Genomic DNA, 288,358 nt, shown 5'->3' with positions numbered 1-288,358 from the left:
GCAGGATTGCACTCTTTTATAGCCACAATCTCTGTCTCGCTAAAATTGCTTTAGCAATCCCCCTCAATAGGGGTAAAGTTTCATTTAGATATGAAGGTGAGCATTAAAATTTGGGAATAATCATGTAGATCTACATTATAAAAAATGTGAAAATAATTTTAAAATCTAGAGAAATTTAAAAGAGAATGCAAAAAAATACATGTTTGATGCTTCTATTTATAAGACAAACTATAAGCCAGACAAATCTGAAAATTGGTTTATTCTGGTGAAGACTGATTAGAAAGGGACACAAGGGAACTTTCTGAAGTAATGGAAAACATCTGTATCTTCATAAGAATATAGGTTACACAGGTGTATGCATTTGCCAAGCTCAGCAAACTGGACTGCTTTTTTCATTGTATATAATTTTCATCCTCAAAAAAAAAACTGTATAAAACTATTGAATTCTAATGTGTATATCTGTTTTTGGCCATAGTGTAGGTTAACAACTTTAAAACTTTAAGACTCTAAAACATACTTTCTATGCAGTCTGAGTAAATAAGTAAATATTTTGGGATCATGTGAGCCAGAGTCTTCATTGTGGGAGAAGGGAACTATAAATTTGGAAAGGGGGAAGGCTATTATCAAAATTCTGCAGTGTTGAGTTGGAATAGGAGATACCAGAAGTTACTCGTGATCTTTAATATATAAATGAATAGAAACAAGAGAAATAAGTGTTGATGAGAACATGTGTGTGTGTTTCCTAGCTCTGTACACTGAGAGCTGTTTACCTAAAGGTACATAACATCGGGAATCAGTGAGTGCCAGATCTTGGTCTCTATATAGCATTGCCCACTAAAAAGAACCAAAGCTCTAGGGAGAAGGCCAATTCCAGGTTTGCAGCAGGGAAAAATATAAGACAAGCCCAGAGCATCTTGCACCAGAAAACAAGGAAGTGCTCAAAATATGATGGGCAATGAGGAGCCAGTTAAGATGTTTCTAGTGATCACATGTGGGACAGTTTAAGCATCAAAATAAATAATGAAAATATGCACCAGATACAATGCACCAGATACAATGAACTTAGTAAGACATACCTATTTTGTGGTTTCCTGACAAAAATGTACAACCCCAATCTAATCATGAAGAAATATCAGACAAGCCAAACTGAGGAATAGTCTACAAAATAACTGGCCTGTCCGATTCAAAATTCCCAAGTCAAGAAACACAAAATAAAGGTGGAAGAACTGTTTCAGATGAAAGGAGAGTAAAGAGATGTGACAACCAAAAACAGTGTGCGATTCTGGCCTGGTCTTAGAGAACTGACAGCATATGAATATGGATTGTGTGTTAAGTGGCTACATTGTATCATCACAGTTCTTGAATTTGGTCATCACACTACATTTATATAAGAAGGGTCCTCTTTCACTGGGAGCACACATTACAGTATATAGTAGCAAAGGAGAACAATGTATCTGATGCCTTCAACTTACTCTGAAGTAGTTCAGAAACCTAAGTTATATACATATTTCACATCCATACCTCTATATACAACCAAGTCAGAGGGCAAATGAAGCAAAATACATACAGAACTGATGAATCCAGATAAAGCATGTATGAAATTTCTTTGTACTATTCTATATAAATTTCCTTGAATTATTTAAAAATATAAAACTTTTCTTGAAAAAGCTCTGCTACAAGGACTGTGAGACTAACACCCAGAAGCTGGATTCACAGAGTACCAATGTAGAAGGTCGTATATTTTTATCTTAACTAAAGGTCATATATACACAAATTTAATCTAAAAAAAATTATATCTCTCTGAGCCTGTCTCAGAGCCTCCTTCTGCTCACAGAAGGAGCAGAGAAGCTATGGTCTGCTGAAGACTTGCCCCACAGAGGGCACCATGATAGCAGCCCATGCTTGTGGAGGTTGTGGACCTAGATTTGAAGCCCACTTCAACCGTTCACTAACTCTGTAACATTCACAAGTCACTGAACCTCTCTGGTTCCTCCTCCATAAAATGGAAAGAGAATGTCTATCTCACAGGACTGAGTGAGGAATAAAAAGAATGCATATAAATAACATACAGTCGGCACTGGATAAATGCTACCCAAGCTTTGTGCCAGGCACTTTTGTGCATTATCACATGTGAGCCTCACAACCACACTGAGAAAGATACCAGGACCTTCATTTTAGAAAGCAGACTCGTAACAGTTAAATATGTCACACAATTTATAAGTAAACCACTCTGGATTCGACCTCTGGCGTGACTGATGGCTACACCCCGCTCAGTGTTCTAGGCCACACTATCCCGCAAAATGCACAGTGTGCATACGCAACAGTGTGGGGCAGCAAAAGGGGAGATAGAGACACGGTGCCTTCTGCACCAAACTGAAGTTAAGATGACCCTGCGGCTAATGGCTCCGAGAACACCTATTGATCTTACCCTGTATTTTGAGGACTTCATTTGCTTCTTAATAAATGATAGAATAACTTGAAATGACATTTTCATTATTATCTCAAACTGTAATGCCAAAGGAGCGCCAGTGACATGTTAATTACTACGCTGTTACAGTTATGAGTCTTTTTTCCTCTATTTCTACTGGCATCACTATCAGCGCTGCTATTAATAAGAGAATGTCAATGATGGCCTAGAACTCTTTGTAATCAAGTTGCTCATACTTCACTGTAAAGAATTACAGAGGCTAAAGTTTTGGCCTTAAAAAGCCATCAAACAAGAATTACAATTCACATATTTCAGTAAAATGTTAATACCACAATTTTGCAGATGAGAGAACCCAGACTGATTGTAAGCATTTCTGAAAACCTCATGCTTAACAGTTCCTTAAGATTCAAATCTGAAAATCATTAGCCAGGTTAGTGTAAACTATCTTAATTGCCATGGTAGTAGTTGAAAGAGAGAAAAACTTCTAACAAAAATGGTCACAAACTATCTAGGTTTGTTTTAATCAGTTATGCAAATTGGCTTCAGACCCACAAACTAAACCAGTGGAGAAAAAGAGATCAGGCTCACTGGAAAGATACATGGTTCTTTGCAAAAACATTTTAAATTAAAGTATATTTAAAAAGCATCCTGATCTGTAATTCCAACCCAATAAACATCAAATAAATGTGTGCGGGGAAGGAAGGAAGGAAGGAAGGAAGGAAGGAAGGAAGGAAGGAAGGAAGGGAGGAAGGGACAATCTTTTCTAATGCATCTCTTCCAACTGTAAGAAGAATGAAAAGAAACCGTGGGAATTCGCTAATTCCAATGTTCACAGGCTTATTCATTTTTAATTTACCTGCAGTCCCAACATGCAGCATAGATTAAATTTGCTACCAAATTTGAATTCATAACTCTCCAAAACAATCACTAAGGATTACAAAGCCTGGTATAATCTTGCCTATTCTCATAAAGCAGTTACACAAACCTACTGAGTTCAACTGAAATTATGGGGGGAACAGTATCTGCCCTGCCCACAGCCATGTGGCTACTATGATGAGAAAATGACCTTTACACACACACACACACACACACACACACACACACACACATTTTTGTTTGAAGACACTGGTTAATCAAAAAACACAAGTCTGTGTGAGTTGTGACATTCAGAGAGGTTGCTAGTGGCCTGGCCCAGGGCTCTTGACAGTTTTAAGGCAGTATGTATCATTGTTGTTGTTGTTGCTGTCATCATTGCTATTATATACTATTATTATTACATATTATTACATACTATTCAAAATTCCACATCCACATCAGGAGGGAAACAACTGCAGTTCACCAAAATGCACAGATGGTACCCACTAGACTAACACAAGGCAAAGCTCTTTATTGATAAGCAACTTTCTTGAGTGACTAAGTCCTTCGCATACATAGGAAGCGCTCAGTAAGTGTTTGAGGAATAGAACCAAAATGAAGCCCTCACTAACTGTACTTGGGCTTTCCTCAAGCATATGACCCTGAGGCAGCTCGAGAAGAACAATAAAAATAACAACAAGCACTATTTGTGAACTCTATGTAAGAGGCAAAATATGCCAATCACTTTACATTCATTACCTCATTTAATGCCCACAACAAATTTAGGAAGTTCTGTCATTATCCCCATTCCACAGATAAGAAGACTAAGGCTCAGATACTAAAGTTGTTTGCCAAAGGCAAGAAAGCAACAAATGCTAACTAAGGGAAATGAGCTTCCAACCTGGCATTTCTGACTGTGCTCTTAACCACAGACAATACTACAGTATCCTCATCTATCCTTCATGTTGGAGAAAAAAATTCAGCCCTAAGAGGCTAATAAAAGAATAGTTAAAAGGACGGCTAGTAGTTCAGGATTCCCTTGCATTTGAAAAGCCCAGGGCATTGTCTGTTTGCTGTAAGTGGGAATTCTGCAGGACATGCAAATCTGTGGGTCCCATTAAATGTGCATTCACAAAAGAGGCCAATGTTTGTGGCCCTCATGGATGGTGTATTCACTATGGTTTCCAACACCGCACTCTAATTTAATAGGTTTCTACTTTTTGCCTATTGCCAATGAAGCAAGATCTTTCCCATTCTACTCAGGAAAAAGAAACTCCAGCAGATGAGAGCTCCTGGCCACATGTCTTTGAAAACTAACAGACTTTAAAGCTGGTCTTTGAATGGTCTGGTTAGAGAAGTCCCAGAATATCTCCTTCGCTCACATCCATTCGAGTCCTGAAGCCTTCTCTTCTAGAGAATCCTCTATTAAAATGCAGAAGTCTTCATCATTGCCAGAAAGAATGCCAGAGCCCTGCTGGTTCCAGCCGAGTTCCAGACTTGGCATGTAGTCATTGTATCCACGGCACCTGCCAGAGCTTCCCGCATCCAACTGTATTCCCGGCCCAGCTCCCTGGCCAGCCCAGGCCTGTTGCTGTCCTGCCAGGACCTGGCAGGTTTTGCTCCCTCATTATGCATGTTGACTACCAAATCTCCAATCTCGTGCTCTGTCTACTGGCTCAGCTCCCTCAGCCATCAAATACCGCAAAACCGTGATGTTTCTTGTCCACACCAGGATACTTCCAAGAGCGAAGGGGGACTGTATATTAACACTACGCTGGGACATCAGGCATAAATCTGCAAACTTACAACCAGTCACCCCAACAAATAGCCACAGGACTTCCCTATCCGTAAAACAAAACTACAATTCAGACTGATGTCTTTTCTAACAACTCTGTTCAATTTCTCCCCCTCCTTTCCCTGCCAAACTTCTAGAACTTGTTGTCTACAAATGTGGCCGCCATGTAGTCACCATCTGTGTTCTCCCTGATCTCTAGTCACTTGATCTTCTGCATCTACCATTCAACAGAACTCTCCCCGACCTCAATCAAATCTCTCTCTTTTGGTCTTCATTCTCCTAGAACTCTCTGCTCTATTTGCTTCTCCCCAGTCCTTCCATGCCCCAACCATTAGCTTCCTGAAGATTATCTCACCATCGTCTCATCTGTTCTTTGGTTTTTCCCTATTGCAAATGATCGATACCTTCGAACATTTGAAACACCAGCTTTTCCCAAGTTAAATCTCAGCCATCCCTCCTTTAGCATAATTATGAGATGCTCTCACCCTGGATAATAGGTTCCTCTGTTGAGCTCCAGTTTATCAACTCTCCCTTGAAATGTTTCGTCTGGGAAGGCACACACGCTGACCAGCATGGAGAAGGTCAAGGCTGTTTCTCCCCACCCAGCCTCTCTCTACCTCTCCAGCTTTTCCAGTAGCCTCTTCACTCTGCTCACTGCCATCATGGTGACAGTCAACAAAAGCTCTGGGCTCCTCATTTATGAATTCTACCAAGTTGCTTTCTTCCATCTCGACCTTGTGCAGTGCAGACTTTTTTTTTTTTTTTTGTCAACCCAAATATAGGATTTTACATTTATCCCTGTTACATTTCAACACCTTAATTTCAAACCTATTTCACAGCCTGTCAAGACCCTTTTGAGTTTTAATGCTATCATCTATCATGTTAACCCTTCTTTCTATTGAGTTGTCTACAGCTTTGATAAGCATCCCTTATATGATTTTTTTTCTTTTCTATGTCAGTTTCAGCTTGGAGACATCTAATTTTTCAAACATAAGTGTTAAAAACCTATTCACTGCCTCTCAGCTGCTCCATGTGATACACTGTGTCACCAGGAGTTCTAACCTCTCCAGTCTAGGATTATTAGTCCTGTCACCTGGAACAGTGGTTCTCAAACGTTGGTGGACATCATCATTATCTGCCACATCTATTAAAATGCATATTTCCAGGCTCAAACTTTCACAATTCTGATTCAGTAGATTGGAGAAGAAGCTCCAAAAATAAGTGCCTTTAACAAGCACCCCAAATGACTAATGATTAACCTGTACATGATATTTAAACATTTCTTTAGGACCAAAAACTTTTGCTTTGCTGAATCTGTGGGCAGGGATGGTGTTGGGGGTAGGGAGACAGTGGTAGAAATGAATTAGATTTTCTAAGTGTCCTGTCAGTTCCCAAATGTCTTCTAAGGGAATTGAACATAAGGTTATTCTGCCAATATTCAGTGACTTTATTCACATTTTCTAGGTAAATTCATATTCCAGGTACCAGATGACTCCTTAAAAGACCAGACATTTGGGGCACCTGGGTGGCTCAGTGGGTTAAGCCTCTGCCTTCAGCTCACATCATGGTCTCAGGGTCCTGGGATCGAGCCCCACATCGGGCTCCTTGCTCAGCAGAGAGCCTCCTTTCCCCTCTCCCTCTGCCTGCCTCTCTGCCTACTTGTAATCTCTACCTCTCTGTAACATAAATAAATTAAAAAAAAAAAAAAAGACCAAACATTCAGTTTGGAATTACTTAATAAGATGAATATACTTAAATCACTTCTTTATGATCATAGATTTAAATAGATTATTTTTGGTCTTATTTTATATATCTTTGGCCTGAGATTTATAAAATAATTCTTCTGAACACATATTTATGCAATGTTACCTCTATAGCTATTATTAAAATGAATTCAAATATTTCTGTGCTCTATTTGTAACTTTTCTTCTTTTAAATTTCATTTCTTATTTATTTTTAACTGAGCATTACTTTATTTGTTTTAAATTCATAGGTTTAATTGCCCTTTAAGCTTTTTACACTGGCTCTTTAAGAGTATTTTATTTAAAGATGTATCACTAATGATCATTACCTTATTTTTAAATTTTTTACTTTGTTTTTAAATTACTTTCTTTTTCTTAAGTTTTTTTGTTTTATTTTGTTTTGTTTTGTTTTGTTTTTTAATTTGAGAGAGAGAGCAGGAGAAGCGGAGAATCAGAGGGAGAAGCAGACTCCCTGATGAGCAGGGAACCCGATGTGGGGCTCGATCGTGGGACTCCAGGATCATGACCTGATCCTGTCACTTAACCAACTAAGCCACCCAGGCGCCCCTTAAATTTTTTACTTTTAAGACTATCTCACCTTCTGTAAGTTCTTTCATTTTGTTTAACCATCACTATTCTCACCTTCTGCTTTTCTATTTTTATTTTTTTAATTTTATTTCTTTTAAGGAGGCTCTACACCCAACATGGGCTCCAACTCACAACCCCAAAATCAAAACTCACAGGGTCTACTAACTAAGCCAGCCAAGTGCCCCGGCTTTTCTATTTTTTTTTTTTTAAGATTATTTATTTATTTATTTGACAGACAGATAGAACACAAGTAGACAGAGAGGCAGGCAGAAGGAGAGGGAGAAATAGGCTCTTTGCTGAGCAGGGTGCCCAATGTGGGACTCAATCCCAGGACCCTGGGATCATGACCCGAGCCGAAGGTGAACGCTTAACCAACTGAGCCACCCATGCACCCCTTTGCTTTTCTATTTTTAGTCTCTTGCTTTTACAGTGCTTAACACAAAAATGGGTCATAGGAATCCTCAAAATGAAAGGAATCCAGCTACAACCAGGAAAGTATCAGAGCTGCCCAGCCACCTTTGTACTTGCTCCTCTGCCTTCTCCTAATTCTTTATTTTAAAGACCCAAGAGACTCCAAAATACTCCCACAATACAGACTTTCAAATAAACTACCTAGAATATTCTAAGTCATTTTTCTTTTGCTCCTAACTTGTTAGAGAAAGTCTATTACATTATAACAGTTACTAGTTTTAGGCTGGGCATGTTCCAAACAGTTCTGTTTTGTTTTTCTTAACCTAAACTTTTGCTATAACTACTTTCATGCACAAAATATCAAGTAAAATGACCCACCAGCGTGAATTGATTTTATTAGGCCCACATGGAAGAGCAAGAGAGAAATGACAGTGATTACCATTTACTGAGTATCTACTACATAGCACACTTTGAGATGAGCTCTTTATATAGACATGTGATCTGATCAAGCTTCACAAAAATTCTGCAAGAAAGGAACTATTATCCTTATTTCACAGATAAAGAGCTAAGAACTTCCCTGTTCCTTCTGCTACTACACACAGTTGGGGGCGGCAGGGGGGCTCTATGGAGAGCTGGAATTTCTGCTAGTAGGGGGCAGTGATGCTGGACGACTCATTGTCTTAGCTGCTGGGAGTGCTGCTGCCTGACAGGCCTCACCTTGGGACTTCTCTGAGATTTTTCCTCAGCTGAAGAAAGCCACTCACCCAAGGTCATATGTCTTTCCAGGGCAGTCCACATGCCATAACTCCTCCAAGGGGATGGGAGTGTGAGGACCAGCCGTCTTGCCCAAATCCAGGACCACTCTGAAGAGCCATCCCAGTTTCAGAGCTCCCCTGGGAGCTACAAGTCACCTCAACTTCTCTGTCTGTCCTGCTTCCTTCCCTTCCCTGAAATATGGAGATCCTGAGTGCACTCCCTAATAAACTACCTGTGGTACAAATTTCCTTATCAGGGTCTGTCTGCTTCTTGGAAAACCTGACCTAGAGCATTAGAGTTCTGTGAATAAACACAGCAATTTTTATTTATGCCTCTCCATTAGCAAAAAAGTATCAAAGGCAGTTTCATGAATATGTAAATACAACTTAACATATTAGAGGTAGCAGAAAAAGGATAAAGAAATAAAAAATACTTTTGCATAGCAAAGGAAACAGTCAACAAAACTAAAAGACAACCAAAAGAATGGGAGAAGATATTTGCAAATGTCTTATCAGATAAAGGGCTAGAAGCCAAGATCTATAAAGAACTTATCAAACTCAACACCCAAAGAACAAATAATCTCAGCCAGAAATGGGCAGAGGACATGAACAGACATTTCTGCAAAGAAGACATCCAGATGTCCAACAGAAACATGAAAAAGTGCTCCACATCACTTGGCATCAGAGAAATACAAATGAATACCACAATGAGATATCACCTCACACCAGTCAGAATGACTGAAATTAACAAATCAGGAAATGACAGATGTTGGTGAGATTGTGGAGAAAGAGGAACCCTCCTACACTGTTGGTGGGAATGCAAGCTGGTGCAGCCACTCTGGAAAACAGCATGGAGGTTCCTCAAAAAATTGAAAATAGAGCTACCCTATGACCCAGCAACTGCACTACTAGGTGTTTATCCAAAGATACAAACATAGTGATTAAAGGGCCACCTGCCCCCCAATGTTTATAGCAGCAATGTCCACAATAGCCAAAATACAGAAAGAGCCCAGATGTCTATCTACAGATGAATGGGTAAAGAAGATGTGTGTGTGTGTGTGTGTGTGTGTGTGTGTGTAATATAACTCAACCATCAAATACAATGAAATCTTGCCATTCACAATAACATGGATGTAACTAGGGGGTATTATGCTAAGTGAAATAAGTCAGTCACGGGGCGCCTGGGTGGCTCAGTGGGTTAAGCTGCTGCCTTCAGCTCAGGTTGTGATCTCAGGGTCCTGGGATCGAGCCCCGCATCAGGCTCTCTGCTCAGCAAGGACCCTGCTTTCCTCTCTCTCTCTCTCTCTCTGCCTACTTGTGATCTCTCTCTGTCAAATAAATAAATAAAATCTTTAAAATAAATAAATAAATAAATAAATAAGTCGGTCAGAGAATGACAAATATCCTGGCTTTATTCATATGTGGAATTTAAGAAACAAAACAGATGAACATAGGGGAAGGGAAGGAAAAATAAAATAAGATGAAATCAGAGAAGGAAACAAACCATAAGAGACTCTTAACTAAAGGAAACCAATTGAGGCTTGCTAGAGGGGAGGAAGGTGGGGAGATGGGAGTAACTAGGTGATGGGTATTAAAGGGGGCACTTGATGTAATGAGCACTGGGTGTGACATGCCACTGATGAATTACTGACCTCCACCTCTGAAACTAATAATACATATAGGTTAATTAAATTGATTTTAATTTTTTTAAACCTCAAAAAAAAATAAGATTGAGTTTCTATTTTAAAAAGAAAGAGAGTAAGTAAAAATAAAGAACACAAGAGAAAGGACATGAAACAGAGCCAGGCTGAACCCCTCAGCTGAGACATGAATGTGGCTCATTTTTGCCAATGCAAGAGAAAGTAAATTCGTCAGTTCTATAATTTACAGTAGCCTTAAGATGTTTAGTTAAATACACAGTTGCTTAGGAAAAACCAAGACAAAAGAGAAATACCTCCTGAGCATTCATATAAAGATCCTCACAGCCTTACATTTGACGCATAGGTGATTTTCACGGAGATGTGTTTGATTGGCTGGTAGGGTGACCCAACTGTCCAGTTTTGTCTGGAACTAGGAAGTTTTCCCGGGACGTGGGACTTTTGGTTTTAAAACCGGGAAGGTCTAGGGCACACTGGGACAGTTGGTCACGCTGGTGATAATACAACTCCAAAATCAAGTCAATAAAAAGCAAATCTGCAATGAGCAATATGAACCAGTCCAGGTACACAGGTTTATGCTGGCCTGTCTCAACCCAGGGGTATTTTTCAGTCATTTGGAAGAATGTTTATAGTGCATCGCCTTCACACAATCATTGGTGAATATTGTCAATCACTGCTGAGACATGAAGCATACGGCAATGAGTTCAATGTTAAACTCAAAAAACAGCCGAAGTGCCTCTATTTTATGCTGTCGACTCAGTACAGATCCTTACACTTGAGCAAACGGTCGAGCTACGGACAGCGTTAACATTCTTAGGTGAAAATCGAAAAGCCTGACAAGCACAGAAAGGTAATTTCACTTCTGCTTGGTGGTAAGCTAAGGGAGCACTTAGGGGCAGGAACAAAATTCTCCTTGGAAGGTAATTTTAAATCTTCTCTACTACGTAAATACATGCACTGAGGTAAATATATTTACTCTAAGAACTGGGTCACCACAATTTTAACCTGGAAGAAGCAGAAACTAAAAAAGGCAGATGTTACCCAAAAAACCAATCACAATAAAACACCTACAGAATAATTAACTTGACTCTGTCAGTTTCAGGTATACTCACCATGATCAGCTATTGGAGGAATTAACAGCAAAGTAACTAAATGATTTCCCAGGACCTATATCTCATTCAAATGAGATACTCTCATCTATCCAAAATCTATTCAACAATTAAAATAATAATCCACTAGTTTCCTTGCTAACTTGTTTTTGATGAACTGAACCCTAGAGTGACAGTCAATAGTCCTCATTTAGGAGTTGCAGTTTAGCAGCCATCTTTCCAGAAATAACCTTTGGAAGTCACTTAACAAATAAATATTCCCTATTCCTGAGTGATCTAATCAGCAATCGTATGGATTTTCTTCTCTGGTTTAAGTTCTCGTTGTCGATTGCAATTTGTAAAAGAAACTGGGAGGAAGTTGGAAACAAAGATGGCAATTATCCAGCTAATTTGGGGTCTGTATACGGCCGCACACATGTCAAATATGTTTGAGAATATTTTCTATTTCCATTGACAAAATTTCTAGATGATTGCTGACATTCTTCCCCGTGTTCTATTGCACAGACAGCCACAAGTAAAACCAAAATGAAGACGTTCTGTGATGCCCAATCTGTAAAGCATACAGTGCAGAGGTAATGGCAATTGTCTCCTGGGTTCAGAAGGTTAGCCATAGAGGTGTAGTTAGTCTTATTGTTTTAAACCAGTATTTGATCCTCCCTTAAGAAATGAATTGCATAGTGGGACTAAGTCAGCTGGAAAGTCCAAACGAGGAAGATGATCCTTCCTGTGCCTTATCTGTAGTTTGCCAGGGAGACATCAACTCTCCCACAAAACGTGTCAGGCATTTACCTCACAAAAGCTAGAGCACCAGCATCAATGGGAGTTTTGCGCTGTGGCAATGGCCCAAAAGGACGTCTGGCTCTATAGAGCCTTATTTGTATCTCTCGATCACCTTATTCAACGGCTGATTCCAAGCCTTTATTTCATTTTGTGCTGGATTGATCCAACGGAGGATGGAAGGGCACAGCGCCCCAGAGCATGTCCTGAGGCCACGTGGCAAGGCATTATGTTTCCATTTTCTTTGACTTCTTCACAGTAACCCACCTGCCTCACAGCTCCCTAAATTCCATTACACGCCATTTTGCTATTTGCATCCGCAGCTCTAGTCATTAAACAGGAGGGAAAGAGCACCTTTGCTGCACAATGAAGTTATCCATTTCCCCAGCTTAGCACATGAACAGGCTTTTCTTCCTTCTAAATAACTAGTTTCATCTGTGACTAAGAGGTCTGAAATTTTACTACTCAACCTGCTAACTGTTGCATTGCATCAAAGCGAAGGTCAGTAATCTTCTTGACAGAAGATTTAGAACATAAGAAGCTTAGCATTCAGGTCTAGGAACTTAACCCGCTGTGCCCTCATGGTGCTCTGCTAAAGGACCTCCATTTCAGTTTCCAGCTGGCATTTTGAAAAAGCTGATGAGGACAGAATGGCTCTGCTGCCCTCCCGTCGGCCCTTAACCACCCCCCTGGAGCCAGGCAGTTAACACACCTCCAAACCCCATCTGGGAGCAACTCTCAGTGGTGAAAGGCAGGGCAGCACTGGGCATCCCAGATCCTGTCTTTGTGAACCCTTGAATCAAAGTGACTTCCAAATACATTATTGTCCGTAAACACCCAGAGCCTTGTCATCAAAGAGCCCCAAAATCGGACTGTTATCTCAACCTTTTCTAAAGGTGAAAGGAGACTTTATTTTTAAAAAGAAAAAAATCCTTTTATTTTGTTGTGGATATTGAGTTTTGCCTTGAACAAATGAATGATATGTAAGCATTTTCCCCTCTTTAAAGAAGAACATAACATTTCTATTTCTAAAATGTACATGCATACATTTGGTTAAAAATAGCTGCCTTCATTATCATAATGATTTTTCCTCCTGTGTTCAGGAGCTAAGGGAATTAGTGGTAAATGTAAATGTAATCAAGGACACCACCATGCTTTTAATTTGGCAAGTAAAAACCATTTATGTTTCCCATCATTGTGGCAGGACAAGTCAGTTTCATTACCAAAAGCAGCTTGGAGTTACTCTGATTGCCATTTGACCTTTTTTTTTTTTTCATGTTTATGTCTTGCCTGAATAAAAATTCTGGTCCTAATATCAAGTGTCAGTACAGTTATGGGAAAATATACTACTGTTAAGAGTAAGTTGCTACCACCTTTCTGGAAGCAATCTGCCAACATGTATCCCAAATGTGAAAATGTGACTATCCTTTGATGCAGAAATCCCACATCGATAAATTTATCCTGATATAGTTGCCCAGACAGAGGATGTATGTTCTCTGTATTGCTGTTTAAATGGGAAACAAACAAACAAACATCCTGGATGCCCAATAAAACGTTAACTAGTCAAATATATTATAGCATGCAAATAAAATTAAACACAACTGTTCAGAATAGGATATGTGAAGTACTGTATAATAAGAAACATCTTGTACAGTATATAGAATTCACGCACAATTTGTTCATGCAATAAATATTTGCCGAACACCTACCAAGGAACAGGCTCATTCTATAGCAGAGGTTGGCAAACTCTTTGTGTAAAGGTCCACATAGTAATATCTCAGGCTTTGCCGATCATGTGGTCCCTGCAGCCTCTGCTCCAGACTGCCATTGTGAATGAAAGCAGCCACAGGCAATAGATAAAACAAATGGGTGTGGTTGTGTTCCAGTAAAACTTTATCGACAAAGACTAGGCTGCGGGATTGTTTTGGCTCCTAGCTGTTAGTTTTGGACAACCAGAATATATAAGTTAAGCAAAACATGCAAAAAGCTCTGACTCCTTGGATCTTACATTCTGTAGCTATCTGTTTACGAATAATACAGTTAGAGGGCTGTCCATCAACCATTCACTAAGCAAATCTTAGGGGATTGTGCCGGAGGCCATGCTGTTATTAGCTAGTGATTGGATGGTAAACAAAAGAGACTTGGTGCCTGCCTTCATAAAGCTCCTGGTCTAGTGGAGAAGACAGATAAGAAAACAAGTGAAAAGAACAGCTACAGTTTGTTAAAATTGATAAGAAGCAAAGACACTCACTTTACCCTCAGGTAGTGAAATGTCTAATGATTGTTTCTTTATTCTTTTTCACTTTCCTCTGCTGTTTGACATTTTTACAATAAGCATGTTCTAGCATTTCAAAAACTAATGAAGCTAGTCGCCAAAAGTTCTAAGTAATGAAAAGGATAAAAGTTTAATTCGTATTTTCTACTGAGCACAAAATCCTAATGGATTTAGAATAATGGAAGATCTGTACATTTTTTAAAGTGATTGTTTTGTCTTTGAAACGGTCTACCTAGGGGAAAAAAAGGTCTTACTGTTCTCTAAATAAATAAACAAGCAAATAAAAACCCTTGTCTTTGGGATATGGATGAGGGACTCAGTGACAGACAAGACAACCTTAATTCTTCTCCATTCTGTCACTGATCTCAAGGGTAAAACAAAGTGCTTAAGGAAGTATACAAGAGAAATAACCATTAGTCTGGCAAATATACAAGAGCAATAACCATTCAGTCTGGCATTTTTCAGATGACAAAAAAAAAAAAATTTTTTTTTTTCATTTTATTTTTATTTGGAAAGGAAAGTGTATAGTAAAAGTGCTTTACCCAAACAGAGGTCTGGCCTTTGCCCTTACCTTTTGGGAGGTCATCTCTGTCAAAGATGTCAAAGATGGGAGTATCTTTGATTAGGGTTGGGGCCGGTCACACCTGACAGTCCCAGGTTGGGGGCTGCCCAAACCAGAAAGACCAACCATGTGATTTGGGATGGGAGCTTGGCGTCTCATGGTATCAGCTGACCTGGTAACTGAGTTTAGCTGCATGGGCCATCATTCTTATGAATGCAGCGCCAGTAAAAACTTTGGACAGCAAAACCCTGGTGAACTTCATGCACTGGGAGTCTCCATGTAGTCGTGCATTGATCCTGGGAGGGCAATGTGTCTGAGCACAAACCAAAGCTCATGTTTGGATGGCTCCCAGACCCTGCCCTATGCATCTCTTCCTCTGGCTGACTTCCTGCGTCCTTTCCCTGTAATAATCATAACCATGAGTATAGTTGGTTTCAGTGAATTCTTGTCTTTCTGGTGAATTATGGAATTAGTGAGTGATTCTGAGGACCCCTAAACTTGCAATTGGTGAAGTAAGATTGGTCCTATGAAGGACTGTGCCCTCAGACCTTGCAGTTTGGCTAACTCCATGCAGGGAGCATTCAAAGGAAGAAGAGAAGACAATGTATTAGTGGAACTTCAGCTCTCCATTTGTGGTGAGACCACACAGGCTCTGGGCCACTTTCTCCCTCTACTTCTTCCGAATCTCAAACATCATTCACCAGATTTAAAGGAATAACTGCACAGTACATTCAGAGTTTACAAAGATGTGCAACTGTCCTGATAAAAGTTATGTCTTTAGGGCACATTTATATATATTATTTTCATACTTTACTTGTAACTTTGTTTTGGAAAGATTGAAGTACAATCTTTTTCTATCTTAATAGAGCATATTTGAGAATATATGAGAAGCAAATAAGGACTCAATAACTCAAATCAGTGCATTTCCTTGAGGCAAAGAGTACAATTTTGCCAAAATATTTGCCTGACTGCTTTCTAGTGAGCCACAGAAAAACAAATGACTAATTCCATTTAAAAACAATGCTTTCTAGAACCCCAAGGTTTAGATATATTCCATTTTGTAAAAGATTTTATTTATTTGACAGAGAGAGCAAAAGAGCACAAGCAAGGGGAGCAACAGTGGCAGAGGGAGAAGCAGGCTCCCCACTGAGCACGGAGCCTGACGTGGGGCTTGATCCCAGGACCCTGGAATCAGGACCTGAGGCGAAGGCAGATGCTTAACCCACTGAGACACTCAGGCGCCCCCTAGATAGATTCTTTTTTTTTTTTTTTTCCAAAGGAGCCACAAAGATTATGTCTTTGTGAAAGTTTGGATGTATGTATGTCCTATTTATGAGTGATGAGTATCTAGGTAGTCAACAAATTCAAATGAACTTTTCTTAGGGACAACCTTGGGCCTTTGGTAATGGCAGGTGCTTACTCCATTTATCTTTAAGGTGTGAAAACTGGAAAAAAATCCCTAAAGCTTAGTTACTTCCTTAGAGATTGTCCTAGTGCCCCCCCCAAGTCAAATGTGGGTATATCATGCATCCGAGGTCATCAGCACATTATTTTTTTAAATATTGGAAAATAACCCAGGAAAATTAACATTGTGAACCTCTATCAACAACTTGGGCTAGAACTAAAAAGTGTTTCCTCTTTGCCTACACTTCAGCTGCAGAGGTCATTTGTTACTGGTTTTGTGGACTTGAATTCAGGGTATATTCAACCTCTGAAAACTCAGTCTAGTTCTGAGCTTGTCCTTGACTCCATGTTCCAGAGCCCAGCACTTGAAAAGATCAGGTGCAATTCAATTATGAAGTCGCATCTGACTTTTTGAAGTGTAAATCCACTGCACTTGAAAATGGCAAGTGTAAAGTCCATTCTTAAAAAGCACTTGACATTTTCACATACAGCTTTACAGCCATGGAAATGTGAGGAGGCTCAAAAGCAGTGGCCAAGGATGGCTTAAAAAAAAAGAAAGAAAAAAGACCCCAGTGCTTGGTCAGGAGCAAAAGTCTGATTTTTAGCTCTTTGTGTTGACTAGAAAATTAGAAGTTCTTTAAAAGCTGCATTTTGTAAAACTCATGTCTGTGAGCTGATTTTTCCTAATGTTTAGCTGCTGGTTTGTATGCCTACTATCATATGCCTTGCTCTTCTCAAGGACTTCATAGGTCATCTTGATGCCTGTACTCTGTACCTGCGGCCTGAAGTGACCATAGAGATCAGGGGTTGGCAAACTTTGTCTGCAAAGGGCCAGACCTTAATATGTTTGGCTTTGTTGGCTCTAAAACGTCTGTCATCACAGATGTTGACAATGCATCAATAATCAAGTGTGACTGTGTTTCAATAAAACTTTATTTATGGGCACTGAAATTGACATTTCATTTAACATTCACATGCCATAAAACATTATTCTTCAGCCATTTAAAAAAAAAAAATGAGGGCGCCTGGGTGGCTCAGTGGGTTAAGCCTCTGCCTTCAGCTCAGGTCATGATCCCAGAGTCCTGGGATCGAGCCCCACATCAGGCTCTCTGCTCAGCAGGGAGCCTGCTTCCCCCTCTCTCTCTGCCTGCCTCTCTGCCTACTTGTGATTTCTGCCTGTCAAATAAATACAAAAATCTTTTAAAAATACATTTAGGGGCACCTGGGTGGCTCAGTGGGTTAAGCCGCTGCCTTCGGCTCAGGTCATGATCCCAGGGTCCTGGGATCGAGCCCCGCATCGGGCTCTCTGCACAGCAGGGAGCCTGCTTCCCTTCCTCTCTCTGCTTGCCTCTCTGCCTACTTGTGATCTCTGCCTGTCAAATAAATAAATAAAATCTTTAAAAAAAAATACATTTAAAATAAATGAATAAATTATCCTTAAATTTAAAAAAAATAAAAGAAGTAAATGTCACTGAATTGTACACTTTAAAATGGTTAAGGACTAATTTTATGTTATGCAAATTTTACCTCAAAAGAAAAGGAAAAATAAAAATCTGCATTTTAGGAAGACTCTGCCCCATTCCAGTGATGACTTTGCCCATTAAAGTTTGAGGAGCAAACTCTGCTAGACAAAATATCAGGTACATTTTCTATCTGGTTTATAGAAACACTGGGTTTTCAACACAAAGGAGCAAAACATTCACTGCATTAGCACATAGCATCACAATATCAACGGTTCTCTAAATATTGTTGATACATTCTCTTAAACCTGTGGGCTAGGAAAAGTTTACATAATCTCACTTTTTAAACTCTTCTCCCAAATGTGTTTAGATGTGTTTTAGATCTTCAATGGAGGAATTGCTAATACCTATGAAATATCAAATATGTTCTACATATTACATTCGAGTTTGTGCAATCCTTTTCCCTCCCGTTTCCTACCACCACCTATTTCTTCCTGTTATTTATTCCACTATAATATTCTTTAAATTTTTTTTTAACTTTCACAGATTAACTCTCCAGAAGAAGTGTTACCTACTTGATATTCAGTATATATTTTCTTTTGACAGCTTTATGGTACAATTAAATTTCATACATTTTTTTCAGCCCTCTCTGAATATGCATTAGAAAGCCAACCGTCATAATTCTAAGCCAATTGGCTTGATTTGCTTATTTAAGCCCATATCCCACAGGCTTGCTACATTTCCATACATTCCATCCCCATCTGCCCTTCACCCACCTGCCCAAAGTTATTGATTGTGCAGATAGTAGAGGAAACCACAGGGCACTGACAGTCAAAACATAATTTCCATCAGAAAGCCCTTTAAACAACAAAGTCCACACTGAGATTCTGAACTTCAATAAGCCAGACCGAATAGTGGTGCTGGTTTAAACCTGGTCATAGGTGGACCCGAGAATTGAATATTAGCAGCAGACCGAGCCTGCTTTCTTTCAAAATCATTATCAGAGTTTAGCACAGAAGAAATTGTTATCACAACGTCACATATGAGAAAAAACCCTCATGTTTAGATGGACTAAGTAACTTAATAAGGCTCATTTGGATGCAAAAATAAATGAGCATCAAGTTAACATTAACTTTTAATGCTTGCCATTTTATGTTAATTCGTATTTTTAAATTATGGCTGATTCTTTGCAATCAGTCTATGGCTAATTATATCTCCAACATGTAAATCTGATGGAGTGATGGGACCAAAGAACAACAAAAAAATATCCAACAAAGACCTTGGAAACAGCACTGTCAACTGGTGAAATCCAGCCGGCGTGGCAAAGCTCAGATTCTGAACTTCTGTCACCATTCTTTCTCCAAGATCAAAGCTTAGTTGGCTTAACCAGGGAAACCATATCAATGCGTCCTGCTTGCAGACACTTCTGATTTTTTCATCTCTGGAACTGACGACTCTATCCTAAGACACAAGAGCTGTGCATGAGATAGATGTAGACAGGATTTCTAGGAACGCTCTAACCTGAAACTGTCCAAATAAAAAACTCTGGGCTCAAATACATCTCCCTACCTGACACAAAGATTCTACATGTTCTTTAATACCAAACACAAGGATTCTTGCAATTACTAGAAGACACCCAGACCCAACTCTATTAGTGAGGGTGTATTCTCATGGCAGACTCTTAGATTCTAAGAGTATATAAAATCACAGCTACCATTTAATGAGGCTCTACCTATACTTTGTAAATGCTATTTATCTCACATGCTCTCCGTGACAGCCCCCTTGAGAAAGACGCATTACCAAAGCTAGTAGGTGACCAAAGCAGAGTTGTCTGCTTTTAGGTTCCCATAGATGTTGTTTGTTCAAATTCTGATGCTGCAGATTTCACCAATATTTGTATGTCCATTGACCATGAGCTTTAGGACTCCAATTCCCACATTCCACAAGGGAAGACATGGAGGCCCAGAGAGGTTAAGCAGCTTATCCAAAGTTATGCCTCCAGCTAATGGCAAATTCTGAACAAGGGCCCACATCTTCTACCCGCTCAGCCCTCAGAAGATGGCCTTCTTTGACATGCATGGAGGCCGCCTGGGGATCTTGTTTCCACACAGGTTCTCCTTCGGTAGGCCTGGCAGGGGCCTGCAATTCTGCATTTCTACCAACCTCCTGGGGGATTATGGGGCCCAGAACCAATGCTCCACACCACGCTGCCATCATCACTGGCAGAAATAAGGCCTGAATACGTGCTTCAGAATTTCAGGGAGGGGAAATGATGGTGTGATACTCTTCACTGGCCACTAAGGTGACCAGCTCATCTCAATTTCTCCAGGACTTGCTCCGTTTTAGCACTGAAAGTTCCACATCCTGGGAAACCCCTCAGTGCCCGGCAAATGGGATGGCTGTTCCCTCTCTCAACTGGTTTATTTACCACACCTAACAAGGCATTACATGTGGGAAAAAATGTGCCATAAGGGTTAAGACAGGAGGTAGGTGTGCCTGGGTGGCTCAGTGGATTAAGCTTCTGCCTTTGGCTCAGATCATGATCTCAGGGTCCTGCGATTGAGCCCCACATCGGGTTCCCAGCTCAGATGGGAAGCCTGCTTCTCCCTCACCCACCCCACCTACTTGTATTTCCTTTGTCTCACTCTCTCTCTCTCTCTATCAAATAAATAAGTAAAATCTTTTTAAAAATAAAAAAATAAAGTGTACAATTCAGTGCTTTTAGTATAGTCACAAGGTTGTGTAACCATCAACACAATCTAGTTCCAGAACATTTCCATCACCCCAAACAGAAAAGCTATACTCATTAGCAGTCACTGCCCCCCCCCCATTCTCTCTTCCCTTAGATCCTGACAATCACCAGTCTATTTCTTGCCTCTTCTATGAATCTGCCTATACTGGACATTTCATACAAATGGAATCCTACGGTACATGGCCTCAGCGTCTGGCTTTTTTCACTTAGCTTGCCTACAGGTTTCATCTATGTCGTAGCATGTATCAGAACACCCTTACTTTTTAGTGCTGAATAATATTCCATTGAATGGATATATCTATCGTATGGCTATATCACATCTTATTTAACCATTTATCAGTTGATGGACATTTGAGTTGTTGATGCTGTTTGACTAGTATAAATAGTGCTGCTATGAACATTCATGTACAAGTTTTTATGTGGATAAATGCTTCCAATTCTCTCCAGTATATACCTGGGAGTAGAACTGCTGGACCATATGGTAACTCTATCTTTAACCTTTAGAGGAGATGCCAGATTGTCTTGCAAAGTGTTAGCATCATTTGACATTCCCACCAGAAATGTACAAGTGTTCCAATCTCTCCACATCCGTGCCAACTCTTACTGTCCATCTTTTTTATTATAGCCATCCTAGCGAGTGGTAAGTGGTATTTCATTATTGTTCCGATTTGCATGAAATTCCTAACAAATTTTGAACAAAAGGTCCCTAATTTTCATTTTACCTTGGGCTCAGCAATTTACATAGCTGGTCCTACATGGAGCAAAATTATGATAAAAGGAAGGAGCAGCAACCAGGAGCCACAGTCCCTCCTTGTTTTCCCCAGAGACAAAAGACTGGAGTGTGAAGGAAAGAGAAGAAAGCCACCTGTTTCTGATGTACCTGTCAGACACCAGGACAAAGCTGGCTGTTTATCCTTGGAGTGGACTTACTCCCCTAAGCTTCCTAACTTGCCTGGCCCTCTGAAGCCTTCCCATATCATACCAGATCAGCTTGAATCCCTTCAAGTGAGAAAGAACCAAGCCTTTCATTATTCATTCAACAGCAGATTGTTATTTGCCTGCCAGGGACGGAGCTCGGTGCTGGGGATACCACGGTGAGAAGTTCTGAGTCCCGGGATTCTCAAAGCTGGTAAAAGGCTTGAATTCAAAGGCCTGGCTGATTTGCCACATTCATTAAAATTCATCTGCATTAAATTAGTATTCCGTGTATTAACTGATACACATAATTGCTACAAATCAGTTTCTGAAGGAGAAGAAGGGAAAAAAGAGAAGGTGGGATTCCGTTAGTCAGGAGGGGACAATCTGTTAAGAGGTAATGGAAAATGGAATGTGGAGAAACAGAGAACTTTGAAGTATTTGATAAATTTGCCAAAGAGTGGCCCTGTTCGTCTCCATCTGAGCAAAACTGAGGGCCACTCTGCTCAGAGGTGTTTTTGTCTTGCCGGTGCCTAGAGGCATAAACCTGCCTGGCTGGGTTTACGAAGGCGAGATTGGAGCATAATTTTTTTCAGTGCCGCCTCTTTCCCTGAAGATTGGTTAATTGAGGTATCACCTCTCAAGAATCATTGAGTAAAACTAATATATTACTTCGCATGTTTCTGATTTCCACCAGGGCAATTATTTCACAACGTGAATTAAAGGGAAGACCGTGCTCTTGAGCATGTCAAATAGAAGGCAGTTTATTGAGGTCCACGCTGGGAAGAGTTTGATTTCCCTAATTTACACACTGGAATTAGGCTTTATTTCATTTCTTTATCCTATTTCTAGAAATGAAATCATAAATTTCTCCTGACAGATCAGCACAGATTAGTTTTAAGTGCTCGTAATTCAGTTATCTTTGGTGTGTCTCTGACTAGCGTTCAGCAGAAGTCCATGGCATAACTTTGTAATACCCAAAATTGTACACTTAACCTTTTTTAATGCTTTGGGATGGTTACTTCCTATCTGGAAAGATCATAAAATAACCTAGTAACAAGTCTAGGGTTTCCTAGATTCCTTACAATTTGGGAAGGTGCAAATAGGGGTCCTGATGTATCTTTGTGTTTCTGAAGGTCCAGTGAACATTAAATAATACAACTGTACTAGCCAACAACAACAAAAAGTTTATACCAACACTCATGTTCATCAGACATCTGATTCACAACCACATGTTGTTTCTTGATTAATAAAATATACATATATTAGTCATGACTGAATAAAATCATTTTTTAGACAAAATATTTTAAAAATTAGGTACATGAAGGAGGTGTCAATTGCTTTAAAAAAAAAAAAAAAGAAAGAAAGTCCCGGTATTGAAAAGTCTGGGGAAAACACAGAACAGACTATGAAACATCAGAAAAACAATGTGAAGGGTTTGAAGAGGTGGGGGGGTGGGAGGTTGGTGGAACCAGGTGGTGGGTATTAGAGAGGGCACGGATTGCATGGAGCACTGGGTGTGGTACAAAAACAATGAATACTGTTATGCTGAAAAAAAAATTTTTTAAATGATTAAAAAAATAAATTAAAAAAAATTGTTCCTTTAGCAGCTATTGCTTTTGAATGCAAAGCAGCTCAGGCATTTGTCTTCCTGTTTTCTCATCCCTATCCAGAGGTCTTTCTTCCTCCCAGGCACTCCCACTTATGACCTAGAAATGACCACACCGAAGGGACAAGGCTTCCAAGCAGGTTCTTTGTAGGCTGAACAGTCAAAATGACTTGCATTGTTGATATCTGCTTGGTAATATCAGCTGGGATTTCTCTTTTGGGTTTTAAGAGCAACTGTTTCCTCTCCTTGCTGGAGAGGCATTGCCCAGCAGAAAACCCACTGAAATCCACATGGGCACTCTGGCCCCCAGGAATATCTGAGCAAGGATAGCTCTGATTGACTTGGTGCTTCTCTGCTGATAAGTTCTAGAAAGGACCAGGGTAATGAAACTTCCTGAACATGGTCTTTAACAAATGACTTTCATCATGTATTAGAGGTAAATTCTAGCTCAAGACCAGTCTTATGGACAAGTAAGTTTAAATGTGTATATCAGAGTCAAGGGGGGCGGGGCGCCTCGGTGGCTCAGTCAGTTGAATGACCGACTCGTGATTTTGGCTCAGATCATGATCTCAGGGTCATGAGACTGAGATCCGTGTAGGGCTCCATATTCAGCACGGAGTCTGCTCGTCCCTCTCCCTCCCCCTCTGCCCCTGCCCCTGCTTGTGGGCTTAAGCTCTCCCCCTCTGTCTCTCTTTCTCCCTGCCTCTCTCAAATAAATAAATAAAATCTTTTTTTTTTTAAGTCAAAGAGATGAGCCATTCCCTCTATATTGAAGATAAAGGAGCAACAGTTTCTTAGACACTCTCATTGTCAAGAGTGATAGTAGTAATAGTAATAATGCATACAGCAAGTGTTTCATTTATACTCTTCTTCCACCATCCACCCAAAAAAATGAAATGTTTCATAGAAATCTCCACCAGCCATATTTGAAGGACAAAAACTAACAAAAGCAAACTCTCATTATTGGCCTTGGCTACCTGTGTGGGAGATAGACAGCAACTCTCCTTCATCCCAGGTGGAGGAGAGCCTCTAACCACATGTAGCTTCAGATACTGCAGGGCCAAACAAAATAGAAAAGTTTGAATGCTGTGTTTTCTTTTGTTTTGTTTTGTTTCCAGTTAGTGAATATAGCTATCATTAGGCATAACTCCGTTATTATTTACATCCTGAATTTTTTTTTTAATTCTTTATTCTAGAGGAGGAAAAAAAATCCACTCAAGTTTTCCAAACAAGCAGGTGACGTTCCCAAACTTGTGTGTAGGAAGATAATTCTGGTGGCTGTGTGAGGGATGAACGAACCAATGGAGAGACCAGAAGTGCAGCAGCTGAGGTGTGTTTTGCAAAAGATGGTGCCAGGCCAAAGCAGAATAAAGGCAGAAAGGGGGAGGAGGGGATAGATAAAAGAGACATGGCAAAGAGTAAAAAACATTCGCAGATAGCTGCTGATTGGGGGTGAGGAAGACAGAGGCTTAGGAAATGATGCTAACTGATTAGAGGAGAAAGCCACATAAGTGGTAAGCTGTAAAGTCAGAATACATGTTGCGCGGTTCCACAGATGACCGTGAACCCTGCCCATGTGCCTCCTTGAATGGTGAACCCCCACTAGGACCTCCTCCAACCTGTGAGCTGATACCTGCCTCAAAACCCAAGGAGAGAAGCGAGCCCATCAGTGTTCATCCACAGGAGGGTTCAGGCTTCTGGATCAGAGTTCAGATTGTAGCTTTACTACCTTTGACCTTGGATCACATACAAAAATTCTCAGATCTCTCATTTCTTCCCAGTAAAATGAGATATCACCTTCCTCCCTTCCACATTGAGCTATTTCAAGAATTAAAGAATGCAGGTAGAGCAACTGGTGTAGAGCAGGACTCAAGAAAAGATGCCTATTATTGCTACTACTCTTGTTCTCTGTTTGTCTGCCTGATGCCCAGTGGGCCTGGAGCCTACCCTGTGCCGCAAAATGATGGCCTCTGTGCCCCTTCCTGGTTCTTGCCGTCCATGCTGCTTTCCCAAATTAGCTGCCCTCCATGATGTTAATTATTACCCAGTTGCTGCACCACTGTCACTGGACTCCACCCAACTTGACCTATGAAGTTACTACAGTGACCCAAGTTCACTGTCACTTTGAACGAGGTCAGAATCCCAGGGCTCTGGGCACCATATTGTTCTACTGTTCAGGCAGGGTTGAAAACCCATGACTGGGGATGGAGGCTGTTTTTTGTTCAGTCCTCCTCACCCTGGTCCTGCTGGGTCCTGGCACCCTCCCTTCCCTACTGGTAGTTGTTCTCAAAATATGGTCCCTAGACCAACATCAGCATCCTCTGGGAAGCTACTAGAAATGCAGATTCTCAAGCCCCACCCCAGACCTACTGACTCCAAAACTTGAGTGGGGCTTAGCATCTGTATTCTAACAAACCCTTTAGGTAATTCGATGCACACAACTTGAGGTATATTTCAATATATATTGAATAAAATATATATCGAATCAAATATAATTCAATATATTTCAATGAAAGTTCATACCATCTAATAGCCTCTGCAATAAAATGAAATCGCCTGCCTGGGGTCCTGTCAAAGACGTTGCTAGCCCCCTCTGAAAACCATGGCTATGGAGAGAAACTGACCAGAGCTACACCCTTCCTCACCCAGGGCAGCGTTCTTAATAGCTGACACACTGGGAGCGCCCAGTCTGTGGCTCTCTAAGCCCACACCTCCTCCCTCCCCTCCACAGCCTGGCCACTCCATAGCAAGCAACAGAATTAATTCTGTGAAATTAATTACAAGGTCAAAATCTGAGCTTGAACTATAAAGGTATAGCATTTGATATTTACACTGCCAACTGCTTTCCACAGAGTAGTATTTAACAAACAGCACTCCCTACTATTTAATTTTTCAGGACGAACGATGTATTTGATGTTCACAGGACATGGACTCAAATATCAACCTTAGAGCTGATCATAGATTCTGCATTTATCTCACTGGGACCTCCTGAGCTAGGCTATAAAAAGCATGCCATGTTTACAAGTTTCAGAGCCTACTGCCAGCACCCAAGGGCTGGGGCATTTCTTGCCCTGACCCACACTGGAGGAGAAACGAAGCAGATCTTCAAGCTCTTTAGCCCCTCCTTGTAATGGTTCAGACATATTCTGTTATTAAAGCTTCCTCCTTAATTACTGACATACGTGCAATTCAAGTTACTTTCTTGCAATTATGTTATTCAGCAATAATTGGATTTCTAGTTTTAATTGGGCCCTAAATTAGCGATAGCTTTCATGAAAGCCATTACAGTGATTTCTAACTACAGTTCTTGCTGCCTTTTGAGTACATTATATTTCAAACAGAATGATTCACCCGTAGAAGAAGTCACAGCTGCAGTGAACTCTTGCATGGGTTTCTATTAATGATTACAAGTTGGGTGCTATACCGTTGTAACTAAACATTTGCTGCACATACTATCCATTGAGCACTGCTGTGTCACAACAGAGGCTGTCTCCCGCCCAGAGTTGGAGTACACAATTCTGTTTGTGATGAAGATCCAGCCATGCGACCAGATATTAAGCTCAGTTAAATGGGGAAGAGACTCCATTTGTTACCAGCTGCTATTGCAGAGACATACTTAAAGACAACACAAAATAAAACAAAACCAAATTATTCTTGAAAGCTACTGAAATCAAAATTTTGCTGAGCCTACAGAAAGCATAGTCCCATGGGTGTCTTCCTTAGCTAAAGGAATTGTCTACTTAAATCAGCCCAGTAAATATGTGTGGAGGTTGGCTGTGTACTAGTTATTGCAAAAGACACCAGGCTAGTGACAGATGGCACAGTGATGCAGTTATGAGTATGAACTTTAGGGGCACCTGGGTGGCTCAGTTTGTTATGCGTCTGCCTTTGGCTCAGGTCATGATCTCAGGGTCCTGGGGTTGAGCCAAAATAGGGCTCCCTGCTCAGTGGGGAGTCTGCTCCTCCCTCTCTTTTTATTCCTCCCCCATCCCACCCCTGCTCATGCTCGCGCTCTCGCTCTCTTTCTCTCAAATAAATAAATAAAATCTTAAAAAAAAAAAAAAGTATCCTCTTTGGAGTCAGACCACCTGGATCAGAATGTGTGACCTCAGGCAAATTCCTTAATCTCTCTCAGGTTCTACTTCCTTAAATGACTCACTGCATGTAAAGAACTTTAAAAAGCATCTGCCACTTAGTCAACACTTATTAAATGCTAGTTCTATTATTTTAGTTCAAGGTGGCAAGGACATCATTTATATTGCCCATCACTGTATTCCCAGCATCCAGAATCGTGGTGGATAGACGGTAAGTGCTCCATCAGTGCTTTTCATCTAATGGGAAATTCCACGTCTCCTGCACGGGAAGTGCCTAGCAGAGAAGGGAGTTAAAGAAGGAGTCATTGTGTCTAGCTTGGGACATATGACTCAGGACATTGGTAGGAAACAGAGGGAGCATTCAAAGGGAATCATTAAGGGGCATTTCATGAAATAATGACTCACAAAGGTATGGGATAAATGAAGAGAGACAAACAACATGGAGGAGCTCCACAGGGTTAACAATAGCAGATGTCACAGCCACCCCTAGACCTGAAAGGGTGGAAGATGGGGGGCCTCCGATCAGAGGGGCCCCTGATTAGAACTGCGGCCTTCAATAAGGAGCACAGTGTCCGCCCCCTAGAGTCATGCAGGAAGGGAGCCATGGGAATAAATAACCTGACTTCTCTCTCTTGCCCTCTGATCTTGTCCAATTGGCCAAACCCGATTGGAAGCCAGAGGGCAAATGATATAATTCATACAAGCCAGCCTCCTAGGCACAGAGCAGAGTGGAGAATGATGGAAAAGTAAACGGAGGGGCACTTGGGTGGCTCAGCGGGTTAAAGCCTCTGCCTTCGGCTTAGGTCACGATCCCAGGGTCCTGGGATCGAGCCCCACATCGGGCTCTCTGCTCAGCGGGGAGCCTGCTTTCTCCTCTCTCTGCCTGCCTCTCTGCCTACTTGTGATCTCTATCTGTCAAATAAATAAAATATTAAAAAAAAAAGAAAAGTAAACGGAGAACACTTAACATAGGGGAAAATGAGGAAAAGATTGAGTGGGGGCGGAATGTAACATGAGCCTTTAGGTGAAGCTGGCTTATACAGAAGGTGAAGTGGAAAGGGTAAAGGAAGTCATCCAAGGTGGAAAGAATAGCATGAGTAGGTCAAGATAGGAAATGGCAAGACAGGTTTAGGAGACATTATTAATCCAATCTGGCTGTAAAATAGGACACAAGTTTGCGAGTGAGGAGAGATAACATCGGAAAGATAAATTGGAGCATGTCACAGAACGTCTCAAATGACAGGAAGAAGGCTGGGGACGTGATTTTGGAGGCAGGAGGGGCCACTAAAGTTGGGACTGCAGCAGATACGAATCAAAGCTGTGGTTTAAGAAGTCTGATTTCATGGTGGTGCATCGGAAAGACTGGAAAGAGAATAGTGCCAGCGAGATGATGCAGCTGGTTTATATACGAGTCCAGGGGAGAGAAAAATAAAGAATAGACTGGAGGCGGGGAGCAATAGGAGGGCTTGCTAAGGAAGCACAGGGATTAGGTGGGAAGCCAGGGGCAGGACCAAGACCTCAGAAAGAGGCAAAGGTCATTCCAAAATGTCTCACCCAGAAGGCTGGATGCCTAGAAGGAGGAAGGTGAGGATAGAGGAGATGCAAGAAGCTTTAGTTCCTGGGGCCAGAAGAGTACTAAGAAGGAGGTCACTAAGTGTCTGTCCACTCATGTCCTCCCCACCGACTGTGTACAGACAGCCTTGGATTCCAGCCAGATGGATTCTACTCCAGCTCATTTCTAGATGTGCTCATTCTTGTTACTCCTACTGCCCTCCTGGTTGACCTCATTTGGTTTCTTGGCCTTTGTTTCCTGACTCATTTCTAGGCTCCTGCTTTCATATCATCCTGCAGCTCAATCCTGGTTGTAAGCCCAACTCTTATTAACCTCAGGCTTTGAGCTGCTTGTGTTACTACTCGGCTCTGGACCCATGCACATTCACAGTCCAGAGCAAGTTCCGATGTCCAGCAGAACTTTCTGTGATGGACACGTTCTTTATCTACAGTGTCCAATGTGGTAACCACTAGCACACAGGGCTATTGAGCACCTAAAATGTGGCTAGTGAGACTGAGGAAAGGAACTTTTAATATTATTTAACTTTAATTCTAATTTCAATAGCCTCAAGGTAGGAAGCTTATTTCAGTAGAGAAGATGGAAAAGAATGAAATTTTGTTGGATTTTTCCATTTTCAAACAGATTTTGCTGGAACTAGCCATAAAAGCTGTGGCAAGAATAAAGTTTGTCTTTTAACACGTTTTCAGTTTGACTTCTACTTTCTTTCCCCAAACATATATATCATATCAGAAGCTACTTTCTGAGCCTCCCACAGATCTGATCTGCTTTGCCCTGCCTCTCCTCGGAACATCTATAGTACGTTTCATAGTGCCCCCCAAACTGTCCCTGTACCAGGCCAGGATGAAGAATGAGGCAAATAAGACAATGAGAGGAGGGCAGGATCAAGCACGACCAGGGCCAATGGAACAAGGCTGCCTCCCTTCAGGAGAATGAAAATCTTAAATCTCACTCTAAATCTTGCTCTAGGTTTTTTCCATAGCATTTCTCATGTCCAAAAATACTACATAATTTAATTATGTTATGTTGTTATTTAATGCTCCTCTCCCACAATGAATATACACACCACAAAGGCAGGAAAGCTAGTCATAGTGTTCACTGATACACCAAATTACCTAGAACAGAGTTTGTGGAATGAATGAATTGGACCTGAGGAGGGAGACAGAGACTACGGCAAGTGGTTCCTGGAGGCATCAAGATCCTAGGAGTGCGTTCAAATTGAAACAGGATCCCAGACAGCAGCTGGAGGGTACAAAAAGTAGGATTTGGTTTGGGATTCAACCAAAGTGTGAAGCCTGTGTACATCTACAAAAGAATGATAGCTCTATGACCAGTAGGTTAGGAACAACTGTGAAACCAAGACTGAGGCCAGCCAAAAAGAGTGCTTAGTCCATTGGTCATGTCTGCCATGAGTGTAGAAGGGGTGGTCCACATGCCCCGTATTTGTCAGTCTTGACTAGTGAAACTAAGAATTAAGGCTCCAGCCCAGATGCCTATGATTCAGGCCCAGTGTCCAGTCCAGTGTAGGAAATTGAGGTCACTGAAAAAGCAAAAAGCACTTACCTAATCATTCAATGTGTTAGATACAGCAGGGTGATATTAAGAAGAAAGGCCAGTTAGAAGGCCAGGAGGTGGGCGCCTGGGTGGTTCAGTGGGTGAAAGCCTCTGCCTTCGACTCAAGTCATGATCCCAGGGTCCTGGGATTGAGCCCCACATCGGGCTCTCTGCTCGGCAGAGAGCCTGCTTCCTCCTCTCTCTCTGCCTGCCTCTCTGCCTACTTGTGATCTCTGTCTGTCAAATAAATAAACAAAATCTTTAAAAAAAAAAAAAAAGAAGAAGAAGAAGAAGAAGAAGAAGAAGAAGAAGGCCAGGAGGTACCTGGAGTCCCCCACAGATACACAGAACGTATTCCAAGATAAGGGCTGCAAGACACATCCATTGACTCAATCTACGTCTAGTTACTGTCAGTGTGCCAAGCATCATTCTAGACACAGAAGACACAGCATGAATAAAACACAAAATTCCCTGCCCTCATGGAGCTTACCTTCTAGCGGGGGAGAGAGAGAATCAAATATGATAAAGAGCAGTAAAAATTAAACAAGATATGGGGCTAGGAAGTATGTATGAAAGGAGAGTTGTTGAAATTTCAGATAGAGAAGTCAAGGAGGGCTTCACTTACCTGAGAGGTTCAAGATCCATCTCTCATGGGCTGGAAAGCCTAAATGCTAGAGAATTCTGTTGGGTTTGCCCATGTCCTTGGCAGGACCGAGTTTGCCTCCGTAGGTACTAGACTTGGTACTTACAGAACTCTCCCTAGCGGAGAGCACGATTAGGGCTCTTTTTGTTTTGAGTCTGGTTTTGACTGGTTCTTTGGCTACACCCAGCAGCAGGGCCTTCCCACTGCTATCTTTCTTGGCACAGACAATGCCCCAGACGCCCTTAGCAATCTGGTGAAGACTGAACTCCTTTTTAGAGTGTTTTTGAAGACATAAAGTAAAATACGTGGTATTACAAAGGGAGCAGAGTATACCAAAATAATAGTTATCAAACATTTTTAGTAAATTTGTGATGTTGTAATCTATGTAATTCTTTATTAATGCATGGAACAATAAACTCTACAGATAAGTATAATAACTACCATAATTTTGAAATGGTAATATACAAAAATAATATTTTGCTAAATCTGCAACAATAATGTGATAAGAAAAAAAATCTGTGATTTCTATTACTGACAAAGTCTCTCGGGGTTTGTCATCTGTATACATCGCTGAAGAAAATGGTAAATTTCAGCTAGAGGTTAGTTAAAATAAGGATGTAGTCTTTTCCCCATCCAAGTTCATGGACACCTCAATGAAGCATCCCTTACCTGGTCCTTTCCTGCCTGTTTTCATCTCCCCAGCAGGCAGACATTCCTAAAAGCAAATCTTACACAGCTTCCACAGAGGAGTGCTGATTCAGAGAGCCATTACCTTTCACTTGGATGGAGAGGACAGCTGAGCCAATCAGACATGCTGAGGCTTTTCTTTTCCCCAGCAAAACCTGCTTATATTGTCATGAGTGAGATGGTCATGGATAGCTTATGGAGACCATCTCATTAATCTATAATCAGTCTTCATAAAATGTACTCACTCAGCAAATATGTATTGAGCATCTACTACCTGCCAGGCACTATTCTAGATGCTGGGGATATATCAGTGAACAAAATAGACCAAAAAAGAAATCCCTCCCTCATGAAGTGAGATGCTAGTAGAGGGTAGTTGTGTGGGTGGTTGGGAACAGCAGCACAGTGAGACCATAAACACAGAGAAATAATACAGATGATATCATAGGAAGGTAGGGGATAAGAACTATGAAAGAATATATAGAACACATTAAGGAGTACAGAGAGCAGAGGTCATGTGGTTTGGCGGCAGCAACCCAAGGATGCAGTCCCCGTCTTCTCTCTGCCTGTTGACTTTTCCTGGGCTTGGTTTCCTCATCAGTGACTGGAGCTCGTTGGACTAGTCACTCTCCATTTGACCAGGTCAACAGAGAGCTGTGACAGGCACCACCCAAGGACAGTGGAGGTTCCTAAGGGGCCTGGCAAAGATCTGAATCACTTCCCCAACTTCAATTTTTGATCTGTGTTAGACAGTGGGGCTGCAAATCAGGTTTTGTTTGAAAACATGTATCACTACCAACCAAAAAAATAAACAAAAGAAAGTCTGAAAATCATGAGTGGTTCTAGGATTTTTTTTTCTTTCAAATAATTGCAATAATTATTTGAAAGAAAAATCATGACAATGTTGCCTACTGCTGCTTTGATTCTTTAGTTCCCACAGTCTGCCGTGATTTCACGATTTCTCTTGGCTTTATTTCATTACTTTCCACACAGAGGTATTTATAGTGACGATAATGAGTTTCAAAACAAACCTAATGAAATGTGCATTTTCATAGGATTGTGAGTTCCTAGAACAAACAAGCATTGATTTAGGGAACCAAATTACACAGCCAACGGGAAAGAAGGCTGCCCCAGGAAGGAAAAACACAGTCTGCGTCTCCTGGACCTTTCCGGACCTCCCCACCTGCTCCGCTAATGCACAACATATTGATTGTATTAAGGGATCATCTGATTATTTCCACTTAAAATGGCCCCCCAACTTACACACCCACGTGCTCACCTAGAGGAATTGGCTAATAGGCAACAGAGCGTCAGGACAGAGCCCCGCTCCATCAGGTGTCAGACAGAGCATACCCACATAACTGATTATAGTGCTCTCCCCGTAAATATTCCAGCACCAAGGAAGAGATTTACGATAGTGTATCTTCAGTTCAATTTTCAGAACGATTTACAACTCACACACATCCAAAAACTTATTACCAACTGCATTATTTGAAAACAAAGCGATAACTTGCTGTCCTCGGAGAGGACCCACGGCGCCTTCCGCGGCAGGCTCATCTCTCTCCGCCATCTCTGCCACTCCTGTTACCAGACTATATATAACAAACCTCTTAAGTGAAATTACAGAGCATACATGCTACATGGTGGGTAGGATCCTATTAAGTGAAGAGCCTTCAGAGGATCTCAGATTTGTCTTCCAGCTGGGAAACCTGACGGGACTTTTTGAGAAACAGAGAGGCCCAAAGGGGAGATGGTGCTGAGAAACAATGAACCCCTCACAGCACAGCCCTGCTGATCACAACCGGCTTTCAAAAATGTCACACCAAGGCCTGGACACCGAATTTTGACCTTGGAGTGCTACATTCACCTGACTTCACGGCTTAGACTCCTGTCCCCAGTCACACCAAGGTGACCTTTGCAGAAGTGTGCCTGAGCCCTGGCTGCATATCAGAGTCCCCAGGGGGAATGTAAAAGAAAATACCAGGCCCAACCCCCCACCATTAGTAACTCTAGTTCAGTCGAGCTGGGGTAGAGCCCAGACCTCAGGATTTTTTTTAAACACAGAACCCCATGATTCCAGAGTAGTACAGTCAAGACCCTCTGACCTCAAGTCCCTAAGCTTTATTTTCCTCAGCTGAACCTACACTTGGTAGGCACTTTGACAAACTGTGTCAATTTGTATAGACACGTCTGGCTCCTCAGCAGGTCTCACGCAGGCCTGGCGCACATTAGTAACTCAGTAAATACACACTGAATTAACCAGTGAATAAAGGCTAAGTTCTGGGCATGGTGATCATCAATAAATGACAGCCAATGCTGTTACATAATACCTTTTTAAAACCTTTTCTTTTATAGTTGTCACCCACAAAAATGTCCTTATCTGACTCTCACTTTCCCATTCTAAAGGCATTGTTTCCTTCCAGGAGCAACATTTTTGTCGCAATATCACATAACAGGGAGAACTATGAAATCAGATATAAGAAAAGTACCATCCTCTAGCATTGGCAGGTATCTTTCTACCCTAAAGTATTGTTCCATATCCTGTGTCAATGGTACATTGGAGAAGAACAGCTCTTTGTCTCCGTTTGCCCTTCTTCATCATTGAGAGTATGTTCTTCCCCATGACTAACTTCATACCATCAGGGGAAAAAAAAAAAAAAACAAAAAAAAACTATGTTCCTAAATTAAACACTTGCAAAAGCTGAGTGTATACCTCTGTTTATAAAGATAAAAATCACAAGCTGAAAATTTTTAAATTAGGATGTCCAATTTAATTTCAGTTCCAAGAGCATCAAGTCCTTTGCTGGTCAGGGAGGGAGGGGAAGCCCCATCACACCTCCACGTGAAATGTGCTTCCTTATAACACGTGCAGTACCGGCACCCTGGCCCGTTTCATCGGTTGGTGCCAACAGCCGCTCTCCATCCACTGGGCAAGCAGCCCTGACCAGCACTGGTAATGAAGGCAGCTGAGACAGTCAGGGCTGCGGAGCTGCATTCCAGGGACACCCCATGCATACATCTGCAGGCTCAGGTGTTCCAGAGAAGAATTCTAAAGAAGGAGCCTGTCACGTGGTCCACACTGTGGCCCATTTAATTAAGACTCATCTTAATTTTTCCCTCTGTTTTCTCCATCTAAATTCCTCTCCACACCACTTCGGTGGCACTGTGATTCGCTCACACTAAATCTTCCTTTTAAAACCAAGTACTTCATAGTCACGATTTAAAACTTTTGAGTTTCATTCAGACTTGGTCCCTCGGAAAGCCAACTTCAGACTGCTCTTTAAAATATGAAGAATTCTCGCCCCCTCAGCCAATCAGGCCGGCCCCTGCCACATCCTTTTGAGGTGCCTGTTCCCCCAGGATTGCCTGCAATGCTTGCATCTTTGAAAAATATCTGTAATAAAAATTCAAATACATTCAAAAATGAACATAAATAAAACATAATTTCCTCCAAATGATTTATAAAATACTAAAACATTCACTTCCCTGTCTTTCTGCCTGTCAAGAGTGCCACAGCGTGTATCCTTGGGGTGGCAAGCTGCTCTGCCTCCCCCGCCGAGTCTTCCACAGGCGCTGCCTTGACAACGGAGAACACCCAGAAGCCTGCCAGTTCTCATGGAATCTGGATCTCACTTTATCCGTCAAAGCAACAGGATGATTTTATCCACGGCAAGATGGGATAGCTCTTGATTTCCTCCTCCGAGGGCTCTAATTTTAGCGAAAGGGTTCAGATGTGAAAATCTGTCAGGACAGCAGCACACAGGGGACAGAGGAGTGACTCGCCTTCTCCCACAGGAATTTTGCTCCAGGCCGAGTCTCAGTGAAAGGCACTGTGGGGTGAAGTTCACTCCTCCCAACCCAGCTTCCCCCACATTGGCTGCCAATCCCCAATTCCCTGTCTTGGTAACCACGGAGATCCCTAGAATGGGTAGAAAGCCGTGGTTGACCTGCACAGAATCCCCTGAAAACACGGATGGCTAGGGCTTACTCCAGAGTTCCTGATTCAGGAGGTGTGTGGTGGGGCCTGAGAATCTGTATTTCCTCCCCCACCCCCAGCTTTCTTATGGTATAATTGACATCACCACTGTTAGTTGTGATGGTTTGATGTACATATATATTACGAAGGAATTACCACAGTAAGGTTAGTTAACACAAGCGTTATCTCACATAGCTGCCCATTTGTATGTGACGAGAACTTTTAAGATCTCCTCTCTCAGCAACTTTCAAGTATACGATATAGTATTGTTAACTACAGTCACCATGCTGGACATTACATCTTCAGAACTTACTAATCTTCTAACTGGAAGCTTACACTCTGACAACCTTCACCTATCTCTCCCAACCCCATCCCCCATACCCACCCCCTCTCCCCAGCAACCACCATCTACTCTCTGTACCTATGAGTTCCATTTCTTTAGATTCCACATATAAGTGAGATCATATAGTATTTGTCTCACTCTGTCTGACTTATTTCACTTAGCATAATGCCCTCAAGGCATTTTTTTTTTTGAGAGAGTGATTTCATTTCCCTCAGATACATACACAGAAGTGGATTTGCTGGATCCTATGTTAGTTCTATTTTTAGTTTCTTTTTTTTTAAGATTTTTTTTTTTTAATTTGACAGAGAGAGAGAGAGAGCACAAATAGGCAGAGAGGCAGGCAGAGAGAGAGGGGGAAGCAGGCTCCCTGCTGACCAGAGAGCCCGATGCAGATCTCGATCCCAAGACCCTAGGATCATGACCTGAGCTCAAGGCAGAGGCTTAACCCACTGAGCCACCCAGGCACCCTATTTTTAGTTTCTTGAGGAGCCTCCACACTGTTTTCTACAATGGCTGCACCAATTTACATTCCCCCCAACAGTGTACAGAGTACCCTTTTCTTTATGTCCTAGAGAGCATTTGTTACCTCTTTGTTGCTTTGATGATAGCCATTCTAATAGGTATGAGGGGACATCTTGTTGTAGTCTTGATTCACATTTCCCTGATGATGAGAGATGTTGAACATCTTTTCATCTACCTCTTGGCCATTTCTGTAACTTCTTTGGAAATGTCTATTCAGGTCCTTCATACATTTTTTTAATTAAATTACTGGGTTTTTTGCTACTGAGTTATAGGAGTTCCTTATATATATTTTGGATATTAATCTCTTAACAGATAAATGATTTGTAAATATTTTCTCCCATTCTGGGTTGCCTTTACATTTAGTTGATTGTTTCTTTTGCTGTGCAGAAGCTTTTTGGTTTGATTAGTCCCATTCTTTATTTTTGCTTTTGTTGCTGGTACTCCTGGCATGAAAATCATTTAAAAGAATCATTCAAAAGACCAAAGTCAAGGCACTTTGTCTCTAAGTTTTCTTCTAGAAATTTATGGTTTTAAATCTTACATTTAAATCTTTAACCCATTTTGAGTTATTTTTCTAAGTGGTATAAGATAGGGACCCAGTTTTATTCCTTTGCCTGTGGATATCCAGTTGTTCCAACATCACTTATTAAAGGAACTATCTTTTCCTTGGCTCACTTGTCAAATATTAGTTGATTACAGATGTATGGGTTTATTTCTGGGCTCTGGATCCTGTTCCATTGATCTGTGTGTCTGTTTTTATGCCAGTACCATACTATTTGGATTACTATAGCTTAGGAATATAGTTTGATATCAAAAAGTATACTATTTCCAGCTTTATTCATCTTTCTCAAGATTGCATTGGCTATTTGGGGGTCTTTTGTGATTCCATATCAATTTTAATGTATTAGTTTTTATTTCTGTAAAACTATTATTAGAGTTTTGATAGGAGTTACACTGAATCTATAGATGGCTTTAGATATTATGGACATTTTGACAGTATGAATTCTTCCAATCTATGTGAACACATGAACACAGAAAGCATTTATTTGTGTCTCCTTCAGTAATTTTCATCAGTGCCTTATAGTTCTCAGGGTACAGATCTCTCACCTCCTTGATTAAATATATTCCTAAGTATTTTATTGTTTGAGTTGCTATTGTGAACAAGATTATTTTCTTTTTCTTTCTTTTTTTTTTTTAAGTAGTCTCCACACCCAAGGTGGGGCTTGAACTCACAACCTTGAGATCAAGAGTCCCATGCTCTACTGACTGAACCAACCAGTTGCTCCTCTTTATTTCTTTCTCAGAAAGTTTGTTGTTAGCTACAGAAACTCAACTTACTTTTGTATATTTATTTTATATTCTGCAACTTCACTGAATTTATTTATTAGTTCAAACAGTTTTTTGGTGGGGTCTTTAGGGTTTTCTATATATAAGATCGTGTCATCGAAGAAACAATTTCGCTTTTTCCTTTGTCATTTGGATGCCTTTTATTTATTTTCTTGCCTGATTGCTCTGGCGAGGACTTCCAGTACTATGACAAACAGGAGTGGTGAGAGTAAGCCCCCTTGTCTTATTCCTAATCTTAGTGGAAAAACTTCCAGTATTTCACCACTGAGTATGTTAGCTGCGAGCCTGTCATATATGGCCTTTATTATGTTGAGATACATCCCTTCTATACCAAATTGATTAGAATCTGCATTTCTAACACATTCCCAGGTAATGCTGATGTAGTTGGCCTAGAAACCATACTTAGGGGAAAAAAACTTGGTTCTCAGGAACCAAGGCTTCCTTGATCAGATTCAAAGGGAATGGGGCCCTGCTTGGGATAATTCAAAATACCAAGGCCTGATAACATCATATTCCACAGAAAGACGCCAGGGCTATGGGATTCCCAAGAGATTCTCTACACACACACACACACACACACATACACACGCACGCACACATACACACACACATGCGTGCGCACACATACACACACACACACACACACACACACATGTAGGAAGACGCAGGGTACACTGGAAATAATTCAAAGTAAATTAGACACATAGTCAATCCTGCCCCTTGAATAACTCACAGACTAGTGGAGGAGGAGATACGAAAATAAAGAACAATGTGAAAAGAGCTGCAGAGAAAGTGTGTACCAAATGCTGCTGGAGCCCAAAAGAGTAAGCAATTAGCAGTCCAGGAAAGTTAGGAAAGTTTTCAAAATGAGGTGGACCTGGGACTTGAATAATGAATAGAAATAAAAAGGTCAAGTAGGGAGTTTCAGACTCTCAAAGGAGCAGGTATGAAAGATAGCGGAGGCAGCTGAAAGAGCCTGGTACTCAGAGAAAATAACAGAATTTCATGTGTATTTGATGGAATGTTTAGCGAGGAGCATGTGCAGATCTCTTCATGTCAGTCTTAAGGAGCTGAACCTTATAACAACCAAAAGATTTTCAGGTCAGATGTGTTTGCATGAGACCAGTTCACCACCTTTCTGGGATTATATGTGGGCTCCAGTTTGGTTCTCTAAAGCCTCTAAAACCTCCAGATCCGTCCTGGAGTTTGAGGAAGGGCTGGGCACAGAAATCAAACGGACTATACAAACTGACTGAGAAATCCAGATAGAGCACAGAGACCTGCTATCTGCAAGCTGCTCTCTGGAGGCTACTGCATCCAAGGGTAAGACCCGCTAGGACCCAAGAAGCTCACATGACCAGATACTGGCAGGAATTTCTAGAGCTGGGCCACAGCATCAGCCATCCACACCTGTCAGCCATGTGAGTAGATGAATGTTCTATTGGTAATAAGGAGGCTATGGAGACTGCTTGATGCACAGTCACTGAACACAACACAGACATGAGTCAAGTATAAAGTAATGATAAGAGGTAAAAAGACAGCTACTGTATGAGCATGAATTTTGTAGTAAAAAATTCAGATGAATAAAACCAGAATTTCTAAAAAAGTATTTCCCTATAATTCAATCTAACTTACAGCTCTCAAACCTCCATTTGACCCAGAGCAGAAAACTCTGTGTAATCACTTCCAGAAAAACGTAGTCAATTCAGAGTTCTCCCCTCTCCTTTTAATTCTTGTTACCCAGACATTGTTTCAATCACGGGGACTTGAGTAGCCATGTGTACCACTGGTAGACAACATCTTGACCCCACCTCCATCTTTCTTGGTCCTACGCTGTGTCTACCACTCATATATCTGGCCAGATGCTTTTACTCTTCGGGGCACTAACCATGCTGCAGCTGCTCCACTCCGCCCCCTGAATGTTGGGGCCATGCTGGTTCACCGGCATCCTTCTTGCTTAGATGTCAGGCCTCTCAGGTCTACCGGCCATTCCAGTCACTTGTGCACCCCTCCTAAGGACACAGAAAACTTTCTCTACTCTTCCACACTACTTCACAGAAGAGGAAACTTGATTGTGGGCTGTCAACTCTTCACTATTTAAGTAAACCACTCCACCATTTTTAATCTACTGGGACTCAGTTGGTGCAAAGGGTCCTGAGTTTAAGAAGCTTTCTGTTTTCTCAGGCTTCACCTAAAACCAAAGCACAGGTGCCCCCACTCTGGAATTTCCCCCCGGCTTATCTGGGTTTTCCATTGTCTAACCTCTGCCAACAACTCATCCCAGGGGAGTATGGGATCCTTTCTCCAGCACCCACCAGCTCTGATTATAGAACTTCCAATCAACCTCCTACCACCAACTGATTGAATTTATGTCTCTTTTTGAGCAGTAAAAGTGGTTACGATATATCTTTTAAAAAATAAACTTCAGGGGAGCCTGGGTGGCTCAGTTTGTTGAATGTCTGACTCTTGATTTCAGCTCAGGTCATGATTTCAGGGTCGTGAGATCAAGCTCTATGCCAGGCTCTGCGCTGGGCACAGAGTTGGCTTGGGATGCTCTCCCTCTGCCCCTCCCCCAATTTGAGTTCTCTTTCTCTAAAATAAACAAATAAAATCTTTAAAAAAATAATAAACTTTAGCTACATCCAAATAATTTGGATAATATACACTGGTCACTCATTTATTCATTTATTTATCATTGAATATCTACTATTGTATCAAATATGTCCTTAGCACTTAGGATAAATGAAGGAACAAAACATTAAAAAAAAATCTCTACAGGAGCACCTAGGTGGCTCAGCTGGTTGATGGTCTGACTCTTGGTTTCAGCTCAGGTCATGAACTCAAGAGTCATGGGATACAGCCCTGTGTCAGGCTCTGTGCTGTGTATAGAGAATCTGCTTGGGATTCTCTCCCTCTCCCTCTCCTTTCCCCTCTGCCCCCCCACTCACTCACGTTCAGTCTCTCTCTCTCTCTCGAATAAATTTTAAAAATCTTTTTTAAAAAATTTTAGATAAAATTTTTTTAAAAATTTAAAAATCTCTGCACTTGCAAAGCTCCCCTTCCTTCAACAAGGGAGGAGACAGTCTATAAATAAAAGTGCAAAACTTATTATATTATTATATTTTGTATATTATAAATACCATAAGACTGCATAATAGAATATTAGAAGATGACACATGCAATGAAAAAATAATCTCAGTGCTAGAGGTTGAATGCAAACCAATAAATTGGATTCTGTGGGTATGGCGCCCATGTACCAGTGATTTTAAAAAGCTCCTCAAGTGATTCTATTGTGCATTCAGACTTAGAGCCACTGTCCTTGTCTGTGGAAATTACCACTATTGCTCTGTGGGGGTTCTTTGCTTTTTCTCATTAATTCATTTATTCACTCATCCATTCAATAAATAGATGTTTATTTGTTTATTTAAATATTGATGTATTTACGTATGTTGATTTAAATATTTATTTATTAAAATATAGTCTCCATTTTCCAGCCTGGTTCTAAACACCAGGGATACAATCAAGAAAAGTGACAAGGTCCTTCCTTGCTCCCACGCTGCTCCTTTCATGCTTTTTCATTTCATCATTTCATTTAATTCTCACAACACAGTCATGCAGTGATCATTATTAGCCCCACTTCCCAGGTGAGGGAACTGAGCCTTCATCAAGTTAACAAACCTGTCCACAGTAGTACAGTCGTAGGTGACAGAACTAGGACTCATATCCAGGTCTGAAAAAAACAAAAGACCATACTCTTATAAACTCTTTCATGGCATTTCCTAGTGCAAGGCCCTTATTCATACGTTTTTTCGTCTTATTTTCACTACTTCACGATGGACCAGTTTCATGATATAATTTAATGGAATTAAATTTGAAAAGTTCAAAATTGTGTAATTGATTACATTCCATTTCCATCACAAATTACTAATTTGATTCACACCTGCTGATGTGACACCTGGAGGAAGGGAGTCAATGTGGGTGGGTGGTTAGGCCTTATTGGTCTACAGTAGATGTGCTAATTACATAAAATAAATGTTATTTAAAAATCTCCAGTGGGCTGTGATTAGGCAGGCCACATTGCTATCATTGGCTTACCTGTTGGACACCTGGAAATTATTGTAATCAGCCTAATAAATTCTGAAATTAATTTTCATTAAATCTCCCTATTGAGAGATACACTGAGAATATCTCAATGTATCATATGAGATATTCTCAATTTATCTCTCATATGCAGGGACATGTATCTCATATGATATGACCTATCATACATAATATGACATATTTACACAAAGTCTAAATTTTTATCAGCATTTAGCATTCAGTACAACTATGAGTTATTTTAAAGATATATGCTGTGTTCCCCCTAGTGTTCAAGCACTGACCCCCAGGACCTCTGAATATGACTTTATTTGGAAATCAGGCCTTCCAAAGAGGTGACTGAGTTAAAAATGAAGGCATTAGGGCATCCCATATAACTGTAGCCCATTTTAAGAAAAATTTGGACACAAAGAGAAATATCAGGGATATCATAGACCCTTTTGTCAAGGAACTTAGAGTCTTACACACACACCTAAACAAGACAATTAGAGAATAATAAGAGTCTAATAGAGAAAATAAGAGCTACCCAGAGCAGATCAAAGCCAAGATGGGTCAGCATGGATCACAGAAAGAATCGAGTTTTGAAAAGAAGGGGAGGGGGGCACCTGGGTGGCTCAGTGGATTAAAGCCTCTGCCTTCGGCTCAGGTCATGAGGGTCCTGGGATCGAGCCCCACATTGGGCTCTCTGCTCTTCGGGGAGCCTGCTTTCTCCTCTCTCTCTCTCTGCCTGCCTCTCTGCCTACTTGTGATCTCTGTCTGTCAAATAAAAAAATAAAATCTTTAAAAAAAAAGGGGGGGGAGGCATTGATATTGGTGTGGTGGGAGAGAGAGGAACAACAACACAGAGAGTGAAGGTTTATGAGACAGTAACACACAGAAGTGAAGAGTATATGCTTTGGAGTAGTCATTGCCACTTCCTAGACATGTGACCTTCAGCAAGCTGTCTTCAAGCAGAGCTGTTAATGCACATTTTGTGCGGTTGTGGCGAAGGTTCACTGTGACAATGCTAGAGGAGCAATTTGTGGGCACAAATTAATCTCCCAGTAAGTGTAATAGGAATTTGGGTGGGCAGTGAGGAGAGCCTCACTCTGGCGGGGGCGGGGGGACGATTCAGGCAGAGAAATAATGAAAGATAAGAGATGCTTTCAGCGAGAACTGGAAACGAACCGAAATCCACCCAGTAAGAAAGATTTTCCCTAAAAGGAATGTTTTGCTTCCAAATTGGCAATACATGAGCATAACAGCCAACATACACCAACATTCAGGGATGCCAGGTGCTATTTTAAACAGTTCACAAGTATTAATTGTTTATACTCGCAAAACATCCATTGAGGTAGGAATGATATTAATTATCCCTATTTTATAGATGAAGAAACTGAGGTCACAGAAAGAGGCATAAGTAGCTCACAGTTGTAGTTGGTAACACAATGGGGGATTTGAGCACAGGCAATTCCGCCCCAGAGCCGCTATACTATACACCGTGTGTACCCATACACACGTGCGTACCCATACATGTGTGCACACCCACATACGCATGCTTACCCACACTCCATTCAAAAGCACGTCCCTGTGCTCCCTATGAACAAGCTGTTAGCATCCTCTCAACTTATTAACAAGGACACTGAGGCACAGAGAGAAGTCCTGACTAAGTTACCTATATTATTATTTTCTATATATGGCAGGCAAGGGGCAAAGCCAGAACTTGGAGTCAGTCCTTCCCGATGGTGGCCCCAAGTCCTTCTCCAGCTCAGCCCTGGCTCTTTTCAAAATATGTGAAAACTGAAAACTTTCAGGAGTTTTATTTTATTTTTTTCAGGAGAATACATACTTTACGACCTTCCCAAAGAATTCTGTTGACTTTCACCAGACCTGGCACCTCCCTACTTCTTCTCCATGTGACTATCATGAACAAAGAAACCTCTCAAACTTGGTAATGGACAAGACAAAAAGAAATCCTCGAAATATAAATTCTGTGACTTCAGAGAGAAAAAGAGAATTTAAATACACCATTTTTATGTATGCAAATAAAAGCTAATATCAATTAAGGCCCTAATCTATGTCAAGCACATTAACTACATTTTCTCACTTCATCCTCACACCAACCCTTAGAGACAGATCCCACGAGTGACGAGGAGACTGAGGATGAGAGAGGTGAAGTAACTCATGCAAGTCTAGAGGGCCGGCGGGGGCAGAGCAGGGGGACTCAGAACCAGAGCTGTCCAGCCTCACTGCCCACCCTCCTGACTCCATCCTCTATGACCTCCAACGCTCTGCTCCGTACTTCTACTCACACTATCACCCCACTCTTGGATGCCTTGCCTTCTCTCCAAATACTAATCATGGTCCAAAGCATCAGTTCCCAAGTTCCCTGCCTCCCCTGCAGTCTTTACACCAGAACACAGGCATCACAGTCACCCAGGGTGGCCGGTTAGCATATAGGCTCTAGGGCCCCACCTCTAATAGAAGGAATTATACTTGAGGAAAGGGGTTTAACTCTGCACTGGTGGATTCCGAAGCTCACTGATGTTTGAGGACATTGCCTTGCACCATCCTGCATGGAATGTGTGTACTAATCACAGGCTGACCCGGAGGCCATCCGGAGTCGCGCGAGAAATGCACCAGCTCCAGACGAGGTATCTGACATTTCTCATAAAGCAAGACATAAACGATTATTGGGCTCTTAAGTTCACTAACCACAGCTGAATTATCCATAGTGGGGCTCAACTACGGAACGAGATGAATTATGGTACTAATGACTGAAGAAACATTAAGTACAGAACACAAAGAAAAAACATGGTGGTTTGCAAAATGCTCATTTCCTGGGGTTCATGTTTACTGCATATTTATGAGTCAAAGAGTATCCATACCCTTTTGACATTTCCACTCCCAACACACAGATGTATAACAAAGGAAAATGGGTGCCAGAGATTAAAATCAAGGTCTATAAGAAGCCACTTCTAAAAGCCAGGTGGCTAATTCAAATTAGAATACATTGTTTCTTTCCTGATTAAGAAGGGGGACCAAAAGACACATTTTCAATAACATTTATGAAGCACTGATTTCCCTTTCTTCCTAACCTAGACATACTCCATTCACTTCAGAGATGCCACCCTGAATACGAACGTGATTAACAATAATGATCTGGAATACTGAGAGTAAACCGACTGCTTCATCAATATTAATGAACATTTACTGAGCACCTACTATGTAACGTGAAATGAAGGTTTGAAAAATTCTGAAGCCTTAGACATGGAGACCTACAGATTTCAGTATCTGAAAGAAGGATTAAGCTGGGTCCTAAGAGGACCTAGAGCATTTAGGAAGCTTCTACATTCAGTCTGACCAAAGAGATCATAAAAAATAAAAACTAGAACACAACTTTTCCTAACTGCCTCACCAACTAGCAGGATTCGGTGAGCAGCAATGGCCCCTTCTATCTCCCCTGAGCAACTATGGTTGAACAAATGGTTCTTTGACCCATTTGGGTCAAAAAAAATTTGGGAAAAAAAAAAAAAAGCATGCCTCGTCTATTGCATTATTGTTTTAGTATCTGTTAAGAAAGTGCATATTGTTGAAGGGTACCATAAATTCAGTATTATCTTAACATTAACTTCTTTCTTTTATTGAGCACAGCGGTATCTACATTCACTTACCTAAAAGGAGTTATATCAAATGGTTTATCCAGTCTACAGACCATGTGTGGTGCCCCGGGAAATTTGAAGATTTCTTAATAAGGAGATCTCAAGGGCCCAGAGGAGGTGTCTGAGTCCCACAGGCTGAGATTGTTGCCCTCGCCTATTATTGTAAAGGATTTCCTCCCAGACTCCTCTCCTTAACTGGTCTTTGGAAAAGAGGTTCCCAGTGGCCCAGTGAGAGCAGGGATGTCACACCTGTCAGGAAATGGGAAGGCTTCCAGCAAATGCTGGCTTCTGCAGCTGGTTTACAACAGCATTTTTGAAAGCTGTCAGGGTCTACACAGTGGTGAGAATCGGGGAGTGAGCCTAGATTGTCCCAGAACAGCTTTTTTGTTGTCTCTGAAGATCTGATTTCACCTCAGAAGATATCCTGACTGCCAAGCAGCATGGTGGGTAGTAAAAGGATGAAGAAAAAAAAAAAAAAAAGCATTGTCAAGCAGGACATAACTACCCAATTCTCTCTAAGGGAGGCAAGCACTGTCCTTAGGAATAGTTACACTCTAAAACTGTAGGCGGCAGAGAAGTGGGTAAAGCCCATCATCCTTAAGGTTTATTTCTCAAAAGTCAAACATGATTTCAGTTTGGGGTCATCCACCAAGCATGAAGGTTGTGGATAACAGTATTATTAATATTCCATAAATTCTTTATATAGTACTCAGTGGAAAATCATCATTTGTAATATTTATCTGGTGCTTGAATGAGAACATGCGATAATATGACAATTCAATTTTCTACTTTGACATTTCGAATATGACCAAGTCATGATAATCAATCAGTAATACATTTATCATCTACATGAAGCCAATTATGCACCAATAATCGGTGAAATTTCGAACTTGTAACCTAGACGCACATGCAGTGACGACAGGGAAGGTGGAGACATTTGCTATAATTACACTGTTATTGCTTCTAACAAAATGTTTTATACCTGAAAGGGCAGGCAGTGCTTTTAAAACCCCAATTCCAGCCTGGCTCTTTATTACAAATTGCCTTTTGAATCATAAGCTTTTTAGAAGGGCAGTAGGAGACGCGGTCATCATAAGGCAGCGTGAGTAGACGGCTCTGGAATCAGACAGATGTGGTTCAAATCCCAGCTCTGCATACATTAACTGAGTAACCTCGGGCAAGTGATTTACATGCTCTAGACCTCAGTCTTCCCATCTATAAAAGGGAGGTAATGATTGCCTCACAAGGTAGCATAAAGGTTCACCGTGATGTCATGCACACTGGTGTTCAACAAACAAGAGCTATCATTATTACCATTAAGCCTACAACCAAAGCCTACAGGTGTAGGTCATTTTTTAAAAGAATGATTTTAAAACTTTCTATATAAGTGAACCAATGCTGAGAGAAGAGAAACATTTAAACCATAGCACTCATTATAATCAAGTATCTTTTAACATATTCTGATTACCAGACAACAATTATATGCACTATTTTAATAATACCATAAAATTTGGTTGTACTTTGTTCTTTGTTTATTTCATTCTGAAATCCCGTGTGAGAATTACGGGCATATAAACCGGGGCTATTAAGAACGCCTGCAGAAGGTGCTTACTGATGCATCATTTAGCCCACAGCTTGTCTTTGGAAGAGAGAGACCCAAATGGCTGCTTTCTTTCGAATATCATCCAGATCTCTAGTGCTCGTTTGAGATAGTCTAAATGGTGTGTTTGTGTATGGGCACGCACACACGCAAGCCTGCGTTTTCACTCAAATTTCCATGACACCTGATAGGTATTCTTCTTCCCTTAGGAGAGAGTTAAGAATACTGTCCGGGACTAAGATGGATATGGAGGAAGCCAACACACATGGGATATGTCCCTGTACGAATCCTCCCACAAACCTCTTCCACGGTCCCAGATAGTGGGCCTAGGACCTGACGGAGCTACAGAGCTGTTGCCAGGGATCCCTGAACCAGTATGAGCACCATCAGTCGCATCGGGCAGAATCCGAAAAGCAGATCATCAAAAAGACTGTGTTTCAGTTCTCTATCACTGTGTGACCAACCACCTCAAAAGGTAGGAGCTTAAAACAAAATGCACTCTCTCCCATAACTCTGCGGTGTGACTGGTGTTTCCATCGCCCTGCATGGTGTCAGCTGGATGGCTGCAGTCATCTGGGGACTTGACTGGGCTGGAATGTCCCAGACGTTTCACTTCCATGACTGCCTGTTCATGGGTCTTGCCCAAAAGCTCAGCTGAGGCTACCAACAAAACATCCACATGTGGACTCCACATGCAGACTGAGTTCCTTACGGTTTGGTGGTTGGGCTGCAAAAGGTAGCACCCAAAAAAGGAAGCACAACAAAGAACTGGATAGAAGCAGCAAAGCTTCTAATGGCTTTACCTTGGAAACCCACAGTGTCATTTCCACCTTCTTCCGTTGGCCCAACCACTCGCAGGGTTAGCCTGATTTAAGGGCAAGGCAATTAGACTTTACTTCTTGATGGGAACACTGCCATTTTTCAAGTGTCTTTCAATGTGTAATTGATAAAATACAAATTAACTGAAGCATATTGAATTATTGGTAAATTGTAGCTATTAATTATCTTTTCAATAAACTCATAAAAATGTAGACTCTATCAAGATGATTAAGAATTCAAGCTCTGCATTCAGACAGCGTTGAATTTAAATCACTCTATCTAGTGGTTGCGGAGCCTTGAGAAAATCATGAAGCCTCAATTTCTCCACCTCTAAATGGGAGACAGAGGCAGACTTCACCGCGTACCTCCAAGGACTGCACAAGAAAACGCAGAGCCAATGTCTCATGCTCAGAAACAGTTCGCTCTGTCGTTAGTGCGATGCCAGGAAGCGCTGCTCTAGCGAACTGCCTCTTTCTCTGACCCCCTCCCCGGGGCCCCAGCCCTTCCCTCCCTTCATCATATATTATATTTGGGTGGGTGACTGTTACATTGTCTGACGCATGTGTTGTGCCTGGAAGGATCTACAGCTAGACACTCACTGGAAAGATGTATTCTAATACTGGCTGGTGTATGCAAAAAATGCATTCATGTCAACTATAACTTAAGGGGCAAGATGTTGATGGACGAGAAGGAGAAACTGAAAAGGTATCCTTAATATAAAAAAAAAAAATTTTTTTTTTAAGTTCTCAAAAGCCCACCACCTGACAAGTCAAAAGCGAACTCCTGCATATGAATCAGACATGGGAGGTTAGTTCTGGTCCACTTGCCACATTTCTTGGGACAAAATTGACCAAGAGGCAGAAGCGGGCTCTCACATAATGAGCTAAAAGCAGTATCCGTGTGCACAGTGGGAGATGCATTCCCAAGCCAAGGAAAGCGGGAGCAGGAAGGCCTCTAGGCCAACATCGAGCAGATAACCAGAAACCAAAAGAACTTCTGAATCCAGTTCATGTGGTTATTTTAATAAGGGTAGGAAACAAACTGAGAGGAAGCCAAAGGTCAAACCCCAGAAGTATTGGGAGTTCACAAAAAGGATTGTGCTGGGTTCCTTGGGGCTATTTTCCTCACTGCCTGTTCGAAGCCACAGTTTCCCACCTGAAGCAGGAAACCGCACAGTACGGCTTCTGACCCAAGCTTAGTCGATCAAATCCAAGCGCAGCCCAGCAAGTTCGTGGTCAAATGGAGAGTTCAGCACAGATTTTAAAGTACAAATTTTATTACATTTAAATATCTTATTGGGGGGCACCAGGGTTGCTCAGTGGATTAAAGCCTCTGCCTTCGGCTCGGGTCATGATCCCAGGTTCCTGAAATTGAGCCCCACATCGGGCTCTCTGCTCGGCAGGGAGCCTGCTTCCTCCTCTGTGCCTGCCTCTGCCTACTTGTGATCTCTGTCTGTCAAATAAATAAATAAAATCTTTTTTAAAAAAATTTTTAAAAAAGTAAGTATCTTACTGGAAGAAAGAAAGGGAGCTCTCTAGCTCTAAACTATGCCAGTGGTTATCTCATGAAGAAGTGAACCAGTCCAAGCATAATGCATGAGGTTTCCCTCCAGAACCAGAAGCCAATGTGGGTGAGGTGAGTCACGGAATCTGCCCCATAAAGCGTTCAAGAGACTCTGAGGGTGAAGATATTTCCGAAATTTCAATGGGCAGGACGTCTCTCTTGGTGGCACAGCCCTGGCCTGTCATGGGTAAAGTGAGGTTCTAACAAAGCTGTCCTGGTATCCCCAATATAACACTTCTACACTACACTACAGCATTCCTCGCTGTAGCAGATGTTGTCATATATTAGGATCCCTCAGACTCCCACTGAGATTTTCACGACATATTAGTGTTTGTGGTACTGTTGAAAGCAACTTTTATATGCTTACCCTTTCTTAATTTATAAGTTAGAAGGGACTGCCATCATCCGGCATTTCACTGGTGCATTTCACATTCTTGTTAGCGCCACCCAACAAGAAACCGCTTTCTAGGACTACCAAGCCCCTCAGAGAATGCCCCAGTACCCCGGAAGCCTCAGCAGCCATCTAATCTCAACTTTGATGTGAACTGCTTGTATATTTTTGTTTAAACTCAAGAGACTGTAGTTGGATGACTGGATGGCTCAAATGAATCTCAGGGCTTTTGGCCCTTTTCCAAAAATTCTCATTGGCCAGACTCTACGTTCATTGAATCGGCTCTACGTTCACCTACCTTCTGTAATCGGTGATACAAGCCTACCAGGAATCCTTTGATGAAACTCAAATGATTGTCCCCCACCTCCAGGCAGCCATTCATTCCTAAAACCACGATATCAGAGAAAAGTAGGTTTATCTCTCATAGAATCAAATTCCGCTGACGACACCCTGCCAATTCCTTGCATTTAAATGTATACTTAATTGGATGGGACATTAGCCAGGCAAAGGTGATAGAACTGTGGCCACCAGGCCCTGTGGAACTGACTGACTGTCACTCATTAAAGTTATCCTTAAGATAAAGATTTAAATCTATTTCATTTCCTTGCTTGGTATCACCAAAGTAAATAGGACTAAGACATGGGAATTAAAGGAGATTTTCCAGCCAAGAACATTGACAGCTGAAATATAATCAGTTTCTAAGATTTATAATGCTATTGACTTTTCTTTTGCATCATAAATTTCACTGCTGACTCTCTGCCTGGGTTTTATTATAATATCATATCATATTAGGGAGATCAGCTTTGCTGGTGACAAATGAAAATCACTGATATGAAAAAATCCCCATTATCAGCTCATCACCTAATCATATTAGCATCTTGGTATCCTATTATCAACTTTTTTATATAAAATAACATTTCCTAATGACAGGGATTTCACTAATGCTATATGAGTGGTACTAATATCATCTGAGAGTTCTCACCATGCATATCCTACTTGAAAGCAGAGTATATTTGTTTTCTACACAGACTTTGAAAACCGCAAATGGTATCTGGAAATTCAGACAAAAATGATGCTTTGTGGGGGCTCCTGGGTGGCTCAGCGGGTTAAAGCCTCTGCCTTTGGCTCAGGTCATGGTCCCAGGGTCCTGGGATGGAGCCCCGCATCGGGCTCTCTGCTCAGCGGGGAGCCTGCTTCCCTCTCTGCCTTCCTCTCTGCCTACTTGTGATCTCTCTCTCTCTGTCAAATAAATAAATAAAATATTTTTTTTAAAATGATGCTTTGTGGAAAAGCTAGCCTCTTGATTAGCAGTGAGGACTCTTCACAACTTGGTAACAACCTTCAATTAATAGCCTGATGACTCACAACATTTGAAGGTAGTTACAGCAGAAAGAAAAAATGGCAATCTGCTAACCAACAAATGCAAAGTAGAATGCGGTCAAGCTGGGGTCAAGTTCAGCTGAGTTCACTCTTACCCAACGTCACTCTTACACCAGTGTCCCTGAATAAGAGATTTTTACCTATTTCTTTTTCTTTAATATTGTTTTATTTTATTTTATTTTTTAAAGAGGTCCCTACCTGGAGTGGAGCTTGAACTCTCGACCCTGAGATCCAAAGTCACATGCTCCACTGCCTGAGCCAGTCAGGCACCCCGCCCTATTCCTTTGCAAACTCCTAACTTTCTTAAACAGGCTGAAACTGGTAAAGGGAAAACACAGCATTTCTAAAATTCATTTTTTTTAATGCAATCGAGTCAGTGGAGTTTGTGGCTGTATCTGCACGATGCTGAACCAGTCCATCACCTCAGCGATTCAGTATGACAATCAGCCAATGCAGTGGGAAAATCAATTTTATCAGCTCATTGAACTGAACTGAGGCCTGTGGACACATGCAAATCAAAGGCCCTCCGTGGCTTCCTAGTGCCGTGGTGGTAGCTGCTTATTTCCCGCGATAGCGAGGGAAGGGTCTCACCCAGCCCCAGTCTCCACAAGAGGGGCACCCTGGCTTTCGCAGGCATCTTGAAGTCCCCCTGGCATCTGGCACTGAACTAGGAGACACTTGCTAGGCAGCACCATACCGATCTAGACAACCGCGGCCCTGGGCCCGGGACAGCCATCGGGGCTCCCTTGTCGAACTCCGGGCTACATTGCTCCTTCACTCAACATCCGCTTTTGCTGCTGCTATGAAGGTCCTTATAACCCAGGCAATGAATAGCAGATCGCGGGTTTATTAAATATCTAGTCGCTGGACTAATTAATTACAACAGTGGCTTTCAAACTTTAGTTGGCATTTTTTTTTCAATCACCTGAAATCTTTTTAAAATATGGATTCCTAGAGTCCCACATCCCACCGCCCACCATTCTTATTTAATAGCTCCTGGATTCTGTGCAGGAATCTACATTTTTAACCAACATCTTAGGTGATGTGCTTTGATTGAGAGTATCAGTTGTTTTCCATGGATCTGACCCATCTTCTACTTTAAAAATTTTATTTTAAATGTGATGTACCTGCTTGCTATAAGAAAATGTTTGCAAGTTGAATCTTTTTTACAGTAAGTACCTATTTTTTTTTTTTTAATTTAAGACTCGGAAAATGGTCAAGCATTTAAAACGTATTTCCAGTCCTGAGTCCAAGTGGAAATTAGCTGGGGAAGCACCCCTAGCCAAGGGAGTAAAGGTATTTTCACAGAGAATCCCCGACAGCCTTAACAGGCATCTCCTTTCACTTGGCTTTTTTTTTTTTTAAGATTTTATTTATTTATTTGTCCGGGAGAGAGAGCGAGCACAGGCAGACAGAATGGCAGGCAGAGGCAGAGGGAGAAGCAGGCTCCCCGCCGAGCAAGGAGCCCGATGTGGGACTCGATCCCAGGACACTGGGATCATGACCCGGGCCGAAGGCAGCTGCTCAACCAACTGAACCACCCAGGCGTCCCTCGCTTGGCTTTTTAATTCCATCGGGCTCCGCATCTTTCCAGGCACCTAGCAGCAGCAGAAGACCCACCAAGTTGGGAGCAGTTACCACCTTTAAGGAGAGGCAAACAGAGTCACAGAGAAGCCTAATTATAATGTCAGGCTGAAGCAGAAAACAGGTGAAATCCAGCTTCTTGGGAAGCTGGGTGGAAGCCAATACAGAGAAGGAGAGAGGGTTACAAATGTGACGTCTCTGCAGGCTTCTCAGCTCCTCTGAGCAAGGGCGCCTGCTCCCTGTTTGTGCTCCTGCTCCAACATATGTCTCGATCACACAGCTCTTTACAGCAGAGTGTCCTGGAATGGTTCACCATCTCTCTGGGGCAGTAAAGTCCTTCAGGGTGGCGTGTAAGACTGGCAGTACTATGGGTAGGAGCTCATTGTAGAGGAGGGCCCCTAATGTAAATCCAGACCTGCCACTTACTGGTCATGTGAGATCGGCAACTTACTGTCTGAACCTCAGCGCCCTCATCTGCAAAATGGCCACAACAGTAACTTCTCTAGAGGAGTGGCCATCTAAATGGAGATCATCTGTGTAAAATGCTTCACAAACATGGCTGGTTCGATAAATATTATCACATACACAGTATTACTCATTTTGGGTCCCCAGTACAACAGGTGATAAATGAAATGGAGAGGAGTACCTCGATGTCCCATTCTACCACAGCTAACCCCCAGCTAGGACCCTCACGTAGACAGAAGTCACAGCCAGTCAAACATCCATTGCTTAATTAATCGATTAATCGACTGCTCTACATTCTTGCCTCAAGGCTTACAGGAAGCCACCTAAAAACCCAGGCAGAGAGACTTCTGTGGCCTCTTCCCCTGATCTTAGGTCTTAGTTTCTCCATTCCTTGGAAAGAAGAGGTAAAGACAAAGGATATCAAAGAAGAGAGCACCTTCCTTAAACCACATTCCTAGGGAGAGTAGCCCCCCAGCCTCGTCTTGCTGGGGGCCACCCTGGCATAATCATGAATAAGACACCCTGTCTCACGCACATGCAGATGTGGAGGATACATTCTGCAGTTATCCACACCCCAAGTCACCTGCACCTACTTAGAAGCAGCTCAAGACTGTCCTAGGATACCAGCCTTGTGGATGAACAAAGGAAAAAAGCCTTGAGGGAGTAGAAGATCCTCCAGAGCTACTGATGGCCTGCTCCATTTGGAAGGCCCTGACCTTGAGCTTTGCAGCCTAGGTGTGTCCCAGGAAGTCTTTTCCCTGGACCTCCATGGAAGCCTCTATTCCTTGGGTCAGGGAGCCCAGGCCTCCTTAAACAGGTCTCTAAACTCTCCTCCTCACAAGGTCTCCAACCAGCACAGGAAACTATAAATGTGAACTTTCACTTTAGAAAAAGCCTTTTTTCATGAACTTGAAAGCTAATAGGTTTTTGATGATCATAAGGTTCTTGCGTAAGGGACAAGAATATCTAAAAAACTGGTGGTTGTACAGTGGTCACAGGATATCAAAGATACAAATCAAAAAAAAAAAAAAAATCACAAAAACCACAATCAAGCCATAACGACGAATTCCTGACAAGCAATTTCTCTTTGCAGTGGACTTCCAGACACATGACCTCACTTCCATCTGTCAGCAGCCCCATGAGATCAGCAATGTTAGCCCAAAGTTTACAAGGCAGAAAAAAGACACTGCAGAAAGTTCCGTGATTTGCCAAGATCACACACCATGTAAGTGGCAGACCTGGAACCTGGATCCAAGGCCTTTGATTTCAAATCGTGTGATTCTCTCCAACACCGTAGGTCACAGCATATTCACATGAAATCTGAATTCAATTATGCAGAAAAAAAAAAAGAAAAGAGAAAAGCACAAAAAGAATGAAAAGTCAAGGGGAAACCACTTGCATAGTGCAGGCAATGTCCCTGACCCAACCTTTTAAGGCAAGCATACCATGCAAAGAGCACATGATTTGAAACAGGGCCACAAATATTCACTCAGTTTGACTCTGTTCTCAGATACTTTCACTCACTGAATGTGAGTCTAAGGTTTAAAGGCTTGCATTTTAGGGGCACCTGGGTGGCTCAGACCATTAAGCATCCAACTCTTTATCTCAGTTCGGGTCATGATCTCAGGGTTATGAGATCGAGCCCCACATCAGGCTCCACACTAGACGTGGAATCTGCTTAAGACTCTCTCTGCCCTCTCCTCCCTCTCTAACAAACAAACAAATAAATGCTTGCATTTTGGGACAATACAACCCCTAAACACACATAAACACAACTAGTTCATTAGGTACTCAACCCAAGGAAATAACCATATATTAGATGTTGGAGGAAAAATCCAAGTGAGGGACAGTGTCAGGCCCCCACATGCCACCTTCCTCAGAGCTGTGGCACCACCACTGTCCAGCATCATGTAGTTGAGAAAAGGTTTTCACAGACCCCACCTTACCCAATCCTGTTAACATCCCTGAAAAGGGGGAACTTGAGATAGGAGAGGTGGGATTGTCCCCATCCTACAGATGGGGCAAGATGATATTTTGAATGTTACATCATGGTTTTTCTCTCTGCATTTATGCTACAGGGAAGGAGGGGATAGAAGCAGACTCATGAAGATCAGCCCACTGAGAGTGGGCTTTCAGAGCTAGGCAAGGTTTTTGTGACCAGGCTTGGTCCAGAAGCCATGGAGCTGCCTAACTCCAAAGGCAAAAGGCTTAGGGAGTGTAGATGCCAACTGCAATCATGCTGGACTAAGGCTGGACAGTCCTTTCCATAAAACAAGGCATGACTGAGCTCCCTACATTCTTGCACAACCCAAGGGAGCTGGAAGGAGGCCCAACAAAAACTGTAAGTAAGTTTCTTGCTCACCCAGGGAGATGAGCACTCACAGTCATGTGTATCTTAACTTTTTCTTGTTTTTATTTGTTTGTTTGTTTGTTTGTTTTACTAAGACAATTTTGGAGCAGCTGAAAGTTCACAGAATTATGAAAAAGATAGAGATTTCTCATCTATCCCCTGCTCCTCCATACCTACGGTCTCCCCCATTATCGACATCCCACACCAGAGTGTTACATTTCTTACAAGTGACGAATCCACATTGACACGTCATCACCACCTAAGTCCACAGTTTACCTTAGGGTTCCTTCTTGGTGTTGTACATTCTTGGGTTTGGACAAATGTATAATATCATGAATTTTCACTGCCCTAAAAATCCTCTGTGCTTCACCTACTCATACCTTCCTCCCCTTACGCCTGGCAACCACTGGTCTTTTTACTGCCACCATTTTGCCCTTTTCCAGAATGCCATATATTTGGAATCATACAGTATGTAGCCTTCTCAGGTTATCTTCTCTTACTTAGTATATTGCATCTAAGGTGCCTCCATGTCTTTTCATGCTTGCTAGCCCATTGCCTTTTAGTTCTGGATAACAGTCCATCGTCAGGCCAAAACACAGCAGACTGATCCATTCGCTCATTGAAGAACATCTTGGTTGCTTCCAAATTTTGTGTTGACTTTTTTTTTTTTTAATGAAGAAATATGAAGTTTCTTGCAGACCTTACTTTGTGACCAAATTCCTGCCCACTACATGAATAAGGAAAAACTAAGATGCCATACATCCCTTAAAACACATATGTGAGGTAAAAGACCCACTCTTGTTTGGAATGAGACATTGTGTTTATTAGAAAGACTCTAGGCTAATTTGTGGTTCTCCCATTGTTTCCTATATGGACCTCAGTTGTTTAAAGTGACTTCAGGGAGCTTCATCCTTTACTGACTGACTTGATTGTCTCTAACACCATTTACCATCCTAAGCATGTGACGCCAAAGCAGCTGGTGTGGTTCCTTGGAGACACACCAAGGAAGGGGTTCCCAGGACACATAATCATTAAACAAGTTTTCGCACCCTGGCATGAGGGCCTTTCATTAGAATATAAAAGGTGGCTCTGTGAATCTTTCCTTGTCATGGAAGAGTCCATGAATATAAACTCACTTGATATTCATCTAGTCAAGAATGTCTCTTTTCCAGCCACCCTCACATGTCCTGTTCTGCTCCCACTTGACAACACTCTAAATTGGGGCTTTGGCTGCCTTTTCAGCACCTAGGATTCCTTGTCTTGCTTTCAAGCTCAGCTATCTGTCTAAAGGTTTCTCTGATTCTTAATCCAGCATGTCTATGGGTTCAGAGCCCAAGGAGGACTTCCCATGGTTCCTCGGGGTAATCTCCATAAAATTTCATGCATGCATTCAGCTGACATTTCTGAACCTTTCTGAGGTGTCGGCCACTATGCAAGACACAGGGGATACAAACCTGAATTTGTTTCAGGCCTATGAACAGAGGGGAACAGGAGCGAGGAGCTGTGTGTGATGAATGAGACCAGCCCAAATCCATCTACGATGAGCATGTCAGTGACGTAAATCAAGCTCGACATTTCTGATCCCAACCTGCTTAAAAATGTAAGCGAGCATAACCTAAAGCAGGTTATGAGATTACTCCTCAAGAAATCCGGGTCCCAACTCTTACTCTGCATCTCTGTGAACTTGGGGGAGTCACTGCACACTTGTAGACGTCGCTTTCTCGCCGTGTTCTTTAACCAATTTGGTTAAATAAACTCTAAGAGCTCATCCAGCTGAAAATTACATGATTAATATACTGAACTGTCATCACTTTCCCACAAAGAGCACGTTATTAAATTATTTAAAGCAATAAAGCTTAATAGATCTGTTTGCCAAGGTCAGCAAGTGCAAATTCAGCTAAAGGAACAGACCAGGAAGAAGAAAACAAACCCAGAGACGAAAGAGAGATTGCTGGTGAGCGCGGAACACAACCAGCACGGTGGTGCAGGCGCACAGCAGAATGAAACCGCGGTTGTGCAGTGTGGGTGGGCGGAAAGTCGTTTTGGCTGAACATCTTTGATTCCTCTTCTTCATCACAAATCTCCCAAAGTTACAAGTCACAGATTTTTGTTCCAGTCCACCAGAGCCCAAGGGACACTTAAGAAGTACAAAAGGGGTTATGAGGAAGAAGACAACGTCCTTTTCTTGGTGTCTGTTGGATGCTGCCGAGATCAAAACGGTCTCTCAACCACCCTGCCGCACCAGCAATGGGGTCCTCTCTCGGGGGCCAGCAGCGCCTTCCCTGAGCGGGAATGAGCACCCTTAATCCAGGACAGCAGGCCCCCCAGACCGAGGACAACTATGAAAACTATGACCTCCAGAACACATATTGGTATGAGGCGAGGTAAATGATGATGCTGAATGCACGGCTTCAGTTGCTCACCCCATTGTGAATATATTATTTACACTCTTCAGCTCAGTTCTGCCAAAGTTGGGCTCCCGTCCCACCGCGCAAGGCAGACAAAAGGGGAAGCGCAGCGCCATCTGCTGTCCTTCCGGGGCAGTGTTGGAGCTGTGGAGGAATTGCTAGTGTCCTGACGGGGCTCCTTCCAAAAGGGCTGTAACTACATTTTTTTAAGGCAATTTTCTTTCATATAAAGGAAGGCAGGAAATACGTTTTTTGTAGTATGGGTTTTCCTATCTTTTATTTTTGTCTGATATTCTAGATGTGGGTCTCAGACAAAAGTGAAAGGTGACGTTTAAAACTTAGTTTATAATATTTTTTTTTAAGGGTGGAGGTGAACCTCCTTTGAACCCTTTCTTTTTTTTCTTTTTAATTTTATTTATTTATTTGTCAGAGAGAGTGAGCACAAGCAGACAGAGTGGCAGGCAGAGGCAGAGGGAGAAGCAGTCTCCCCACTGAGCAAGGAGCCCGATGTGGGACTCGATCCCAGGATACTGGGATCATGACCTGAGCCGAAGGCAGCCGCTCAACCAACTGAGCCACCCAGGCGTCCCTTAGTTTATAATATTTTAATTTATGCACTTCATAGAACATGCAATCTTTAATAAAGCATCCGACCTTAATTACAATACTTTCCTTTGTGTTCATTTTAAGTACCCATAAGATGAATGCCATACACATAGCTGATACTTATACAAATATAAAGGAAACTATTAAAGAGGGAAATATATTCAAACAATATTGTAAAAGAAACAGCACTTCAAGCGGTGAAAATAAATATCTTTAAAGCAACATATTTGAAATTAAGGAAATTGATTCAAAAGTAGTTTTGCTTTCCTAAAAATGTTTAAACTTTGCACCAAATTTACTGATCTTTCCGAACTGGTTTCGGTATGTCATTCTACTTTAATGAGCCTATTTTCAGAGGCGACAGTGGGGCACTGGGATTCTTTGAACTATGAATGAATAAGCCCATTCAGAACTAGATATTGGCTATCGCACTTCATGATTTGGGGTTTGTGACCAGAAACTGGTGAACAGGATGTCAAAGGCAGCCCCAAATGTGTCTGAACCCTTACCTACCATACAGCCATCCCTAAAATTCTGGATTGGTATCATTGTAGAGACCTGGGCAGAGATGCCCAGAGACAGCTTCCTTTGGCCCCTCCTCCTAACATCTGACTACAGTCGATTGTTATTAATTAGACGCTTCTATTCCTATAACTTGACGTAGGAGTGATACCAAGAGATTAAAATATGCTTGTTTTTCATTACAAATATTCTCCAAAATATTGGGAGAAAATAAGATGCTAGAAATAGCAATATTCATGAAACAAATTCCAGATTGAACTAGAAGAAATTGCTGCTACTTGACTATTGTCACCTAAAATAAAGCAGTTTCATACAATTCACCTTAACACTTAAGAAACTTCGGGAAAGATAGACCAGCAGAGACGTGACTAGGGAATAACGTCCCTTGTAAGTGCAGTTTCTAACTGCACAGAATTTTATTTATGACTGAGGTCATGTTTATGCAACATTAAGTTGGACAAATGTTTTTAGCTTGCTATATGAGTTTTATAAAATAGCACCATCATTCAGCAGAATGCATCCACTCAAATAAGCTTCCAATAGGGCCATCAATTTGGGTGTGAAGACTTAGTGTCTCATCCTTGTTTACTAATTAAGTCTCTATCAAACTCTTCCTGTTGTAATGTACATAAGAACTATATATAAAATTAACATTGTCCCACATCAACCAATAAACATGCTCCATTGCAAAAGTCCATTTTTAAGGCACTTGCTTGAAAGTAAGAAAGCACTTCCTCAAAGAAATAAAAAGTGGAAAAGTTCCCAAGCCAGCTCATGAGAGACTGCATAACACACAATGCCAGCTACACCACAGTGTTCGTTCACAAACCTGAAATGCAGAAAGCGCAGGAAGCTGAAAGGCACAAAGGGAAAAGAAAAGGATCCAAAAAATGGCATTGATACTTAGTGTTTATGACACCATTTCCAGTATTCTGGGATACTATGTTTCTTTTAAGTACTGAAATACATATTTAGTTCTGGATGATACTGTTGTTTTAGTATTCAGAAGAATATGAACTCTAAATTCTTTATGTATTCAGAAGTCAATGACTGCATTGTTTAATTTCTACCACAAAACAAATTTGTGCTCCTTCTTTTATGCCTAGGCAAAGCCATCCTCATAAAGCCACAATAAGCAATGGCAAAGTGTTCACTGAGAGGATAAGTCTTAACTGAAATTCAAAGACTTTCTGAACAAGTGAGATATGAATATGTCTGTATTGAAATTGATAAGGATCCCTCACTATCACTCTCTACATGATGAAACAAAGACATTCAAAGACATAAGAGGAAATGCTTTCTTCAAAACAAAATAGTACAGCTTACCATAATAAGAAAACTGTCACTATAAAAAAAAAAAAGTACAAAGATTTTCAGAAACTACTCCTTAAAGGGATGAGATTGTTTGAAGATGAATGGGTCAGAAATCAATGTCTGGTGTTAGCATATAGCTTGCTTCTGCACTTCCTGACATGTATAGAATCAGACTTCTGTCAGCAGCTAGAAAAAGTTGTATTAAAATATGCTTGCAACTGAACGGTGATACCATTGACCTCATTTTTTTAAGTTGGTACTTCTTTTTAAAGATTTATTTATTTATTTGTGTGTGTGTGAAAGAGAGATAGAGAGAGAGAGCCCGTGCAAGCGGGGGAAGGGGCAGAGGGAGAGGGAGAGAATCTCAAGCAGATTCCCTGCTGAGCTCAATCCCAAGACACTAGTATGACCTTAGCTGAAATCAAGTCAGACCCTTAACCAAGTGAACTATCCAAGCATCCCCCCAAGTTGGTACTTCTTTAAAGAAATACAAATTACATCATCTTTCTGAATTTACATGTGGTAACTAATTTAAATTTTTTGGTGTGTAAAGAGACCATTTTAGTAAGGCATTATTTTATATATTTCATCTGTTAATAATAGCTTATAATAGTAAATAGTTAATAATAGTTATAATATATGTCTATTTTCATAATCTTTTTTTAATATTTCATTTATTTATTTGACAAACAGAGATCACAAGTAGGCAGAGAGGCAGGCAGAGAGAGAGGAGGAAGCAGTCTCCCCGCTGAGCAGAGAGCCCGATGCGGGGCTCGATCCCAGGACCCTGAGACCACGACCGAGCCAAAGGCAGAGGCTTAACCCACTGAACCACCCGGGCGTCCCTATTTTCATAATCTTATGAAAGAAGATTATATAATCCTATATAATCTTATATAATCCTATATAATCTTACATAATCTTACTTGAAGTCTAGGTTTATAATTTTTATATTTGACTTGTCTGACGTGTTTAGTCCTGCTGAATTTTTTTTTTTTAGAATTCTGACATTCTCTCTTAAATAAATTATCGATGTAAATGTATTTCAGTGTCATTTCATTTATAATCAAAATAAACACTGATGTACAGGAAACATCATTGTTTCTGGTGTATGTAATGTCTGGTGGTGCTCAAACAGAGAGCATGCTAAGGAGGAGAAGAAGAAACTGGGACTCAAGAGACCTATATTTCAGGCTGAAACAGGACCTACAGAGGCCAGAAATAATAAATGGTACCTCCTTCCCAATATGTAATTAAAAATTAAAACAATGCTAAGTCATAACCTAAATCCAACAGAGTCCTTGTTTTTCCCATAATGAGTCATAAATATCTTTTGTTACATATTTCATCCCTCCTAACATATGATGTGTTGGTTCCCAGAGCATAGGCATGTGCTCTCTATACAGGGAGTCCAATCCTTTCCAGCCTGTTCTGCTCCCACTTCTGCTTTGTCCCTGACCACCTCTCCAGGCCTCTTTCTTCATCAACACAATTAAAAGATTTTGATTAAATGACATCCAGCCTCCTATCTGGCTCCGAAAGAGCTGGGAGGGAGTAGACAAAACTGAGAATTGTAGGACATTCAGCAGTGTCAGAAAATTGCCTATTAGTGTGAGAACTGGTGGCCCCTACACGTGCACATTGGAAACCTGTCCCAGAATGTTTTAACAATGTTTAGGAATACCTTGGAAATCTTCCCCACCTCCCTCTATGACAGCAAGCTGCTGAACTAATTTATAGGGCTGTGTGGATGAATGACAGACAACCTTAACCCTTGCAGGTGTATATTTAATATTATAATCATGAGTCTCTAATTAAGGGGATTTCAAGTATCTTTAAGAATCATTTTGGCGGGGGCACCCGGGTAGCTCCGTTGGCTGAGCGGCCAACTCTTGATTTCAGCTGGTGATTTCAGCTCACGTCATGGTCTCTGGGTCCACACTCACTGAGTCTGCTCAAGGATTCTCTTCCCCTCTCCCTCTGCCTCTTCCCCACTCTGTTGTGCATGACCATATCCACGCTCTCTCTCTCAAATAAATAATTATTTTTAAAAAAGAATTCTCTTTTTAGGGGTAATAAGCATGCTGTTCACTGCAAACAAAGGCTTGGAGCATAACTTATAGGGATTTAGAGATGGACTAGTTCTACCAAATGGGCAGATACATAGATTTGGCAAGAGTATGGAAAAAGAGGCATTCTCAAGTATTACTCTAGAGAGAGCAATTTGACTTAATGTTTCAAATTTTCAAAGATGGGTATCCACCAGCTGGGCAATCCCACTTTACAAACTTGACCTATAAATATCCTCATAAAAGGCAAAATGTGGCTGGAAGAACCTTTATGGGTAGTGAGAAAGTTGGAGGCATACACACGGCTAGTCAGCCTCCTTCCCACACTGCCCCGCTTCTCCACTCTGCTCTGTACTCCTGAGACTGGGACTGTGCAATCTCCACTTTCCAGCCTCCCTTGCTAGCTGGCTTCCTGTTTGGTTGTTTGGTTCTGCCAGTAAGAGATCCTATGGGTGGGGGGAGGGGGTTGATTAGAAAGTTGGGGAAAAATGACCACCATTCTGCTGCTGGCTCTGGCAGCAGTGGTGACTGCCGCTGGTGGCTGGGAGGTACCATGGTGGCGGTAGAATTCTGAGGTCTAATTAGCAGCAACAGTATTTCCAATGGTGCAGCAGCCCCCGCAGATTCCTGCTCCAGGAATTACAGCTTCTCATCACACATTAGCATGCCATCCTCCATCTTTCGTCCAGGCCCTTCTAAGACTTCTTCTTTTTGCTATTCCAACTCTTCTTAGACCTTTCTAACCAGTTTCCTATATTGAATTCCCTTTGAAATACACAATAAATTCTGGTGGTTGTTGTTTTTTTAATGAACCTTAGACGATACAAGAGTCATGCACTGTATTTCACAGAAAAAGATTTTAAAATAATCTAAATGTCACTCTGTAAAGAACTGGTTAAAAAAATTATGGTGCATTTAAATAATGGAATATTAGGGGCACCTGGGTGGCTCAGTCGTTAAGCGTCTTCCTTTGGCTCAGGTCATGATCCTGGGGTCCTAGGATCGAGCCCCACATCGGGCTCCCTGCTCAGCGGGAAGCCTGCTTCTCCCTCTCCCACTCCCCCTGCTTGTGTTCTCTCTCTTTCTATGTCTCTCCCTGTCAAAAAAATAAATAAAATCTTTTAAAAAAAATAATGGAATATTATACAGTTGTCAAAAGAATAATGCATCTCAAAAAAAAAAAAAAAAAGAATACGCATCTCTATATGTACCAATACAAAGAATCTCCAAGTTATAGTTTTATTTTTTAAAAGATTTTATTTACATATTTGAGAGAGAACAAGAGAGCACAAGCAGGGGAATCGGCAGAGAGAGAAGGAGAAGTAGGCTCCCCACTGAGCAGGGAGCCCCAGGGGGGGCTCAATCCCGTGCCCCTAGGATCATGACCTGAGATAAAGGCAGATGCTTAACTGACCGAGCCACCCAGGTGTCCCTCCAGGGTAGAGTTTTTAAACAGCAAGATACAGAATACCATATACAGCAGGTGACCATTTGTGTGGATCTCTCTTCCAGCTGAACTTCAATTCACAGGCTCCATATCCTGGCCGGTTGGCACAGCAAACTGGCACCATGGCCATGCTGAGGCCAAAAGACTTTCCTCATCATTTCTCTGCCATTTCCTCTGCTTTCCTCCCCACGAAATATTGTTTCTATCATGGTCTGTGGTTGACAAGATGAATGTGAGTCTAGAATATAACAGGATTAGATCCTTGGGTCATTTCTTTTGTTTGAGGTCCAATAAGAAACTAGATGTTTAAATTATAAGCTGTTACCTTGAATTTGTTTAGTCTACAGATTTGTTTGTATTCTTTTAGTTCTGTGGAGGATGTGGGGACGATGCAAAGTTTTTATGTGTTCATGACCCTTGAGTCTTCAGAAAACTGTAGCATAGGAGGAGATTCCTTTTTGGAGTTCTGAAGTCGAGATGTAGGGTAAGACTGGGAACCCCATAGTACCTAGAGGTAACCAACCTCCTTCCAGGTCTTTGAGTAAAATCCTCTGGCTGTGACTGAACAAAATAATATGAAATAGAAGGAGATACTGTGGGACTTAATTTTGTTATGGAGACAAAAGGAAGGGAAAAAATCCACATTTTGCACTTTGTTGGAACAACAGAAGGAAGATTTCGTAAGTTGGGTGAGCTTTATTTTTTTTAAGATTTTATTTATTTATTTGATAGAGATCACAAGTGGACAGAGAGGCAGGCAGAGAGAGAGAGGAGGAAGCAGGCTCCCTGCTGAGCAGAGAGCCCGATTTGGGGCTCGATCCCAGGACCCTGGGATCATGACCTGAGCTGAAGGCAGAGGCTTAACCCACTGAGCCACCCAAGCACCCCAAGCTTTAATTTTTTGATGGGGAAAAATGTGATGTTAATGAGAAGAGAAACTTTTCTGTGAAATCAATGGGTTTATTAACAGTGAGGGAATGTTCACTGTCAAATCTGGGGCATACTGTATTACTTATGTCCAATGCACTAGAGAAAAGGAAAATGAGTGAATTCTCCAAGGTACAGAGACCTCTACCTCTACCAGAATTTGTTTTATATGTAGCCTTCGGGCTTACTAAATTAATGTTCTTCCTTAACCCATTTCAGAACTTGGGGAGCACCATAAAATAGGAATTTATAAAAGGACTTCAGGGGCTTTACTGACTTTTTTATTTAGTCCTAAGAAATATCTAAGATATTTGAAGTGACTCCATAAAGATCCAAGCAGGATATACCAGTCTGGATTTGGTTGGAGAACAGAGTCACTGCAAGTATTCAGAATCAGGAGTTTAGGGTGCCTGGGTGACTCAGTCTGTTAAGCATCTGCCTTCAACTCAGGTTGTGATCCCAGGGTCCTGGGATCGAGTCCCACGTATGGTTCCCTGCTCTGTGGGGAGTCTGCTTCTCCTTCTTCCTGCCCCTCCCCCTATTTGTGCGCTTGCTCTCTCTCTCTCTCTCTCTCTCTGTCAAATAAATAAAATCTAAAAAAGAAAGAAAGAAAGAAACGGAAGGAAGGAAGGAAGGAATCAAAAGTTTAGGGGCACCTGGCTGGCTCAGTAGGAAGGGCCTGCAACTCTTGATTTTGGTATTGTGAGTTTGAGCCTCTCTTGATTTTGGGATTGTGAGTTTGAGTTTGAGATTACTTAAAAATAAATAAATAAACAAACAAACTTTAAAGGGCGGGGGGGGGGGGCACGGAATCAGGAGTTTAACATAGGAATTAAAGTCTGCAGAGAAGGAAAACAGTCACCAACGACCTTGGCTTAAATTAAAGCAGTGGAGGAGAAGCAAGCAGCTGGAGCTCCCAAAGAAGCCTAAGAAACTGTTGCAGCTGGCCATCAAAACTGCCAGGGGGCGCTCTAGAGAAACCTGCAAAGCCACCACTCGGCCACCAAGACTCCTGCAAATAATGGCTTTTGCTTCCTCCTTTCAAATCTCGATGCAAGTTTCTCTCTTGTCCAGCTCTCACAGTACAGAGATGATTCTGAGAATTGTAGTCCCAGCTATACATGGTCCCAACTTGGCAACAGACGGATACACAGAACTTCACTATTTCTCCTCCACTAAAACCTTTAGTATTTGACACAGCTGGCTATTTCCTTCTTTTCAAAATACTTTCTTCCCTTGGATTTTGAAATACCACTTTCTCCTGGATCACCTTTTGCCTATTTTTCTCCTTCTCGATCTCGGTCAGATGATGCTTCATCTTCATCTCCCAGAGATCAGTCCTGGGACCTACTTGTTGATTCTTCTCTCACGACTTTAAATAACATCTCTATACTGAGGATACCCAAATATAAATCCCAGCTCAGAGCCTGCCCCTAAACTCTTGACTTATGTAATCAAGTGTCCTCTTGACTTCTCTGCCCTTGCATCTAATAGCCCAAAGAAAACTCTTGATTCCCTCCAAGAAAATTTTTCTCTCGGCTTCCCCATCTCAATAACAATTCTGTTTTCATTTGCTGATATCAACAAAGTCATCCTTGATTTTTCTCTTCCTCTCATTGCAAATACAATGCATCAACAAATCCTACCACCCCTATGCTCAAAGTAGTTCAAGAAATTGTCTACATGTCATCATCTCTACCTGTGTAACTCTGTGCAAGCTCCCACCTAGATTTCTGCAGTGGTCTCCTAACCCACCCCAAGTCTATTCCCAACACAACAGAGTAGAGAGATCCACCTAAAATATACGTTAGATTACAGCTCTCCTCTGCTCAAGTTCTACAATGACTCCATTTTGTTCAGAGTGAGGTCAAGAGTGTACAATGCCATGTTATCTCGAAGACCTGTCCTGGCCACCTCATATGAAAGAGCAACCCGATCAGGACTCTCCTTTGTGTGTATCACCATCTGACCTAGCATGTATTTATTTATTTAGCATTTTATATCCCTGCTATGGACTTAACTTATGTCTCTCCTAGGTTCATATGTTGAAGCCCCAACCCTATATGATGATACTTGGAGACAGGATCTTTGGGAGGTAATCAGGGTTAGAAGAGATTATGACAGTGGGACCTCATGATGTGATTAATGCTTTTTTAAGAAAAGATTACCCAAGAGCTTGCTTCCTCTCTTTCTCTCTCTACCACCGGAGGACACAGCTGAAAAGTGGCCTTCAGCTAGCCAGAAAGAGGGCCCTCACCAGGAACCAAATCTGCCCATACTTTGATCTTGAACTTCCCACCATCCAGAACCGTGAGAAAATAAATTTGTTTTTTAAGCCACCCAGTCTGTGGTATTTTGCAATGGCAGCCTAAGTAGATTAGAACAATCCACTCTCTACAACTAAATTATAAGACCCACAAGGGATCAGATTTTGTTTTGTTCACTACAATATCTTCAGCACCTAGCTGCCTGTCAGCACACAGTGTATTTGCACAATGAATAAATGATTCAATGAATGAGTTGTCCAATGTCTTAGCTAGAATGTGACAAAGCTTGAAATAAGTACACAATGAAGGTGGGGATGAGTTTCTACCTAATTGTGTGAATCTAATTTGCAAGTAACAATATAAGCAGCCAATCTTGAATATTCTAGTACATTCCAAAAACTGTAATACAAATTCTTCTTTGACTTTCTCTTATTTGAAAGAAGTGGTAATCCGTTTGAGAAATCCTCACAGCATATCTCTCTTGCCACAGATTTCATCCAGTAAACAGCATTTGGGGATTCAGAAGACACAGCATTAAATTCTACTTCCCATTCAAACCACACAAATGTGTTTATTTCTTGAAAGTTGCCATTGCAGAGCTAAGTCCCAATACAAAGGCCAACCAACACTCTCAAGGTCCTGGCTTGGAAACCCTTTCTTAATTCCCTGGGAGGGAGTGCATGTTGTTAAAAAGATGTAATTCACAGTGTGAATTAGCTTTCGGTAGTAACTCATCTGGTTCCACGAAAACACAGAAAGCTCCAAACCATTCAGACACATTTCCTTGAGACGGCTGAAAATAAGATTTCTTTCAAAGCAGTCAAGTAGTAATTGTCTCTGTAAATCAAGGCCAAATGGGGCAGAAATGAGAGGCAGTTTGTAAATTCTGAGTTTGGGCCCACCAGAGGCAATTACTTTAACAGGGACAATCTCGGTGTCTTTATTTGGACGATCAGGATACCCTGTTTACCACAAGGTAAATGAATTGGTGCGCTCTCTCAGTAATTGAGGAGAAACCTGTTGGATCACAAATTCATCCAGTAATTACTTCAGGAGTCCTCTGAGAAAGTGCTTACATAATTTCCTTTGTATGTGTTTTCCAAAAGGATATATGTCTCCTATCCAGTGTTCCCTAAACCACAAATGTACCCCCATTGATTTTCTCAGCCTACAGTGTGTTGATTTTCAGCCCTCGGTGTGTAAGGTGAAAGGAAACAATAACTGTATATAGAAAATATTGATCTGCAACCATTGATTCAAGGCCCCATGGTGTCAAAAGATTAGTTACTTTTAAAAGAAGTACTAAAGGTGACTTTCAACTACTTTTTATTGACTAAGGCAGACCAGATAAGCCCTTCTATTCAAAGCCATAGACTCTTCTCCAGAAGCCATAATGAATCCCTTGCTTGAGATCCAAGTAACTGTCAATGTATTTTCCAAATACACACAAACATATGCTGTACTATTACCAAATGATTCATGGTATTTTGACTATAATAATAAACAATACATTTAGGATTTACTATCTCCCAGAAATCATTCCAGTTGATTTACATTTATTTATTTGTTTAATATTCACGACATCCCTCTGAGTTAGGTACCAATATTATCCCCATTTTACAGAAGCAGAAACGGAAGCACAGAAAAGTTAAGTAGCTTGTTGAAAGTCACACAGCTAGTAAGTGGCAGACCCAGGCTCTGAACTCAAATAGCCTGTATCTAGAAATTATATTCTTAACTACTACATGATAGTACCACTAAAATGCTATGGAAAATGTGAGAAGTTAGTTGGTCAAAGCTGCAAATGAAAATTATTCAAATATTAACCATTTACTCTGCATGTGAAGAAGGTGAAAAAGGAAAGGTACCTTTTTTTAAAAAAGTAAGTAAGTACTTAATCTAAGTACTGTAAGTACCTAGTCCAGTTGATCTTCAGGAAAATAACTTAAACAATAACAAAAATTAAGTTATCCTAGAGCTTAATAAAATACTCAGGGAAGATTTCCTATCATTTATAACCTTTAAATCTTCTAGACTTATAATCTAGAGAAACACAAACCAGAACCAGGATGAGATGCTACGTCACACCCATTAGAATGGCTATCATCGAAGAAACAAAAAGAACAAGTGTTGGTGACAATGTGGAAAAATAAATTAGAACCCTGTGCCCCACTGGGAATGTAAAATGGTGCAGCTGCTGTGGAAACCAGCATGGAGGTTTCTGAAGAAATTAAACATAGAATTACTATGTAACCTAGCAACTGCACTTGTGAGTATATACCCCAAAAAACTAAAGCAGGGACCTGAACAGATATTTGCGCTCCCATATTCAGAGCAGCATTATTCACAATAACCAAAAGCTGGAAGCAACCTCAGTATTCATCAATAGATGAACAGGTAAACAAAATGTCACATATATATACAGTGACAGTTTTATTCAGCCTTAAAAAGGAAGGAAATTCTGACATCTGCTACAACACGGATGAACCTTATAGACAGTATGCCAAGTGAAATAAGCCAGTTGCAAAAGAAAAAATACTGTACAACTCCACATATATGAGGTACATAGAAGAGTCAAACTCAGAGAGACAGAAAGGGGAAGAATGGTGGCAGCCAGGGGCTGGGATAATGGGAAAATGGAGAGTTATTGTTCAATGATATATAGTTTCCATTGGAGAAGATGAGAAAGTCTCGGAAATGGGTGGTAGTGACGATTGCACCATAATGTGAATATACGTAGTATCACCAAACTGTAGGCTTAAAATGGTTAAATTTCGGGGCACCTGCGTGGCTCAGTGGATTAAACCTCTGCCTTCAGCTCAAGTCATGATCCCAGTATACTGGGATTGAGCCCTGCCTCTGGCTCTCTGCTCAGCAGGGAGCCTGCTTCCCTTCCTCTCTCTCTCTCTGCCTGCCTCTCTGCCTACTTATGATCTCTGTCAAATAAATGAATAAAATCTTTAAAATGGTTAAATTTCATGTTATGTATAAAAAAAGACTACATGTGTTAATTTGTGTGTGTGGATATATGACTAGAGAGAGACAGATCCTCTTTTTTATACTAAATGAAGCTGTGAATGCTCTTCTGTACCTTCCTTTCTTCTCATAACAACATCTTAGAGTTAATTCCATATTAGCACAGTCTTTTACAAGGCTGCTTGACATTCTGTGATATGAGCTAGTAACATTTATCCAAGCTGTTAGCAATGATCAGTTTATCTACAGTTCGTGGTTACAATAGACAAGGCCACAACAACAAAATCCTCTAGAACAGAAAGTACACAAGAGTGCTTACATTAGTTGGAAGGGACTAGGCAATATGGTGTTTAAATACGACCCCCAAACCCTTTACTAAAGTAAGAAAAAACCCTCCAGTTCTCTTTCTCACTCATGTGACATGTCCTGCAGGAGTCAGCAAACACTTCTGCCCACACAGCTCTGTGTGTCCTCTGCTTTATCTAGAACAAAGAGCCTCCAGCCTCCATCTCTGGGCTTTCCACAATGTCAACCTGGAAGCAGACTCATAGCTTCCTAGCCAGAACTCATATTTTCTCCCTCCCGACTGAAAAGAGGCTGAAAAACATAGGAGAGTAAAATAAACTCTTTTCTCTTCCATACTTCAATCATACAAACAAAAATAATTTCCTCACTACAAAGAAGACCAAAGCTTACAAATCATGGAAGGCTTTTCACACTTTCAAATGATTATTTTTCATCCAACAAATATTTATATTATTCCTACCACATGCTGAGTGCAGGTACATGGTAGGCATTTAATAAATATTTGCTGAATAAACAAATGAATGATCCCTAATTATACAAGTAATTGCTACCATTTCTCTCAGAGTAGTCCAGCTGCTAGAAATGGATAGGAAGAGCAAATAAGAAATGACTTCTGTCTTCTCACCTAGTCACCTGGCCGGAGCCCAAATCAACTTAACTTCCTGTTTGAGGGCAAACCTTGACGGTCAGGAGGGAATCCAGGAATCCAACTGAGTTCTAAGCTACAATCAAGTTTTGATCATCGCCCAATTCAAAATTCTCATTGTTTCAAGGTCAATCCACGAGGTATCGTTGACACTTAAACATTTCAGCTTACAGCTCACATTTGCATTTTGCACAAACATCATACATAGGTAAAAGAAGAGAATACGCTTCAGCCTAATCCAATAGCTAATTAGCAACACCTGCACCAAGGGACTATTAGCATCTCGCTATTAGGTTACTATTTGCATTACAGGATGAGTGATTATGCCTGTCAAATTATGACAGGACTTGTTTCATTTTTCAGTTCATGTATAAATTCAAATGCCATATTTTTAAATATCCCACAAAACTTTCAGCTATGACATTGCTATTTTTGAATGTCAGTCCCAGGTTTCAATTGTCAATGACAGGAGTATAATTCAAGTCCTAGACAATAAAAAAGTTGTATTCACATGAATAAGCATAACCTTTTAATTACTAGTATCACAGGCTCTCCTCTACTCGGTCTATGTGCTCTCCCTGACACTCCAATGACTAGACAGCAGCTCTAAAGGTAGTAAGGTTGCAGGCCTCTGAGTTAGGCCTCGTGGTCGTATCTACATGGCACTGATGGTGGCTGCCATGGGTCCATGATGGACCCATGGCCCGATGTGACATCAGCAGGTATGGATGTGTCTGTTGACGTCAACAGGTATGGATGTCTGCGTCTGTGACATCAACAGGTATGGATGCTTGTGGCTACAGAACCAAGTGCATGGGGCGTTTGTGGTGGACTCCAGCGACAGCCCATAGGCAGCTCCTCGTGGCAATGCCTACACCAAACACTGTTCAACTACTTCCCAGTGCCATATGGACTAGGAATCCTCACCAACCCGTGTCTGATACATGCAGATTGCTGGGGTTCGCTGTAAACTTGCAGGAGGTGCTCAGCAGGGAGTTCCCCTCTCCGGTTATACCTTCTAGAAGGCACCGAGATGCTGCGTCACGGCCTGCTGCTTGAGACTGACCTGATGGTGTTCCCAAGGGGCACGGGCCTTCCCGACCTGCGTGCGAGCTCTGGGTGGACAAGCCGGGAGCTGTGGAAGGATGGCTTCCTTTCGGCGACGAGCAGCACTGGAAGAGCCAGGTTCAGAAGCCCCCCTCCCCACCAAGATAGCTTCTACTCAATGAAGGGCCAGCCAGGAGCCTCCTCCGCACAGAGCGCACCGCCAATGGCCTTGCCTTCTACAAGCTGCCCCTTCTCATAGGCGGCGCCCTGGCTCCGCCCCCTCCAAGCCCAGCGGCTGTTGGGCACTGGAAGGGAGCGCGCTTTGTCTCCTCCTTAAATACACACACACACGCACACGCACACACACACACACACACACTTTACCCAGTCCAAGAAGGGGAGGGAAATGTGATGGCTCCAGTGGTTCCAACAGCACTGAATTCCAGAAATAGCAATGCAAACTAGCTTCTAGCATTTAGTGGAAGTGTTAACTGTGGATTCCTCCGGAGACACTTCTTCTATAGGGTGGATTTGGGCATTTCTTCCTGGCAGTCTAAACCTCATTTCTGATTCTACAGCTGTCCCAGTGATTCCATGAGCTACCAATATCTTAAAAAACATGAAGCCTTCCTATTTCAAAATGAGATTCACTTCTACAGCTTATAACAAGAATTCCAACTGATGGGTGGCTGTTGTGCATTTGCTGGGATGGAGGCTGCGGCTTCAACCAGATTCTCACAGGGGTTCTCCGCTTTAGAACCAAGCCTAAGTGAATTCCAATCCCAATCCTGGCTCTTCCTTGCTTCCTGACTTCCTTTCCTCATATAAGGCAGGATTAATGACATCTACTTTGCAGTGTTGCGAAAAATAAGCAATAATGCAGGGAACTGCTTAACACACATGAACTTAAATCAAGTTTCATTCCCTTTCTCTGGACTCCCGTAAACTATAAATAAAACTGTAGTTTTACTTTAACAAATGGGGTTGAAAGGTGGAGTCAAAAACAAGGATCAGTGATCCTTAAATATTATTATGTATTTAATATTTGTAAAAAAGAATTCAAGTATTCTACATTTACTAAAAATATTTTGAAAATACATATAAAATCCACAGAAAACTGAGATGAGATTAAAGCATTCTATAACCAATGCTGGTAAAGATAAGTGAAAAATCTGGATGTAATAATTAAATGCCAGTATAGTTCAAGATCAACACAAATGTTCCCTTCCCGGGACTGGTAGGTCAGATGAAGGCCACATGCATAAAATTTCTGAATTTCAGGATAATGTTTGACAGGGTTACATGATATTTTATGATGCCCTTGCAGACATGAAGAGGTAAGAGATATGTGCTGGAAATCACTCACTGTGGTAGGTCAAATACTAGTTTAATGACCAGAGCCTGAAAAACAGATTGTGGATTGAAGGAGCACAGTTTAATAAGCACATCACAGGGTAACTTCTTAGGTTCTATACAATTGCTTATTATTACTTTGGTGAGGCCACCTGACTTATTTTTTCAATAAATATATACTAAAATGCTACTGCATGCCATGCATTGTGTTATGTACTAGAAATAAACTGGTGAAAATAAATATGTTCTACATTCAGGAATCTCACAGATTAGTGAGTAAAAGAAATCAAGAGTATAGACTATCAGGGCGCCTGGGTGGCTCGGTCAGTTAAGCGTCTGCCTTCAGCTCAGATCATGATCTCGGGGTCCTGGGATTGAGGCCCACATCAGGCTCCCTGCTCAGTGGGGAGTCTGCTTGTCCCTCTGCCCCTCTCCCCACCGCTTGTGCTCTCTCTCTCTCTCTTTCCCTCTCTCTCTCAAATAAATACATAAAAGCATTTTAAAAAGAATATAGACTATCATAAAATTGTTTGGTAAGTGCTAGGGCTTAACCATACACACAGAGTACTATGAGACCTCAGAAGTGAGGAATCTTACCCAGTAATAGAAATCCTAGAAAAAGTAACATCTTGGTTGAGCCTTGAAGAATAAGTTAGTTGATGGAAAAAGGGGGAAAGTATTACAAAAGAGCACGTACAATACTCAAATTGAGATAAAGCATGATCTGTTCCAAGAATTAAAATTCTGACTGTATGTATGAAGAGTGTATAACAGTGGGAACAATGAGAGATGAGGCCGGAAATGACATAAAAGAGCTTCGGAGGAACAGCAGTGATATTAGAGAACATAGTAAGACTCCAGAAGATTCTGTCAGGCCAAAATGATAGACTACATACAATAAGATACTCCCAAAAGGGATAAATCCAAATTTTAAAATCTAACTACTCAACATGGTGGCAATGATTAAGAGTACCTGAAAAAGACGTAGGGGTTTTCTGACTATGGGGTTTATATGATTCAAGTGAGTGAAGGGGTAACCCATAAAACAAACCTTTTCAAAATCCAGGTCCTCAAAGGGAGAAATCAGAATCTGACTTTATGGTGTGGTGCTTGCCACAGTACAATTCAAATTTTGTGTCATTGTATTTGTCTTTGGAGGTCTACAAGGTTTTTGACAGGGAAGAAGGATCAGACTTGTTCTGTGAGGCCTCAGAAGACAGATCTGGAAGGGGGAGGTTAGAGAAAATTAATGTTCACTCAAGAGAAGAACAAGTTTCTGCCTAAAGCCTCCAAACTCAGATGGGCTGTCTTGGTGGGGTTTACTGTGTTGAAACACGTTCAAGCAAAGGCGTGATTATGATCATTTGGGTGGATGTCTCTAAAGACCATCCAGTGCTGACTAGGTGTGGTAGGAGGGGAGGATAAAAATGAATAAGAGATGTCCCTGCCTTCTAGGTACTCACAATAGTATCATGGTCTATATTCATGGATGTGTAGGCTTATTCAAATTATATTTTCATTCCAAACTGTCTTATTTTTTAAAGGTTATTTCTCCTAAATACTAGCTTTTACGGTTCTTTGTGTATTAAGAAAAAAACTGTATCACCAAAATCTCTTTATTCTAGTTTTTCAGATAAAAAAAAATAGCATTGATTTACCATCTAACATAAGCAAGCCCATACTTGTACTCTTAAGAGTGGAAAGCTGTTCTCCGTGCATGCCACCATGGGAACCCATCTAGTAATCAAGGCTCCATGCTATCTGGGAAGTGGACACATATTTTGCAGGCAATTGTACAATATAAACTCCTGTTGACAACATTTTAAAATTTACTATTAAAAATACAAAAACATTTTCTAGACAACAGGAGTCACCTTTTTCATAGTACCAAACTGAAAAAGGCACTATAGGTCAAAGACATTCACTGCTGTGAATGAACCACAGTAGTGGTGACCTACATTTTCTTACAGATTTACCCTGAAAAGACCCAGAATGGTTTTTCTCTCTGTCTCTCTGTCTCTTTTTTCCTTTATCTATTTTTTTTTTTTTTAGAGGAGGAGATCATGCCCATGTGAGTGCGTGTGCAAGGGAAGAGGGAGAGAGAGTCCCAGGGGGACTTCACACTGGCCTATGTCAGGCTTGATCTCACAACACTGAAATCACGACTTGAGCCAAAAGCAAGTTAGATATTTAACTGACTGTACCACCAAAGCACCCCCAGAATAGTCTTTCTACTCAGCACACATTTTCTACTCTTCTGTTGTGAGACTCTCATCTTTGACGAATACTTTCTCCAAGTTATGGTTATTATTTGTGATACCCACTTGACTTTGATCACCAATTTTAATTGTATAGCTTCTGCTGCAGGAAATATTCTCCAGTTTAAAAATATAGCCTTAATGAAAACTATAATAGATTAGTCAAAGCAAAGCAATTTTCGCCTATTTTAGAATCTTTAGAGACTTGTAAGATTAAGGCATTTTGAACTTGCTAATGTCTGGGCTATTTTTTTAAATAATAATAAACTGATTTTTATAATGGATTCAGTAAGAAAAATAATTTGCCAAACCTCTTGTTTATATCAAGGAATAACAAAAATTGAGGAGAGAATAAAGAAAGCACAACAATTTTTTTTTTTTATTTGACAGACAAAGATCACAAGTAGGCAGAGAGGCAGGCAGAGAGAGAGGAGGAAGCAGGCTCCCCACTGAGCAGAGAGCCCGATGCGGGGCTCAATCCCAGGACCCTGGGACCATGACCTGAGCCGAAGGCAGAGACTTTAACCCACTGAGCCACCCAGGCGCCCCAGCACAACAATTTTTAATATTTCTCTTGAATAGGATGAGAACTCAAAACATACTTTCCCAAATAAATGCTATCTACTTTGCAGAAATATAACAAAAATAGGCATCAAGTACAATCAACGGGGCTTGGAATTTCTACTCTGACATGCTGACTCCATGAAATTGCCTTAATTCTATACAATATAAATCATTGAACAGTATTAAAATTAAGTGTAATTTGAAATTAATGATGTGAAGAATTTATTTCAGTTATCATTTAATCAAACCACTTTCATAATTTAGCTCTTCACCTTGGCTTCCAGAAACTAATGAAAGAAATAGCTTCCCAAATGGTAGGGGGGAATGGACTTTAGCATCTGATCTTTTATCACACACCACTTACTACTTCTGTAACCTTGGACAAGTCACTTCACTTCAGTGGACCCAAGCCCTCATCTGAAAATAGGCACAATAACACCTATAGCATAGATTATGCTAATCTATATGGCAAATATGTACCAAGTGCTCACTAGGAGCTAGTCACATAGATATTAGAAATTCAATTAAGAACAAGATAGGCATGATCCCCTATCCTTATGCAATTTACATTGTAGTAGAACAGGAAACTAAGACAGTAGACAAGTAAAATAGTTGCATATCATGATGACCACTTCCAATATTCTGACTCTAATCCCACTTCTGGTCACCAGTTAAGATTCCATACCCAATTCTAATGGATGGGGGGTGGAATTCCAACACCTGCGGGGCATCCCATAATTCAACTCAATTCTGACATGATTTACCCAGAGATAGCATCAGATTCCATAAGTTAAAGGCTCCAACAAGACTCCAATCCTACAAGACTCACCCCCCCCCATCTCACACCAATCCCAAGTCCAGGTTGTCACCTGTGCTGTAACTGGCTATGGGGGTTCCAAAGACCCCCTCCTTAAGCTTGGTTAACTTCCTAAAGTGGCTCACAGAACCCAGAGAAACTTTTCGCTTGCTAAATTATTGGTTTATTATAAATGAATATAACTCAGGAATAGCCAGTTAGAAGAGATGCATAGGGCAAGGTGCATAGGGATACACAGGGACAGATGCATAGGGAATCTTGCAGGATGCATAGGGAAAGGGTGCGGAAACTCTACCCTCATTCCAGGAGTGTCACTCTTGCTGAATATCCACATGTTCACTGACCCAGGAGCTCTTTAGGGTTTTTATAGTGGCTTCATTTCATAGGCATGACTGATGAAACCAATGGCCATTAAGGACTTTTTCAACCTCTAGTCCTTCTCCCCTTCCAGGAGGAGGTAAGGGAGTTAGAATTTCCACGCTCTAATTATATGGTTTGTTCTCCTGGCAATCAGCTCCCCTCATCCTTAGGTGGAGCCCAAAGTCACCTCAATAACATAATAAGAGGCACTTTAATGTTCTCATCATTTAGGAAATTCCTAGTGTTTTGGGAGCTCAACGGGATGGAGAGTAAATATATATTTCTTGTTATAAATCACAATATCACATCCAGATACAGAATACACACAAGAGGTAGATATGGGGAGTAACGGGTTTCTATTTATATATGTGGTCCATGATATTAAAGACTACTACAAAATGGCGATCACAGCTATAAACCACTTGGCACATAAAAGGCATTCAATAAGCAGGAGGTTTTATTCTTATACTGCTTCAGCACAAGATATGAAGAAAATTACATACAAGTAAATAGGATTTGAAACTTAAAAGAATAATAACTAGCAATCCTCAAAAATTCTCCACAAGATACCTAGAAAAACTATATCAAATATAACAGTCATTCTTTCTAATGCATAACTAAGTTCATTTAAAAAAAAAAAAAAGTAAGACAGGCACCTGGCTGGCTCACTGAGTACACCATAGGACTCTTGATCTCGGGGCTGTGAGTTCATGCTTCATGTTGCAGGGGAGAGGGTGGGGAGGAAACTGAGGTAAATTCCCAAAGACCAAGACTATAAAACAAACTGTGACCTACAGTCATAGACTGACTCCGAAGCAGTTGGCCTCAAGGTGATTGCCAGTTCCTATTACCTACAGACTTGGGTTTCAATGGCTACCTGGGGATGGAAAGCAAGACCTTGGGCTTGCAACAAGATAGAGTTTTAGAACTGAAACCCCACATAAAGTACTCATTCTCATTGAAAAAGGCTGATCATCTACCAGCAAAGAGAAAACCCAAGGAGACTTGTCTGTCTCGGCATAGAGTCAGATGTTTAAAATTAAAAAACTCCCCGGAAATTTATGACTTCTGGCCTACCCTCATGGATTTAGGACTAAAATTCAATCTCTGGTTGGTTTGGGAACCACCAAAACAATAAATTAACTTGCAAAGTTCAGGCAAACATGACCTCACAATCCAAAATTACAAAACACACCAGAAAACAAACTACCATGAAAAAAAGTCAGCAAAAACAAGAAATTAGACCCTCCAAGACTACAGCAATTAGAAATATCAGATAGAGAATACAAAATTAGAATGCACGAAAGAAGCATATCAGAACCTAAAAGTAAAAATCTGGGGTAAAAATACACTGATGATGGAGAAGAACACTCATACAAAAAATTAATTGAAAATGAAAATTAAACTGAAAAAAGTATGGGGGGAATGGGTGACTATAAAATATAATAGGATGGTCTGAAGGATGTCTGGAATTTAGGGAATCTCCTAAACTGTCTCTATTAGAATAAAATGTATACATCATATATTTTAGAAAGGTTCAGGACTGAAAATAAACTGTTGGATTAGTATCTCCTTTGGTACAATGAAGAATCCTGTGCTTTTTATAATATAATAAGATGCCTGAGAAGATCTTGGGTTTTCATTAGAATTACCTTATTTAGAAATGAAACAGATATTCATTTTAGAATTTTGATCAAGAATAACTTTTACAAAGAGCCTCTCTTAGAAAAGTAGATTCACAAAATTGGTACCTTGTTGCTCACTATATTTGTAAGTCAAGAGTGGGTGGGTGGGTGTCCCAAGATTTTTTAAAAATGCAGGTGTGTATAAATAAGGAGCACTGCCATTTCATTCCCCGCTTAACAGCTGCTTAGAAAGTGCTTGTCCATCTGCTCCCCAGTACCCTGAGCAGGGGAATGTGACCAAGTGAGAAAAGAAAGAGGGTTGACAGAAGGGTGACAATGGGGTCAGCACTTGCCCTGCCTGGTATGAAGAGCAGGACTTTTCTGTACATCCAGTGGAAGCACAGAAAGTAGTTGGGCTGGAATTGTCAGACCAGACAGCACCCAAGGTAGCCATCTCCAGTAGCAAAAGAGGTTAAGGGAAGAGGCTGGTTTGAGACCAGAGATCCTACCATGGAACTCAGCAGTGGGGAGTCCCACCAGAAAGCCAGCATTTACCCTCTGGTAGGAGGGCATCCTCTGCCATCAGCATCCGAGAAAAGCAAGGAGATTGCAATCACTCAGAAGAGAGAAGTGACCTTCCCCCTGAACCTTTTTCCCACCCTCTAGACAGAAGACAAGATGATAACAAGTGTGCCTGACCCTGGGGAAGAGTGTTGAACCAGATACACAATCAAAGTCTATAACTTATGGAATAGACTGTTCTAACAGAAAGTGACTAGAAAATTATGGGATCTGCCCAAAGTGTTGGTAGAAGGTTGGAAAGTGAAGTTTGGCATAAAATTCGTAAAAACAGGGAGAGGGTGGTAGGGTTATGGACATTGGGGAGGGTATGTGCTATGGTGAGTGCTGTGAAGTGTGTAAACCTGGCAATTCACAGACCTGTACCCCTGAGCCTAATAATACATTATATGTTTACAAAAAATAAAAAAATTTAAAAAAGAATTCTTAAAAAGTTTATATGCCTAATTTATTTCACATCTCAATAATGCAATCACAATTATGTAAAAAGCAGAAAAAACAATACACTACTGTTTTCAAGGCCCAGCTTGAATATCAGACCTGCATTAGCAAAGCCTATTTTACGTAAGGGTTGAAGTTTACCACCATCTAAAGAGATGGGGTATGCAGGCATAAAGTGTTAACACAAACACTTCACCTAGCAGCAAAGGATGAAGTGCTGAGTGGCACAGACTATGAGTTGAGAGAAGGAAAAGTACTGTGATCCACCCAGGGAGGTCTCAAGGATAACACAGGGCCTAGGCTGTGCCTGGAGGGATGGATATAATTGGCATGGGTAAAGAGACGTCTGGAAGAGCTTGCAGTTGGAAAATGCAGCGTCAACAAAGGTGCAGAGCTGAAAACCCAGGCAACAAGATCTACAGAGCTGCTCTAGGATTCTTGTGAGGGAACCACGTGACAGAAACCACAAAGGGGGGTAGTGGTTAAAGGTTGTATTTCAGAAGCTATGACCTATCAGCCAAAGGCATTTGCATTTGACTGGATAAATAGCAGTTTTGAAGTTTTGTGTTTTTTTTAATTTATTTGACAGAGATCACAAGTAGGCAGAGAGGCAGACAGAGAGAGAGGAGGAAGCAGGCTCCCTGCCGAGCAGAGAGGCCGATGCAGGGCTCTATCAGGGGCTTTAACCCACTGAGCCACGCAGGTGCCCTAAATAGCAGATTTGTAAAAAGACTTTTGAGGTGATTGTCAAAGGAAGACAAAGAAGCATTTTTTCCAATTTTTTTTTATTTTTTCAGGATTCCAAGATTCATTGTTTATGCACCACACCAAGTGCTCCATGCAATACGTGCCCTCCTTAATATCCAACAAAGAAGCATTTAGAAAACAATTGTTAGTCACATACATAACATAATAAAATAAAAATAATAAAAATAAAACTAAATTAAGAAAAAAAAAGAAAGGAAACATTTGTTTTCCAAAAGGGCAGAGAGTCAGGCTTCAGAAGAACTGGCTGGCCAAAGTATTAAATTTAAAACTACAAAATTACCCAGGTAACCAAGTTTACATTAGTTTATTCATGAAGGAAAAACAGCTGCTTTCTTGCATGATTATTTCTATTCAAATGGTCATGATGAATCTTCAGATACCAACCTAGAAAATATCAGGTATAAAATGGTTTATAGAAATATTCAAGGTTTCTCTGTGTAGGGATCAGGCCAAGTCAGGGTGACCTTTTTATTTTTGGTTTGTATCAGAGTTACAGGTCTTCCCTGATGGTCCCATATGAAGTGCTTAATCGTCCTGGAAGCAGGACAAAGTGTCCCTTTGTGCTTCTACATGACCAAAGTGGAATTTGGTGCCACCGGTGTTCAGTGTAGGTTGTTGAGAGGAGCAGAAGGTTATGTAGATCTGAACCGCATGTGTTTTCCAGCCTCACCAACTACGAAGCTGAGGCAGAGGGCTCCACTGACCTGTTCCATTCTATGGTATTCCTACAAGGCAATAGGTCATTACATGCAATTGACAGCACATCTTTCAGGCCAACTTGTCCAGCCCTTCTGATTAGCCTGCTGAGCTATTCTCCTTCAATAACTATCAGCGAATTAATTCAAATGTGGGTGTATTTTGGAGTTACTATCAACAAGACAAATGATACAAGCCTCGTAAGCAGTGCCCATATTCAATTTTTCTTAATTAGGCCGTGCTAATCTAAGGAAGAGTCATCCCACAAGATTCTTGATGCCTCCCTGGATATACCAGTGTTATTGTCAGAGCATCTGCCTCCTTTATTGCTAATTCCAAAACATATGATTTACCTCTCACTTTATTACACCATGGGGTTTTCCCCCTTGAACCTGGAATGTTCAATGGTGTTCTGTTACTACCTTTTTAAAGTGGCCACAGAAGGAGCAAGGTGAAGTTAGAAATATACCTCAGAGGGCACCTGGGTGGCTCAGTGGGTTAAGCCTCTGCCTTGGGCTCAGGTCATGGTCTCAGGGTCTTGGGATCAAGCTCCCCGCTCAGCAGGGAGCCTCCTTCCCCCTCTCTCTCTGCCTGCCTCTCTACCTACTTGTGTTCTCTGTCCATCAAATAAATAAATTTTAAAAATCCAAAAAACAAGAAATACACCTCAGTTGTATCACACTGATGCAGACATGAAGAGACTCACATTATTACTGCTCCCTCTGCTTCCATACTGATGGAAGGAAATACTTTCTAAAATCCTGACTGTGTTTGTTTGGTCTTTACTGCCCAAAATGGCCTGTGACCCAGAAATGTTAGGTTAAGCATAAAAACATATGCTATTTCTCCATAACATGACCTCTAAAATAGAATTATTTCCATATATGTTATTCAAAGATGCAAAATGCAGACCTTCTCAGGTCTTCATTGGTGACACAGAATGCTGACTGAGACTTTTTCTGTTATCCTGATCCTGCTGTCAATTTTGTCACTCTTTGCACTGGTCTAACAGACATGGGGTCATCTGCTCAAATACACAGGTCCTACTTTGCAGTCAGAGTTGCAGGTAAACCTGTGAGTACAGGTATAAACCTGCACTGGGCAGTGAGAGTCAGTGAGAGTCAGTGGTGGAGGGAGGAGGAGAAGAGAGAAGGACAGATGGGGATGTTTTGAACTTGGGAATAAAAAGGCTCTCAAAATGCTCCAAATAAAATTATATTTTTCTTGGGCTCTTTTCCTCATATAAAGCAAGTTTCTTCTATACTTCAAAATTACAATAAGCATGGTTCCATCACAAGTAAGAGTTGAGCAGAATAGAAAACATGTCTAAGATGTTTTGTTCCTCAACTGACCCCTTAACTTAATTTTTTAAAGCTAAGTTGTAAATTAATATAATGAAAATGAAAATAACACTTTGCCTTTAAAAGTAACTTTTGAAACCAGAACTTGGCGTTGGCGTTTTTGTCTTTTTCCGCTGATGGCAATTTTCAGCGAAGCTGGTTTTATGGAGTTCTGTTGAGAAGCATCATGATGCCAAATGCAGGGGTGAGGAGGAGGAGTCAAGATGGCGGAGAAGTAACAGGCTGAGATGACCTCAGGTAGCAGGAGATCAGCTAGATAGTTATCAAACCAGTCCGAACACCTACAAATCCAACGGGAGATCGAAGAGAAGAACAGCAATTCTAGAAACAGAAAATCGACCACTTTCTGAAAGGTAGGACTGGCAGAGAAGTGAATCCAAAGCGACGGGAAGATAGACCGCGGGGGGAGGGGCCGGCTCCCGGCAAGCGGCGGAGCAACGGAGCACAAAATCAGGACTTTTAAAAGTCTGCTCTGCTGAGGGACATCGCTCCAGAGGCTTAACCGGGGTGAAGCCCACACGGGGTCAGCGTGGCCCCAGGTCCCGCGGGGTCACAGAAGGATCGGGGGTGTCTGAGTGTCGCAGAGCTTACAGGTATTAGAACGGGGTAGCCGGCTACAGAGACAGAGCCGAGGAGTGACTCTAAGCTCGGGGTTACCTTGAACCGGTCGCAGGCTCGGTCAGCTTGGAGCGCGGCCGGAGGCCAGGGTGACCCGAGTAATTGGGCGCTGTTCTCTGAGGGCGCACTGAAGAGTGGGGCCCCGAGCTCTTGGCTCCTCCGGGCCAGAGACTGGGAGGCCGCCGTCTTCATTCCCGTCCTCTGGAACTCTATGGAAAGCGTTCAGGGAACAAAAGCTCCCGAAAGCGAACCCGACCGGATTATTTAGCCTGATCCCTGTTACAGGCAGTGTAATTCCGCCTGGGGCAAAGACACTTGAGAATCACTACAACAGGCCCCTCCCCCAGATCAACAAGAAATCCAGCCAAGACCAAGTTCACTTACCAAGGAGAACAGCGAAATTCCAGAGGAGGAGAAAGCAACGCATGGAATTTAAGGCTTTCTACCCATGATTCTTTAGTCTTGCAAAGCTAATAAACTTTTTTAATTTTATTTTTTTCTTCTATAAATTTTTTTTAACTTTTACCCTTTCCTCTTTTAACATTTTTTAAACTAGTTTATCTTAACCTTTCATAAAAAAAAAAAAAACTTTGTTTGAACCTTCATTATTATAGTCATATTTTATCCTTCATTGTATCTAACTTTATTTTTTGTATACATAGAGGGGTTTTTTTCTTCTAAAAAAATTTTGGGGTACAACTTCTAATAGATCAAAATACACCCTAAGTCTAGCACCCGGCTTGCTCTAGTCTCCTGCCTGAGCAAATTCTCTCCACTTTCTTTTTCTTCATTCTTCCAACCAACTTACCTTATCAACTCCTTTTTAAGAAATTTAAAAAAAAATTTTTCATCTCTTTATAGTCATATTCCATCCCTTCATTGTGTTCACCCTTATATATGTTTTTCATTCTTTAAAATTTTGGGAGGTAGTTTCTTCTGAGAGACCAAAATACTACCAAAATTAAGTGGGTGTTCTAGTCACCAGTCTAATGTATATATATATTTTTTTGTTTTTTATATTTTTTCTTTGTTTTATTTTTTTAATTTCTTTTTTTTTTATCTGAACTTCTTTTTACCCCCTCCCTTCCCCTCCCACGATTTGGGGTCTTTTCTGATTTCGTTAAAGCACATTTTCCTGGGGTCTTTGCCACCCTTTTAGTATTTTATTTGCTCCTTCATATACTCTTATCTGGACAAAATGATAAGGTGGAAAAACTCACCACAAAAAAAAGAATAAGAGGTAATACTGAAGGCTAGAGACCTAATCAATGCGGACATTGGTAATATGTCAGATCTAGAGTTCAGAATGACGATTCTTAAGGTTCTAGCCGGGCTCAAAAAAGGCATGGAAGATATTAGAGAAACCCTGTCCAGAGAAATAAAAGCCCTTTCTGGAGAAATAAAAGAAGTAAAATCTAACCAAGTTGAAATCAAAAAAGCTATTAATGAGGTGCAATAAAAAATGGAGGCTCTTACTGCTAGGATAAATGAGGCAGAAGAAAGAATTAGTGATATAGACCAAATGACAGAGAATAAAGAAGCTGAGCAAAAGAGAGACAAACAACTACTGGACCACGAGGGGAGAATTTGAGAGATAAGTGACACCATAAGATGAAACAACATTAGAATAATTGGGATTCCAGAAGAAGAAGAGAGAGGGGAGCAGAACGTATACCGGAGAGAATTATTGTAGAGAGTTTCCCTAATGTGGCAAAGGGAACAAGCATCAAAATCCAGGAGGTGCAGAGAACCCTCCCCACCCCCACAAAATCAATACGAATAGGTCACCAGATAACGTTTATTGCAGAGAACTGGAAGCAAACTAGTTTTTTGAAACCAAACACGCAGATTTTGTTCTGTTTTTAAAATCACTTTGTTTATATAAAAAATGATATATGTTTATTTAAAAGAATGTCTAGCATGACAAAGCCTAGTAGAAGTGAAAAAAAAAGGAGACAAAGAAGTTAACATTTATTGAGATCTCACCATATGCCAAACATTATTTAAAGTATTTTGTGGACATTAACTCATTGAGTTCTCACAATGGCTTTACAAAGTAGGACTACTACAGAGAAGGAAACTGAAAAATAGTACTTAAGGAACTTGCTCAAAATTAGTTGGGAGGCAGAGCTATTTCATTCCCGCCCCCACCCCTAGCTCTTTAACTTCTCTTATGCTTCTCAGCAAAAATAAGTTAAGGTTTTCATCATCTCAAATTCCACCCCTCAGAAATAACTATGATTAATATCAGGTGAACATCATTTCACAGATTTTTTTCTACATACATACAGGTAGAAGAATAGGTAGAAATACATTTTATAAAATAGGGTTATACTATGCATGTTATGAAGGAATGAATGAAAGACTACAAATGGACAAAAACTTAGAGCACACCTTGCATGAAGGATCAAGATTAACCTAATTCCGTAACTAAATAATGATAAATAATTTAGTTATTAAATAATAATTTAATAATGATAAATAAATAAATGATAAATAATTTAGTTATTAAATTAAATAATAATTTAATAATGATAAATAAATAAATGATAAATAATTTAAAATGAGGTTGATATCATGATACATTTTAAACTCCTTATTAGTGAAGGCTGCTAACTCTCCCTACAACCTCCTTGGTTTCCACCTCCCAATTTTTGCAAATTACATTATTATTGTCAAAGTGTATTATATTGGATTCTGGTGTGTAATCACATCCCCACTATTTCCAATTACTTTCATATCGAATGGATTCATTGTTCATCATAAATTCTTTTAATCATTGTGTCTCCAGTGCTGAGGTCTTTATGTTGATTCATTAGTTAATTGATTGCCTTCATTTATAAGTAGATTTTTCAAGAACGGCTCAAGGGTTTACAATTTTTTGAGTTCATGCATGTTTGCCTTTATATTTATTTTATTTTATTTAAACAAAGATTTTATTTATTTGACAGAGAGAGAAATCACAAGTAGGCAGAGAGGCAGGCAGAGAAAGAGGGGGAGGCAGGCTCCCCGCTGAGCAGAGAGCCCGACATGGGGCTTGATCCCAGGACCCCGGGATCATGACCCGAGCTGAAGGCAGAGGCTTTAACCCACTGAGCCACCCAGGCTCCCCTGCCTTTATATTTAAATGAGATATATTTAAATATATTTAAATGAGATCTTGTCTGGTCATCAAATGTTTGGGTCACTTTTTTTCATTCATTTGTAGACATTTTCTCAGTCTATTGAAAGTTGCCATACAGAAATCTAAAAATAGTTTTTTTTTTTCCTGTGAGCATAATCTGCTCTTCCTAACATCATATGAAGAACTCTATCTTTATTTTTGCAATTTAACAACTTAACCAGAATATATCTAGTTGTTAGTATTCAGAAACAAAATTTTCTGGAATAAGATGTGCTCTCTCAATCTGCTGATTATTTTACTACAGTTTTCATTCCAAGGAAATTTTCTTGTATCTTTAAATACTTTCTTGTTTTCTGTTCCATGTGTTCATGCACAATCTCTAGTCTGTGGTGCTATTGGCATTTTTCTAACTGTGATGATTTTTTTTCAGTGACATTTGACTCACTGTGCTAAAACTTTTCTTTATGTCAGCAAGTTAATTCTCAACTGTCTTCTGTTCCTTTCTTATTTATCAGATTTTTAAAAAGATTTTATTTATTTATTTGACAGAGATCCCAAGTAGGCAGAGAGGCAGGTGGCAGAAAGAGAGGGGGAAGCAGGCTCCCCACTGAACAGAAAGCCCGACTCGGGGCTCAATCCCAGGACCTTGGGATCATGACCTGAGCCGAAGGCAGAGGCTTTAACCTACTGAGCCACCCAGGTGCCCCTATTTATTGGATGTTTTAATGGCATGCTTATGATCCTCAACTTGTTCCTTAAGCCTCTTTTCTTTCCTTTCTTTTCTTTTCTTTTTTTAGAGAGAGAGAGGAGTGAGAGGGCATGGATAGGGGCAGGGGAGGGAAAGAATCTTTTTTTTTTTTTTTAAGATTTTATTTATATATTTGACAAACAGAGATCACAAGTAGGCAGAGAAGCAGGCAGAGAGAGAGAGGAGGAAGCAGGCTCCCTGGTGAGCAGAGAGCCCGACGTGGGGCTCCATCCCAGGACCCTGGGATCATGACCTGAGCTGAAGGCAGAGGCTTTAACCCACTGAGCCACCCAGGTGCCCCAGAGGGAAAGAATCTTAAGCAGGCTTCACATCCAGCATGGAGCCCAACACAGGACTTGACATGGGACTTGATCTCACACCCCTGAGATCATGACCTGAACCAAAATCAAGAGTCAGAGGTTTAACTGACTGAGCCACCCATGCACCCCAATTAGACCTCTTTTTAAATCTCATTCAACTGCTTTATCATTTCATTTTTGAGATTTACTTTAATGAATTCATGACCTTAATAAGTTGTTCCATAGTATGAAGCACTTGAGTGAAATTTGTTCCTTAGGCTATAGTTTCTTCTCGGCTGAATTTTTATTTTTTTAAATTCTGTATCACACAGTTATCTTCCCATTTGTTAAATACCATGCCTATTCTGGGACAGCTCCACTGTGGCAGGGTTGGGCTGGAGAATCCAACATGGCTTCACTGGTCCAAGGGGGCTTAAGACGACTTTAGTCACATGCCTGGACTTGGCAGAGATGGCTGGAAGCTTGTTCTCAGCTGGGATCCTCACCTTCCCCATGGAGTCTCAGGATGTCTCCAGAGGGTTTCTAGAGTAAGGTAGTCAGACTTCTTACAAGGAAACTCACATTTCTAAGAGTCCAAGAAGTTGTTAGTCCCAAAGCAAGCCTGCCATACTCTACTGGTCTAAGCAGTCAGAGACCAACCTTAATTCAAGAGGAATGTCAGAAAATTTGCAGCCATCTTTTATTCATCTAGTAGGCTTTCTTGGGAATTGACATTTAACCAAAGACTTAAAGGAGATGGGGGAGTTGTCCAGGGAAAGGTTTGGAAAATTTGCAGAGAAAGGAAAATATGGTGAAAAACCTCCCAGTCAAGGGTGTGTCAGATATGCCAGTGTGGCTGAAGAAGAATGAGCAAGCAAAGAGTATTCAAAGAAATTAGAGAAATAATGGGAGAGGACAGGTCACTAGCAGAAACTGTAAGGTCTTGTAGACATTTAATTAAGGACTTTGGTTTTTACTATGAGGTAGTGGGTCACTCAGAGTTGATCAGAGATACAACATGGTATGATTTCACCTTTTAAAAGGAGCAGTCTAGTTGCTTTGTTGAAAATAAACTGTAGCTGGACAGTATTGGGTCAGGGTCTCCATTTAGGAATCCGTTACACTAATTTAAGCAACAGAAAATGATGGCCCACACAGGCAGATTAGAAAGTGAGGTAGTAAGCAGTGGTTAGATTCTGGATTTAATCTGAAGGTTGATAGACTAGTATTTTTAACGGCTGTGTGTGAACTGTGGATGAACAATGACAGAAGTAAAGAATGGCTCCCAAGATTTTAGCCTGAGCAATTGGAAGGATAGATTTATCATCATCTAAGTAAAAAAGATTCTAAAGAAGATTCTAAAAATTTTTTTTTAAATCTGTTTTGGATATGTTAAGTTTGGAATGGATACTAGATATTTTATCAGAGATATCAAGTAGGAATGGCCACTAGAAAACAGTCTAGAATTTGAGAGATATCTTGATTGATGATACAAACTGGGGACATAGTTGATGTTTCTAAAGATATCAACTGAATGAGATCACTGAGAAGGTCTGATATATTCTAGATACATTAAGAGAATGGAAAAAAAATGGGAGTGCCAGAAAGGAAACTGAAAAAAAGTGCTGAATGAGGAAAAAGGAACGCAGAATATGATGAAACAGAGGCCAACTGAAGAAAGTGTTTCAATGAAAATGGTACTTCTGGGGCATCGGGTGGGTCAATTGGTTAAGCCTCTGCCTTAAACTCAGGTCATGATTCCAGGGTCTTGGGATTGAGTTCTGCATCAGGCTCTCTGCTCAGTGGGGAGTTTGCTTCTCCCTCTCCCTCTGCCTGCTGCACCCCCTGCTTGTGCTCTCTGTCAAATAAATAAATGAAATCTTTAGACAAAAGAAGGAAAGAGAGAGAGAGAGAGAGAGAGAGAGAAAGAAAACGGTACTTCTGCCAAGGTCAAATAAGCTGATGATTAGCAATTGGACATTGGAATTAAGAACACATATCACTGGTAACCTTGACAAAAGAGTAACTGAAACAGAATATAGACAACTCTTTGAAGGAATTTTGCTGGAAATGATCCAGTAGAGTGAGAAAAAAATTAAGAGGGAAGAATTGATGGAACAATGTCCTTGACTTACACGGGAGGGTATAGGATCTAGTACAAAATGAAGTACCTGGCTTTAGACGGAAGCTGTAGTAACATGGACAAGCCAGAATTCAAGGGAGCAGACTCAGTTTTATAATACATTTGAGTTTAATGTTTGCATGATTCATCAGTGGTGCCAAAAAGTGAACTAACAGGGTATGGTGAATCATATCATCTTATACTATCACCTATAGTTCTCTATAATAGATTCACTATAATCTTGCCAGCATTGAGTTTCCTCTCATTTAAAAACAAAACAAACTACAAAAAAAACTTGCATTATATTAAAAAAAAATGCACCCCTTCTGGTTTGATTTTCTTTCACCTTTTTTTGGAATAGAATTTTATTTAATATCTTTATAAATAATATGGCCAGAGTTCAAACTCTTTTCCAAATTTACAAAAAATTAAAAAAATAAAAATTCTGCCATTTTATAAAACACCTCTCAATTAATATTCATTTACCAAATTTGAGTGTCTACTATGATTAGTCACAGTACTAGGTGACAGAGATACTACAGTAGTAACAGAAATCATTTTGCCTTCAGAGTTTACATTCCAGAATTGTGCTATTCAACATGGTAACCACTGGTCATTCATGGACAATGAACACTTGAGACATAGCAAGTTCAAATGGAGATGTGCTGTATGTGAAAAATACATACTACTTAGTAGGAGAAAAAATGTGTAATCTCACTAACATTCTCATACTAACTACATGTCCAGATGATAATATTTTGGATATATAGGGTTAAGTAAAACATATTATTAAATGGCTGGCTCAGTCAGTAGAACATGCAACTCTTGATCTCAGGGTTGTGAGTTCAATCCCCATACTGGGTGTAGAGATTACTTAAAATCTTCAAAGAATAAAAAAATAATAATCTTAAAAATTAAGTCATTTTCAAGGACTTTTTACTGCTTTTGTGGTTACTAGAAAACTTAAGATATGTGACTGCATTTTGTTTCTGTTCACACTGTTCTAAAAGATTAAAAAAAAACCAAACCCTTACTAATAGATTTTAAATGCTAAAGTACAGGCAAAGCTCAGGTCAGTTTTTGCTAATTTTCACAAATAAATTTTTTTAAACTTAGCTTAAGCTCAAACTTAAACTCAAAGAAATTATTTCCTAAGATTTTATTTCTTTGACAGAGGCAGAGAGACTACAAGCAGGGAGAGCAGCAGGCAGAGGGAGAAGCAGGCTCCCCGCTGAACAAGGAGCCTGACATGGGACTCGATCTCAGGACCCTGGGATCATGACCTGACCTAAAGTCAGATGCTTAACTGACAGAGACATGCAGGCGCCCTACTCAAAATATTCTTTAAAAAAATAAAGAATGTAAGGGCACCTGGGTGGCTCAGTGGGTTAAAGCCCTCTGTGTTCAGCTCAGGTCATGATCCCAGGGCCCTGGGATCAAGCCCCACATCAGGCTCTCTGTTTAGCAGGAAGCCTGCTTTCTCCTCTCTCTCTCTCTCTCTCTCTCTCTCTCTCTCTCTGCCTACCTCTGTGCCTACTTGTGATCTCTGTCAAATAAATAAAATCTTAAATACACACACACACACACACACACACACACACATAAATTAAAAAATAATAAATATAAAGAATGTAAAGGTAGAAAAGAACCCTAAAGTAACAATATTCAGATGTGCCAGTCTCAAAAAATAGTCTTATTCTGCTAGTATGTATTAAGCTATACAAAAATTTTCATCCTTTTAATTAAAAAAATAAAATTATATTTTACAACAACATGGATAAAGCTAGAAAGTATAATACTGAGCAAAGTCAGTCAGTCAGGGTAGGCAAATATCATATGGTCTCAGTCATATGTGGAATTTAAGAAACAAAACAAACGAGCAAAGGAAAAAAAGAGACAAACCAAGCAACAGAATATTAACTATAGAGAACAAACTGATGCCTACTGGAGAAAAGGGGGGTAGGAGGCTGGGGGATATAGGGGATGGGGATAGATTGAAAAAAAAAAAAAGGAAAGAAAATGTTTTTTTATTTTTTCAAGGTATTTTCCCTGTAAAATGATATAGTGGTTACCTTGATTTCATAATCCAAATAAAATTCAAAGAACCTAATAAAAAAATAAAATATAACAATCTGACATTTACTTTGATGCCTGAGGTACACTAGCTTTTTGTCCACAATTTAATGCCCCTTAGAGTAAACTAAATTACACTTAACTAGCAAAATGGGCTAAGTGGTTATTTACTATGAAGTTAAAACTCATTACTTAACACACTTATATTTCAGAAGTCTGTGCGCTAATCTCTGCATAAGTACATTACTATGAAATAAGCAGCTATAAAGAAGGAGGTGGATCTAATGTATTGATAAGGAAAAATCATATTATGTGGAAAAAGGCAAGTTGTAGAAGTGTGCAAAGTAGGATCCAATACCTTTGGATATCCAAACCTTTGTTGTGTCTTATAATGTACATAGCAAAAGACTTCATATACTTTAAGTATACTTAACATACAGTGTTCTGTAGTTTCAAGTACACAGTATAGAGATTCAACAATTCTATACATTACTCAGGGCTCATTGCAGTATGTGTACTTTTAATTCCCTTTATCAATTTCATCCATTCCCCCCATCCACTTCCCTTCTGGTAAGCACTAGTTCATTATCTGTATTTAAGACCCTGGATTTCTTTTTTTCTCTTTTTTATTCATTTGTTACTTCTTAAATTGCACATATGAGTGAAATCGTATGGTATTTTTCTTCTTTCACTTATTTCACTTAGCATTATAACCTCTGCTTCTATCATGTTGCTGCAAATGGCAAGATCTCATTCTTTATCATAGTTGAGCAATATTCCATCATGTGTGTGTATGTACAGATATTCCTTCTATATATCTATAATCTCTGTATCTTTATATATCACATCTTCTTTATCCATTTCTATAGATGGACATGCTGGGTTGCTGCCATATCTTAGCTGTTGTAAATAATGCTGCAATAAATATAGGGGTGTATACATCTTTTCAAATTAGTGTTTTCATCTTTTTTGGTAAATACTCAAGTACTGGGATTACTGAATAGTATGGTAATTCTATTTTTAAATTTCTGGGGGACCGCCGTACTATTTTCCACAGTGGCTGCAACAGTTTGCATTCTCACCAACAGTACACAAGGTTTCCTTTTTCTCCACATCCTCACCAAGACTTATTTCTTGTGTTTTTTTATTTTAGCCATTCTAACAGGTGTAGGGTGACATTTTATTATGGTCTTAACTTCCATTTCCATGATTAGTGATGTTAAGCATCTTTTCATGTTGTCTGTTTTATCTGTTTGTCTTTGGAAAAATGTCTATTCTGTTCCTCTGCCTATTATTTAACTGGATTATTTGGTTCTTTGGTGTTGAGTTACTAAGTTCTTCTTGTATTTTGGACATTAACTCCTTATCGGATATATCACCAGCAAATTATCTTCTCCATCAGGCTGCCTTTCATTTTGTGATGTTTCCCTTCACTGTGCAAACACTTTTTACTTTGGTATAGTCCCAGTAGTTTAATTGTGCTTTTGTTTCCCTTGCCTTAGGAGAAATATCTAGAAAAATGTTTCTGTAGCTGATGTCAAAGAGATTAAGGTCTATGTTTTCTTCTGGGAGTTTTATGGTTTCATGCCTCACATTTAGGTCTTTAATCCATTGTGTGTGTGTGTGTGTGTGTGTGTGTGTGTGTGTGTGTGTGTGTGGTGTAAAAAAGTAGTCCAGTTCATTCTTTTGCATGTAGCTGTTCATTTTCCCAACATCATTTGTTGAAGAGATGGTCTTTTTCCCGTTATATATTCTTGCCTCTTTGGTCATAAATTAATTGACCATATAAATGTGGACTTATTTCTAGGCTCTCTATTCTGTTCTATGGATCTCTTATTTCTGTGCCAGCACCATACTGTTTTGTTTACTAAAACTTTGTCGTGTATCTTGAAATCTTGGACCGTGGTACCTCCAACTCTATTTTTCTTTCTCCAGATTTCTTTGAGTATTTGGGGTCTTTTGTGGTTCCATACAAATTTTAGGATTGTTCTAGTTCTGTGAAAAATGCTACTGGTATTTTAATAGGGATTTGTATTACTTCCCATACTTTTTTTTTTTTAAGATTTTATTTATTTATTTGAGAGAGACAGTGAGAGAGAGCAAGAGAGGGGAGAAAGTCAGAGGGAGAAGCAGACTCCCCATGGAGCTGGGAACCCAATGCAGGACTCAATCCCTGGACCCTGGGATCATGACCTGAGCTGAAGGCAGTCGCTTAACCAACTGAGCCACCCAGGCACCCTATTTCACACACTTTTAATTCTCCTGTATTTGAATTTTTGTTTCAATGGGGACATTTTGTAACTTACAAAAGATTTAATTGAAAATATGAAAAAATTGCTAATATTTTACATTTTCATCATGAATTTAAAAGAACTGCTTCTTGGAAGCAGTCATCACTTCAATAATCTTTTAACACCCTTAATATTGTGACTAGAAAACCCACTGTATAAATAATATAATATATAAAATTGTAAACTGTGAGATCATAACAATACAGAGAACTTTGAAAGCAAAATTATACCCTGGCACAGAAAAGGTGCTTAGCTCGAATCTGAAATGTGATCCCCCTGGAAATTATAATAAATACTTGGGCCAGTAAAATAATGTATGGTCTGTTGCCTACCCAGTAGCTATCTCCCAAGCTCCCAACCCTTTTACCCAACCAACTTTTTTTTTTTTTAAATACTAAAAGTCTTTTTTTTAAGACTTTATTTATTTATTCGACAGAGATCACAAGTAGGCAGAGAGGCAGGCAGAGAGAGAGGAAGGGAAGCAGGCTCCCCACTGAGCAGAGAGCCCGACGTGGGGCTCGATCCCAGGACCCTGAGATCCTGACCTGAGCCAAAGGCAGCAGCCTTAACCCACTGAGCCACCCAGGCGCCCCTACCTAACCAACTTCTAACATAACCCTAATGTGTTCCTTTTCCTCCAAGCAGCCATTCTTCAAGGGAAACCATCTCTAAGTTTAGGGCAAATCTTCATGGTCTGAGTCAACTGTTAGTTTTATCGCCTTAGCAAAATGACTGTTTTAGGCACAGATATTATATGGCTATGAGAGCAAGCAGAACCTTTCTCTTACAAAAAAGACATATACCTCTGCCCGTGGTTGTGATTGCAATCTGAATGTTAGCTGTCACTCTACGGCCATGTGGTGAGACCAAGCTCACATGGTGAGAATGGTAATGGAAAAACAGACAGTACTTAACTTCCTGAGGACACTGATCAGCTGCAGAAATACTCCAGAAACTGCCCACTGCCTAGGCTCCTGGTTATCAGGCATCCCAAACCTAAACATCCCAAAATTGTTTTTGATTGTTAGAATAGTTCAGACACGCCATTTGAAGAAATTAAACATTTATGGAGTATATGTTTATTTAGAAACAGCAATACAGTTTCTTAAGAAAAAGATGACTTGAACTCCACCAATACAGAACAAAGCAACTTTCCATTATTCTCAGGTTACATCCAAATCTATAACCTTATTCCCCTTTAATAAATTTTAAGATACACAAAATACTTGGAGAAGATACCAAAATTATTCTAAAATCATATTTTAAGGTAAAAAGCAGTTTAAAGGTAGTGATTTCTACATATCACAGTACACCGACAGGCCTTCCTGCAGTTTTAGAATCATTACCACTCAAAATATTAATGTATTTATGCAAAATGCCTGTGAAAAATTGAAACACCTGCAACCTTTTCCAGTTTTTGATTTCAGGAACAGGTGCAAACCACAATCTTCACAGATCTGCTGTTACAACATCCATCAAAAACCATTGGTCCAGCTCTCAAATACTGACAGTGCATATTGCATGTGGGTTCTGCTAAGTCTTGAATGGATGACATATTCTACAGGTATACAACAAGCCCTGAATTACTTTTGCATAACATTCCAATATTCCCTGAAGAGATTTTATACAAAGTTGAAAACAGCTATTTGCCATCATAGTCAAAGTCAGTTTACTTTTTAAATGGAATATAACACTGATGTGTTCCCTTCATGTTTTATAAGGTCTTACTATGGTAGTATGTGAGTGAATATGCTCATAAATTCAGATTGTATATATAAACCAAACATAAGCAAATGCTCCACATCAGTTCTTAAGTTTGATATTAAAAACCCTGACCACAGACCCTCCAAACAGCATTCACAGTATTGGTAGGAGGAGAAATTTTCACCTCTTCTTTTTTCCCTATTTTTTCAAAGGCACTCTTTTGTTTAAAAACCGAGTTTACAGAAAATTCTAAAGAAATAATCCTTTTAGACATTTGGAATTATTGGTAGAGATGAGGTGACAATACATTGTTTTCCATTTAAAAGTAAATTTGACAAGTTTTAATCAATTTTAAATTGCCTAGTCCAACATGCTATTCCACATTCTTCTCATGTTCTTTAACTCCTAGACATCTGAATTAATATCATACTCATTTCAGTTTTAAAAGAAAACATTCCTGTGCCACCTCTTAGACTTAAGTTTATATAACTTGATTTTAGAAATCTGATTTCCTGTTCAGTGAATTAGGAAACAGCAAACACCAGAACAACTTAGCCAGACTTTAAGAGGCATAAAAGGGTTGCTTTGGCAATGTAAAAAGGATAGCTGTTACAGTACAAATCATTAATCTACTTGTATTAAATATTAAAATGCAGTAAGGCAATTGTTTTAAGACGCTTGAAAGTACATTTAATAAATGGATAACTGGCCCGATACCTGACATATTGCACCACTACTATCCTTCTCTATTTGCTCTAAGGAATCAAAAAAGCTATTTAAAAAACAGATCCATGATCTTTCTAAAATACTTAAAGAGGTTCTGATTACTACTAAGGTATTTATTACTTAGAATACAAACTTCTCAAAGACACTGAACAGTATCTTTTCAGGCTTTTCCCTTCAATGTGTTTCTCCTGTCTTCCTAGTCCCTCGAATCCATTTATAACAGTTCAACTGAAAGTATGCCTACTGAGGAATCAAAAGATATGATTTACTGTGTAAGCTGCCATTCAAGGTAGGGCAGTGATTCCCAAATCTGGCTTCGTATCAGTATCATCTGGAAAACTGCTGTAATAGATTCCTGGGGCCCCTTCAGACCTAATCAAACCATCCCCTCCACCCCAGTCTCCCCTGTGAATCCATGTGGTTAGTCTTGCATAATCCAACAAGTGGCATGACTAAACCAACAACATTAAGAGGAGGGTATCTGTCATCATGTTTCCATAGGTCTTTGCTCACAAACTGGGATCCAGTAAAGAAATAAAATGTTGAATCATTATCACTAAAATTTAGATCAGTGAGTAAAGTGACTGGAACAGGACTCTAGTATTGAGGAATCAAACCAAAGTAGCTATGCTACTTGCCTCCATGAAAGCCAGCACCCTTCCTGACCCCGGAGTGCCTCACGAACTGAAACCAGAAGGCAGGCAGACAGTGGCACAGGGTGGGGGGCCTACAATTCAAAAAGTGACAGTTTCCACAGCATTTCTCTCCACCTCCACTTCTCGATTTTCCCATTCTCATTCCATCTTTTCTCTTACTCTGCCTTTTTGCCATTCTCACTTTTATTTCCTTCTCTATCCTTACTTTCTCACTTTCTCTCTTTTCCTTCTTTTTTTTTTATCATTCATTTATAATCACTCCTTTCTTCTCTGCTTTCTCTTCCTTAAAAACTCCTCCTTACATAATATAAGTAAATTCTTACTGAATGTCAGAAAACATTCAGGAAACAGAATGATCTGTATAGGAGGCAAAACAGAACTCAACACTAATGCTCTTGTGTGGCATGTATCAGTCATGTAGAACGCATTCAACTCCATTATCTCTGTTGGGTCACGTTACTTTCTGACTTAGGACTTCTGAGACTCATGAGGTTGGAACAGCATATTGATTGTTTACAATCCTAAGGCACAGAGAAGGTGAACAGATATGCCTGAGGTCCCAAACCAAGAAAAGAATCCAGGTATAATACACAGACTTGTTTTCTTGCCATTATACCAGTAACATCTGACAGGAGGCAAGAACGAAAGAGCAATGAGTAAGCGGTAATAGTATTATTTCAGGTTCTAAAGTGTCTAAAAGATAACTGGGTTACCTTATACATTATGAACTATTCTTCACAAGGGGAAAAAAAAGTTCTGCATTGCTTTAAAATGCAAATCACAATATATATTTTCTAAAGGTTTCCAAGTTCTTTTAAGATGGCTACTTCATACAAATAAAGTCTGACTACATTTTAAAGTCATTCAACTTTGGTAATACTGCAGCCCAGAGATAGCTGAGGTTGTTCTAACACAAAGATTCAAAGAATACATTATGTAATTTATATAAACTGCATAGATATATTGTTTTATGAAAAGAAATATAATATATTCTCTAAGTTGTTACATATATTTAACCTCATTAATGCTGAGAACAGCATTTCTTAGGAATTCACAAAGAAAAAGTTACCATATCTAAGGATAAATTCAGAAAACTCATTTTACTATTATTATGGATTTTCTATGAATCCTAAATTTTAGTTAAATATAGTCCCTAAGTAGAAAGTTTTCACTATATCCCAATTTATGGTAAAATGCCCAATTAGGTCAGGTCTGAATAAAACCAGACGAAAAACCTTCTAACTGATCCACAAAGTGGAGTGTGTGACAGTGAAATAAGCCACGACATGAGACCAGAGATATACAGTCCAGTTGAATTAAATCATGACCACAATCTACATAGCCCCACCCCCATTATTAGAGCCCATGGGGAGGAGATTCTCTGTTCACTGAGGAAATTAAACCTAAGAAACTTAATAATAATATAAATCCATATCTTGCTAATAACCCCAGTTCCTCTGGTATTTCAGAATCACATTTATAATCTACTAACTGTGCCAAGAATTATGGTATCCTAACTTCAACCTTCAACTTGGCAAAATGATTCCCAGTAGTTCCCAAACTAGCTTACATCAAAATCATCTGAGATGCTTATTAAAAATAGAATCATAATATGACTTATTTTTGTACCCTAATCTAACATTGGAGATAACTAAGGAAATTTGCTTAAGAATGGAAAGTAAATGAAGTCAGAGGAGGTATGATGTCATCGTAGTTACCAAAGTACTCATAGCAGTAAAATAACAGACTATCTGGCATTTTCTTTAATATACTTCAGTGAAGGGAAAAGGAATAGATGACACAAATACAGTAAGATATTTAAGTGTTCGATCTGGGCAATGAGTACCACTGTACTGTTCTATTTTTATGTAGTTTTTAAATCTCTTCATTAAAAAACAATTGCAGCCCCTCTCCTAGACACAGTGTCCAAGAAGTCTAAGGGGAAGCCCAGGGATCCATGCTCAATAAGCCCCCCTCGAGAGTCTAATCTAGACAGGCAAAGTTCCCTTTTGGAGACCATTAGAAATGATCTGATATCTATCCTCCAAACTTCAAAATCCTAGGATTCTCATTTTCTACTCAGTAAACTCAATGTCAGCACAGTTCACAAGTGCTTATATTCACCAGGGCATTCTGCCAAAGACATACAGATTATGTTCTCTAAAAGCATCTGTTCAAAGAGTGCTCTAATTTGCCTTTTTTACACCTTCCTCTCTCAATTTGCCCTGATTAAACTGCAAAAGACAGGGGACAACTGCACTGACCATGTCTTTCTGCGTATGCCACGTCTCCACAGAGGACACTATAAAGCCAATCACCACTTTTTTCACATAAGTGGTTTTTTTTCCTTCATGATTTTTCCTTTTCTAATTAAGCATTAAGATATCAAAATATGGAAAAAGAATAACCACATAGCATTTAATAAAACCAGATATATGGCAAAGCATAGTACATGCCAAGTACTCAGAATCTAGTTATGTTAGAGAGAGCAGTCAAGAACACTAAGAGAAGTAATATTTTTCTTCTCTTTGAGATTAAAAAAATGTCTTAAGTGATAATCAAAAAAGGAAGATATGCACATTATCAAAACTACTTTTTCTATACTCAGATATAACAATCTTCTTAAACCAAATCATCCACAAAAGTTGTCTAACTGACTTAAAAGTAAGGCTCTCTACATTTGCTTCTTCAAAAATATCTTGCAAAACCATTTTGAGGTAGAAGAAAAAAGTTTAAATGGATCACTTTTTTCTGCTTCATTGTAACTAAAATTACTGTTCACAGGAAGTATATAGCTTATGTCTTTTGGTCCATCACATTTTCCACAATCATGTAAGTATACTAGTTCCGTTCTCACTTTATGATCAGCATATTTTTTGCTTCCAGAATGCCCAGTAAAGCTGAAAATTTTCATTTAAAGTGATGAAAATTTCCAAAAATATCTGTTTAACAATCTCAGATCTGAGTTTGGCAACACAGGTTAACATACACAAATGAAAATACTACATTTCACAAACACATACAAACTAAAACTCCTAACATTTTTATGGTTTTCCCACTTTCTTATATAGCTCAATTTTAAACATGCAGCTTACTTATAATCTAACTTTAAACATGATTGTCACAGGAATATTTTAAAACAGAGATGAAATGTATAAAGGCACACATCGATTGTCAATGGTTACATCAGTTACATCACATTGCATTAGAAACAGAACATATTCTGTTTCTGTAAACTTTCTGTCACACATTTAAAGTGAGGTTAGTGCTGACATAAAATTATTGCTATACTCACAGTTTGAGTGTTTTCACTGTGTATGAGGTACATTTTCTCCATCCATACACCCCTACTGTTCCTACTCACTTGAGAAGAGTCAACCAAAGTCTGTAGGCTACAAACCATTCAAAAATATTTCATCAATACTGAACTGACAGCAAATAGCATTACAAAACATCAGAGATCAAAAATGTCTTCTTGTTGGAGTCCAAGACTTTAATTTATTCTTCATTACATGAATATATGCTCATTTAACTTCTTCAGGAGAAACAATTATTCTGTAGATGAATAATTCCTTCCTGAATACTTCATCCAAGACCATTCCTTCATGCATGTCCTCTGATATTTTGTTGTTTTAATTCACTTGATCTAATGGTCACCAAGGATCACCTTTCCTTTGGAGGTCTATCATAACGGTCCTGTATGCTTTTTGTTAGCTGTTTGATAAATATTTTGTAAATTTTTCCACAGTACGTATGGACTGTCTTTTGTAGTTCCAGTTCTAAAGGTTTTAATAAGGAACGGATGTTGTTATCTTTAAAAGAACACTAGAGAAAGAAAATAAAAAGACAAACATACATATAAAAATTCAATTATGCTCCAAACTTCTTCAATTTAATATTTATGACTTCCACTTAGTCTCACAAAAAGTACATATGCTCAACAAATAATTTCAATGAATTAAATGGATGTATGATCTCACATGAGAGGAGGAAGAAAGACACAATAAGTCACTGAGGGCATCAGGGAAAGTTTTTCAGAGAAGAGGTAATGGAGGCATGGCATTCCAAGCCAAGGCAAGTACACGTTCAAGACCAGAGAAGGCCTAGAGACACCGACTGGTGTGAGATGATGACCAAAAGCTCTAAAGGTGTAGATCTGAGAGACTGTAAGGAAAGCCAAAATTCACTCCAATAATAGTGTTGAGGCTAGGCTACAAAGAATTCAGAGAGAGGCATGGAGTGGGAGGAATGAATGCAAAATGACAGCACAGTTCAGGGTTTCCCAAAGAGCCCTAATTATATAAAGTGGTCCCGTGGGTAAATGCATTTGGGAGCTGCTCCACATCATGCACTCTTTATGGGAACTCACACTGGCACATGAAAAGCTGTAAACAGTGAAATGAAAAACACATGTGTTCAATGTTGTTTGGCCCACTGGTTCCAAAATATATTTTGACCAGAGTCCTTTTTTACTGTGTAAAATACTGTGCAGCAGTTACTAAGTGGAAAGAAATTGTGACTTTATTGTTTTCAACCAGCTATGTTTTTTGATTTGGTATTTACAACTAGGCATATTTTCAATTAGAAAGATAGATGGGGATTAAAAATGGAGGAGTTTTGTGAAAGTTTAAAGTCAGTGAAAAATGAAAGCTCCTGAAAGAAATGCAGCACCTGAAATCTCTGAGGGTTCAAATGACCTGAGGTGAACCCCAAGGTTCACTATCATGACACTGAGGGAGAAGAAAAGAAAATGCCACTTGAATCACAAATAGTGAATCTATGGGAAACCATAGCCAATCTTTGGAGAACAGGATGAACTTAGATGATAATTTGTAACATGGCTTTTATCAATGTAGAGATGTAAAGAGATGCTGAACTTCAGTATCTCTTCAGGAAGAAAACTATGAGCATTAACTGCATGAAACCATCACTCTTGGGGTGATTTTTTAAACTCAATCACATACACTGAGGATAAATATTGTTTAGAAGATTAAAAACAAAAAGAGGAGCAGATGCTTAACTGAATGTAATGAAAACAGTACTGACTGGCATGGAGGTATCTGAGAGAAACAAATAAAAGCTGGATTGGTCGGGTTTTTTGTTTTTTGTTTTTTTTAAGTGCTGTATATAGATATGGCAAAATTTATTTGGGGTTAAAAACAGTAGCCATGTTGAAAAAGGTAGACTTTATCAAGTAACACCATCAAATAACATCTCAATGTGTCAAAAACCATCCTTGGACAACTGTGGTTGAGAGGCCAATAATAATGGGAAGACCACACTATGATCATTTTCTTACTAAGCAATGGAAATACAATGATAACATGAGGTGAATGGGTGATGGGTGTTAAGGAGGGCACGTGTTGGGATGAGCACTGAGTATTATAATGCAACTAATGAATCGATGAACACTACAACAAAAACTTATGATGTACTCTATGTTGGCTAACTGAACATAATGAACTAAAAAATTTTTTTTTAATAAAATGACAGTATTACAAAGGTGTTTAAAAGTTGATTTCCAGAAATATGAAATACTTGATACTCAGTTCATTCATTTTCATGTTTTAAAACCCCAGGGTTTGTGGTTAAAAAAATTTTTGTGGGAGGGAGGAGTCAAGATGGCGGAGAAGTAGCAGGCTGAGACTACTTCAGGAAGCGGGAGATCAGCTAGATAGCTTATCTAAAGATTGCAAACACCTACAAATCCAACGGGAGATCGAAGAGAAGAAGAACAGCAATTCTAGAAACAGAAAATCAACCACTTTCTGAAAGGTAGGACTGACGGAGAAGTGAATCCAAAGCGACGGGAAGATAGACCGCGGGGGGAGGGGCCGGCTACCGGCAAGCAGCGGAGCAACGGAGCACAAAATCAGGACTTTTAAAAGTCTGTTCCGCTGAGGGACATCGCCCCAGAGGATAAACTGGGGTGAAGTGCACGCGGGGTCAGCGTGGCCTCAGGTCCCGCAGGGTCACAGAAGGATCGGGGGTGTCTGAGTGTCGCAGAGCTTGCAGGTATTAGAACAGGGAAGCCGGCTACAGAGACAGAGCCGAGGAGTGAGCTCTAAGCTCGGGTTTACCTTGAACCGGTCTCAGGCTCGGTCAGCTTGGAGCGCGGACGGAGGCCAGGGTGACGGGAGCAATTGGGAGCTGTTCTCTGAGGGCACACGGAGGAGTGGGGCCCCAGACTCTCGGCTCCTCCGGGCCGGAGACTGGGAGGCCGCCATCTTCCCCGTCCTCCGGAACTCTACAGAGGGCGCTCAGGAACAAAAGCTCCCAAATGCAAACCCGAGCGGATTACTCAGCCCGGCCCCTGGTAAGGGTGGTGCAACTCCGCCTGGGGCAAAGACACTTGAGAATCACTACAACAGGCCCCTCCCCCAGAAGATCAACAAGAAACCCAGCCAGGACCAAGTTCACCTACCAAGGAGTGCAGATTCAACACCAAGGAGAGCAGCGGAATTCCAGAGGAGGAGAAAGCAAAACATGAAACTCATGGCTTTCTCCCCATGATTCTTTAGCCTTGCAGTTAATTTTTTTTTCTTTTTCAGTTTTTTTTTCTCATCTTCTGCTAAATTTTTTTAACTGTTACCCTTTTCTTTTTTAACGTTTTTTAACTAGTTTATCTAATATATATATATTTATTTTTTCCTTTTTATATTTTTTCATTATTGGTTTTCCTTTTTTGTTTCTTTTTTCTTTTTCTTTTTTTTTCTTTTCTTTTTTTCTTTCTGAACCTCTTTATATCCGCTTCCCCCCCCCTCACGATTTGGGATCTCTTCTGATTTGGCTAAAGCATATTTTCCTGGGGTTGTTGCCACACTTTTAGTATTTCACTTGTTCCTTCATATACTCTTATCTGGACAAAATGACAAGGCGGAAAAATTCACCACAAAAAAAAGAACAAGAGGCAGTACCAAAGGCTAGGGACCTAATCAATACAGACATTGGTAATATGTCAGATCTAGAGTTCAGAATGACAATTCTCAAGGTTCTAGCCGGGCTCGAAAAAGGCATGGAAGATATTAAAGAAACCCTCTCGGGAGATATAAAAGCCCTTTCTGGAGAAATAAAAGAACTAAAATCTAATCAAGTTGAAATCAAAAAAGCTATTAATGAGGTGCAATAAAAAATGGAGGCTCTCACTGCTAGGATAAATGAGGCAGAAGAAAGAATTAGCGATATAGAAGACCAAATGACAGAGAATAAAGAAGCTGAGCAAAAGAGGGACAAACAGCTACTGGACCACGAGGGCAGAATTCGAGAGATAAGTGACACCATAAGACAAAACAACATTAGAATAATTGGGATTCCAGAAGAAGAAGAAAGAGAGAGGGGAGCAGAAGGTATATTGGAGAGAATTATTGGAGAGAATTTCCCCAATATGGCAAAGGGAACAAGCATCAAAATCCAGGAGGTTCAGAGAACCCTCCTCAAAATCAATAAGAATAGGTCCACACCCCATCACCTATTAGTAAAATTTACAAGTCTTAGTGACAAAGAGAAAATCCTGAAAGCAGCCTGGGAGAAGAAGTCTGTAACATACAATGGTAAAAATATTAGATTGGCAGCAGACTTATCCACAGAGACCTGGCAGGCCAAAAGAGCTGGCATGATATATTCAGAGTACTAAACGAGAAAAACATGCAGCCAAGAATACTATATCCAGCTAGGCTATCATTGAAAATAGAAGGAGAGATTAAAAGCTTCCAGGACAAACAAAAACTGAAAGAATTTGCAAACACCAAGCCAGCTCTACAGGAAATACTGAAAGGGGTCCTCTAAGCAAAGAGAGAGCCTAAAAGTAGTAGATCAGAAAGGAACAGAAACAATATACAATAACAGTCACCTTACAGGCAATACAATGGCACTAAATTCATATCTCTCAATAGTTACCCTGAATGTTAATGGGCTAAATGCCCCAATCAAAAGACACAGGGTATCAGAATGGATAAAAAAACAAAACCCATCTATATGTTGCCTACAAGAAACTCATTTTAAACCCGAAGACACCTCCAGATTTAAAGTGAGGGGGTGGAAAAGAATTTACCATGCTAATGGACATCAGAGGAAAGCAGGAGTGGCAATCCTTATATCAGATCAATTAGATTTTAAGCCAAAGACTATAATAAGAGATGAAGAAGGACACTATATCATACTCAAAGGGTCTGTCCAACAAGAAGATCTAACAATTGTAAATATCTATGCCCCTAACGTGGGAGCAGCCAACTGCATAAACCAATTAATAACAAAATCAAAGAAACACATCAACAATAATACAATAATAGTAGGGGACTTTAACACTCCCCTCACTGAAATGGACAGATCATCCAAGCAAAAGATCAACAAGGAAATAAAGGCCTTCAATGACACACTGGACCAGATGGATATCACAGATATATTCAGAACATTTCATCCCAAAGCAACAGAATACACATTCTTCTCTAGTGCCCATGGAACATTCTCCAGAATAGATCACATCCTCGGTCCTAAATCAGGTCTCAACCTGTATCAAAAGATCAGGATCATTCCCTGCATATTTTCAGACCACAATGCTCTGAAGCTAGAACTCAATCACAAGAGGAAATTTGGAAAGAACCCAAATACGTGGAGACTAAACAGCATCCTTCTAAAGAATGAATAGGTCAACCAGGAAATTAAAGAAGAATTGAAAAAAGTCATGGAAACAAATGATAATGAAAACACAACGGTTCAAAATCTGTGGGACACAACAAAGGCAGTCCTGAGAGGAAAATATATAGCGGTACAAGCCTTTCTTAAGAAACAAGAAAGGTCTCAGGTACACAACCTAACCCTACACCTAAAGGAGCTGGAGGAAGAACAAGAAAGAAACCCTAAACCCAGCAGGAGAAGAGAAATCATAAAGATCAGAGCAGAAATCAATGAAATAGAAACCAAAAAAACAATAGAACAAATCAACGAAACTAGGAGCTGGTTCTTGAAAGAATTAATAAGATTGATAAACCCCTGGCCAGACTTATCAAAAAGAAAAGAGAAAGGACCCAAATCAATAAAATCATGAATGAAAGAGGAGAGATCACAACTAACACCAAAGAAATACAGACAATCATAAGAACATATTATGAGCAACTCTATGCCAACAAAATGACAATCTGGAAGAAATGGATGCATTCCTAGAGACATATAAACTACCACAACTGAACCAGGAAGAAATAGAAAGCCTGAACAGACCCATAACCAGTAAGGAGATTGAAACAGTCATCAAAAATCTCCAAACAAACAAAAGCCCAGGGCCAGACGGCTTCCCGGGGGAATTCTACCAAACATTTAAGGAAGAACTAATTCCTATTCTCCTGAAACTGTTCCAAAAAATAGAAATGGAAGGAAAACTTCCAAACTCATTTTATGAGGCCAGCATCACCTTGATCCCTAAACCAGACAAGGATCCCATCAAAAAAGAGAACTACAGACCAATATCCTTGAGAACACAGATGCAAAAATTCTCTCCAAAATACTAGCCAATAGGATTCAACAGGAAATTAAAAGGATTATTCACCAGGACCAAGTGGGATTTATTCCAGGGCTGCAAGATTGGTTCAACATCCACAAATCAATGTGATACAACACATTAATAAAAGAGAGAACAAGAACCATATGATACTCTCCATAGATGCTGAAAAAGCATTTGACAAAGTACAGCATCCCTTCCTGATCAAAACTCTTCAAAGTGTAGGGATAGAGGGCACATACCTCAATATTATCAAAGCCATCTATGAAAAACCCATCGCAAATATCATCCTCAATGGAGAAAAACTGAAAGCATTTCCGCTAACGTCAGGAACACGGCAGGGATGTCCGTTATCACCACTGCTATTCAACATAGTACTAGAAGTCCTAGCCTCAGCAATCAGACAACAAAAAGAAATTAAAGGCATCCAAATCAGCAAAGAAGAAGTCAAACTATCACTCTTCGCAGATGATATGATACTATATGTGGAAAACCCAAAAGACTCCACTCCAAAACTGCTAGAACTGGTACAGGAATTCAGTAAAGTGTCAGGATATAAAATCAATGCACAGAAATCAGTTGCATTTCTCTACACCAACAACAAGACAGAAGAAAGAGAAATTAAGGAGTCAATCCCATTTACAATTGCACCCAAAACTATAAGATACCTAGGAATAAACCTAACCAAAGAGACTAAGAATCTATACACAGAAAACTATAAAGTACTCATGAAAGAAATTGAGGAAGACACAAAGAAATGGAAAAATGTTCCATGCTTCTGGTTTAGAAGAATAAATATTGTGAAAATGTCTATGCTACCTAAAGCAATCTACACATTTAATGCAATTCCTATCAAAGTACCATCCATTTTTTTCAAAGAAATGGAACAAATAATCCTAAAATTTATATGGAACCAGAAAAGACCTCGAATAGCCAAAGGAATATTGAAAAAGAAAGCCAAAGTTGGTGGCATCACAATTCCAGACTTCAAGCTCTACTACAAAGCTGTCATCATCAAGACAGCATGGTACTAGCACAAAAACAGACACATAGATCAATGGAACAGAATAGAGAGCCCAGAAATAGACCCTCAACTCTATGGTCAACTAATCTTCGACAAAGCAGGAAAGAATGTCCAATGGAAAAAAGACAGCCTTTTCAATAAATGGTGTTGGGAAAATTGGACAGCCACATGCAGAAAAATGAAATTGGATCATTTCCTTACACCACACACGAAAATAGACTCAAAATGGATGAAGGACCTCAATGTGAGAAAGGAATCCATCAAAATCCTTGAGGAGAACACAGGCAGCAACCTCTTCGACCTCAGCCGCAGCAACATCTTTCTAGGAACATCGCCAAAGGCAAGGGAAGCAAGGGCAAAAATGAACTATTGGGATTTTATCAAGATCAAAAGCTTTTGCACAGCAAAGGAAACAGTTAACAAAACCAAAAGACAACTGACAGAATGGGAGAAGATATTTGCAAACGACATATCAGATAAAGGGCTAGTGTCCAGAATCTATAAAGAACTTAGCAAACTCAACACCCAAAGAACAAATAATCCAATCAAGAAATGGGCAGAAGACATGAACAGACATTTCTGCAAAGAAGACATCCAGATGGCCAACAGACACATGAAAAAGTGTTCCATATCACTCGGCATCAGGGAAATACAAATCAAAACCACAATGAGATACCACCTCACACCAGTCAGAATGGCTAAAATTAACAAGTCAAGAAATGACAGATGCTGGTGAGGATGCGGAGAAAGGGGAACCCTCCTACACTGTTGGTGGGAATGCAAGCTGGTGCAACCACTCTGGTAAACAGCATGGAGGTTCCTCAAAATGTTGAAAATAGAACTACCCTCTGACCCAGCAATTGCACTACTGGGTATTTACCCTAAAGATACAAACGTAGTGATCCGAAGGGGCACGTGCACCCGAATGTTTATAGCAGCAATGTCTACAATAGCCAAACTATGGAAAGAACCTAGATGTCATCAACAGACGAATGGATAAAGAAGATGTGGTATATATACACAATGGAATACTATGCAGCCATCAAAAGAAATGAAATCTTGCCATTTGCGACGACGTGGATGGAACTAGAGGGTATCATGCTTAGTGAAATAAGTCAATCGGAGAAAGACAACTATCATATGATCTCCCTGATATGAGGGAGAGGAGATGCAACAATGGGGGGTTAAAGGGGTAGGAGAAGAGTAAATGAAGCAAGATGGGATTGGGAGGGAGATAAACCATAAGTGACTCTTAATCTCACAAAACAAACTGAGGGTTGCTGGGGGGAGGGGGGTTTGGGGGGGTGGGGTTATTATGGACATTGGGGAGGGTATGTGCTATGATGAGTGCGGTGAAGTGTGTAAACCTGGAGATTCACAGACCTGTACCCCTGGGGGGAAAAAAATATATATATATATGTTTATAAAAAATAAAATTTATTAAAAAAAATTAAAAAAATTTTTTGTGGTTGCCTGGCTAGCTCAGTAGGAGAAGCATGCAAATCTTGATCTCAGGGTCATGAATTTGAGCCCCATGTTGGGTGTAGATTACTTAAGTAAATAAATAATTAAAAAAAAATTTTTTTTTTCCCTAAGAAAGTATTTTGAAGAAGGTTTTTCTGAAATAAAAACAGTGCCTCATGAATTAGAGCTCTTTTAGTCCACCGTATAACACAACAAATTTGACCTTTCAGGGACAAGATGATAAATTACCAAAATTGCCACCCATATAAATAGAGCCTGAAGTTATGGCACATTCTGGCATTCACATATCTGCAGCGCTGCAGAGCTGTGCAGGACATAACTTGCATCTAGGTGCTCCCCTTCCCAGAGGTCACATGTGGCCTTACCTGACTGGAGGCCTTTTTCCACCCTGTATGGTTTGCCTGACTTACTTTCACTTCTCCTTCTCTGCCTGGTACTCATCCTTATAGCTCAGTTCAGATGTCAGTACTTCTGGGAAGCCTTTCCTGATACAGTTAATCACTCCTTCACTGGCACAGTGCACGAACTTTTAAGAAGGTCATGCTTTACACATAAAACTGTCAGTTGAAAGGCAGCAAATAAGTATTGAGGTTAAGATGACTACAATTAGATAATCTGAGGCATTTTCAAAGAATACATGTTTTAAAAATAAGGCAGAATAGCAGTTCAATCCAATAAATGCTGAGAGCCAACTATATACAAGAAGGTACAACATTACACCCTAAACCACAATTTCACTTTCCCTGCGGCCAACTGCAGTCTGGGAGCAGATAATCCTCCTCCTAACATATTGTCACAAGGTCTACGGTAACCTAACGCTATGTTACTTACAATGCCTACCATTCACCTCACTTCATCTCCTCACAGAGGCATTTTATCATCTCACATCATCACAAGAAGAAGGGTGCATATAGGACAATAAACTATTCTGAGAGAGACCACATTCACATAACTTTTATTACAATATATTGTTACAACTATTCTACTTGATTATTAAGTATTATTCCTTAATCTCTTATGTGTCTAAGTTATAAATTAAACTTTATCAAAGTTATGTACGTATAGGAAGAAAACATAGTACATACAGGGTTCAGTACTATCTGTAGTTTCAGACATCCACTGGGGGGGTTGGAATGTGTCCCCCATGGACAAGAGGGGAAAGACCAAAGCACAGAGGGAAACACTCAGGACAACTCCCTTGCAGAGATAGTTATGCAAATATAAGCAGGCTATGAAGTAAATCAAAGTTAACACAGAACCACCAAGAAATGTAATTCAGAATGAAATACATGAAGCAGAAAATACCTTATAGAGCAATAAAATGTTTTGTTCCCATTTTACATTTGCAATTTTAATCTTAATATTTTTATTCACTCAACAACTAATATTTAACAAATATGTATGGACTGTAAAACCTGATTTGCTGGAAGACACAGCCATGCATTTACATTTTAAAGATGGTTCATATCCTTTTTAATTCATATTATTCATTGCATTCAATGGCTATGACTAAGCTTCTGTCTGAAACTTGTATAAATACCCTTGTCTGAATACATTGCTTTTAAAAATTATACTTCTCATTGAATTATAGATAAGGGAAGATAAAAACACTAACAAAGAGCACCATAAAAGACTGATTAACTTCATTAAATTGAAAAATGGAAAGATACAGCTATAGTTAATACAGATTCAAAACAAACACGAATAATCAGTTCAGTATTTGAAATTATTTTAACAGATTTTTTTTCAAATCAAGTGTAATTAGTCAGCTTAAAACTATTAGTCACCATTTTAAAGGTATACACTTATCAGAGATCAAAGATCAAATAAAACTAGTGAAATTTAATCCCTTAATAATGGATTTTTCAATGCTCAAAGGAAACAAAGATACCATATTTTTATAGGAATGCATTTCTTTTATATTCTGCAGTCTCAGAACACCAAAAGTACTTCTCATTTGACAACCCGTGATAAAGCATTAATATACAAAATTGATTTCTGGGGGCATCATAAGGTCTGCTACATTAAAATGAACATAAACACTAAATTTTAGAATTCTTTAGTGAGTAGCTGTATCATGATAAACTGATTATACAGAAACTTCATCTGTCATGTTTACAGAAGAAACTTAACAAATGATGCATAAGATGATAGCCCACAATGCCATTAGCACTTTGCTTACCACCAAGTTTGAGAAACACTGATTTCCAGGAAAAAACTTCAATTCCTTATCATTGCAGATCATCACCTTGACACAGCATATCATCACCACACTGATCCCAGCCTAGTCACTCCCTACCTTCACCCAACACTCCACTCCTGAATAGCTCCACACCTGACCTCTCCATGGACTTTTCATGAAAAAAGTGTTTTTGTGTTGAAAACCCCTGAGCTTTTTTCTCAGGCAGCACTCTGCCCAGATAGTCCCTGCTCCTGGAAGACTCTTCTTCATTCAAGGCTCACTTTATTATTATTTTTTTTTATTAACATATAATGTATTGTTAGCCCCAGGGGTACAGGTCTGTGAATCGTCAGGCTTACCCACTTCATAGCACTCACCATAGCACATACCCTCCCCAATGTCCATAACCCAACCACCCTCTCCCTGCCCCCATCCCCCTGGCAACCCTCAGTTTGTTTTGAGAGATTTAGAGTCTCATGGTTTGGCTCCCTCCCGATCCCATCTTGTTTCATTTTTTCAAGGCTCACTTTAAAGGCCTCCTTTGAGTGAGGCACAAGGCTTTCCCCGGCACTTCAAGGCAAACAAAACTCTCTTACAGTTCCAGTATAGCTCTGTCATAATGGATTACAGTGAAGTATTTTCATCCTCATTCCTACTAATGAAGCTGTACTAGACCAGTCATTAGCAATAAAAAGAGTAAGAATCTAAAAAACAGAGGCAATCAGCTCTTTTCCTGACCCCCACACTTAAACTAGCACTCCTATTATTTACTTATGTTCTGTCTTCACATCCACATAAGATTAGGCACAGTCTAGCAGAACAAAGAACACATGTGCACGAGAGACAAATGGTCACATATATTTCTCCCCAGGTATCAGTGAATTAACTGCATTAAGCAGTTAATTTTGCTCATTAAGCAAAATCATAAATCATAAAACCCATCTTCATTTGGACTTGCTCCAAGTTTTGGTCCCTAACATACTCATGGAGACCTGGTTCAGGCATCAAACTAGAGGTATCTGGGGCAAGGGAGGAAAAGGGGCAGTATAATTTTCTCAAACTCAATATAAAGCAGATGCTTAAATGAGGAAACCCCATTTACAAAGGCAACAAAGAAGATAAAATACCTAAGCATAAACTTAAGATGTGTTCAAAATCTGAATGAAGAAATCTATTAAACATTTCTGAAAGAACAAATGGAAAAATACCCCTTGTTCTTTTTTTTCTTAACTTTATTTATTTATTTGAAAGAGAGAGTGAGAGAGCGAGTGGGATGAGGGGCAGAGGAAGAAGCAGACTCCCCACCAAGCAGAGAGCTCAATGTGGGACTTGATCCTGGGACTTTGGGATCACGACCCAAGCCAAAGGCAGATGCCTAACCCACTGAGCCACCCAGGCACCCGGATGGCCCTTGTTCTTCATTAAGATGTCTCAGTACCATCAAAACGTCAGCAGCTCCTAAGTTAACATAAGAAACTGATCCATTCCCAATAAAAAGTTTTTTGAGTTAATGAGTTAGTATTTGGTTTTTTAGTTAAATGAATTAATATTTGTGGAAAAGTAAATATGCAATAGCTAGGAAAACACTGAGAACAAGCTCTGAAGAGGGAGTAACCTTAACAGATATTAAAACATAGTATTACCACAACACCTTTATAACTAAAATAGTGTGGCATTAGTGCACAATTAGACAAACCAGTGGAACAAAAAAGAAAATTCAGAAACTACAAATGGAACTTTAGTATACAATAAAGTCAGTATCTCAAATCTTTGGGTTAAATATAGACTTTTAAACAAATGGGTGTTCTTTTTTTTTTTTTTTTTAAGATTTTATTTATTTGACAGAGATCACAAGTAGGCAGAGAAGCAGGCAGAGAGAAGAGGATGCAGGCTCCCTGCTGAGCAGAGAGCCTGATGTGGGGCTTGATCCCAGGACTCTGGGATCATGACCTGAGCCGAGGGCAGAGGCTTTAACCCACTGAGCCACCCAGGCGCCCCAACAAATGGGCGTTCTTTTTGAATGCACGATGAGCATTCTCCAGAATGGGTCATATACTGGGTCACAAATCAGTCCTTAAGAAGTATAAAAAGATCAAGATCATTCCATGCATATTTTCAGACCACAACGCTTGAAACTTGAAGTCAACCACAAGAAAAAATTTGGAAAGACCACAAATACATGGAAGTTAAAGAATATCCTACTAAAGAATGAATGGGTTAACCAGGAAGTTAAAGAAATTAAAAAATGCATGGAAGGAAATGAAAATGAAGACAGAACAATCCAAAACTTCAGGATGCAGCAAAGGTAGTCCTTAGAGGGAAAGATACTGCAATACAGGCCTACATCAAGAAGCAAGAAATCTCTGGGACGTCTAGGTGGCTTAGTTAAGTGGTTGCCTTAGGCTGAGGTCAAGATATCAGGGTCTTGGGATCAAGTCCCAGGTAAGGCTCCCTGCTCAGCAGGGAGTCTGCTTCTCCTTCCGCCCCTCTCCCCACTCATGCTAGCTCTGTTTCTCTCTCTCTAATAAATAAAATCTTAAAAAAAAAAGTAATTCTCAAATATACAGCCTAACCTTACACCTAAAGGAGCTATAAAAGGAACAGCAAAAAATACCTAAAGCCAGTAGAAGAAGGGAAATAATAAAGATTAGAGCAGAAATAAATAATATAGAAACAGATGAATGAAACTAAGAGCTGGTTCTTGGAAAGAATTAATAAAACTGAAAAATACCTAGCCAGACTTATCAAAAAGAGAAATAACCCAAATAAATAAAATCATGAAAAAGGAGAGTTCACAACCAAGACCACAGAAATAAAAACAGTCACAAGAAAATATTACAAAAAATCATGTAAACAAACTGGGCAATCTGAAAGAAATGGATAAACTCCTAGAAGCACACAAACTACCAAAACTGAGACAAGAAATGGAAAATTTGAACAGACCCATAACCAGGCAAAGAAATTGAATCAGTTGCCAAAAATCTCAAAACAAAAGTTCAGGGCCAGAAGTCTTCCCAATTCTATCAAACATTTAAAGAAAAATTAAAACGTATTCTCAAATTGTTCCAAAAAACAGAAATGGAAGGAAAACTTCCAAACTCCTTCTACAAGGCTAGCATGACCTTGATTCCAAAAACCAGGCAAAGACCCCACCAAAAGGAAGAATTACAGGCCAATATCCCTGATAAACATGGGTGGAAAAATTCTCAACAAGATACTAGCAAATCAAATCCAACAGTACATTAAAAGAATCATTTGGGCACCCAGGGGGCTCAGTCAGTTAAGCAGCTGCCTTCAGCTCAGGTCATGATCCTGGAGGCCTAGGACCAAGTACCGCATCAGGCTCACTGCTCAGTCGGGGAGTCTGCTTGTCTCTCTCCCTCGCTCACGTTCTCTCTCTCTCAAATAAACAAAATCTTAAAAAAAAAAAAAAATCATTCACCACAATCAAGTGGGATTTATTCCTGGGCTACAGAGGTCATTCAATATTTGCAAATCAATGAATATGATACACCACATTAATAAAAGAAAGGATAAGAACCATATGACCATCTGAATAGATACAGAAAAAGTATTTGATAAAATACAGTATCCATTCTTGGTAAAAAAAAAAAAAAACCCTTGGTTAAAAAAAAAAAAAAAAGCCCTTAGGGCACCTGGCTCAGTCAGTTGGGTGTCCAACTCGATTTCAGCTGAGGTCATGATCTCAGGATTGTAAGATCAAGCCCTGTGCTGGGCACAGAATCCACTTGTCCTCTCTCTGCTCCTCTCCCCACTCTTACTCTCTATCTCTAAAATAAATAAATAAATAAACTCATTAAAACAACAACAACAACAACAACAAAAATACCTCAACAAAGTAGGTAAAGATGGAACATACTTCAACATCATAATAGCTATCCACAAAAGACCCAAAGCTAATATCATCTTCAGTGGGAAAAAACTGAAAAGTTTTGATCAGGAACAAGACTGGGATGTCAGCTTTCACCATTACTCTTTAACATTAGTAATGGAATTCTGAGCCTCAGCAATCAGACAACAAAAAGAAATAAGAGGCATCCGAATCATCAAGGAAGAAGTCAAACTTCCACTATTTGCAGATGACATGATGCAAATGCCGGAACTGATAATATGAAGTCAGAAAAGTTGTAGGATATAAAATCAATGCCCAGAGTCTGTTGCATTTCTATACACCAATAATGAAGCAGCAGAAAGAGAAATCAAGGAATCAATCTCATTTATAATTGCACCAAGGAATTAACCTAACCAAAGAGATAAAAGATCTATATCTGAGAACTATAGGACACTAATGAAAGAAACTGAGGAAGACACAAAGGAATGGAAACATGTTCCAAGCTCATGCACTTGGAAGAACAAGCACTGTTTAAATGTCTATACGGCCCAAAGCAATCATTTAATGCCATCCCTATCAAAATACCACCAGCATTTTCAGAGCTAGAACAAACAGTCCTAAAATTTTTATGGAACCACAAAAGACCCCAAGTAGCCAAATGTTGAAAAAGAAAATCAAAGCTGCAGGCATCACAATTCCAGACTTCAAGCTATATGACAAAGCTAAAGTCACCAATACAGTACGGTACCGCACAAAAATAGACACATAGATCAATGGAACAGAATAGAGAACCCAGAAATGGACCCTCAACTCTATGGCCAACTAATCTTTGACACAGCAGGAAAGACTGTCCAATGGAAACAAGACAGTCTCTTCAACAAATGGTGTTGGGAACACTGGACAGCCACAAGCAGAAGAATGAAACTGGACCACTTTCTTACACCATACAGAAAAATAAATTCAAAATGGATGAAAGACCTAATTGTGAGACAGGAACCCATCAAAGCCCTAGAGGAGAACACAGGCAACAACCTCTTCAACCTCAGCTGCCATAACTTCCTACGAGGCATGTCTCCAGAGGCAAGGGAAACAAAAGCAAAAATGAACCACTGGGACATCAGGATAAAAAGCTTCTGCACAACGAAGCAAACAATCAACAAAACCTTTAAAAGGCAACCTACAGAATGGGAAAAGATATTCACAAATGACATGTCAGATACAGGACTTGTATCCAAAATCTCATAAAGAAATTACCAAACTCAACACCCAAAAAAACCAAATAATCCAGTCCAGAAATGGGCAGAAGACATGTACAGACATTTCTCCAAAGAAGACGTACAAATGGCCACAAGATGTTCAACATCACTTGACATCAGGGAAATACACATCAAAACCACAATGAGATACCAACACCTCATACCCGTCAGAATGGCTAAAATTAACAACTCAGGAAACAACAGGTGTTGGCAAGGTTGTGAAGAAAGGGGAACCCTCTTTACTAATGCAGAATGCAAACTGGTGGGAATGCAAGCTGGTGCAGCCACTCTGGAAAACAGTATGGAGGCTCCTCAAAAAGTTAAAGATAGAAGTACCCTACGATCCAGTAATTGCACTACTAGGCATTTACCCAAAGGATACAAAAAGTGATTTGAAGGGGCACCTGCACCCCAACATTCACAGCCGCAATGTCCACAATAGCCAAACTATGGAAAGAGTCCAGATGTCCATCGACAGATGAATGAATAAAGAAGATGTGGTATACATCTACGAGGGAATAGTACTCATCCATCAAAAATAGTGAGATCTTGCCATTTGCAATGACATCGATGGAGCGAGTGTATTACGCTAAGTGAAATAAGTCAAAGACAAATACCGTATGGTTTCACTTAGACATGAAATTTTAAAACAGATGAACATATGGGAGGGGGTAAGATAAAAAAGAGAGGGAGACAAACCATAAGAGACTCTTAACTATAGGGAACAAACTGAGGGTTGATGGAGGGGAGAAGGGTGGGGGAATGGAGTAACTGGGTGATGGGCAATAAGGAAGGCACTTGATGTAATCAGCACTGGGTTAATGCAACTGATGAGTCACTAAATTCTACCTCTGAAACTAGTAACACACTATATGTTAACTAAATTCAATTTAAATAAAAAAATTTTTTTAAAAAGAGTCATTACATATAAAAAGAGTTCAGGTTATAGAAAAAAAATTTTTTAAGTAGAGAAATGGTCAAGGAGTATGGGCAAACAGCCATTCACAAAAGAGAAAACAAATGGCCAAAAATTAAATGAAAATATAGGGGCCCCTGGGTGGCTCAGTGGGTTAAAAAGCCTCTGCCTTCAGCTCAGGTCATGATCCCAGGGTCCTGAGATTGAGCCCCACATCAGGCTCTCTGCTCGGGGAGCCTGCTTCCCCTTCTCTCTCTCTCTGCCTGCCTCTGCCTACTTGTGATCTCTGCCTGTCAAATAAACAAATAAAATCTTAAAAAATAAAAATAAAAAATAAATGAAAATATAATTTTTCCAAACTGACAGTATAGTCAGGAAAGTATCAGTTAAAATATGATATATTCCAGCCATATAACTACATGCTCATACTAGTACACACAAATAATAAAACCAAATCATCCATTCTCTATCTCATATACACACTAAAAATGTGACAGACTATGTACTGACATAAAAACCAGTCAATTATATATTTACTAAGTAAAAAGAGCAAACTGAAGATGTATAAAACGATTTATATTTAAGTACTTATGTACATGTACATCTGTTTCAAAACATTTTCCTAATGGGTATGAAAAATATATAGTAAAGTTTGTAATATCATTTGGGCAAAGAAATGAAACTGAGAAGAGTGGTATATATAAGGGGAGACTTTTCTCTTTTATTCTACATACAATGAATTATTTAAATTTTTATAAGCCTGATATCATTCTGCAATTCTTTAATTTTTTTAAGTTTATTCATTTATTTAAGTAAACTCTATACCCAATGTGGAGCTTGAACTCACAACCCCAATATCAAGTCACATACTCCTCTAAGTCAGCAAGGTGCCCCCATTTTGTAATTTTTAAAAAGGAAAGTGTAGCTCTAATTTACTAATTTTAGCAAACCTGCCACCAAAATGTGCACATATTAAGGTCAATTAATTTTACTTTAGAATAATGTATGCTTTTGAAAATACTATCATTATGAGTCTATCTTTACATAAGTATAAAACTGATAGATAGCTATTCATAGCATGTTCCAACAGTGTAGAAACTGGGAACTCGTCAGTTTCCAAAGATCAGTTATTGCACTAATCTCTGAAAAGTTCTATCCTTGTTAGTAAGATGTTCATTGATACTCTGTTCTCATAAGCTACATATATAATAGAGTAAAAGTCCTCATGACATACATTTTGCAAATATGTAAAAATAACTACCATGTCTATTTCATGGACATGGAAATGTTCTCTTTCCAATATATTTTTTTTAAGATTTTATTTATTTATTTGACAGTCAGAGATCACAAGTAGGCAGAGAGGCAGGCAGAGAGAGAGAGGAAGCAGGCTCCCCACAGAGCAAAGCGCCTGATGCAGGGCTCGATCCCAGGACCCTGGGATCATGACCTGAGCAGAAGGCAGAGGCTTTAATCCACTGAGCCACCCAGGTGCCCCATCTCTTTTCGATATTTTTAAGTAACTCACTAAGGGCCCAGTTTCTAAAACTTCCATCTATCCTCTGCCAGTCATTATCTATTAAGTTGCTACTTATGTCATACCCCACCCTAAATATTCCCAATACAAAGTTGTACAAAACACACATTCTGCCCTCAGTAGGTAGAGAAAACAGACAAAGATTACAAAGTAATATATAGCAGGATGTAAACAGAGTACACACCAAATATTCAAGAAAAGGACTCTCAAGATGCCTTATTTGGGGTGCCTGGCTGGCTTAGTCAGTAGAGCATGTGACTCTTGACCTCAGGGTTGTGGGTTTGAGCCCCACGTTAAGTGTATTTAAAAAATAAGTGTATTTAAAAAATAAATAACAAAGGGCACCTGGGTGGCTCAGTTGCTGGTTAAGCAACTGCCTCAGGTCAGGTCATGATCCCAGGGTCCTGGGATCAAGAACTGCATCCAGCTTCCATCTCAGCAGGGAGCCTGCTTCTCCCTCTCCCACTCTCCTGCTTGTGTTCCCTCTCTCCCTCTGTGTCAAATAAATAAATAAAATCTTTAAATAAATAAATAAATACTTCTTTTTTTCAAAGATGCTTTACATTCTTTGGTTTTCCCTAATAGAAAAAGGTTAAGAAATATCCTAATAGGGATTCACTCTTCTTTTATTACTTATTTAAAGTAATAAGACAGAGATCACAAGTATGGGGCTGGGGGAGAGGGGAAGAGAGCAGGCTCCCTGCCAAGCAGAGAGCCGAAGTGGCGCTGGATCCCAGGACCCTGAGATCATGACCTAAGCAGAAGGCAGAGGCTTAACCTAATCCACTAAGCCACCCAGGCGTCCCACCTAATAGAGATTCAACACCGCAAATATAATCATAACACAAAATACAAAGCAATAGCTTAACCACTATTCTATCATTGTCTACCAAGCATAATGAGAAACAACAAAAAAGTAGAATTTTTACTATTTTAATTTGTGATGTATACAACTATAATACATCAGTTTGGAAATAAACAGTCATGAATGATAGGGACTGGGTGACAGAAAAGCAAATTAAGAATTTAAAATATGGCCACTGGTAGTCTTAGAGCTTTTCATGCAGTAAGAACCATGCGTCAACATTCACAGATGTGTAAGAAACAGTTTAGAAAGTTACTATAAGTAATCAGTTATATTACTAGAGCCAAAAATTGTAGAATTAGTAGGAAAAAACAGGGCAATGTTTGCTACAGATACAGTCTGGAAAACAATCAGGAAAAACAAAGACATATATATGAAAAAAGGAATCAAAAATAAATTTTATGGAACATCTTAGCAATCATAAATATAGTAATATTTGAAAATAAAGCAAATCTGTGTTGTTCCCACTGGGCAAGAACAGGATTGTTTGGAACACAGGGATAGTAGGTGTGAAGAAAACTGCACCTACTAAATTAATGTATAATATAATCATGCCTCTCATAGTCTTCTTCATTAAGTCTAATTACACACAGATGAAAACAAAGTTCAAAGTTTAGAAATGATTTCAACTCCCATATCTACAGCTCTAGTTGATTTTAGAACATGCCATGACACACACAAATAAAAGAAGGGGGAGAAAACATTGCAGTATTTAGGAGTGACATTTAAATAAGTAAAAGACAATCACAGATTTGAACTACAGTTATAATTCTGAAATGTTTAAAAGATAATGGTGTTATACTACATTATCTCTAAGGTTCTTTGCAACAGTAAACGTCTCATAATTCTATGAATTTCAAATGAAGAGTTACTGAGAAGTCATATTATCCCTTAGCAGGTAATCTTACAGCACCATCTTCTGGTATATTACTGTGCATAGGCTAACAATCAGAATAGGAGGAATTCATGGTATTATGCCAGTTTTATTTAGTACAACTTTACAGGAATGGAAATTTTAAAACTCAAGCTATATTAACAAATTGGGTAGTTGAAGAAATGTGAATCAAGAGCACAGGTTACACTAGCCTCATTAAAGCACTCAAAATTGAAAAGCACACAAAACTGAAATGAAATCAAGATTTCAAAAAGTTTCATAAAATGAGAAGGCTAAAACAACAACAAAAAAACTAGGCTTACTAGATCTACAGAAAATAAGAATGATGGGTACAAACAGTCCTAACACTGAAACGTCAAGGTGGGGGCAAGGCTACGAGCAGTTGTTTTGCCTACACCAAAGATGAATCAAGGAAACAACTCTAAATGAGGCCAAGATTTAAATAAGATACACAAGAGAAGTAATAAATAACAGTGTGAAGTCTGGGCTACCAGAAGCCATAAGAAAAATATCTGATAAATATATATGCATATGTACACATACACATATTTTCTCATATCATCAAAGATATAATACTCCTTAATGTTTAATATAGCCCCAACCAGATGTAAAGGGATAAACAGCAAGTCTATATAGGTATCTCAGAAGCCACTGTATTTAGCTAACATTTAAGCGCTTACCACATGCCATGCTCTGCACTAAGCATTTTATTTTCATTTCTCATTTTAATTCCAATGTAATAATCATACGTTATATTAGTTTCAAGTATTCAATATAGTGATTCAACAATTCTTACATTAGTCAGTGCTCATCCTAAGTGTAGTCTTTAAAACCCATCACCTATTCCATGCATTTCTGCACCCACAAACCCTCTGGTAACCATCAGTTTGTTCTCTATAGTCAAGAGTCTGTTTCTTCATTTGTCTATTTGTTCACTTGTTTCCTTAAATTCCATACAAGAATGAAATCATACAGTATTTGTCTTTCTCTGACTTATTTCACTTAGCATTCATCTGGCTTCACCCATGTTATTGAAAATGGCAAGATTTCATTCCTTTTTATGGTTGAGTAATAGTCTACCACATATATGTGTATATATAGGTATATATGTGGTATATTACCACATCTTCTTTATCCATTCATTTATCAGTGGATACTTGGGTTGCTTGCTTCCATAATTTTATGGTTCTTATAAATAATGCTGCGATAAACATAGGGGTTCACGTGTCTTTCTGAATTAGTGTTTTTCTATTTTTTGGGAAAATACCCAATAGTGAAGTTACTGTATCACACTGTAATTCTATTTTTAATTTTTTTGAGGCATCTCATACTGTTTTCCATAGTGGCTGCACCAGTTTGCATTCCCACCAACACTGGACAAGGGTCCCTTTTTCTCCAAATCCTCACCAATACTTGTTTCTTGATGTTTTTGATTTTAGCCATTCTGACAGGTATGAAGTCATATTTTTATAGTTTTGATTTACATTTCTCTGATAATGAGTGATGTTGAACATCTTTTCCTGTGTCTGTTTGCCATCTGGATGTCTTCTTTGGAATACTATCTGTTCATGTCTTCTGCCCATTTTTTGTTTCAATTATTTGCTTTTTGGGTGTTGTAAGCTCTTTATATATTTTGGATACTAACTATTATATATGTCATTTGCAAATATCTTCTCACATTCAGTAGGCTGTCTTTTAGTTTTGATGATTTTCCTTTGCCGTGTAGAAGGTTTTATTTTGATGTAGTCCCAAAAGTTTATTTTTGCTTTTGTCCTCGTTGCCTCAAGAGACTTATCTAGAAAAATGTTGCTACAGCTGATGTCAAAAACTACTACCTGTTCTCTCTTCTACGACTGTTATGTTTTCAGGCCTCCCATTTAGATCTTTAATCTATTTTGAGATTATTTTTATCGCTTCTTGGCCTTTTGACTAAGATCAAGTGTATTTTGAGATTTTTTGGGTGTATAGTGTGAGAAAGTGGTCCAGCTTTCCCAGCACCATCTGTTGAAGAGATGTGCTAAGTATTTTAAAAGGATCTCCTTTAAACTGATAACCTACCCAAGTCCATTTATCATCTATTTTTCAGTTGACAGAACTGACATTTAAAGTTAACTGGCTATTGGTTAAATAAATGAACAGGTGACAAGGTTAAACATAAAGACAGTTTGACTCCAGTGCCCACAAACTACAAGGACATAAAACTCATCAACATAAAATTGGTAAGCCATACAACATACTCCTGTGTTCAGAAAGCACAGAGAATCTAGATAGCCTGATTCTTCCACTGGCCCCACAATTTGAGAGATAAAAAATATGCAAGAATTTTTTTTTTAAAGATTTTATTTATTTGAGAGAGGGAGAAAAGGAGAGAGCACACAGCAGGAGAGAGGGGCAGAGAGAAAGGGAGAAGCAGGCTTCCCTCTGAGCAGGGAGCCCAACACAGGGCTGGATCCCAAGACTCTGAGAGTGTGACCTAAGCTGAAGGCAGACACTTAACCAACTGGGCCACCCAGGTGCCTCAAGAATTTTTTTTTTTTAAATAGCCCCAAACAGTTCCCATTTACAATGTGTTAGTCACTGTTCTAATTCAATCGTTATAAAAGTTCTATAATGTAAGTGATGTTATCTACCTTCCTCATCTCACAGATGAGAAAACTAAACACCAGAGATGTTCAAAACTTACTCAAAGTCCTAGAGTCTTAAACCTGGCCAACAGGATCCAGAGTCTTAAGCTCTTCACAACTATGTTTCACCCAAGATGTTCTACAGTTGTACAACTACAAAATGACAACTATGACCTAGAGTATCAATCTAGAAAGATGACATTCGCTACTTAATACATTGTTATTTTACTTCATTATCAGGACATCTGGCTTGATCTGCCATAATGCTCCAATAAACAGAATACTAAAAACATACTTTTTTCCAATTATTCTAACTAAGTGGGAAATTCTGAGTAGTTTCATTGAGTTCTGAATAAAATGAAACTAAATTGGAAACCAAACAATTTGTGGAAGGAAAGTAGAGAACTGTTAATCAGCTACCTATATCAGTGACTTACCTTGAAATATTTTCTTCTCATTCTAGTCATGTTCATCAACATAACCCCAGAGTTTACTCCAGTTTTTCCATAATACGGATGTCTGGCAAAGCGATTATACCATCCTATCCGAGGCTCTTCATGTTCTGGCGCCATTGCAGCAATTTGTGTAGAATTAAATTTCTTTAGTAAAGACCAAATATCATCAACAGGCCGTAAAAAAAGGATATCAGTGTCGACGTACAGTAGTGAGTCAACTTCTTTCAGGATTAACTATTAGAAGAGATATTTGAAACATTAATCATAATTCTATTTATTTAATATAAAACACAAGAGGCTTTAATTATAAAATAAATACCTACGAGATAAGCTAATTTACATTAATTTTTTAAAGTAATCTTTCCTAAATCTGTCATTTTTTATAACAGTATATATAGAGATATAATGCTAATCTTTATATGAACTTTCAGAGAACAAAAGCTATAAAAACAAATCAGGACAAAAAGCTAAATAATAACAATTAGAAAAATAAATAAAATAAAAGCAATATTCTCAAAGATCAGGGATAGAGTGTTTCTTATAATGGGAAATAACATTAACTTAGCTGAATTTATATCCTGAATCTTAATTTCCTAAAATAAATACAGAAATAAACCAATATAAATGAAGATCTTCTGAATTTGTTCCCTTGGCCCATACATTAATGGCTGGCATCTTTGTGTCATTTGGTCTTAACTAGTAAATGATAGAGCCAAAATTGGAATACAGACCACCCAGCTCGGGAATCCATGCTGTTTTATTTTCTTATTTACTGTCTCCCAACAAATCAAAGTAAATGTGCATATACTTAGGAAGGGTGAGGACAAGATGTGTTTTAAAATAAGGACTGGCTACATTACTATCTTCTGACACATGCTAAATGTGTCTTCTACAGGGATTTTTAAGGAAAACTTTTTATTTCTGCCATACCCACAAAATTTAGAATCCAACCCCTGCAAATTTAAATTTACTGCATGTATCAGCATATCAGTAGAACTCAATTATTAGATTAAGCTAAATCTTTTCAGTTTAAGAATATAAAGAGAAGCATTTGCTCCTTGTTCTCCTTTTCAAAATTGTTCCCTCCTCCTTCTGCTAAGGTTAAGCCACCACCTTAATGAGCAACTATAAATCTACAATCACCCCATTCCCCCATCAGCTGATTTAATATCAAACTGGGGGGAAAATGTGGTTTGACTGCAGAGCCTGAGTAGAGAAGATTCACTTGTTCAAAGACCCCAGTGAAAGGGTACGTATGTATATGTCTGTATGTCTTTCTCTCTTTTGGGGGCAGAAGAGTAAGGAGAATTGTTTTTTTAATCAACATGCTGTTTCTGTACCACGAAACAATGTGTGTTTACAGGTTACTATATTGTTAGCAGACTTGGAAAACACTGTTAACTGTTAGGAACTACTGCCAACTGGAGATCAGACAGAAGGTCAGACATTAAGTAACAGCCATATCAGCATTTTTTCTATGGTCCCTTCTGGAGGAAGAAGGAGTTGGTAGAGCTTACATTAGTTGTTTTCATCAATCTATTTCAAAGAAGAGAAACTCAGTAAAAAAAAAAAAAAAAAGAAACTATCACTTAGAAAAAGAAAGCACCAATTTACTCAGATCTAGTTAAAAAGATGCAGAACTAGCAGGGAAATAGAGGACAATTTGACAGGTTTCAAGTATTTTTGTTTAGTGTTTCAAATTTGATTTAGGCATTTAACAGATTATATCACTAAATGATCTGGAAAATTTCATATCACAACATCAACAATTAAACTTGTTAATAATGCAGAACAAAATCAAAGAGAAATGGTTGTAACCTTAGGCTTCTGTCACCATGTATTATTTTTTCAGTAATACATTTGTTTATTGAACATTATATTGTATTTGTTTAATCCCTGCCTCCCACATCAGACAATAAGCTCTATGAAAACAAGAAACCCATCTGTTCCATTCATTCCTATATACCAGAACTTCAGTAGAGATTCTTGGCAGAAAATAAGGCAATTTATTAAATGTGATACTACAGTGATTCAACATAAAAATTTTGTTTTACAGCAACCTCTTCGACCTCAGGCACAGCAACTTCCTCCTAGAAACATCGCCAAAGGCAAGGGAAGCAAGGGCAAAAATGAACTACTGGGACTTCATCAAGATCAAAAGATTTTGCACAGCAAACAATCGACAAAACCAAAAGACAACTGACAGAATGGGAGAAGATATTTACAAATAACATATCAGATAAAGTGCTAGTATCCAAAATTTATAAAGAACTTATCAAATTCAACACCCACAGAACAAATAATCCAATCAAGAAATGTGCAGAAGACATAAACAGACATTTCTGCAAAGAGGACATCCAGATGGCCAACAGACACATGAAAAAGTGCTCAACATCACTCAGCATCAGGGAATACAAACCAAAACCACAAGGAGATACCACCTCACAGACCAGCTATCAAGCTAAAAAGAATGGCTAAAATTAACAAGTCAGGAAATGACAGATACTGGTGAGGATGCGGAGAAAGGGAAACCCTCCTACACTGTTGGTGGGAATGCAAGCTGGTGCAACCATTCTGGAAAACAGATGGAGGTTCCTCAGAAAGTTTAAAATAGAGCTACCCTACGATCCAGCAATCACACTACTGGTTATTTATCCTAAAGATACAAATGTAGTGATCTGAAGGGGCACGTGCACCGGAATGTTTATAGCAGCAATGTCCACAATAGCCAAACTATGGAAAGAACCTAGATGTCCATCAACAGATGAATGGATAAAGAAGATGTGGTATATATATACAATGGAATACTACGCAGCCATCAAAAGAGAGGAAATCTTGCATTTGCAGGGACATGGATGGACCTAGAGAGTATTATGCTGAGCAAAATAAGTCAGTCAGAAAAAGATAATTATCATATGGTCTCTCTGATATGAGAAATTTGAGAGGCAGGGCGGGGGGTTGGTGGGGGCTAGGGAAGGAAAAAATGAAACAAGATGGGATTGGGAGGGACACAAACCATAAGAGACTCTTAATCTCTGGAAACAAACTGAGGATTGCTGGGGGGTAGGGACAGTGCTGGGTTATGGACATTGGGGAGGGTATGTGCTATTAAGTGCTGTGAAATGTGTAAGCCTGATGATTTACAGACCTGTACCCCTGGGGCAAATAATACATTATATGTTAATTTAAAAAAATAATAAAATAAAATAAGGAAATCAAGACTCAGAAACAGAAAGTCTGTAGAAAGTCTGAACAAATTCTAAAGCTCGAATTCCAGCATGAACTTTGGAATCCCAAGTTATAGTTTCTTAGAGTTTGCAGTAAACTTGGATATTTTTGGTCCAATCTTTTCATTTTATAAACATGGAAACTGAGACTCTGAAAGAGAATACATGATTTGTTTACTGCATTAGAGACTGTCAACCCAAGAAATACCAAACCATCCTCTTTCTCATTTGGCCATACTACTGTTTGGCACATTTATAAATACCAATTACTCATTATTATTTTTGGGGAGAGGCAGTTATTATATACAGCTTTGCTTTTTGACTAGACTGTAAACTATTGAGGGAAGAGCTACATCTTATTACAATATGCACAGCAGCCTCAAATCCCTTCTCAAACTGATGCGAAAATCCCAGGTGTGACACTTATTAGAAATTCAATAAATGGCTGAATAATTTATCTCTGGTGAAAAAAAAATTTTTGTGTGTTTTAAACTTACAAAGTCTACATGAAATATCTAAAACTTTTGGGGCCGTTTTCCCCCCCCCATCCTAATCCCTTATTTGTGTGCCTCTTACAATGGCAACAGAGACTGAGAAAGATCCTAGGATCCAAATAGTTTGTGCATGGAAACAAAGTTACCAGTTAGGCAAACTCAGTGATCAAAATTATAACTTTTTTTTTTTTTTTAAGATTTTATTTATTTGACAGAGAGAGAGAGATCACAAGCAGGCAGAGAGGCAGGCAGAGAGAGAGAAAGGAAGCAGGCTCCCTGCCAAGCTGAGAGCCCAATGCAGGGCTCGATCCCAGGACCCTGAGATCATGACCCGAGCCAAAGGCAGAGGCTTTAACCCACTGAGCCACCCAGGCGCCCCTCAAAATTATAACTTTAAATCTTACTGAAGACCTGGATTCAGTAAATTATATTTTAATATGCTAAGAATTGCTTTGTTCCCTTAAGAATAATAAGGAGCTAAAGTTTCTTCCCCTATAATTTATATACTTTCCACAAACTTGTGAGCTTCTTAAATTCATTATTTCAAATACTATAGATGTAGACGAAATCAACTCAAAATGAAGAGATAACTTTGCTTCTGAATATTTTTAGCTAAAAAATAATAATAATCTGGGGCGCCTGGGTGGCTGAGTTGGTTAAGCATCTGCCTTTGGTTCAGGTCATCATTCCAGGGTCCTAGGATCAAACTCTGCATCAGGCTCCCTGCTCAGTGGGGAGCCTGCTTCTCCCTCTCTCTGCCTGTAGCTCCCCGTGCTTGTGTGCTCTTCGTCAAATAAAGAAAAAGAAAAAAAAAAAAAAAAAAAAGATCAGGGTTTATCACCAGAGAACACTACCAAAGAACAGCTCCACTGAATAAATTGGTCTCATTCCCCTTAGAGTTCACATGCTTTAAATTTGGGTCTGTGTTAAAATATAACCTGTAAAGGGTAACGTGGCTTGGTATAAGACAGAAACAACTATTTAATGTTACAATCTACTTCACTTCCCAAATTACAAATGCAGTGAGCAATGAGAAGGTGATATTGCCCCTGAATTTCTGCTGGCAAGAGGCCTGGCTCCAGTAACATCTGATAACCTCAATTCCTTCTTAGAAGTAAAACAGTTTACAGCACCTGAATAAGTTAAAATGTAAGAAATAGTATTTCCACAGAAATTACTTACATTTTTCATTTTTAACAGATGTTTTCTTTGTAGCTTTTATTTGTTCTATTGAAAGTTTTTTCCCTAATGTTCAAAGGGAAAATCTACATGTATATGTTTATTTAACTCATATATATGCAACTCTTCATTAACTCATGTGTGTAAAAGCAAAATTAGAAAAAGAAAAAAAATCACTAGAGAAAAAACTTACTGGCAAGAATAATCTCTGGGAAGCACATGGCTTGAAAAGCTTTTTCCACTCCACTGCATTCTCACTTGGAAAAGTTATTGGGTATAATGAATAATTAAATGTCTGCAGAAATGACCAGCTATCAAGCTAAAAAAAAAAAAAAAAAAAAACCTTAGTTTAGATTATTTCATTTTCAAGTTTCACCATAAAATTATAAACCAATAGCTTATTTTAAAAAGCTAAAAATTAAAAGACATTAGATGTTATGCTATACACAGTTAAGAGAAAATCAGATTCTTCTTTCCCGCCATTTGTTTTCATTCAAATTTTATATATAGTAATATATAATTAATTATATATAATTAATATATAGTAATACATAATTTAATTAATTTTATAGGACCATATGATTCATATAAATAGTTCAGTATAAATTTAAAATAATTTAATCAATTAATTTAAAATAACTTGATTTAATATAGTAATAGGCTAGGAAGACTCCACCATAAAGATCAGAGGCACGATGAAAGTTAACCACCACAAAATCACAAAGCTGAAAGCCCTGCACATTGTTCATCTACCTCATCTTTACCTGATACATAAATCCTATCAATTCCAGAATAAATTAAACTCAAAAAAATTAAGCACTAATTTTATTACCAGAGTGTGTATACTAGAAAATGTCTACACTTAATATCAGACCAATATTAAACTGGTTAGAAAATATTTGTCTATCTGTGTATTTTTAATGTGGATGGATATTCCCTCAACATACTCTACATTCAGTGGGAAGTCTGCTTGAGCATTCTCTCTCTGCCCCACCCCCATGCAAATAATTAAATAATTTTTAAAAAAATACAGTATATATTACACAAGTAATCACTCAGCCAGATGTGAACAAAACACTGAGGCTGTGTGTAAGATGAAACAATAATTTCATTTTTTTATTACACTGCCAAGTTTCCACAGTTCCACAGCAATCTGTTGTTCTCTGAAGTGTTAAGACAAGAATAATTCCTCAGTTAATATTTTAGAAAACAATCCAAAGAGATCAAGCTCACAAAAGCATCTATCAAAAATACAGACACCAGAGGCACCTGGCTGGCTTAGTCGGTAGAGCATGTGACTCTTGATCTCAGGGTTTAAGTTTGAGTCCCATGTTGGTGTAGAGATTACTTAAAAATAAAATATTTTTTATAAAAACTACAGACACTAGGGGCGCCTGAGTGGCTCAGGGGGTTAAGCCTCTGCCTTCAGCTCAGGTCATGATCCCAGGGTCCTGGGATCGAGCCCCTCATCAGGCTCTCTGCTCAGCAGGGAGCCTGCTTCCCCCTCTCTCTGCCTGCCTCTCTGCCTACTTGTGATCTCTCTCTCTGTTTCAAATAAATAAATAAAATCTTAAAAAAAAAAATACAGACACTAGATATATTTAAGTAAAGCTTAATACCCCTTGGACTCAAAGGTTTTGTTAGGAAACTAAAAGACTTGAGGTCACAAATAGTATTTTTCATTCACTATTTTGAACTACTTTAACTTTAGAAAACATCAAATAAATGTTTTTCTACATATTTAAACCAAACATAAAAACCAAATCAGTTTGAAATTTAATTTAGTGTATACAGAGAGATAAACTGAGATAGTGAGGAGGGGGATAATCACTATTATTATCTTTACTACTGTCTCAGAACACAAGGTGAGATTTTAGATGATTTTTCTTTTTCTTAAATGTTCTTCTCCCATATCTATCTATTCTACTCTTCTTGCACAGTAAAAACATTTTTATTGTTTAGGAGGCTACATGGCTGTCCTGATTAAAGAGAATATTTTTAACCCTCACAAACAGCTGTAACAGTATGGTTACACAACTAAGTTTAGACCAATGGGATACTGGCAAGACTGTCATATGCAACTTCTGGAAAATATTTATAGAGGGTAGAAAGGGATTGGCCTTCTTTACTCCTTTCTCCCTTATTTGGTTAAAATGTGGGTGTGAGAGCTGAAGAGTGAGTAGACCCCTTAGAGCATGAAGGAGAAGTCTTATGTTAAAATGGCTCAGCCATAAGACAGAAGCCAGTGTCCCCGAAGACACAGAGGTACCATATACCACAGACTGCTTACTCTTATGTGAGAGAGAAATAAACTTCTATCTTGTTTAAGCCACTGTTAGTTGGGGTTTTCTGTCAATATAGCCAAACTGAGTGTAACTAATACAAAACCAAAATAATGAACTTTCTTTATCAAAACAAAAAGCCACTTCCTTCCATATTGTCAATCAAGAGCTCCCACCCCTGAAAACAGAATTAAAATCTTTGTGCACACTTTGTTTGAGGCACTCCCAAGGCAATGATGGGAATAAAATTAAGTCCTAGGACTTTCAGTCAAATCATCCTAGATCTACAGTCAATGAAATAAAACCTCCATGCTTGGCAAAGGACTTTAAACAATGTACTTCTTTTTGAAAACAAACCTTCCTCTTATACCTAGATCTGGACTCTTAGATGGAGTGGCAGCCCAACTCTAGGAGGGCAGTTAGGTACTGAGTAAATATTTTTGTTCAATGAAGGAATAAAACAACATTCTATGACAGTATACCATTAAATATTCATCTCTAGAGTCTTAACAAAGTCTCGAATACTTACTATGCCTTTAAAACTATCATGTAGTTGATCTTCAGCAAAAATATGGAACTGAAGAGGTCTGATGCTGAAAATGATAGCTGACTTCAACATGGTTACAGTTTCTTCCAGTCTTTCACCACAGGCAACCACAGCGAGGTGCATTCTCTGAATGGGCTGTACATTCAGACCATACCTAATAGAAAAGAGAACCACATTTTCCAACACTTTTAGTATAGGGTAACATGTTAACAACATGTTTTTGACCATGTTCAAAAACTGAAGTTAAAAATTTATACTTAAAAAGCAAAGAAATATCAAATTACACAACAGTACAATGTTGAACAATTACATATTCCTGCATCCTCAACCAGTCTTTCTCAGCCAATGTTCCTCACTAGGAACCACAAAAAGAACTACTACTTTCTCAATTCTCCCAAGAATAGCACATAAGTAACACCATTCTACACAGGAGAAAAGTTAATTCATTACTCAGACTAGATGCATTAGAGCTTAATTCTCTCAAGGAACCTCCCAAATGACAAAGGGAACATCACCAGCTGAAGGTCTTCTATTCAATTACATTTTAGCTTTCTTATTAAAAAAAAAAACTCAAAAACATATTGAAGTAGAGAGAATAGAATAAATCCCCATGGACCCCTCTCCTAACTGCTATGATCATCCATTCAAAGGTATTCTTATTTCATCTAAAATCCCTCTTCACATCCCCTTCACTAACCAACGTATCATTTTGAAGCAAACCCAGACATAAATTCATCCATAAATATTTCAGTATTATACCCAATCTTCAATCATACTAATTCTAGGAAGAAGTTTCTTTCACATAAATTTTTTCACCGATAAACATTCAGTTCCATTCACCAAGTAAATCAATGAGAGGTAAAAATTTCTGAGGTGGTCTAAAATGTATTTAAACACCAGTATGGCATTTTGGAAGGAAAGATTCCCTAAACCCAAGTTACTGGCGTAGGCTATGTCAGACCCTACTTCTAATACAGAACAGGAGTGCAGAGCACCGGGCTTAAAGTACATAATAAAACTCTTACATCTTAATGGTGAACTAATAATAATCCACTAGCATATAAAGAAAAGAATTATGTGTGACTACGTTGTTAGTAAATAAAATTATTTTTTTAAAGATTTTATTTATTTATTTGGCAGACAGAGATCACAAGTAGGCAGAGAGGCAGGCAGAGAGAGAGGGGGAAGCAGGCTCCCCGCTGAGCAGGGAGCCTGATGCAGGGCTCGATTCTGGGACCCCAAGATCATGACCTGAGCCGAAGGCAGAGGTTTAACCCACTGACCCACCCAAATTTACTCCACAGCAAGACTTTACAACTGGCAACAGGCTGGGATTGCTTAACTGGACTCAAAGCTAAAAGCCCAGAGATTTAAAAAGTAAGCCGCAATAGTCACGTGCTGTTTTGCACAGAAGTCTGTACACACAAAGACAAGTATAATAAAACCTTCTTAAGAAAATAAGTGAAATGTTCTTCAGGGTTAAAAAAAAAAAATCCTCTAAAATCAGTACCAGGTCTGACTCCTCCCAGGCATTTTAGCAAGACTTGTTTTAGTCACACTGCCAGCACTCCTTCCACCAATTTCTTTGGGAGGAGTACTGTCAACTACATTGCATTTGCTTTTGGTTATATGCCCCTTTTTAGCAGAAGTATTATATACAGTACAGACTTTAACACCTAAAATGATAAAACAAACCATACTTTAAAGATGTCACTGCCTTCCACCCTGCCCCTAGACCCCCAAAACAGGAAATGATTGCAACTCAAAAAAATTTAAAGTAATCTTCCACCACTAGAGGAAGGGATTACTAAAACCTTGTAATAAAATAAAGGGAAGCAGCCAACCAAGTAATTTGGTTCCAAAATGATTACTTGTCTGTAAAAATGTGTTATATTTTAACCACAGCATGAATAAGAGACAAGTCCCTATAAAGTTAAAGAAATATCCAAGAGGTCATTTTTTTTTAATTTTTTAAAAGATTTTATTTATTTATTTGAGAGACAGATAGAGTGAGAGAGAGTATATGAGAAGGGAGAACGTCAGAGAGAGAAGCAGACTCCCTGTGGAGCTGGGAGCCCAATGCGGGACTCGATCCCAGGACTCCAGGATCATTACCTGAGCAGAAGGCAGTTGCTTAACCAACTGAGCCACCCAGGCGCCCCCAAAAGGTCATTTTTAAGTCAAACCTATTTTTCTTTTTTTTTCTTTTTGAAGATTTTATTTATTTCTTTGATAGAGAGAGAAATAGTGAGAGAGGAAACAGAAGCATGGGGAGTGGGAGAGGGAGAAGCAGGCTTCCCGCCGAGCAGGGAGCCCGATATAGGGCTTGATCCCAGGATGCTGGGATCATGATCTGAGCCGGAAGCAGAAGCTTAAAGACTGAGCCACCCAGGTACCCCTCAAACCTATTTTTCTACAGATAATACAATTAGAAAAAATTCTACAGATGATTCAAACATAATACCTCAGTGCTTCCATGGCTAAATATGGCATAACCAGAGCATAAATAGGAATTATGACAGTAATGAATGATAACACATAGAAAATGAATCCATAAATCTAAGACACTAAATAAAAGGGTTGGGAGAAGGGAAGACCCCTTCTTTAAAAACAAGTATCAGCCAATAATGTAGAAGGAAAGAGAATTCAAAAAAAATCACTATTTTGCAATCACCACTGTAACCAACAACTTGAACAAAAATAATGAATGCTACAACCACAGAGTACCAAGGTACTACCCCCACACATTACAACGGGGATAAAGGTACTGTTACATGTAGAAGTTAATAGAGTATTTTAGATGATAAATTCTAATACAAACACTGTTAACAGATTTCTAAAACTTAGGAATAGACTTACTTCAAGTAACATTTCTGCTGTGAAGGAATCATGTGTCTTCCTTTTTTTATTTTGAAAGCACAAAAAGCTTTCAGGGTATTATTCTTTTTTTTTTTAATATTTTATTTTTTTATGATAGAGAGAGAGAGATCACAAGTAGGCAGATGTCGGCAGGGAGGAGGAAGCAGAGTTCCCACTGAGCAGAGAGCCAGATGCAGGCCTTGATCCCAAGACCCTGAGATCACAACCCAAGCCAAAGGCAGAGGCTTAACCCACTGAGCCACCCAGGCACCCAGCTTTCAGGGTATTCTTTCAGCCTAGTGTTCTCTCTAGAAAATAAAACAATGTTTAATAGTATTTAAGCCAAGAATTAGCATTATAATAAAACATGCAAAGTCAAACCAAATTAAATTTCTGGTAACAATCACCTCAAATAAAAAGTAACTGCTATGAACCATCCTTAAAAACTTGCAGTTAAGGGGGCGCCTGGGTGGCTCAGTGGGTTAAAGCCTCTGCGTTCAGCTCAGGTCATGATCCCGGGGTCCTAGGATCAAGCCCCGCATCAGGCTCTCTGCTCAGTGGGGAGCCTGCTTCCCCCTCTCTCTCTGCCTGCCTCTCTGCCTACTTGTGATCTCTGTCAAATAAATAAATAAATAAAATATTTTTAAAAAAACAAACAAAAAAAAACCTTGCAGTTTAACAAAATGGAAAACTGTGTTCAGAAACATTAATGGCAATTTCCTTACTGTATAGCTTAAAAAGAAAATTTACCTCTCACTACTAAAAAAAAAGTGTTGAATTATTATACTAGGTTAAAAAAAAAAAAACTACTTAAAGAATTGTACAGGGGTGCCTGGGTGGCTCAGTCGGATAGGCATCTGCTTTTGGCTAGCACTGTGATCCCAGTGTCCTGAGATCAAGTCCTGCTTAAGGCTCTCTGCTCAGTGGAAGCCTGCTTCTCCCTCTCCCTGCTGCTCCCCCTACTTGTACTCTCTCTGTCAAATGAACGAATAAAATCTTTTAAAAACAAAAATAAAGAGTTGTATATAATCATGTTTGTTTGGGTTTTTCAAAGATTTTATTCACTTATTTGACACAGAGAGATAGAGAGAGAGAGAGAGAGAGAACACAAACAGGCAGAGTGAGAGGGAGACGCAGGCTTTCCACAGAGCAGGGAGCCCAATGCGGGGCTCCATCCCAGGACTCTGGGATCACGATCTGAGCTGAAGGCAGATGCCTAATGACTGAGCCTCCCAGGCACCCTTATATAGTCACTTTTGAAGCAAAATACAATACTTGAAAAAATCTTCAGGGTCTTACATATAGCATAAAAAAGAAAATCTAGAAACTTAACATGAAATGATGTACTAATTGTTAAAAAATATTTTTAAATAATCTGTACAAAGATAGCTCTAAAAACTAGCATGGGCCACTCAAAGTAATACACATAACATTAAATTCACCTGTAACCACAGATTCCATTACTTGAAAATCAATTCCCATCATAAAGATTAAATATTTTTAAAACTCCAGCTGCAAAAAAATAAAAATTAGTACATTAAAAGAGAATTTTTAAGTAATAACACTAAAATTAAGAGACTGTTTAGAGGTGCCTGGCTGGTTCAGTAGGTACAGCATACAACTCTTGATCTTGGGGTTGTGAGTTTAAGCCCCATACTGGACATAGAGCTTACTTTAAAAAAAAAAAAAAAGAGAGAGAGAGAGATTGCTTAATGAAATAACTAAAACAAAAAAGGAAACTAGAATGATATTTATACTCAATGGCAAAAACAGATTATCCTAAGAGATCATAAAATAAGCATTAAAAACTTAAGAGGTAATTATCAATACAGAAAATATAAAGAACATAAGATTAAGAAGCTCAACAAATATGGAAATACATTCAGTAAATACTCAACAAAATATAAATCAGTAATACTCTATCATTTTACTCTAATAAATGCTGAAATTGTAATTCCCAACAATGCTAAGGTCATGGTGACACCTGTACATTTACACAATGTTGATGCAGACTTAAATCCATATAGTTTTTAGAACACAATTTAATAATATAATTCATCCTCTTTAATGAGTATTTGAACTTCTTCCATATGCTAGACACTGGGGATAAGCAAGAAAGCCACAATCCTGACCTCATACAATTTACAGCCACTTGCAAAAAGACAGAATTTTAAAAGATTTCGTGGGAAAGCATGGTAACTGCCTAAAGAGGGGGGAAAAAAAAAAAAGACTTATGGAAGCTCACTATGCAAACATCAAAACTAGCAGTCTGGAAGTGCTGGGGAAACTCATTAATTATTTACCAGTTGTCATGCACCTTGTTCCGCGTGGGGCTTAGACGATGAACAACACGGGGTATCTATCTGCAAAGCCAACAGTCTGGAAGATGCACAACCACAACAGATGCATTAAGTATAGTGATAAAGAGGATACTGAGAAGGGGGAAGCAGTGGGTAGGGAAGGGAAATCGTTGGATAGGAAGGAATAAGCACAATAACTAAGGGAATAGGAAGCAAGAGGCTATCAGGAACAACAGTGTGAAAGGAGCTGGGTATAAGAGTCACTGTGGACTGACATGAACAAAGTCAGCCATGAGCCAGGATACAAAATATAGATGAGGGAAGGTGTGAGAAACCAGATCATGAACTCCGGTGTAAACGAGAGTCTGAGGCATCTGAATCAGCAAGATAAAAAATGACCAAAATGCAGCTAGAAACTCAGTTCTGGAGCTCAGAAAACAGCTCTGAAGTAAAGGTATCAGTTAAAAAGATCCTGAGGGCGCCTGGGTGGTTCAGTCAGTCAAGAGGCTGCCTTAGGCTCAGATCATGATCCCAGTGTCCTGGGATTAAGTCCTGTGTCAGGCTCACTACTGAGCAGGAAGCCAGCTTCTCCCTCTCTCTCTATCAATCCCCCTACTTGAGCCCATTCTCTTCCTCTCTCAAATAAGTAAGTAAAATCTTTAAAAATTAATTAATTAAAATTAAAAGATTATTCTGTGACTATCCAGGGAGTGGGGAGAGAAAAGGGCAGAGTCCTAAGGCACATGAATATCGAACAGTCAGGACAGGGAGAGGAGTAGAGGAGCAGAGAGATCAAGTAGCTGAGATCCTTGTCTTAGAGCCAGAGACTGAAAGAGTTGAAACAAAGAGGAAGTGGTAACCAGTGTCAAAGGGACCAAAAAAAAAAAACTGGGCCCCAGAAGAACAATTCAGAGGTCAGAGGTGACTTCACAGTAGGGGAGGAGGGTTAGTTAGATAGCCAGTGCTGCTCAGGCATGTTGAGGAGGGAAAGTGTTTTGTTGTTGTTTAAGTGCATGAAGTCAGTAGATACTCTTACAAGTCTTGCTGATGAAGAGAAACAGAGTGAACAAAGAATTCTTGAAAGTAAAAAAGGGTTGAGTGCAGGATGTTGTAGAAATTTTGTGTTTGGTTTTGTTTCAAGAACAGAAAAGACAGGAGAGGTGTGAGCGTCCTGACAAGCTGCTGGGACAAATTCGGTTGGTCAGGAAATGACTTAGTATATACAGATTTGAATTACTAAAAGCACATCAAAAGCAGTTTTTCTTTTTTATGTGATTTTATGTTCACTGTATAAATTAATTGGGAGAAATAATCCCCTAGATAAGTTTTGATCAAAATAAAAGTCACACACTATAAAGAATTCCAATTGGGGAAGCTGGGACAGGCCTGGGAGGAAAACGGCGCCAGCTAAGGGCCCACTGGTGCCTGGCAAAACGCGGACCTAAGGTCTGTAGTAACTGGGAATTTCAAAGAAGCTTTACGAGGTGGGCAGACAAGCTCTTAGAGTTAGGAAAACTAAGGTGCTACTCAGAGTTAACACTGCAATATAGGGTGAGAATGATACGGCAATTGTATGGCATCTTGGCTCGTCTCCCATGTTCAAACAGAGTAAATAAGAAGGATCCTAAATTCTAAGTAAGAAACTAAGTTTGAGAGATTTTACATAATGATTTGATACATACAACAAAATGGTTATAGATATATACTGTGGATTTAATATTACAAGTAGAGAGTGTAACAGAAAAGTGTAACTTAAAATCTCAAATTCAGAAAAGTAATAGGACAAGAGTTTACAACATTATGTATCCATCCACATGTAATTCCTTCCAAGGAATACTTGGAAGCATTAGGAAAATAATGAGTTGGAGAAGACAAAACAAGAAAAATAATAAGCAGAGCCTCCAATATTCAGACTAGATCAACTTCTCTCCAGTACTCTTGCACTCAGTGGAGGGGGAGGGAAGATTACTGCCCATGTTATAACCTACAAAAGGACCTAGGTTGTACAAATGAGGGTATAGTTTTCAAGCTTACCCAGCTTTCAGAGTGATTAGATTTATGCCACAAAGCTGGAGACAGCAAAGGGGTTGCTGTCAATACTCTAGTCATTAGCAAACTTTTATAACAATGAAAAGCTAGATATATAGAGCACAATATAGAGCGCCAATTCTCCAAATTTATGAACAAGCTGAAGGATAAATATTATCTTTAAAAAGTTAGTTTTGAATAATCTGATTTAACTAATTCATATTAGAATTTCAATCACCCAATCTTTTCCATAGCAATGAGATATAATTAAAATAATGGATTTCAATGACTCCTTCCTAGTTGTTCATGGTATGTATAATGTATCAGGAATACAAGAATATAAAAGTATATACTACTAATATGTATAAAGAACATAGTTCTTCCCACCTAAAATACTTTATCACCTGGCCGTGAGCCTGACTAATTTCCATGTTCCTCATGCAGTCACTCCCACCAGGAAGCCTTCCCTGACGCCTTAAGATGATCCTACCTGATGACTCACTTGTTTTTCCCCTCATCACAGCTATAACTTGTCACCCTCTATCTTTATCTCAGGGTTACTAGTGTGAAACTCCTACAGAATGCAAGCTCCAGAAAGATAGAGACACATTAACAATACTCAGAGTCTGGTCTAAGAACCTGGCACAGTTTCTAGAAAATAGAATGAGTAGAATTAAAATTTAAATTAATGATAAAGACAGTAAAAATAAGTGGCTCTCAAAGAAATTTTACTGTTAGGGAGGGCATTTCAGGCTATTGCCTAAGTATCCCTTGCCACTATGTCAAGGAGACAGTCTGATTGCCCTTTCCTATCATCACTTCTTCCATTGAAAGTGAGAGCAGAATCCAAGGCCTTCATTATCCAGAGCCATGTACAAAGCCAATTACTGAGTGACATACAAGCTCAATTAAGAATGTCATATCAACATTTGTCCCTTCATTAAACACTTATTTTTATCCTCATTCCTCAATATTCAATTTCTCTGACAATAACATAATCTTTCCTCAATTATCCCCAACCACCTACAAAATGTTTTTTCAGCAGCTTTAAAGTAGATAAATGCCATATATATGTTTGTAAATGTCAAGGGAAATCTATCTTTATCACCTGTTTAATAGTTTATTACCCAGTTACCTAAAATTATATCATAAATGCTAAAATAACAGTTTACCTTAATAACACCTAAAAACAAATTAGAGCATTTTATACACAATATATACTAAAAATTAGTAATAACAACTATAATGCAGGATAAATAGAAAACCCAATCAGAAAATGAATTACTTGCTTATAATACTAAATTACAGGATAACATTTTTATGTCCTATTACAGTCAAAAACTTACTATGTACTATCTAATCTTACCTACACTGATCTACCAATTAAATTTAGGTGCCTACCTAAAAGCCGCTTCCCAAAAGCAGTTCATTCCACAAACATCAGAGGGCAGCATCCAATAGGGATTCCAGTAACACAGAGAGAAATCTTTACACCTAACAAGAGTAAGACAGAAATAAAGAGTCCTATGTAAGTATTTCAGTTTTAAAACTAACAAGGAATTTACTTAATAACATAACAACTTACTGTTCAATTTTACAGTAAAAAAACTGCAAATCGAATTTTGTAAATTCAATATGGCTAAGGTAACTTGAGGAGTTTTGGAAATTTCTCCCTTATTCAAGGTATCATTATTTTAACAAGATTTAAAACTGTTAGGTAGAGGGTAGCTGGGTTATGGACACTGGGGAAGGTATGTGGTATGGTGAGTACTGTGAATTGTGTAAGACTGATGATTCACAGGGCGCTTGGGTGGCTCAGTCATTAAGCGTCTGCCTTCGGCTAGGATCATGATCCCAGAGTTCTGGGATCAAGCCCCACGTCAGACTCCCGGCTCCACAGGGAGCCTGCTTCTCCCTCTCCCACTCCCCCTGCTTAGGTTCCCTCTCTCCCTGTGTCTCTGTCAAATAAATAAATAAACACTTTAAAAAAAAAAAAAAAAGACTGATGATTCACAAACCTGTACCCCTGAAGCAAGTAATACATTATATGTTAATAAATTAAAAACAAAAACAAAACAAAAAAAAAAACCCTCTTAGGTAGAATATAGTACAGACTGAAAAACCACTTCCTAGTCAGGAACTCTGCAAACATATTAAAATTCCCTCCTCACATGACACAGAAAATATGGAAATACTAAAATTTTCCTTTGTTACTACACAGATTCCCCTAGAATAAAATGCATTTCAGCCAAACAAAGTATTTGCTTATCCTGGAGCAAAATTAAAATGCCACAAATGCTGACTTTAGAAAAGGAAGAGAGGATCTTTGAAGGCTTTTAAATTAATCTTCAATCCAAACTAATCATATGGTGTTTTAAACTGGGGGGTTGGGGAGGAAAGAAAAGAAAAAGAAAGCACACTGATATCCATGGCTCAATTTCATTACATACATTATCTTCGTTTCACTATATTATACAAACTAAAATGGAGGAAATCAGTGTAGTCTTTCCTCTTAGACTGCAGGTCTGAGCTCAGTAACAAGAGCCATAACACCTCATCTTACAAAAGTATGTTTTTCAATGTTACTACTTTTCAAAACAATAGTTAAGTTTGAAATTCACGGTGGTGAGGCCTTAACACTAAAGCAGTTAAGTATGAAATCAGGGTGAGTCACTAAACCAGGTCACCTCATGTCCCCTCACCATGTTAACTTTGTTTTCTCTTGCTATAAATTCAATTATATGTTACTGTTCTTACAGCAAAAGGGTCTATGAAATTTCGTTCTTGCAAAGATTTCTGATCATACCTCTCACAAATGCCAACAGTCTAGGACAGAGTATCTCAAACGCAGGCCGCACATCGAAATCACCCAGAGAGCCCCATAAAACAAGTATTATATCAGAATCTCTGAGAACTGGGTGGGGCAAAGATGGTTTTTAAAATGCTGCTTGGGGGCGGGGGTGCGCCTAGGTGACTCAGTCGTTAAGCGTCTGCCTTCTGCTTGGGTCTCATCCTGGGACCGAGGCCCACATCGGGCTCCCTGCTCTGCTGGGAAGCCTGCTTCTCCCTCTCCCACTTCCCCTGCTTGTGTTCCCTCTCGCTGTCTATCAGATAAATAAATAAAATCTTTTAAAAAAATAAATAAAATAAAATGCTGCCTAGGGACACCTGGGTGGCTCAGTAGGTTCAGTGTCCTGCTTCAGCTCAGGTCATGATCCCAGTGTCCTCAGATAGAGCCCCAAATGAGACTCCCTGCTCAGCAGAGGGTCTCATTCTTCCTCCGCCTCTCCCTCTGCTTGTGCTCGTGCTTGCTCTCTCACTCAAAATCTTTAAATAAAATAAAAATAAAATGCTGCCTAAATAATTCTATATACTACTGCATAAAAATCTACAAAGTCAGATTTTTAAAACTGATAGAAAAAAAATATTGTAATTTGGTTTACCTTTACATGGACACCATTTTCAAGCCCAGCATTAAAAAAAAAAAAAGAAACAAAGAAAATGTATGCAGACCAGCAAGATCAAGAAATGTTTGTCCCCTCTCAGGCATGGTTAAGTATTTTTTAAGTCTTGCATTTCCATACTAGAGACAGGCTCTGTGGTGGTGGTAACAGCTAACAGAGTTCTTTTCAGATTCAAGAGCTTTCACATCCACTTAAGCCTCACAACAAACTTGTTCAAATAGAGATCTCCATCTTTCAGATACAGATGTTATCACAGCTTTCTTTCAACAAATCCACAATTTATTTATACTCAACACCTACAGTGTACCTTTGTTCCATGGAGGACAAAATTAATCTGGTTATTCCATCTCCTGCTGTCAAACCTTATAGCAGTAGAAAATGGAAATGGAAAAGGAAAATAACTACCAAATTAAATTCTTCCATAAAAATTATCCATTGAAATTATAAAGTAATACCATTTTCTGTCTCAACTTGCAGTCTTTAATCTCCCAGGCCTAGGCAACCACAGCTCTTTTTTTTTTTTTAAGAGAAATTTTTTTTTTAAGATTTTATTTATTTATTTATTTGAAAGAGAGTGAGAGACAGCATGAGAGGGGAGAGGGTTAGAGCCAGAAGCAGACTCCCCACTGAGCAAGGAGCCCAATCCAAGACTCAGTCCTGGGGCTCTGGGATCTATGACCTGAGCAGAAGGCAGATGCTTAAACAACTGAGCCACCCAGGCACCCCATAAATCTATCCTCTGTCTCTATAGATTGGCCTGTTACAAATACTTCACGTAAGTGAAATCATACAATATGTGGTCTCTCGAGTCTGACTTCCTTCAGTCTGACTCTTGAATATATTTTCAAGGTTCATCTACTGTAGTATACTTCAGTATACTTCATTCCTTATCAGTACACTTCATTCCTTTTTATGCCCAAATAATGGATGGATACACCACATTTTGTTTAGTCATTCATCAGTTGATAGACATCTGGGTCATTTTCCACGTTTTGGCTATTATAAATAATGCTGCTATGAACCTCATTTACAATTTTTCTCCAAATACATGTTTTCAATTCTCTTGCATATATACACCTATATACCTACAAGTGGACTTGCTAGAAACTATAGTTATTAATGTAGATGAAATTGCAGGGAAAAAGTCAAGTTTTACATAAGTTTCATAACCATAACTCAATGTCAAAACACAGTTTTTTAAGAAGCAATGTTTTTCTTTCTGTCTTTAATGGAAATATAAAACATATGCACTACTGAATACACATACCACTATTTAAAAAAAAATCATAAAACACTGATGTGCTGCTGGCAAGAGGTAGCATAATTTAATGTTTCTTACTTCCCAAGCTTACATTCTCTCACTTATTAAAAAAAAGTTTTTAAAAATTGACAGAAGTGGGGTGCCTGGGTGGCTCAGTGGGTTAAAGCCTCTGCCTTCGGCTAAGATCATGATCCCAGGGGCCCAGGATCAAGCCCTGCATCGGGCTCTCTGCTTGACGGGGAGCCTGCTTCCTCCCCCCTCTCTCTCTGCCTGCCTCTTCTGTCTACTTGTGATCTCTGTCTGTCAAATAAATAAATAAATAAATAATCTTTTTAAAAAATAAAATAAAATAAAAATTGACAGTAGAAACTCCTTATGTACCAGTAACTGTTATCACAAGCAAAGATTAGGGGTAAAAAAAAAAATAATAATCTGGAGACAGATAGCAACTGTACTTTCAGGCCAGAAAAAAATAAAGGTAAAAAATACTGGTAAAGATAGTTCTCCAAGTTCTGGTTATTAGCTGCTTTTGTTTTTATTCCTTAAAACTGCTGGAGGGGCAGTTGGGTGGCTCAGTTGGTTAAGTGTCTGCCTTCAGCTGAGGCCATGATATCCAAGTCCTGGGAGGGAGCCCTGCATCAGGCTCCCTGCTCAGGCTCCCTACTCAGCCAGGAGTCTGCTTCTCCCTCTCCCTCTGCCCCTCCCCACCACCCCAATCCCAATTCCTACCCCACCCTGGCTGGTACTCCCTCTCTCTCTCAAACAAATAGATAAATTTTTTTTAAAGAAAAAAAAAAAAAAAAACTATTGGAAACAGAATATTAGAAATATACTACTACATTCCAAGAAGTAATTCTCTCAAATAATTTTTAATGGGGCAAAACTGTAAGTTGAGCCTGGGTATGTCTTCCATAAACAATGACATCCAAAATCAATGAAGTCCATAAACGCCAATCTTCTTCATTGCGGAATAAATTGAAATAAAACTTTACTATGACTTATCCTCAAATTTCATATGGCATGATGTTTCTAGTTCTAGATGACTTGTCTACAAAGTGATCAAGGGGTAGCACAAAGCATCTTATGGTGATAACACAGTTTGTTATTTGTTATCACAAATTTACATATGTGATAAAACTGCATGAAACTACATATACACATACCAAATACATGTAAAACTGGTAATATATGAATACAGCCTCTGGGTTGTACAACCTCAATTTCTGGGTTTATAATATTGTACTATATTGATACATATTTTAATTGTAGTAGTATTGTACTATGCTCATATAAAATCCTACTATTAGAGGAAACAGTGAATGATACAAGAGTATCTCTGAAACTTCCTGTGAATTTATACTAATTTTAAAAAGTTAAAAAAAATTACCAAAAACAAAATTCCCAAAAATTTCAGTACTTAAAGAATTGAGATATTTCATGCTCAGAATTAAGCAGAGCATTTAACTATATAAATTCTCTACAATAACAGTTCTCAGATTTGAAGTTTACTTAAATCTGGTAACAGACGGTCTTTTGTACTTTTAAATTAACCTGGAAAATATACTTTTCATTTCAAAACATCTACCATAGTCATGAGGCTTTAGTGAAAACCATGCACAACTTTAAGTAAGGGATAAGTTTAGGCATATCCAGCAAAAGAATGTGGAAGTCTGAATCAAGTGCTGCAAGCCACCAGTGCAACCTCTAGGCCCGGATACCTACATTGTGACTGTGGCAAGAAAACAGAGAAGCTCTCAACCACATTAAAGGAGAACATTCCCATGATACTGACAAATCAGCATTATTTGAAGACCATCAGTATCGGGGTCCCTCATTTTCAACTAAAAATTGTCTCCAGACAACATAATTTCTAGCTGTGTCAGGTCTTCATTTCTTTTTCTTAAATCTCTAATTTAATTAATACTTAGGGTAAAAAGGACTGCTTATACACAAAAGGCAATGAACAATTACTTATCTATTTCAAAACTAACTATTCACATCGTACCCAACTCCCTCCTCCAGGAAAAAGAAAAAAAAAAAAAAACAAAACTGTATTAAAGATTTAAATGTTAAAAGAGTGGGAGGAAAAAACTCTCCAGTAGAAAGTTTTACTATGTATGACAAAGATTAAAATGATAAAGGAAAAAACTGCCCATCCGAATACACAAAAATTTTAAACTTCATATGGTATACACAAGGTAAGTTAATATGTGGGGGCAAGTATTTTCAACAGGCACAGACAATAACTTTAATGTGTTAAAAGAGGATTTCTAAATCAAAAGTACACGTTCCTCTTTTATTAGCCTAATCAGCTTCCCCTCGAACATACAACAAAATAATTTTAATTACATAATTATTAGTCAGATTTATGCTAAGCACTTTACAACCATGTGAAGTATGATCCTCAATGAACTAAAATACAAGTGCAGGGTACTGGTTTTACATAAGATGTCTCTACATGAACAAAGCAGAAATGAAGGTGGCTTTAGTAAGTAATTTGTTTCGCTATTCACTGCCTGAACTTCTCTCTTCAAAAATGACTTCAGGAAAGAGGGAAAGAAATATCTCTACTAAAAAGAGTAGTGTGAAAATAGTCAAACCTTTCTCAGCTACATTAGTGGTTCTCAGTCTTTGGTTTTGTAACACTAACCTGGGGCACATATCTAAAATATAGATTCCCAGACCCCCACTAATAGGTCTGGTTTAAGCAGATCTGGACTCGGGCCTAAGGACAGGATTTTTCCCAGAGGTCAGAAATTGAAAAAAAAATTCTTTTGGGGCACCTGGGTGGCTCAGTGGGTTAAAGCCTCTGCCTTAGGATCAGGTCATGATCCCAGGGTCCTGGGATCGAGCTCTGCATCGGGCTCTCTGCTCGGCAGGGAGCCTGCTTCCCTTCCTTCCTCTCTCTCTGCCTGCCTCTCTACCTACTTGTGATCTCTGTCTGTCAAATAAATAAATAAAATCTTAAAAAAAAAACTTAAAAATTCTTTTGATTAAAATTTAAAATGACTGAGGGGCCCCTGGGTGGCTCAGGTGGTTAAGCACCATATTCTGGGATTCAGCTTGAGTCCTGATCTCAATCAGATTGAGCCCTGTATCCCTAGATCTGTGCTAAGTGGGGAGTCCGCTTGGATATTCTCTCTGCCCCTTCCCCCAACTGCACGCTCACTCTCTCTCACGTAAATCATTTTTTTAAGATTTTTTATTTATTTGAGAAAGAGCACAAGCAGGGGGAGGGAAAGAGTGAGAAAGACAATCCTCGAGCAGACTCCCCAGACTGACTGAATGAGGAGCCCAATACAGAGCTCAATCCCAGGACCCCAGGATCATGACCAGAGCCAAAGGCAGATGCTTAAATGACTGAGTCACCCAGGCACCTAAATGAGTAAATCTTAAAAAAAAATTTTTTTTTTAATTTAAATGATTGAAACTGTCACCACATGGCTACAGTTTTACTATGCTAGACACCATATTCAGTCATCCATTCAAGCTACTTCACTTCAATTCCCCAACCCAATATCATACTCTTACCTCTAATCTAACTTCTGAGGAAATGTATTCAAGGTTCACACAGCCAAACATGTACTAAAGCTAAAGTCTGTCTCCAAAGCCGTAAACATGCTCAGTACCTCCTACTACTGTTCACAAGATCCAGGAGAAATGAGAACTCAATGGCCTCACCAGTGAGGTGACTTGACACACAAACAGCATGGTGGGTCCAGAAATGGTTACCACTCAAATGCTTAGTAGTTTCTTGATTCCCCACTTCACACCACCATACAGCTACAACAGGATGAAATGTTGATAATCACCATCAAGATTCATCAGTGAAATGTGACAATTAATCATCCTGAGTAGCTAAAGTCATAAACAGTCTAACTTCTTCTACAGAAGTCCTGTATTTATATTGAGTAACTTAATAACAGTCTGTCCATGTCAAACAGCTTAAGAAAGTTTCTCTATGTAGAAGAGCCACTGCCTAGCCAGATTCCCATCTTTATTTAAGGCATCACTCATCTCCAATGCCAATCACGTTATCCAGTCTACCACAAGCATATGCAAGTAACACAGAGCCAGAGAATCAGAAATCACCATTCTTGACAACACTGACTAGTCCCTGGACGGACATGTGATTCAAACAAGTCCAATGAGAGCCTTTTCCTAGAAATTTTCATTTGAGATTAGAGAAGAAACACTGCAAAGATCCCATGACCAAAGCCTGTCTACAGCGGAAGAGAGTTAAGAGAGTCCTAGTCCTGAAGGTACCTGGAGTTCCCCGGGGGAATTTTCCTTTCAATTTTGCTCCTGCCAACAAGCCATATAAGCCTATAAGTAAGTTTTGCTTAAGTCAATTGTACTGGATTTTAATCACTGTCAGTTTAGGATGCTATTTACAAATTAACTAAGGTTAGTATTATCTATGTTTTACAGGTGAGAAAACTGAAGTAGATAGCTGGTCAAGTTTTCACAGCAGAGAGAGGAAGCGAACAGGTTTGTCTGACTCTAAGACCTGCATATTTTCTAAATACCAAAATATAATGGATTCAAACAGGATACACTAATTAACAGATTTCACTGAAAAGCTGTTCCTATCATTTTAGAAATTTTACTTTGAAAACTCACAAGGAACTTTCCAAGTAATTTACTGTCATGGAATTCCATGCAATAGACACTTTCTATAAGATTTGACCAATAAAACATAGTGGGTATAACTAGATTTCGTATTTTAAGTGAATGAGAAAAATAAGGTTTTTCAGGTAAGACTGCTTCAAAAAAGGTAACAATGCAATGATAATCGAGCCCTACCAAAAAGGAAGATGCTGCTTGCCTCATACCCCATTTGCCACCAAAGGAACACTATGCAGAGTAGATTTTCATCACAGAAGCTTTACAGAAAAAGCCCTAATGAATCAAAAGCTACAATCCTGGTCCAATTATTGATGCCTTCTGGACCCTTGTCAAATGATTTATACATAGGAAGAGAAGTTAAAGACAGGTATCTTCTACATATCCTGTGATAGCCAAAAGAGTTGACTAAACTCTATGAGAAATCTTCAAAAATGTTATAAATAATATCTAAAATTAAGACTCCTAATGTTTTAAGAACTCTTCTGACCTTAATCAAATTGTAGAGTAAAAGTGTTAACAATCTAACTTTTCATGTTGTTCCTCTGCCCAAAGTTCTCATACAAGCATGCAATGTACTTCACCACATTTTTACCAAGCCTAAAACACCTTCAATTTTAAGTTACAGTCATGCCTCGTTAAAATGAGAAGTTATGCCGCTCAGATGACCCGTAAATATACAGCTTTTTAGTTGACTTGGACACATCAAACTTGAAAATTCAGTAATAGCTCTATAAAAACATTTATTAAAACTAAGTGCTGGGGCAGCTGGCTGGCTCAGTCAGTTTACACACGACTCTTGATTTGGGGTTGTGAATTCCAGCCCCAATTTGGACACAGAGATTACTTTTTAAAAAATTACTGATGGGGCGCCTGGGTGGCTCAGTGGGTTAAAGCCTCAGCCTTCGGCTCAGGTCATGATCCCAGAGTCCTGGGATAGAGCCCCAGAGCATCGCGCTCTCCACTCAGCAGGGAGTCTGCTTCCCCCTCTCTCTGCCTACTTGTGATTTCTGTCAAATAAAGAAATAAAATCTTTTAAAAAAAATTACTGAGGTGCTTATTCTATATTTCAAGTAACTTTGTCCAAATCAGCTAGCCAAGCAAATACAACTTATAAAAATCTGTCACAAAATAAAGTATAAGTCTCTGAGACAAAAAAGCACTAACAATGAATGTCACTCTACCAAACTGAAATCTCATAATCATCATAGCCCAGTTTCAGCCAATGTTTTAAAATGTTGCTTCTTTATGATTCTACCCACTACAAAAATAATTTTCTTTTCCATAATTTTAAATGCTTCCCAATCCATAAAAGACCATGAACAGCATTTTGTGAGCCTCATTATTCATGAGCTCATTCAGGTCGTCAGTCACCGCCTTTCCCAGGGCAGAGAAGTTAAGAGCTGACAAACCTGACTGGAAGTAGTTCTGCTTTAATGAATGGAGTCCAGGATTCCTCTGACAAAAACATGACAGTCCAGCTTTCCCCGGACTGTTGCTCCTATGCCCAAACGTCCTCCCCCTTTTATTTTGAAAACGACCATCAACTCTCAGAAGAATGTTAAAGAGCCTGCAACTGACCTGCCCTCCCCCCTATCAACCGCATACTTCCTGATACCAAAGCAGAATTTTCCTCTTAGTAAGGGAGCGCTCTGAGTCGTTCCCAAGGAGGTGCCCACCAAAAAAGGAGCCTATTTTTCAAGGAAGGGCAAACGCACGGATTTTGTTAAGCTATCGTAATGCGCCGCATTCTTTTTAAAATCTCACGTAGATTCCAACTCTGGCAGTGATTTGTGCAAATCCACGCAAGTCACTATGTTGCCTTTTATACACCGATTTTTTTAAAGAAAAATATCCATCCCATCCCACGAAACACGTGAGTGAACATGTTAAGTATGGCTCTTTTCCTAACTTACAGTAAGTTTCAGGGCAGACCGATGTTTCCTAAAAAAAAAAGCAAAATACTTATAAAAGCTCTATCCAGATTTAACTAAGACTAACAATGAACATTTAAGCGTTAACATACAAAAATTAGACGCCCCGTCCAGAAGAGGGGGAAAGACTGAACTAGGGCGCCAGCCTGATGTTTAAATATCTCAACTTAAACTCCATGGAAACAAGAGGGAATTCCCACTAGCCAGACAGCAAAAAGGCTTTTTTGTGGGGCACCTTTTACTTTCAATGACTTCTGTAAGGGGATGGGGGGAGCAACTGTCAGTTAAAAGTTGAAAATTAATTTCTATCCGCTTTAAAAAGCGCAGAAGGAATGGGTCAGAAGACAAACACAAAGAGCGTGGAGTGCTCTCGGGCTAGGCTCACCCCCGGATGGAGGGGAAGGAGGGAAAAATGAGAGAAGGGGTCAGAGACTGCGGCAAAGAAGCGGGAGGCGCGGGCCGGGCGGCGAGAGACGCCGGACTGACCCGCGAGCAGCCCGAGCCGGGCCGAGCCCCGCGCCCCCGCCGCGCCCCTGGCCCCGAACCCGGCCCCCTAACTGGGAACCGCCCGTACCTGTCCGAGCGGCCGGAATGAGCTGCGGGTCCCACGCTGCCCACCCCTCTCGCGCCGCCGCGTCCGCCGCCCGGGAGCCAGGAAGCCGCCGCGGCCTGCGGCTTCCCGCCACCTCCGCCCGCTCCTTCCTCCAGCGACACGGCGAGCTGGCTGAAGGCGTAGAGGAGCGAGCAGAAGCCGCAGGCCAGGCACAGCACCACGATGCGCAGATAGCGCCGCATCGCCGCAGCCCCGCGCCTCAGCCTTAGCCGCCACTGCCGCCGCAGCCGCCGCCACCTCCGCACCGCGCCCGCCGGGCGAACTGGAGCGTAGGGGACCGCACAGCGCAGCCGCGGCCGCAACAAGTTCCTCCTCCGCCGCGGCCTCCAACCCGCCCCGCCTTCCTCCTCTCCCTCCCTCCCTCCCTCCTCTCCTCCCTCCCTCCTCTCCTTGCCTCGCCCGCCCAACCACCTTCGCCTGCTAGCCTACTACCCGCCTGGAGCTCTGACACCGCCTCCGCCGGCTTGGGTCCCTCCCCGGAGCTCCGGCAGCTAGCGGACGCGCAGGCGCAGTGAGCGCGAGAGAGCTGGACTGGCCGGGGTGTGAGGGGAACGCCAAAGGAACGCGTCTGAACTCCCAGTGGCTCGGCACTGCAGAGGAGGGGTGTGGCGAAATGAGCTGGGCGTTGGGGACCGCTGACCCAAATTCAAATTATGGTTCTTCCACATGGTAGTCTGTGACGTTGAGCAACCTCAATTCTCTGAGCATGTTTCTTCTCTAAAACGGAGATAATATCCTCCTCATAGGCTGGTTGCAAAGATTAAATTGCTTAACGCACGAAAAACACCTTGCACCTGGAAGGCATTTGATTAAGCCGTTTTTCAGTTCCATCCTCCGCAGCAGGGACTTCCCCAGCCTCTAAGTTTCTGTAATACTGTACGAGCCATTTCATCCAGGTATTTAATTACCTCGTAATGCTGTTGAGCATGTGTATCTTGCCTCCTAACGAACTTGTTAAGGGCATGTTCAACTGTGGTCGTCCCTGTTACATCTTTTTCGATCTTTTTGACCTAATGTTCTCCCTAAAGCTTTCTCTTTTTAGCTTTCCATTTCTTCTCTCTTCAGCCATATTTCCATTCCATTCATTTATTGAACATTTATAAAGCACCACTGTGTGCCAAGCACCACTTGAGTACTTTGGGGTATAAAGACACATAATTGGGCATGGGGTGGGACAGTAAATAAGTACATAAATAAATGGGACTTATAAATAACTGAAAATAAGTAAATGAAGGACAATAAGCAAATAAGTGGGACTCTCAAATAAGTGCAATACCAGGATACAGACATTAGGATATATAAAAGCTTGTGAAGGTGTGGGCAAACACAAAAAGGAGTGATCAGTTTTACTGAGGTCATGGTCAAGAGGCACTGGTAGTAAAAGAGGCATCAGAGTCTTGGCTGGGGAAGGGAGGGAATTGCAGGCTGAGGGATCAATGAAACAGGTTCTTGTGTTTAGGGTACTGTGAGAAGTTTGATACAACCAGCTAAGTGAATGCAAGAGAGGGTGTGATGAGTGATAAGACTAGAAGTTGAAGGGGACAGATATTTGAGTGCCTTGGTTAGTATACCAAGGAGTTTGAACTTACTCTAGCAAACAGTGGTGACCATTGAAGGGTTTCTAAATTAAGAAGTAACATGATCCCATTTGACTTTTAGAGAGCAGGTTCTGGCCCCACTTTGGAGGCTGAAACAAAGATTAAGATTGGAACCAGAAAGCAGTTACAGTGCCACAAAGTGAGGGAAAGAAGGCTTTAAACACACATACACACACACACACACACACACACACACACACTTCATGAAGAAAAATCATGCTGCTAACCTGTTCAAATGCATTTGGAGCTTTTTTTTTTTCTTTTTACTATTTCATTTATTTATTTGAGGGAGAGAGTAGGAGAGAGCACAAGCAGGTGGAACTGCAGAGGGAGAGGGAGAAGCAGTCTCCGCACTGAGCAGAGATTGATGCCAGACTGGATCCCAGGCCCCTGATATCATGATCTGAGCAGAAGACAGACACCCAACCACTGAGCCACCCAGGTGCCCTGCATTTGGAGCTTTGAAGTGTTTGGCCATGAGAAATAAAGTGGGGATATGCTTTTTAATTTAGCAGTGATTCTCTGTTTGAAATCCCTACACCCAAAACTGGTGGCTCTGTGACCATAGGAAAGTTACTAAATAAATTTAAGCCTCAGTTTTTTCTATAAGGATTACATTTCTTGACTTACCAGACAAAAAATGAAAACTAGCAGGCTATCAAGATGTGTAAGTATAAGGAAAACATACACTTATTCATTCAATAAACATTTATTGAATATATTCTACATGCCAGACACGGGGCTAGAGTGTACTGCCCTCAAAGGGACGACAGGCAAGTAAAAATAATGACAATATTAAATTAATCCTTCTACTAAACCTTACAATTTTTAGAGAAATAAAGATAAACTTAATGAGGTACAGAGATGGATTGCAAAAGCATTTATAAGACTGGAAAATAGATTTTGAGAGAGAAAAAGAAAGGATATGGTACCAAGAAACTGGAGTAAGAAGTAGTACTCAAATAAATCAAAGATGTTTAAAGAGATGCCTATCACAATTGTTTTCTATTTCAACAAAGAAACTAAATGTAGGAAAAACAAAGAATAATGTAATGCCCCACAGGTCATTAAAATACTGGAATGGCAGTTTTCATTCTGCAACAATTTATGGGACAAGCGCATCCAGAAGAATAATCATTCATTTACTTGACATCAAGGTTGTGGACCATATCACACCCCTTTAGGTTCCTTTTAATCCTGTAATTAAAAATTTTGTTGCAAAGTATATAAGGCATTCCAAAATTAGAAATGATTTTTGTATTACCCACAGTGTTAACTGGTTATCTTGGAGTATAAGGAGCCATTCACATGCCCTAATGATAATTTCCAGGATTCATACATTTTTATAGTTTTTTTTTAAGTTTTATAAATTTAAGTAATCTCTGCACCCAGCATGGGGCTCAAACTCATGACTCCAAGATTAAGACTCAGATGCTTTTCTGACCGAGCCAGTCAGGTGCCCCTAAGCATTTTTATATCTGTGAAATTAATTTTAAATTATTGAAAATGATTTAAATGTTTGACATCATGATAGGTATTTCTTTCATTTACTGTGTGTATGTATATACTCCTAAGTCTACTTTTTCATTTGTAGACCACCCCGTAATTCTCTAGTGACAGGCTGTCTATATACAAATTTTTAATCTATGTTGATCTTCCTGTCATTCTGTCAAAAATGTTAACCTAGGTGGACAAAAAAAATTTTTAAGTAGCAACACTTGTTTAAATTATAGAGATAGAGACCTCCTCCACAATCTAGAAAACTCTCAGATTTAGGATAATCCAAATTTCAAGAATCTTATATTCAAAAGATTAATCTTGGTTATTCCTATAGTTCCTGGTACATTTTGAATATATAAGACATTCCATTAATGTTTTTATTTTTTTAATAAATCTTCTCTAAATCACTCTATAACAAATTTAGGGTTCTGCTCAGCATTTCCTTCTCCATCCGTTTACTTTTTAGGACTTCTTTCAAAAAAAAAAAAAAGAAGAAGAAGAAAAGGAAGAAGAAGAAGAAGGAGGAAGAGAAGAAATCATCTTCGGGGATCTTTTCAGAGTAAAGTTCAAAACTTTTTAAAAATAACTTCGGTTTTAAAGGTCTATGCATAATCTGATTCAAACCTTGTAACACATATATGAAGATGTTATTTAAAAAACAAGGAACCTGAAACTCAAGTTTGTTAACCCCATCACTAATAATGAAGATTCATAATTCAAATGGAAATCTTTGAGGATCCAACACACATTTTTTCCCCATTATACCATACTATCTCTAAACAAATAAATGCTAAATTGAGTGATGCAATTAAAATAAAAGCAAAAAGGAAAAAACCTAGGTTATGTGAAAACCTCTTAGACTGTTTTTTGGGATTAAAACAAAATTTACAATCAGAGAAATACAAGTCAGATTAGTTGCAGAACACAAAGGATCAAAAACTCAGACTTAAAGTGAAAACCAGTCTCTCTTCCAGTTGGCTTCTAATGAAATCTCTTCATTTCCCATAGTCCGTTTCCTAGAAACCTTGTGGGACCAGAGGAAAGAAGTTGAAAAAGACTATCGTCAGTTTGAAAAAAAAGTATTTCAGTTTAGGTGTTCATTCAGATCAGAAAATGTGGGGGGAAAGTAGAATCAGGGGTAGGATGAAAGAGAAAAGCAATTCTCTTCATTCTTAATTCTCTTCATACTCAGCTGTAGACCACATGATTCGAAAAGAAAAAAGTGGTAGTGTAAGACCAATGAATGGGGACACCTTAGCTTCTATATGATCCCTGAATTTAGCTGGAGGGAAGAGTATAGAGAGGGTGGAGTAGGGAAGGGAGTAAGGAATATCCTCTGGACCATCCCTGCACTTATCCCCCATTCAGTCTTCAGGAACCCTCCATTTCCATTATTACAATGAATTTTGTTTTTTTTTAATTTTTTTCAAAGATTTTATTTATTTGACGGAGAGGTCACAAGAAGGCAGAGAGGCAGGTGGGGTGGGGGGAAGCAGGCTCCCCACTGAACAGAGAGCCCGGTGTGGGGCTCAATCCCAGGACCCTGAGATCAGGACCTAAGTCGAAGGCAGAGGCTTAACCCACTGACCCACCCAGGTGCCCCAATACAATGGATTTTAATCTTTTTTATTTTTATTTTTTTAATTAAATACTCTCAGTAAAAGTAAATGCTAGATTTGTAGGGAAATTTAGTCATGAGGAAAATTAGAATTAAAACATACATGCACAAGTTCTTTAAAACCTGCCATCAGTCGAGGTCATGATTATAACAAAAGTAACAGACCTTTTTCCTAACCCAGGTCCTTAAAGGCTGAAGACTGAAAATAATTAAGAATTCTGATACTATCACACTTCAGAAGTACAGGCCTCAGTTCAAAAAATAGAATCAGAATTCTTATTGTTACCCATATTGTTCTTTTCTACAAAGAAATTACATCACTAGACAACCCTATGTTATGTTTGGTTTCTTTTTACTTTTCTATATTTTTAATAAAGTAAAAAAAAAAAAATTCCTTTTTCCTCCGAGTTCAACTGTTCCTTGTTTATCTTATCCTGTACAGGAAACATAGGCTTTTTTATCTTCTTTGATTAAAGAACTATCTCTTGGGCCAAGATCATTTTGCTCTTCTGAGAACTCGGCCTACTTTCTGTTTTTAAAAAATGCTTTCACTGCCATTCTGTCCCTTAGGAATCTTCTCTCAAACTGGTTTTACACAGTAACCCAACCTCAATTTTGCTGACTGTAAAAGTAAACACAGGTTGATTTCATTGTTGCTATTATTATAAATTAAGAGGATAGTGAAAATAATATACATGAAAAACTCCCAATGAGTCTTCCTACCCAGCTTAGTTCCTGAATTCTCTTGCTAAAAGAGTTAATGGAAATACGAAGAGGAGATGGTAACTTTCATTCAAACTCCCTACTTCCAGATAGGCCAAAAAATCTAAACCTAAACATGTAAGCTCAAGACTTGCCACTCAGGAATTCCAGTTAGGGAGGCACCCATTTCACTAGAACCTTGTCCCAAAAAGTTCTCAGTGGGGCTTAGCCTCACACATTGAAATGAAGAAATTTTCTAACTTTTTTAAAAAGTTAGTATTACAAAGTATTATAATACTTTACAATACTATAGTACTTTATAATACTAACAGCATTACTAAATAGTATTACTATTTAGCCTTAGGGAAGAGATTTGAGGAACTTTGTAAGAACACAATGAAAAACATTAATATCAGAATCTACAAAAAAATACAATCAAGAATAAGAATATGGACTTGGCAGGAGATTAAGTCCTACTTAATTATTAAAAGCCGAATTTTAATCCGAGACTTCTCTCAGAAATGGAGGGCAATCAATGAATTGAATTATTTGCATTATCTGTAAGCAAAAGGCAAATTTTCTCACGTGAATTAAAGCTTTTCCTGAAATAGGTCTGAATAAAATTTCTCATTTGCATGCTGGGTCATGCTTCTTCATTAGCTTCACGGAAAGCAAAAGCAGACCTCACTAGCTGATTATTGGTTTTTAAAAATTATTACAGGAAAATGATCATCTCACATGGCCTAAAGTGTTAAACTTTGAAAATTCAAGCAGGAGTAATGAAATGAGAGCTAGTAAAACTGACACTGAACATTATTAGCTGCAACTATCAAGATGAGATCCTAACATTTTCAGTGTGGAGTTGCAGTGAATACTTAGGCCAAGCTGAGTTTCCTAGAAGAAAATGGGGGCGGGGGTGGGGGGGAAGTGGCAAACACTTCCTCTGCTACTTCAGTTATCTTTAGACGTTTTTACCGTTGCAGTGATGACACTGTAATTACTTACTTACAGGTCTCTCCACTTAACATGTGAGCTCCAACCCCTAGTTCGATGCCAAGTGCACAAAATATATTCAATAAATGTTCTCTGAATTGAGTACTGATATAAAGACAACCTAGATCAGGAAAATACTCAAAGTGTAACAATAGTAAAATAGCTACTACATTCTATGACTCCTACTGATGAAAACACACAGAAAACAAACATACCCATAAAATGATTTAGAACATGAAACATGTCCCAGAGCACTGAAACTTCTCAGAGCTCTACTTGATTTTTCCATAGAAGTACCTAGTCTTAGTATGAAATTTCACAAGCTACAGAACTGGCCCATAAAGACAGGAGTAGCTACACTGGCTAAATACAAAGGCCACATTAAAAACATTTAAATTATCTGGGAGAGAGGGGATCTGCACTTAGGAAAGTAGTGTTCATATAATTCAAGGTAAAACTTCTCTATCACAGCTTCTTAAAATGAACTGGTTTTAAAGACAATTGTCCTGAAGTTATTACACATATTGCTGCCCTAGTAAACACACCTAAAATTTTAATGACTGAGTCATTAGGAAGATGTATCACAGTGAGGTTTCTAAACCTTCTCAGAGACAGACATACTACAATTTGTCCTCTGCCTCCCTAGTGATTCTTCTCTATGATCATCCAGATTGTGTTTCAATACCCCATTTCCTAATTTCTGCTATCTTTGCTTTTTCTCCACCCCCTCCCTCATTTTCCCTCCATTCCTATCCCTCCTTGCCTTTGTTATTAATGGGGCTTACTTTCTATCACCCGCAATAGCCAGTGAGGGCATTCTTTTCCTTCTGCTTTCACAAAATGACCAGTCATATCCTGTATTTGGTAAACTTCAGTGTCTCTTGATTCTGATCACTGACTTTTCTGCACTTCAATTTTTCTACATTCATTATTCCAGAAAACTGAAGGTGCCTATGTTTGAAGGGCGGGGGAGGGCAATGCTGATGTCAAAATATTATTTTATGGTTATCATTTTCCTTATACACCCCCTTTTCTGTTTTCACTTAATGTTCAAAGTATAGTACAGAAATTCCTATCAATGGTCCAGTTCCTATATCAGGTCTTTAAAACTCCAGAAGAGGTAATGTGCAGATCAAGAAAATAAGTAAAATTAAGGGCCTCACTGGAAACTAAAATTTCTAGACCGTTTAGCATTAATGCATAAACATGCAGAAACTACATTCTTTAGGCAAGGAAAATAAAGGATTTTTGTCTAAAAGAAAGGTAATAATAAAAATGCTATCAACTTAGAAAAGCTGAGATTCTCTTCCTTTTTTAATGTTTTCACTTTGTCTACTATCACTATAATTTTAGGAAAGCATTTAACAAAAATAAAGCCTTTAAGTCAACTATTTCTACTGTGTAATACAAAAGGTTTTAAGAATACATATTCTGGTATGCCTCAAATTATATCTTTGCTCTTAATTGTATCAAAATAAGTTAATAAACTCTGAAAAACATTCAAATTCTCTTTTTGTATGAAATTTGGTTAAAAGAACCCACTGCTAAAACCACAGTGTAAATTGATGAAACAGAGCTACAAATGTACCCTAAGCCCAGGCTCTGAATCTTTTTGCATATTTTAACATTAGGTATATTTACGGAATTTGGGTCTGTTTCCTGGTTTATAAGTGTATTTGAGGTAGGGTGAAATGAAAGCACGTGAATTGTGATTAATGACAGGAAAACAAAATTTCAAACCAGCTGACTCAGTTCTGTTGTCCTGCCTCATATAGCATTCCATCAGGTTCTTTAATTACAGAAAGTTGGCTGGTCTGGGATCAGAGAAAACAACAGATGTAGAAAATTCAGTGTAACTTACAGAACACAATTCCTTTTGGTCATCCAAGAGGGTGCAGAAACAATTTGTTTTTGTAATGGGATTTTACCGATAAAGATAGTAAAGGCTCATTTACTGATCAGCCAGTGTGCGCCATGTAGTTGTTAAGAATTTTATGTGGATTGACATTTAATCCTCCCAACGACTCAATCAGTTAGATTTGATTACCGTTACCCCTATATAATAGATGGGACGTGACCTCGAGCAGTTTACTCAAGCTCACTTAGGTTCTACAACCGGGATACAAAGCATCAGATACCAGTTAGCACACTAAATTTCCACACTATACTATCTCTGCCACGCCCACCTTATGAAAAAATGACTACGCTCCATTCAGGTAAAATCCCATCTCTGTCAAGATTCTTTCTCTCCCACAGTCCATTTAAAATATATCCAGAAAGAATCTGATCATCATCAGAAGACCTAGTGCCTCCAAGCACAGTTTTGACTTAAAAATTAGAAGATTTTTCCCTATTACAATTATTACTTGTAATTTTTACTATGTCTAAAATTTAAAACATTTGAAAAACATGAAAAGCAATAAAATATGGCAAAAATTTTTCGTGTTTTAAAAGAACATAACCAGTTCACTGGGGTTCCACTGAAAGCATCATATAATAAAAACAAACTTTAATTTCTCATTTAACAACACTAAAGAATGAGGTATATAAATGTTTTAATCACAGACTTTTACTGTATGCAAGTAACTGTATTTCACAACTAGCATCTTACAAAAAAGACAGTCCCATTGTGCCTGGAAAAAGTACTGCAATTAAACAGAAAATTACATTACCACAAGAAACCACCAAATACCACAACTGTCAGGGTCTACAGTTTTGTTTTTTCTGTTCTTCAAATGCAATCATAGTGCTTTTAAGTGATATTTTGTATCTAAGCTATGTTTTTAATTTATATTTCAGAAGTCTCCTAGAGGTGGATATATATTAAACAAATGGCTAAAAGAAGCAGGAGACCCTAGAAAAATTTAAAAAGTACTGTGTGGTTTCTAGGTTGGATTTTTAAATGCAACATGAAACACATTATTAGTTGTGAACAAAACTGCAAAATCTGTAGTCATAAAAATATTTTATTGGTAATTTTACATAATAGTAAGTGGGGCTGTAAATACTTTTATTTCAGGAATATTGATAAATGCATAAACTGGCATTTGTGTCTGAAAATAGGGCACTATGACTTTCTTAAGAATCTTATGTTTAATAAGAGGCCAATTAAACTGACTTAAGATTAGTTATTTCCCAGTTCTGCGAAACAGTTCCATTTCTGTATTAATTAGATTCATACTTCTATGACCCTGCAAAAGTTTGGGGCAAGACAACAGTGATAAACTATTATTAAGTTAAAGCTTTTCCAAAATTGCAGCCTTTAAAATATGTCAGGTTTCTTTTCTGTTTTTGCCAAATGCTTATAATTATTTGAACTTTAAAGTTTTATATTATACAGAAAATACCAGTGTTCAATGATAAGAGCACTAAACCTGAATTATAAAGCTAAATAATCAATGTTTTATTGTTTACTACTCTGCTAGTAAACATTACAATAATGAATGCTTTAAACAAAAACAAAAACAAAGATAAAACCAGAAACATAAATCAGGAACAATAATTTAGTAAAATGTGTCAAAAACATTGGCAACGGTTCATACAAATTCTTTATTTAATAACAATTTTTCCTATTTAACCACACCAAGTACCAGCAGGTGTATTTAAGAGGATAACCATTAAGAAAATCCTGTTGCAGCAATAGTTGATTAAGTTGATCTTTGACTTGTATACATATAACTATTCGTTCACAATTCTCAAATGATACATATTTAGGCAGCTTGCACTATGTTATAAAAATTTAAATTCGTTACATGCCAATAGTAGAGAATTCAAGAATTATGTGTTAGAATTCACTAAACTAAAAGTGAAAATAGACTTACCAATAACACTGCATAATGAATAATTCAACCACATTTTCATGGCACCTTGAACTGTGGAGACCAAAATGTCAAGTCTGAAAAGGTTTGTTTGGTAGGCATAGATTGCAATGAAGTCTAACAAATTCTAACAAATTTCTATTTTGTGTAAAACGCAAATTATGGATTGTGCATGAATGTTTGTCATGAAAATGTGGTACTTCTTGGCATAATCTGTGTATTTGCATGTTATGACAGAAGTGACTAAGAAATTGGAGAAAATAAACTTTAATGAGATTCTCCATTCAATGATGAGGCTTCTCCTCTGGGTGAAGATGACCTGGACATTCCCCTCTCTGTGTTATCAGAGCTAGAGCCACTCTGACTGTGTTGATCTGCAGAAGCAGCACTAGATGCAGGCGGGGACTTCGTTTTCTCCTTAAAGTCTGTAATAATGACTGTCAGATCTCCAACGGTAACTTCCAAATGCTGAGCACTACTCCGATCCACATTTTTCAATCTTGGCCTAAATACAAAAGATGATAAAATTTTAAACTAGCTTTTCTCTCTACCAACTTTCTGAACATATAATGAATAAACTAGGTAAAAATAACAAAATGAATACATCTATATCTAAAGCTCTAGATTCATGTATGAACTAGCCACAAAAATATAATTAAATGTTTCAAATCATTAACATTAATTGAACCAATCATTGATGAATCTTCTTCAACATGACAAATAGATACTCTGGAAGCAATGGTCTCTTAATTGTGCTTTTAAAGCTTTATCATCGTTTTGCAAACAGCTTATCAATTTTACTAAATAAATGTTTTAGAAAAGCAATGACAAAGTTAGATCGCAGAGTAAGTTAATAACTGTTAAGGCTGAGTTATATATGCAAGGCTGTTACTCCAGAGATATGCACTGAGAAGGGCATCATGATTATCTGTTCTGCCGATACCCATGAAGATTTTAACCGGTTAAAGCCCATGCAAATATCTGTTCAGTATTATGAATGTCACTCCTGGCTTTATGGCCGAAAAAGTATCAGCTCCAACACAAATGTCTTTGAGTCTAGTAAGCAAAGAGAGAAGAGAGAAGGAAGGAAGGAAGGCAGGCAGGCAGGCAGGCAGGCAGGCAAGCGTTTAAGCTTATACTAGTGGCCTTTGTGTTTAATTTCTAATAGACCTCTCAAGCTCAGAAAGACATTTTCATATTTTATAATAAAGGAAATGAAATCCTTTATGTCCACTTTACATATGAATATATCAATGTTAAAAGAGAATATTAAATGGTTCATTTATTATTTCACAAATTTACCTGGTTTTCTTATGACTGTTCTTTTTGCTAGTTGTTTCCTTTTCACTTTTTTCTTTTTCTACTTTATCTTTTTTCTCTTTCTTTGACTGTGTAGGGGGCACAAACTGCTGAGTAACCTGCTGGGCAACCAACTGGGAGACAGGTCGAGGTTTCCTGTGTGTATGTTAAAAAGAAAGGTTTTTGTTTATTATAATTTAAGAATATATATTCCTTATGAGAATAGCTCAAATTATAAGAATAGATATATGACATGATTTTCAAGTATAAAAATTCCTCATGTGAGATAATTTAACGTGCAATTTAATAGATTTTACACACACACATGCACACACACACAAATTATTGTCTTTCCTATCCCACAAAAACAGAACTATAATAACAGTAAAAGTTATAGCCTAAAATATATGGTCAACCATTAGAATATAACCAATACATGAATCAATGTGAAAATTATTAAAAAAGTATATCAAACTGAGTGCTCATAGGGAAGCACACATATAAATAAGCATGAGTCCTAAAAATTAAACTTGAAAATTTATACTGAAATAGTGTTTAAATTTATCCCTTCTCCCTCATAGAAGAAAGAATCTAACCATCTTTGATAATGACGGTTTGATTTCCTTTAAAATCTCTCATTTATTCATTTAATACTTGAGAGTCAAAATTCCTCACTTTATTGCTAAAATCCTTGAAGTTTTTTATATCTCTAGTCACAATCTCATCATGCTTTTTTGACCCTGACAATCTGTCCATTCTTTTGAGACTTGCCTACTTACTCACTTATTCCTTTAAAAAATATTGGGAACCTCTTGCAGAAATTGCACCAAGATATCTGAAATGCTCCTTGGCTTCACCCTTTGGTGCCACAAGTTGTGGCACACAAGTTGTGACTCTACTGACCCAGGGTCAAAGATCCCTCCAGCTTTATGGTAGAATCTGGGCAACTGAGGTCAAGATTCAAAGTAAACAATCTCTAAGTTCTGAAACTGAGAGACAGAAAGAAGATGAGGAGAAGGGGGAGGAATGAAAGACTAAGGGAGAGTAAGATAAACATACATTTTAACAAATGGTCTACAAAACATAGTAATTCTATTGCGTGGAAAGTCCTGACCCTCTTTTGGTCAGTAGAATTTTTAAAGAATCTTTTTGTTGTTTTGTTGTTGTTGTTCCTCTAGAACAAGACAAAATAGAAACCAATGAGAAAATGCTGCACTATCATTCAAAACTATAAGGAGGAATTTTTTGAAGGAGTAAATAGGAAACACAGCATGTAAAACAGGTTTCAGTAGATGAATAATGCATTTTGTTTAGAGCCTATAGAGGTTGAAGCACAGAACAGATACCCAAGAAAGATGTTCCACAGAATTTAAGAAGTAGGATTGACACAGATATCAGGGTTAATGATATAGATTAAGAGTTACACAAATGAAAGTGATATTGAAAACACAGTAATTAATGGCCAAACTTGGTAAGGAAATAATTTTTAATGGATTAAAGCAATGGTCCTTAAATTTAAGGTATATCAGGATCATCTGGAAGGCCTGTTTTTAGCTTGCTTAGCGCCCTACTCTCAGGGTCTCTAATTCAGAAAGCCCTGAGGTGGAGCCTAATAGTTTGCATTTCTAACTGGTTTCTGAGTTAGCTGATGCCTCTGATCTAGCCCCCACTTCATAAAGAAGCTATAAGTGCAAATATTGGTATTGCTGCCATATAAATTTTGAGATGGAGAGCAGGGAGTGGCAAGTAAATAATTAAAAAAAAAAAAGCAAGGCTAACTGGATGGGAAGAAATTCAGTAATGAAAAGCTAAGGAATCTGGTTTACCCTTAAAAGATAGGAGATCACAGAAGAAATTCAGAATTTAATTTTACAAAGATTACTGGCAGCAGCCTGAAGAGGAAAGGTCCTACAGTGGCAGAGAAAGTGTTAGGAAAGCTACTTTATTTATTTTTTTAAAGATTTTATTTATTTATTTGAGAGACAGAGATCACAAGTAGGCAGAGAGGCAGGCAGAGAGAGAGGAGGAAGCAGGCTCCCCACTGAGCAGAGAGCCTGATGCAGGGCTCGATCCCAAGACGCTGGGATCATGACCTGAGCCGAAGGCAGAGGCTTCAACCCACTGAGCCACCCAGGTGCCCCTTCACTTTTTTTTTTTTTTTTTTTTTTTTAGATTTTATTTACTTATTTGACAGAGACGGGAGAGGGAACACAAGCTGGGGAGTGGGAGATGGAGAAGCAGGCTTCCTGCCAGGACTCTGGGATCATGACCTGAGCGGAAGTAGATGCTTAAGGACTGAGCCACCCAGGCGTCCCCACCTTTTTCACTTTTTTTTTTTTTTTTAAGATTTTATTTATTTATTCGACAGAGAGAGATCACAAGTAGACAGAGAGGCAGGCAGAGAGAGAGATAGAGAGAAGCAGGCTCCCTGCTGAGGAGAGATTCCCAATGTGGGGCTTGATCCCAGGACCCAGAGATCATGACCTGAGCCAAAGGCAGAGGCTTAACCCAGTGAGCCACCCAGGCACCCCCCTTTTTCACTTCTTAACCAACTAATATTCCTCTAGGAAAACAGAGCCTTGCCCTCATGGAGCCAACATTATGTGGGTGAATCAAACAAAAAAATGAATACAGAGTCTTAAATGTTGACAAATGCTACAGGAAAAAAATAAGGAACATAGGGAGTAATGGAGAAGTTGCAATTTTTTTTTTAAGATTTTATTTATTTATTTGACACAGAGAGAGAGAGATCACAAGTAGGCAGAGCAGCTGGCAGAGAGAGAGGGGGAAGCAGGCTCCCACTGAGCAGAGAGCCCGATGCAGGGCTTGATCTCAGGACCCTGAGATCATGATCTGGGCCGAAGGGAGAGGCCTAATCCACTGAGCCACCCAGGCACCTTGAGAAGTTACAATTTTAATTTTATTATCTGTTTCCTCTTCAAGGATATAAAACTCCAAAAGAAAAGAGATGGTATTAGCTTTATGCTCCACTGTATAACTAGCACTTAGCATAGTACTGAAAAAATACTAGCTACTTAGTATTTGTTGTTGAATGATAAAATCGGGTTTAACAAAGAAGAAAGATGTATTTTAAGGAGCAGTCTCTAAGGTTAGTTATTGGCCAGGATCAACCATTCACTACACAGAAGTAAACAAGTAGTAAAAAGTAAGAGCAACAAGAATTAATAAATCTTTCAATTATGTTGGAAATGGAAAGAGAAAAGAAAGCTCAAAGGTGTGGCAGGGTTGAGAAGAGTTGTTTAAACTACTATCTAGTGAATAGTGAGTCACCTAAAATTGAGAGTCACTCCAAGATATAAAATGCAACTGAGGTGTAGTCATCATTTGGTCTCCCAAGGTAATATGGATCTCTGAATGTCTTCCTTCCATAACAAATGAAGGTTTGACAACTTCCTTTATTATGTTTTGTACTGTCACTCCCTCCATCCTAAAATTTAATGCAAAATAAATTAACAAAAATGTTATTAAATTGAATTAAAATAAAATTACAAATATCAAAATAAATTTACATGCTTTTGAACCTAGAGTAAAAATCCTGATGTTTCTACCAACCAATAAATCGATATTAGTTATTGAGTAGCCATTATTACTAAAGATATAATTGATTTAGTGCTGCCTTCAAGTAAAATTGCATATTTTTTCAAGGTTTTTCTGTATTCATTAATCCATTTCTTTATCCACCAATGACCTGTGTTCATTAATGACTTAATGCTGTAAGATCAGACTATCTCAATCATGGGTTCTCTGATCAAGATTTTCAGGAATATAACCCTTTGTGCTGTAGTTAGGTACAGAATATTTTTTATAACATGATCAATCACTTCCTTACCCCTCAAGGACTTGTCTCCAAGTGGGTACCCATCTATTATGTGACACTGTTCCTCAACATCCCACTCCCACTTTTATGTGAGAAAGGGACATCCTAATTTCCCAACTTCAGGTCTCTTACAATTGTTATCAAGTCTTTTTCATATTTAACAAACTTTATCTCTCCAGAATCTTCCGAGAATAATTTCCCCTTTTAAACGGCCCATCAATATGAAAATACTAGTAGAGCATGATTTGCTTCATAAAACTATGAGGTTGAGTAAAATATATAATTTATTTTTAAATGAGTTATGAATCTAAAATTCTTCTAAATGTTATTCTGTCAGTGGTAAGAACAAACTATTCAATAAACACACACCATCCAAGTCAAAACCAACACAGAATGAACAATTAGTTAAACTGGTCAAGTGAGAGGCTGGTCTCTGAAGACAAGCTAGAAGACTACCAAATCAAACTGGGAATGAAGTAATAGTAATAGGGGTCTATAATCATCAGGAGAATGGCACTGAAGCACTGAATGTGAGGACATTTCAGAAGGAAAATATGATCAGATGTTTACCTCAATAAGAGGGATAAAGAACTCTCCCCCAAATGGGAATAAAACTGAAAGAAATGGGGGAATTTAGGACAGTGCTGTGAACTGAATGTTTGTGTTCCCTCCAAAATATATTTGTTGAAATCCTACCCCTCCAAAGTGATAGTATTAGGAGGTGGGGCCTTTGACAGGTGATTAGTTCATGTGGGTACAGCCCTCATGGATAGTGCTCCAGAGAGATCCCTTGACCTTCTGCCATGTGAAAAAATAGCTGGCAATGTGGAAGTGGGTCCTTATCAGACAGCTAACCTGCTGGTGCCATGATCTCAGACTTGCAGCCTCCAAAACTGTGAGAAATAAATGTTTGCTGTTCATAAGCCACACCATTTATGATATTTTTGTTACAGCAGCTCAAATGGACTAAGGCAGTTATAGGAAAGCCAAGAACAGGTCTACTCTAAATCAGAAGGACTGACAAACTTGATGTTAATTATGTTGCATTTATAGATTTAATAAAATATAAGCAAAGCTTTCCTTTGAGCAAGTATAAATATGAGACAAGTGGTCTAATAAGCAACTGTGCGTTACTAGTGTACCTAGTGTAGTTATTGATTTTGTTATTTTTCAATCACTAACACATCTTCTGTAGTGGTTCTCTTTTCCCTTAAAAATATTTACTTCTGTTCTTGAGTAGTGATATCTTTTTATCCTAGACTTTCCTAAACATGTAATGTTCCATTCCCTTATTCTCTTTTTAATGATGGTTGATTTTCACTTAAAGATTATGATTGTGGGGTGCCTGGATGGCTCATTCGGTTAAGTGTCTGCCTTCGGCTCAGGTCATGATCCCAGGGTCCTGGGATTGAGTCCCGCATCAGGCTCCCTCCTTGGCGGGAGCCTGCTTCTCCATCTCCCTTTGCCTGCTGCTCCCTCTGCTTGTGCGTGCTGTCAGATAAGTAAAATCTTGAAAAAAAAAAAAAAAAAGATAACAATTGTGTTCCATTGCTCTATGATTATTTGATCTAATTCAACTATGGGAAAAAAAGAAGCACAAAATATAAATACACGTGTGTGTGTGTGTGTGTGTGTGTGTGTAGACTAATTACTGAAATGAAGCTCTCTGCTGCTCTCTAGAGGCTGAATGCACTTTAAAGATGCTTCACTGAAAGTGGGAGAACACAGCTTACCTTTATAACATATCATAAAGTGACTCAGTACCATGCCCTACCGAAAAGAAAGCCTTCATATCTCTAGGGATCTTAAGATTTAAACTATGATCCTTCTTCTCCTTAAAGAGAAAAATCTGGAAAATAGTGGGAAATTTTAGAGGTGGGAGATTGTTAACTCATGAAGGGCAGGATGTCATTTTTAAGAAGTGCCTCTTATGTCCAGTGATTTATCATTCATAGTTTTCACAATACACCTATAATGCCAGAGGTTCTGCAATATGGAGGACAAAAGGTCATCTAGTTAGTTAATTACCATATCCCAACTAGATTCTCTTGTCCTCTTCCTATTTACATATATCATGACTAAGCTGTTACTTGTAAAATATGATATTCAGAAATTGAGGGAATCTTCATATGCCTCGGTATATCCTTCATAAACAGCCCAAATACATTGTGTAAAATTTTGCAGGTCTATTGATTTACTGTAATGTAAGAAAAAAGTGCAAATTTAACAATAATGTAATGGCTACCTACTATTCATCAGACAAAGTATTTTTAGGAGCTGCTTATTAACTTTCCATGCAGGTAGAAGACTGGTGGTACATGTTGACTTGGTATATGCCATTTCTAACTACCTGTCTGCCTTCTATCACCCCACATCAAAAATTCTATATGCTAAATATTTTAAGAAAAATGTCTCAAGCTTGATCAACCTCATCACAATTTAGCTTTGTCGAGTTGGGACAAGCAAAACAAGTGAGGTATAAAGTATTTACTAGTTTCTTTCTAAAAGAGGCAGTATCATTCATAGCTCAGAAAGAAATAGTCATTTTCATAACACTAAAATATAAAGTGAAGCAATACAATAAATCTCAGTGAGTAAAAATAACTGAACTAAACCTAAACTTGTTATGAGTCTTTTAATACACTGCTAACAAAAACGGAAAAATCTAACCAAGGTAGATTTTATAAGTGGCAACCTTGTTTTGTTTAACAAATTTATTGCACACTTACACAAGTCAGATATAGGTAATATGCTGGAGATTCACTACAGGTAAAACAAACATAATCTGTGCCCTCACAGAATTTACTTAGCAAATGAGATAAAAACCATGCAGAAATTAAAAAAAAAAAAAAAAAAAAAGAAGAAAGAAAGTGAGCTTTGTCAAAAGCATTAAGAAGAAAAAAAGTATACTTTTATTACAGTATACTGTAATAGAGGAAAAAAGAATGAGAATTTATTATAGACAACGTGGAAAGAACTTCTAGTTCATGTTGAAACTGGCAGTACACCAGGAAAAAGAGCCATCACCACAAGCCCTTTTAAAAAATACTTTTAAGTCATTGGGACACCTGGGTGGCTCAGTGGGTTTAAAGCCTCTGCCTTAGGCTCCGGTCATGGTCTCAGGGTCCAGGGATCAGGGCTCTCTGCTCAGCAGGGAGCCTGCTTTTCCCCCTCCTTCTCCACCTGCCTCTCTGCCTACCTGTGATCTCTGCCTGGTAAATAAATAAAATCTTAAAAAAAAAAATACTTTAAGTCATTTTATGATAATTTACAGAAGAAATAAAGTAATAAAATTCAACCAACATTAAAATTTTTACTAAGCATTTAAAACATACTTAGCCCAAACTTTTATCCTGTAATAATGTGGTTTTGAAGGTATATAGACCTGAAATAGACAAAGCTTTTTGACTTACTCCTCATCAGCTATAAGGCCTATTCTTAGGAACACACCTACCTGGAAATACTGATTTTATGATTTCAAACACACCTCTAGTAGATTTTGACTTCTCTTCATTTCCACTTCTTGCACCAGCATTATCAAAACATTTTACTTCAAAAACCTTGATGGTTCATAGTTTTTTTTTTTGAAGCGAGGACAACCATTTTCTTCCCTCCAAAATTACCATTTTCATTTTTTTTAAAAAGATTTTGTTTATTTACTTATTTGACACAGAGAGAGATCACAAGTAGGCAGAGAGGCAGGCAGAGAGACAGGAGGAAGCAGGCTCCCCGCTGAGCAGAGAGCCCGATGCAGCCTCGATCCCAGGACCCTGAGATCATGACCTGAGCTGAAGGCAGAGGCTTTAACCCACTGAGCCACCCAGGTGCCCACCATTTTCATTTTTGTTTTTTTATTTTCTTAAAGATTTATTTATTTGAGAGACAGAATGAGATGGGGGAGGGTCAGAGGGAGAAGCAGACTCCCCTCTAAGCAGGGAACCCAATGTGGGACTCGATCCTGGGACTCCAGGATCATGACCTGAGCCCAAGGCAGTCGCTTAACCAACTGAGCCACCTAGGTGCCCCACCATTTTCATTTTTAGACTAGGTATATGTACCTATCCTTCTGCATGGTCTATTTACAAATCATAGCACATAAATTTTGACGCCAAATGTCATAAAAGATGAAAGAACACCATCACATCTTTTTTTTTCTTTTTTAAAAAGACTTTATTCATTTATTTGACAGAGCACAAGTAGGCAGAGCAGCAGGCAGAGGAAGAGGGAGAAGCAGGCTCTCTGCTGAGCAGGGAACCCGATGTGGGACTTGATCTCAGGACCATAGGATCATGACCTAGCCAAAAGCAGCCACTTAACCGACTGAGCCACCCAGGCATCCTACCATCACATCATCTTATGGCAAAACAAGATGGTTCAGGTTTATTGTTGCAAAATATTGCATGATAAAATCCTTTCTGCTGAATGACTCCTAGTGTGAGAAACCACATTTCCTTTCTGTCCTTAAAAATATAAGGTTCATGTAATGTTTCTTGAATTTGCAAAAAACTCATCTAGGAAATTATCATTTGAAGACACATCAGAGAGCTCTAGCACCACGATGCCTACCAAGGGTTAACAAGCAAGAAGGGATGTAAATTACTCAGTGTGAACTCCCTGGATTTCTAGGTCCTTTAGTCTGGGGAGCATTGGGCAGTGTTCAATGACTCTCTGAGGTAGATTTTTTATTTTTAAATGAATCGGTTTTTGAGATTTTGTGATAAAGAATAAGAAGGAAATAAGACCAGATGAGAGAGGTTTTGAGAACTGCAGCTTGGAAGCAAAATGATTATGTGAGGACAGAGGTAAAGGAGGGAAAATGGGGACTAAAAAAATGTTGCTAGGGCTGTCTTTATTCACAGTGTTCAAGAAATACAAATAAAGGATTTGCTACTTTATTTTGAAATTTAAAAAAGAAAAAAAGAATAAACTAATCTAATCTGCAGATAAATTACCTTTAGTGGTCTTCCTTTTGCGCACGTTCTGTTTGATGCATAGAACACATTTATAGAACATGTTCCTTTGGATTTTAATGATTAAAATATTTTTAAAAGCAATGTGCACCAAACATTTATGGAGCCACTGCAGCACCTCTGGAAAAACATGGTCTTCCACATCACTCTGTAATGCTGTTGATCCTTACATGGCTGTGTTCTATCTCCCCACCAACTGTACTCTAACCCCTACATGAGAAGAGATCCGTATCTCACTTATTTTTGTATGCCCAGTGCCTAGCATAGATCTTACGTGTACAGATGCTCAATAAACACCTCCTTATTAATGATCATTAACAATACCAGTTAGATACAATGCATAAATACAACTATCAAACAACTGCGTAATTGATTTGACTACGTGCCAACTTTCAAGAATTCATTTTCTTGGGTGCCTGGGTGGCTCAGTGGTTTAAGCCTCTGCCTTCGGCTCAGGTCATGATCCCAGGGTCCTGGGATCGAGTCCCGCATCGGGCTCTCTGCTCAGTGGGGAGCCTGCTTCTCCCCCCTCCCCCGTCTGTCTCTCTGCCTACTTGTGATCTCTCTCTGTCAAATAAATAAATAAAGTCTTTAAAAAAAAAAAAAAAGAATTCATTTTCTTGAAAAAATTGCTGATGTCATCTTCTTCTGAGGCATTCACTTCTTTTTCATGAAAATGTAATAAAGGGTTTAATGTGCATGTCTGCTTTTTATAAAAATTTATTTTATCTTATTTTTTAAAGATTCTATTTATGATAGAAATAGCAAGAGAGGGAACACAAGCATGGAGGAGCTGGAGTGGGAGAAGCAGGCTCCCTGCTGAGCAGGGAGCCCAATATAGGGCTCTATCCCAGGATGCTGGGATCATGACCTGAGCCAAAGGCAGATGCTTAACCCACTGAGCCACTAGGTGCCCCTCTAAAAAATGTATTGCTAAATAGAAAGATAAAAGAGTTCTTATAAAGTAGTTTTCTCTACCTTCAATAAATAATCTACTCTGCTAATCATGGAACTATTTGACTTATCATCAAAATTCAAAGAGTACTTTTAGTATTGATATTCAAATTGTTATTGTTTTTGCAGCAGAATCATTATGTTAACAAAATTTTACAAGGAATCTCAATATATTAAACTAAAAAAAACCTAACTTCTATATGAAGTTGATGTGGAGACTCCTGAACCCCCATTTGCTCAGTGCTCATCCTTGAACTTCAGTTATCCCTGAGGTGTGGCTGTGAGAAATACAATTTAAAACCACTGGTCCAAGGGCGCCTGGGTGGCTCAGTGGGTTAAAGCCTCTGCCTTCCGCTCAAGTCATGATCCCAGAGTCCTGGAATCAAGTCCCGCATTGGGCTCTCTGCTCAGCGGGGAGCCTGCTTCCCTCCCTCTCTCTGTCTACTTGTGATGTCTGTCAAATAAATAAATAAAAATCTTTAAAACAAAAACAAAAACAAAAACCACTGGTCCAAGGATTCACAATATACCAACTAAATTTATGCTCAGGTTCAACATACTCTTTCTTCTTGTCACTTGCCTAAGTGTGCTTATAGCATCATTTCAAGAATCTGAGTTTTCTGAAGACTTTTTACTCTGAGGTCTAATTTTCAACATCAAACACTTCTGCAAAAGCCTAGAACCCATTTTTCCCTAAACTCCTGGGAAGTGGAAGCAGGGGAAACTTGCTTCTTTGGCAGCTACTAAGAGAGTCCTTGGTAAGCACAGACAAAATAGATGACTACACATCAGCTTTAGAAAAACTAGGTTAGAGTGTTCAGCAATTAAATCGCTGACAAACTCCTCAAATCATTAAAGGACATCACAGCTCACTTAATTTGAATGACTAAGGACAATCTCCAGAGCTACAAACAGGTCCTCCTCAACTTTCCCTTCCCCTTAGCCAAACAAATATCAAGTCCTTTCAATTTATTTCTTTCACATTATTAGAATGATTCCGCCTCATTATTCCCATGTTTACCACTCTCGCACAACCCAACAGCAGCCTTCTACATTATCTACTTAACTGACTTCTTGTCTTCTTCCCTCCAATCCAAGATTACTCTTTCTTCCATTCATTTATTTAACAAACATTTATTAAACAGTGTTCAAATCACCATTCCAAGCACTGGGGATAGAACACTAACTTACTTTTACTGTGTGCTGTTTTATCATAGGGTGATTCTTATTTCACAGAGAAAACAGAAGATATTTGATGAAAATTTCCACAAGCTTTCATCTATGCCCATATCCTCTAACTTCCCTATCCATTCCCAATTATGGCCATGTCTCTACTTGCGCTTCTCCAGGACACTACTCCTGTTACTGACCTCCTTTCTCTCCTGCTTCAAGATACTTCTTCTGTAAATAGGTAATTCCTGTCAACATACAGATAACAACAGCTCTTACCTTAAAAAAGGAAAAGAAAAAACTCTTCCCTAAGTCCACATCACTTTCTAGCCACTGCCCCACTTCTCTGTTCTCTTTTCTACTATAAGCATCAAATGATTTATATATATTTACTTTCCACACCTCTTTCCTCCATTCTTTCACAGGTTCATCTCTATCAGGCTCTGGTCCCAACCATTCTACTAACACTCACTTTCAAGGTCACCAACAATCACTTTCCCATATGCACTGGTCAACTATAGCTCTCATCTTACGCAGTCTTTTCAAACAGCATTTAACTGAGCTTACCACTCCTTCACTTTGGGCAGAACCTTCTTCACAAGCCTCTAGAATACCACACAATTTTTCTCGTCCCTCACCAGCTACTCTTTCCCTGTCTCAGTTATTGGTTCTTTTCCTTCTTTCACAATTTCTAAACTTCAGAGTGCATCAGGCCTCAGTCTTCACATATTTCTTTATCTGCACTAACCCTCTAGGACAGTGCTAAACAAAGGTGGTCCACTAACCAAACCGAGGCATCAGCACCTAGGAGACTAGCACAAATGCAGATTCTCAGACCTAGCCTAAGAACTACAGGTATTTTTTATGCACATAAAACTTGAGAAATGTTTTTCAAGATGACCTCATTCAGTCCTTGCTTTAAATACCATCTGTACAACAGTTCTCAGTCCAGGCTCCACATTAGACTTAACCACCAATACTTTTTAAAAATATAGGATACCTGGGTGGCTCGGTCAGTTAAGCGTTCAACTCTTGATTTCAGCTCAGGTCATGATCTCAGGGGCATAAGACCAAGCTCCACATCAGGCTCCACACTCAGCAGAGAGTCTGCTTGAGATTCTCTCTCACCCTCTGACCCTTCCTACCTTTGCGTACATGCACTCTCTCTCTAAAGTAAATAAAGAAATCTTGAAAAAAAATAAAAATAATTAAAATAGAAATAACTATGCTTAGGGGGAAAACGTTAAATTCTGTTAAATTTTTTAAATAAAATAAGATTTGTAAAAATGAACATTTAAGAAAAAAATAGATTTTTAAAAATGAAACCACAAAATTGAACATTAATTTAATAATGGAAGTAGTCCCTGAATAATCTTTTCTGGGCATAAGAATTTTCCTTAAAGATACACACACACACACACACACACACACGCACAGACAAAACCCCTTTTGAAACATGAGAAAAAATGTGATACATTCCACTCCAAGATATTTACTCAGAGAAGAAAATACAAATCCATAAAAAGACTTCTACACAAATGTTTATAGCAGCTTTATCTGTAATGGCCAAAAACTAAAAATAAATGTCCACCAACAGATGAGGAAAGAAATCATGCTATGCTCATATAATGGAATACTGCTCAGCAACAAAAAGGAATGAATTACTGATACATGCAATAACACAGACGAATATTAAAACAATTATGTTTGAAGAAACCATAGAAGACTATAAACTGTATGATTCCATTTATAAAATTCTAGAAAATGCAAACTAATCTATACAGAAAGCAGATCAGTAGTTGCCTAGCAACTGAGGATCAGAGAGAGGCATGGGAGAGAAGAACTGAGAAGGGGTAACAAAGAAATTTCTGGTGATGATGGATATGTTCACTACCTTAATTGTGGTGATTGTTTCACAGGTGTATTCATATGTCAAAACTTACCAAATAGTACACTTTTAATTGTATACAGTATACTGTACATCAGTGATACCTCAATAAAAGCTGTTCTACAAAATGTTTAACCTAACCACTAATCAAATTAAAAAATGCCTGAGTCTCACTCCCAAAATAAATCAACGCATCCAAGGTTGAGAATAACTGATCTATACAGTAATATTCCAAAATTTTTATCATCAACCCCAATATCTCCCCTACACTCGAGATTTTACATAACTATTTACATCTTCACATCAAGGTCTAGTAGCAACTGAAAATGACAGCTTGTTCAACAATACTTCTCTGATTCCACCCTTTCCCCACTCTTCCAGTCTCTGATGTCTTCCTGAGTAAATACACTCCACCTTTCCATCTGCTCAGACCAAACACATGGAAGCAGTATTCATTCTCCACATTCCCTCTCGCACACATCTAATTTACCAGCAACTACTTTCCACTCTACCTTCAAAATATGTCGAGAATTGGATTTCTCACCAACCTCACTGAGGCCACCCTTGTAACATCCTGCCTGATTCCTCAACTGCTTTGCTATCGACTCTTCTCCCATAAAGCAGCCAGGTGATCCTTGCAGATGTAAATCAAATTACATCACTCTTCTGCTTAAAATCATTCATTGGGTTCCTCCTCCCCACCCAAACCCCTTGTTACACTCTGGCAACCAGAATATATGGTAATTGAAAATAAAATCCAGAATTCTTGTTCTAGTTGGCAACCCTACATGATTTATTTAGTCTCTCTTCCCACCTCATCTTCTATACTCTCCTCTCTGGAATGCTCTGTTCTTGTGTTTAAGTCAGCTTGAGCTGCCACAACAAATGCTATAGGCTGTGTGGCTTAAACAACAGAAATTTATTTTCTCATAATTCTGGAGGCTAGAAAGTCCAAAATCAAGGTCTGGCAGGGTATGGCTTCTGGGGAATGCTCTCCTCCTGGCTTGCAGCGAGCCTCTTTCTCACTATGTCCTCACATGGTAGAGAAAGAGAGAGAGAGATCGCTCTTTTCCTCTTCTTACAAGGCCACCAATTCTATACCTTTCACCAATCTTATAACCTCATTTAACCTGAATTATCTCCTAAAAGCCCTATCTCCAAGTACAGTCACACTGGGGATTCAATGTAATTCAACAAATATAAGGGGATAGGGCACAATTTAGTCCATAATACCCAACCTCACTGGCCTTCTACTCCTGCCTGGGGATTTCCTCCCTGCTATCCCCTCTATCTACTCGCTCTCTCACTTCTTCCAGGTCTCTGCTCAAATGACAGTTAAGTCTTTCCTAACCTGACATAAAATGGCACTTTCCTCTCCAACTCCACTGCCCACTCTGTCCATTACACTGTCCCTAAGACTATGCTTTCTCTTCTTCAAAGCACTTGGTTTTACTTACCACATTATATATTTTTTTAAGATTTTATTATTTATTATTTTATTTATTTATTATTTATTGACAGAGAGATCACAAGTAGGCAGAGATGCAGGCAGAGAGAGAGGGAAGCAGGCTGCCTACTCAGCAGAGAGCCCAATGCGGCCTCCATCCCAGGACCCTAAGATCATAACCTAAGCTGAAGGCAGAGGCTTAACCCACTGAGCCACCCAGGCACCCTTACCACATTATATATTATTTTATTTTATTGCCTGTCTTCCCTTACCAGAAAAGAATATAAGCTCACTACCACCACCATAAACAGGGACATTTTCTTGCTTCAGCTGGTTTATTGCCATTTGCCCTGCGCCTGCAGAAAAAATACCTAATGTGTTTTTAATGGACAGGTGAATGTTAAGCACTCCCATTCAAAAATTTCCAGGGACCTTAAGTGATCCCATAGCAGTTTTTCAGCCCTGGCTAAACATCAGCATCACATGGAGTCTTATAAAAAATTACAATACTTGGGCCCCAACCAGACCAACCAAATAAACATCTTCAGGAGTGAAACCTGGTATTTTTCAAAGCTTCTCCATTGCTCCTTTTGTACAGTCATTGGCCTACAGAATAAGAGCAAAGTGCTGGTTAAATCGTCAGATCTCTCCAAGTTGGACTCCCAGGATCTGGATCTGTCAAGTGAAGCAAGTTACTGCATTTCACCTTCTACTTTCCTAATGCACCCTAGATCCCATCTTTTCCAAATAGCATTCTTTATCTACTCTTAGTCTACATTCATCTCTCCCCTCCCTGAAACCCACAGCTCATATAGAATGTCAGATAATCATAATACATACATATATAACAATATAATAAATTTTAGCTTACTCCCATTTTTAAACTACTTACTTTTTTACTCCCCACAAGTGCTATGCATATACTAGGCACTGAATAAATACATGATGAATGAAGAAAGCTTCTTCATAAAATTACCTCCTTTTCAATTTGTATGAAACCAGAGAAAGGGTAGATAGTTGAATCCTTCCACTAAGAACCACTTAAATTATCAGTTATAAAATAAGTCACAGGGATGAAAAGTACAGCATAGACAATAGTGTCAATAATATTGTAATTAACTTTGTGTGGTGACAGATGGTAACTATACTTATGGTGGCAAGTCTTTCCTAATGTATATAATTGTTGAGTCACTATGTTATACACCTGAAACTAATGTCAATTATATTTCAATTAAATTTTAAAAAAATCAGCAGGGTTCCTTCCTAACCCCGACCACACACTGCAATCTCCTCAGAGGCTTTTATATTTTTATTTTTTAAAAAATTTTCTTTTAGATTGTATTTATTTATTCAACAGACAGAGATCACAAGTAGGCAGAGAGGCAGGCAGAGAGAGGGGGGGAAGCAGGCTCCCCGCAGAGCAGAGAGCCTGATGCGGGGCTCGATCCCAGGACCCTGAGATCATGACCGGAGCTGAAGGCAGAGGTTTTAACCCACTGAGCCACCCAGGCGCTCCTCCTCACAAGCTTTTAAAGCAATATACCCTGTCCAGGCCCCACCTTTAGGGGCTTTGATTTATTTAGGCTGGGTTAGAGCCCAGGTATCCTTTTTGGCATCCCACCAGCCCTCCCCCCAAGTTTCCAAGGTGATTCCAACATGCAGGGAAAGCTGAGAACCAGTGACTAAAAAACATCAAATTTGGAGACTCTACTTTTTCTAAATATAGAGACTGGCAGTATTAAAAGATGTTATTTGATTTAGAGTCTGCAGAGAACAGCACTCATGTTCTCCAACCCTTTCATTTCTGATATGGATGAGTTTACATGTCTATATGATGTGATATGGATAGTGTACCTACTGATCAAAATATGTCTATTTTTAGCTAAAATAAGTTTTATCTGGAGATTTTCTCTTTTATGGTTTACTTTCCATTCTTGCAACCTTTATTTATGAAGGACTTATTAGCACAAGCTATTTTTCCGAAGTTTCTCTCCTTTCTTTCATTCATTTACTCACTCATGAAAATTACTGTGTCAAGTAGTCTTCTGAGTTGGTCCCCAATAACCCCTGCCTCCTAGTATTCATGCTCTTGTCTAATCCCCTCCCTGTGAGTGGGCTAGACCTAGTAAAATACTTCTAACAAACAAAATACAGCAAAATTAACTGATGCTACTTCTAAAATTAGGTTACTAAAAGACTCAAGCTACCATCTTGCCCACACTCTCTTGCCTTGTTGTGAACTCCCTACAGAGCAGCTCGCTTAACAAAGAATAGGGGAAAGCCTTTGGTCAACAGAGCAGTGAGGAACTGAGGCCCACTTGTCCAACAGCCATTGAGGAACTGAGGCCTGTCACCAGCCACGTGAGTAAGACTGGAAGAAATTCCTCCCCCCACTGATGCCTTGAGATGACTGAGGTCCGTCAGAGACCCTGAAATCAGAGCACCCACCTGAGTTGCACTCAGATTCCTAACTGGCAGAAATGTGAGGTAATTAATGCTTGTTGTTTTAAGCAGCTAAGTTTTAAGGTAATTTGTTATGTGACAACGGGTAACTAATACACATACTGACACCTACTAACATTCCAAGAAGTGAGATGCCATTCTTTGTTACAGAAAATCTAGTATCTATCTCAGAGGATGGTTTCTTTGATATACCACGGAATCTTTATGTATCAAATAGAAGTTATGGTACTGACTTAGCTCACCATCTGACTACAATAAATCAATCATCAGATTATAGCACCTGCAGTGTGGCACTGTCCTTTGCTTGAAGTTATTGGGTTTGTCCTTCACTTACTGTCCTCATACAGTTGTTATAGTCGGTATTTCTTCACTCCTTTGTAGTTTACATGCTGTCAATTATACCTGTCACACAGTTTACTGTGTGTTGTTTCTCCTTATTCCTTCACCCTACTGCCTTTCCTCTGCTTCCTGGTCCAGTGTGGGAAGACATTGATTTTCAAAGTCATCACCAGAGAGCAGTACTGCTTCTTTCATTTTACCTCTCCTTTACTTTTACCACCCAGACCTGCTACTTCTTGTGCTTCTAGAACAGCTTGGCACAACATTCCCAAAGCACAGTCTGTGTACCACTAGCAGGCCTATCAATCAATCAGTCAAATAGAGACAACCTGTTATAATGATATATTTAAAAGGTAAGATCAATGATTTTTCACTGAAATCCTGTTATTTTGTAACAATCCAAACTCGTAAAAATTGTTTTAGCTCATAGAAGTAGGGATGAAAATAATTCCAGAAGTGCTAAAATTCAGAATAATGATATAAACACTGAACAAGACTTCAGCAGATATATAGAATGTCAATTAGAGTGACTGGGGTAAGTCAATCTGTAAGTGTTGTTGTGGATGCCCAAGTACCTGGAAAGAGAAACGTGAATGAAAAGTACACCTAAAAACTGTTTTTAACAAACCAGCAATCTTTTACCTCTACTGGCCACAATATACTCCTTTGTCAAATAGTGGCATTAAGCATCTAAAGCTGCTGAACAACTTCCAAAATTATTGGCAAACCAAGTAAGTTTCTACAAAACAAGAGCAAAATATAGGCTTCAGTGTAAAATTGATTAATTCTGTCCCCAGAAACAGAGAGATGTCTAAAACCACAAAGGCATCATTTATAGTTGTACTCACAACAGCAAAAACATTATAAAGAGAAGCTTTGAAAAAAACCTCACAAAGGTGATGACATGTCTGAAGAGAAAGCAGAAGGCACAAATTTCTTTCAATATAGCAGAATTTTTGCTTTACAGTTAGAACCACAAATGTGAAAAAATATCAGTTCTTATATCATTATAGACAACCTATTTGAGAGAAAAGTGATCAATGACAGATTTATCACTGACATGCCAAGCTACAGAAAAGTTACTGCCAGCAGAGTGAAACTGTATTAAAAACCATGAACTACAATGTCAGCCGCGTTAGGCGGGTTGGGATCAGTCCTGATAGAACGCCAGCCATTTGTGTAGGTATGAAGCTTTTATGCAAGAGGTTGTAATTGACTGCCTAATCTTTATGTCGCTTTAGTCCTCAGTGCATAGCCGGCAATCAAAAATACACCTCCCAATTCTGCTTCAATGTTATCAGAATGGCCATAATGTCTTTTCTACACAAAGAAAATATTATTTAATATACTGAGTTTTCTATCTTAATACAAACTGTTGCAGGAAAAAGTGTTTACATTTCTTCCAGACACTGATAACATATGAAATGAACGGTCCTGTGTTTTTTTTAAAGATTTTATTTATTTATTTGACAGTGAGAGCCAGAAAGGTCAGAGAGGGAGAGGGAGAGAGTGAGGGAGAAGTAGACTTGATCCCAGGACCCTGAGATCATGACCCGAGCTGAAGGCAGATGCTTAACAGAATGGGTCACCCAGTCGCCCCTCTGGTTTCTAAGACTTGCTCAAGGGGCATGCATTTCTGAGCAATACATCTAGAATCGTGAATGGCATGAATATATTGATTTAGGCGCGATACAATAATTTTTAGTTGAAGAAAAAGACAAATAGTGGGTGTAAGGTTGATCACCAAGTGACTTCCCTACTAAAAATAACTAGGAAGCACTTAATAATACATTTGTCATTGCCTCAATCTGAAATATTCAAGCTCTAAGCATTTTAGTGAGATAAGGTTCATTAAGAGTCTGAGAACACAAAAAACAGCCTAAGAAATTATCCGTAACTTTGGGGTCATATTCAATCTGAATATCCAGAATTACCTGAGCAAGCCACTGCTTATTACCGCATCAGCAATATATCATTTTAAGTTAGCAAAACTAGGGCAGAAAAAAAAAATACATAATGCAGAACCTAATCTAGAGTTCAAGCTCATGAGCCCTAGAGAAAACCTAGTGGACATCTTTTTTGCAGGTATGACTTATTATAATAATAACTATTATTTTTTAAAATACTATCTTTATTACTTTAGGATTTTTTAATTTAAAAAAATCTGTGGTATGCTTATATATCCTCTGAGTTCCAAGGATAATGAGATCCAATGGCATGTTTAAGAGCTTGTTTCTGAAATAAGATTGTCTGTGGAGTCTGACACTTAAAGTCTCATTTTTCATTTATAAGCCAGTAATTATGAGAAGCAATATTGTGAGAAGCAAACATCGTGAACATGAAAACACCTTAACACACTTTCTTATCCACACTATTATTAAAGATTAATAATGAACTATTATTTATTTTTGAGGTTATTCAGATATTTGAGTGTATGAAAAATCTAAAAGCTAATATGTGAAGATACCACTAAAATTTGATTTAGGAATGCATCCTTATGCAAGTTTAAGTCTTTCACACTTTGTCATTTTCAAACAAAAATGACAAACTTTAGACTTTATGCTCTGAAGTCCCAATTTGGAAAAAACTAAAAAACTATTTGGCTTTTTTATTTCACCTCTCTGTTGCACAGTTCCAGACCAGAGTTAGACAATTGGCAATAGCCTTGAAGATGGACCTCTCTTAGAATTCCTATCCTTGGGGCGCCTGAGTGGCTCAGTGGGTTAAGCCTCTGCCTTCGGCTCAGGTCATGATCTCAGGGTCCTGGGATCGAGCCCCGCATCGGGCTCTCTGCTCAGCGGGGAGCCTGCTTCCTCCTCTCTCTCTGCCTGCCTCTCTGCCTACTTGTGATCTCTGTCTGTCAAAGAAATAAATAAAAAATCTTTAAAAAAAAAAAAAAAAAAAAAAGAATTCCTATCCTTGTATAGTCTCCTCCCACACTGAATAGCGCTGACGTGTGTAACCAGAGGATACTGCTGTAAAATGACTAAGTAGGATTTTCGAGGCTAGGTCATAAATTCACAGTGATTTCCATCTCTTGGGTCACTCAGTCTAGGAGAAGCCAACAGGTATGTTATCAGGACACTGAAGCAGGCCTATGGGGAAGTACACATAGCAAGGAACAAAGGCCTCCTGCCAACAAAAGCCAGTGTAACTACACCATCTTGGAAGCAGATGCTGTAGCTGAGTCAAGTCTTCAGATGACTGCAGGCCTCAGCTGACATCTTAATTGCAACCTCATGATAAACCCTGAGCCAGAACTATCAAGTTAAGCTGCTCCCAAATTCTTGACTCACAGAAACTGTGAGAAAATGTTTTGAGATAGTTTGTTAAACAGAAATATATAATAAATCTGTGCCAAAAATCCATGTGAAAAGGGTTGTTTCTGGTATACGAATACAGATGAGACAAAAAGGGAGCAGAATGGGAATACAGCTAAACTAAAAAGTGAATAGAATACATCAATGTGAAATGTTCAAATATGTTTGAGGCAGGGCTGCATACTATGGGCAGAATAGGGTTAGATATGTTATCTGTAACCAGTAAAACCTAAAATAAAGCTTGGCAACTTTAAAAAAAATGTTTTAGGCTACCATTATTTCCAGGTTTCTAAGATGATTTTACTTTTCTTCTTTTTGTCTTTAGCTATGTTTTCTATACTTTTAACAAAATGTTTTACTTTTTGCAATAAAAAAAACAGAAATACACTTTTTAATTCTAAAAACTAAAGTATTCACCGTATGGTTTTATTATATAATAATCTACTTGAAAATAACTGAAAGTCAACTGTTGAGATGACTATTCCTTGAAAGCCTCACCTATACACAAGACGCTGCTAAATGCAATAAGGGACTAAATTAAGGAGGACAACATGGTTCCTAACATCATGGAGATGAATTTAGAAGAAGAAATAGACATGAGGAATCCAATAATGGCCTAGAACATAATATATTCTCAGTGAGTATTTGTTAAATAAATATGAGAGGTAGAAAACACTAAAAGAGCACACTTAAAACTGGGAGAGTCAGAGTGGAAAAGAAAAATGTCAGAGAAGCCTTCCTGAAGAGCTCATGCTTAAACCAAGCCTTAGGCTGCAGAATTTCAACAGATGGCAATTAAGGCAGAGAGAACACTGTGAGCAGTCACAATGTCAAAAGGATGCATGGAATTTCCAAATCATTTTCAGAAAACCCATAGTTAGTAGGTAACCCAATATAGCTGGAATACTGAGATTATAGTAGGAAACAAAGCTAGAAAAGCAAGGTGGAACCAGGCTATGGAAAGTTCTGATTTATATATTAAGCGGTCTGAAGTCTGAATTTCATTTTGAAGGAACAGGGAGCTACCTACCACAAGTTCAATCCACAGGTTATTCTATTATGTTTGAAATGTTATTTAGGGGCACAGGGTGGCTCAGTCGTTAAGCGTTTGCCTTCAGCTCAGGTCATGATCCCAGGGTCCTGGGATCCAGCCCACATTGGGCTCCCTGCTTAGCAGGAAGCCTGCTTCTCCCTCTCCCATTCCCCCTGCTTCTATTCCCTCTCTCGCTGTGTCTCTCTCTGTCAATAAATAAATAAAATCTTAAAAAAAGAAAAAAAAGAAATGTTATTTAATGAAAAGTTTAAAAAAGGAATCCATTTTCGAATCCTCACTGTTGAAAATTAAAGGGTATCAGGGTCAGACTTAAACCAAGGACAACCATAAAGAAATTATTACAATAGTTGAGAGAGAAGCAATAAGGGTTGAAAGTAGGGCTTTAGGGGTTAAACGGGCTATGTGAGATAATGTGAAGATAAACACTCACAAGTCTTATTGGATTTGAGGCTGTGGAGACAGAGGGGAGGATAGTATACAGTAACTTCAAGGCTTAGGCTGGATGCTTAAAAGCATGATAATGCCACAATAACAGAAACATTATTTCAGGTTTGCTCTGTGGCCTTGTGTATGTATAAATGTGTGTGTGTAAATGTGTACACATATGTACACATATACCTATTATCTATACATAATCTGATATTGAAATGTTATACACATTATATATTATAAAATTATATATAACGTATTGGTAGCAGGTACAAGAGTCTTAGAAATACCTTCCTGATTATGTTTCTTATGGTAATATTAATATTAAATGGAATTTCATAAATATTAATTGACAGTATATGCTACAGATAGACAGGAAAGGTAAGCAAACTCACACTATATATCAGAAGAAAATTAACCCAGTATAAGCACCTTTTGTTGATAATTCATATACAAATAATCAGTTCAAGACCAACAAAAGAATCAATAATGTATATATTACAACAGCACATTCTTTCTAAATAATAAAAGCAGCCACATTTAGTATTTTTAAAACATTTTTTTTTTAATCTGAGAGAGAGAGAGAGAGAGAGCATGCACATGCGGAGGGGAGGGGCAGAGGGAAAGAGAAACTTAAGCAGACCCCGTGCTTAGCCCAGGGTCCAGCTCAGCACAGAGTCCAATGCTGGGCTTGATCTCATGACCCTGATATCAGGGCCCAAAGATCACAACCAAGTCAAAACGAAGAGCTGGATGATTAACCAACTGTGCCACCTGGGCGCCCCAAGCTACATTTAATTTTGAAAGTGTCAGAACACAAATCTTGATCAAAACTGCTTGTTTAAAAAAAAAAAACAAAAAAAAACTTGTTTTAATACATTATACAATATCATACAATTTACTTTTGTCATTTTCTTTAGATTTTTTCCTACTTAATTTAAGATGCCTATAATCACAGATTTCACTGTTATTTTATTTTTAAAGATTTTATTTTATTCATTCATGGGAGATAGAGAGAGAGAGAGGCAGAGACAGAGGGAAAAGCAGGCTCTCCTCAAAGCAGGAAGTCCCGTTTTGGACTTGATGCCAGGGCCCCGGATCATGACCTGAGCTGAAGGCAGATGCTTAATTGACTGAGCCACCCAGGTACCCTCATTCTAATTTTAAAAATGTTCTTTCAGGGGCGCCTGGGTGGCTCGGTGGGTTGAGCCTCTGCCTTCGGCTCAGGTCATGATCTCAGGGTCCTGGGATCGAGCCCTGCATCAGGCTCTCTGCTCAGCAGGGAGCCTGCTTCCCCCTCTCTCTCTGCCTGCCTCTCTGCCTAGTTGTGATCTCTGTCAAATAAATAAATAAAATCTAAAAAAAAAATGTTCTTTCAGAGATGCTCTAATTAGAAAAAATTTTTAAGAATTATACCTAATAATACTAATCACTGCTAGTCTTCCTTTTGATTATTCTACATATTACATTTTGTGTGTGTATATAATATGCATATTACATATTATTACATTTGTCACAATTAAGAGTCATAAACCAACAAATGATTATCTTTATCTGCTAACAGATCTAATTCAGTCTTCATAAAGTTCTCTAAAATTTGGATCAATGGCTATATATGAAGTTTATGATCTAATACCATATTTCTTAGAATAAAAACAGTACTCTGAATAACATTTGTATGTTCACTAAGACAGATTTAGCTCTAATCAGTTAAATCATATCACAAAACAGTAAGTGAGCATTTCATATCACAAACAGTAAGTGAACAAGTTTGATTTGTAGAGAACTAAATTACTTCATTTTTTTTTTAAGATTTTATTTATTTATTTGACAGAGAGAGAGATCACAAGTAGGCAGAGAGAGAGGAGGAAGCAGGCTCCCTGCCAAGCAGAGAGCCTGATGCGGGGTCCGATCTCAGGACCCAGGGATCATGACCTAGCCGAAGGCAGAGGCTTTAACCCACTGAGCCACCCTGGTGCCCCTAAATTACTTCATTTAAAAAAACATATTTTATTTATTAATTTGAGAGTGGAGAGAAAGCATGAGTGGAGAGAAGAAGGCTCCCTGCTGGGCAGGAATCCAGATGGATGCAGATGGATATAGGGCTCAATTCCAGGATCCCTGGGATCATGACCTGAGCCAAAGGCAGATGCTTAACTGACTGAGCCACCCACCCCAGAACTAAATTACTTTCAAAAGAACAGGTCATAAAGACATACCCCAAAATAACGAAAAGGGGGAAGTTAAGATTAACAATAAAAGGTAATTTAAAGAAACATGCAACAAAAAGGGGCTTACCTGAAGAAGAGAGGAAAAGACTACAGAAGAGATGGATTTCTGTTGATGAACAGAGTTCTAATTTAGGAAAGACAAATGTCCCTCTATTCTCAGTATTTCTCAACCAAACACAAGTGAACTCCCAGCTTCTCTCAGGGGAAATGGGAGAAGGGGTTGGAGAAAATGGGTGCAAGGGTATGGGAGGGATAGGCTTCCAGTAGTGGAATGAATAAATCACGGAGATGAAAGGTATAATACAGAGAATACAGTCAAGGGTATTGTAATAGTGTGTTGTATGGTGATAGATGGTAGCTACCCTTGTGGTGAGCAGAGCATAAAATATAGATTTGTGGAATTACTATGCTATACGCCTGAAACTAATGTAACACTCTGTGTTAACCATACTTCAATAAAATGGAAAAAAAGAACAGAAGTATGTAAGTTCCCCAAATGAGATAAATAAAAAAGAAGTATGAGAAGACTACCTTTGTAATCTCACATAGAATATGTACTAACAGGGGCGCCTGGGTGGCTCAGTGGGTTAAAGCCTCTGCCTTCGGCTCAGGTCATGTTCCCAGGATCCTGGGCTCAGACCCTGCATTGGGCTCTCTGCTCAGCGGGAGGCCTGCTTCCTCCTCTCTCTGCCTGCCTCTCTGCCTACTGGTGATCTCTGTCTGTCAAATAAATAAATAAAATCTTTAAAAAAAAAGAGGGGGAGAATATGTACTAACAAATGGAAGCTACGTGCAGAAATTTTTGTTGGACAGGCCACGTATAAACCCAATTTATTAAAAAACTACTGCCACTGAGTTAATACAGACCAACAATGACTACAAATTAACTCAGTTCTTTGAAATGAACTTTTGAATAAAGTTTCCGTAAAAGAGTTTGGTGTGGTTTTTTTTAAGATTTTTATTTATTTGTCAGAGAGAGAGAGAGAGCACAAGCAGGGGGAGCGGTAGGCAGAGGAAGAAGCAGACTCCCCACCAAGCAGGGAACTGGATCCCAGGACCCTGAGATCTCGACCTGAGCTGAAGGCAGCTGTTTAATCGACTGAGCCCCCCAGATGTCCCCATAAAAGAGTTTTCTTAACACAGAATTTACTAAGTTATAACAGTTATCAACTATATTTAGCAATTCACTAGTAGTAGTTTGATACAAATGAAAGATACTATCACAATAATATTCACAGTTAGATTCAGCCAAACTGAAAATATGAGACCTATGCATTTTATTACATGTTAATTATACTTCAGTTAAGTGAAATGCAGCAAGATTTTGGTTATGAGTAATTGAGAATGAAGTGTTTAAATAAAATTGATCTTCTGGCTAACTAAAGCATACATTTAAAAAACCCAACTCTTTAAATTTTGTTGCTAAAATTTGTTATGTGCTTCACCGTTTTAGTAAACAGTATAACATATAAAAGCTATGAAGGGTGTCTTATGTGTGCCAAGAATCAAACTAAGCTCTACATCCACTAACTCATTTCATTTCAAATCCCTTTTCACATCATGAGGAAACTAGGTCTCAAAATGTTTAAGAAACCTGCCAGGATCACATTCCAAGTCATATTCAACTCCCAGTCTCCTGGATTCTAAAGTTCATATTTTTTTTTCCAGCCTTATTAAGGTGCATTTGACAAAAATTGTATATAAGGTGTAAAATGTTATATTTTTCATATGTGAATACACTATAAAATGGTTATCATAATCAAGCTAATTAACATACCCACCAACTTTGTTGTGGTGGTAGTGATGAGAACATTAAAGATTTACTCTTTTCTTTTTTAAAGATTTTATTTATTTGACAGAGAGAGAGATCACAAGTAGACAGAGAGACAGGCAGACAGGGAGGGGGAAGCAGGCTCCCTGCTGAGCAGAGAGCCCGATGTGGGACTTGATCCCAGGACCCTGAGATCATGACCTGAGCTGAAGGCAGAGGCTTAACCCACTGAGCCACCCAGGTGCCCCAAAGATCTATTTTTTTAGCAAATTTCAAGTATACAATATTAACTATAGTCACCATGCTGTACATTAGATTCCCCAGAACCTACTTATCCTGCATAACTTAACCTGTGTCTTTTGACCAACATTGCTCTACTCCTCAGCAGCCATTATTCTATTCTGCTTCTGAGTTCAACTTTTTTAGATTCCACATATATATGAGTTCATGCAGTATTTGACCTTCAACAGCCCATGCTTTCTATAGGTCACAATGTTGAGGTTGTGATGACTCAAGAGTCACCATTCAGAACTACACGCAACATGTCTCATCAACATAGCCATTAAGATGTTTTGGCCATCTCTCCTTATTTGAAAGGGCAGTTTCAAACATTCTATCTAGTTCTAGTTGGTAATTCTCTGGTCTCCTGTCTCATTACCAGTTACCACTTCTTGGTAGATCTGCTTTTGGCAACCTTAAGTGATCACATTCACAACTCCCAATGCCAATTTAATTTAATTTAATTAATTAATTTTCTAATTTAATATCTACCATAACCAAACAAGAATCGAAAGTTGCCAAGAATAAGAAGATCTTATCAAATTGGTGACCATATTTTATAAAACAATTGTTTTCTATCACTATAAAGGACTGCAACATAGAAAACTGCATAAAACAGAATAGAGTTGTAATTTTTTAAGATTTTACTTATTTAGAGAGAGAGTGAGAGAGGGAGGGAACACAAGCAGGGGGAGTGGAAGAGGGAGAAGCAGGCTTCCCACCAAGCAGGGAGCCTGATGTGGGGCTCGATCCCAGGACCCTGGGATCAAGACCTGAGCCGAAGACAGACACTTAACGACTGAGCCACCCAGGTGCCCCTAGAGTTGTAATTTTTATTTATCTTTTAACTTTATTTATCTTTTAACTTTTTTTTTTTTTAAGTAGGCTACATGTCCAACATGGAGCTTGAACTCACAACCCTGAGATCAAGAGTCATGCTCTATCGACTGAGCCAGCCAGATGGCCTTAGAGTTGTCATTTTTAGAGCTGCATAAAGTACTCCCAGAACCCATCAGTTAGAGTTCCCTAACCCCTCTGCAAACAAAGCAGCTTTGTTTTTGCTTTACTAATTAGAATCCAATCAAAATTCTTTTGAGATTTTTTTTTAATGTGAAAACTACTGGGGCGCCTGGATGGCTCAGTGGGTTAAGCCTCTGCCTTCGGCTCAGATCATGGTCTCAGGGTCCTGGGATCGAGCCCCAAATCAGGGGCTCTCTGCTCAGCAGGGAGCCTGCTTTCCCCCTCTCTCTCTCTGCCTGGCTCTCTGCCTACTTCTAATCTCTCTGTGTCAAATAAATAAGTCAAATCTTTAAAAAAAAAAAAAAAAAAAGCTAAAATAAGGTAACCCAAAACACTTTAAGACTGTGTTGGATAGAAGTTACTGGAAAATGGGTGAAAATTCAAAAAAGCACAATAGTCAGTGAATACACATTAACTAAATGCCCAGAACAAAGCACTGGATGTTATTGAAAGGGTTAGGGAATTACTTCTATATCATGATTCTCTAATTGCTATAACTTTTAGTACATCTAGAACAAAGTTAAATATTTCTGATAAGAGAGTGTTTTTGTTTTGTTTCTATTAATTTCACTTTATTTCTAATATACCTCCGTGAACTACTTTCCTGACTATGGTTCTGAGGTACATATTTTAATAGTAAGGTTTTATTAAAGACTTTTCAGGAATAAATGTACAATTTTATTAACTGCATTTCAAGATCTACTGAGATGGGGCCCTGGGTGGCTCAGTGGGTTAAGCCTCTGCCTTCAGCTAAGGTCATGATCTCAGGGTCCTGGGATCAAACCCCGAATCGGGCTCTCTGCTCGGCAGGGAGCCTGCTTCCCCCTCCCTCTTTGCCTGCCTCTCTGCCTACTTGTGAACTTTATCTCTGGCAAATAAATAAATAAAATAAAAAAATTTAAAAAAAAAAGATCTACTGAGATGACCATATAGCTTTTCCTCCTTCATCAACTAATATGTTGAATTATATTAAGAGCATTCTAATACATCTTTGCAGTCCTGTAATAAATTCTACTTAATCATTATATATTTTATTTGTATTACTGGATTTCTGCATCAATATTCTTAGATAAAACTGATCTGTAGTTTTATTTTATTATGATTATCCCTATTGGGTGTTATCAATTTCACCTCTGCTCTACTGCTCTATTTTTGTGACACTAATATTTATTGAGTGCTTTCTATATGTCAAGCATTGTTCTAAGAATTGTGTTTGCATTAACCTGTTTAATCTTAGCAACTTTAGATTGTGGTTGATTCTCTTATTTTAATAGGAAGACTCAATTCTTTCTATTTCCTTGAGGTCAGTTTAATATGAGTGAAATCACCTGTCCCATAAAGGTTTGAAAGAAGTCATTTGAAAAACCATCTGAGCCTGGCAGGTTTAGGTTTTCAGTCTCCTCTTGGATCAATTCTGATTATCTGCATTTTCCTAGAAAAAAATGTATTTTTCCAATATGTTCTAATTTATTATGCCAACCATTCTAATTATATTAGAGCATTTATATTTAGATATATTAATATTAGAATATTAGAATAATTATATTTATTTTTCATAATTCTAATTTGATTTTTGTACTCATTCCCTTCATTAAAAAGAATGCTCTTAGCTAGTCTTATTTTTCTTTTTATCAAAAAATCAGCTCTTGGTTTTATCTTAACTACCTTCTAATTTATTACTTGCTATCTTTATCTTTTAAGATTACTTTTTCCAGCTTTCCTTACATTTTTTTTTTAATTTTATTTTACTTTTTTAGATTTTATTTATATGAGAGAGACAGCATGAGAGAAAGAGAGCATGAGAAGAGGGAGGGTCAGAGGGAAAAGCAGACTCCCTGCCGAGCAGGGAGCCCAACGCAGGACTCGATCCCGGGACTCCAGGATCATGACCTGAGCGGAAGGCAGTCACTTAACCAAATGAGCCACCCAGGCGCCCCTATTTTGTTCTTTTATTAAATTTAGTTGAATATTAACTAATTATTTTAACTCAGTATTTTAGTAATGACATTTTTAGAAATAATTTTTCCTGTGTCCCATATATTGTTTATGTGTATTTATTATTTAATCTAAATAGATTAAATTTGCCAGTTTGCAGTATCTTTTAGAACCTGACCTAAGATTTTTTTAGGAGATTATTTTTACATTTTTTAATTCAAGTGTCAGGTTTTTGTTTTGAGGTTTGAGAAGGTTTTGTGATTTGGTTTCGGAGTCTGCTTTTGTTATTAACTTAAAATTTCATTGTATGGGGTACCTGGGTGGCTCAGTCGGTTAAGCGTCTGCCTTCAGCTCAGGTCATGATCCCAGGGTCCTGGGATCAAGTCCTGCATTGGGCTCCCTGCTCAGTAGGAAAGCTGCTTCTCACTCTCCCTCTGCCTGCTGCTCCTCTCTGCTTGTGCTCTGTCAACTAAATAAAATCTTAAAAATTTAAAATTTCATTGTAGAGTATGTGGTTGATAATATTTTTACTTTTTTTTCCCAGTTTTCTTTCCAGTACTTATTTTTCAATGTTCCTGGGAAATTAAAAAGGTGTTCTTTCTTTTTACAGTGAGAGTATGTTTACTGTATCAGATTTATTGATTGTATGATTCAGACTATATCTTATTTTTTATCTCTTTGATGTGGCAAGGACTGAAAGTCTCCCATTACTGCTGTATTTTTTTTCTCTTCCTCCTCCGATTCAGTTTTCACTTTGCATACTTCAATGCTTCATCTTTAAACTATAAAGATTTATGGTTCTCTTTTTACTGGTAACTATATATATCCTTGATGATTATGAGGTACCCCTCTTCTTTCTCACACTGCTTTTTTCCCCCTAAGATTTTATTTTATTTTATTTATTTATTTATTTATTTATTATTCTCTAAGATAGAGAAGCAGACTCCTTGCTGAGCAGGGAGCCTACCTTGGGGCTCAATCACAGGATCCTGGGATCATGACCTGAGCTGAAGGCAGTTGCTCAACCAACTGAGCCACCCAGGAACCCCTGATGTTTATGTTTTTAATTCAACTCTGTCTAGCAATACCATCCATTGATTAATTTCTTGCTTATGTTTGCTTAGTATCTTGGTTTGACTATCAGTTTACTTCCAGCCTTCTTAGTAATTTTGTTCTCGATGTGTTTCTAATATCTGCTGTATAGTTGGGTTTTGTATTTCACCTAATCTGAGTCTTGCTTAATAGCTGGGCTTATGTCATGGGTATTTACTGTTTTAATAAGCACATATGGTCTTCTTTTTATGTTTTCTGGGGATTTATTTGTTTCCATGCTCTTTTATTTTTTTTGTTTTCCATCTTTTGTTATACAGTTATTTCATATATTGAACAAATGTTTACTGAGGACCTACAATGCTCCAAGCACCATGCTTAGTGTTAGGAATACAATGGCAAACAAAAAAGTTAGCTAACTATATAATTACAAACTGTCATTGTTCTTCCCTGCCCACTCCAACACCATGAGCAACCGTAACAGGAAGGAGTGTAGATAAGGCTTTCAAGGAAGACTGCACACAAGATCTGACATGCTCAGATTTAAACAATACAAAGGAGTTACTCCAATGAAAGACTGGGAGAAAGATTCTATCTGGCAAAAAGTAAGCCCTGAGTGTCCAAGGGCAGCAAAGAAGTTAATGGGTGATAATAACTGAGAGTTTGTGACACTGGAGAATACTGCATGACATCATGCAGTCATGAGGAGGAAAAACTGCATAACGTCAGAAGGGAGGCAGGCCACACTAGCTCTACAAATAAGCCAAGTTAAAGAACCTGAATTTTATTCTAACAGTAGAGAAATATTTTCAGAAGAAAGGCGATTTCCATCATATTTCTGTTTTAAAACTGTTGTGTAGAGAATGAACTAGAGCAGGATGTATTTGGAATTGGAGAGATCAAGTAGTACACTATTACAGTAGCCCAGACCAGAGATGATGGTGGCTTGGAGTAGCTAGTAAATGACAGATATAAATGGATGCAAAAGATTTTAATCAAGGTAGTATTATCACTCTTCCTCTCCCCTTTCTACCAACTTTGGAGTTATATAGTCTACTTCTAGTTCAATTCAAGATTACTTGCACATGTTTAAAAAAAAAAGATTACTTGCACATACAGCATAATTTGGTTACTTCCATAATAAAGATATTGTTGTTCCTTTACATAAACTCATTGAGTCAATAAATATTAAATAAATATTGCCACCAGGCAACATTCTACACATGAGAATACAGCAAAGAAGAAAATCCTTAGCCTGACAAAGCTTACAAGTTGTGAAATAAAATAAAACTAAGCCTTCCTTACATATATGATTGTGTCCTACCATAATAATCTAAATCCGTAATGCTAAAACATTTTTTGGTATAATACAGTCACTCACTCAACAATTATTAGACACCATTTATATACCACGTCCTATTCTACAGATGTACAGAAATATCCCCTTATGGAGCATACATACATTCTAGTAAAGATGGGCAAACATATACATCTTATACACACACACACACACACACACACACTTATATGCAAATATATGCATGTACACACACATGCACATGAAATATTCTTAGGTAGTAGCAGAAAAATTAAGCAGAGTATGAGAAAAGAGAACTACACAGAAATGCTATTTTTCTTTCTTGTTTTTAAAAGAGTTTATTTGTGTGAGAGAGAGCATGAGAGGGGGAAGGTCAGAGGAAGAGGCAGACCCTCTGCTGAGCAGAGAGACTGATGCAGGACTCTATCCGGGAACTCCAGGCTCATGACCTGAGCTGAAGGCAGTCCCTCAACCAACTGAGCCACCCAGGCACCCAGAAATGCTATTTTTCTACAGGGAAATCAAAGTAGCACCACTAATAAGGTTATTTAAGCAGAGTCCTAAATGAAGTGATGGAGTAAGTGATGGAGGTATCTAGATATGAAAAATCCCAGGAAACGCAAGACCAATTGCAAAGGCCCTATGGCAGAAGGCTGGCATATTTGAAGAACACTAAGATGGCTAAAATGTCTCAACTGCAATGACTGAGAGAGGAAATGGTAAAAGTAGTGTGAGGAAGTCCAAAGGACCAGATCATGTAAGGCGTTCCTTTGAAACAATGGAAAGAACATAGAATATTATTCAAAGTAGAATGGGAAGGTTCTGAAAAAGAGAATAACATGACCTGACTAAAGTTAAAATAAAAATTATATTGCTGTCCTTTTAGAATAGTCCAATTCCAGAATACTGTCCATACCAAATGCTGGAAAGGACGTAGGGCAACAGAAACTCTCATTCATTGCTGGTGGGAATGCAAAAGGGAAGAGCCACTTTGGAAGATACTTTGGCAGTTTCTTGAAAAACGAAACATACTTTTACCATATAATCCAGCAATCATACTCCTTGGTATTTACCCAAAAAAGCTGATATGGCCACAGAAAAACCTGTATATGGATGTTTATAGCAACTTTATTCATAATTATCAGAACTTGTTAAAAGGTGAATGGACACATAAAATGTGGTACATCCAGACAATGGAATATTATTCAGTACTAAAAAGAAATAAGCTATCAAGCCATCAAAAGACATGGATAAAGTTTAAATGGATATTTCTTAAGTGAAGAAGCCCGTCTGAAAAGGTGACATACTATATAATTCCAACTATATGACATTCTGGAAAAGACAAAATTACAGACAGTAAAAAGATCAGGGGTTGCTAGGGATTGGGACGAGAGAGATGAACAGCCAGAGCATCAAAGACTTTTAGGACAGGGGTGCCTGGATGGCTCAGTGGGTTAAACCTCTGCTTTCGGCTCAGGTCATGATCTCAGGGTCCTGGGATCGAACCCCGCATTGGGCTCTCTGCGCAGCAGGGAGCCTACTTCCCCATATCTCTCCCGCTAGGCCTACTTATGATCCCTCTCTGTCAAATAAATAAATAAAATCTTAAAAAAAAAAAGATTTTTAGGACAGTAAAACTATCCTGTATGACACTATAATGGTGGATACATGTCATGATATATTTGTCTAAACTCACAGAATGTACAACACCAAGAGTGAACCCAAATATGAACAATGGACTTTGCGGGATAATGACGCACCAGTATAGGTTTATCATTTGTAACAAACGTACCACTCTGGTGGAGAAAGATAATAAGGGGGGGGCACTTAGCAACTGTGGGGGCAAGAGGTGTATGGAAAATCTCTGTACCTTCTGCTTAATTTAACTGTAAACTTAAAACCACTCTTAAGAAGTGACTCTAGGGGCACCTAGGTGGCTCAGTTGGTTAAGCATCTGCCTTTGGCTCAGGTCACATCCCCAGGGTCCTGGGATTGAGCCCCACATCAGACTCTCTGCTCAGCGGGCAGCCTGCCTCTTCCTCTCCTCTTCCTCCCCATCTTGTGCTCACTCTTTCTCAAATAAATAAAATCTTTAAAAAAAAAAAAAGTGACTACAAATAGTATAAATGACATATCCCTTTGGAAAACTGCCTAGGGGAGACTTTAAGGTAATGTCCTTATGGATTCTCAAGTCAACACATTTAGAATTTATGGACCACAAGGCAAAGCTCTGAGACATGAAGATCTATAATTAAATTTTGGCTCTACTAATAAATGGCTTCTGTTCTCATGTAAGTCACTTAACCTGCATGGACTCTGCTTTCTTGGTAAAATAATTGCAATAATAATAATTACCATAATAATAGTGATTCTAAAAAGGGGTTTGCGAGGATCAAATTTAAATGAGCTTTGGAAACTAAAAAAATAAAATAAACAAAAACTACCTGGCTGCTATTTAGACTACAGACCGTAGGGAAAGCACACTATAATCACAGCAACCAATTAGGAACTCATTATAATAGGCAAGCAGGAGATGATGGTAGCCTATAATAGGGTGGCAACAGTTGAGGGTGAGAGAGATGGGATTCTAAATGTATTCTGGAGGTACAGCATGTAGGATCTGTAGATGAACAGCAGGAAGTAGAAGGTAAGAGAGAAAGAAGTAGAGAGAGAGACTGTGTGTCATCAAGGGAGGGAGAATTAGGGGAGAGAACTCTAAGTTCAATTTTGCACATATAAAGTGTGAAATTCCTAAAAGACACAAAGTAGAGTCACCTAAATAATTGCCTAATAATTATCATGCAAAAAAAGAGAAATGTTCATGCCTAACTTATTGAAAACACTGTCTTATAGTCACATATTAAACATGCACACGGTGAATATCAAGATCTTCTCAACTCCAGTATTAGTTAAGATATGCCAACAGGTGGTTATAACAAGGCAAACATGGTTTCAACCCTTAGTTTACAGTTCAGTGTGAGAAAACGGAAAAAATAACCAAGCAATTAAGATACATGCACTGTTATTATGGGGAAAGCGGGAGAAGAAATTTAGGTAGAGATATAAAATGGAAGAACAAATTTAGGTAGAGATATAAAACTTCTGGCTAGATGTCAGAGTTCTCAATAAACAAGGGAGATTATTTAAGATAGTAGCACCTTGGCTCATAAACTGAATCTAATCACTAAATTATTTTAGCTAGCAATCTACTAATAAGCATAAGTTACTGGCAAATAACACTTTAAGAATGATGCTGTACATTAAATATAACTTAAAGTAATGTACATGAAACCATGTCAAGTGCTAAAATGAGACATTTTTTAAAAAGTGTTCCCAGAACCTAAAGAAGTGAAAGACAAGTAGATACTGAAATTAGTCCTCAAACAAACAAACAAAAAAAAGCTTAGGTTAGCCTCCCCCTGCCAAGTTGAAGCTTAGAGGATGAACAAGAGTTGGAAGAATAAAAAGAGTATTCCATACAATAGAAATTCCATAAGCAAAGACTCAGAAATTATTAAAAGACCTTAGAGAAAGAAGCCATTAAAGAAATATTTACTATATAACCAATTCTAGGACAGGCCTTGGGAATCAAAAGTGATAAAGACATCCTCTTAAAAATGTCTAGAGCAGGGGCGCCTGGGTGGCTCAGTGGGTTAAAGCCTCTGCCTTCGGGTCATGATCCCAGGGTCCTGGGATAGAGCCCTGTATCGGGCTCTCTGCTCAGCAGGGAGCCTGCTTCCCCACCCCCTCTGCTTCCCTCTCTGCCTACTTGTGATCTCTCTCGGTCAAATAAATAAATAAAATCTTTAAAAATAAAAATGTCTAGAGCAGGTCTGGAAAGCAGACAACCAAAAACACTTGGCAAGTGCTAAGACTGGGTTAAATGCAGGCAGTTATGGAAAAATATAGGATGAATACAGAGGCAGATCCCATGGGAACAGGGAAGGCTTTCTGAAACATGTGACATCTAAACTAAGACATGAAATTAACAGGAATTAACCAAACTCGGGGTGGGAGGTGGTAAGCAGTGGGGATAGAGGATGAAAGGAAAGACAAAATAGTATTTGAGATCAGAGTGTGTGCAAAGGCTAGAAACACAATACAGCACATCACTGGTAGGGAGATGGTGGATATGGCTGAGGCATAACATTACTGGGATGAATGGTAAGAGCTAGGGCTAAAGAAATAAACATGAATCAAGCCATGAAAAGATTTGTAAGCCATGTTAAGGACTTTACCTAAGGATGTCTCTTGGCCATACTAAAAAGTTCATATGAAAGAAAAGAAAGTTTAGAGTAGTGAGATATGAGATTACCTAGGACAGGAGTTACAAACCCAATTATCTACAGAGACTAGATAATTAATAAAAATGAGTGAGGAGGGCCAGGTAAAACCAACACCCAGGAGACAACCAGGGAGTGATGAGAACTATGGAGAGCCAAAGTCCCCTCTAAGTGGGTTAAACTGTTGCAATGAACAACAAGGCTCAGGGTTGCTAGACCTTCCAACTAGTAACAACAACAACAACAACAACAAAAACAAAATAAAACAAAACAAAAAAATCTTTAAGTAAGCAAACAAACAAATAAATAAAAAGCAGGAAATTTAAAATATCAAGAAAAATTTCCTGAACTTTTAATAGTGGCAATTCAAGTTCTTTGAAACATGATGTAGACCAACACTGAGGGGACCAAACAAAACTAAGAGTCAAACTGGTACAATTGGTCATCAGTTTCTAGTTTCTACTACAGAAACTCAAAAACTAAGCTGAGGCCTCTGACCTGGACCTAAAGGCAGTAGAGAGCGAGTTCTTGGACATTGAAAGGGGAATAACAAGTAACCACTGCTTGAGAATGCACATGTCCATCTTGGTCACTGCTAACAAAGTACCTGGCACTTCACCAGTCTCAGTAAATATTCAGAGATGAAGCTAAACCTGAATCTTTTGAACATTAGCATGATGGCAGTAAATAGGACAAACTATCCAATCACAGGAAAGAAAAGAAGAAAACGAATCCTTGCTCCAATCCTCTTCTGCCAGTCTTTAGTTTGTTTAATAGTCAGTTGCTACTACATGCTGCCTAGTGTTCACTAGCTATAATGGCCTCTAACTCAAAAACGTGCCCAACATACCAGCAACCACAATTAGCAACTATTAGCTTTCACCTACGTAGAGGCAATGAAATTAAACAGGATGAATGGTCACAGTGGATGGGAGAATGAGAATATTCTATGCTTCACTTTAACAACAGACCAGGCCCTCCAATGCTAATTCCACACCATACCCTACCACACTTGCTAAAAAACTCTACCTTAACAAATGCTCTATTCACTGCGCTTGGCAATACCTACCAACAATAATGGGTATGCCTGCATAGCAGGGCTGGAAAGGAAACAGAATGGGATCCAGATTCTGCTAGAAGGGAGATAGAGTAACAAAAGAGGTAGCCTGAGAAATACTGGAAATTCCAAAGAGGTATGAAAGTTAAATAACAATTAAGACCAGAAAGCAGGTAGTTCAAGAACCCCAGTATCTGGGCATTTATATATTCAGAGTTCAAGTAATCCCATTCAAGAGCACTGTTTGAAATGAAATATAGATTCTTCTGCTGGTATTGGGACACAGAGATAATCACTATTAGAGGTCATAAATTCATTTGCTGAGAATAATCCTCATAAATGTCCCTCATCTAGGAAAGGTGAAATCAAGAGGATATCAAAATGTCAAGTCATATGTGTTATACTTAGATATTCTTTTATTTTGCAACATGTTCATTCTCATAGTATCTACTAGGGAAGAAACAGAGAAAAACTGATTTGTTTGGAAATCTTCAAGCGATCAGTATCTTAGAGAATGGATACCCAATCCCCATAAAAATGTTGGACTTCCTCCTTCTTAAAAAAGGTCATCATATAAGGAATACTTCTGGTTCAGAACAATGACTTTAAATGAAGAAAGAAGAGGTTTGTTACCCTGCTGGGGAGATGACAAGGGCAATAATGTATAATCCCACCTGGAGTAGCCTACGTACAAGTTCTGATTCTGATATTCTGAAAAAAAGCAGGAGCTTTTTATAGGAAGCTTGTAGGGAAGTATGGGGTGCCTGGATGGCTCGAATGGTTGGTTAAGCATCCAAGTCTTGGTTTCAGCTCAGGTTATAATCTCAGAGCCATGGATCAAGACCCACGTCAGGCTCCATGCTCAGCACAGAGTCTTCTTGAGATTCTTTCCCCCTTCTTCTCCCTCCCCTACCCCCACTCACTCTTGCTCCCTCTCTCAAATAAATAAAATCCTTAAAAATATATATGAAGAAATTAAGTAGACCTAGGTATCAGGGAATACTATAGTAAGACCTAAATGTTCTGTCAAACGTAGGAATGGATAGTAGGTTTCAGGTTACCAATGATCAACAGTAAAGTTGAGCACCCACAAACAGGTAAAGTAATAAAAGAAAAAAGAAACTCAAAGCACCTTTAGTGAGAAGTAACAGAAGGATAAATATACAAAACCAAACGTTTTTTCAGATGTTCAAAGTCTAAGCTATAGGATACAGAAGCCACATATGGGTATTAAGCACCTGAAACATGCTAGCCCAAATTGAGATGTGCTATAAATATAAAACATAGACCAGAGTTCAAAGACTCAGTATAAAAAAGATCATAAAATATCTCACTGATTTGAAAGGATAATTTTTTAGATATACTGGGTTAAATAAAGTACAGTATTAAAATTAATTTCATCTGTTACATTTCACTTTTTTAATTTGGCCATGAGAAATTTTTAAATTACATATATGGCTCCCTTTTGTTGCTATATTTCTATTGGACAGTGTTATTAAAAATTGGTCTTGTTTAATGTGAAGCGTTCAATTAATGTAACTATTTTAACATTTTCATTGAATTTAATATTGTCTCCTCCTTTAGTATTAAGTTTCTCTTGGGTGCATCCTGAATAAGATGATTTTAACATGAAGAACAATGAGAGCTTACCAGACTGTCCAGAAAAGAGACTGAATCAAATTTCTGGGCAGAGGCTTGAGCCAGCAGGCTTGTTCCACCAAATGGTAACCAGGCTCTCTTCATGTTATCTCTGGCAAAAGGGTTATATAGTTAAGAAAGCAGCACTATGTACACATGGAACAGGATCTGACCAATAGTTTAACTAAATCCATCCAGCATATTAACATGCCTTGTTTTAGGATTGTCTCAATTATAATCCAACTGTCAAATTTACAAAGTAAAATAAACATCTTTCACTATGATTTATTCAAATTTACCCATTCTCAGCAATTTTTAATGTATTCACATTTGCTCTTTTGGGAAAGATTCTCACCTAACACTGACTCCAATTTGCTACCAAGGAAAACACACCTCTCATTAGGCTGAAAGGAAACAACAGTAACTATTTTTTATGAGGTTATCATGAGAGATTTTAAAAGACACTAGGATTTTCAAACCATAAACACTAATACCATCTGGAAACAGTCCATGATCCATCTAGAAACTTGAGGAGGATGTGGTTTTAGGAAATTAAGAATTTCACAAATAAGAAATAGAACATAAATACTTGTACAAGACAGCACTGACCCAAAGACAGAGAGTACAGGAAAACAATTGTACTATCCCCATATTAGTAGACTACTAGTTTTCAAAAAAAATGTACTGGGCTCAGCACAATGAAAATAAAATGGATTTTAAAAAGCCAAAATCTCCCACAGATTAAAATATTTCTCAAGTCAAAGTTCTTTGGCATCAATTTAAGGCGTCAAACTGCCATAGATTCTGGTAATCAATGGAAGAAACAGAACCAATGGAAAACGTCCCAGATGGCTAAGGAGAAATTTGTGTTTAAGTGCTAGTTAACTGAGAGGGAAGCACACCAGTTATTCAACTGAGTGCGAGGACTATACTAAGTTTTGGAGATAGGATGGTGAACAAGCTAAACCTCTGACCACAAGCTTGCTCTCCGGTAGTTTTGTAAAAGAACAGGATGTAGAATTGCCACTGACCTCTCACTGCCTGCTCCCCATGCCCCAAATGAGGATGTTTCCCCTTCTCCTATTTGTATTTGGAAGAAAGGGTGGGGGAGGGGGGATGGAGAAACAAAGAAGAAAACAGATCTATATATGACATATTGAATTACAGTTATTTATCTCCTTCCTATAAAACTTTAAACTCCTTAAAGAGACAGGAAGAAACCTACCCTATTCCTAGCACCCAACTCAGTGACTGGTGCTCATGTGCTGCTATCTTAGAACTAAACTAAATCCCAGTCACTCTGCTAGGGCCACTGCTTCTTTTTCTACCATAAACAAATATCAAGAATAAATGCAGATTAAGACAATTAGATCAATCCTTCTAGTTTTTCTTTTTATAAAAATAAGCTTATATATACATTAACTGTAGGTGTTTAAAAGCTATTATATACATGTTCTTTAAGGAAAAACATGTAGTTCCATAAAGCTTGCTTTCACCGTTATCATTAGATCTCCCTCCCTTAGCAACCCCATCCAGAGGTAACCACCCTCATGAATTTGGTGTAAATGATATCGCATTGTACTTTGTACATTATTCTACTTTGACTTTACATTTCTGAGCGCTCTCCCTATTTGAACACATCAAAAGGCAGCATGGCATAATGGACTCTGGGGCCAGGCAACTGAGATTCAAATCCTAACTTTCAATTTCCACTTTGCCATTCACCACCTTTGAAAGTAGGTAAGTTTTTTGCCTCTGTATGCTTCAGTATCCCATATATAAAATGGAAATAATAACTATACCTATTTTTGAGTTCTTATGAGGACTAAAATAATTGTTTATATAATGCTTAAAACAATTCCTGGGCATAAACAATATTTTTTTTTTCTTAAAGTATAAAAATAGTCACCCATGATAAAAATCTAAACATAGACTTGGTAATTCTCTGTTATACAACTATTTTATATTTTATTTATCCATGCTTCCTATTGGCAGACATTTAGATTTTTTTCCAAATGAATATCCCTGTACAAATCTCCCTGGGCAAATGTGCAAAGTTCTCTAGACTAATAATACCTTGAACAGTAATTTCTGGATACTAGGATATGCACCTTTCAACTATGTAACACTTACCCGATCTTGAGCTAATGGGTAAAAACTAATGGCTCATAAGTTTTTAATTGCATGTCCCTGCAAATGAGACTAAGCATCTTTTCGGTTCATTAGGCATTCCAATTTCCTTTCCTTTGCTGTGAATTGCCGTAATATCCATTGTTCATCTTCTCTGCATCTGTATCATCTGTCTTATTATTTTCCTCTTTATATATTCTGGACACGAATCCACTGGGTATTACAGACCTTATACCTATCTCTCAGTTGTGCCACTCACATTTTAGTTTGGTTTATGATGCTATTTTAGTAAACCTACATTTTTCTTTCTGAGGTAATCAAATCCTTTATCCTTAATGTCCTTATCTTCTTTTCTTGACTTGTTAAAGAACACTTCACACATCCTAAAGACACATATTCTTCTATACTTTGCTCTTTATCAAACAGTTGTTTACACGTAGTATAAAAATCAAATGGAACTGACTTCTGCATATCATTTGAAGTAGAGACCTAGTATTCCCCCCATATAGAAAACCTATTCAACAGTCCACTCTTTCTTTCCCGGCTGATAGAAAATGTCATCTCTAGCTCTTACCAACTTCTCAAATATGTATGGATCCATTTCTGAACTCTCTATTAATCTGTCTTTTCCTGTATTAAGGTTATACTACTTTAACTACCGTAAGTTTGTATTTTACTTTTATTACTGAGGTTTAATTTACATAAAGTGTACAGTTTGATTTTTAAATAATGTATATCCCAATGTGATCCAACCTAGATCAATATATTAACATTTCTCATGCTCCAGAATGCTCCCTCCAAATTAGAACCATGTTTCCAAGAAAATCACTATTTTGATTAGCTGTTTCTGAACTTCCTATAAATGAGATCATACAAAATGTATTTTTTTTTGAAGACTTTGTTTTATTTATTTGACAGAGATCACAAGGAGGAAGAGAGACAGGCAGAGAGAGGGGGAAGTAGGTTCCCTGCCGAGCAGAGAGCCCGATTCGGGGTTCCATCTCAGGACCCCGGGATCATGACCCGAGCCGAAGGCAGAGGCTTTAACCCACTGAGCCACCCAGGTGCCCCATTATGTAATATTTTTTTTCTCATTTCTTTTCCTCAACATTAAGCATGGGAGATTCATGCCATGTTGTGTACAGCAGTTGATTCTTTTTCATCACTATGTAGTACTATATTCTAAATTCTATAAGTTTAAAATTAGTCTTGCTAAACAATGGTGCAAGCCCCTCCTCACTGTTCTTCTTGCAGAACTGTCTTGGTTATTGTGGCTTTACTTTTGTATATGAAGGTCATTTTATTTAAAAAAAAGAAAGAAAGAAAGAAAGAAAGAAAGAAAGACAGACAAACTACTGGGGGTGGGGCCCTGGGTGGATCAGTCAGTAAGTGTCTGCCTTCAGCTCCGGTTGTGATCCTGGGGTCCTGGAATCGAGCCCTGCACCAGGTTCCCTGCTCAGCAGGTAGCCTGCTTCTCCCTCTCCCACTTCCCCTGATTGTGTTCCCTCTCTCGCTGTTGAATAAATAAATCAAATCTTAAAAAAAAAAAAAATACTATTGGGATTTTTGTTTGAAATTATATGTAAAATAAATCACAGAGAAGTAATTTTTTAGACCATGTTTATACTTAACATAAATATAGTATATTCTGCCTTTACTGGTCTAATTTTATGTCCTTCAATAACACTTCGGGTAGTTTATAGAATTTGCTGTATAGGAGAGATTTTTTATTTTATTTATTTATTTTTATTTATTTGACAGACAGAGATCACAAGTAGGCAGAGAGGTAGGCAGAGAGAGGAGGAAGCAGGCTCCCCGCCGAGCAGAGAGCCCGATGTGGGGCTCGATCCCAGGACCTTGAGATTATGACCTGAGCTGAAGGCAGAGGCTTAACCCACTGAGCCACCCAGGTGCCCCTAGGAGAAATTTTTTATTTTCTAACTGGCTACTGTCAATTTGAATCTTGATCTTGTATCTAGTGACACTGAATTCTCTTATTAATACAGTGTTTTAAAAAAAATTTTCCAGAAATATATTCATCTCATTTTTCCTCTTTTCCAATCCTTTTGGATTTTAGTTCTTTTTTTTTCTTTATTAGTAAAGACATATTTGTCTGATTCTTGACTTTAATTGAAATGTTTCTAAGGTTTCACTATTAAGCATAATGTTGCTGTTTCAAAGGCAGTTTAAAAGACAGACTTTACAGAAAGCAAAAAGTTCACCTGTCATGGTTTAAGGGTTTTTTCCCCAAAACATTAATGGGCACTGAGTTTTATCATAAACTCTCACTAAATCTTTCAAGATTGTTCCCCTGGGGCACCAGGGTGGCTCAGTCAGTTAAACACCTGCCTTCAGCTCAGGTCATGATCTCAGGGATCAAGCCCCATGTCAGACTCCCTGATCATTGGGGCATCTGCTTTTCCTACTGCTCCCCCTGCTTGTTCTCTCTCCCTCTCTCTGTCAAAAAAAAAATAAATAAAATCTTAAAAAAAAATTTTTTCCCTAAATATTATGTTATATGGATATAATTTTCAAATATTGAACTATCCTTACATTCTTATTCTAATTAAAAGTTTTATGTCTCTGTTCATACATGAGATTGAATCTATTTTCCCTTGTATATTCTTTCCAGTTTAGGTTTCCAGAGTACACTTGTCTGATAAACGGCAGGATAGCTTTCCCTCTTTTTCTATTATCTGGGTCATTTTGTATAAAAATAGAATTATCTGTTCAACAAAAGTATATTTGAAAAAGGATTATAAATATCACAATTAAAACTATTCCTCTGATACCACTTCACACACTGAGGATGGATAAAATAAAAAAGGTAATGAAAGTGTTGGTGAGCGTGTAGAAAATTAGAACACTCATATGCTGCTGGTGGGAAAGTAAAATGGCAGTCACATAACAGTCTGGCAGTTCCTCAAAAGGTTAAACATAGTTGCATATGACCTAGTAATTTTACTCCTAGGAATATATCCAAGAGAAATGAAAATGTATGTCCACACAAAAATTTGTACATAAATGCTGACAGCAGCTATTCACAATAGGCAAAAAATGCAAAAAAATCCAAATATCCAAAGATAATCAAAATGTGGCACATGCAAAAATGAAATATTATTTGGCCATAAAAGGAATAAAGTGCACTGATATAGAGTATGACATGGCTGGACCTTAGAAACATTATAATAAGTGAAAGAAGTGAGTCACAAAAGGCCACATATTGAATGATTCCATTTATATGGAATGTCTAGAGTAGGCAAATCTACAGAAACAATAAATCAGTGGCTGCCTAAGTCTGGAGAGTTTGAGAAGAATTGGGACTGACTGCTAACAGGTATAGCAGTTTCTTTTTGGGGTGAGAAAATATCCTAAAACATCAGAGTAACGGCTGCACAACTAAAAAGACTAAAAACCACTGACTTGTACATTGTAAATGGATAAATGATAGGATTTTGAATTATAGCTCAATAAAGTTTCTATTTTTATTTTTATTTTATTTTTTATTAAAAATAATATTTTTTTATTTATTTGACAGAGACAGCCAGAGATGGAACACAAACAGGGGCAGTGGGAGAGGGAGAAGCAGGCTTCCCACCAAGCAAGGAGCCTGACTCAGGGCTTGATCCCAGAACCCTGGGATCATGACCTGACCTGAAGGCAGACACTTAACTGACTGAGCCACCCAGGTACCCCCCATTTTTATTTTTATTATTATTTTTTTTAAATAGGCTCCACACTCTGTGTGGACCCCAACATAGGGTCTAAACTCACAACCCTGTGATCAAAACTTGAATTGAGATCAGGACTTGGATGTGTAACTGACTGAGCCACCCAAGCACCCCTAAAGTTTTTATTTTTAAAAACCTATTCCTTTTGGGAAAATTTACTACAACTTCAATTTTTTTTTAATGGAGTTTAAATTTCTTTAGATTTTTTCTTTACAATTTTGGAATGATTTTTTTCCCCTAGAAAACAATCCAGTTCACCTGGTTTAAAAAAAAAATATATATATATATGAAAATACACACACACATATACACACACACACACATATAACATGTTATGTGTATGTGAGTGTATATATATGTGATATATATATTTATATATGTGATTTCTTGTGATTTTTAAATTTATAATTGTGTTCGTAGTCATATCTCATTTTAAATTTTATTATTTGCATCATCTGTTTTTTGAGGAGGATGTCCAGAAGTTAGTCGACTAAAAAGAACCAGCTCTGATTTGAATAAAGATTGCTATTGTTTTTATTGTTGATTATTTTCTACTTCACCAAATTCTATTTTTATTTTCTCCATTCTTTCTTAGCTTTTCCTTTCTCCTTTTCTTTTTTTTTTTTTTTTTTTTTTTTTTAGTTTTTGAGTCTAATATCTGGCTCATTTATCTTCTTTCAACCCAATACACGCATTTAAAGGTATAAATTCACCCTTACGCACCACTTTTCCTGTACCCTTCAAGTTCTGATACAATGCTTTTTTTTCTTTTTAAGATTTTATTTATTTATTTGACAGAGAAAAAGAGAAGAGACCACAAGTAGGCAGAGAGAGAGTGGGGGAAGCAGGCTCCCTGCTGAGCAGACAGCCCAATGTACAGCTCGATCCCAGGACCCTGAGATCATAATCTGAGCTGAAGGCAGAAGTTTAACCCACTGAGCCACCCAGGAACCCCTGATACAATGCTTTTGTTATGATTCAGTTCTAATTACCAACTATTTCCAGTTTTTAAAAAAAACTATTGAAAATGCTTAGTCATTTTTTTCTTCAATACTGCTTCTCCACCATTCTCTGTATTCCTTGTTCTAGAACCCTAATAAGACCTACACTGGAGCTTTTCAACCTACTTATGAGGTGGTTTAGCATTTTTTTCCCCATTCTTTTCATCTCTTTATCTTGCTGTAGGTGTCCTGGAAGAGTTACCAGTTTTATCCTGAAATTAACAACTTCTCTTTTCAGCTAGGTCTAATCTCCTTTTCTATTTACGGATTTATTTTATAACTAGCTATATTTTTCTATTTCAATTACTTCATATATTTCTACATATTTATTGCTTCTTGACTGCTCTTGTTCAATTATAATGCAATATGCTCTGAATAAGAAAAAGGGATATATTTTAAGTTAACATGCTTTTATGTGAAATGTACTTTGAAAGTTGTCTGCTATAAAACTCTTCTTTAGTGTAAAAAAAAAAAAAAAAACCACTTCTTAAAAGTTCTCTTGAGTACTAGTCTACCAGAGGTACCCCCACTGTGCCTACCTGTATCAAGGCATAGAAAGAACAAGTTCTATTATTCCCATTTTAGAATTAGAGAAATTGAAGCACAATACAGTTCTTTTTAAAATACTTTCTTAACTTTTGAAAAACATCAAAACCACAGCAAAGCTGAAAGTATAATGTATACCCTATATATCCTTCACCTAGATTCAAAATCATTAACATTTGCCACATTTGCTTTATCTCTGTTTTTCTCTCTACATACACATATACACAACACACCCAAATACCCTATTTTTCTTCTGAACCCATCATATTTCCTTCTAAAATTTTCAGCATGTATCTCTAAAGAATAAAGAATAAGGATATTCTTAATATACTACAGCACTATCATACCAAAGAAACAATGAAACTGGGTGGGCAGAAGGAAATTCAAAACAAGCGCTTAAGTCACCTAAATGTCCTTTACTTTGGCTTCTCTAATTGGACCTGAATTGGTTCTCTGGTGACTATTTAAAAGTGACACTCAATCTGTCATTCCCTCTCTTCAACAACCTGAAATTAGATTTCATCTACTGCTTCTTCAGACAGGTATTCTTAAGCCCAAACATTTCTGAAAATCAAGCAATAATCTTCTGATAATTGAACCTCAAAAATCAAGTACACTGAACTCCCAGTTTGTTTTCTAACACTACACAAAGTCTTAAAGTGCAGCCAAACTAGTTAACTCTCTCAAAACTATACATTCTATTTTAATGTCCCATAGAAGAAATTTATATTGCACTAAACAATTATAATTTCACTATTCCAGTTTCAAAGGGAAAAAACTGTTGTTCTTAAGAAAAACTGGCAATACAAACAAGACTGATAAGCCAAATGACCCGGTTTTATAAATGAGGAAACTGGTAAATATATCCTGAAAAACTAAGTTTTTTCTAGCAACTACATGAAAAACCATTTTTTAATGGGTATAATTTAATCCCAGTCACTGATATTAGGAACTAAATAAAATTAAAAACGATTAAAATCCTATCCTTGTTCTCCATGATCATACAAATCATCTTGAGAGTTTCATATCAAAGAAATAGTAATAGCACCCACAGCTAATACTTAAAGGCTAAACTGTGTCATAGAGACAAAAATTATATCCATATTCACAACAATGTTCCACCTACATTCAAATAATAGTTAACAGAGTGTTTACTATGTGCTACTAGGCATTGTTCTAAGTACATTCCACAAATGAATTAATTCAATCCTCAATCTCATTTTTCCACCGAGGAAACAGAGGTCACAGAGAGATGCTAGCACAAAAGGAATTGTGTAAGGGATAGGACCTGATCTCAAACCTAGAGTATAGAAGAGTAGAATAAAAAGTCATTTTTTAAAAATGGCAAGGCACAAGCCCCAAAGTGTAAGTATAACAAGTAAACAAGTGAGACCAAAAAAAAGTTTCAAAGTGAAGAAATAAAAGCTGGATAAATAGGATGGGATTGGATTATGAGAGGCCTTAAGTACGCAGCAAATGGATGAAAATTTTATAAAACAACTTGAGCGAAGCACCACTATAGGCTCTTTATGGGTTAAAAGTGCCCTTTTAGAAAGGATAAACTGGTAACAAAGCAGAGTAAGTGAGAAAGAGAGAAATCAGAAGCAAGGAATTCTGTCTAACTCTAACATTTATACGCCAGTTCAATAAATCGTCTGGTACTTGTGAAAGAACAGACTCACAATGAACCAACTGTGCCACCCATCACATTAATAAGTCCACCTATTATGAACAAGGAAGTGGTAAACAGAACGGTAACATATCCTGAATTGTCTCCCAAATATACCTATAATGAAGTTAAAAGGTACACTGAAAAGCATATCAGTAAGAAGTGCTAGTCAATTAATATAAAGTTACTTTTTGTTGTTCAGTACTATGCCAAAAGAATTTGGCCAAATTTGCCATAAGCATAAATTTTACAGTGTAAGTATTTACTTCATATAAAAGCAACATCACAAATAAAGGAATTTATAAAATAATTTGACATATGGCTTCGTTAAGTTACTTTGAGTATTACACTATTTACCAAAAGGTAAGACATAATTTTTATAAACAGCTATTATGTAAATGATACTCGTCACACTTATTCATACACCCATTAAGAACGAGGTATTTATCATCCATACAATAAATTCCATAATCTACATCAAATTAACAAAATGAAGCTATCTCAAACAACTTTCTTCTTTGTAATTAAACTCCTTCTAAAGAGAAGAAATGTGAGAAAAAAAATCTCAAGTTTGTGAAAACTAGATTACTCACCAGTAACTTGAGTTATCCTATTGGGTCTTTTCCCTCACAGATCCACCTCTCTTGCCCTTCTGTCCAGCATGAGAATCTTCCTGATGGGCATCCACTGGAACTGAGGGGGCATGCAGTACAGACGTATATGTAAGAAAGTTGGGGGGAGGGGATTTGGGAGATGCTAGAGACATGCTTCAGTGCACTTGCTTACCTTCCTGAAATTGGAAATTTCAACGGTTCCTTGGTCCTCGAGGCATTCACAATAACTTCAAAGAATGTGGATCTGTGGAGATTACCCAATAGGAGAACTCCAGTTACTGGTAAGTGATCCAGCTTTTTCTTCTCTAGCAGAATAAGAAGATTAATTTTATTTGAGTTATTAATACACACAGAACTACAGAGGAAAGGAATATAAATTCACCAAATAACTGCACTTGCATGCCCCAAAGTAAACACAAAAACAATTTGCTAACTACAATGTCAACAGAAACGTCTGGCACTCTCAGGAAGAGAAGGAAAAGAAAATATGATTTGAATGGTTTCGTTTTTAAATTCCCACTATAATGGCAGCTATATTTTAATATACAAAAATATCAGCTGTTAGACTATTCCATTTTACTGAGACACCACCACCACTTTTTAATATTAGTACAAGGATAATTAGTGGATCAAAATCTGCCATTTCTTAACTAGCACTGTCATTAACATTCAACAAATTTTGGTGTAGAGGCCACAGTGAACTAACAAATTATGAGACTTCAGATAAAAAACATCAATACAATTCCCTTTTATCATTCAATAAATCTTTAAAATAGCCATTTGTCATCTCTAAGAAACCAAGCACACACACATATAAATGTATGTCAGGCCACTGATAAATAATAACAACAAAAGATTTTAATTTAAATAACTTGTACAAAGTAGTACGGCCATAGTTTTGATTACCTTTATGCTTTTTAAATAGCTGCCTAAAATGGTCCTGTCATTAAAAACAAAACAAAAAAAAACAAAAAACCACTGACTTCTAACAAAAAGAAAAAAAAGGTCTCCTCAAAAGAATTTCATCTTCAAGCTCACATGAAAATATTCTATTACCTTTAACTCAATACATAATGATCAGGTACATGTTTACTTTAATGTACTACAGAAATGATGACTTCAAACACTAGTTCCTGTTGAATCTACAGATACGTTTCAGTAATACTCCTCCCTCTTACCATTATGTTGCTAAATAATCATCTACTACCATCAAAAAAACAAGGTTTTTATGATTCTTAATTGAATGGAAACAAATCAAAGATAATGTGTAGCTTTTCCTTTGTTTAAATATTTATTTGAGAAAGAAAGAGTGCAAGTACAGCATAGGTAGTCAGAGGAAGAGGGATAGAAAGTCTTAAGCAGACTCTGCGCTGAGCTCAGAGCCCACCATGGGGCTCAATCTCACAACCCTGAGATCAGGACCTGAACTGAAACCAAGAGTCCAACAGGTGCCCCAGCTTTTCCTGTGTTGTAAAAGTAAGGAGGATACAGACCTGTACCTCTGAAACAAATAATACATTATATGTTAATTTAAAAAATTAAATACTAAATAAATTAAATAGGATAAAACGGTGTATAAACTTATCATTCAACAAAAACAAGTTGAAAACGTAATTCTAATGAAAATGTTACATTTCACTCATTATGAGATGTTTATATTTAGTAAAGGTTGACTTCACATGTCAAGATTTTTGCTATATTCCTAGTTAATTTAAAGATACAAACTGTCTTGGAAAAAATCATATGCTTTTTAAAATAAGTCTGAGTTTTAAAAAATAAAATTGCCGCATTTGTTTTTAAATGACTCATTCACACAGACAGGGACACTATACAGACCTCCATTTCTAACTGTAATACAGAAATAAATACCAAAAGGGGGGGGTCTCCTCTAGTCACCTCTTCTGGATTCCTAATTAACTACTATTACCTGAGAGTGAACAAGTATTTGGTGCAAAGGTCCTACATGTTTGGATTAATAAAACAGGTAAGGTGCAATAATCCAAATATTTCATCCTTTTGGTATAAGCTGGAATAAAATATGTCACTAAGAACTAAAAATTTCCAATTTTTATTTATAGCAAATTCAGTCTCCAATTAGACTCATCTTACGAATTTAAAATAGAATCAACTGCATTTTTCGGGGTGCCTGGGTGGCTCAGTCATCTAGCATCTGCCTTCAGCTCAGGTCATGATCCCAGGGTCCCGGGATCGAGCCTGGCATGGTCCTCCTTGCTCGGCAGGAAACCTGCTTCTCCCTTTCCCACTCCCCCTACTTCTGTTCCCTCTCTTACTGTGTCTCTCTCTGTCAAATAAATAAATAAAAATCTTTAAAATTAAAAAATTTTTTTAAAAAAGAATCAACTGCATTTTTCAAGTAACTCAAGAGAATTAAAATATCTTGAAAATATTTTAAAGTAACCAAAAAGGTCACTTAGAGACCAGCATTGAAAGATGTTTGTTATCATGCTATAAGTTCAACTTACATGGATTTTATCAAAATAACTTAGAAAAGAAATTCCAGAAATTAGGATGCTCTATTCAAAACTATCTTGTATAAGCTCTAATAATTACAACACTTATCCACAAAAAGGTACTCCTCAGTAATTAAGAATGAAAATCAAGCATTTCAGTAATGAAAATCTACTCCATAAAATCAATCTGAACTTGTGAAAAAACTGGTCAGAAAAAACTGTGGTAGTTAACTTTCACTTCCAATATTACTCACTGGTTTGAACATTATATTTTAGCTAGAAGCAATTTAAATTACAACTGGTTGTGATGACTCCAGGACTTTATTTTCTAATTATCAATTAAGATTTAAAATTCTAATGTAAGGTATTATGGCTGTAGAAGGCTGTTCACGGTAAATCCTGGACTTGGAATCTTGCAACAGCATAACAAAATTTAATATTATACACATATGCACACATATTTAAGTGATGTAACTGATGGCTCATATGTAAACAAACATGGGGGGATGTGTGTTTATATCTGAATTGAGTCCTTTATGACTTATTGCCCTTTCAGTCTCATGATATACTACCTTCAAGGTCCCCAAATTATAATCCCATTTCCTAATTAAAATTTTCCTTTCCTGGCGATTCACAGACCTGTACCCCTGGGGATGAAAATGTATTATATGTTTATAAAAAAATTAAATTAAATTAAATTAAAAAAAATTTTCTTTCCCTCAGTTTCCCTCAGTTTTATCCCACTACAGCAATCCATAGAGAAACAAACAAAACCAGTACTATTTTCTTGTTAACGTAAATTAACTTAAAATCAAGATGGCAAAAACTATATTCATCAGTAAAATAAGGTAACAACAGAACCTAGTTTGCAGGACAGTAGAACGAATTAAGGTAAATAAAACATTTGAAGTGGTGCCTGAGTGGCTCAGTGGGTTAAAGCCTCTGCCCTCGGCTTAGGTCATGATCCCAGAGTCCTGGGATCCAGCCCTGCATTGGGCTCTCTGCTCAACAGGGAGCCTGCTTCCCCTCCTCTCTCTCTGCCTGCCTCTCTGCCTACTTGTGATCTCTGTCAAATAAATAAATAAAATCTTTAAAAATAAATAAATAAAACAAGCAAACAAACATTTGGAAACAATGCCCAGAATCTATGTATCAAACTGTTGACATAAACACCCAGAAATTGTTTTCAAATAATTCTACATATCTTTAGAGGGATATAGTCTAAGGACTAAAAGAAATACATAAAGAAATTCTAAACTTACAGATTTCTGGTTTGTTATTTATTTTGGCACTATTATTTTGAAACTATATTCTTTATACTGCAAGATAAACAAAGTACTTTACGTTACTAATTAGGAATCACAACTTACAGCATAAAAGCCATAAGAATATGTTAATATTAAAACTGAATTCCAAATACTGCTATACATTTGTGATTTTTTTAGAAATACATATAATTTGGAAATAGCTAATGAAATATTTCAGGCAGCAATTAATAAATCACTATTATTATCACACCAATATATAAATTATCTAATACAATATAAAAATTACATCTGCTAATACTACAAAACTAAACTAATTAATAACATAATCACACCAACATATAGATTATATCTGCTAATACTACAAAACCAGGTATTACATTAGACTTACTTTACTAAAGAAAGTTATATGACTTCAAAAGTTGCCAGAAACATTTATACAAATTGCTTTCCGTGTTGAAATACCTGATTTTTATAAGCTAGAATTTTACAACTGTTGACAAATCCTAAAATGAATATATGAGAAAAACAGTATTTACTTATGTTTTTGACTGACATTTGATGGTAAAGGTACTAATACTCAAATTGTTTGGAAGCTAAAGGGGAAGGATGATAGCAGCTAAGATCTGTCTCCCTAGAACCCCTGTTTTGGACAGAAGAATTTTTTTTTTTTTTTAGATTTTTTTTATTTATTTATTTGACAGACAGAAATCACAAGTAGGCAGAGAGTCAGGTAGAGAGAGAGGAGGAAGCAGTCTCCCCGCTGAGCAGAGAGTCTGATGCGGAGCTCGATCCCAGGACCCTGGGATCATGACCTGAGCCGAAGGCAGAGGCTTTAACCCACTGAGCCACCCAGGTGCCCCAGAAGAATTTTTTTTAAGATTTTATTTATTTATTTGACAGAGAGAAGGCACGCACTAGCGGGGGAGCAGCAGAGGCAGAGGGAGAAGCAGGCTCCCCACTAAGCAGGGAGCTGGATATGGGACTTGATCCCAGGACCCTGAGATCATAACCTTAGTCAAAGGCAGACGCTTAACCGACTGAGCCATCCAGGCACCCTAGTGACTCATTTCTAAGGAACAGAATTTAGCAGAGTAACAGGATATCACACCCAAAATTAGTTTATAAAAAGACTGGCTTTCGTTTGGGGGGGGCTCTCACTCAGATACCTTGCTTTGGAGTAAACAAGCTGCCATACTGTGAGCAGCCCCATGGAGAAGCCCATGAGGCCAAGAAACTGAGGTCTCTGGCCAACAGCCAGAGTCCTGAGATCTGCTGACAGCCACATGAGTAACCTGGAAGCAGGTGTTCTAAGTTCTGACAAACACGTGAGTAAGTTTGGAAATGGATCCTCCCTCAGTTAAGCTTGAGACCCTGAGCCAGAATCACCTGATAGGCTGCTTCTGAATTCTCGACTCAAAAAAAAAGGGGGTGTGGGGGGATAAGATATTGATTTTGGGGTAATCTGTTACACAGTACACAAACAGATAACTAATACAGAAAGCTTTACATGAGTAATTAGTATTAAGCTAAAAGTGATCAATCAAATGCCAATTAGCTGTCTAAATGGGAACTCATAGAAAAATAATACCTATGAATTGATGGATGGGGTCCCAATTTTGATCTGGTTCTTGGTTTTTAGGTCCAAAAATTCAACCTAAAGCTAAAGCAGATACAATTCAATGACAGAATTCTATCAACCAATTTCACCAAACTGATTAATAAGTCAGAGTATTTCCTTCCCAGTATCAACATATTCGGACAGGGCCAAAGCATTAACAGAGACTTGCATAATGCACAGACTAAGTGTATAGTAGCAGCCCTGAAACTGGTTACTGCATCTACAAAGTACTTTTTTTTACTTGAATGATGTTTAGAACTAGTTAATATAATGAAGACTACATTACCACGACCCCAGAATAAAGTATTCTAGTGACCATCAAATAGCATCTCCCTTCCTACCACCTCTTATACTATGCTAAATATTAACCAACTGTCCAGTGCTATAATGCTGTGTGGTTTTTCTTTTACATCATTTTATGTTCTACTCATTCTTCCTAAGGATACCTTAATCACATTAATTGATCTTCAATAATATTTTGATCTTCCTAATTTAACAGATACCCCAGGTCCCTTAATTAAGCACATTTTATAAACTGTATCTTAAAATGGTATACTTCCATAGACAGTTAATATCATCTATTCTCTATAGCTTCTAGTCCAAGGAAACATTTTTCTAATCCTAGTCCAAAATGTCAGGAGCATCATATGTAATCCCTTATACACCAACTATAGTTAGTATCCAAGTTAACACACAAAAATCACAGGTAATGGTCCTCTCAATGACAACAATTATGCCAGCATGTCTAACCTTTCTTTACTCTGTAATTGTTTTCTCAACTTTTGATATTAAAATTAATCTGAGCAAATTTTAAAGCCTGTATTAGCTTTCAAAGCAATTCTTTTTTTTTAGATATATAATTCTTTTAAGATTTTATTTATTTGACAGAGAGAGATCACAAGTAGATGGAGAGGCAGGTGAGAGGGAAGCAGGTTCCCTGCTGAGCAGAGAGCCCGACGCGGGACTCGATCCCAGGACCCTGAGATCACGACCTGAGCCGAAGGCAGCGGCTTAACCCACTGAGCCACCCAGGCGCCCCTTTCAAAGCAATTCTTAATAACCATCTGTAAAACGTTTAAGTGCACATTTTCTGTATAAAGCTGATTTTATAAAACAAAATTTCTAACATAAATTCCAATACAGTCTGAAGTCAACAGTGATAGTTTTCAAACTACTGCCTATATTCTAAATAATAACTTTGTTATTCAGCACTCATAAAATCTGAATCAACAACCACATCAAACCCAACATACTCCACAGATAACTATTACTTTATGAACCAAACACAGTTTTATGAAAAGTACTGTGATTTGCTTGGTTAGCTGATCAATAGAGTGCTGTGATTCATTCCTTCTAAAAACAGAAGAGCTTCTTTAAACCATACATGCTCCCCCGCACAATTATGCAATTACATTTACTTAGCACTTAAAAAATTCTTGGTACCAAGATGGACCCAATTATTTAAATTAAGTCTATTAATTTTTGTACCTATAATGAGGAGCTACCTGTAAAAGCACAGGCTCAATGATAGATTTTACTAAATAATCAGAGCATTCTTCCTTGAGAAAGTTAGATTACTAACATAGTTTTACTCATCTCCTGTCAGGACCTATCAATATTAACTTCCTCTATTTAACGTATAAATAGAACTACTGAAGCTTTCATGAAAAGCCTAGTACAAGCATTATGCACGATTATTATCTTGTTAAAACTTAAAAATTTTAACACCTATTAAAATAAACATTACACAGAATGCAAGGGAAAAACTGAGATTCTATCTGATGAAAGGCCATTTGACATGGCTCACCTTTTAACATCCTCTCCTTTTGAAAATCTCTTCCCTGTTTCTGTAACATTACACTCCCCTGGGTTTCTTTCTCCCTATTTCCCCTTCTCTAATTCTTTCTTTGTCTTGGTGGGACACTCTTCTACCATCACAAAAACGTAGTGATGTTTCTCAAGTTTCTCATGCTATGCAGTCTGCTCTCTCCTTGATCTGTTTTGCCTACTCCCAAAGCTTCAACTCTATCATGTATGCTGATGACTACCAAGTATATATTTATAGCCCTATTTTCCTTCATAAACTTAAGCCCCACACGGCCAATTGTCTCACAGATCTTCCCTCTCAGATTTCCCTCAGATACCTGAACTTCAACAAATCTAAAAGTGAAATACTATCTTTCCCCAAAACCGTCTATCCTCCTATTTCCTATGTCAATGAAAAGGACATTTACAAAGCTGCTTACTTGAGCCGGACTCCTGGGATTCATCTTTGCTTCTTACCTCTCTACAACCCAACTTCCTACCTCCCAGAACCATATCCAGCCACTCATCAAATCCTATAAATTTTCTTCTAAATATATCTAGAATCTATGCATTTCTGTCTCCCACTAGCATTATCCTTGTTCAGGACTACTTTCTCTTGGGTAGACTATTGTAATGGCTTCCACTAAATGGTTTCTCTGCCTCTAGTTCAGATTCAACAAAAAAGCAAGCATGACATAAGAATAAAATGCCATTGGTTGTGGTTTAAACTATATATTATACTGATGGCAAAAGAAAACATTTTTTAAACTGTTGAAAAAGTGGAGTAAGAAGATAACTTCGATTAGTACAAGTTCTTTTGTCAAGTAAAATGGGCATAATAAAACATATTCTATCCAACTCACAGACAGACTCCTGAAATAAAATGATATAAATGTTCCTTAGAAAACAAGAAGTAGAAAACAGCTTAAAGCGGCAATCAGATAAATGATAAAGAGCCTTTGCAGTCAAGCATTATCAATATCTATGCAAGACACAGTGACAAGCACTGGGAATTTTTATTAATATAACTTATAATTATTATTATTATTATTAACTAAAAACTATGCTAAGTTCCTTACATCATTTATCACACTGAATCATCACCATAAAGCCATATGGTTATAAGGCTATAAATGGCAAGGTGGAGACTTAAGCTGAAATGTGATTCCAGGACAAATGATACTGCTCTCCAAGAGATTACAATCCTGGAAAGAAGAAAGAAACAGAAACAAAATGATTTCAATATACTATGTAATTATAATCATCACATTTTTGCATAGAATGCTTCAAGAGTAACTGAAAGGACATTCATTCTGGCCTAGAGATAAATGTTTCTTGAGAGATGATACCTGAGCACTCATAAAAATTAAGAAAGAGGGGCACCTGGGCAGCTCAGTGGGTTAAAGCCTCTGCCTTAGGCTCAGGTCATGATCCCAAGGATCTTTGCCTGCGGTACCCTACAGACTTCAACTGTAAAAAGTTAAAAAACACTTCTCTCCTCCTTCATATCACATAGCAAAATAGTTTCTTAGAATAAATTTTTAGGGGCACCTGGGTGGCTCAGTGGGTTAAAGCCTCTGCCTTCAGCTCAAGTCATGATCCCAGGGTCCTGGGATTGAGCCCTGCATCGGGCTCTCTGCTCAGCAGGGAGTCTGCTTCCCTTCCTCTCTCTCTGCCGGCCTCTCTGCCTAATTGTGATCTCTGTCTGTCAAATAAATAAATAAAATCTTAAAAAAAAATTTAAGAAAGAAACTGTGAAGGACTGTAGAGTGCAAGGTAGAAGAAACAGCATAATATACCAGAAGACAAAAGTGGCCTAAAAAGACGATCAACATGCCTTCTGACAATTCAATCCTGGAAACAGACTTACTCTTTAATTATGGCAAACCATGTTAAAAAATGCTGTTTTTAACTGTTCAATTCTTAAGTCTATAGACACTGCTTACCACTATTGTACTACTAAAGTGCTTTTTATTTTCTTATTATTTTTTAAACGGTTTTATTTATTTATTTGACAGAGAGACACAGCGAGAGAGGAAACACAGCAGGGAGAGTAGGAGAGGGAGAAGCAGGCTTCCTGCTGAGCAGGGAGCCCCGTGTGCTGCTGGATCCCAGGACCCTGGGGTCATGACCTGAGCTGAAGGCAGACACTTAACGATCCCAAGACCCTGCTATCATGACCTGAGCTGAAAGCACACACTTAACGAATGAGCCACCCAGGCGCCCCTAAAGTTAAAACTTTTACTGGTAAGCCCCAATGTTTATGTGACAAGCTACACTAAGTTACTAGGACACACACACACACATACACCCTGCAGGCACAAATAGGGTAGGAAACAAGAAGAGGGAGGTAGGGGAAGAGGTAGGTGAAATTCTCCCTGAAGCAATTTCTGGAAATGTTATCTTTTAGTAGAAAACACTTGTTCTTATGCTCTGGTTTTGTTAGAGCATACCTGAACCCACATGCTTGACAAAGGGGACTGTTATACACGTAAATTGTATCACCACTCATGTATTTGATTATTTAAGCTAACATTTATTGAAGACTTACTATACGCTAGGTACTCTGTTAAGTACTTTATAAGAATTATCTCAATTAATCCTCACAACTCTATGAGGTAGGTGCTATTATCAAGTCCACTGTATAAACATAAAAACTGAGGCTCAAAAAATTGATTAACTTTCACAAGGTCACACAGGCAGTAAGTGGTGGGTAGGACAAATATTTAAACCCAAACCATCAAGCTCCAGAGTCCCAAGTCTTCACCACTATAGCACTATAGTACTTAATGGCAGGAAACCCTGAAATATACGTGTGTGTGTGTGTGTGTGTGTATATATATATATATATATATATATATATATATTTTTTTTTTTTTTTTTTTTTTTTTTTTGCTTTGCTTTCCACTATGCTGAATACACATAAAAATTTTAAAAAGACGTGCCTGGATGGCTCAGCCAGTTAAGCATTTGCCTTCGGCTGGGACCATGATCCCAGGGTCCTGGGATGGAACCCTGCATCAGGCTCCCTGCTTGGCAGGAAGCCTGCTTCTCCCTCTCCGTCTGCTTGTTGCTACTCCCTGCTTGTACTCTCTCTGCCAAATAAATAAATAAAATCTGGAAAGAGGGAGGAATAAAAGGATTTTCAAGGGAGAAAGTTTCAAATCCACCCATCACTACACTAAACTTATTATTAGCTCATCTTTGAAATGTGAGGATAAGCAGTCCAGTTACAATTAACCTAGCCTCTGCTGAACAGAGCATTTAGTGGTAGAAGACTAAATGGATGGAACAAGGCAGTGGTTTTTTTTAAAGAAAAAATGTTCTGATAGTAAAATACCTTTCAAAAATAAAAGTTAAAAGAAATCCCAATAAATAAGGTGTATAAAAGCACAGATGATGTGGCTGAAGTGGAGTGTGGGAGCATGGAGCCCAACTTGCTTGCTCCCAGTGACAAGCAGTGAGATAATTTCATAAGACTTCAGGGCTTCAATCAACACAATTAAAAACTTCTGAGCTCTTCTGATGGAAGGCTAGCTCATTTCCACTCTCAAGAAACCTCTTACTTGATTCTAACTGGCAAACACATCTCTACTGACTTATTTCCTGATACCTGCCCTCTCACAGGTTTCCCAAAGTCAAGCCTGAATGAGCTGTATGGGTGAACGAACGTATGGCTGTGTACGGATATCAGAAACAGGGATAAGAAGGAGGAAGTGTCAACAGAGAAGGCACTTTTGAACATAAGAGTTCATGAGGGAAGTGTTGGCCAGAGAGGAGGCACCATAAACAGAGACACACCCACCCTTACCTGCCTGTACACAAATGAACACCCATACATGCACGTACATGCCTACACACATGTACACCCCCGAAAGAGTAAAGACCTTTGGAAAACGCAGTTCAAATGGAATGAATATGTCAAAGCCTTGCCCACTTCGCTAGCTTAACCTGAAAAAAACTAGAGCAGTGCTTCTCAAATTTTAATGTGCATATTGAATAATCTAGAGATCTGCTGAAATGCAGGTTCTGACTCATAAATCCTTGGTGGGACCTGAGCTTCTACATTTTTTTTTTAAGGTTTTATTTATTTAAATAATCTCTACACCCATTGTGGGACTTGAACACACAACCCTGAGATCAAGAGTCACACACTCCTCAAACTGAGCCAGCCGGCACCCCGAGATTCTGCATTTCCAAAAGCTCCCAAATGATGTCTATGCCAGTGGAATCTGGACCACCCTTCAGTAGCAAGGGTCTACAAAACAGTATGCCCCAAAAAGTTCTATATTATAATAAAGAGGAAATAAAACAAACAAAAAAAAAGAAAACCCAGTCAAGTATGATTGAGAACTGCTCAACGAACAAAGCGAAAACAAGTTCTACTGGAGGACTTCTCAGAACTTTTAATTTATTAAACTCCAAAAATAGGATACACCGTATTTTCCAAAATCTTGGCTTTTTTTTTCAAAGAGCATTCCCTAGGACGGGTGTTTGTGAAACATCCTGAAGCCCAGAAAGAATCAAGTCAAGGTGAGAGCTATCTTGGGAAGTCAGAGAACTCCCCTGATTTAGAAGTTTCCTCCTTTCTCCTATGCTAAAGAAAGACACCTCAACTTCCACTTTTAAATGCTAATATCCATGGAATTTAAGAAACAAACATGAACATAGAGGAAGGGAAGGAAAAATAAATTTAAGATAAAAACAGACAGGGAGGGTGCCTGGGTGGCTCAGTGGGTTAAAGCCTCTGCCTTCGGCTCAGGTCATGATCCCAGGGTCCTGGGATCGAGCCCCACATCGGGTTCTCTGCTCAGCGGGGAGCCTGCTTCCTCCTCTCTCTCTCTCTCTCTCTGCCTGCCTCTCTGCCTACTTATGATCTCTGTCAAATAAATAAGTAAAATCTTTAAATAAATAAATAAAACCCAGATAGGGAGGCAAACCAAAAGAGACTTTTTAAAAAAAATTTTTTTAAATTAACATATAATGTATCATTTGTTGCAGGGCTACAGGTATGTGATTCATCAGTCTTACACAATTCACAGCACTCACCATACCACATACCATAAGAGACTCTTAACTCTAGAGAAAAAACTGTGGGTTGCTAGAGGGGACGTGGATGGGGGAGGAGGGGTAATTAGGTGATTGGCATTAAGGAGGGCACTTAATGTAACAAGCGATGCATGTTACATGCAACTGATGAATCACCAACTTCACCCTGAACCTAGTAATACACTGTATGTTCACTAAATTCAATATAAATAAACAAACACTAATATCCACGTTTAAAGAACGGAAACACATTTTAGAAGTAGCTATCTCTGGCTGGAGAGACGACAGGCATTCCTATTTTCCTTCTATTTCTTTTTTTTTTTAAGACTTTATTTATTTATTCAGAGAGACAACTAGAGAGGGAACACAAGCAGGAGGAGTGGGAGAGGGGGAACAGGCTTGCCACAGAGCAGGGAGCCCAAGGCAGGGCTAGATCCCAGAACCCTGGGATCACGACCTGAGCTGAAGGCAGGTGCTTAGCAACTGAGCTACCCAGGCACCCCCCTTCTATTTCTTCAGTATCTTCAATGAACAAGTAATATTTTTATCATCAGAATGAGAGTTACTACCTTAAGAAAAAAATAACTCTATCCCCCATGCTCAGGTTGTTTATAGTTACACTTGAAATAATTACTTTATTCAGATTTATAGAACAGATAAAACAAAAAAGATTTTCTAGTAAAGGAAGAACTGCTGGTGGAGTGAAGAAAATAAAGGAATCAGAACCTCTCAGAATGCAAGCAAGCTAGGGGAAAAAAAAAAAAGCAATCTAGAAATGAATATTAGTGAGGAGACTCTGGGCACTGGGGAGACCAAAAATAAATAGCAAAAAAGGATGGAAAAAGATGACAGAAGACCAAAACAATTTTGCCTTCTCTACAAATGTGCCTAGAGCTCTATTTCTTGAGCACTCACCTTTCTAGCATCAAATATAAGCTACCTGCTGCTGTTATAGGTTGATCGTCCCTAGTACATCCTATAAAGTATGACAGTGTGCAGAAGAACCCTGACCAGACTACAAAACATGTAAAAATGAAGTGCTTTAACTCATGTCTAAAAATTGCCAGTAGACTGCACAAACTTTTTATTATTCACACATATACATACATGTAGTCAAATTGGTTATTAATTATACTATTAATGACTTTTATTGTGTTGCCATAAAAGAGGGAAATTATATTCATAGAGATTTTTCTTCTAAGAAATACTATGATATCAAAGAAGTCAGGATACACTGCACAAAAAGTGTTACTATAAAAAACATCAAAATGAAGTTTGTTAACATTTGCACTTCAAAAATCTTCATTATTTTGGGGGCTTTCATTTTGTTCTTCATTTCCTATACTGCTAGCCCAGTTTTAATATAAATTATTATATTTGTTATAAGAAGTAGGATTAATGTTAGAAATTATCAACACATACAGCACTAGATCTAGGTATATGAAATTTACAAGAAGAAATCCTTAAGAAGTTACTTGCTAGCAAATTTAAATGTTACCACAGCAAGGTGATTCAAAAGGACTAGAAATCCAAATATCTGAATCTGACATTAACAAGCTATTGACTTTTAAACAGTTACAATCTTTCCAGGCCTGTTTTCTTACCTGCCAAGAGGATACTAGGCTAGAGCCATGAGTTTGAACAAACAGAAAAGACCTCACCCAGCAAATTGCTATGCTTTACCTGGCAGTTCTCAGTATAGCAACAAGAAATCCTCTAAACTGAGCTCAAAATTCCAATCAGGAAGGATTTGCAAACAATGGTGTCCTCAACCTATTTCAAGAGTTTTAATACCAACATTTTTACCCCAAGCCCCTCAAGATCTTTCCTCTGAAGACAATCTTCTCCCTCTTCTACTAAGGTTTCAAGTTATAAAAACTAGCCTGTCTCAGGAAATGACTAAACACCATGGAAGCTCTTGAAAGGTTTCTTCCAGCTCTAAAATTCTCAGGATTCTTTAATTTCCCATAATTAACAATATTGCAAAATGGAGTGCCTACTGAATCTTCTAGATATTATCATAGATCATGTAACAAAAGTCAGAGATTTTAACAACCATGAAAGCCAATAAACAAAACATGGTCAGTATTCAGTAAATACTCGTTAAATAATTTTTAAAATTACAAGGACATATTTTACATATTTGCAATACCACTAAAATTTCAAGCTATGAAAGATGATTATTTAAGAAAAATGAAAATGTGTATTTTTTTTTAAAAACCTGCTTCATTAAATCTTGAATGAAAACTTAATACTCCACAAAATGCTAATCTTTCTACCAAAATATGCTGGCCTCTAATATCTTAAAGAAAATAATAAGCAAAGAAGTCTTTCACTCAAATAGAGTTTTATACATCTCTTTATGAGAGACAAAAGGATTGAAAAGATCAACTAGTAGTCAATCTTCATTTCACTCCAGGCTCTAACACTAATTTGTGATTTGATGACCATCTTCCTCTCCTCCACATAAGGTGATCTGATCAGCAAATGGAAGGATATATAGGAAAACATTCTGAACACAGAAAATCACCACCTGAATAAATAATTTAAAGATACTGCTTTTACTGAATTCCTACCCTCCAGAAACCACCAATAACAAAATTAATTTTATAGCAATACATTATAAATATTCTTTCAAATATATACCTTAATAGTAATGGCTACCATTTAGTGAGCCACTCTAATGAAGGCTTTTCAGAAATTAACTCATTTCATTTTCTCAACAATGCTTTAAAACAAAACAAAACAACTGAGTAGCACACTGGAAATTACTGCCAATATAATCAGTAAGATAGCTGAGAAAGATGTTAAATTCAGTTCCATTATAAAATTATTCTGTTCTCAAAAAAGATGGTTTCTGGGATTATTAACTATTCAATATATATACATACAACAATCTATACCATCCTACGTAAATTTGTCACAGGCAAATAATTTTAGTTCTCTGAAATCTTACTTCAATTATATGACAATTATCATCTTAAAAACAGTTCCTTTTTAAAATATTCATATTTATATACACATAGACCTATACAGGAAGAAGAAAAGAGGGTTTTACCTAATAGTGACGTGGCAGTTTCATTTGGCTTAAATTTCTCAAGAGAAAGCTAACTGATCAAACTGGAAATTGGCCATGATGTTAAAACACACTTAACCAAAAGGTCTTGACTCATAATGACTACAGCAATAACTGATTTCCTTCTTAACTTGAACACAGGACTTCTCCAAAAATGAGGACTATGTTGGAAAATTAATTCTAAATTCCTTCTTCTTTTTACTCATTAGCAAATACCATTTATCTATCTTTCCTAGAATTCAAACTCTCTGAGTATGGAACTGGATCTCATCCACGATTCTACAGTCCTAGCATAATTCCTGGCATATGGTATGTTTTCATGAGGCATAGGCAGAATTCTAGAATTTTGTTCATGACCATTTACTTCTGATAATTCACACATGTATACATGAGAGTTCTTTTCCAAATGACTTACACAACCTGTATCAGAATTACTTCTTCAAAACTTATATATTTTAAAAAATCACAATCTTTCCTTTCTAGTATGTATACTCCTCTTTCAACAAAATTTTCCTGAACACCTATTATTTCCCAGGTACTTTGTCAAGTATCTTTGAAAAAGGTAATGAAAGGCTCATAGTTCCCTTAAACTCATCAAGAGAGTAAATGCATAGATGTAGCACAACTCTAATATGCTAAATGATAGGACGATAAGCATCACAAACTCTGGAGGGACTATTCAGATTCTAAAATGAGAACACTGGCTACTCTCACAACTTTAACCAAAAGAGCCACCCTCCTCTCTCTGGATAATTCTTCCTCTTAGAATATTCAGCTTCACGAGAAAGACAAAAATCAAGCCTAAATTTATAAAGAAATGCTAAAGCTTGATGAAGATCACAATCAGAGGTATGCACAAAAGACAAAGGAAGGCATGTTTCGGTTGGGTCAAAGAGAACAGACATGAACTACATTTTGAAGAATAAGCAGTTACCTCAGTATGCAATACAGTAACAGAACTGTAAAAAAATATCAGCAAGTAATCCTGTTAGTCTGACTCTGGACAACTGGAAATAGTAAAGAAGCACAAGATGAGGGAAAATTCCATTATTTCTTTATTGTCTGCCTAATTTCTACAGTTGTATAGGTGTCTGCTAATTTATATAATTGATTCATCTTTAAAAGTAACAAGTTCACAGGTAAAAGATTATCTCAATCACATAAAGTAAAAATTAGTTCCATTTTAATTATAATTAAATTTAATTTGTTAACTTTAAACTGTAAATTCAAACAAATGCAAAATCTGAATTCTAAACTATTTTTCAATTAAATGACCTCAAATATCACAAATCTATGTTTGGCATATTCTAGTTTTGGACAAGCCCTCAATATCAACTATCTAACTTTTAAAATCACCCAGCAGAAAATCTAAAATTTAGTCAGGGAATAAAATATATTTCATAATATAGTGTACTCTTTCATGACTTCAGTAGTTTACTTCAGTCAAGAAATACTTCCCATTTTTAGCCATGCTACGCAAATTTCAAAAATCTGAACAAGACCTATATAAGTATTGTGAGATAAGAATAATAAGCAACTTTCTAAAGTTATACCATAAAAATGCTAAGGTATTCATGCACATATCATCCTTGAAATATGAAACTAATATATTGTTATATGTTAAATTAAAAATGGTAAAGTTAAAAATGTTACAGAATTGAGACGCAAATTATTTTTTTACTTGCCCACATACATGTTTTTTAAGTATATGACAAGAACAAATATAGTAACAGAAAAAAGTACATAAAAGAGATGCAATATTTCTTTACGTTAATTCTTCAAAATAACCACATATTGTGTTATAACATTACTATGTTATAAAAATACTATTTCCATGTTTAAAGACAAAAGATATGAAGATTCAGGGCCACTCATCTCAGTTACTAGTCTACTGTAAACACTTGCTTTGAATCAAATAATAGCAACAAAATACAAGACAAAATTGTGAAATATTTTTAAAAAGTAATGCTAAAATATATACCTACAAATTATAAACAAAATAGTCTGATAACATTTACACAGTCCTAAAAGTTATTGAGGGGTGTCTGCGTGGCTCAGTCAGAAGAAGGCGTGACTCTTGATCCCAGGGTCCTGAGTTCAAGCCCCACGCTGGGTATAGAGATTACTCAAAATAAAAAAATAAATTAAAAAAAAAAGTTATTGGAAAAGCAATGCTAGGTGTCAAATAGCAAGAGTAAAATTTAAAGGAACGTTGGCTGAAAAAGTTTAAGTGCCTATAATATTCCAACTACTTTTCTAGCTTCTGGGGATACCAAAGAGGGTAAGACTGCCCAGAAAGGCAGATAAACATCTAGATGATACTACTACAACATGGTGATTCTCTAGGAATAATTACATATACATTTACGTAGACTGAATCAATAAAACAGTTGGGGTGGGGAGGCTGTAACCCAAAAGAATTTAAGATGGGCCATTTGATGAAAACACTTCAGTGCTGATGCAGCATTAGATTCGTTGGGATTTGCAGCAGGAAACAAAGGTAGGAAGGCAGTTCAGAGATAAATAATATAGCTTTGAATACCACACTCAGGATCTCAACCTTTCGTCAATGAAGAGATCTTTATTCACTGGAGAGATCTCTCTCACTTTTTTTTTTTTTTTTTTTTTAAATAAAGGGACCTGCATAGTCACATAGTTTCAAAAAACATACTGAAGACAATGTTAGCAGCATCATGGAGAAGAGACCAATTTGTCATAATTCATGAGAGAAATGACATAGGCTTCTAAACTACAGCAACATAAACTAGAAAAAGGACAGATATCCAATCTGTCAGATATCTCTGACAGAGAGACAATCCAAAGACAGGACATGGGAGATGATAAGTTAGAATCAAAGTTGAGACAATGATAGTTTCTGGCTTAGATTCCAGAAAGTTTATGCCAGGTACAAAGTGAAGTATATAGAGAAGAAGCCAGCTTTCAGCGTGTAGAAATTGATTCCAGAGATATACAAGGAAAACTAGGAATAAGTTGTGTTAGAGACATCAAAAAGGGAGAATTTCAATTAAAAAAAAAAGGCTACCAACATCAAATACTATGGAGGTGACATGGAAAGAAGAGTGAGATAGGCCAATGAGTTTAACAAGTAGGTCACTAGGTTATCAGGGAGACCTCACTCAACAAAGGATAAATGAAAGGAAAAGAATCTCTGCTGAAAAAAAATCTGTTGGATTGTAGAAACCTAAGCTAGCAAGCCCTACACCAGCAGTTCATAAACTTTTTGGTCTCAAGCTCTCTGTACACTCTCAAAGTTAAAAGAGCTTCTGTTTATGTAAGTCTTATCTAGCAAGAAATAAATTACTATATTAGAAATAAAAACAACTAAAATTTTAATATATATTAGTTTATTAAAAAATAAAAAGCACATTTTAATATAAATATTTTTATTTTAAAAACCTGTATTTTCCAAAACAAAAGTAATTCTGTGTGAAGAGTAGTACTCGCATACTTTTGCAAACCTCTAATATCTGGCTTAACAGAAGACATCTGGAATGTCATATCTACTTCTGCATTCAATTTGTTGTAGTAGGTTGGTTCAGTTCAAGAATATGAAGGAAATGTGGACTCCTACAAGTAGGTAGTTGAACAGGGAGGAGTATTTTAATAGCCTTTTTCTGAAAACACACAAGTAGTTATTTCTCAAAGGTTAATTGCAATGTGACATGTGAAACCACAACAACAAACTTTTCATGGTAGTCCCTTAAAGTCTATTCGTTTATTTTGTACTTTAAATGGATTATCTGCACGTGGTTTTGTAACATCATACATTATTAGAAAATATTGGTTCACTGAGTTATGCAAATCTTCCAAATATCAACAAATTTCATGATAAAATATCAGATATTACGTTCATTGATATCACCACCTATTTCATCTTTAAAATACTAGGAACTATCACAGTTACACATTTTCAAAAACTCTAGTTTTCACTTGAAAGCTCAATTTTTATCATTGGAAACAAATACTACCAATTGTTTTCCTCGACATGACAGACTCACTATGTTCATTTTCAGGAAAATATGGGCTATGTACCCGAGTCTGAATAGCCATAGTTTGCTAGGCATTCTTTCAAGTAAAAATGATGTTCTATGAAAAAAGCAGCTAATTCTGCTTGCAGCTCAAACAACTACACAAATGCTTCCCCTTGAATCAACCACTATATTCTGGTATGCAACAGAAGTACTTTACTTGTAACTTCCCAGTTCATCAAACAATATTTAAAAAGACATGAAACTTCCTAAAATTAGTAACTTTTACTGATTCATCAACAGAATACATTCTTAAGTGAAACTAGCGTTATTTTTACTTCACATGCATAGTGGTGAAGATAATGATAAATATAGATAGCGATTTGTTACCACTGCTTTCATTCATGCTAAGGGCCCAGCAGTTTTACCCACCCTTGCCTTTGTACCACCACTGCAGTGTCGACACACACAAAAAAAGGCTAGTAACATTTTAATATGATTATGAAAACAGTTTAGACCTTACAGACTCCCTTAAATGGGTCTCAGGGATCCCCAGGGTTCCTCAGATCACACTTTTTGAAAACCATTAATCCAACCGCTAATCACTTTAGGAATTTCTCTGTAAATAATGAATTCCTGGGTGCCTGGATGGGTCAGTCGTTAAGCGGCTGCCTTCGGATCAGGTCATGATCTCAGGATCCTGGGATCAAGACCCACATCTGGCTCCCTGCTCAGCTGGAAGCCTGCTTCTCCCTCTTCCATTCCCTCTGCTTTTGTTCCCTCTCTCACTGTGTCTCTCTCTGTCAAATAAAGTAATAAAATCTTAAAAAAAAAAAAAATCAACTCCTGTGATTACTCTAACCCAAGATATAAAGAGGAAAACCAACCAACCAAGCACCTAGAATAAAGAATCTCTAAACAACAACAGCTGTGTAGTAGCTGGAAAGTCTCCTCAGACAGATAAGGGAGATTGGGGAACTCTGCATTTCTGAAAAACAAACTGACCTAGATGGCCCTCAATTTTTTCTCCCATTCCTACATCAAGAGTAGGACAATCTGCAGCAAACCTCAAACTAGAAGACAAAAAGCAACTATGATAACAATAATACTGGAAAGATTTTTTATCAGATAGTTGGGTTTCTTTTTAAGATTTCTTCAAAATGTAAATGTTAAACAATTTACTTCCATTTTACAGAAGCTGAAATAAGGTACCTTTTACCAACAGTCAGATCCTAAATATTACTGTGTTCAGTTACAAACACGATTTTAAAAAATTTTTAACATATTTTTTAAAGATTTTATTTATTCATGTGCACACCCGCACACAGCAGGCTCCCTACTGAGCAGGCAGCCTGATGTGGGGCTCAATCCCAGGACCCTGGGATCACGACTTGAGCAAAAGGCAGATGCCCAGCCGATTGAGCCACCCAGGTGTCCCAATACTACTTTTTTAAAATGAGAAAATCTCAACCTCTTTGACGTATACATAAAGATGTACTAATACTACTGCATGTATGGTATTTGATACTATTCAAGGTATTTCTGATTTGAAAAAAAAAATCATAAAATTTTACAAAGGAAACAAAGAAACATCTATTTGCTCACCATTGTATGTCCAATACCTAGCTCAACCCTTAGATAAACTAAGATGTTTAGTGAAAACTGCTGAACATTGAAGTAGTTGAAATGGTTAAGAACACAGGTGGCCAGACATCTAGTACAACTAGTGCTCTTTCTTCCATGTGAAATCTTTTTCATTGTTCTCTAAAACAACATCTCTAAAAAACCTAAGGGAACTGTTGCAACTTAACTGGAGAAAATAAACATTACCTGTTATACTTTGAATTACACCTGAAAAATCCACTACAGACTAGGTGTTTTATATGTTCTCATTGAGATCACATTTCAAAATAAAAAAAAATTGCTTCATCATTCTCATTTTTAAATATCTGCCACCTGTAATTTCCATTCCTATAAGAAGTGGCAGTTAAGATACCATTTTAACTCAATCATTATACATTGATTGTACCACCCTTATTCACACTATAGTAAATTTTCTTTGATGATTTAGAATGGTTCTTAATTTCCTAACATTTGAGGTTTATATGTGAGACATTTCTATATAAAAACTTGAGATAAAAAGATGAAGGAGACTGTATAGTACCTTTGATAGTAATTTGTCACCATAGCTTTTTCTTTTTTAAATGTTTCCTGTCAGTATGACATTTATCATTGCTTCTCTCAAAAGAGCACAAAGTAGAAAACTTCAGGTACTTGAACTATCTAGTTATTTACATTCTGGATAAAAAAAGAGACTAATCAAATTTAAACTACTTAAGGCCAGCAAGCACAAACTGAAATTTAATAATAGAAATGGCATTAATTTAAAGAATATAACTGATCAATTTAGGAACTGAAGCTACTTCAAATCATGTTTCATTTTAAAATGCTACTATGAATATGACCTCATTTCATTGCATAATTATTCTGCAGAAAATTGTGACCTACCAAGGATATAGCCAAAAAAAAGGGGGGGGGGGTCCTTCTGTTGGAATACAAAGGATTTGAACTCGATATTCCTTAAAGACAAAATTGTCAGTAAAGACTTTGGAAGGAAATCATGGGCTCCATCTTCTCTGGAGATTTAAAAAGAAAAGACTTTTCAAATGTCTGGAATGGCTGAGACTTGGCCTCACATTTGGAGACTTCCAGACAAAATCAGTTCAAAGGTCAGTGTGACCCAAGCAATTCAAGTCCCTTAGGTCAGTCACGCAAACAAGTCATTAGCAAACTACATCTCCTGCTCTGCCGCTATCCAGGCCCTGCTTTGAGAATCACCAACCTTACACATGAAATTACCCTAACTGCTAATTAACGTGTCAGTTGTATAGAATTATTTCTTCCAGCTCCTGAAACTTTTGCTTCTCACTAGTGTTCTGCAATCTTGTTTCTCTAACATTACCAGAGAGGGAAATATTTTGTGGTGAAGTCAATATCTGTCCTATTAACAATGCCTTGTTCCAATATTCTATCCAAACATGAATTCCACCCTGAATTGCAGAAACAGTGGCAGGAAAATAACAGATAACACAGAAATTAGAGCTCTTAGGTTTAACTTAGGGCCAAAAATCAAAAGAGAAGAGACAATTCAGAGTGAAGAAGGAAGAAGCTGAGAGGGTCGTACTGTAGAACACTTACTTTTAGGAACAGAGTGTCCCTTAGACTTCTGGTGAGTTGCCCAGAGCCTCTTCAGTTTCAATCCAAATGACAATGCTTCTCTGAGTCCTCCTCAAGTAATGTTTCCACCACTAAAAATTGGATCTACAAGAGCTCAGATGTACTGGTAAAAAAATATCAGGGGCCCCCATGTGGGCCTCAAGCCTCTTTTAAACTAGGCCCACTTCTCTGTCCTGGGCCAACTCCCCTGTGCACTCTATTCCTTCTTCTTCCAGGTGCCACGTATTCAGCCTGTTTCTTCTCTTCTGAGCTGCCACCACCTACTCTATTTCTTAGGGTTCCTCTAACCCCAAGACTGGCTGTGGAGTAGGACAACAGCTTCCCCCCTTCCTTGCTGTCCCTGCAAATAAACATATAGGCTCTTCTAGTTTCAGTATTTTTTCTAATGGCTACAAGAAAATAGAGAGGGAACAACAAAAAGCAACAGCATCGTAGCAGAGATTAAGACTGTAATAATTGTCTCCACTTTAAAGTTCCTGCCTCCAAAAACCATTTTCTAAAAATTGTTGGAGTGTTTTAAGAAGTACAAAGTACTAACACAGATATACAAACATAATCTCAACCAAATCCAACCTTATATAAAGATATACTCCACTTTTCAAAACACTTAAATCACGGGTCCAAAATAGTTGCCACATTCACTTCAGCAAATAAGTGCTTTTCTTTCTTTTTAGAATGGTGTATTATATTCCCTTGGATTTAGAAGATGTCTTAAAGTCTGCTTCTTAAAGGATATCATGAAAAATGCTCAATACATTTTATCCAATGTAAACAAAAATTAATGTAAAAAAAGCATATTATGATCCACAGAAAGGTATGTCAAAAGCAGCTAGTTTAACTAAACAAATCTTAAAATTTAAATTATTGCCAATCACTTGTCTCTACATTTTAAAAATTTAATAAATTGTTGTAAATGTTTAAAAATCTGGATAGCTCATTTTTAGAAATCTAACTTCTACGGAATATATAAATCTGATGTCAATACTGAGTAGCCCTTTTTTAAAAGCAACAGTATATCACATCGGTATAGGTACACTCTTGTGAGAGCATAGTTTCTAACAGACTAATATGAAAATACATTGTATCTAAATATTAGGCTATACATATGACTCTCATATCAGACTGGAGGTTGGAGGACAGAAATGGATGAACTGGTTTGTTTTTGTTTTAGATAAACTGAATAAATTTTAAAAATAAAACTTAAACTCCCCCCCCAAATATATATTGGGCTATAAATCACATGATTATAACAAATTAAAGGCTACTTTCCTATAAAGGCAAAGGAACTCTGTAACCAAGTGTTGGCAGATCAAGAATGTCAGACTTTGAATTTCCTGTATGATTTTCTTTATCCACTTAATTCACTTAAGTGGTTTTTAAAAAAGACTGAGCTATTATAATGTAAGCCTACAATAAAATACTGAAAATAGGCAGAGATCATTTCATCTCATTTGTATAGTCTAATAGATTGCCATTTAATCAAACTAAAAATATTCAGATACTTTCAGTGAAAATGTGTCCCTGTGACTGGGCTCACCTCCAACTATTTATAAAATCTTACAAAATAAGAATAAAAATACTAACCAAAATCCTGATCTGACCCTTCCAGATGTCTATATTTTAAAAAAGGAAGCTGAACCTATTGTATATTCTATAATCAGATACTTTTTTTTTTTTTGAAGAACGAAATTAAATTACATCTTCTGCTTCCACAGGGGATTTCATGGTTTTTCTTTGATTCCTACACACTAACACAACAATGCAGCCCACATTATTATACCCGGAATGGGGCGGCGGGGGGGGGGGGGCATTACACCCAGCAGTACGAATTAAATCGCAGTAGCTAATGCCTCTCTTAAATAATTTATTCTCTCTTGGCAGCAAATAACGTTACGGCCTCTTCAATGACCCCTCACCGCAAACCATCGCTCGGGTCGCGATCAATCCGACCCAGTTCCTATCGCGGCCACCACCTCGGTCTCGCCTCCTCCCGCCAGGTCTGCGAGTGTCACGCGAGGGGGCGGCAGCCGCAGGGGCGTCCTCTGCGCCGCGACCCGGGCGGCCAACGGCGCGCGGGGCAGGCCCGGGACTCACCGGGTGGAGGTGCCCTTCCGCACATCGCACATCATGCACTTGAAGGCCTCGGCGCTGTTCCGGAAGGTGCAGACGCTACAGTCCCAGTAACCCTCATCCGAGGACGGCTTCGGCTGCCGCTTCGGCCTGCAGGACACAACCCGGACACGACGCGGCGCGGGGTCACCAGCAGGCCGCGCCCGGCGCCCGGGCCCTGCGGCCGCCCCCGCCCCGCCCCCCGCCCCAATTCCGCGACCCCCGCCCCGCGGGCCCCCGGCGCACCGCGCTCCGGCTCGGAGTGGGAGGGAAGTCTTCAGGAAGGGGGAGCGCGCGGGCGCGGCCGCAGTCGCCGCCGCTCTGACACCCGGGGCTACCTCTCCGGCCGCCGCCATCGCGGCTCCATTGTGGGGCGGCGGGCGCCGGCTCCTCACGCGGCAGCGCTAGCGCAGCAGCGGCGCCGGCGCCGCCCCCGTTCTGGCCCCGCTGCCCGGGCGGCAAGCGAGACTGCCGCCCGAAGCTCGGCGCGAGGGCCCCGCCGCCTACACAGTCCGGGCCCGGGGGCCCGGGCGCTGTTACCTGGTCGGGCTCTTCTTGTCTCCCATGGCTTGGCTACAAACGCACGCCGAGAGTCGCCGCCGCGGCCGCTCTGTTTGTCAATAAGGAGGATAATAAGCCGGGCGGAAGCGGGCGGGGGAGGAGGGATGAGGGGGCGGGGAAGGCCGCACCGCGGAGCTCGGGAGCCGCCGCCGGATCCCACGCAGCCTCCAGCTGTCGGGGAAACTCCTGTCTGGGCGCACGTGACCCGCGCCGGCCAACCAGCCGCGGCGCCGGAGACTTCAAACGCGGCCAGCGCGGCCCAGCACCCGCGGCGAGTTCGCGGGCGGGCGGTGTGGGGGTGGCCGCTGCAGCTTCTCCGCCCGGTTCTCCGCGCTTCGCCACCGCCTCCTGGGCTGGCGGGAGTGGCATCCGCTCCCGAGCCCCTCTGGCGGGGGATGCTCAGTCATCCCGCGGGAAGTGCTCCCAGGTGGGGCCGGCGATCGGAGGTCAGCCGGGCTGAGGAGGAGTGCCCGGCCGCGGTCTCCAGGTAGAACCGCTTTCCCAACCTCGGGGGTCGGGGGTCCTTGGCTCCGCAGACTCAGCCCGAGAGATACCTGGGGGAAGGCGGGAACCAATATTGAGCGCCATTGCTAGGTGCCTTAAAATACTGATTTTATACGCAAATCCCTACCGAGAATGTATTGTCGCCCTTAATTTAGAGGAAACGAAACCGAGACTCAAGAGGTTAGGTAACTTCTGCATTATATAACTAGAAGATGGCAAAGCCAGGAATTTAACCTTGGTTTTAATTCCAAATGCACTCTTTTAAACCCCCCCCCCGCAAAGTACTCTATAGTAGCTGCTTTAAAAAAAAAAAAAACTCATAAGCCCCCCTTTTTTTTAAATAACGAGTTTACATATTCCCTAAATGCTATCTGTTGACTAAGAAAAGAACACCTGTCTCCCAAGTCTTATTACCTCAATGTACCAGATGCCTCATCTCATACTAGACTCTGGCAATAACTTTCTAACGGGTCCCAGAAGCTCCACCCAGCCCCACCCCCAATCCATTCGGTAATCTACAACCAGATTAAAAACAAAATACTGACAACATCAGGCTACTACTCTGATCCGGTATCTTGCTAAGGCTCTCAGACACCACAGCTTGGCAATCAAGGATCCCACTTTATCCCCACCTCCCTATCCGACTCCCCATCAGAAAAGCTGCCTCCTGGCTAACAGAGCAGATGAAACTCGCGTATTCCTTTCCGGAAACTCTGCTTTCACCCACATGGCTGGTTTCTGCATAAAATATTTTCCTCTACTCTCAGCTTGTAGTGCTTCTACCCATATTTCTAGTTTCACAGCAAGTCCAAATTCCTGTAAAATTGTAATCTTAAAAACAAATCTTTTTTTTAAAGATTTTATTTATTTATTCGATAGAGATCACAAATAGGCAGAGAGAGAGGGAAGCAGGCTCCCTGCTGATCAGAGAGCCCCATGTGGGGCTCCATCCCAGGACCCTGAGATCATGACCTGAGCCGAAGGCAGAGAATTAACCCACTGAGCCACCCAGACGCCCCAAAACTGAAAGAATCTTAATGCACTATAAAGGAATTAGTAAAGTCAGGTCTCAGCCCCTTCACTGATGGACCTTGGAAACTGTGCTTAAGCTCTGTAATTCTCAACTTCTTCATCTGCAAAATGGTATCTGTAATTATTATAAGGTTGTGTGATTAATAATAAAATAGCTAAAGTTTTTTAGCCTTATATGCCAGGCGCTTTGTAAATCTCTTCACAGGAATGCCTTATGTTTAAAGGACTCCAAGTATTACACAAATATTCTCACCAACTAGCCTGTCCTTTAATTTAAAAGACAAGAAATTTAGGGGCCAGGTTAAATGGTTTTTCTTTAATGAAAAGGCCAGGATTAGAGCTCAGATATCTTATTTGTCTTTTACTAAACCATTGTTTCTGATTAACTAAATCACCCCAATTTACAGGGGTCCCTGAACTCACTGCACCATCTGTACTTTTTGAAAGTGTCACTTATCCAGACTCCGACCTCAACTTGGAAACTATGAGAAATATGGTTGAGAAGAGCAAACAAGAGGAGATCTAAGGCCTAGTCTTCAATCTTTCAGTAATACAATGGGTAAACCTAGGTAAGTCACTTCCAATTTTCCATCTGTAAAATAAAAGAGTTAAACCTATAACTTTAAGGTCCCTTCCAAGTCTAAGTCATTACAATGTTTTAAAATTCCTCAACCATATGGATAAGGAGACTGGCAGGAACCTGTCTACTTGCAAAAGTGATGGCAACAATGTATTTTTAAGTCAAAAGAAAACCAAATGGACACTTTAAAACTCTCCCATGTTGTACTTCACCATTTCACTAGAATACAACCTCCACCACTGGAAAGTGAACTCCTGAATGACATAATCAAGAGGGGCAGGAACTTTTATTTTTTTGTCTTCATCACTGCATGTCCAGCCCCTAGAGTAATCTGACACGTAGTTGGTAGGCAATATTCTGAAAATGAATACATTCACTTATGTCCCAATTCTTGAGATATGTTTTCACACCAGGATTTATACCTGCTAAGCATATTGTGTGCAGAAGATGGCCAATCGATGCTGAAATGTACAACACCCTTTCCAGCTGAACTTTACAACTCTGCAAAATATGGTAGCCCTTTTAGAAGAACTAGGAACCCAGTTTCAGCGGAGTACAAAAGCACGTACCCTTGCACTCCCATTTATTGGTGCTTCTTTTAGAAAAAGAAAAAAAAAAAACCCTTCCTATAGCAGGCTTCCATGGAGAGAGTACTACAGAAGCTACTCTTCCTACTTTACCCCAAAATCATACCTTTTTCCTACAGTGTTTCCTACTAATCTGGAATAGTGGCCAATGCAGAAGATAAAGATCCTTGTCACTAGAGTGACCCTGATTCTTTCCTGTTCAGGTGTCTTGTCAGTACATTAAGTTCAATACTTTAGACATGCAGTTCACTAGGGGGCACTTGTAAAATGACAAAAGCACTTTAACAATAGTTTTAACAATTTAAGAATAAAGTGTTGTGATTTTCTAATTCTTTACCTTTTAAAAATTAAAATAATCCCTAGGTCATTTATGTAGTAATACTCACTTTCATTCTGATAGGCTTCCTAGAATGCAGAGACTGAAAAAGTTACTGAAAATATACATGGGATCCTATGTACAGGTGAACAGTAATCTATTCTCTGTGGGGTAGATGAAGAGATTGAGAACCCATCTTAGATCAAGATACTGACTGTGGGATCCCAGAAACCCCAGGCAGTTCTGATTAGCCCTGAATTTCTAAAAAGAAGGCAAATGCAATAATAAAACCTGTGTATTAAACTTTTCTGTGTAGTTATTGGTAACAGGACCTGTGAGGGAAATGGTATAACTGAGGGAGAAATGAGCTACAAATCTTCCCTGACAGAACTAAGAATGAAGGATAACAATAATTAACTGCAATTGTAAAAACAATCACATTTTAAAAGATTGATTTTTTGGTTTTTGTTTAGTTGGTTGGTGTTTCATTTTTGTGAAGCGGAGATACCTTTTCTGATTTTGTTCATTATAAAATTTATATGTTAGCACTCTCTTGGTTTCTAGGTACCAAAATAAAATACCACAGACTGGGTGGTTTTAACGAAAGAAATTTATTTTCTCACAATTCTGGAAGCTACAGTGTGAAATCAAGGTGTCAGCAGTGTTGGTTTCTTCTGAGACCTCTCTCATTGGTTTGTTGATTGCCACAACCTCTCTGTGTGTGTCTGTGTCCTAATCTCTTCTTATAAGGACAGTTGTATTAGGTTAGGGCCTCCCCTAATGACCTAATTTTATCTTAATTACTCTTTGAAGGTCCTATATCCAAACAGTCACATACTGAGATACCAGTGAATTAGGAATTCCAACATGAATTTGCAGGGTGCACTGCACAAATTAATCTCATAACAGCAGCATAAAGAGGTCAGCAAAGATTTTTTTTGAATTGACATTTCCAGTGTATTCCTACAACATTACTAGTACAGTTTCACAATCCTCATCTGAAAGTCTTAAGGCTGGATATATTTCATTAGTAAGACATTTGGGGATTTTCAAAAGGCATTATAGGGCGCCTGAGTGGCTCAGTGGGTTAAGCCTCTGCCTTCAGCTCAAGTCATGATCTCAGGGTCCTGGGATCAGGGCCCGCATGGGCTCTCTGCTCAGTGGGGAGCCTGCTTCCACCTCTCTGCCTACTTATGACCTCTCTCTCTCTCTCTCTCTCTCTCAAATAAATAAATAAAATCTTTTAAAAAAAAGGCATTATAGTACAAATACTACATAATTATATAACCTTCCAAGTGGGTTCTCAAATGGGGCCCCATGACCAAATGCATTTATATTTCTGCAAAATATAGAAATATTCACACCACGTGGGAAAATAAAGTCCATAAATCATCTCACCTCAGTGCTACTCAGGTTTTACTGCTGAGTGATTACAGATCTTGTAAAATATGAAAATCTTTTCAGTTTTCAGTGCTTTTTGGATAAGAGGAGTATGGAAAAAGGATAGTGGATTTGTAAGAACTTGAAGACAAAATGAGATTGCAAAGATTAAGATTAAAAACGTCCACATATTTCTTCCTCCTTTCTTTCTTTCTTTCTTTCTTTCTTTCTTTCTTTCTTTCTTTCTTTCCTTTCTTTCTTTCTTTCTTTCTTTCTTTCTTTCTTTCCTTTCTTTTTCTTTCTCTTGTAAGTATACTTTTTAATCCATATCCTCTATTCTCCCAACCCCCCTCCATTTACCTCCCTTTTAGTAGCCATCAGTTTGTTCTCCATAGTTAAAAGTGTGTTTCTTGGTTTATCTCTCTCTCTCTTTTTTTTTTCTTTGCTTATTTGTTTTGTTTCCTAAATTCCACATATGAGTGAGACCATATGGTATTTGTCTTTCTGTGATCAACTTACTTCTGTAGCTCCATTCATGTCATTGCAAATGGCAAGATTTCATTCTTTTTTATGGCTGAATGATATTCCGTTGTATATATACACCATCTCTTTATCCACTCATCTATTTGAGAACACTTCGGCTGCTTCCATAGTTTGGCTACTGTAAATAAAGCTGCAATAAAATAGGGGTGCACGTATCTGTATGATTTAGTATTTTTTAATTTGGGGGGTGAATTGTTCTTGTTTCACTTTCTTGAGGAACCTCCATACTGTTTTCTGGAGTGACTGCTCCAGTTTGCATTCCCACCAACAGTGTAAGAGGGTTCCCCTTTCTCCACATCCTCGCCAACACCTGTTGTTTCTTGTGTTTTTATTTTAGCTGTTCTGACAGGTACCTCATGATAGTTTTGTTTTGCGTTTCCCTGATAATGAGTGATGTTAAGCATCTTTTCATGTGTCTGTTAGCCATGTGTATGTCTTCTTTGGAGAAATCTTTATTCATGTTCATTTTTAAATTGGATTATTTGGTTTTTGGTATTGAGTTTTATCAGTTCTTTATATATTTTGGATACTAACCCTTTACCATATATGTCACCTGCAAATATCTTCTCCCATTCAGTAGGTTGCCTTTAATTTTTTTGGCCACGACCTTCACTGTGCAGATGGTTTTTATTTTGGTGTAGTCTCAATTGTTTAATTTTGCTTTTATTCCCTTACCTCAGGGGTCCTATCTAGAAAAATGTTGCTATGGCTGATGTCAGATTACTTCCTGTGCTCTCTTCAATGATTTTTTATTTTTGTCTTTTTATTTATTTTAATTTAAATTTTAGGTATTTAACAATATTGGTTTCTGGAGTAGAATTCAGTGATTCATCAACTACGTACAACACCCAGTGTTTATCATAACAAACGCCCTCCTTAAAACCTGTCACCTATCTAACCCATCACCCACCCACCTCCCTCCATCAATCTTCAGTTTGTTCTCTACCATTAAGAGTCTCTTATGGGGGAGCCTGGTTGGCTCAGGTGGCTGGCCGTGTGCCTTCAGTTCAGGTCATGATCTCAGAGTCTTGGGATTGAGCCCCACATTGAGCCCTACATCGAGCATCGAGCCCCTCATTGAGCCCCACATCGAGCCCCACATCTCAGGCTCCCAGCTCCACAGGGAGTCAACTTTCCCCCCTTCCTCTGCCCCTCTCCCTGCTTGTGCTTTCTCTGTCTCTCTCTCTCTCAAATGAATAAATAAATTGAATCTGGTATCTTACGTACTGTTTCCACTTGATGATAGATTGCTGCCATGCACACCCAACCTTATGACTTACTTGGTGGTCCAGATTACACGCATTTCATAAAGAGAAGCTCAGTTAATATTGTCACTTGATGTCCCTTGGTTAGGCATTCAGTCTCTATCCAGAGCTAAATACCAGGGGAGGAGCTATTTCTCAAAAGGAGAATAATTATGTGTAGAAGAGGGCATGGGTTTGCTCCAAGGTTTGCACTGTGATTTCCCTTTTCTGCATAGGATATCTATTTACTGTATAATAGAGTGAATATTTGTATAGCTATCTGAGTATTAAATATTCTCACAGTTAATTTTCTTTTTCAAAAATCTTTTGTTAAAAATGTGTTCTTTGATCTGCTGGTCTTCCTCAATATTCTATTTTGGTTTTTATTATTTTTGTTGTTTATATTCATTTTTTCCATCACTTTCTTCTTGTACTTTTTTCTTTACATTTTCCTTTTGTTTTCTACAGCTACTGCCCTTTGATTTGATCGTTTCCAAGTTTTCCTCTTTTAGTTTTCTATTTGAGACACTTTCTTCTTAGATTTTCTATACTTTGTTCTCATATCCCCTTTTATTTCTGTATTTTCTTTTAATTTTATTTATTTCTACTAGTTCTTATTAGTGCCATTTTAAGTTTTTAACACATACCCCTGGGACAATATTTTTATATTTATCCTTATAGAGCTTATTGAATTCCAATGGAAAAACTTGCACAGTATGTAAGAATATTTAATATAGTATAGTTGGATTAGCATTTGAGAAGAGCAAAATTGTAAGATTAATATTGCTGGAAATCAAAGGGTCCCGACATGAAAAACTTTGTGTCGTCACTACTAGCTCTTTTGAGTACCCTCACCAATCTGTATCTTTGAATATTAAGGGAGTGTGAGGAAAGCAACGCCATGTTCATATGCTATAGTCAAGTAAGTAAATGGTGTTATATTTATTATAAAAAGGACCGTGTTAATAAGCTCCATAGTTGTAAAGATTTCATCCTCAATCAAATGTTAATTTCATAAGCTTCCATACAAAATATAAACACTGTAGCTACTCTTAGGACCTCTAATAAAGTCCAGCATATTTTATTTTATTTTTTTAAGTAATATTTTAAACATTTTTATATTAATATGTCTGACCCAGAACATTCTATAGCATATCTGAAAAAATTTTAAGTACCCAAAGTCTCTCTGCCAACAGCATAAACACAGCTGCAATGTCAAATTTCTCAGCAGTGAAAATACTATTTTCCCGAGAAACAATCTTGGAGACAGATGTTTAAGGAGAAATTCCAATCTGCTATCATATATATCTTCATAAAAAACTGATTGAACAAGCATCATATCTTGCAATAATATAAATAAATCTCCAGGAATTCCTACAGGAATTTCTTACAGCAAACACATTACTATTTAAATAATACATTTCATTAGTATATTCTACAAGCAGATATATCTTATAGTAGTAATATACTTAAGTAACACTTAACATATTTTACATGTTATATATTACTTGACATTTCTTGGATTAAATATATTTTTAAATTTTAGTGTGGATAAATTTTGGCAAGAAGCAAAAAAAAACAAAATTCTTTGCTTGACCAATGAATGGCTAAGTACATTCTCTATAGCTGGAATGCCTGGATTCACCTTCTGGCTCTGAAACTTACTAGCTGTGTTATTTTAGGCAAATTATTTGACCTGTGCCTCAGCTTTCACACCTATGAAATCAGGCTAATAATATATGTATTCACGGAATTACTACGAGGGTCAAACACTATATGAAATGCTTAGCATTTACAAGTAATATCAAAGAACTTGCTGTTTTTCTAATGTGGCTCAACAGAATGACTAGAGCCAGACTCATAGTTTCTAATACCAGCTTTATAGTTTGTTATCTCCATAACACCATTTAACTTTTCATACCTCAGGTTCCTTACCTAGAAAATGAGAATAATAATATTTGCCTCATAGAACTATTGTGGGTTGATATACATAAAGTACCGTGGCTAGTACACAGTAATATCTACACAAATGTATATGCTTTTACCAGCAGCCCTTGCTTACCCTGAATTCCAGTAAAGCTTGAAAGCCCTAATAGCTTAGTGGAATTTTTAGGTAGCCTATCCTCCCCTGACCCACTGAATACCACTATGAGGTAATTCTTCTTGGATTCCTCCTGCCAAGATTCTCCATGTCCTTCAGGCAACTAGAAGTTTACAGTTAATTATATACATATTTTTTTCAAAGATTGTTTAAAAATTTATTTGATAGAGAAATCACAAGTAGGCAGAGAGGCAGGCGGGGGTGGGGGGGAGGAAACAGGCTCCCCACTAAGCAGAGAGCCCAATGAGGGGCTCAATCCCAGGACCCTGAGACCATGACCTGAGCTGAAGGCAGAGGCTTAACCCACCAAGCCACCCAGGCACCCCAATTATTTATATTTTAGATTAAAACAATAAGGAGAGAGATACAGAATTAGCTGAAGGTTATACCATATTTGAGTTGGCTCTGGTTCTCCTACTCTGGAACTATTTTTTTTTTTTAAGATTTTTTATTTTATTTACTTGACAGAGATCACAAGTAGGCAGAGAGGCAGGCAGAGAGAGGAGGAAGCAGGCTCCCCGTTGAGCAGAAAGCCCGATGTGGGGCTCGATCCCAGGACCCTGGGACCATGACCCAAGCTGAAGGCAGAGGCTTTAACCCACTGAGCCACCCAGGCGCCCCTATTTTTTATCTAAATATCTTTATGTCTAAATATTGATCAAAGTCACTTAACTTCTCTGCTCCTCAATTTTCTCACTTGTAAAATCAAAAGATTGTAACCAGAAATCCCTTGTGTCTCTTCTGGGTGTAAAATTCTGAAACTCCAGCGTTCTACCCACATGGTAGATGGCATTTGGGTGTAGTGTGGTCTGAGAGAGAGATAGGATCTGAGTTGCTATTTGCATCGTGTCCATAGCTCAAATACCACTCACTGTTGGTAGCAGCTGCCTAAACTGTGGGTCTCTACAAATCCTGTAATTTCTTCTTATTGTGGAGAAAAGCAACCAAAGTAAATTGGAATAACAGAATTTTATAGGTTTGAAAGCCTCTAAAATCCTTACAAATCCAAGCATAAATTTTAGGTTTAAATGAGGAAATATATATTTGTAAAATTTCTTCAGACAGTTAGTACATTTTACAAATGCAAGATGTGATCGTGTATAAAATCAATCTGGTCTTAACCTATTTTAACCAAAGAACTTTATAACAAGTCATATAGATGGAAACCTCTTGATTAGTCCTTGATTCTAAACTGACATCAAAGCATTTCTACATGATAAGATATCCAAGTAAGATTTCATGTATATGAAGTCATACCAGTTGCTAGGATAAGCAGCTTTACTTCGATGGTTTTGAGTTTCCATATTTACTTTCAGCTCCTCTGCCAGCGGCACATACTTTTTTATTCCCCTCTGCCTCCAGATAAGTTTCTATGATATCTTTAATAGCAAGGCATTTTTTCCTACTGCTTTTTTATTTTTATCATATAGTAGAATAACTAATCTGTTGGAAAAATTTGTTTATCCATTATTGCTCTTGGGGTATCATGTAGTGGTTAATTCTATAGTATTCTTTAAAATATGGCTTGGGTTTACCTTTGTAGTAATAGAGTGATCCATTTACCAACACACAGTTGAAGGACAAGTTTTTGGTGCAAAGTAGTGCAAAATCACATTTTCATGCCTGGCATAATGTTTATCACATTGGTGCATCTCTCCACATACTCTGCAACATCCATGCAGATATGTTTTTTTAAAATATGTTTCTTGATCATATATTCATTGTTTCACTAATCACCTCAACAGATCTCTAGTATTATTAACTAGGCTTTTCATGATCATATATGTAATTATTTCTTTAAAATTTTATATTTCACTTTAATACGGTAAAATCAACTTTTCTATGAGTTTTGACTAATGCATAGTCACATAACCACCCCTATGGTCAAGATATATAATAGTTGCATAACCCAAAAACTTCCCTCTTGCAGCCCCTTTGCAGTCAACCCCGAATCCCTAAACTCTGGCAACTACTGTTTTGGTCTTTTCCCAAAGAGTTACATTTTCCAAAATGTCATATAAATAGAATCATACGGATGGACTCGGCCTTTTGTGTATCACTTCTTTCATTTAGAATACTGTGTTTGAGGCACACCTGGGTGATTCAGTTGGTTAAGTGTCTGCCTTAGGCTTAGGTCCTGATCTCGGGGTCCTGGGAATGAGTCCTGAGTCAGGCTCCCTGCTCTCAGAAGCAGGAGAATGAACTTCTTCTCCTGCTCATGCACACATGCCCCCTCCCACCATGTGCTAGCGTGCGCTCTTGCTCTCTCTCTCTCTTTCTCTCATATGCACACATGCGCTCCCTCTCTCAAATAAATGAACACGGTCCTTAAAAAAAAAAAGGAATAATGTATTTGAGATTCATCAATGCTGTTGCTTGTGTCAACAGTTTGTTTCTGAGTAGAATTCCATAAATATCACGGATATATCCTGTCCCAATTTGTTCATTCCCCAGTATAAGCACTTAAGAGTTGTTTCCAAATTTTGATGAATATGGATAAAGCTGCTATCAACATTTGCTTGCAGGGTTTTGTGTGAACCTAGGTGTTAATTTACCTTGTGTAAATACTCAGGACTGGGATTGATGGGTCTATCATATTTTATGTTTAAATTTGTAAGAAACTGCCAAACTTCCTTCCGAAGTCACTGTACCATTTTGCATTTTCATCAGCTGTGTATGAGAGTTCTAGGTGCTCCAAAAACTCATCAACACTTGGTATCATCAGTCTTTTATTATTATAGCTATTCTTGTGAGTATACAGCAACATCTCTTTGTAGTTTCAATTTGTATTTCTTTTATGACAAATAATTTTTTCATGAGCTTATTACCCATTTGTATGTCTTCTTTTTTTAAATTTCAAAAATTTATTTTTAAATTACAGTTTAATTAATATATAACATCATGTTAGTTTTAGATTTATAACACAATGATTTGGTATTTGTATATACTACAAAATGATCACTAAAATAAGTCTAGTTATCATCCATTATCATACAAAATTACACATTGTTTTTGTGATGAGAACTTTTAAGATTTACTGTCTTACAGCTTTCACATATGCAATACAATTATTGACGATAGTGACCATGCTGTACCTTACATCCCCATCTTACTAATTTTATAACTGGAAGTTTATACCTCTTGACCATATATCTTCTTTGGTGAAGTCTGTTCAAGACTTTTACTCATTTAAAGAAATTTGGGCAGAACCTGGGTGGTTCAGTCAGTTCAGTGGCTGACTCTTGATTTCGGCTCAGGTCATGATCTCGGGATCCTTGGACTGAGCCCCATGTTGGGCTCTGCACTCAGTGGGGAGTTCTGCTTAAGGATTCTCTCTTCCTCTCCTTCTGCCCCTCCCTCTGCTTGCACTTTCTCCCTCTCTCTTTAAAATAAATAAATCTTTAAAGAAAATAAAGGGGCACCTGGGTAGCTCAGTGGGTTAAGCCTCTGCCTTCAGCTCAGGTCATGATCCCAGGGTCCTGGGATTGAGCCCCGCATCAGACTCTCTGCTCAGCGGGGAGCCTGCTTCCTCCTCTCTCTCTCTGCCTGCTTCTCTGCCTACTTGTGATCTCTGTCTGTCAAATAAATAAATAAAATCTTTAAAAAAAAAAAGAAAAGAAATATCAAATAAATTTGGTTGTTTTCTTATTACTTAGATTTTTTTAAATTATAACAAACATACATAACATAATATTTAACTTTAAACCATTCATAAGTATTATTTCATTGACATTAAATACATGTACAATGCTGTGTAACTGTCATTACTATCTATACCCAAAACTTCATCATTCCCAACAAAAGCTCTCTACCTATTAAACACTAACACTCTCTTCCCCTTTCTTCCCCCAGTTCCTAGTAACTTCTTTACTTTCTATCTTTCATAATTTTTCTATTCTAGGTGCCTCATATAAGTGGAATCTTATACTGGTCTTTGTGTCTGGCTTATTTCCCTAAGCCTAATTTATTAGTTTATAAATATAAATAATTATAAGCATAATTTGTCATGTTTACAAGTCCATTTGTGTTGTATCATATATCAAAATTTCGTTCCTTTTTATGACTGAATAATATTTTATTGTATCAGATTACTGAGTTCTATCTGTGTTCTGTTCATAAGTTTTTTTGTATCAGATATATAATTTACAAATATTTTCTCCTGGTTTGTTGTTTCTCTTTTCATTTTCTTTGAGGTTTTCCAAAGAGGAAAAAAATTAATTTTGATGAAATCCAATATATCAGTTTTTTTTAAGAACTATAATTTTGATGTCATATCTAAGAACTCATTTCCTAAACCTGGTGTCACAATGATTTCCTCCTATGCATTCTTCTAATATTTTGAAGTTTTCTACTTAGGTCTGTGATCCATTTTGAGCAAATTGTTATCTAAAGTGTCAGGTATAAATCAAGTAAATGTTTTGCATGATCCAGTTGTTCCAGCACAATTTATTTTTTATTTTTTAAAGATTTTATTTGTTTATTTGACAGAGAGAGACACAAAGAGAGAGGGAACACAAGCAGGGAAAGTGGGAGAGAGAGAAGCAGGGTTCCTGCTGAGCAGGGAGCCTGATATGGGCCTCGATCCCATGACACTGAGATCATAACCTGAGCTGAAGGCAGACACTTAACAACTAAGCCACCCAGGCACCCTCCAGCACAATGTTTTGAAAAGACAAACCTTTCTCCATTGAATTACCTTTGCATCATTGTCAAAAATCAATTTACCATTTTCTTGAGGGTTTAATTCTGGACCGTATTATGTTCTTTTGATCTATGTGTCCATCCTTTTGCCAAAACCACATTGTCATGATTTATTATAGATTTATAGGAAGTCTTGAAATCAGATAGTGTGAGTCCTCCAACATCTTTTTCTTGTTTTGGCTACCGTAGTTCCTCTGTCTTTACATATAAATTCTAGAAACAGTTTGTTGATACCTACAAGAAAAAAATTTTTTTTTTGAGAGAGAGCATCTGCCCATGTGAGCCGGGGGGCAGGGGAGGCAGAGGAAGTGGGAGAGAGAATCTTAAGCAGGCTTCAGGCCCAGTGCGGAACCCCACTTGGGGCTTGATCTCACAATCCTAAGATCATGATCTGTGTTGAAATCAAGAGTAGGATACTTAACCAACTGAGCCACCCAGCTGCTCCAGTATCTACAAGAAATTCTGCTGGGATTTTAATTAGGATTGGGGTGAATCTATAGATCAACTTGGTGAGAATTGACATCTTAACATTTATGATTATTTTTAGATGCAACTATTTGGTTCTACATTTCTGTGACAAATCTTTCACTTCTAAATATAATATGATATTGTCTTATCCTGGCTAACCTAGTACAGATATTTAAAATGAAGTTTTTTCTGTATCAATTGAGTTGTTTCCAGGTGATTTTATGTTGTAATAGATTATTCTCCACTAAGAAGTTTTAGTAACACAAAGCTACGGTCATTTTTATTTATTTTAAATATATTATTATTATTAAAAGGTTGATGATTTTTCTTTGATTTTGGAACTATTTAGATCTTTATATGAGCTAAAGTCTTTGTTTATTGATTGTGGTAAAATATACATAACATAAAATTTACCATTTTAATCATTTTAAGTATATAGTTTAGCGGCATTAATTTCATTCACATTGTTGAGCAATCATTACCACCATTCATCTCAGAACCTTTTTCATCTCTTCAAATGGAAGCTATTATTTAAATTATTATTCAACGACTCCCATGTCGATTATCCCCTAGCCTCTAACAACTACCACTCCACTTTTTCTCTCTATGAATTTGACTACTCTAGGTTCATTCTGTAAGTGGAATCATACAGTATTCCACCTTTTGTGACTGGCTTATTTTACTTACCATAATGTCTTCAAGGTTCATCCATATTGTAGCATGTGTCAGAATTTCCTTCAAGACTGAATAAATTTCCATTGTATGTATACCATAGTTTTTCATCTGTTCATCCACTGATGGACACTTGGATTGCCTTCACCTTTTGGCTTTTGTGAATAATGCAGGTATGACCATGGAAGTACAAATATCTGTCTGAATCCCTCCTTTCAGTTATTTTGGGTATATCCCAGAAATGGAATTGCTGGATGGTATTCTAGGTTTATTTATTTATTTATTTATTTTGAGAAAGCACCATCCTATTCAGTTGAAGTCTTAAAAGAATGGTTTACTTATTTAACACTGTTTTTTATATGTTATTGCCAGATTTATGGAAAATATTTAAGAAACAAATTGGACTGTAGGTATTAATGGACAATAGTGTGGCAAGTAGGGAGAGTCGGGAGGAACCCAGTGAGAGAAAAATGTATTTCAACAAATAATTTCTAATGTCTCCTTGTACTTACATTAGTGCTAAAACTGCAGTATATCACAGCATCATTAATAGCTTTCTCAAATTCTGATGTTGGAGATATAGTCAGAATATGGATTTAAAATTTTTAAATTTATGTCTATGCAAAAGGAAAATCTGACAGTCCAAATTCCTTAGCTCTGCAAACAACTTTGTACCAGGTTTTTTAAAAAATTAGTAATTCTTTTAATAAGCCATTTTTGGCTTTATCCAGAATTTTTATAACACTTTTTAAAATTCTATGGGAAGCAAATATAAACACTACAAATAATTCAGTTGTTTATTTATTAAGATTGTTAAGATGTCAGTCATTGTGCTAGATGCTAGGAATTTTAAAAACAAGACACTGTTCATTTAGAATCTACTACAGATATGGAAAAAAAAGTGAATTGAAAAAAATAATTATGTCTTAGATGGAACAGTACTTCTATTATTACCACATATGGAAGAGGTGCAAGGTATCCAAAAACTTTTGTTTGTGTATAGACTGCTTCAATGATGTTGGTAGTATTTGCACACTGAAGAGAGTTTCAGATTTCATTAACTGGAAACTAGCCTCCAAGGTACGTTGGGCCCCAAACTATGTAGAAAGGTGAGATCCTCAGAACTGACCCTTCTTCCTTTCTCCTTCCCTCCCAGTCACTCAGTAAAAGAATATTTTATAAAAACCATCTCACTGATCTAGCCAGATCTGTTTTCAGGAGCTAACAACATAAATCATGCACTATTCTATTTTAACACAAGCAAAGGCTAAAGACTGTTGACAGAGGCAACAGTGGTTTCATCTGGTTTGAAGCCAGTTCAAGTCTTAGCCTGGGGCCACTTTTGAGCCATTAAAGCCAATTAATCCTAAAGTACTTAATCTCCATCATCCTCAGTTACTCTAACAACTCTAAATCACAATCTCTTTCCTTCACCAACATTTATACTCTACCCTATTTCAAAGTATTCTGTCACGTTACTACTTTATACTTTCTCCTCAATAAATCACTCTCCCTCTGGTGGTTTCCTGCCCATCTTAACCTTTTTTATAGTGCCTTTTGGAGTACTGTCCCCAACAATCAACCAGCCAACCAAACCCTTTTCTCAAGGACATTGATTTTCCTTTCCTCTTTGAATTGGCTGCTAGAAAGCTTAGAGCCAATTTTGTGAATGAACTCCACTTCCATTCCATGGAAGTGCAGTTCATTTTACCATCTTATTCTTATTTCTCCTTTGCTTTGTCGCTAATACTTTTTTAAACTCTGCCATGTTGTTAACTTCTTTGTAAAACTTCCTTAAGTACCCTTTATTTATTTATTTTTAAATAGGTTTCATGCTCAGTACAGAGCCCATTGTGGGGCTTGAACTCACAATCCTGAGATCAAGACCTGAGCTAAGGTCAAGAGTTGATGGCGACTAAACCACCCAGGTGTCCCCTCCTTAAGTACCCTTTAGAGTAACATGAGATTATAATAAATAAATAGTCTCATGAGATTACAATAAATAAATATTATTCTAGTAGTCACTCATTACCTATCCAAATCTATTTTCTCTCCTTTACTAACATAATACTAGTTTTACTTGAAACATCATTCTGTCCCAGATCAAACAATTTTGATTTTTTTAGGTTCCTTTAAAGCCAAGAATGGTCAGTTGATATGGTTTTAGCTAGTGAGATATAAATAGAAGTCTACCTCAGAGTTTCCAGAACAGCTATTGTTTTACTATTAAAAGGAAGCTGCACACACTTTGCCCTTCTCCTTTTCTTCTTCCTGTCTATAACTAGAACGTGATGCCTTGCATTACAGAAGCCATCTTGGTACCATGAGGTCAAAAGCCACATGCTAAGAATGGTGTCACAGGAAGCAAGAAGGATCCTTCTCTGATGGTCTCATGAAACCACAATACCAACCCTGAAATGCTTATTCTTAAACTTTTTATTTCATAACATCAGCAAATTCCCTATTTAGTTAATCTAGATTGAGATCCTGTTACATACCACCAAGTGCAAACCTCTTCCCAAGTCTATACTTTGGTTTCCCACCCTGCCAAATATGCCTTCCCTGGCCCTTGCCTTCAGTAGGCTGCCTTCTTATCACACTCTTTTGACTATAACCCCAGATTGTTCATCTCCTCACACCAAAAGAAGCAAAGGCTTGAGAGGAGGTATTGTCATTCTCATTTTTAAAAGAAATCTGTTTTAACCATTATTTTTCCACTCTTGAACTTCTTTCAGTTCTCACTGTTATCATTATCTGATCTCCTAAAAAAAGTCTCTGCAATCTTACTGTCTACCCAGAACTTTATACACATTCTATCAATCTCAATATTGATACTCAAGATCCTAATCTTGAAGTTTTTTGACTTCTTCAACCACTCCAACAGGCCATACTCAAAGCCTCATTCAGGAACAAGTTATCTCTTTGAGCTCCTCTCTGTGTTGTTTTTTACAAAGATATCTCTTAGACCTTCTGTGTATACATAATTTTTTTAAAAAGACTCTCTCTTAATTAACACACTAAACCACTTACAATGTTCATGGCTATGGTAAGTTTGGACAAATATTACCATCTTATTTTGTAGTTACCATGTACCATGTTTTCCTGTTGTTTCATTTTATACCCATTTTGTTTTTTGTTAGGGATAATCAGGTTTTATTGATTTCATTTTTATTTTAACTGTCTTAACTGCTTAGGTGTTATGTATTCTATTTCTGTTTTAGTAATATTAAGGTTTGCTTTACAGTTTTGCTAAGGTAAAATTTATATGCCATACAATGTACCCATTGAAAGTGGATGATTTTTCAATCATAGTAAATTGAGATTTGTACTGTTATCACTATAATTTAGTTTTATTTATTTATTTTTAAAGAAGATTTTATTTATTGATTTGACAGACAAAGATCACAAGTAGGCAGAGAGGCAGGCAGAGAGAGAGGAGGAAGCAGGCTCCCTGCTGAGCAGAGAGCCCAGTGTGGGGCTTGATCCCAGGACCCTGAAACCATGACCTGAGCTGAAGGCAGACCAACCCACTGAGCCACCCAGGCGCCCCACTATTTTAGTTTTAGAACTCTTTCGTCATCCTCTAAAACTTCATTATGTCTTACAGTCCATCCCCTCCCCTGCTCAGCCTCAGGCACACATTGATTTTCTTTCTTTCTTTCTTTTTTTTTTTTTTTTTAAGATTTTATTTATTTATTCGACAGACAGAGATCACAAGTAGGCAGAGAGGCAGGCAGAGAGAGAGGAGGAAGCAGGCTCCCCACAGAGCAGAGAGTCTGATGCGGGGCTCAATTCCAGGACCCTGGGATCATGACCTGAGCCGAAGGCAGAGGCCTTAAACCACTGAGCCACCCAGGCGCCCCTGATTTTCTTTCTATCTGTATAGTTTTGCCTTTTCTGACAATGTCATACAAATGCAACCATACACTATGCAGACTTTTATGTCTGGCTTCTTAGCATAATAATTTGAGGTTTATGCATATTGTTGCCTGTATCAGTTTATTAATTCCTGTTTATTGCTGGGTAGCATTCATTGCACAGATATGCCATTTCCTGTTTATCCATTCATTAATAAGTTGATGGACATTTAAATTGTTTCTAATTGTGGGTTTTTGTGAATACTGTTGCTGTGAATGTTCAGATACAGGTCTTTGTATAGACATATGTTTCCCGTTCCCTTGGGTGAATATCTAGAACTGGAATGGCTAGGTCATATAAGAAGAATGTGTTGTTGCTACCCACTGCTTGGCATAAGCCAGAAAATGTGGGGACAGCTAAACTCTGGCTATGTGTGCTCCAACCAATAATCTCGACAGTTCTACTGAGCTCTTGTTCTCACCCCTCTTATACAATCCTTCTGAACCTTCAGCACCCCTAAAATAACTCCCATATTTTTAACAGTCTGTCCTCTTCTTTTTTCACATTTGGTTTGGGTTCTCCCTTAAACGGAGCTCATCTGCTTTTTACCTTCTGGAATATCTCATAGTATCTGGCCCACAAATAGCACCTTTACTTGCCTTTCTTTCTTTCTTTCTTTCTTTTCCTATTTTATTTTTTATTTGACAGAGAGAGAGAGCGAGCACAAGCAGGCGGAGTAGCAGGCAGAGGGAGAAGGAGAAGCAGGCTCCCTCCTGAGTAAGGAGGCTGACATGGGGCTCAATCCCAGGACCGTGGGATCATGACCTGAGCTGAAGGTAGATGCTTAACCGACTGAGCCACCCAGGCACCACTTTACTTGGTTTTCAACACTACTATGAATTTATTTATAGTGTAACTCTTCTGAGATTAGAAGTTCCAACCATAAGACAGTAGAAAACAATCAGATCCCAGAGTAATATGATAGACCCACATGCAGGTTTCCAAAGCAAATGTTTGATAATCATTTAGAAAACCTACCTACGATGAAAATGTAAACAGGTTAAGAAAGTGGAGGAGGAAGAAAATTTGTGGAGAGGTTTCTTTGGAGAGAGAGCTACTGCCATATTGATAATTCCACTTCTGTCCTACAATGCTTCCCCTCCCTCTTGCCCTCGAGCCCAGCCAGAACAGGCTTCAGGGGACCCCCGGAGGACTTGATATGTGTTCCCTGAAGCTCGAAATCATGTTGTTCTGATGGCTGACAGAAGCCTTCAGCATCAAAAGACAAGAACCAATGGCAATTGTCCCGGGAAGTCAGGGCAGAGACACCAAGTGGTGTTTTGCTTTGAGCAGTAACTGCATTCCCTTCTGACACATGCCAAAGGTGACCATCAGGGATGAGGTGTAGAGCTTTGGGGAGGAAAACTGGCCAAGGGTAATTTTTTAAAAAGTGCCATGTCACTTCTGCAAAAGGAAAGGGCTGTGTGAGTGGACCGAGACTCTAGAAGGGAAGCAGCAGGGGGCACTGAAGAAAATGAAGTAATCACAGCACATGCAACTGGAGAAACACAACCAAAGAACATAAAAAACACACGTAAGAGAGTCTTCTTTAAACACCTGCAAAGCCGCAAGTGTATGACATCACTTAAAACAATATCAGTCAGATGAGAGCTTTCTGTGTCCCTTTTCCTTTCTTCTGTCTTTATCCCCCAACCTGGCAGGGCCGGTAAGCTGTGAGTAGTAGCACACTGATGGAGAAGAAACAAAGAGGGAAAAGAAGCTAATGACATCTCTTCCAGGTATCAGGAAGCCTGCCTGAAGCTAGCCCTGACTCTAGGAAAAGGGAGGATTTCATCCCAAATCAGTTTTAGGATTATGATTCTTATAAAGAATTGGTCATGCTAATTTCCCTATTCAGACTGTGTTTTGTGACTTAAAGGAAACATAAGAGTGTCTATTTCCTAAGAGACACACCAAAAGAGTAATGGGGGCCTGCTAGAAGTCTCAAGGGGGCAGCAGAACCATGTCCCTCATTTAATAAGTTTAAAGGGACGGTAGCTAACCACATAAAGTTAGCTCATCAATTGCAAATCTTAGGTTGGGCTTGTTAAATGATATGATTACAATTTTTATATCTGTTCTGTTATTTCTAGGGATTTAAAGTGGAGCGAGAGGCTGAAGTATTTTTGTAATCCAGTCGTTTCACTTCTGAAATCTTTTCTTTTGGTTTCTGAAAATAACTGCCTACTTTTCCCGTATTCTTACTATTTCTTTGTATATACTTTTAGCCACCAGTTCATTACATTATCTGTTTCCCCAGCTTGGGCTCATCTCCCTTTCCTTTCCAGTCAAGACATTCCAGTGCATTATTTCGATTTGCTATTCTGTTTCCAGGATGCGACCTGCTATTATACTTCATCCTTGCACTGACCCTGCTAATCTGCCTTTTCTAGTTCTAGACACAGGCTGCTGAGCAATGCTGAAGAAATCATTTAACCCCACACCCAGCAAATTCCTACTCTCCAAACTCAGTTGGACTCCTGGTACTTCTTTGCAAAACATTTATAATTTTCTTGGGTCAGTTCGCCTTTTCCACCCACTTTAGTAGCTATTATCTTTTTTTTTTTTTTTTTTGGCACTCATTAGCCTGAATAAATTCATATTTCACAGAAAATCCTGAAAAAGTTTTGTGAACAAATTCTCCATCTAAAATTTTATATTTCCATCTCCTTCCCTCATTCCTCTAGTCTCAGGTGTAGATTATCTTCCCTCTGCTTGGATCTATTTTGTTTGCCTGTGTCCTATGATATGTCCACTGCATATCAGTAACCAGAAGCCCTTGTTGAATGCAGATTCTGATTCAGCAGGTCTGAACGTTCCAGGTGATGCTGATACTGCTGGTCCACAGCCCGCACTTAGAGTAGTAATGCTTTTGTTTGGCATCCTCTCATCTCCTTTTGCTCTACTCATTATTCTTGTTTTATTTTCACATTCTCCCTACTGACTTTTCAGCATATAAAATGCTTGAATTTCTCCAATATTAAAAAAAAAAGTACCTTTCCAAAATCTTTTCTTCTTAAGGCATCACTCTATCTCCTACGTAACATTCTCTATGTTACCTATTGTAACATAGTAAATTTTCCTAAAGCTTAGCAGATGAAAATAACAATTTCTGGGAGCTCAAAAACCCAAGCATGGTGTAGCTAGGTCCTCTGGCTGCAATCGAGATATTATCTTGGGTTACAGTCACCTCAAAGCTTGTCTAGGGGAGGATCCATTTCTAAATTCATTTATCTGCTAATGGTGGGATTAGTTCCTTGTGCCTGGTTGGACTGAGGGCCTCAGTTCCTTATTGGCTACTGCCTAGAAGCCTCCATTAGTGCTTTGTCACGTGGGCCTCTCAACAGAGCATCTCACAACATGGCAGCTGGCTCCCATCAGAGTTCACACAGAGTGCAAGCAAGGGCGAGCAAGACAGAATCCAGTCTTCTTGTAACCCATCACTTTTACTGTATTCTGTTCATTAGAAGCAAGTCACTAAGTCCAGCCTACACTCAGGGGAAGGGGCCTCCACAAAGGCATGAATACCAAGTGGTCGTTTTTAGAAGCTTTCTACCATATCTTCCCAGCCAAGGCTCTTGAAAAAGTCTACACTTCCTTTCCACATTCTGCCAACTTTCATTCATTTTTTGAACCTTTAGGTTTTTGGTTCTCATTTTCACTGCTTACTAAAGATGCCCTAATTGTCAAATCCAGAAATCACTTCTCACTTCTCACCTTTCCTGCCCTTTTACTAAGCTTTCATAACCCACTCTCTCTTGATTTTATCCCTATTCCTTGAACCAAAGCTTCTCAATACCCTTTCTAGCTCCTCTTCATCAATGCATATTTTGAATGTAGATATTTCATATGTTCCCGTACATTGTCTTCTTTTTGCTCTGCATATAGTACTCTCATCCTCACCTACAGATTCTGTTAACCTCAGCTATCTATTTTGCTAGCAAAAATGGGTTCAGTTGAGAAATTACAACTTAGGACAAGGAATCTGTGGCAAAAACCATAGGCAAATTAGGAGAACAAGGAAAGAAATGCTCTTTTTTAGAGGAAAGGGGGGAGTTGGGAGGGTGCTTATGAACTAAAAGCCAATTGGAGTAAACTGGAAGTTCGCAGTATAGTGGCTTTTCCTTGGCTGAATTGTGACTGTCTCTCATTGGCTGGCCCGTTGCATGCTTGGGTTCCTGCTGGGGTAGCAAGGTAGTAGCAAACGTAGTAACCACTTGCAAGGTCTAGCTCTTCTTGTTGAGGTCTGCAATCCACGATATACGTATAGCAATTTAAAAATTTAGAACTTATATGTTAACACTCTACATACATTTTCCAGATAGGGGAACCAGTCTATTTGCAAATCAATAACCCAATATTTAAATCTGAACAAATTATAAGTGACTCTCTTATTCACTCTGATTTCTTGCACTTTGTCCCCACTCCTTTCTTATCCTACTTTTCTCTTATTGCTATCTCAAACACAGAATGGTAGGTGTAGTGCAATGTATATAACCATAAAAGAGAAATATAGAAATATCTTAAGGTTTTTCATTTTCTATGTCATAATTTTTAGTGAGAGATTGCATGAAATCAGCCTATCCACTGGCATATTTTATCCTCCCAGTACCATATAATGTAACTTAAGTGGGAATATTAATGGTTTGATGCTTTTAGAAAGGGCCTGTCATAAATTATTTGACCCCTTGCCCAAACAAAAGCAAAAATTAAATCCACTGGACAACACAATCTGCAAGTGAGCTGATTAGCATTGCCAAAATAGGGCAAATATTTAGTCATTAGGAGACATCTTGAATGACAATACTCTTAAGAGCTGTCCATTAGAATAGGTATATGTCAAGATACAGACACATGAGAAAGGGAAATGAGGAAATATAGATAATCCATTAGAAGTTCTCAATTAGAATTAGCTGTGAGAGCCTGGTGTGGAGGAATGCAACAGAAGAAGCTTCATTTGAATTGTTTATCCTACTTATCTGAAGTCAGAGCCAATAATCCCAGTGATCCCAAGAATGGTGATGAATGTTTTTCCACATTTAGAAAGAGCCAATTGGCAGAACCTTTACAAATAAGCCAATGCCTGCTCTTAGTAACATGATACAAATAAGGCTCTGCTGAGTTAATGCTGATGGGTCATGTGCCTTGGCTTGTTTCTTATTAGCAGAGATAGATTTACACCAATTCTCCTGCTTTCTGGCTCAGTGCCTTTTGCAACCACCTGCGTCACTTAAGAGACAGAAGGGTGACATTAATATTTAGGGAAGAAAACCAAGCTACCTGACCTATGGAAGTATGACCTTTGCATCTGTCAAATGCCAGGTTGAGAGCACTGTGTCTCCAAACCAATATGGGAACATCTATAAGGCTTTGGGTTCCAAAATAGAGAGTTTCACAGCACGTCTTTGCTGGATTCCACGGAAACTATTTTTTCCCCCCTCTCCCTTGATTTGGTTCTTTTAGTCCAAGCTAAATCCTAAGTATCTTTTAGGTCTCTGCTTTTTCTCTTTACCCCTACTAGTATTTATTTTATCATTTGGGCAACTCAGTTTCTGCGCTTGACCAATATCTGATTCAGCATTTGCTTTATTTTACTAGGTCTCTTCGACCTGCTTGTGTCCTCCTCTGTATCTGGTTTAAACTTTTGGCTGCTTTTGTTTTAGCTGTCCTCTAACAGTCTGTAGAAACTTCCATCCATTATGCAACACAGGATACGGAGAGCTGCATTAGAACAGTGTATATTGGCTTATCAGACCCTATGACCTTCCATCTTCTAAAATGATTTTATTTGTATGCTTTTGAGTTGAAGCTGGCTGACAGCATTGGATTATGACCTATGTAACATTTTTCGTTCAATTCTCATCCTTTGTATTTATAACATGAATGCTGAGTATCCATGGGAAAAAGTGTTTCATTTACCTTTTAGAAATCATTTGGAGTTATTATTCCCCTAAATGCATACAGAACGATACCTTATTAATTAATAGATAGAAATCTAGGAAGAAAAACTCAATATTTTTTTAATCTCGACTAATTAACACCATATGTTAATCTAAGTGATTTTTATAATTTTCAGACTTGGTCTCATCTAAGAAGTAAGACTGTTCATACTATCCCCAAGGAGGCTTATACCCCTAAAAGTGCCATTTCAAATATTTTAACTCTTTCATTATTGCCAATTTTCAGAATATAGAATTTTCAATTCTTAATGGATTATTTCTTTCCAGAGGCAATGTGTTTGTTGTGTGGATTAAATAACTTGCAACAGATCCTAGCACATAGCATAGACATTTGCTAGTATAACTTTTTAAAATTATAATAATGGATTAGCATTAAGATCATGATGGATGGTATTTAGCCAGGGATATCTGAATATGGTTTTGGACCTGTTACTCCTCTCTATAGTAGTGTTGAGGGAACCTATTTACATAAAGGGGCAAAACAAGACAAAGTGATACTTCATTGTTAGCTATATCTTTGGCTTCAAACCCTAACATAAGCAGAAGAACAGTAAAATTCCACTTCTTTCAGTTGGAGTCCCCAAAAACCAACAGCCAAAGCAAGCCAAATGGCAAATCTTTTCTCTCCTTCTTACCTTTAGCCTTAGTCATACCCTCACCTTGAAATTTGCCATTCCGGTTATATAAAAATGATACCTTCCAGAGCTGGAAAACAAGAGAAAAGTAGTAGGAGAGAAAAAATTCTCTGAGCATAGAGCTATATACCCCAGACTTTTTGTGCCAGAGCAAAACACTCAACGGAACTGTGTCACCTGGGAAAAGAGAGACAAATGGAGAACAGAGGAAAGGAAGGTGGTTTAGGTTTCTATCAAGTTTTAAGCCAGACTTCCATAACCTCGTGGGTACCAACTGAAAAGAAGAGGAAGAGCTGGTTCAGTTTTGAAACTTGGCACTAATGCTTCACTCATACAACTATCCCAGTCTTGAATGGCTTTGACAGCAGTCAGACACCAAACCACTAGCCGTGGCCACTGCAATGTTCCTTAAACCAAACCAAACTAAATCAAACTGTAGAAATTCCCCTTATGGACTGAGTCAGAGGACAAAGGACTGACACAAAGAGTATGACCCTTGCATGTGGGTAACAACCATCTTCCAGGATTGTGAAGATGATTGGCAGTCAGGTATGTAATGCACATGGCTCATAGTAAGCCCTCAAACTGTAGCTATTTTTCTGCATTTTGCTGTTACTATTATAAAGAGAATATTCTATGCTAGATATAGAAACAGGGAAAACTGAATTAAAAGGTAAAAATTATATAGTGCTTGATATAATAATTACATCTCCCAGAACTGTAGCAAAAAATGATTGATCATTTAGGACTTAAAATCTGAAGAGTCATTTTGTTTTCAGTATTCTCTGTAACACGGTGGCTAGAAGTGGTCAAATACAGTCCTTGGGTATAGATTTAAGAAACTTAAAATGAGTACAGAATCTGACAGCGATGCTCCACCTGGATTTAAATAATATTTAGAGTTTGGCTGAGATGTTAGCCAAAAATAGATTTGTTATAGATTAATAAGATAAAATTATGGCATGAATCATCGTCTCTCTAGCCTATCAAGTAAAGATTTTTTTCAAAGGATATTCTAGAGTCAGATGCAGTTCATGTATTTGATATATATGTGTTTCTGCAATTTGATTCTTTAATTTCAAAGAATACAACAAGCAAGGGCATACATTATCTAAGGCTACGTATTTGGGCTTATCAGATAATAACTAAGTGAAGGAATGCAAGAACATGTGTTTTTATTGTGTTGTTTATTTGTCTCCTATTTAGAAGGAAGAGACATTCTATGTAAAAAGAGACTTGACATTTTCAAGGCCGAATCATTATTTAGAAAACATAGAACATAGAATTATGGGTATCTTTTAAAAAAGATTTTATTTATTTATTATTTGAGAGAGAGAGAGAGATTGAGAAAATGAGAGGAGGGGCAGAGGGAGAAGCAGACTCCCTGTGGAGCAGGGAGCCCACTTTGGAACTCTATCCCAGGACCCTGGGATCATGACCTGAGCTGAAGGCAGACACTTACTTAATAGACTGAGCTACCCAGGCACCCTAGAATTACAGATATCTTTGTGAATAAGGATTTTAAAAAGCGGTTATCATAGTTTTTGACGGTTTTAAGACCAACACAGAAAGTTGGAAGAGCTCATACTAAGATCATCACCTAATACTGCAGCGATAAAAATTCAAGTCCCACCTCAGAATTCCTGACATTTACTATGGAGATAAAAACGTGGGTTTTAAAAAACTAGTCCAATAAGACTTTATCAGGGAACCTGGTATTTTTTTTTTTCATTTGCACTGGAATTTGTGGTTGGTTAAGCTTTCACAATGATCCAATTTAATCTTTAATCTCTAACATTATCATAACCTCTAGGTAATAGCATCTGGAATTCTATTGAAGTTAATTGTAGTACCCTTAATAGTTATTTTTAGAAAAGGTATTAGAGAAAAAAAAAAGAGTAGAAAAAGAGAAAAATAAAAAAAGGTAAGTACAGGGGCGCCTGGGTGGCTCAGTGGGTTAAAGCCTCTGCCTTCAGCTCAGGTCATGATCCCAGGGTACTGGAATTGAGCCCTGTGTCGGGCTCTCTGCTCAGCAGGGAACCTGCTTCCCCCTCTCTCTCTGCCTGCCTCTCTGCCTACTTGTGATCTCTGTCAAATAAATAAATAAAATCTTAAAATGTAAGTACAAAAAGTAAAAACAGATAAAGTTCAACCAAATCATGTAATTTAAGATGTGTTATTTAGACCGTGCATATATTTAAGCATCTTCTAGTATTATAGCCATAAAACATGTAGATTCCCTAACTTCTCTGTGACTCGATTCCTTCATCTAGAAAATGGGTATACCTCCTTCAGTTCTTCGGAGGGTTAAATTAGAAAATACATTTAAAGTACTTAGAATAGTACTTAGCACATAATAGGCATACATCATAGGATATATATTATCAGAAACAGTAGTTGCACATAGGAAATAATGGCTTAATATGTAGTTACATAGGAATAAATAAAGAGTACATTGTCTTAGAATTTATCTCCCTAAAATTTGGAGAAAATATTTTAAATTTCCTAATCAATAAAAAATTCTGAAAAATACCCAATGCACAATTTATATTTAGTGAACATTCAGTAATACATTACAGAATCCATTAAGCATAGGAAGCAAAAACTACATTAAAATGTTATACATAATGCATAAAGTAGTGCTTATTACCATCAAACATTTTATTGTTTACAACTTTTTTCCAAATTCAGAGGTTCCCTAGAAAACCTTCCATTGTAGATTATTATCATGATAAAACCCCATTATAACACAGCTTGTTAGTACCTAGATTTGTATACTTGTATCAGATCATTTCCACTAAAAATTATATCTTGTCCTAAAACACCATCTCATTAATTTGTTCTTTGTTTAAGCTATGGGTCAAATAATGTTTTCCTGAAAAACAAATATAGTTTTAGACTAAAAAAGGCATTAATTTTTCTCACCAACACCAGGATTTTTATATATTTGTGTTTAATAAGGCAAGTAATTTCCAAATACTATGGCAGTGTAACTGACATAATTGTTTTTCTAGACTTGTATAAATTCAGAGTGATTAATCACTAACTCTATAAGATAATGTAATAAAGTTTGGTCTTAAAAACAGAACTACTATTTTTTTTTAATTTTATTTATTTATTTGACAGATAGAAATCACAAGTAGGCAGAGAGACAGGCAGAGAGAGGAGGAAGCAGACTCCCTGCAGAGCAGAGAGCCTGATGCGGGGCTCGATCCCAGGACCCTGAGATCATGACCTGAGCTGAAGGCAGAGGCTTTAACCCGCTGAGCCACCCAGGTGCCCCCAGAACTACTATTTTTAATTCCTGCACATTTTATGTATATTGTTTTCTCATAATAAATTCCAACTGTATTAATATATATTCAACTCCATTTTTCATCTCCTCTTTGTAGCCTAAAATGAGTGCTTTTATGTCCAAGAAAGAATAAAAGAATGGCAGGAAAAGGGATAGAAAAATGGAGCTTCCAAAAACTCTGGGAATTAAAAAGAAGGTGGGAGAAGGATGGCATGAAAAAGAGTTGGAAGAGAAACAATGATTCAATCTAGTGCTGATCCTAATATGTTCCTATGTCTGAATCTAGACATTGGAATTGTCTTTGGGGTTACAGTTATCAGAAGACTTAAGTGGGCTGGATATCCAAGACAACTCACTTTTATGATTATCAGCAGACAAGGTGATGCTGGTTGTCTGCTGGGAGTTCAGCTAAAGCTTTTGATGAGTGCCTATATCTTTTCATGTGGCTTGTTTTTTTACAACGGGATGACCAGAATCCCAATGGGAGCATCTTGAGTGCTGAGTGACCCCAGAGCAAACATTTCAAAAGGCCCAGGTGGAAGCCACAAAACTTATAATCTGGCCTTGGAAATCCCACAACATCATTTCCAATGCATTCTATGGGGCCAAGCAAATCACCAAAGTTATCTCTGATTTGGATACAGGAAATAGACTCCATTTCTCATAGGAAGTATAGCAGAATTTGTGGCAACACTTAATGAACCACAAATTTGAAAAAAAATTCTAGAAATGAAAATCATTATGAACAAAATTAAGAACTCAGTACATGGATTTCACAGAAATTTGGACAAGTTTTTTTTTTTTTTTTTAAAGTAATCTGGAAGAGAGAATGGCAAAGCAAATAACCAGAATATAAAATCCAAAGATAACAAAAGATTCTTTAAAACGACACTAGAAATCAGAAGATAATAGGATAATTTTTTTCAAAAAGCTCAAGGAAGATAACTACCAACTTAAAATTCTGTATCTAGTGACAATATTCTTCAGAAATGTTTCACTCAGGGTGCCTGGGTGGCTCAGGTGGTTAAGCATCGGACACTTGGTTTCTGCTCAAGTCATGATTTCAGGGTCCTGGGATGGAGCCTAGCCTCAGGCTCCCCACTCAGCAGAAACTCGGCTACCCTTCTCCCTTTGCCCCTCCCCCTGCTTACACATGCTCTGTCTGTCTCTCTCTCAAATAAGCAAATAAATCTTTTTTTTTTAAAGAAATGTTTCACTCGAACAAAAATGAAGATAATCCATCACCAGCAGGCCCATATTAAAGGAAATACTAAAGGGTGTTCTCTAGGCAAAAAAAGAAAATGGTCCTATATAGGATTTCTCACATGCAAGAAGGAATGAAGAGCACAAAATAGTAAATGTATGGATAAATCTGAATCAACAGATGGATTGAATAAAATAATAATAAAAATTGGGGGTGTTTCAAAATATATAGAAATTGAAACACATGATAATACTAGCATATAAACTAATAGAGGAAGTTATATAGAGTTAAGTTATCCCGGAGAGAAAGTGAAGTACTAGTTATCAGAATTTGACAAGTCATTAATGTATTAGAGTTCAGATATAAAACAGGTATAAATGCTTATATTTATTGTATACTGATTTTTAGCCAAGGTGATAAGATAAAGGATATATATACCCTTTCCCTTTTTGAATATATATATACATATATATAAATATAAATAGTGCTTGAACAATTGGATATCCACCTACAAAATGATGAATTTAGACTTTTGTCTCATACTGTACACAAAAACAAACTCAAGATGGATCGTAGACATAAATGTAAGAGCTAGAACTATGAAAACCCTAAAGGAAAACATGGGAATATGGGCTCCTGGCTGGCTTAGTTGTTGGAGCATGTGACTCTTAATCTCAGGGTTGTGAGTTCAAGGCTCACACTGGGTGTGGGAATTACTTAAAAAAAAAAAAAAGACAGCATAGGAGTAAATAGATAGGACATCAAAACCATAAGAAATAGAAGAAAATATTGATAAATTGGACTTAACCAAAATTAAAAACTTTTGCCCTTCTAAAGACATAGTAAGGCAGTGAAAAGACAAGCCAGAAATTGGAAAAAAAATTTTTTGAAGATTTTATTTATTTATTTGAGAGAGAGCCAGAGAGAGAGTACAAGTGGAGGGTCTGAGGGTAGAGGCAGAAAAACACACTCCCCACTAAGCAGGGAGCCCAATATGGGGTTTGATCCCTGGACCCCAGGGTCATGACCTGAGTTGAAGACAGACACTTACCTGGCTGAGCCACCTAAGCACCCCTGGAAAAATATTTAAATCACATAACTAAAAGGGGATTGTACCCATAACAACTCAATGAAAAGGCAAATAATGAGGGAAAGATTTGAATAGACATTTCAACCAAAAAAGACATGTGAATGGTCAATAAGTACAAAAGAGATGCTCAATATCATTAGTTATTAGGAAAATGCAAATTAACACCATGATGCAATAACACTTCACACTTGCAAAAATGGCTATAATACAAAAGAAAATAAGTGTTGTTGAGAATGTATGGAAACTGGAACCCTCAGACATTGCTAGCAGGAATGTAAAATGGTGCAGCCACTTTGGAAAACAGTTTGGCAGTTTCTTAAAATATTAAATATAGATTTACCCTGTAACTCAGCAATTCTTCTCTTAGTCGACAAATGGGGCACCTGGGTGACTCAGTCAGTTGAGTGCCTGGCCCTTCATTTCCGTTCAGGTTGTGATCTCATGTGCTCAGCAGGGAGTCTGCTTGAGAGTCTCTCTCCCTGTCCTTCTGCCCCTCCCTCTGCTCTCTCTGTCTTTTTTCTCTCTCCCAAATAAATAAATCTTAAAAAAAAAAAAGAAAGAAAAAATATATGTCAACATAAAAACTTGTACACAGATGGTCATAGGAGCATTTTCATAATAGCTAAAAAAGTGGAAATAATTCAAATGTCCATTGTTTGGTACATGGATAAACTAAATGTAGTGCAGACACAAAATTGACTAGTGTTGGGAATAAAAAGGAATGAAGTACTAATATACTCATTACAGTATGGATGAACCTCAAGAACATTATGCTGAGTGAAAGAAGCCAAACACAAGAGACCACATTCTGTACGATCCATTTATATGAAATTTCTAGAAAAGACAAAACTATGTATAGAGAAAGCAGGTCAGTGGTTGCCTGGGACAGAGTATGGGAAAGGGAGTAGCTGCAAATTGGCCGCAAGACTTCTTTTCTTTTTTTAAGATTATTTTTTTATTTATTTGTCAGAGAGAGACACAGCGAGAGAGGGAGCACAAGCAGGGGGAGCAGGAAAGGGGGAACAGGCTTCCCGCTGAGCAGGGAGCCTGATGCACGGCACAATCCCAGAACTCTGGATGACCTGAGCCAAAGGCAGACACCCAACAACTGAGCTACCCAGGCACCCCAGCCACAAGACTTCTTTTTGGGTGATGGAAATGTCCTATAATTAAACTGTGGTGATGGTTTCACAACTCTGTAGAATTATTAAAAAGTAATTTAAGTATGTACTTGAAATTAGTGCATTTTATTGTATATAAATTATCTCAAAGCTATTAAGATTTTTAAAATAAAATAATGTATTTTGTAATCAGAGAATACATTCTAAAACATTAGTGAGATAATGCATATTTTCCAAACTAAAAGAGGAGGGAAACAGAATAATAAAAATGCTTAACCAATAAAAGCAAAGAAAAAGGGCAAAGAGGAACATAAAATAAATGGGACAAATGTAAGCACATTATAAGATGGTAGATTTAAATCCAGATATATAAGTAGTAACATTAAAATACAAATGGGCTGTTTACTATTTATCAGCTCCAAATTCACCCTTGTTTTTGCTCTGTGAAAATGGTTCTGGGCCTTTTAAATACTTTTCCTTTGCTAGATGGCCCTGAAACTTTGTCAGTAGATGGCGCTAGGAACTATTACAGGAAAATTGTTATTACTTCCTGGTTCCACTGTGCTCACTCTCCAGGCTCCTGCAGCATGGGCAGCTTCCCAGCATCCAGCTCCTGCAGAGCATATGGCTTTCCCAGCCTCGGACATTTGCCCTTTCTCCAGCACAAGGTTCCTGCAGTGCACAGTGGCCAGCAGCAGCCAGCAGCCAGCAACTTTCCATTTCTTGGGTGGCTTTGTAGTGGAGTGCGTCACGTGAGATGCCAGCCCAGGAGAAGCTTTCTCCAGGACCCTAGGGTGAAGATGTCTGGTAAGTTCCACCGGGCAGACTTCCAGGAAGTTCCTTCCATGTGGCACCACAGAGAATTCCTGATCTCTCAGCCCAGAGGTGGTGAGGGTGGGAGGAGTACTTTTCCTTTATTTATTTATTTATTTTAAAAAAGATTTTATTTATTTATTTGACAGAGAGAGAGATCACAAGGAGGCAGAGAGGCCGGCAGAGAGAGAGAGGGGGAAGCAGGCTCCCCGCTGAGCAGAGAGCCTGATGTGGGGCTCGATCCCAGGACCCTGAGATCATGACCTGAGCCAAAGGCAGAGGTTTTAACCCACTGAGCTACCCAGGCGACCCAGTACTTTTCCTTTAATACTCTGTTTCATCTGTAGAGTAGTGGCTGTACCTTATATCTGCTTTATTTATTATAATTCTCTTTGCTTCTTACTAAGTAATCCTTCATTACCCTTTATTATAATTACTAATGTAATTTATATTATATTTTCCCTACAAATTACTATGTGGTTTCTCTCTTAAGTGGACCTTCACTGATACATGTACTAAATGCTCTAAATAAAAGACAAACATTTTCAGATTTAATGAAAAAATTAACAAATATATTTTGCGTATAAAAGACATAGCTAAAACAGAAGGGTACAGAAAGATTGAAAGTAAAAATATAGAAAGAGATGTACTGCTAAATGACCGACCAAAGAAAAGCCGATGTAGTTATTAAGGCAAAAATAATTATCAGAGATAAAGAGGAGCGCTTTATAATGATAAAAATTTAATTCACAGGAAGGTATAAAAAAATTCTAAATTTCTGTGGTGACTAATAACAGCCTCAAAAAATATGGATAGAACTAAAAGAATAAATAGATAAATCCATAATCATAGTGGGAGATTTTTAACACTCCTGTGTCAATAGAACAAAGAGAAAAGAAAAAAAAGAAAATCAGGTCATAGATTTGAACAAAATCTGTAATAGATTTTGTTCATAGATTTGAACAAAAACTGTAATTTTACTGCAGGCAGCAACTGCAGAATCCATATTTTCCAAAGATAAAAAGAATATTTGTAAAAACTATTTGTTGTACAATAAAGTCTAAACACATTTCAAATGATTGAAAGCCTATATGGTATGTTTTCTGATCAAAATGAAATTAAGCTAGAAAATTAATATGAAAGAAAATATACATTTGGAAACTTACAAATACATTACCAAATAACCGATGGATCAAAGATGAAATCACAGTAGATATTAGTTAAGATTTTGAACTGAATGATAATAAAAATATAGCTCCTTAAAATTTGTGTAGCCAACTAGTGCTTAGAGGTTAATTTCTAGGCTAAAAATGTATATACAAGGAAATGAGAAAAGTTGAATATCAATGATCTAAATATTCATTTCAGGAAGTTAGAAAAAGTACTAGAAAAAGTATGACAAAATAAACTCCAAAAGGTCAAAGTAAAAAATAATAAAGACAAGGACAGAATTTAATAAAAGAAATAACAAACATACAGTTGAAAAGATCAACAGAACTAAATTTAGATAGATACTTTTTTGGTGAAACTGATAAAAAAGAGGAGAAGACACAAATATCCATTTGTTCTAAGCTATTTAAAAATAGCTTTAAATTTTGATAGAGCTTATTATGAACAGCTTTATACCAATTTTAGAAAAAATGCTGAAATTCCTAGAAAAATACAACCTACCTATTATGATAGAGGAAAACTAGAGAATCAAAATAGTCTTATTTTGATTAAACATTTATGAGTTTAATTTTATTAATTAAATTATTAAACCAAATTATTAAATTATTAAAATATATTATAGTTATATAATTAATATATGTATATTAATATATAAGATATGTTAAATAATTAAAATGAATTATTAAATTAAATAATTAAACAATTAATGTGGCCATTAAACAAATCACCATGAAAAATACCTTCAAGCCAGATGGCTTCACTGTCTATTTTCATGCAACATTTAAGAAATAATGACAATTTAAAAAATGTACACATGAAGTCAATATAACTTTGATACCAAAACTCTACAAGGATATAATGAGAAATGAAAATTACAAGGATATTATGAGATGTAAAACCCCTCAGAATACAGATGAAGAAATCCTAAACAAAATATTCTCAAACCAAACAGATGTGTACTTGAGCAACATAATATTTCATATTAGTCTGGTCAAGCTTCCATCACAAAATACCACAGACTGGGTGGCTTAACAACAGAAACTTATTTTCTCACAATTCTGGAGGCCAGAAAGTCTAAGATTGAGGTTCCAGTAGGGTTTGGTTTCTGGTGAGAGCTCTCTGGGCTTGTAGACAGCCACTGTGTCCTCATATGGCCTTTTTTCTGAGTGTCCATGGAGAAAGAGCATGAGCTCTCTTGTGTCTTTTCATATAAGGATACTAATTCTGTGGGATCAGGGCGCCTCTCTTATGACCTCAGTTAATCCCAATTACCTCCTTAGAGCCCATCTCTAAATACAGCCACACTGCGGTTAAGGATTTTAACATATGAATTTTGAGGGTACACAGACATATACCATGACCAAGCAGGATTTATTTAAGGAATGCAATGTGATTCACACATTATCAAAATAAAATTTTAAAAATAGGATCCTTTAATACATCAATAAATGAGGAAAAATAGCATCAGATATAATTCAATAGCCCTTAGTTGATGAAATTTACATATCTTAGAAAACTAGGACTAGAAGGGAATTTGGCAGATAATGCCCCAAAGTGACAGAACATATAATACTTAATGATGAAGTTGTGAAAACTTTCCTTTTGAGGTCAGGAATATGACAATAATGTCTGCTCTTACCACTTCTGTCAGAGTTGTAGTAGAGGCTCTAGCTGGGGCAGTAAGGCAAGGGAAAACTATAAAGGTCTAAGAATTAGTAAGTATTTTGGTTCTTAAGCTATTGTCTTTGAGTTTGAAATCTGCTTTGTGATGCTGGTTCTGGGACTCTACAAGCCCACATGTCTTTTAGCAGGGGTCTCTCTATTGGCTCTGCATGTAGAAAGCCCTGATGAGGTCCAGGAGTGGAACTGCTGGGTCAAATGTTAATTCTGTGTGTGTGTGTGTGTGTGTGTGTGTGTGTGTTTCTGAGTCATCTATTGTCACCTGGTAAATAATTTTTAAATGTAGAAAACTGTAATTTAAAATCTTTGGATTCTTATTTTCAGTATTATTAGAGATAAAGAGATTTAGAAGTTAATTAAAAAAAATCCCATCTCTTCTTATAAAAATACACACATATATGTCAACCATAACTTCCTGAATCATATTTTTCTGCAAGGTGTAATTCCCAGTTGTTGGGACTCACCTGTTCAATCCGTTAAGCTGCCAAGGGAACAGTGGACAGATGTGTTAGTCCAGGCTTATGGTACTGTGTGTGACCACATCTCTCTGCTTGGGATCCAGAGTTTCCCGTTTGGGTATGAACTCCTTCTTTGCACTTGGCTTGATTCCCAGTCCCCAGCTTCTGCCTGTGGAGTTAATACTCTGCTTCGGACTTTATCTTCTCTTCTGTGGAATTTTGAATGCGGACTTCTTCCTCTAACTCCTACCCGAATACAAAATTGTGACCATGCTGCTCTACTACATACCCTGATCCCATTTCTGAATTATGTGGCAGTATGAACAGCATTTAGCACAGTATTTTCCATTTCTTTCTTGGGAAATGAGAGGAGGTTGGGTGTGAACTAAGATGATAAGGCTACTTAAGTTTATTTAGCTATTGATTCTATTGGAGGTGGCATCATATCATGTTAAATGTGACTAATATAAGTGAAGAGAAGGTGACCAGGGTAGGGGGTGGGAGGTGTTTATATTTAGTTCCTAGGAGAGTACATGATCATGTAGAAAAAAATTAATGAGTCCAAATGAAACAGAATGGATTTCTTGGGTTATACACAGCTCCACTGATATAAAAATGGTTTCCCACTCCTCCTGCCCCAAGACAAAGGCATGATCTAACAATGGAAAGAGTATTTACATTTTACTGTTAGAAAACTGTATGGTCATTCTAATAGTCTTATGTTAATTTAGAACTTTTTTGAGTTTACAGAAATCAAGTAGTATTAATAGGCAACAACTATGCTGACAGCTTTTTTTTTTTTTTAAGATTTTATTTATTTATCTGACAGAGGGAGAGAGATCACAAGTAGGCAGAGCAGAGAGAAGAGGAGGAAGCAGGCTCCCCGCCCAGCAGAGAGCCCAATGTGGGGCTTGATCCCAGGACCCTGAGATCATGACCTGAGCCGAAGGCAGAGGCTTAACCCACTGAGCCACCCAGGCGCCCCTGTGGTGACAGCTTCTTGAAGATTCTTTTATTTTTAGTTCTTTAAGTAAGCTACATGCCCAGTGTGGGGCTCAAACTCACAACTCGGAGATCATTACATGCTCCACTGACTGAGTCAGTCAGGCATCCGTGAAGTTACTATTATTTTCCAGTGATTTTATACAAGGTTTTTAAATAGTTTCTTATCATTTTCAGTTTAAAAAAAAAAAGTAAAAATTGTGTTAAGATCCACTTGGGTAAGGGCATCCGGAACCACATAACAAAAAACCCTGTGAAATCTGAATATTTTTTATCCAGCTTCTTTAAGGAGCTTATTCTTGAGGGTTTGGCTTTTTACCTTAAACACCCAAAAATTAATACTGGCTTGTTTTTGGTGAGAAAGAAACTAAAGGGCTTGTGACAGGCATTAGCCATTTTGTTCACCCTTTTCTCATCAATTGACCATAACTGGAAAAGTTTATTTCTGGAGTCAGAATTCTGTTTTTTTCCCATGCCTGTCCTTATGCCAGAACCATAATCTCTTAATTATTCTAGTTTTATATTAATTTTTGAAATCAGGTGTTCTATGTCCCTTGATCATCTTTTCAAAGTTGTATTGGCTCTTCTAGGTTCTTTGTATTTTCATACATACTTTAGGATCAGTTTGTTAATTTCATAAATAAGCCTGCTAGAATATTGATAGGGATTGTATTGAACTTATCATCAATTTGGGAAGCATTGCCATATTAATAATATTGAATCCATGAATGTATGAACATGTGACGTCTTCTCACTTAAATCTTTTAAGTTCGGGCGCCTGGCTGGCTCAGTCAGTTGGGCGACTGCCTTCGGCTCAGATCATGGTCCCGGAGTCCCGGGATTGAGTCCCACATCTGGCTCCCAGCTCTGCGGAGAGCCTGCTTCTCCCTATGACTTTCTCCCCTCTCATGCTCTCACTCTTTCTCTCAAATAAATAAATAAAATCTTAAAAAAAAAAAATCTTCTAAATTCCTCTCTGTAATGTTTTGTGCTTTTCAATGTACAAAATCTTACACTTCTTTTGGTGAATTTATTCCTTAGCATTTTTTTCTTTCTGATGAGATTATGAATAGAGTGCTTTTCTTATTTTATTTATTTATTATTTTATTATTATTATTTATTATTATCTTATTTTATTTTATTTATTCTTATTTATTCATTTCATATTGTTTCTTGCTAGAGGAATGAAGTTAATTTTTGTTCTTGAATCCTGTGATTTTGCTGAACTCATTTATTAGTTAAATAATTTTTTGTGGGTGTCTTAGGATTTCTATATGTATATGATCGTGTTCTCTACAACTAAAAACAATTTTACTTCTTCTTTTCCAATTTGGAGGCTTTTATTTCTTTTTCTTGCCAGGTTGCATTGACTAGAATATCTAATACAATGTTGAAGACATAAAAGGAGAGGAGATCTTTGCCTTATTCTCAGTATTAAAGATAAAACCTTCAGTATTTCACCATAAAGTATAATGTTAGTTGAACATTTTTTATAGAGGCCCTTAATCAGATTAAGGAAGTTACCTTTTATTCCAATTTTGTTGAGAGTTTTCGTCATGAATGGGTGCTGTATATTGTTAAAATAAGTATTTTTATATGTGCATTAAGATGATTATGGGGCGCCTGGGTGGCTCCGTGGGTTAAAGCCTCTGCCTTCAGCTCGGGTCATGGTCTCAGGGTCCTGGGATCAAGCCCCACATCGGGCTCTCTGCTTAGCGGGGAGCCTGCTTCCCTTCCCCTCTCTCTCTGCCTGCCTCTCTGCCTACTTGTGATCTGTCTCTCTGTCAAATAAATAAATAAAATCTTAAAAAAAAATGATTAGGTAGTTTGTACTCTTTATTCTGGTAAAATGATATATTCATTAATTTTTGTATGTTAACCAACATATACTAGAATAAATCACATTTGGTCATGGTGTAAAATTTAAATTTTTTTAAAAATTCCAGTATAATTAACACACAGTGTTATATTAGTTTCAGGTGTACAATATAGTGATTCAACAATTCTATACACTACTCAGTGCCCATCATGATAAGTGACACCTTGATTTTAGTCTAGTGAACTGTACAACCTTTTAGCAAAGAGCTGAACTTCTAACTTGCAGAACTGTAAGATAATAAATTTCTATTATATTAAGCTACTAAATTTGAGGTAATTTGTTATAGCAGCTGTAGAAATGGAATACTTAGACTATTCGTATTTTCTCTCTCTTGAATTAGTTTTGGTAACTGTGACTTTCAAGGAATTTGTCCATTTTATCTCATTTAATTTGTTGGCTTTAAGTTGATCACTGTATTCTCTAACAATCCTTTCAGTTTCTCTAAGGTCAGTAGAGATTTCCTTTATTTCATTCCTGATTTTGGGAATTTGTGTATTCTTTCTCATTCACTGCCTCTCTCTGCCTTGGAAAGTATATTTAAAGGTTTCTCAATTTTGTGTTTGATTTTATTGGTTATTTCCTACTCTTTTTTCCCCATTTCATTGGTTTCTATTCTGATATTTATTATTTCTTCTTTTCCCCTGCTTTCTTTGGGTTTAGTTCCTACCCTCACACCCCCACCCCCTCACCTCCTGGTTTCTTTCGTCCTTCTCTCCTTTCCACCCCTTCCTTCTTCCCTTCCTTCTTTCTTAAGATTTTATTTATTTGAGAGAGATAGAGCGCGAGCAAGTGGGGAGGGGCAGAGAGAGAGGGAGAAGCAGACTCTCTACCTAGTGGAGAGCCCAACACGGACTCAATCTTGGGACCTTGGGACCAAGACCCAAGCTAAAGGCAACTGCTAAACCAACTGAGACAACTAGGTTCCCCGCCCCCTCTGGTTTCTTAAGTGGAAGCATAGGTTGTTGATTTGACACTTTTCATATACTTATTTTTTTAACAATTTTTAAAAAAGATTTTATTTGACAGACAGAGATCACAAACAGGCAGAGAGACAGACAGAGAGGGGGAAGCAGGCTCCCTGCTGAGCAGAGAGCCTGATGTGGGGTTCGATTTGGATCTTGTTTTTTATCCAATCTGACAATCTCTGAATTTTGGAGTGTTTAATCCATTCACATTTAATATTATTATCAATGTAGATTTATATCTGCCAATTTGCTATTTGTTTTCTATATTACTCATGTATTTTTTGTTCCTCTGTTCTTCCTTTATTGCTTTTGTTGATTAAATAGGTATTCTCTAGTATACCATTTTAACTCCTTTGTTGATTTTCTGAAGTCATATTTTTGGGGTGCCTCTGTAGCTGAGTTGTTTAAGCATCTGACTTTTGATTTCAGCTCTGGTCATGATCTTAGGGTTGTGAGATTGAGCCCCACGTTGGGCTCCATGCAGAGTATGCTTGAGATTCTCTCTCTCTGCTCCTCCCCTGGCTCTCTCTCAACTAAATAAATCTTTTTTAAAAAATTAAAAAAATTAAAATCGTAATTTAGTGGTTGATTTGGAGGTTTCAATATGCATCTTATTTTATCAGAACCAATTTCAGATTAGTGCTTACTCAATTCCAGTAAAGTATAGTCACGTTGCCCTGATATTTGTACTATAGTCATAGGTAATATATCTCTATATTGTAAACCCAGCATACAGAGTTCTAATTATTGCTTCATACAATGGTATGCCTTTTAAAGAAGAGAAGGAAAAAAATATATGTATAGAATCTTAAAAAAAAAGATTTTATCTTTATTTATTTGACAGAGAGAAAGGGATCACAAGTAGGCAGAGAGGCAGGCAGAGGGGGGGAGCAGGCTCCCTGCTGAGCAGAGAACCCGTGGGGCTCGATCCCAGGACTTTGAGATCATGACCTGAGCCAAAGGCAGAGGCTTAACCCACTGAGCCACCCAGGTGCTCCTATACTGCTTATCATTACCTGTTCTTTATTTCTTTGTATGGATATAAGATACAATCTAGCATCATTTCCTTTCAGCCTGAAAAAATTCCTTTAATGTTTCTTAACAAACGTATGGAGAAAAGATTCACATGACATAAAATTCATCCATTATTGTATGCAATTCAGTGGTTTCTAGTATATTCAGATATGTGCAATCATCACCATTTTAGAACATTTTTTGTCACCTCATAACATTTTATACCTATTATGAGACTAGCATCTTTCATATCTTTTCCTTTCCCACCTCAGCCCTAAACAACCACTTACCTATTTTCTGCCTCTGTAGATCTCCCTATTCTGGACTTAAATGTGAATGGAATCAAATCATATTATTTTGTGGCTGGCTTCTTTCACTCAGCGTAATGCTTCCAGGTTCATTCATATTGTAGCATGTATCAGTACTTCATTCCTTTTTATGCATGAATAGTATTCCATTTTGTGTGTATGTGTGTGTGTAGCAATTCGAAAATCACAAGGTGACATTTAAGTGAAATCTTGGAAGAGAGGAGGGAGCATGTCGTGCGTGTGTGTGTGTGTGTGTGTGTGTGTGTATAGCAATTTAAAAATCACAAGGCGACATTTAAGTGAAATCTTGGAAGAGACGAGGGAGCATGTCTTATAGCAGTCAGAAGAAAGAATGGTCAAGCTGACAGTGCAGCCATTCACAAAGGTCCTGAAGTGGGTGCTTGCTTGCTTGCCTGCCTGCCTGGTGAGTTGGAAAGAAGGTAATGGAACCAGTGTGGCAGTAGCAGAGTAACCTAGGACGTGAATCATCAGTGATGAAGTGCCAGAGATAGCCCTTCTTTTGAGGTCTCATATATAGATTATTGCAGGAATTTTAGCTTTTGTTTTGTGGAAGATAAAAAGACAAGGGAGACTTTTGAGTGGAGGGTTATATCTAGCTTAGTTTTAAAAGGATCATTCTTATTTTGTGTTTTTGTTTTTTGAGTATAGTTGACACATTAGTTTCAGGTGCACAACTCAGTGATTTGACAAGTTGATACATTATGCCACGTTCACCACAGGTATAGTCATAAATAAAAAGAAATATAATAAAGGAAGATAGGAGACAATTATTAACTCTACAAAAATGTAATCTCAGCACACTCATTGACTCAGAGGTGAGCAGTATTTACATGGTCATAAAAGAAAAACAATAAATATGGACCTAACCAAAAATTTTTACATAGCCATATTGGGAGACGGAGGAGGATGGGGGGTGTGGAGTAGTATGGGAGACTGAAAAAATCTCCACTTACCCCTTTATGAATTAAGTGGCAGAAATATATGTATTTTATATAGCAATATATAGGTACATATGAAAAGAAACAGCTAAAAAAGTTTTTTACTTCTGGGGAATGGCTCTTGGTGCCAAAGGTGCACCAGACAAATCATTGCTGTTTGGTTATAAGCCTTTGAAAGCTACTTTACTTTGTATTTTAAGGGTGATTATGATAAATTTAGGTTGGGATAAAGCTAAAAGAAATAAGATGGCAAACACCCACCCATATTTAAAAACAAAATTCTCTTGAAAATTTTATTAACCTTTAATAACAATAAATCAGTCAGCATTTTCCAGTCTTCATGAAGTTTGTCTTAAAGATGAAATTTACTTCAAATGTCTTTCTTCATGTAAACCAATCAGACATGAATAAACTTTTATATTGAGCTTCCCAAACATGTCTTTTTTCTTGGGATGACAATGGCAATACCATGACAGTATTAAGATTTCTTTTTAATTCAAATGAACTGTTTTCAAGATTAATGGTTACTAGCAAATCTTGATTTTTATTACTCTGCTAAGGCAAGATAGAAACATGATACTTTAAAATTATCTTCAATTTCCTATGAACCTATTTTATAGTAAAAAAATTATTTGGTACTATGTGGTTTTTATGCTTAAATTCTAAAAGTAATCTTTAATTTCAACTGAACTTGGTACCCCAAGACTTAAAAAATTTTTTTAAAAATGATATTTACATAATAAATACAATTTTAATCACTCAGTTCTTCCTCATCACTGAAATATGTGCTTTTCTTTATTCTTGGGCGTCTTGAATCATCTGATGTTGAGGGACCTCCTGAACTGGGTTTCCATTTTTTCTGTTCTTCTTCAATTTTGGCTTGCTGTAATGTGAGTCAGGAAACAAATGAAACAAAACAAAACCAGGGGTGTGTTTAATATTATTTACAGTGTATTAATTCAAAACATGGCAAAACCAACCATAAATGCCAACAATCCCCATCTTCCAGCCCATGCAGACATTTCTACTTCATGAGGAGACCCCTCCTGCAACCCCAAGTGATCTCGTAGTTTCACTGTGTTACTCAAAATTATGCTAGGAATCTTCTACTAATTAACAGGTACATGAAATGAAGCCTATTTGCCATCTTTGCTGGACGTGGGAATGTTATATAAAACACATTAGTTAACTAAAAGGAAAAATTAATTAATATATGTATTTGTAATTTACCAATTAAAACATTAAAATAACTTTTTTAGAAAATTAGGAGATTATATGGCCTTCATATTTTCTTGTATTAGGACTTTTAATGGTCAAAAATAAGTTTAGTTTTGTTTTGAAGTGAAGTTTCAATCAGAATATCTTATAATAAAATCTTCTCTGGCTAAAGTCACTTTAATCAAATATTTCGGATCAATTCCATAATGAAATCAGATTAAGATCTTAAAAATGTTATAGGGGTCTTAAAATCTAGAAAGAACCAATGGGACTTTTTCTATCACACTGCTCTAAAGACCTTAGAGAAAGAGCTTATCTCCTAAAGAGGTAAAGGGAAGAGACGAAGATTGCCAAGAGATGATCAATAAAGTAAGCAAGGAATATAAGATGATTAACCCAAGGCACTTATGGCATTATTAAAATAACTGTTTAATACCTGGAAAGCTATGGCCTGACTAAGACTGTCAAGAGCAGGATCTTCCCCTTCATCTTCACTTTCTTCTACTTCTTCACTAAATTATTGAAAAAAAAAAAAATCAGAATGTACTCAAACAATCGTATAAAGATAGAAAAAATAGAATAATGCATTTAGTAAGAGTAAACATACATACATTTCTTCTTCTGGTTCAGGAATTTTCTTTTTTTTCTTTTTCTCTTTCTTCTTTGGAGGTTCCCGTTCTCCAAGCATATTTTTAGGGCAGGCATAACTTAAGTGTCCACTTTCCTTTTGTTTCACATTAAAAAGGAAAGGAAAAAAGCTGTATTTGTTAATGTTATTAAGAGAAACTTGCTTTGTACCCTATGACTAAGGTTTTAGAACTTAAAAAAGAATACTGTCACACTGGGAATATACATGAAGAAGTAAACAAAACCTATTACTTTAATATTTAAAAGAAAGAGATTATGATATTATAACCCCTAATAAGCTACTTTAACAAAAATGGAATATTTTAGTAGTTTCACTAAGAACAAAAGAAGTATTCATCCCTCAAACATTTTAAATCTCAAGACTCAGGGTATAAAACAATTCAAAATTTAAATGGACCACCCACCTTCAATGTAAAAATTTTAAGGTTCTATTTGATAAAATGGGGATGAAACCTTCCTGTTAACTTCCAAGATGCTGCTTAATATCATTTTAAAAGCAAATGGACTCTCTCTCTCTCTCTCAAATAAATAAATCTTTAAAAAAGGGGGGGCACTGGGTGGCACTGTTGGTTAAGCATCCAACTCTTATTTTTGGCTCAGGTCCTGCATTGGGCTCCATGCTCAGCGTGAAGTCTGCTTAAGACAGGCTTTCCTTTTGCCTTCCCCACCCCTTTCTGCCCGCTGCGCTCTCTCTCGCTCAGATAATCTTAAAAAAAAGGTAAAATTTAAAGTCTTTCTCACTTTTCCTATTAATTTCAGGCTCCTCCTTTCATATCTAAATTATACCTGCACTGTCCAATTATGGTAGCCACTAATTGTAATTCTCTTGTGACTACTGAGAATTGATATGCACTGTAAGGGTAAACTACATCCTGGATTTTGAAGACAATAAGAAAAAAATAATGTATGGAGGGTATGTGCTATGGTGAGTGCTGTGAAGTGCGTAAACCTGGCGATTCACAGACCTGTACCCCTGGGGCTAATAATACATTATATGTTCATTAAAAAAAAAATTAAAAAAAGAAAAAAGAATGTAAAATATTTTAATTTTTGAAAATATTAATTACATATTCAAATGATAATATTTTGGATATATATTGGGTTATGATAATAAAGGATATATTAATTTTTGCCTGTTTCTTTTTTTAATGTGGCTACTACACAAATCAGAATTACATTTATGACTGGAGTAACGTTATAATGAACCATAACATGGTTCAGTTGTAAAACATGAGGCAACGAACTACCATCTGAACATTAGCTCACTAAACATACTGATGAATAATATGTAAGAATAAGGGTGTGGAGAGAGAGTCAACCAGGATTAGAACAATAGAAGAGAAAAATAATCATACTTTTCAAGTATATTTTTAAAAGCATCAGATAGACTATGTACTTTATTTTATTTATTTATTTTTTTAAAAGATTTTATTTATTTATTTGACAGACAGAGATCACAAGTAGGCAGAGAGGCAGGCAGAGACACAGAGGAGGAAGCAGGCTCTATGCGGGCTCCATCCCAGGACTCTGGGATCATGCCCTGAGCCAAAGGCAGAGGCTTTTAACCCATTGAGCCACCCCGGCGCCCCAGACTATGTACTTTAAATAGATATCAAATAGACATGGTTGAACCCAAGAGATGTAACTGTTAATAAACTGCTAAGTGAATGCACTTAGACAAGCATTTTCCAAACTGCTTTTGGAATAATATCAACATATTCCATATATAAAAATGGTTTCTTAATGAAATAAGGGAAAACCAGGCTAAATAAATGCAGATATATTTTGGGGAGGTGAAAATTTAAGAAATGTAAAAATGTACAAAGTATAATATAACAAATTTATGGATCCGTAAACTAAAAAGACAGATTAACAGATTCATCCAGGATTTCTCAGATAATTTGTTATTTACTGTGAATATGAGAATACACAGTAATCTACTTGACCAGAACTACTCCTCCCTTCTTCCTTTTTTCCTTTTTAACAAAACTCAGGGCTCTGGAACACAGTTTACATCAACTTAAGAGGTGTTAGAATCACAGGAATTGACAGACTGTACGGTCCAGCTATCCAACTATCTGTTTATCTCTTTTCAGGGAGGAAGGGGTAGAGTATGGCAGTGAAGGGAATGACTCCTACCCATTTCTTTGTATCTTTCACTGATTTTGTAGCCAGGAAAATGTCTCACAGTAATCCTTTCCCCAGCTCTCCATTAGTACCTCTGGATCCCATTTTTTAGGTACTTTATATAGGCATTTTGGAAACTGACAACAATGAGTCCCAGACCAATATCCTCGTGGTACCATCTCTATTATGGGCCTCGTGTAAAATTGTTTTGTGGTTATATATTTTTCCTACTCACCAAAAGTTTAAATGGGTAATGATAAACTACTAGGCAAGAAAATTTGGGGATAGTTCAGTTACAAACATTAGCAGTATTAATAGAAAAAAATACCTTTAAGGGGCACCTGGGTATCTCAGTTGTTAAGCATCTGCCTTCGGCTCAGGTCATGGCCCAGGGTTCTGGGATCGAGCTCTGCATCAGGCTTCCTGCTCAGTGGGAAGTCTGCCTTTTCCCTCTCTCACTACCCTCACTGTGTTCCCCCTCTCTCTGTGTCTCTGTCAAATAAATAAATAAATAAAATCTTAAAAAAAAAATAGCTTTAAAACACATTACCCCAAAAGGGATAGGTTGATCACATGATGTTTATACTGAACTGTGATGCTTAAACACTGGCAAGCTATTATAGGCACAAGCAGTAGTCCATTAACCCAGAAATTTATGGGTCACTAAATCTTTTAAGACAGTAATAAGTAATTAGCTAGGTGCTTTTTTTTTTTTTAAGATTTTATGTATTTATTTGAGAGAGAGCAAGACAGCATAGGCAGGGGGAGCAGCACAGGGAGAGGGAGAAGCAGGCTCCCCGCTAAGCAGGGAGCCCCATGCGGGGCTCAATCCCAGGACCCTGGGATTACAACCTGAGTTGAAGGCAGACACTCAACTAACTAAGCCACCCAGGAGTCTGGTGCTTTTTTAAAAAAGATTTTATTTATTTATTTGAGAGAGAGAGGGAGAGAGCACAAGCAGGGGGAACAGCAGAGGGAGAAGGAGAAGCAGACTACCCACTGAACAGGGAGCCCGATGTGGGGCTCGATCCCAGGACCCTGGGATTATGATCTGAGTTGAAGGCAGCTGCTTAACTGACTGAGCCACCCAGGCGCCCAAGCCTGATGCTTTTTAATTTAACAGTTTTCAAAGACTTAGAAACTGGAGAAAATACCACTCTGTATTACCTAATTCAGGTTCTTTACATACTACATTTCAGTTGAGTCTACTTAGAGGAGTCGAGAGTCCCAAAGTAAAGCAACTTTTATAACCTGGTTTTAGCCAGCCAGAAGTTTTAGAGAGAACAAATAAAACACTGATATGAAATATACCTTCAAACAAACTACAGAAAATTTCATGAAGTTTTAGGTATACTCACCCCACATTCATAACACTTAGATTTGTCAAAGTAGTTTCGTCTTCGGATGAACTCAGCTGCTCTTCCATTGTCGATAGCAATGCTTGCTTTTATTACTCTACCAAATAACTAAACCAGAGAAATGTAAATGCAGGAGGATGTATTACAGTGAAAACTAAAACTAGTTATTTGATTCCATTTTCCTTAAACTTTCAATTCCATTTTATTTGATTACTTTATCAATTGCCTAGTCATGTAAGAAAAATAACATCCTATAGAACAGATTCTTATTCCTTAGATTCTGCCAGTATTTTGGGAACCAATACAGTTTTCACCTCTTTTCTATAAATGAAATGCCCTCAAAATCTACTGCTATCCATGACTTGATCATCCACTGTATCCCCTCATTTTTGGCCTGGATGAACAAAGGCTTTTGGATTAAAAATCTTGTTGGGAATGAATGGCTTACCTGTTTGTTGTTTATTGCTCTGGTACAGTTTTGTGCAGAGTCTTTATCCAAAAACAAAATAAATGCAACCCCTTTACTCTTCCTGGTATCTTTATCTTTCATTATAGTAACCCTTAAAGCATAAACAAATAGCCAGTTAAAAATAATGAGGCAGCAATAAATAAAAAAGATATTACTAAATACTTAGAAAACTCGTGGGTTAGAAAAACATTTACGGAAAAAGAGAAATCAATATGCTTGACAAATCAACTATTTCTTCAAAGTCATGGGATATCAAGAAGAAAGGAAATGAGAAAACGTGATACTGATTTAACAAAAGTGAGCACAGCTCTCACAGGACTACCTGAAAAGTCAAACGTTAATCAGAGGTTGAAGGATGAAGTAAACATATTACAGAGACAATAAAATCTTGAAGAGTAAGCATAATTCTTCTTTTCCACTAATACCCTCACTTTGCAGAAACAAAACAAATCAAAACTGAGGTATTATTTTCAACACAAAAAGTAAGATGATTTACTTATCTTTTTCTAGGCTTTAGAATCTAATTATATTTCTGATATTCTTTTTAAAGTTTTAATTTAAATTCCAGTTAGTTAACATACAGTGTAATAGTTTCAGGTGTACAATATAGTGATTCAACACTTACATACAACACCCAATGCTTATCACAGCAAGTGCACTCCTTAATCTTGATCACCTTAAGAATCTCCAGTTCTGTGGTTCTTAGTCATACCATCCAAGGTACCTAAGCGATAGGGATGGTGCTAAGAGCACAGAGCCTGTTCTTTCTGATCCTTTATACATCCTTAGTCCTTGTGACTCCTGCTCATATGTCATTAAATGTAGTTTAAAAATCAGTGTTCAACAGGGCTCTTCAGAGAAATGGCTGATTCCAAGGATGGATAGGGTAGGTACAAGAGCTTTAAAATGTACTTAGAAAAAGGAAAGGAGTACTTAAAAAAAAAAAAAAAAGATGGGGCATGGCACAGTAGTACAGAAGCCAGCTTAAAGGAACTCTCATTGGCCATATCTAGGACAATTTGAGTACTAAAATAATTAAATACAGTAATGAATAATAAACCACAGAAAAAAGTAGGAATTTATAAGTCCATATTAATTATAAATAAATAAATGAGGGAAAAGGGATGGTTTTGGTTTACAGCAGAATGTCAAGGGAAGTGCTAGAGTTGGAAAATCACTATTTGCAACAATCATAGTAAAGACTGGCTCAGGCAAGAAGATTTGTTGATGAACAAATACTAAATCTAAAATGTAATTTTGGGGCATCTGGGTGGCTCAGTCAGTTAAGTGATTTTGGCTCATATCACAATCTCAGGGTTGTGAGATTGGGCCCACATTGGGCTCTGTGCTGGAAGTGGAGCTCAAGATTCTCTCTCTTCCTCTCCCTCCACTCCCTCCCTCTGGTCACAAGCGCGCTCTCTCTCTTTCTAAAAATACATAAGTAAATCTTCAAAATAAAAAATGAAATTTTTATGTAGAACAAGATATTTACATTGTCTTAAAAGTGTTTCTCACCGACTATATTAGTTGCAAAGGGGAAACGGTATTTATAAAGTGAAGAAATTGGTGAACACCTTGGCTGGGCCATCAGAATTACTATCACTAATGAGGGACACATGGACACTGTATAAATCTAGATGTGAAACCCTCAGAATAAATATTATCTATATAGTTACCAGCCAAAAGTATATAAAACCACAACATAATCACGAGGCAACATTAGGAAAACACAAAATGAGGGGGGGAAAAGATGAGAGAGAGCTATATTCTCTATAAATGTTCCAGTTTAAAGGGGTTTAAAAAAAATAGGACAGTTAAAATCAACACCTAAGTCTAGACGATACTAGAGGGGAAAAATTCTATGTGGAACACTATTAGGTCAACTGACAAAATTGGAACATGGATGATTGATTCAATAAAAGTATTTTATCAGTATAATTTGTGAATTTGGTAACCATACTGTGATTATATAATATATAACCCTATTTTTTAGGAAATACATACTTAAGTATTTAGGAGTAAAGGGCAATGATGTGTATAACTTATCCCCAAATAACTCACAAAAAAAACTGTGTGTATACATACATACATACATGTGCATACACAGACACACACACATACACACACGAGGAGAGAGAGGGCAGATGATAAAGTAAATGGGGCAAAATGTTAACAGGTGAATCTGGGTAAAGGATATTTTAATGTTCTTTCTACTGTTTTTGCAACTTTTTCTGAATTTGCAAATATTTTCAAACACTTAAAAAAAGACAATATTCAACACAAAGTGTAATAATTGACAAAGCTTGTTTAGAGTCACCACTCTGAAAGTTTTCAACCAATTTTGAAAGAAATATGAAATAGTTACTTTATCTTTTTGGAATTTTCATGTATTTGTGAAGGTCAGTTAAAGTCATTAATCATTTTTTTCTAAAGTAGTATTTCGGAAGTGTTAGCTTTCAAAGTCATCCTCAGTTAATAATGTCTCTCAGCTGTCTCCTTTTTTTCATTCCCCCAGCTTTTCTTGTTCACAGTGGCACTGCTGTTTCAACAGTGTATTCTTACTGGTTCCCTTGATGTTAATGCTCTCATATGCCATTGAGAAAATTTCCACTTAAGGAGTAAATAAAATCATGTCATTCTTCTGCTCAAAAATCTTTGATTCTTCAAGTTGCCTATTCTTGGTCTTGAATCAATATCCTTTATGCTTTAGCTCCCACCTCCCTCATCTTTCACTACTTTTACTCACAAACTAGGGGGGCTAGCAACAACAAACTACTCAGTCAAGTTCATGGACTTCTCCAAATTGATGCCTCTATTCACACGTCCTCTACCTCCTTTCAACTCTCAATCTTTGCCCATCAAAACTTGACTCATTCTTCACAGCTCAGAACATGTCAGTTCTCTAATCTCTTTAACTGGAAATAATTTCTTTTGCTTTGTGCTAGTCTCCACTGAAGTCTGTTTATGTATAAATAATGTCTTATCAGACCCATTTTAATATAATCTCCTTTAAGGTTGTCTCTGTAACCTCTAGTATACCTACAATATGTTAAAACGAAAAGACAGATCAAATGGGAAACTGGTTTCTCAAGAGTACATCTAGTTGTTTATTCATGTGGTCATGTGGTCAGTCATGCCATTAGCCTCAAGCCCAGGCACGTTAAGCATTGATAATTAAAGGCCCTAGGACAAGGTTTTTACCTTCAGAAAAAAAGCTTAGAGTCTAGACGTAAAGAAATCTATAAACCAATTAAAATACACTACTTCGACAGAGATATGTTCTATGGTAACAGAAAAAAAATGATTACACCAAAGATTCTTATTCCCAAGTTTCTGTCAGGAGATGTATTCACTTAAGGACATACTATGAAACATGTACTCTTCTGGGAAACCTTGGTGTCATCCATAACACCCCTTTCTCACTCACCCTACCCTTACATACACAGTAAGTACATCATTAAATATTACCCACTTTACAGCCCAACGATCATCTGACCATCTGTCAAACCTGTCCAGCGTCTGCCTCTCCACCTATACCGTCATAGTGCACATTACTCCCCCCTAGGCTATCGTTACAGCTTTTTGACTGGTCTGCCAGCATCTACTCGTTTCCCTCCAGTTTAATCTCTATACTGAAGCCAGAATAAGCTTCTAAAAATTCAAATCATGTTTCTCCTTCATTTAAAATTCTATACCAGCGAATTCTTGGAATTCTTAGGATGAAAACCAAGTATCTTGTAACATGGCCGAGAAGCAAGATGAGGAACCTGCTTCCATCTCTAGACCCATTTTGCACTTTCTCCCTCTTATTCATCTCTAGTTAAACTGGCCTTCTGTTTCTTGACCTCACTTTATTTTCTCTTGCCCTAGGGCTTTTGCACAAGGTAGTCCATCTACCTAAAATGATTGCACGAGGTATTCCCTCTACCTAAAATGTTCTCCACATTCTTTTTGCCTACTTAAATCTTACTCAGCCTATTCAAAGGATAACTGACTTAGGTTAACCTACCCTGACTATCCAGACTAGATCATGTCTTACCTGTTTATAGGTGCTTATAGCTCTGTCTTTGACTTCATAGCATTCTCATGATTTAAAATTAATGTTTGTATGGAAATTCATTCAGAGATTCTGACAGATGGGAAAAACCAAGAAAAGGTAATGGTATGGTTAAAGGAGCAGGCTCTGAAATCAAATTGTTGGATTTCAAATCTTGTCTCCACCACTAACTAGCAATATGTTTATTGTGTTGCTTCAGTTTTGTTATTTATAATATTAAGATAGTAACAGTATTTTACCTTAAAAGGTAGTTGTGAGAACTTAATGAATACATGTAAGAAGATTAGAACAATGCCAGTATATTTATGTTTTCACTGTTACATATCATCATTATTAGTGATCTGACTGGTAATAACGACTATTCAGAATTCTGAAGATCCATGGGTGGCTTGGGTGGCTCAGTTGGTTTGGCGTCTGCCTTCAGCTCAGCTCATGGTATCAGGGTCCTGGGACTGAGCCCCACATGGGGTTCCCTGCTCAGCAGGGAGTCTGCTTCTCCCTTTCCCTCTGCCTCCTCCTCTAGCTCCTACCGCTATCTTTGTCTCTTTCTCAAATAAAGAAATAAAAATCTTAAGGGGCGCCTGGATGGCCCAGTGGGTTAAGCCTCTACCTTCCGCTCAGGTCATGATCCCAGAGTCCTGGGATCGAGCCCCGCATCGGGCTCTCTGCTCAGCAGGGAGTCCGCTTCCTCCTCTCTCTCTCTGCCTGCCTCTCTGCCTACTTGTGATCTCTGTCAAATAAATAAATAAAATCTTAAAAAAAAAATTAAAAAAAAAATCTTAAAAAAAATTCTGAAGACCCAAAAATTTATCTAGAAGCATTTTTGATGATTTTCTTACCATTTATCCAAAGCTAGAAAAAAACTGGCCAAGATAAATATGCTCTAAATTCTCGGGATTTTAAATACAATTTCAAACTTATACCAGAATATATATATATTGATTATAAGATAGTTAGAATGACAGTATCTTGCTTTTACTTTTTTGCCTCATAATATAGGTCCATGTTTGATTTAAAATAGTGAATTAAATGTAAGAAGTTCCTTTTATCCTTTTGTAACTCTCAGCCCCAACTGATAATATCATCCCTACCATTTCTGTATGTTTCCAATCTTTCCAGTGATCTCTAAACTTTCTATGAAAGTAGAGAATATGTTTTCTATATATTTATTAGTCTCATAAGCATTTTGCATGTC

General features: G+C 38.2%; 3 protein-coding genes across 10 annotated transcripts in view; all 3 read right to left on the bottom strand.

Annotated features, from left to right (window-relative positions):
• Positions 1-123,952: 123,952 nt before the first annotated feature.
• GXYLT1 (glucoside xylosyltransferase 1) lies at positions 123,953-151,087 on the bottom strand. Of its 2 annotated transcripts, XM_032877014.1 has the most exons (5): positions 150,792-151,087; positions 140,334-140,426; positions 131,728-131,899; positions 129,110-129,235; positions 123,953-124,250 (listed from the first exon to the last, which is right to left on the bottom strand). In XM_032877014.1, the coding sequence occupies exons 1-5, from the start codon at positions 151,010-151,012 to the stop codon at positions 123,987-123,989; spliced, it is 876 nt and encodes a 291-aa protein (XP_032732905.1). In that variant the 5' UTR covers positions 151,013-151,087; the 3' UTR covers positions 123,953-123,986. The 2 variants fall into 2 exon arrangements, with proteins under 2 accessions (XP_032732905.1, XP_032732906.1); XM_032877015.1 differs by lacking the exon at positions 140,334-140,426 and having other exon boundaries at positions 123,954-124,250; positions 150,792-151,085.
• Positions 151,088-159,779: 8,692 nt separating this feature from the next.
• Positions 159,780-235,898, bottom strand: YAF2 (YY1 associated factor 2). 5 transcript variants are annotated; one of them, XM_032877012.1, is made up of 6 exons: positions 235,112-235,172; positions 232,979-233,088; positions 231,945-232,078; positions 210,676-210,747; positions 162,362-162,514; positions 159,780-161,564 (listed from the first exon to the last, which is right to left on the bottom strand). In XM_032877012.1, exons 3-6 carry the CDS (start codon positions 231,965-231,967, stop codon positions 161,327-161,329), a joined length of 486 nt encoding a protein of 161 aa, XP_032732903.1. In that variant the 5' UTR covers positions 231,968-232,078; positions 232,979-233,088; positions 235,112-235,172; the 3' UTR covers positions 159,780-161,326. The 5 variants fall into 5 exon arrangements, with proteins under 5 accessions (XP_032732903.1, XP_032732900.1, XP_032732902.1 ...); XM_032877009.1 differs by lacking the exons at positions 231,945-232,078; positions 232,979-233,088 and adding an exon at positions 235,667-235,864 and having other exon boundaries at positions 235,112-235,237; XM_032877011.1 differs by lacking the exons at positions 210,676-210,747; positions 231,945-232,078; positions 232,979-233,088 and adding an exon at positions 235,667-235,857 and having other exon boundaries at positions 235,112-235,237.
• A 42,043-nt stretch (positions 235,899-277,941) lies between these two features.
• ZCRB1 (zinc finger CCHC-type and RNA binding motif containing 1) overlaps positions 277,942-288,358 on the bottom strand; it is a 14,558-nt gene continuing 4,141 nt past the window's right edge. For 2 of the 3 annotated variants that reach the window (XM_032877005.1, XM_032877006.1), the window contains 5 exons: positions 283,086-283,197; positions 282,638-282,745; positions 279,116-279,228; positions 278,941-279,016; positions 277,942-278,169 (listed from right to left, as the gene is read on the bottom strand). In XM_032877005.1, the coding sequence (XP_032732896.1) occupies positions 278,038-278,169; positions 278,941-279,016; positions 279,116-279,228; positions 282,638-282,745; positions 283,086-283,197 (541 nt within the window). In that variant the 3' untranslated portion in view covers positions 277,942-278,037. Of the gene's footprint in view, positions 278,170-278,940; positions 279,017-279,115; positions 279,229-282,637; positions 282,746-283,085; positions 283,198-287,145; positions 287,236-288,358 lie in introns of all 3 variants that reach the window. The other variant, XM_032877007.1, reaches the window with a different exon arrangement.

This window comes from Lontra canadensis, unplaced genomic scaffold (assembly GCF_010015895.1).
Source record: "Lontra canadensis isolate GAN:19392208 unplaced genomic scaffold, GSC_riverotter_1.0 scaffold59, whole genome shotgun sequence".
Lineage (NCBI taxonomy): Eukaryota > Metazoa > Chordata > Mammalia > Carnivora > Mustelidae > Lontra > Lontra canadensis.
The sequence above is the reverse complement of the archived record's forward strand: the minus strand, read 5'-3'. Positions and strand labels throughout refer to the sequence as shown.

Coding starts and splice junctions, on each gene's coding strand:
- YAF2 (XM_032877009.1), bottom strand. CDS start 235,692: ATGGGAGACAAGAAGAGCCCGACCAG. Junction 210,748..235,111: donor CGGAAGGGCACCTCCACCCG/GTGAGTCCCGGG, acceptor TAATCTCCACAG/ATCCACATTCTTTGAAGTTA. Junction 161,565..162,361: donor AACAGTCATAAGAAAACCAG/GTAAATTTGTGA, acceptor TTTTGTATTTAG/GCCAAGATTGAAAAATGTGG.
- GXYLT1 (XM_032877014.1), bottom strand. CDS start 151,012: ATGCGGCGCTATCTGCGCATCGTGGTGCTGTGCCTGGCCTGCGGCTTC. Junction 131,900..140,333: donor TTTTGGGAAGCGGCTTTTAG/GTAGGCACCTAA, acceptor CTTTTCTATTAG/GTATGGTCTGAATGTACAGC. Junction 129,236..131,727: donor ATGATAGTTTTAAAGGCATA/GTAAGTATTCGA, acceptor TTTTTTTTTTAG/CTTGATAGCTGGTCATTTCT.